This window comes from Emydura macquarii, unplaced genomic scaffold, assembly GCF_026122565.2.
Source record: "Emydura macquarii macquarii isolate MOO-44397 ecotype Brisbane River unplaced genomic scaffold, CSIRO-AGI_Emac_v2 contig_3128, whole genome shotgun sequence".
Classification (NCBI taxonomy): domain Eukaryota; kingdom Metazoa; phylum Chordata; order Testudines; family Chelidae; genus Emydura; species Emydura macquarii.
Window position 1 is genome coordinate 4,937,862 of NW_027133265.1, and position 288,358 is coordinate 5,226,219.

A 288,358-nucleotide genomic window follows, 5' to 3' on the forward strand; every position below is an offset into this window, starting at 1 on the left:
CTCTCTCCCAGGTTGAAGTTTGTGATAGAAGTAACCAGGAAACTCAAATCAGCAGATTCAATCTACCTTCTTAAATAACCAGTGGACCAGGTACACTTCAGTGGATGCCTTTAATGGCCATTTATTTGACCAGTTCCCCATTCATATCCCTTGTGTGGTCTGGAACTTCTATTGGATTCCCTAATAGAGTGCACTCTGCAGCATTTTGACCCCAGAATGAAGCAAAAAGAGAAATTACAGCATCCTTTCTTGGATCTCTTGCAACAAAAAACGGGTGGAGAAGTGAGAGGATGAAGGCTGCCTGATCATCTGAAGATATTTACAGGTAATATGGGTAGGGGCCAGAGCTCACATGCCGATTTCCAAATTATAGAAAAGGAAGGAGAGGGAGAGCGAGCTGTATGAACATCTTGTAAGGGAGTGTGGATACAGATAAGCACTTGGGCTTCCTCCCAACCCTGTTGCAAATGGACAGGGACAGTTACAAAACCATGTGTCAATATATAGTATTGTGTACAGCTGACATCCAGATAAACTGTTTTGTCTGTTGCATAACCAATGGATGAAACTTGCTTGGCTCACAGTTTCCTACAAAAATTTTGCTTGAGTATTCATGTTACCATTAAGGTTTGATAAAACTCATGAAAACTAAAACAAGAATTTCTCACAGCCCTAATGATTGAAAAAAACAAATAATGGAGTCCTGTGCTCGTTAACGTTCATGAGTCAATCTACTAAGTACGTTACATAATCTACACAGAATAATTCCTATTTTAATAAAATATTTGCTGCGATGCTTCACTGCAGTAGGGACAATAGCATTAAAATGGCAAAACTACAGGATTAATTGTTCAGACTTGAATGGCCAGCTGGAAACATTAAGTTAATCAAACTTACTTAAACATGATTTGAACATGTTTTAACACACACTGCAGCTGCTATAAAGTGCCATAACTCCACTTGCTATTGCTCAACTTGGTAGCTGAAGATCTGTACCCTTGAGTATAGAAGACATTAAATAACTCGTTTTTAATATATCCATTTGCTATATACTGAATTGGTACATGTGTGATATCCCATACACATGTATTTTGTGACAAATTCATTCTTTGGGTGGCAGTGCTGCCCTCCCCTCCCCCTCTCAAATAATAGCCCTCTCCTCCCCAATAGTCCCCAAGAACTCTACCCTCTCTCCCCAATAGTCTGTGGAATGGGGATGCAGTAGCACAAACACTCCTCAAATTCCCTCATCAGGGACAGGCTCTGTTCATGCTGTCTGGGGGATGTGCTGATTTCCTCTCCTGGATGGCCACTAATGGGAGGGCTTCTAGGGAGCCTCAATAAAAATAAAAGCACTATTCCTTCAGGGTGACCGTCACTGGCCAGCCATTGCTGAATCTGACCTAGACTGATTGTTCACTTTTGTTTAAAGCTGTGCATAAGATGTACATTATTATATTCCTTTTGATAGTAAGACTTGTTTCTAGTGCCAGATATCCTTCCCTTACTTCCAGTAAAGAGTATGAAGAAATAGTCACCCAGCAACTTTCCTGTATGCCTGCTGCAGAGTGATGATGCAAGGAAGCACATTTTCTTTTGGAGTGTGGCCAAAAAAGCTGCTAGCAGCCTAAAGCCTAGATGAAATGCAGTTATTCCTAAATCCAGATTTCCCATTGTGCAGAACAAAACCTAGGGCTAGTGGCATGAAAGGGGAGTTAATTCTGAAACAATACATTCTATGTCTCAAGTACTTTTTGTCCAACTGCTTAATTGAATGTGGCTAAAATGAAATTTTACCATAGCTTATCAATAAAAGGAGCTTCTTTATATCAATTAAGACGCAGACTATCTTATGTCCAGTGTATATGACTGTTCCATCAGCCAGATTAGTGGCATTTTCTCCTCTCTAGATAGTATGTATAATTACAAGATTAATTTCTGGAGGAGACAATGTTGGTTTTTAGTGTGCCTTTAAGAGTAAATTCTCTAAGTTTTCTGGGCCAGTAGCTGTTTTATACTTCCTTCTCCCAGCCAGTTAGTACTAGTCTACCCTACCTTACTGAAATGGATACAAACATTACCATGCCCCCCCGACCTGCAGCTCAAAATCCCACCACCACCACCACTTACCCTAAAATATTATGTCCCTCTTTCACTCATGTGCAGGGTGTGTTTCCTTCACATCTCTGCTACCTTCCATTTGTCTTGTCCTGCCTCTTGCAGTTGTTCAAAGCTAGTGTCAAAACAATGCACACCTGATCTTTTTGCCCTTTAAAAGTCGTCTGAAATGTGACCTGCAGCAGCTGACCAGGCATTCTCTATATCTGGCCTACACTTTGGGAAAGTTACCCCCATAGCACAGTGAGCTTTTATCTGGATTGTATAGGGACACTCCTGGTATTGAGGGCTTTGTCTTATATAGGATCCTATTACCCTCACGTGCTATCTGGTCACCCTACAGCACGGTTAACCTGGCCCTAAACACATTTCAGCTGCAAATCTGACACTGAGGAACACGTTTCAGCGGCACAACAGCGCTATGGCAGAAGTGCTGGTTAAAACCTGCAAACCGCGGTTGCTGGCATGGGGCTAAGTCCTCGTCCACACTTGCAATCCCCACCCCCCAGTTCAGCGGCGCCCATCGCGCAAGAGACCTGGGGGGGAGGTCAGGCCTTGGCCCTGAAGGTGGGAGGTGCTGCAGCGGGCCCACCCGTGGGCCAATCGCGAGTGGGCTCTATGGCGACTTAGGGCAGGCAGGCAGGCAGGCTGCTGCCCCCGAACAGGGCAGGTCTGGGCTCCGCAGCGCTGCTCCTAGCGGAGGCTAGTCGCACCGAGCTAGCACCACGCTCCCTCCCCGAGGGGCCGAGCACGGCCCTGCCTCGGCATAGGGGCGCCTGCTGCCCTCCATGGGGCTGCGGCCAGAGGGAGAATTTCCGTCTTCAGTGAGACTGAGTGCAGCGCAGAGAAACGCACCTTGCCCCGCGTCCCCCTCCCTTCTGCTGTTGGTCAGAGGCCCAAGGCTCGGCACGTTCCATTTCTCCCACCACGGGGGAGATGGAATGGTCCACAAGTTATCCTGGCCTCTGGAAGGCAGGTCCAGATACCTGAATTATTGGGGTTCGGACCTCGCTTAGCCAGAGAGAGATGGAGGCTGAAGCGGGCCCCTTGCTGGGGAGGTGGAGTGGGTGGAAGTTGGTACGTTCCTAGGGGAGGGAGGAGGGAGTGAGTGAGTGAGTGAGCAAGCAGCGCTCGCGCCGCTGCTGCCTGTCAGTTGAGAGCAGCCGCAGCCTCGCTAAGGGACGGTTTCGGGGCTCGCGACGTTCCAACGGGCTCGCCCAACGGTCTCCCCTTCCCCCGCCAGGCCTTGCTCGTGCGGGGCCCCCCGGGCAGAGCTGCGTCGCTTCCGGGGCGGCGGTAGCGACAGGTGCCGAGCCCGGACGCAGGCAGCGGCTTCGCCCTCTCCGAGCCGTCGACGATGCCCGCGGTGCAGAAAACCGTGTCCGAGATCCGCTCCAGAGCGGAGGGTGAGTGCCACCGCAACCCCTCGCTGGGCCGGGGGGCGCCTCCGGTTAGCTGCCTCATTGTCTCCCCCGCATCCGGAAGGGCTGAGCGGCGGCCGCTGGAGCGGTGTTGCACGGGGCGGGGGAAATGAGGCGGAGAAACCGCTCGCCCCTCCGGCTGTAGCCGGGCTGCGGTTTGTCCCCTGCGCTGTGGATCGAACGGGCTCCGGCCGGAGCGGTGCCCGCTCCACGCACGTACAGTGACGCCCATCACCGTAGTGTCTGAACGCCCCCCCTCCACCCGCAAACCTGCCGCCCCCCGCTCATTCCCTGCCTCTTTACCACCTCCCATCTTCCCTCTCCTGCGCTGCCCACTCGCCTCATCCTCGTGCGTGCGACCCCTTTTCAGGGCTCTCCTCCGGCGTCCCCCTGCTCCCCTTCAGCGCACCCCTGGCGGAAGAAAAGCCCTGGGCCAGCTGTCAAAGCCTCTCTCTTTCCCCCCACCCCCAAATTCCACCTGAATACTAATTTTTCACTAAAATGGGAGTTTTTATGATCTGTGCTCTGGGTAGTTGGCAAGAAAGTATTTGCGTTGATATTTAGAGCTCGTAGATGTGTATGTATAAAACAGCAGTCATTTCATGTTGCCCTCATTTTTTTTTTTTTTGATAGCAGGCTGGGTGCCTGGCTGAATTATGTAACTTCAGTGCAGTATTTTCCTTCTTAGAATGATGAACTTTTTGGTAGACTTGTGGATGCTCTACAGTAAGCATTTGTTTTCTTGTTCGCCTCACTGGCTTTTGCATAGAGTATGTTGTCTATGCATGTCAACGACGAGCAACAGGAGATGAATGGGAATGCAGTTACCCTGTTGAAGAGTTATGGCTGACTACCTTGACTTTTTCATTCTGGAAAGGATGTTGCATGCATTCTGTTAGTTCATACGTGGGACAAAGGATGCAGTAATTCTTAGTGCATAAAATTATGTAAGAGGCATTTCTGGCACATTTCTTGTCTGAACGTTGAGGACTGTAGCTATCAGACATCTTCCTCACTTAGGATTCATTAGCTACTAGGTTTACAAATATTATGAGTTGCTGTATGAAAGCAATATAACACAAGAAAAATGTGCAGTTTTATATTAAATGTAAAAACTATGTTAATGCAATATTTGTTATAAGTCAAAATTATGATTTCTATAGTAACTATAATTTTGGGGACAAATTATTATTTAGTATTATTGTATAAAACCTTAAAGTGTGTGTATTTCTTTCAGGGCAGTGAAACTGAATCGTGGTTGCTGTGAAAGTTATAACTTTGAGCAGTAGTAACATTTTACTATTGTAGGTTTGCATTTAATTTCTTTGAATATGTTGTAGGATTTAATATTTGAATCAAACTTTTGCACACTATAGGTTGGATTATCCCTAGTCCTTATTTGATCATGCAAGGGAGTAAGAAAGGTTATTAAGGCCCTGCTGAAACGCCAACTCCGATTGCTGCTGCAGTAGAGGGTTTGATTGTGGGAGGGTTGGATGGAGTGGAAACAGGGTTTGCTGTCTTAATGTCTTGTCCCTTCTAGCAAGTGGGGTAGGTAGAAGGCTTGGCTATACCTCCTGCTTCTTTATCTGGTCAGGCTATAAAGAGAATAAGGAATAAGATGTGCCCTGAAAAGGTGTGAAGTAACTTACTTCCATCCAGAGCAAAGGGGAAATAGCTGAAGAATTGTGACATACTGAGGCACAACTCCTTTATGGGTTACTCCTGTAGTGGTGCAGCATATGCAATTTAGCCCTCTATAACTTTCTAGTACTTAAAAAATATTTAGAAATAATTAATGTATCAAATATGTTAGTTTTCATAGATAGCTAAGTACAAGTAAAAATACAGAAAAACATATTTTCTTTAATATCTTCGTACATTCTGTACGTGTCAAACAACTTCCTTCTACAGCTGTTGATGTGGTTACTTTGCCCACAAATGAAAAAGAAATTGACTAGGCTTTGTATCATTCTCTTGGCTCAGTGACATGGTTCTACAATTAGTTTCACTATCTGTACTGGCCTCTATTGTTCGAGCTAAATCATTTTCAAATATGGTTTGCTTGGCCAGTGTGGAGAGGGTTGAATCACGTTAGAACCATGTACCAAGTTGAAGTTTCCAAATAGTGTTTACAAGCAAGCATTTTACATTGATAGCATCTACATTTGTTAAAAGAACTTCCCAGTGATTCTAGAGAGATCCTTACCCTCACTCTGGCTCCAGTATGCTGGCATAAAGGATCTTTAAAAGTCCCAGCCCCAGCAATAGAAGGATTCCCCTTGCTCAGACACTGTGGTGGACAGCTTCAAGACTGCCTTATGAGAGCCCCTCTGCAACCACTAGGGTACTACTACAGGCATGCTAGGGGCTGGGGCTAGGAGGGGCTTGTCAGACAGCAGGGCAGTAAAACACAATGCTGTGTTGTTTACTGGCAGTGCTGTGGCCCCTGGCAGCCCCAGGGAGGCTCCCATAATATTGAAAATCTCCCAGTGTTTCTAAATTATGGCATGAGTCACTCAGAAGCCACCTTAGCTTCCTTTCCCGTGGGCTAAAAGTAGTGTGCTGTGGCTCTAAGTCTAAGAGATCCTTCTTCTCCTCTGTCATGGCAGCAGCTAATGCCTACCCTGCAAAACTTCTCTGGATCCTAGATTAGTTTGTCAACCTGGACTATTTCCACATCGTCTCAGAATCCAGAGCTAGATGACGTGAGCAGGTGGTAATATGCTAATCACAGAAAGTCAACTGCATCAGTGACATCCACTCTGCTCCACTAAGCCCAAATGATATAAACGAAGGCAAAGATGGAATAAACACCTTTCACTTTCCCTAGTTCAGTGTATTTATAGACCAAGAAGCCATGGAAGTGCTAAAACACATCTGAGTAGGCCACTTGTAATTTATTTTTTTAATTGTAGATGCTACTTTATTATGTGGCATCTACTCAATTAAACAGCACATAATATTTTGCTATGTTCTCCTGAACCTGAGTAGGCCTTGGGGTTCATCACTGTGATTTGTGAAAGACGTCCTGGAACACCTATGTCTCCTTCCAACAAACATCACTTTATGTTAGCACTGTCACTGAAGAGGGAACCCACCATCTCTCCTAAAGCATGCCACAGATTGGTTAATTCTCAATAAACCAGCAAATATTACATATGATATCAAATCTTCCAGTTTTGAGCAAGATAATCAATAAACTAGAACAACCTAGGCCGCCAACATCTGAGACCCTTTTGAGCTGGGATTCAGGCCTTTTGGTGGTATAGAGGTAATGCTGGTGCCAGGTTTGGGAATGATGTGCATACCCCTCCTCCTGCATCTGTCTGTAGCATTTGATACCATTTACTAAGGCTACTACTCTATTATACATATAGGTGTAGAAAGGGGTTTGAAGGAGAAGCTTTGAAATGGCTCTGATTCTTCCTTTCAGGACTCTCAGAGTGATGGTGGGTAACTGTTATTCTACTTGTAGAGCAGTCACCTGTGGTGCCCTAGAAGGATCAGTTCCTTCCTCTATGCACTTAACTTAATGAAGCATTTGAGAGGAGGAGTGGAAGTGTGATGTGTCATGGTGCTGACTGTGCCAGCTATATGCAAACAGTAATCAGCCCTGCAACCCAGCTGAGATAAGCACCTACATAAAAATTAGTTGAAACTGAACCCAGACAAAACAATGGTGATACTGATAGGGAGATGGAGCAACACTTTGAAAATCTAGCATAGTTACCGCCTTGCTCTCTAGCAAAGAAAGTCTGCTGTCAGATTATCAAATAGATCCATAGTGCTGGACTCTTTGCTGCTGCTGGAAACACAGGTAGCAGCACCCATAAAAAACTTACTTCCATCTATCACTAGCCAGAAGACTGTGACCCATGCCTTTGTGGTCTTCTGGCATAGACTATAGCAATTAGCTATAACTAGATCCGAATAATCCACAGTTGTAAAAGATTCATTCAATTCAGACAGAATGCTTGCCTGTTCAGTGACACCAGCTGCCAAGAACAAATCAGTCCAGTGTTCTCAATGCACTGGCTCCCCATACGTATGGAACATGGGGTCAAAATCAGGGTTTTGGTATAATCATCAAGGCCCTTCATGGAATTAGCATGGATAACTCTAAGAGCACCTTTTCATTACAGCATCCTCCCTTAACAGCTATATTTTATTCTTCAGAAACCATCAGTTTGTCATCATCAAGGGTGACTCTTGTTAGAGAGGGAGATTGGACTTTCTTGGCAATAGGGCCAAGGCTTTGGAACTCACTACTCCATGAAGTAAGAATGAGATTTGTAATCATTGGATGAAATCCTGGCTTCCGTGAAGTCAGTGGAGAAACTCCCATTGACTTTAATGAGACCAGTATTTCACTCATCTTTAGAATGAAGTGTAAAACTTCTTATTTGAATTAGCTTTCCCACAGTTGAAATAAAAACAGCGAACAAGAGAGGATGAGGAAGACAGAAGAGAGAAGCGAGGGAATAGTAGAAGAAAAGAGAGGAAAAAAAACCCCTACTACTTTGACAAAAAAAACCAAAACCAAAACAGGCCTAAAACGTTATAGTCCTTGATTGCCTTGGAGAGGGAGGAAAATTAGATCAATGGTTTTTAAAAACATAGGTATCTGTATGTAGTTTTAAAGAAAACTTACAAATCCCACACTTTTTAAAGAAAAGCAAATTTTTTTCCACTGTGGATTTGTTTGGTAATCAAAATCTGAAATACAGTAGAACCCTCTTAAAGGAAGAATTTTTAAAGGTGAATTTCACTGTAACAGGAGAATGCCTGTCTGGAATTCCCCTACATCTCTTGATGGATGGCAGGGCTTTTCTTCATTCCCTGCATTCCTCTGCTTGGAGAGGAGCAGCTCTACCAAAGCCATCCCCATTCTTTTCTGTTCTTTGTTGGGAGCATCTTCAGAAAGATCCTTACTCCTTCTCTTCTGTGCTTCCCTGCCCAGAATAAAGACAATTATGTTTCTTACTCTTCCTTTGCTCAACCAAAGCCTGTGGGTGAGATAATAATCCTTCTGGAATATAGCATTTCATATAATTTGGTAGGTGAGAATTCTATTCCAAAGACATTAGCACAGAGGGACCTCCTTATAAGCGGAGTGAAGCTTCACTCTAAACAGAGTGAAAATGTATTGAATCAGTTAATAACTTAAACAATACATCTTTACAGGTGGACTTTACAAAGGTTTATTGTAAGCAGGTTCCATTGTATTTCTTATTTGTGGATTGCATGCAGGAACCTATTCAGTACCACTTACTCAAGGAAAATCACTATTGAAGTCAATAGGAGTTTTGTTTGATTAAAATGGGCTAAGTAGAACCCATAACTTGATTACATTTTTAAAGGAGTTTTCATTTGTTATATGTTTGTACAGTGCTTAACATAATGAGCACAATGAGGTTGTGGTCTTTAGGTGTTACTACAATATAATTATTTAATAATAAAAGAAGTAGTTAAAACATCCATTTAGTAGCTGAAGCATTAGTGTAGATTATATTTCAGGAAATGTGGACTATTTTTATAATGCTATACATTTTTCAAATAATACAAATAACTTTTGCAGCAAGAATTTTTTTTCTTTTTACCGTGTTCTGTTTTCCTTCTGCATTTTATCTTTGTACTTCATTTGTACCTATCTGTCTGGTGATGAAAATGAGATCATGTTAAAGATAGCCTTAGGTAAAAAGGCAAAATTGGAGGGATGAATGCTGCATGCGTAATTCTTGCATTTTAAGTTTCTAAAATGAATATTAAAACTGGTCTTAATATAAAAATATTGCAGATACTATATCACGTTATCTGGAAATCTTCACAGTTAAGCAATGTCCAAGGTCTTCAGCCATAGTCCGAGGAAACTGACTTGCCATGTGGGTTCAACTGGCAATGTGGTAATTATAAAATCATGGAATGTCATTTATCTGCCAGTTTTTCATTCAGTCCTTGGAAGAAAGGTGTTTTTGTGTGTGTATCTTTTTTCTTTGTTTGTTGTTGTTTCCTGCTCCCTCTTTAAAGGCAAGTGTTGGAATTAGTAATAATATTTGGAATTAGTGTTGATATGGGAGACTACCAAGCACTAATTTAACCATAAATTTCTTTATTAAATCCAAAGACCAAATAGTATTTATGCAGCTTCTCTAAACATGTCTAACAGCCTAACAATAAGCAGTTACTACATCCAATACAGTAACAATATTTATAAGCACGTGATCTGTATACTTACAAATAGGTTAAACCCAAGAGTGCTTAGACCCATATTGGTCAGCTACAACATGGTCAGGCAGGTATTAGCAATGAACCCTTTTTAGAGTTTACCGTTTATACCCTTTAACAAACAAGTGATGTCATTGTCAGTTACTGACTTTAGCTAAAAGCCGATTTGAGGCCATTCACCCTTATTTCCGGTCTTAATATAGATAGGGTTCATAGCCTCCTTTCCCCCCCCAAGACTTTTCCTTTACTTATCTTCTCCATCTCCTTGCTTATCAGCAGAATAGTGTGAATGTTTGGGCCTGCTTCTTTTAAAACCGTATTTATTTGTCTTTTACCGCAACTTTTTTACTTCATTAGTTACTTTTTGAACCATACATCCTTCCCTTAATACAAGTAACACTACTTACTATTCTCACGGCCTTCATTTACATTCTGATTGGGGCCTTTTCCCTACTGGCCAGGAACTATAAGGTGAAAATGTTTTCTTACCCAAATTTAGGCTAATTTTAATTCTTTATTTTTATATTTATCCTACATAGCAAGAATAAAAGCATGCACCTTTTTCTAAGGGAGAGGCATTTCCACTTTTACCCTGGAATCTTTTCCAGTGTTGTTTAGATTCCAGAGCAGGGGACTTGGAACTGGGCCAAACATGAACTCAGAAGGCTAGATGGTGGGGTTAAGTTACTCTTTCTATCTCCTAGTTTTCCTTTTTCCTTCTTTCCGTCCTCTTACATTTTGTCTGCCTTAATTCTTAAATTCAGAACAGATTAAACTAAATCCTCAATCCATTAAGTCATTTCTTAAAGTGATCTTGAAATGGAATGTGTTGTTACATTTCATTTTATCAACAATTTCCAGATTTGCTGTTCTGTTTACAAATAAAACATGTTTTGTTTTTCTTATTTAACTTCTACTTCTGCAAACTGACCTGAAAGTCTCACAGGGTTCTTCCTGGTTGATGGTTCAGAAGCAGACTGCACTTCGGTTAGCAGTTTTGCTGATGTGATATCCAGAATACAATCTAGCTCACTCTCCCCTAACTTGATATCTCTGTAGTCCATAAATGGAATAATAAGTAGTAAATATGTGTTTGTCAGGAAAGTAAATAATTATTTTGAATATACAGAGGAAATAATTTTAAATAAAAAGGAGCTATTTTTTTTGCATGTTCAATTTTCAAAGTAGAATTACGCTTTGGAATTTGCCACCATATTTTTTTTTCAGTGCACATGACTGCACTTTGTGGTAAATGTCTTTTCTTTCAGCTGAGGCATGTAAGGATGTGCATGGAGGGAAATCTTTGTTAAAAATGCTTCATTCATCTCTGATTAAATGTGCTATGACTATATTATTGCTGATCTAGAGAATGAGTGATGCTTCTTGCAGAAATGTATCGCTCTCCTTAGACTAGCAGGCACTAATATTACAGCATCACACCTCCCATTGTGAGTGTTAAAATTACAATGTTCTCCCTTCCTGTTGTCTGTGAGAGGTTAGCATCACTGCAAAACTGGGCTACAGAGTATTTTGTTACTTAGGGCATGTCTACAAGTACAGCACAGCAGCAGTGCAGCTGTACCAATGCAGCAGTGTCTCTGGTGAAGATGCTGTATGCCTATGGAAGAGAGGGGAGGATACAAGGTGATGGATCACCTACTTCTGTGTTGTTGGGGTTTTTTTAATCAGTACTATTCATCAATCAGTTCTCCCTGGAACAATTGATGCTTTACTTTCAATCATGTATTTGTTTAATGTTTCCCCACTGATTAACTGGATGTAAATTGTTTCAGTTTTTACATTTGTTTCACTTTCATAACTTAATTCTTGCAGAATTTTTGTAATGGTGTGTGTACAGGCGCACGTGTGCACTGGGTTAATTGTGGAGGGCTGGGGTGTGTTACAAGGCAAGGTCAAAGGAAGTTTTATCCAGCTTCCAAGGAGACTTTTTCACTTGAGGACTAGTGAGAAGTGGAAGGCAAACCATTTTCTTTATCCCTGTAGTCTATTAAAGATATGAATAAGAATTGCTTAATTTCAAAATATTATGCACTTTTAGTAAAGGATTATTTTATTGTGAGAATTTTCTTCCATTCCTAAAACCACATTTTCTTTGTGTTTCTGACTCTCTGTAGATTAATTTTTTTGGTAAAATTGGAGACTGATAGACTTTTGGTTATTTTACAATGAATTGTAAATTTATTTGGAAATTGATTAGTAAACTGACTTCCTATGACATTAAGTAGATTTTTATGATCCCAGCATGAAAAAAGCACTTAGAAAGTGGTTTGTTTTTTAGCAAAATAGTTGAGAATGACATATCCATATCCTAGTTCACCTCAGTTTAAAATCTGTCCTTAATACACAACAGTGGCAATGTGAGACAAGTTTCATGTCATGGTGGACTGTGTGCCAAACCCTTAAGAAAGTTTAGTCTTATGAACTGTGCTTTCATAAGGCAATAGTATAAAAAAGCCCTGAAACCCTGGTCCTTTCTGAGTTGGCCAAGCATTGATGTATATCATATGCATATGACTCTGATCTTGCAAGGCACTTTGGGGTCCACCTATACATAGCTCATTGACCTAGACCTTAGAATGTTAAGAACATCAGATTTGTAGTCCTGGAACAAACCAATTGTCAATATTTAGATATCCCGTCCTCTGCACTGGAAACTGATAGATACTTCAAAGAAAGGTGTAACTTCCCATGATGCATCCATTTATGCAGTAGTACACCAGGAGGAGAAACTTCTTTCCAGACCCTTACAGCCTGTCATGGCATAAGCTAGTCCGTATAATAAGCATTGTTAACCTTTATAATTTTTACCATAAATATTGAAATTTGTAGATGCTGCTATGTAACCAGGCCTCCAAAGGCTGCAGTTAAGTTCCATTACGAGTCCTATTTTAGACCCTTTATAATTATGGCTAGGAAAAATAATTTTGCCTGAAAACTGCTAGATTTCCTGTGATGGCAAAGGAAAATCTGTGTGTGAAGTTTGAAGAAAATGGATTCATTTTAATTTTGATAGTTACCAGTCATTTTTATCTTAATTTGAAGTTTTGGGTAGTGTGTAACATTGTTTTAGGCCCCTTTAACTTAAAATCAGTTTCTTGCTACATTCATAAGTTGTGCATGTCATTGAATCTCCTTGAAAACTAGTTTGCTGGTCACATTTGAAAGAAACTAGGTGTGAAGTTCCCACTGCAATCTGGGCTGGTGTATAGCTACGTCACCCTAATCCCTCACTCCTGGGGCCTGTCTTGCACTTGCTCCTCTGTGTGAACCCCCCACTCCTGGGTCAGCCCAAGCACAGCCTCCTGCAAGCAAGTGGCTCTTAATTTAGTGAGTGCTTCTGGCCAGCCACTCATGGGATTATGCTATAGAATGACCCCAGCAAACACCCCTATCCCAGATGCAACACTAGGAACTGTTGTTTTACAGGGAGTTCAGTGCTGCCCAATGTACTCTGCAATGGACTCGTGTTCATCAGTTTATCAAAGAAATTGATATGCACCAGCTCTGTCACTTTAAATGAAGTCTCTACACACACCCAAACAACATGCACTGCTTTATATAAAGCAAATAAATGTATTAAGTACAAAAAGATTTTAAGTGATGATAAGCCAGAGAAAGGCAGGTCAGATTTGATCAGAAATAAACAAAAGGCAAATTGCATTCTAAACTAACACTTTCAGCAACCTTACAGTTTAGATCAGGGGTGGGGAACCTCCGGCCCGGCCCGCGAAATAATTTGATCCGGCCCGCGTCGGGCTCTGTAAGGCCCGCGAAAACATTTGCTGTGGCCTTTGCAGCGGCATTCCGTGGGGGCGGGAAGTGCGCGCCGCCGAAACCCTGCCGCCGTTTGCCCATTTTCGGCGGCGGGGGGACTTCGGAGACTATTACTGCCCCACGGAACCCCGCGACTGCCGTGAAGCTGCGCCGCCGAAAAGGTGGAAACGGCGGCAGGATTTCGGCGGCGGACACCGCCCCCCCACGGAACTGTGCCGCCGCCGAATTCGTCCCCTGCCGCCGAATCCCCCCCCGCCGCCAGGGCCACCATCAGGCCCTTGACAGCAAAAAGGTTCCCCACCCCTGGTTTAGATGGTACTCACTACAGGCTGGTTGGTCATGTCAATGCTTCAGTCGCTTGATGTTGTTTGTGGTTGGGTTGCGAGAGAGAGAGTGAGTGAGAAAGTTAGCAGCCAAAATGTCCCCCGTTTTCAACATGTTGCTTCACCCCCCCTCCATCTTCAGGGTCAGGTGACCAACAGTGTGCCTGCATGGTTTTCTCCACATCCTGAGTCAATGAGTGTCCCCTTATCAGATGCTTAGGCTAGTTCCTTGTTCCTGGAAGAGCTGGGTTGTTTTATGCATACCTTAGTGAGGCGTGAACTACCTCTCTGCTTTTGGAGGGTTTTGCTTAGATCTGCCTCCAGCTATGAGGCACATATCTGGGAATATTACCTAGCAGAGCTTAATAACCATACATATTACATTTCAGCAAACATACCACTATAACAATAACGTTCAGTATGTCATGAGCATTCGAAAAACATCTTACATGACATACTCTGCATTAAACAATACACAGTTACAGTATAACGGTGAACATGAATGATACACAGTCACACCATAAGGGTGTACATGGGATGCAGTGTGTCACTCTAGGTAACAAATACAATTATTGATGACCATATCTAACTGTATTGAATATAATGTGTAAGAGACGAACAGGCAGACATTGAATATAAGGCTTTTGGACTCTCTATTAGAGCATCACTCAGATGCTATATAAAGAGGGGTAGTTAAAAGGCGGACCACGGGTCAAATTTGGATCTCCAGATGCTTTTGAACAGACCCTTAAATCTTTGTATTTACTTATTATTATCACTATTGGTTTTTTATTATTATTATTTTCTCTGGAGTCTGAACCTTGACTATACCTTGACCAAGAAATTTGGACCTTGACAAAAAATAATTGACTAACCCTGCTCTAAGGTGAGAGTGTGACACGAAGTTCTTTGTGGTGAATTCCTGGAAATAAACTTTTGTGAGAAGTAGTCTGGGTAAGAATATATGGGAGATCGAATGCAGTCTGCCTTGGTCTTTCATTACTTATTTTATATTTTTAAATCTGCAGAATAAAAAGGAAACCTCAGGAAGGTGGTAGATAAATTTAATAAAAATTCTATTGTGTCCACAATATGGAGACCTCCCATTCCGTGATCTCGCCCTCTAGCCTCATCCATTCCTATAGCTGACCATCTGCATGGCAGAGAACTTCATTTAAATCAGTTTGCAGTAGTTGGATTTGTTGCAGGATGGTACTCAACTTTTTTTACAAAGAAAATTTGTAAAATTGTCTAAGTTACAGATCATTTAAAATTACCTGTTATTTTTATAATTATAAAGTTATAATTAATTACCTCCGTTTCTGAGTAGGAGCTCTGTAGTGAAGGTTTCATTATAAGCCATATTTTCCTACTCATAACTTTGCTTTGAAATTATTTTTAACTAAAAGAAATTTCAGAATACATTCGATTTTTTTTTTTAACTTTTGAAAACACTTAGTCAAATTTAAGTTATGATTGCCTAAAAATAAACAGAAATTTTAATCTGGCTGACTTTTTATTTGGGAGATGTCTCTCTAGGTAAAAGAAAACAACATTGATTATAATATTTCAAACTTTGCATGTGGATAAACACTATTTAAAATCTAGTGCATGGGCTAATAATCACCATTAAAATATTTATTTAAAAAATGTGTTTGCATGCTATGGTGTTGTGTGTTTTATGAAATCTGCATGGTGCCATGATCTCATTGTAACATTTAGGCAGGATGAGAATGAATGGTGGAATGATGGTAAAATCCCCGTATAACTGCTAAGATTTTCATGGCAGCGTAAAACATTTGTAACTGAAGAGAAGAGCTGGTTACGCTGCAGAACTCAAACTCTGAAGGACATTGTGAAATAGTTAGGTTCTAAATTTGATGAGCTCCTAATGTCCATATTTTAAAGAAAGGTGCAGGAATGCGCTCCAGCTTGTGGAAAGTAGGCTAGTTGTTATTTAGAAGATTTCCTAAACTTCTTTTTTGTGCCATTTTTAATTAAAAAATAAAGAAGGAAAATTAACTAATAAAATTTATTTCCTTTAAATTTAACTATAATATATGGAAATTAACATTTAGGGGCAGGTAGAGAAATATTCAAATATAATTCCAATAGTCTCTTAAATGAATATGTGTAAAAATATCACAATGCACATTTCTTAGTTGTTCACAACCCAAGGATAATATTCTAACTACAGTTTATGACATTTTTGAAATTATTCTAAATTAAAATAATACATTCTGCAGATACATCAACTCTTTCCTCTATTGCTTGATCCATAAATATTGTACTTTCCTGGTATGATAACTGGTTCCTCTGAAATGTGCAGCTGATATTTGTGCAATACATTTGGAAAAAATAGATATTTGATCTGTATCTGACTTGCATTGGAACCGTCAATAGGGATGGTATAAATGGTATTGTATAGACAGAGAATAGAGCACTTTGGACTTTCTACCTCACAAGGAAATGAGTGAATGATGCTGTTTCTGGAGTGCAGATGAGGTAAAATTCCACATTGCATAAGCCTTGTGTTGGCCCTCTGCAAAGAGGTAAATTTCATTCATGGATATTAAGATATGAAGTGTGAAATCTTGACCACAGCAGGAATTTGACGTGCACAAGAGTTAAGTATTTGGTCTGAATATGGTGGGTAATTTTACGACACAAGATGCTGATGTCTCTGGCACATGATGGGCACGTGGATTGGAGAATGATCTGTGTACCAGAGCGTAGACAGTCACACCTAGTGGTCAGAGCAGTGACGGTCAGGTCTAGTGGTTGGAGCCGGTCAGGAACCAGAGGTCAGAGCTGGATCCAGGAACTGGAAGTCAAGCCAAGGGTCAGGGTCAGAGCCAGAGTCAGGAGCAAGCGAGGAAGCAGGGCTGGAGCAGGACAGGAACAAGGCTGGGACTAAGGCTGGAGCAAGGCAGGCAAACGAGTGATCAGCTGTGGACATATGCATTGAGAAGCTAGCAACCTGCCACTGTTGCTGAGTTTAAATGCAGATCTATATGCCTGACAGTAATGGTTTATGAGTATTTGTAGTTCATGCTAGAAATATATTACATACAAAAAAAACCTAGGGTATTTTATTAATAAGTGTTTACGTAGATCTGTAGGTTCAGTTTGCTTTTTTAAAACCTAGCTAATTACACACAAAAACTACATTAAAAGAACATTATTAATAGCTACCTATAGATTCAGTCATTTGTCATACCTTTTCTTTGTCAAGCTAAATAGATCGAGCTTTTATAGATATCATTTTTGTAAGTTAGAAGGGACTATTTTAATCATCTAATCTGACCTCCTCCATGACACAGGCCAAAGAACTTTAGCTGATAATCATTTTAATTTCCACTGACATAACTATCCCAGGATCACTTGAACTATAAGTCAAAGGCATTCCTCAAGGGCACCAGGCTTTTTGAGGCTTTTTGAGTTTGTAAGGCAAGTTTTCAATAACTCATTTAAATCTTGTAGGTCTTGTCTGAGTCGTTTCCAATTTGGCAATGTCCTTTAAAAATGTGGATGTGAAAACTGGACACAGTGTTACAGTAATGGCCAAACTAATGTCATATAAGTAATAATAGCACCTCCATGCTTCTGCTCAATATTCCCCTACTTACACATCCAAGGATTGCATTTGCTCTCAGTCACCACATTGCACTGCAAGTTCATGTTCAGCTGGTTATCCAGTTTGTCCCCTAAGTCCTTTTCTGGGCAACTGATTTCCAAAATATATCCCCGAACTATGTGTGGCCTGTGTTCTTGGATCCTACATGTAACCTGGCATTTAGCAGTATTAAAATTCATGTCGTTCAAATGAACCCAGTTTACTGTGCAATCTAGATCATTCTGTAGAATTTACCTATCTTTATAATTATTTACCACTCCACCAAGTATTGTGCCTTCTGCCATTTTACAAGCAATGATTTTGTATTTTCTTCCAGATCATTAATAAAGATATTGTTAATATGTGTGTGTTTGCATATATATATATGGGATTTGCTGGGCACAGGAGCAGAGTTGGAAAGGGGAGACACTGAGATTGAACGACAAACCCAGGGAGGGATGCTGGCTCTGGGAGCCAGTGGGGAAAGTAAATGTGGACATGGGGTGACTGGAGGATGGGGAGAGGGGAAGAAGGAAAGACAGATCGGAGAAAGTGATGGAAGGAGGAACTGGGTCTGGTTAGCAAAGGAGACTGGGGACAAGAAGTTGAGAGGAAAGACTGGGATGGGGAGTCTTGGGCTGGTTGGCAAGAAGACTGAGATTGGGATGAGAAGTCTGAGAAGTGGAGTCTGAGACTGGCTAGATGAGGAGAATGGGACTGGGACAAGGAGCCTGAGGTGAGGAAGAAACGGGACTGGAACATGGACAAGTTGGGAAGGAAGAAACAAAAGGAGTCTCTTTTAGGGTGGGAATAGGCAAAAGAATCTGTGTATTAGAGCATGCTCAGCTCCAGAGCCTGGAATAGAATCCAAGGTGTCTGAGTCTCACCATCCCTCTGATGTCAGCAAATATCTGGGAAACCCTCTGGCAATGTGTACTTTCACCCTCTAGTTCTGGTCCACATAGAGGATGACAACTTACTACTTCTGTCAGTAACTCCATTAGCTCTAGTGGCAGGGTTTTGTGGGATGGATCTAAAGATTCCAACCCTGCTGATGATTTGTTTTTTCAGTTTGCTTTTTTAAAACCTTGGACATTACACACCAGAAAATACATTAGAAGACCTTTATTAAGGTTGCCAAGTTAGGACATTCCACAATTAAGATGGCCTGCGCTATCTTAATTTGCTCCCCTTGTTTGCATGTATTATGATATATTCTTTAATTACCTGATTACATACTATATTTTCCACAAGACCCCTGCCTAATACAGTGCACAGACTAATTCAGTGGACAGTTGGCCTGGTGGCCTAGAGCATATGTCTTTTTGCATTACAGTTCAAATCCCAGAGTTATGCTGGTTAAAGTGGAAAAATTATTACTGGGTCTGGTTCTTTGGCCTCTCTTATGTAGGCTGTCTGACTAGATGTTTATAATAGCCCCGTCTGGCCTTTTAAAAATATGTATATGAATGGCCACTCTGGTTAGCTTAACGAATAGAAGGTCAAGGAGTGACTTGATCTGTAGTTATCTAAAAGTGCCCTAGCGAGGAGAAGATTTCTATTAATAGAAGGCTCAATAATCTACCAGAAGAAGGCATAATGGGATCTAATTATTGAAAACTGACTAGTAATGCAGCACATAGTTCTTACATTGAGAGTAAGGAATCATTGGAACAGCTTACCAAGGAATGCGGTAGTCTCCATCACTTGAAGTCTTTTAAATCAAGATTGCATATCTTTCTAGAGTATATGCTCGACGTCAGGCAGAAGTTATAGGCTTTATGTTGGAAATACCTCATGTAATTATATGGCCAGTTTTATGTAAGGTGTCAGATTAGATGATCATAATGATCACTTCTATGACTCTGAACGACTACAAATCTCACCACTTGCACACATCAAACCCTTTTTCTTGGGTGGTAGAATGAGATAATTCAGTCTTGTTGGAGATTTACTTGACATGGTTTTGGCCGAGCCACATGGTTGTTCCATCAGTCTTGGAAGATTTTTTAGCATCAGTGCTCTTACAAATTTTGTCCCTCCATGTATTTATTACCAAGAACTGTCAGAAATATCTACATCTTACTCTCTGAGTTCCATCTCCACTACTGCTCCCTCTTGTCTAGTTTTGCATCAGTTAACACCAAGAATTTTTATGGAGTTGATGGTAGCTGTGACAAAATTGCTAAGAAAGGGAGTGTGTTACTAATGTTGCATCGGAATGACTTGCTTATCAGGGACTTGCTCCTAACATGAGATGTTTAGGTGGTCCATTCCATTTTACCACTATTTCAGAATTCTTTTATAGAATGTCACTAACACAGATAGGGGACACACAAACTTTTACTGTCTTGTACTCCTGCAAACTGTGTTAATTCTGCAGAACTCAGTGTGAGCTTTGTCTTCTCATACGTCTTCAACAGAGTAGTAATGCTTCCTTCTAATTAGTTCCACCTGTGAAGATAGTGGGACTCCAAAAATGTTAGACCATGATTTGAAGATAAAGGGGAGTCTAATGGAGGGCCTTGTTTGACTCAAAGAACTTCTATTACTGATGTCTGAGGGGAAAAAAGAAATGAGTTTGAGTTTGTAGGTCTGGCAGTCAGAAAAAAAATCATATCTTTACTTTAAAAAAAAAAAAAAAGAGAGTCCTGTAGCACTTTAAAGACTAACAAATTTAATTTCATCTGACAAAGTGGGTTTACAGCCCATGGAAGCTTATGCCTGAAGAAATTAAATTTGTTAGTCTTTAAAGTGTTACAGGACTTTCGTTGTTTTTGCTGTATACAGACTAACATGGCTACCCCTCTGGATATTTTTACTTATAAACTCTGCACAGTGAATATGAAAATTTTTGAGGGATAATAAACAATGGAATTCCATAATGCCTTTTTTTAGTCACTTTTCAGAATATAATCTAATTTAAATTTTAGAGTTGTTATTACTATTATCCTGCCTACACTGTGTGCTGTGGAAACTTCAGCTGCAGGGTACCTCACAGCTAGTGGGCAGAACTTCAGTGTTTTGGCACTATTCTCTGAAAAGAAGCTGTTGTAGCTCTTTGGTGTGGATTAATGTATTTGAAATGAAAAACATTAAAAGATACCTCTAATACATTTTTTAAAAATAATACTTGTGTAAGGCCATTTTATAATTCTAGTAAAACATACCGTTATGCTGGATTATCACTGCTTCTTGATGCTTGAGCCCCTTATTCATGCCTAACAATGCTCCCTTTGTGTCTTATTGTTTAATTATCACTACTCAATTGCTGAATTAATCTGCAATTAATATGAAGTGGTTTAGAGGATATATATATAGAGAGAGAGAGAGTCTGTCACTAGCAATTATCATTATCTATCTTTACATCACTAGTTTTGCTGGACTTCTTGCATGTCTTTTTTTCTTTAACCATAAATCTCTAATTTGTACTCTAGAATCGGAAAAGATGGTTCTCTCTTCGAGAGTTGCTCATATGCATTCCAATATAGGTGAGTGCGCGCCCCGTGCACGAGTCTGCGGAAGCTTTTTTGCCCTAGCAACCCCAGCGGTCGGTCCTGGCGCCCCCTGGAGTGGCACGCGTATAGCGCGGCATATGGGGCGCTGCCGACCGCGCGGGCCCCCAGTTCCTTCTTTCCGCCCGTGACGGTCAGTGGAACGCCTGCCCCTTGCCTTCTTGCAAGTAGCAACCTCTAATCGTGTAGATAAGTTTTTCTTGTTTTTCTTAGTTTAGTAATAGTCATTAGTGTTGTTAGATAAGGTAGTGTACATAGTTAGCCCTTAGGGGCTCGTCCTTAGGAGCCATGCCCGGCTCCACGGGGTTTAAGCCATGTGCGGCCTGCTCCGCTAGCGACCCGCATGATCGCTGCCTTAGATGCCTCGGGGAACAACACCGAAAGGATAAGTGCCGCATTTGCAAATCATTCAAACCCCGCACTCAAAAGGACAGAGATGCTCGCCTCCGGGTGATCCTGATGGAGTCGGCACTGCGCCCCGACTCGGAGCCCTCCAGATCACCAGCGGCACCGAGCATCTCGTCGGTGCGCAGCGCTCCTTCGGCACCGACATCGACATCATCGGTACCGCACAAGACGGCACCGAAGAAGAAGAAACGGCCGGTGGCCATAACTATGGATTCCCCCCTACGACCGGTACAGCAGGGGGTGATACAGGAGATGCCCCAGCCACGAGCCGTTGAGACTGTCCCGGCACCGGCTTCTCCTCGTAGGGAGCCTCCCCCGACCCCGGGGGGTGGGGGAGCGCCCCAAAAAGGGCCGTCGACGCCGGAGGCGTTTGCAGCGGCACGAGCCCTCATGGCCTTGCCTACGCCTCCGTCCCCCCTCGGCCGAGGGTCTCGGGGACAGCGTCTCGGGGTAAGCCCGTGCTGGGCTACCCCGGTGGGTGCAGGAGACGGGACTCGGTGTCTCCCCCCAGACGGTCGGGGAGAGGGAGAGCAACATCCTCCCCTCCCAGCTCCGACCATGAATCGTCGAGCTCCTCCAAGTCACGGCACCGGGCGTGCTCTGGAGGTTCCCGGGAGAGCTCCGTATCCAAAATAAGATCTTCGGAGCCCCGGCACCGGTCAACGCTGCGGGGAAAGACCCGGCCGAAAGAGTCACGGCACCGCTCCCGCTCATCTTCCGGCTCCCGGCACCAACCTTCGCCGGTGCCGGGCGACTCGGTGCCGGCAAGAGATCGTTGCTCCCGATCTTTGGAGCACACTCTGGTGTGGATCCCGGTGCCCCAGATACAGACCCGGCATCGGTCTAGATCCCCGGCCGCGCGCAGAGGCAGGCGCCAATCCCGCTCGGTCAGTGGGCGGCGGGACACTCCAACAAGCCGGGCTCAATCGCAATCTCGGACTCCGAGCCCGTCCCGCCCTTCGACACGGGATGCTCCTACATCGAGCCAGCATCACCCTCCAGCACCGAGGGCACGAGACCGGTACCGACATACGCGATCTAGATCAGCTAGTCCGGTACAGTCGGGGGCACCGGAGAAGACACCGGGACACTACCGACGCTCTCGGTCCCCGGTACCCAGGGACAGCCCGCGGTACCGACATAGATCGTGGTCGCCAACGCGTTCTCCGACGCGATTTACGGTACCGAGGGAAGACACAGCACCGCATCGGCGTTCCGGAGCCTCGGTACCGAGGGAGGGGCATTACCGCCGATGCTCGAGGTCTCTCTCAGGCAGCCCAGTGCAGCATTATCGGCACCGAAGGGGCTCTCAACCCCGTTCCCGCAGCCCGACACGAGCCCCGGCACTGGGCGTCTCGGCACCAGGGGTCTCTCCGGTACCGCATGTTAGCCCAGAGAGACGGCGTTCGCGGAGTCCCAGGGGCCATACCGGGAAACATCGCCGCAAGACTCGGAGGTACTCATCTTCCTCCAGCGGCTCTCCATCACGCCGGCACAGCAAGCGCCGCCATCGCTCCCCCTCGTCGCGCAGCCCCTCTCCAGCTAAAGGGCAGCACAAAAGGAGCCGGAGATCTCCAAGCCCGGCTCACACAACCATGGCGCCATACCCGGCACCGGGCCCGGTACCGACATGGGGGCAAGGCCCATGGCAATGGCCTTACTGGGGACCCTGGCCGCCACAGACAGTACAGGGGACAGGGTCACTCCCCTCATCCTCAAAGCCTCAACCTCCCCCTCCACCTGAGAGCCCACAAGGGGATGACCAGTCGTCGGAGTATGAGTCCGACCCTATGGAGGGGCCATCCACGTGTCCCCTACTGCAGTCCTCCTCCTCTTCTCCCTCTGATACAACATCCAGGGACCAGAGGACCCCGCTGCCTGATTTTAAGGCGCACCAAGAGCTCCTGAAAAGGCTGGCAGAAAACCTAAAAATAGACCTTAAGGAGCTCTCGGAGGAGGAGGACCCCATATTTGGCATTCTGGCCTCTGCGGGCCCTTCCAGAGTAGCGCTTCCAGTACATGACTGGGTGCTGAAACTGGTCAAGCCTATTTGGGAGACTCCCGCCTCCGTAGCCCCCACATCGAAAACTAGATCCAGGGGATTGGTATGCTGCTCTCGACTTAAAAGACGCATATTTTCATGTCTCTATCCTCCCTGGTCACAGACGTTTTCTACGGTTCATGGTAGCTGGTGGCCACTACCAATTTTCAGCCCTCCCCTTTGGCCTTTCCTCAGCCCCCAGGGTTTTCACCAAGTGCATAGCGGTGGTAGCAGCCTACCTGCGGCGCAGAGCGGTTCAAATCTTCCCCTACTTAGACGATTGGTTACTTCGGGGGAAGTCCAGAAATCATGTGGCAAACAGCTTAGCACTGACGTGCGCAACATGCAACAGACTGGGGCTGCTCATAAACGAGCAGAAATCCACGCTGACCCCAGTACAGCGCATAGATTTTATTGGAGCCACCCTAGACACAGTGCAGGCCAGGGCCTTCCTCCCACAACCTCGATTTCAAACCATGACTGCCATCATTTCCGAGTTACAGAGATCCCCCACGACGACAGCCAGGCACTGCCTCCAACTGTTGGGGCACATGGCAGCATGTACATTTGTGGTGAGGCTAGCTCGCCTCAGACTCAGGCCCCTTCAGGGGTGGCTAGCCTCAGTTTATGCCCCAGCCAGACACTCTCTGAGCAAGGTAGTCACTGTCCCGCCCCAGGTCCTAGCGTCCCTGAACTGGTGGACAGATCCGAGACAGATAATGGAAGGAGTTCCATTTGCAGACATTGTTCCCTCTGTAACACTGATTACAGATGCTTCCGACATTGGTTGGGGGGCCCACATGACCCACGCCCTCAGTACACAAGGTCGATGGTCAACACAGGAAAGAATGCTCCACATAAACATTTGAGAGCTCTGTGCAGTACTTCTAGCCTGCAAGGTTTTTCTCCGCTTTCTGAGGGGACGGGTGGTGCAAGTCCTCACAGACAACACTGCAACGATGTTTTACATCAACAGACAAGGGGGAGCACGCTCTTCGGCCTTGTGCCACGAGGCGATCCGGTTATGGGACCTGGCAGTGAGGTACGACTTTCATCTGGTTGCCTCTCACCTCCCAGGGGTGAGGAACGACGAGGCAGACCGCCTCAGCAGGTCGTTCTTACCCCGCCACGAATGGTCACTCCATGGGGAGGTTATAGCATTTCTCTTCCACAAGTGGGGAGTTCCCCATCTGGACCTCTTTGCCACGTTACAGAACAAGAAATGCCCACTATTCTGCTCTCTGCGCGGGCGCGAGCGGAACTCCATTTCAGACGCGTTCCTGATACATTGGTCGGGGCCACTACTGTATGCTTTTCCCCCGATCCCACTGCTTCCCAAGGTCCTCTTGAAAATCAAGAGAGACAGAGTGGATATCATACTGATCGCACCGGCATGGCCGAGGCAGCACTGGTACAGTATGCTGCTCGACCTCTCCATCGCCACACCGTTCCCGCTCCCGAGACGCTACGATCTCCTCTCCCAGGACCAGGGTCGCCTGCTCCATCCAGACCTGGACTCCCTCCACCTGACGGCATGGAGGCTCCATGGTTAGCAGAGGGAGAAAGAGCTTGTTCGGAGCAAGTCCAGCGCATCCTGTTGGGAAGCAGGAAACCTTCCACCCAGGTTGTATACCGCGCAAAGTGGAAATGTTTCAGTTGCTGGGCACAGTCACGTGGCATCTTGCCGCTGGACTCCACTATCCAGGCCATTCTAGACTACCTATTACACCTAAAAATGCAGGGCCTAGCCCTGGCCTCCCTGAGGGTACATCTGGCGGCCATCTCGGCCTTCCATTGCCCAGTGGAGGGGAGGTCTATCTTCTCTCACCCAATGTCCATCAGGTTTCTCAAGGGCATAGAGAGGCTGTTCCCACAGGTTCGTGAACCATTACCTCTCTGGGACTTAAATTTAGTCCTCACTATTCTCACAGGTTTCCCCTTCGAGCCCATGGCTACTTGCCCACTCCTGGTCCTCTCATGGAAGGTAGCCTTCCTCGTAGCCATTACATTGGCTAGGAAGGTCTCCGAGTTAAGAGCTTTGACATCAGACCCTCCTTACACAGTCTTCTATAAGGATAAAGTACGACTGAGACCGCACCCGGCCTTCTTGCCTAAGGTGGTGTCCCAGTTTCATTATAACCAGGATATCTTCCTCCCCATGTTTTTTCCCAAACCACACGGATTGGAGGAGGAGCGGAGATGGCACTCATTGGACGTCAGGCGAGCCTTAGCTTTCTACATAGACCGGACCAGGCCGTTCCGGAAGTCCACGCAACTCTTTGTCGCAGTCGCGGACCGCATGAAGGGCTCACCTGTCTCCACACAGTGCATCTCCTCCTGGATCACCACCTGCATCCGCACCTGTTATGAGATGGCAAAGGTACCACTCCCGGGACCGGTTACGGCGCGCTCAACCAGAGCCCAAGCCACCTCGGCGGCCTTCCTGGAGCGAATGCCCCTGCAAGATATCTGCAGAGCAGCGACCTGGTCATCGGTCCATACCTTCACCTCCCATTACGCCATCGTACAACAGGCAAGAGAGGACGCAGCAGTAGGCAGAGCCGTGCTGAGAAGGGCTTCTCACAACTGACTCCTTCCCACCACCAAAGGTATGGCTATATAATCACCTATATTGGAATGCATATGAGCAACTCTCGAAGAGAGAAAACAGGGTTACTTACCAGTAACTGTTGTTCTTCGAGATGTGTTGCTCATATCCATTCCAAACCCACCCTCCGTCCCCACTGTCGGAGTTGGCAGAAAGAAGGGACTGGGGGCCCCGCGCGGTCGGCAGCGCCCTATATGCCGCGCTATACGCGCGCCACTCCAGGGGGCGCCGGGACCGACCGCTGGGGTTGCTAGGGCAAAAAAGCTTCCGCAGACTCGTGCACGGGGCGCGCACTCACCTATATTGGAATGGATATGAGCAACACATCTCGAAGAACAACAGTTACTGGTAAGTAACCCTGTTTTTATGTCAGATTGCTTTGATTTAGACTCTTTTGGGTGTTAAAACAGATGTAGATTAAGAGCTCTACTGCTAAGGAATTTTAATTACACAGATACGTAAACACTACATTATAAATGAGTTTGTCTGGAGGAGGCTCTTTATACTATTAACTTTTTTGTTCTTTTGATGACGCGAATTGGTCAGGGTGCTATAAAAAGAGAAATGACTTGTAGCAGCTAAAAAAGGTAATCTGGAAACCTATTGTAGAGTAGAATGCAGTCAGTAAACCTAGAGGTATGTAGCGATGGTTGTTCTGAGGTTTTATTATTAAATTAAAATTGTGTATGAAATAATGGTAAATTTACCAGTAAACAAGGCAATTCCATCATTTTTACTGTTTATGCCTGTAGGTTGGTTAGGCTTCTCTTCCACATTTTAGTTTGTTGAGTTCAGGCACCTGACATCCTACTAGATTTTTTTTCTGATAGGATAATTTCACCATCAATCTTGCAAAGATATATTTAGCAAAGATTAACTAAAATATTTCTTCTCTGGAATACTATTAATAATAATTATACTATTATTACATATATATATATATATATATATATATATATATATATATATATATGTTCTGTAGCTTTGTAAAACTCCAACTATTTCAAAAAGCTACATGATTCTTATACCAAAGAATTTACAGCCTGTAAATTAGGCAAAGATTGCTTATGTTCATAGGCAAATGATGAGGAACTAGTGTGCATAAAAAGGATGTAGTTATAATATTCCCTTTCGCACTTGAGAATTCAATTTTATATTCAGTGACAATATAATGATTACTGTTACAAGGAAGAAGAGCTTTGAAATTGATATGTGGGTTGACTTAGGCCTTATCTACACTTGAAAAATAAATCAACCCAACATAGGTTGACTTACAGCCACAGTAATTACTGCAGTGGCTGATGTCAACACTACCCTCCTTGGATCTGTGGTGTGCGTCAGTAAGTGTGGAGAGTTGAGAGCCCCACAGGCTCCTGGGCTCCCAGGTGGCTGTCCTTCTCTCCCCTTCCCTCATTCCTCGCTGGAAGCTGGGGGAAGCCACCTGGGGCTTCCAGTCCTCAGGATCAAGGGTCCAGCTGCCCCAGCTTCTTGCCTCTCCTGCCCTTTCCCTGCCAGGAGCCAGGCAGCTTTGTCAATTACAAGGCTGCCTTGGCTTCCTGTTGAGTGGAGATCAGCTCTCAGGGCTTCTCCCCCCACTCCCAGTTGGGAGCTGAGACCAGCTGCTCAGTTCTCAGGGGGGCTTTCTTATCAATTTCACCACTCCAGCAGAGCAGTGAAATTGACAAGAATGACAGCCCCACAGCCGATGTAAGGGACACAGTGTCTACAATGACACTGAGTCGCCCTAACTAAACCGACATAAACCCTACACTTCTCGTTGAGGTGGTTTTATTATGTTGGCATAGTGGGGAAGTTGCATCGATGGGAGGAGCATTTTAGTCTGTACACCACCACTCTCTTATCTACAAAACTTTCTGGTGTAGACCAGCCTTGAGATTTGTGCATAATACACAAGTTTAACCTTAATTTTGAATGTTGTCTGTTTACAGTGCTCGATTAGGGGATTATTACATCTTTTTAATATATTTTACCCTAAATTTTGATAGACTTTTAGCTGTAACTCAAATTTAACATAGATTTTTGTCTGGGATTCTTTTTATAAGATATGAATTTTTAATGAGTGAACACTGAACAGGAAACCTAAAGAGAATGTTAACATGATATTTCTAAAGATTTGAAGGTATGTAGTATTAATTTTCAATAACTGACTTTTTAAAAAAACTTCTGTGGCTGATTTCACCAGGATGGTCTGGTGCTTTCTTATTATGGAGCAACACAAAGCAGCCAGAGTGTACTTGCCAGTTAAGCAGTGTTTTACAGCTTCTTTGCATTGCCAGAACAGTGCAGAACAAATCAGTGTGCGTATACATTCTAGTTTCCCATTACTTCCTGTCCTCTGTATTCCACTTATAAATTCTCAGAAAATTCATTCTGTACTAAAAGAGTAATTGCTCTAATTTTGGGAGGATATGCTGTAATCTTCATATGTGCCAAGATGGTTGAATCCCTGCTTTGATTCCAAAACTCATCTTCTGTTTAAATATGGAATCATAACCAGTGCTTCCATAATTTAATAGTTGACAATAACAGGCTCAGAAATGCTCAATATACATTTTTAAATGGTTTAATTAAACTTTACTTGTTATTGTAAGAAGTGCAAATTCATTAGTTTGACGTTCAGACAACAACATGTGAGTTGAGGGGTATACTCTTTGTCTTTTATAAAATTCTTTTAATAAATAAGTGTATTTTCATTTAATCATTTAATAAGCAGATAATCAACTGACAAAATATAATTATATTAAAAATTATTTTATATTTTAAAGGCTATGAGAAGACAGATGATGTTTCAGAGAAAACTTCACTCGCTGATCAAGAGGAAGTGAGAACTATATTCATCAATCAGCCCCAATTGACTAAATTCTGCAATAATCATGTCAGGTATTAAGCTTTTGTAATATGTTGCTGTTAATAAATATTAAAAATATGTATGTAATTTTGCATGCTACTTTACAAAGACTAAGTAGTGACAGTGCTTCTGGCCCAGTTTACAGTTAACAAGTTTAAACAGCAAATGGACGTAACATTTACAGGAAAAGGTAGAGAAAACAAAGACTAAAACAAATAAGCCTGATTATGAATGAATTTTAGGTTATGCAAGCAGAGGTGTTACTGCAGCACTGTTGATGTACTTGAGCTAGCTACCTTGAGTAACAATGGCAGTTAAGCCAAGACATCATGGGCTGTGCAAGCCCTATCCAGACTTTGGGTGTACTTCAGTGGCTAGCCTGTGCTTCACTGCTATTGATATTTGAACTAGGTAGATCAAAGATAGCTTAGGGAATATTGACAGGACCATATGTTAGGGGACTAAGAGATCTGGAGGAAGCAGGAGCTGTTTGTGCATCTTTCCACAAAAGTAGTTGTTGAAGAAATCAGATGACCAAGAAGAAGGAATCCCATGGGAGGGGAGGTTGAATTATTGTAGGATCTTGGTTTCTTTATTTTGAGGTTTATTAGGAGCCCTAGAGTGGGGGAAAGTATGGGAAAAGGTGAAATAAGAGGGCTTGGACAAAGTAGCAGGCTTAATGCTTCTGTGGAGTTTCCAGTATAGGATGAGTGAAAACTCCTCTTCATATCCACACAGTTACAAGAAGGAAGTTGTACATGGACATCAAATGGGAAGGCTGTGACCCAGGCAAAATTGGGGGGAGGATTTTGTTTGTTTACATTGGATTTTATTGTTTGGTGGTGTGTTTGGTTGGTTGGCATTGTGTCTTTTTGTGGGGGAGGGAGTAAGGGAGACATTCATTACCCTGAAAGAGAGAGATTTTTGGTATAGTCAGAAAGCTAAGCCAATTTAGCAGGAGAAGAAAACTGAAAGTGGTGACTGCATTAACAATTTCACCAGGAAAGCCAGTTTTCTAATCTAACATTCATGTGATACAGAGGATCAGATTTCCATCCCTGAGCCAGAGTACTAGCTACTTCATTCTTGTTACCAGCAAGTTTGCTTTTTGCCTTTCTTGCAGGTGGTCAGGCTGCTGACTCTGCACTTATTTATTTATTTATTACATCACTTATTTTCATTTTTTTGAACAGCATCTTAACTCTTAATTTACTTTTTGATAGGATAAAGAATTTTCATGGACAGGAAGTAGAGAGAGCTGCATTGGAATTGCAGTGCGTCCAAAGCAGGCTCTTTATGCATATTGTGCAAGCATGCTGAGACCACCTCAACTCTCTTCCGTTGGCTTAGAACATCTTCATTAAAGTGCAACAGCAGTGCAGCTGCATCATTTTAGGTGTAGACCTCTATTGGTTCTGCAGACACCTTTGATAATAGCTTTGAAGTGTGAACAGTTCAGCTTAACTCAATTGGATGTTAATTCTGAAACCCCCGTAAATTGCTTATTAAATGTCAGCAAACTATATGAGTGTCAGGAGGAAGGCCCTTCAGCAGTGCCTGCTCAGGACTCCTAATGCCCTAAAGCGCCAACGAGGCTACCTGATGGACCGCCCTGCCTGAATGGTTGAGAAAGCTAGCAGGCCAGTTCTTAAACTCAGCAGCAGCAGTTGTTTTCTGACTGCTTAATGCATATGCTCGTGGACTCTCTGTCTCGCTCTGCTCATCTCTCTCTCTAAGCCTTGCTTCTGCTCTGCTCCTCCACAGCACCAGCCCAGATTCTGCTGTGCACCCAGCCTTGTTCCCATTCTGTCCCAGCCTTGTTCCTGCCTCAGAACCAGCCCTGTTCCTGTCTTCCCTGACTTCTGGTAATCTGGTTCTGACCTTCGGCCCTGTTTCCTGACTCCAGCTCTGGCATGTGGACTCTGACTCCAATTCTGACCTTTGGCCCTTTTCTGGCTCTGGCTCTAGGCCTGACAGCCTGCGACCTGATCTCCTGACAGTTTGAGCAGTCCAAAGAACTAAGCAGAGGGGAACTAGGCTGACAAGGGGTCCAGACCTGTGGCTAGTATGGATCCCTCCCTGGCTAATCTTTCCTTGCTGGAGAGAGGGCTCGCTATCTTGCAGGTCCAGGTTGCTGTCCTGCAGGCCCCTCTTTCCACCCCACCTGCCTCCCTGTGTGAGCTAAAGATTCCTCTGCCTAGCGATCAGGGAACATTTCAGGGTTTCCAACCACTAGGCCTGACTCCTGTTCCAACCACTAGGCATGACCGCCTGCAATCTGGTCTTCTGACACAGTGCTTGTCATTTTTCCAGAAACATGTGGCTGACGTGCTTATCTCAGAAAAGAATCTCCCAAACCTCTACAGGTGCCAGGTCCCAACTGACCCTTCCCTAGTTGCCAAAACCTCCATTTACCTTCCTCAACTCACTCCAGAGACAATATCTGTGGTACAGGTATGAATTATCAATTCATAAACCTGAAATATATGGAAAACTGAAAAGGAGGGAACAATGTAACATTAAATTTGATATAAAATAAATATGTGCTACTCTGTTGTATTATTTTTTATAGTTCACAAATGCACACATTTTTCATATCCTGGATATATTATAGTTATTCTTTGTTTCTTCCACTACTGCTAAACTGGGAATTGGTGTTGTGGTCTTTTTGCTTCCAGAGGCAGATAACTGTTTTGTTCTCTAAATTGTTCTTCATTGAAGTTTCACAGTTACTCCTGATAGAGTAATAGGATTTTTTATGTACTTCATTAAAAGTCTTTAGTCAAGGCTCCCTAAGAAATGTAACATATCATTCATATTGTTACTATGCTATGGTATTGTTTGTATAAACTTTCCCAGTATTAGACTACAGCACAATGTGGGAAATCTGTCTAGACATACTTAACTAGCTAGACTCAGTGAGGCTGGCTGTCTGGGTCAGGCTGGAATCTTTGGGGAACATGGTATTATTCCCAGATCTACCATGTCATCTGTTGTTATACTAGTGTATCGAACAGGCACAGTGATTCAGCACATTACCCTTCTCCAAATTTGCAATCAAAAGGGAATGAATGGATAGAGTGTAACAGTCCCTAAGCATAATCTTATGAGTTACAGGAAGATTATGATTTTTTTCCCAACATAGACACTTTTTCTGAATAAAAAACCCACTGAAAAAAAATGGAGCAAAAATTAAATGAAAAAACCCACAAGTTTTTTAGAGTAAATCTGTTTTGTTTTTTCACTGTATTTTGAGTAAAATTTTCTGAACCCTTTAGAGATGAACATAAAATCTTTCCATTTTGTAACAACTCTTGACAATGTTATTTTTAAATAGTTGTTTAAAATACTCAGTCCATTCAGTTGCTCATTATTTTTTACAACTTTCTTCAACTTTAGGCGTGTTGAGTCAGATAACTTCATACACTGACATTTTGTAGTAACTAAGTATATAACCCATTTGCAGTATTGGTCAATTGCTTTCATGTTCACTATAATTAGAGTAAAAAACAATCACTTAATAAATTCATCAGTGTGAAGGCTGAAAGATAAAATGAGCAAGTCATGGCATTTGCCAAATAATAGTCGGATTCCTTGTGTATAATCCATTTCTGATGTTGTGCGTAGGGCATAGAGCCTTGATATAAAGCAGTTAGTTTACACAAAAACCCCTTAAATATTTATCTTAAACTTTGAAAATAAACACAAAATGCCGCCATCTTCCATAACTTAGTATTAGGACACATTTGTTTGTTTTGTTTTGTTTTTTGCATTCTTAAAATAGTTTGTGGTTAAGTGGGCTTAATCCTACAGATCAAACCAGGATTTGTAGGAAAGTCTGCATACAAACTAATGTGAACATTTATCTTAGCTTAGTTATTAGGAGCATTTAGACACTGCTAAAATTGAAATAGTGTTCAGATGACCGATGAGGCAATGTTTAAGTCATGCACACACTGTATTTTTTCTTGGGATGGTATTAAAGTAAGTAGTATCACTTCAGAATTATCTATGTACTTTCAGACTATCCCTGTGTACTATCTGCAAGCTCACTAGTAAAGCTGTCTGATGTTTATGAGAGACCAGGTGGATGAAGTAATATCTTTTATTGGACCAACTTCTGTTGGTGAGAGAGCAATGTGTAGCTCTAAAGCTTGTCTCTTCCTCAGAACCAATTTTGAAATGATGCTATCTGCTATTTTGCTAGCAGATAGATAATTTTGAAATGGTACTATGTACCTGAGGAACAGCTCTGTGTAGGTTGAAAGCTTGTCTCTTTAACACAGCTAAAACAACACTGTATGCAACAATGTTGTTTGTCAATTCAAGTACTATGGTTTGGTAGATCGAGATCATTTAGGTTCAGAACTCTTAATGATTCATAATGTAGGTACTGTCTGATTCATTTTACACCCCTTTCAACTTTTTATTTGAAGCAGATTTAGTATTCTTCAGAACACCTGGAATGTAAGGTACCATCGTGACATGTACTTAAAAGAATAATAAGCAAAATGAGTGTGTGTAACTTGCTGGCACTATAATAATTGTACTTGGTTTTTGTCTTTGTCTCTTAGCACTGCAAAATACAACATAATCACATTTCTACCAAGGTTCCTTTATTCCCAGTTCAGAAGAGCTGCTAATGCATTTTTTCTTTTTATTGCATTACTTCAGGTAAGCTCAACTAATTTTAAAAAATCTAAATTTCGAAACATATAAGTGCTAATATATTTCATAAATTACTATTTGAATGTTTCACAAAAATTCCATGTGTCCATCTAATTTATTGGTTTTCAAACTGAGGATCGCGACGTGGTTATGTGAGGGTTATGAGCTCTGAGCCCCAACCCTGCCAGGGTGCAGGAGTGACCTTGGCCAGGCGCAGGTGGGCTCTGAGCCTCCCTGCTTCCTCCTGGCAGAGGAACATGGGGGGAGGGTGCAAGCGGTGATACACAGATACTGCTTACCCCCGAAATTCCTCCGTGTCCCCCTAGGGGACTGTGGGGATGAGAGTGAGAAGCAATGCCAGGGTTCCCTGCATCCAGGTCACTTTTCCCACCTGGGCAGTGCTGTGAGGCTGCTGCTCTTTTTGCTCTCACCTTACGCGGTCCAAGTGGGGAAAGTGACCTGGATGCAGGGAGCCCTGATGTTGCTTCTTGCTTCTCCCCCCCCCCCCCCCAATCCTGTAGGGGTGCATGGAAGAGTGGCTTTTCAGATGGGAGCAAGCAGCAATACCAGGTGTTCTGTGCATGCAGGTCTGTTTCCCCAGGTGGGCACGGGAGGGGGTTGCAGGGTTGGGGTGAAGAGGGCACAGTGCAGGTTAGAGGCAAAGAGGGAGTGGGGAGCTCACGGGGACCAGAAGCAGAGGAGGAGTTGGGGGGCCCTGACTGCCAGGGAAGCTACCCAGGGAGGTGAGGGGGTCACACTAAGAGATTTGCTGTGTGAAAGGGGTCACCAATACAAAAAGTTTGAGAACCACTGATCTGATAAATCATGATGGGACTTTAATGAATTAAGAATAAAATGGCAGTGATTATACAGGTTATTTTTACATCTCCTTTTGCTACTTTATTTATAGACATTTTTTTCTTATTATTTCTCATAATGGAGGGCATCATTCAGTGGCCTGAACTTAATTCATGGGCTTGCAGATCTGTTCTCATTGTAGAAGTCCTCCATCATGAGAAACAAAAATTTCAGACAAAGACACTAATATTTTCTTTTTACCAGCCTGTGTTTGATCAGGACTAAGGTTCATCCCTTACAAAAAGTGCCAGAAGGTCTTGATCACAGATGGACAGGACCTCACTTTGAAGTCTCTTCCAAAATACTTTACTTTCATCTCAAATGCTGGCCAATTAGCAGAGTGGTGATTGAGAGGAAAACATACAACCTTACTGAATCACCAAAACTGCTTCCTATAGAAAAGATCTTCTCGAAATGATCAGCCCTGATCCACCTTAGCTTAAGATTTGACACTGTTGCAGCCAAAGATATTGATGCATATCAAAACCCAAGTAATTAATTAAAAATAGGTATTTATTTTTAAAATTTGAGATTCTTATGTGACATTGTTACTAAGATGATTCTGATATTAACTAGTACCAATTACTATACCGAGTGCAGCAGAGTGATATTTAACTCTTCCATTACTTAACTCTTGAACTCTGATTGGCTTAGAGAGGAGACTATTTATGTGCTTCATCCACCTGAAGCCGATCTTATTCAGAAGTGTTTTTTTAAAAAAGGACATAAAATGCATTAATTGAAAATATTTCTCATTAGTTTAAGATGATAATGTAAAGGCAGACCGTACCATTGGCATAATATATTATATATGCCATACTTAATGATTGAAGTTTGAAGTGTGGACAGGAATAGTGACAAAGTTACATTTATATTTAACATTTCTAAAATTGACCTAAATCAATGTTATATATTAATTAGTAAATATATACGATTAACAAAAGAGGAAAGACATTCCCTCTAATGAACAGGCACCGCCACCAAACCCACTCTGGAAAAGCATGGGAAAAATTATGAGTTGTGCTTCATGCCCAACTTAATAAACAAACTTTAATGCTGTTGGATCAGTGGGAGACATGAATTCTAGAGTTAAAAGATGTCAGTTGAGGATTCTCAGTGCCATAGTTCACTCAAGAATTTGAAGTCAGCTGAGATACTCAAACTAAAGACTTCTGTCTAGAGTGCCTCAGCTAACCTCATCTGCTTGTGGTAACGTGAAGAGAGACATTTTCTCAGATAGCCAGAGCTCAAACAATGTAGAGCTTTAAAGATCAAAGTCAACGCTTTGAATTGAATCTGGAAGCAAATGGGGAGACTGCATTTCTTGAAGAGGAAGAACTGGTTGATCTGCAACCCAAACATTTATTTATTTGTATTACTGTAGTGCCTAGGAGCCCTAGACATGGACCAGAACCTGTAGTTTCATTAATTCCTCCTTGTGTACATATTGAATAGATCCTTGCAGAACTTTGTATGAGATCCCTCTTTGGGTAGCTGAACAATTGTTCTAAACATCCCCTGGGATCTCCTGAAGAAGATAATAGAATTGCTACAAATAGATTCACTAGAGCTGTGCCATCTACCCCAGCTAATCTTTGTTCATCAGAACTATTATGATAACTACTGCATGCTTATCAAACATGATGACATTTTTATCACTTAATAGCAAAAATAATTGAATAATCTTGAAAGACAGCTTATGAGGAAGTCAACTCAGTGTCTTCCTGTGCTGTGCCCAGTGCTATTAATCTCTCTTTCATGAGAAGTAAAATTGACATACATTCTTTTTAGAAAAGAAAATGAATGCTTGCTCAATCAAATTTTAGTTTTTGGTTTAGGATATTCAAATGGGATAGTAGACGGTACATTTTTGAAACTACACAATATCAACTCCAGAAGTATCTAGAATTAAGATTTGCTATTGTGACTTCTGGGGAGCATGGTGTCACGTATCATACTGTGGGCCCAGTGGTATATGAGGAATCTACAAAGACACATGATATTGAAAGGCCTTAATGTTGCCAAATGTACAAGTCTGGTGCATTTTGTATATTTAATATTTCATTTGAGAATAAGATCTTCTGAAATGGAGGAGGCATGTCTTGTAGTTGAGTTACTATTGAGAGAAACCCGCTTTCAGCATAACCCCCTTTTGCATGTTTTATAGCATGTCTTGATTTCTCTGTTGTGGGGATCAATCTTATATATTAGAAAATCATATGCTGTTAAAAAGCAGAAGTATTTCACAAAGCATAACAAATGCACAGATAACTTCTTGTTTATATTTGTCAGCCACCAAATGGTTGTTGTGCAAGAATTTAATCACATAGATAATATCTGACATTCTTTACTTCCAGATCTTCTGACAGAAAATTTAGAATGTGTTCAGAACAGCCATATATTACTACATTTAATGTAATCTTTTCTTGCAAAGCTCTCCTCATCATAGTGGTATTGGTTGATTGTGTACCACAAATGTCACATGGCACTTATATTCGCTCTCACATCTTTTGCCTTTATCATGAGTGATTGTTGTCAAATAGTCAGATGAATGTGGGTGACTGGTGTTATCAGTGTTTGCCATAGAAGTAAGCAGCTCTTCTCTCTGTAGTTACTGTAACACACAATAGTTAATTGAGAACATTAGACCACCCATCTATACTCATGCATGTGCATTCAGTATAGCATAGGCTATATTTGCTTATTAATTTTGTATTTATTTATTTTTTAGCTTTTGTGGTCTTGCAATCAGAGGTGTTAATGAGAACCTAGGCCTTGCCTTTTTCTGGGATAAATGAATATTTTAAATGTGAAACTTCTTAGCAGGAGAAGCCTCTATTTAAAATCTGAAATTCTCTTAATTGGGAAAAACTAGTAAAAGAAAAAAGTACAAAATATCTACTGCAATTTAAGACTTTAAAATAAGAATGTAAAGAACTAAGAACACAAGTAAAAAATCTGTTTTTGATTTTTGTAATAAATGATTTTTATCCCCCCAGGAGTACAGTGCTTTGTAAAATGCAGTCCATCTTTGCCCAACATGCATCTAACTCCAAAGAAAATACTGAATAGATTCCACTGGTCATAGGGCAGTTGAATCTCAAATCCTTCCTGAAAACACTGAAAAACGTTCATCACTTCACTCATGAGAATAATTGCACTGAATACTTTTTAAAATGTAACCACCCATGTGTTTTACTATGCCATGTCTTTTGGATCTGCTGTATGATAGCCCTCACATGGAAAACCATCAGCACTACATTACAAAAGTATTAAACTATCCCTTATATTAAACAAAAGAGTTTAACTCTGAATACTGGAAAGTGCTGTGTTCTTCCCCAGTCTTGGTGCTGAAATCAGATTTAGCATCAGTCCTCGTAGTGGGAAGATGGGGATGGAGGGTGAAGCTGCAAAATATCTCACCATAAATTCCTATATTTTTATGCCTACATTTAATAACTCTACCCAAATAGAAACATTTTTCAGATTAATTTCATGTTGCTTCTGATGGTATGAGCACAGGTAGGTATAATGAATTAGAGAGACTGAGAATAACAAGCAATTTTAGGCTGGGTAGTTAGAAGGACTAAAATGTGTAATGTGGAAAATGGAATTGTATATGAACCTGTATAAAGTGGCATTTTTTTGCATTGCTAAGTTCTGTTTATTATAATCAAACTCTACTTTGAGCTGTAAATACAAAATACATTTTTCTTTTTTCTAATAGCAAATTCCAGATGTGTCGCCAACAGGTCGTTATACAACATTGGTTCCTCTGTTATTTATTTTAGCTGTGGCAGCAGTGAAGGAAATCATAGAAGATATTGTAAGTTTTTAATACAATTATTTCCTAAATAAGTAACCTATAATATTTATGCATCTCTAAAATAAAAAAATAATTGAATATATCTACATTCTCGAATTACACAAAATTTAATACTTGGAATGTGGAGATTCTCCTAAACACTAGAAATATGTAGAATATCTTGCTTTAAACAACAGATGAAAACTTTGAACAATGGTGGAGATAGTTTATGAAAATATATATGATATGGGAGGTGATATCCATGTGGTAAATTGTACAGAAGTGTGATAAATGTATTGCATACCTGTTCATTTTATCACATTCCTATAACCTCATTACCTGTCACTAATCCATCTCCTCAGCACTTATTCTAACATGCTTTGTTATGCATAAACACCTTTGACTCTTTGGGACCATATAGTCCGTCCACCATTGAAACCGTGGTAACCTTTTTTCCTATATCATCTCTCCCTGAAGGCAGCATTCTGGTAGGTATCACCTCGGCTGGAAGAGTCAGTGCCTTCTTATACTATATTCTGAAGGACAAAGTCACACTTAAACATCGTCCTAAAATGTTGCCTAACGTAATTTTGGATTTTCATCTTAACCAATCCATACACCAGCTAGTTTTCTTAATGAGATATCACTCTATTGCAGCCAAAATGAAACTGCACACCTTGGATTTGGTGAGAGCTTTATATTTTTATTTGGACAGAGCAAAGCCTGTTTTGAACATCCCCAGACGGTTCATACCTTTTGCAGAAGGAGTTAGGGGGCAGCCTGTCTTCACTCTGCAATTATCCAAGTGGGTCTCAAACTGGATCAGGATTTGCTATCAGGTGGCAAATGAGACTCTTCAGGGTCTGTTTGGCTAGGGTGCATACAGTCTCCAGAGCTTCCCTGGCAAAGGTTCTGATACCTGAGATATGGAGAGTGACTACCTGGAGTTCAATCAACATATTCATCTCCCACTACTCTTGGGTCCACCTTCCAGATCAGATGCCAAATTTGGCAAAGCTGTCATAAAGTTACTATTTAGGTAAGGACCCCTTAGCTAGAATTCATTAGCCCACTTTCCAGGTCTCAGGAGTGGTAAATATATAGAAGCTACCTCAAAGAAGAAGAAATAGTTACCAAGAGTAAATTCACTATCTGTCCCTTTCATTCCTAGTTTCAGGCAGCTAGCTCTACTCATGCTACCGCAGCCATAGTACCACATGGAAAGATTACTTTATCAATATCTTTTGCATCAGGAGAATATTGCCTTTGTTTATTCACACTACCATCTATCTTTTTTTCTTCTTTGGAGTTCTGTTCTCTTAAGAACTTTGAGGTTTAGTAGAAGGCACTCATGTCATGTAACCTCTTACAATCTCATCTCAGAAAATTCTGTGTCTTAAAGTTTTATGTGGTCCCAACAGAAATTACTTTCTAGAAAACTGAAGATTAAGTGCACAAATGCAAGCTGTCTGCATCTTGGATTTAGAGCAGCTAGTGAAATACCCAGAATGGAAGGATTCTTTAAAAAAGGACAGTTTTGGTCTAGCACTCTTCTTGACTTTCTCTAACAACAAAAACACTGCACTAAAATTACCTACAGTTTAAAAAAATGTTTAACAATGACTTGAAATAATCCTGCTTGTTGTTTTTGTTCACATGTGGGCGTGGAATGGAATACGGGATATGTGTGTACATAATATTTTTTCTGAATTGTATCTTTTACCTTGTTAACAAAATAACTATTTTAACTCAATTAACAATTGTGCATTTTTATTCCAGAAAAGACATAAAGCTGATAATGCAGTGAACAAGAAACAGACACAAGGTAGGAACAATTTAAAAAAATCTCTTAGTTGTACAGCTAAGAAAAATGTAGTGATAAAATGTGATCTGAATGCTATGTGTATTTCTTTATGGTTCTTTGGTTCTCTCTTCGAGTGATTGCTCATATCCATTCCATTATAGGTGTGTGCACGCCCCGTGCACAGATTCCCGGAACTTTTTTTCCCTTAGCAAGTCCCGTAGGGCCAACTCAGGTGCCCCCTGGAGTACCGCGCTCATGCCGTGGTACATAGGGCGCTGCCGACCCCGCGGGCCCTCAGTTCCTTCTTTCCGCCTGTTGACGGTTGCTGGAACATTGCCTCTTGCTTTGCAAGTCGCAGCCCCTTACTAGTTAGTGTTGTTTAGAAGCAGTTAAGTAATTAGATAGTTAGGAAACCTTTAGGGGTTTTTCTTCGCATTGGGCCACGCCTGGCTCAACGGGTTTCAAACCGTGCACTGAGTGTGCCAAACCTGTCCCTGTGAGCGACCCTCACGATCGCTGTCTCCGATGCCTCGGGAAGCAGCACCACAGGGACAAATGTAAGATATGCAGAGCCTTCAAGCCCCGCACCCAGAAGGAGAGAGACGCGCGGCTGAAGGCTATCCTCATGGAGTCCGCCCTCCGTCCCGACTCTGAACCGGAGCGTTCCCCTGTGGCACCGAGCGTCTCCTCGGTGCAGAGCGCTCCTCCGGCACCGGCGTCGTCAACCCAGGGCCCGGCACCGAAGCGCCGCAGACTCCCCCGCACCGCCTACCCGGCCCCAGGGGAGTCAGGAGATGCCCCAGCCACGTGCCGTCGAGATTACTCCGGCACCGGCATCTCCACGCAGGGAGCCTTCCCCGACTCTGCGGAGTGGGATAGTGCCCTTGCAAGGGCTGTCGACGCCGGAGGCATTCGCCGCGGCATCCGCCCTCATGGGCCTGCCCACGCCTCTGTCCCCCCCTCTGCCGAGGGCTAGGGGACCTGCGTCTCGGGGTAAACCCGCGCTGGGTGCCCCCAGTGGTTGGTGGAGACAGGAGTCTAAGTCTCCCCCCAGACAGTCAAGGAGGGTAGAGAGTGCGGGCTCCCCTCCCAGCTCCGGCACCGAGTCCTCGAGCTCCTCAACACCCGCGGCACTGAGGGTGGTCAAAGAGCTCACGGAGGGCTACCTCCCAGTCCTCCGTGGAGAGCCCATCTCGGCACCGCAGATCACGGCACCGGTCTCGATCCCCGACACCCAGCTCGGCGCGAATCCCGGTGCCCTACATCTCAATACCGGCTCCACTGGCACCGACCCCTCCGGCACCAGCTATGCCTCCGGCACTGATGCCTCCGGCACCGACTATGCCTCCGGCCCCGGCCCGCGTGACATCTCGCGGATGGTCCCGCACCTCGCGGTCCTGTTCCTCTGGTCGGCACCGATCTTCATGGTCCCATTCTTCGTGTCGGCACCGGCGGCACCGCTCCCGCGGGGGGAAGTGTCGATGCAAGTCGTCAAGAGGGAAGCATTCCAGCTCCAGTAGCTCCTCTCCATGCCGGCACCGCACACGCCGGCACCGGCATTCGCCTTCGTCGTCCTCCAGGAGCCGCTCCCCCGCGAAGGGAAGTAAGCGGAGGTCTAGCTGCTCCGGGTCCAGATCTCGGCACCGGGTGTCCCAGTCGGCACTGATGCCAACTTCAGCGTGGCCTCAGGGGCCTTAGCAGTGGCCATATTGGGGTCCCTGGGGTACACAGGTGGGCCAGGCTACCGCCTCGCTCCACTCTTCAGTGGCCCTGCCACCACCTCCTCCTATGACCCAGCAGGACAAGGGCCATCCCACCAAAGGGGGATCAGACCCAGAGGAAGGCCCCTCCATGGGGCCACTTCCTCAATCCTCCTCCTCATCCCCTGATGACATCACCTCCCGGGACTGTAAGACTCCATTGCCTGACTTCAGAGCTCATCAGGACATGCTAAAAAGAGTTGCTAGCAACCTGAATCTAGAACTAAAGGAGCTCTCAGAGGAGGAGGACCCCCTATTCGGTGTTTCTGGGATGGTAGGCCCATATAGAGTAGCCCTCCCCGTCCACGAGAGGGTTCTCAAGTAGGCTAAATCCCTCTGGCAAACCCCCGCCTTGGTTCCCCCTACTGCCAAGGGAGCTGAGAAGAAGTACTTTGTACCCACCGAAGGGGTTGAGTACTTATATAATCACCCTGCGCCATGCTCCTTAGTGGTGGATGTGGTGAACCAGAGGGATAGACAGGGGGTCCAGGGTAACACTCCCAAGAATAAAGAAGCCAAAAAACTTAACCTGTTTGGCTGCAAGGTCTATACAACAGCGTCTCTGCAGCTGAGGATTGCAAATCACCGGGCGCTCCTCGGGAGGTACAACCTCAACCTCTGGTCCTCACTACAGAGACTCGCTGAGATCCTCCCGCAGGTTTTACCCCAGGATAAAGCGGCGGACTTCTTGACTGTCATCGAGGAGGGCGCTGCGGTGGCAGGAGCGGCCTTGCATTCCTCCAGCGACGCGGCGGATGCTGCCAGCAGAGCGATGGCCTCAGCCATAGTCATGAGACGATCCTCGTGGCTCCAGTCGTCAGGGTTGTCCCAAGAGGCCCAGCAGACCATACAAGACCTCCCATTCGATGGTGCTGGCCTCTTTTCGGACAAAACCAATGACAAGCTACATGCCCTGAAAGTTTCTAGGGCTACGCTGCGGTCCCTAGGGCTCTACACCCTACAGGCCTCGAGGCGTCAGTCTCTGCCTCAGGCCCAGCCGCCTCCAAGGCAACCCTCCAGACCCGCTCAACCCAGGAGGGGTCGGGAGAGCTTCCGAGGCCCCAACCGCCATGACCATTCAGGTTCTTCGTTGGGGGCCCAGCAAAGCCCTAATAAGGGCCAAAATAATAAAAAATCCTTTTGACGGTGTGCACAAGGGTGGCACTCTTCCTTTCCTCCTGGATCTCAACCGGCCCTTTGCCCACAGACTCAGGCCGTATTATGCCCACTGGCAAAGCATTACTTCGGACTGATGGGTCCTTGGTATAGTCCGCAGGGGCTATGCCCTACAGCTGATGGCCTTTCCTCCAGACGCCCCTCCTAGCCAGTCCCTCTTCAGGGACCTCTCTCACGAGCAGCTCCTCACTCAGGAAGTCTGCTCCCTCCTCCAGCTAGGAGCGGTGGAAGAGGTTCCCCCACGGGAAAGGGGAAGGGGTTTTTATTCCCGGTATTTCCTAATCCCCAAGGCCAAGGGGGGTCTGAGGCCTATTCTAGATCTCCGCCGTCTGAACAAGTTCATCAGACGCCTCAGGTTCCAGATGGTCTCCCTAGCCTCTATCATTCCTACCCTAGATCCAGGGGACTGGTATGCTGTCCTCGACTTAAAGGATGCATAGTTTCACATTTCTATCCTCCCAGGACACAGAAAGTTCCTACGGTTTATGGTAGCTGGTGGCCACTACCAGTTTTCAGCCCTGCCCTTTGGCCTTTCATCCGTCCCCAGGATATTTACAAAATGTATGGCGGTAGTAGCGGCCCACCTGCGCCGCAAGGGAGTTCAGATATTCCCATACCTGTACGACTGGCTGATCCAGGGCCCATGTCAGGAACAGCCTGGAGCTCACGTGCTCAGTGTGCACCAACCTGGGGTTGCTCATCAACGAGCAGAAGTCCATTCTCACCCCGGTGCAGCGCATAGAGTTCATTAGGACCACACTAGATGCCACCCAGGCCAGAGCCTTCCTCCCAAGGCCTCACTTCGAGGCAATGGCTGCCATAATAGACGACCTCCATAGGTCTCCCACGACGACAGCCAGGCAATGCCTCCAGCTGTTGGGACACATGGCAGCCTGCACGTACATGGTGAGGTTAGCGCGCCTCAAACTCAGGCCTCTCCAGATGTGGCTAGCATCAGTGTATGCTCCAGTCAGGCACCCTCTGAACAGGATGGTCACATTGCCCACCCAGATATTGGCTTCCCTACTACGGTGGAAGGACCCAGGGGAGGTGTTGAAGGGAATTCCCTTCAGGGAAGTAATGCCGTTGGTGACTTTGATCACGGACGCCTCAGATGTGGGGTGGGGAGCGCACATCACCGGCAACCCGAGCACCCAAGGGCTCTGGTCACCGGGCGAGATGTCCCTCCACATCAATGTCAGGGAACTCAGGGTAGTCCGCCTGGCATGCAAGGTCTTCCTCCGGTTCTTCAAGGGAAGAGTGGTACAGGTCCTAACGGACAATACAGCAGCCATGTTCTATATGAACAAGCAGGGGGGAGCGCACTCCTCGGCCCTCTGCCAGGAGGCCATACAACTTTTGGACTTGGCGATGAGACATGACTTTCATATATCTGCCTCTCACCTCCCGGGGGTCAGGAATGACGAGGCGGACCGCCTCAGCAGGTTGTTCCTTCCCTGACACGATTGGTCACTACATCTGGAGGTGGTAGCTTCCGTCTTCCGCAAGTGGGGTGTTCCCCAACTGGACCTGTTCACGTCGTCCTGGAACAGGAAATGCCCGAGGTTCTGCTCGCTCCAGGGTCGCGAGCCGGGCTCCATCTCCGACGCGTTCCTCATAGACTGGACGGGGACCCTCATGTATGCGTTTCCCCCCATTCCCTTGATACCCAGAGTCCTCTTGAAGATCAAGAGAGACAAGGCGGATATCATACTGATTGCCCCAGCTTGGCTGAGACCGTGCTGGTTCAGCATGTTGCTGGACCTGTCCATAACCACGCCCATGCCACTCCCGAGGCGTTACGACCTGCTCTCCCAGGACCAGGGTCACCTGCTCCACCCGGACCTGGACTCCCTCCACCTGATGGCTTGGAGACTCTGTGGCTGACAGAGGAGGAGAGAGTTTGCTCCATGCAAGTACAGCAGGTCCTGCTTAGCAGCAGGAAACCTTCCACCCAGGTGGTGTACCGAGCCAAGTGGAAGCGTTTTACCTGTTGGGCTCAGTCCCGGGGCATCCTACCGAGCTCCTCGCCAATACAGGTGATTTTGAAGTACCTCCTTCACTTGAAGCTGCAGGGCTTAGCTCTGGCCTCTCTTAGGGTGCACCTGGCGGCCATCTCGGCCTTCCACCAGCCGATAGAGGGCAGATCCTTATTTTCACACCCCATGTCAGCTAGGTTCCTCAAAGAGGTGGAGAGGCTATATCCCCAGGTCTGCGACCCGGTGCCTCCCTGGGACTTGAACCTGGTCCTCACCATGTTGACAGGACCCCCCTTCGAGCCCATGGCTACATGCCCGTTGCTCTTCCTCTCTTGGAAGGTATCCTTCCTAGTGGCCATTACATCGGCTAGGAGGGTCTCCGAGATAAGGGCTTTAACCTCGGAGCCCCCTACACGGTCTTCTACAAGGATAAGGTCCGACTGAGGCCCCACCCGGCTTTCCTGCCTAAGGTGGTGTCTCAGTTTCATTATAACCAAGATATCTTCCTCCCCGTGTTTTTTGCTAAATCACACGGTTCGGAGGAGGAGCGGAGATGGCACTCCCTGGATGTCAGACGAGCCCTGGCCTACATCATCGAGCGGACCAGGCCATTCCGGAAGTCAACGCAGCTGTTTGTGGCAGTGGCAGACCGGATGAAGGGCTCACCTGTCTCCACCCAGTGCATCTCCACCTGGATCACCACCTGTATTAAAACCTGCTATGAGCGGGCAAAGGCGTCGCTTCCAGGAGCTGTGACAGCACATTCAACCAGAGCCCAGGCCTCATCTGCGGCCTTCCTGGGAGGAGTGCTCCTGCAAGACATCTGCAGAGCAGCGACCTGGTCGTCGATCCACACCTTTACGTCCCACTACGCCATCGTACAGCAGGCAAGAGAGGACGCAGGATTTGGTAGGGCCATCCTGGCAAGGGCGGCGCAACCCTGACTCCTACCCACCCCCAAGGTCTGGCTATTTAATCACCTATAATGGAATGGATATGAGCAATCACTCGAAGAGAGAAAACAGTAACTGTTGTTCTTCGAGATGTGTTGCTCATATCCATTCCACACCCACCCTCCGTCCCCGCTGTCGGAGTTGCCAGAAAGAAGGGACTGAGGGTCTGCGGGGTCGGCAGCACCCTACATACCACGGCATGAGCACGGTACTCCAGGGAGCGCCTGAGTTGACCCTACGGAGCTTGCTAAGGGGAAAAAAGTTCTGGGAATCTGTGCACGGGGCGTGCACACACCTATAATGGAATGGATATGAGCAACACATCTCGAAGAACAACAGTTACTGGTAAGTAACCCTATTTTTCAATATTTGTCAATCGTATGTTTGAAATCACCCAGCATACAAATTTACACTTTTAGATGTTTAAAACGTAAAGACATGATTTGTGTGTGCACATGTATGCACATTGCAAAACACATATCGAGTTGTATGTTTCTATCTTGTGTGCGTGCCACAATTGTCCATGCACATAGTTGCTTATTATACCTCGAGATGTTTTTGTGTACACATAATTTACTGAATTGCATGTGAAAATTTCAAAATTTGGGGCCTAAATGTTTAGAATTTACACATTTCTAATAGTTTAAACATAACAATATTATATCACAATTTAAAATATAAATTGAAATAAAGGGCATTATCCATACAGTTGAACACATGTCTAAAATAAACACTTTGAATGTAGGTAGTTTACAGAAAAAAAAAAAAATTGTACCAAAAAAGTTTGATTGATAAACTGGGGAACTATGTGGAAGGTTTCCAGACAGGATTAAAGTTCTGTAATTTTTTATTGATGATGAAGTCTTGCAGGCCTTGAGAAAATATAAGCATAAGATGTATGAATGAGTAAGGAACAACTTTTCTAATTCATGGAACAATGGGTTATAAGTTATGACCAGCAAAGTGGCCAGTTCCTGATGTCAAAAAGTCTTTTGTAGATCCTGACTATTGACCCAGTAAAATGGAGTTGAAACAATTCTGATGCAGTCATCATCTCTTGTTATTCCCTCTATTATTGCTTGCCTGGGAAAAACACATGGGCTTGTGGATGTGACAAAAAAGCAATCCTCTAGGAAGGAGGGCTCCAAGAATAGATGTGGTCACACTCACCTCACTTTTCCAGGATTGGTCAATGCTGTGGAGTGCAAAACGTACGATCTCCTGCTTTTCTTAGACGCTTGATGGTGAGGTTTTGTGGAATATTACCAGCTTGAATTTGAACTTTAGTTCAAGAAAGTGAGGAAGAAGTGTGTTCGTCCCAAGGTCACCATGATGACAGTGCTTTCCCAAGGAAAGTGGAGACAGAGACACCACAGACCAGCCAGTACACCAGAGCATGATGCCCACTGTCATGATAGTACCTGAGCCAGAAAACATTGCCTGGTTCCCCAAACTGCAGTTCCTGACTGACTCTGAAGCTCCAAAGACCAAGCAAGTTGAAGAGTAGATCCTTTTTTTCTCTCTTAGGGCTAGGTCCACAGATCCTCAGTGTGGGTCATTGCCTTTCTATAGCTGTAAAGGGCAGAATCAAAGCTGGATTGATGGCTGACAAGGGACTACCTTCTGGAGGCCCCCAACTCAGTTTTGTTCGGCTTCCTGTAGCTATTGGCAGGGTGGTGAAATCCAGCACCGACTGCAAGAGAGAATTTTTTTTAAAAAAACCCACACACATCCCAAAAAAACATGAAGAGCTCATTTGTCTCCTGTCTGAAATTACCACAGAGGCCCTCTGCCCCTTCTCCCTCAACTGCTCATGTAACAGGTGAGGCAGATGGCAGAGAAAGGTCCAAATGAAAGACCAAGGCTGTGTTCCTCCTCTGTATTCCTGATTGAGGAATACAAAGGGAGAGGTTTGTGCCTTATGCACTCCAGTCACCTCACCCACTGGGTCATAAATATTCAGCTTTGGCCACTTTATCCTGACCCATGAAGCATTTTTCCAGGCATTCTTCACCAATGCGGCGTTTGACAACCAGGATACAAATGCCTTAGAGGATGAGAAAATGAAGAGAGCCCTTAATTGTTGCATCAGAAGGTAGTGGCCTGGCCCAGGCAAAATGTAAGTGGGACTGGCTGAATACACCACAGAAAGGAGCGGCCTGTAAAATAATTTATGTTGCACACCCTCCTGGAATGCAAGTTTTATCATCCTCTACCCTTCCCTCAGTGGGCAGTTCAGTCGCCTTCCCCTAGCCCCAGGGGAAGTTAAGAATTCTGCATGAGAGGAAAAGAAAAGAATCTTCCCTTCTGGAAGAAAGTCCCTCTTGGGCTTCATGGGAGCTCTTGAATTTGGCATAAAAAGTGCTTTTATCTCAGAGACTGCTGTCATGTGAACTCCAGGGAGCAAATGCAGTATCCCCTTACAGGCATTCTATCTTCTCTTAAAAGGCACAGATAAAGAGATGCCTCTTAGTAGAAGAGGTTCATAGGACTCCTCATCTGATTCAGATTTCCAATCTCCACCTTCCCTAAGGAGTAAAGTTTAAAAAATGGAAAGGGGGTTCAAGAAATTACTTCAGAAATTTAAGAGAAACTTGCCTGTCCTTTTGGGGATAGTAGTTCCTCTGAGTCCAGAGAGATATTAGAGGGTTGGCCATGTTGGAGCCAGAAAGGTGTGTCATAACAGCAGATGCCAGTTTGGATGGATGGGGAGTTTTTATTCAAGAAGTCGGTGGCTCGAGGGACATGATCCTTCTTGGAATGAAAGAAAAGCATATATTTTCTGTGTCTGAGAGCAATTAAGTATGCTCTTCAACAACTGGCCCCAGCATTGCTGAATGACCATGTTCTGGTAATGACTGACAATATGTCAACAATGGTGTACGTAAACCTTTGGAGAATACTAGATCAAGGGACCTACAAAAGAAAGCAACATCATTGATGAAGTGGGTGGAGGTCATCTATTGTCTATCAGGGCCTTGCATAATAATGGGCACCAGCAAAGTGAAGGCTGACAGGATGGGCAGAAGGAAAATCAATCTGGTGGAATAGAGTCTTCAGAGCAAAACCTTATGATTGATCATCAAAAGTTTTGGAGTTCCTATTGTGGATCCTTTTGCATCCAAAGGAAAAAGTAGAAGGTTCACCAATACTTTGCAAGATAAAGGGAGTCTGGAGCTGTAGGCATATCGATGCCTTGTCTCTTAAGTGACCAAAAAAGGGCTTACTTTATACTTTCCTCCTAGTGCCCATCATCACCAGGGTAATACAGAGAATCAGAAAGGAGGAAGCAGCAATGATTTTAGTGCCCCCCATTGACCCAGGAGGCCTTTATTCCCTGACCTTGTGAACATGTCAGTAGACCTACTGTTGTTCCTGAATTCAAGGCCCGATTTGTTATCCCAGAGTCCAGTTCTTTGACAGAATCCCTTCCTATTCTATCTCAGCTGACAGGTTTGTTGTTCTTCCTGTTTTCCAGGTCTGCAGCCTTGTTGACCTTTCATATGTAGATGGTTGCTAAATCTTGTTGCTTATTCCTCTTCAGTATGGCCAAAATCTGCCTTTCTTAGCTATCTCCATTGCAACAACCTTGTCTCATGCTTTGGCCATCTTACATGTCAGTCTTTTCTCTGGCCTTCTTGCCTTCCCTGCTTTCCATCTCCAGTCAAACTAAAATGCTGTAGCAAAAGTTATGTTCCTGTTTCTCAGTTCTGACCATATCACCCACCTCTTTGAATTCCTAAAATGTATTTCTGTCTCATGTTGCATCTAATTCAGGTTTGTCACGCTCTCCAATCAGTCCTCATCTAATGTTGCCACACCAACATATTTGCTTTTATTTCTTCCTTTCCATTCCTAGCGCTCAATGCTTTCTTTTTATCCTCTTTCCCATCCTCAGCTTCGAATCTTCTAGCATGCTGTTCCTTATACCCGGAACAGTCTTACTTTCCTTTTCTGCCTAGCATCGTCTCTCCTTCAAATCCCTACTTAAATCCCAATTCTTCAGGCAGTCCCTTTTCTCTTCTCACAGTCTACTGCTTTACCTACTGTCCAGTAATTTATATATATATTTTTAAATGCTGCATTCTTCAGGGCAGGGAACATGTCTTTATCTATGTTTATAAAGTGACATGTGTGTTGATATGGTGCTTTTATAATTGTTTTGTAATAAAAATAAAAGAATGATTGATTGTGTTCTTCTGAACATTAGCGATTCATGTCAGCATTTTCATCAGAGAATATATTTTAGTATATAGTAATTTTACAAGATTTGAGTTCAGATCATATTGTTTCTTCCAAAATCTAATACTTTCAGAAGCATTGCCCATCAAATCTCATATTAAAGTATGTCTTAATTCTTCATAACTTTTTATTTCATTCTGCTTCATACATATTTTATGCTGTAATTAATTGTAATTAATGCAAGAAGTATGGGGAATAAAGAGGAAGAACTAGAAATACTAGTGAATAATCACAGATACAACGTAATTGGCATAATAGAAACTTGATGGGGTAATTCACATGACTGGAATATTGGTATAGAAGGGTACAGCTTGTTCAGGAAGGACAGGCAGGGTAAACAGGAAGGAGGCATTGCCTTTGCTATCAAAGATGTATACACTTGCACTGAGGTTGACGGAAATGGGAGGCAGATCTGTTGAAAGTCTCTAGGTAAAGATAAAAAGGGTAAAAAACATGGTAGGGGGTCTACTATAAACCACCTAAACAGGAAGAAGAGGTGGATGAGACTTTTTTTAAACAACTAACAAAATTATCCAAAACTCAGGACTTGATGGTAATGGGGACTTTAACTATCCAGAATCTGTTGGGAAAATAATACAGCAGGGCACAGATTATCCAGCAAATTCTTGGAATGCATTGGAGACAACTTTTTATTACAGAAGGTGGAAAAAGTGACTTATAGAGTGGCTATTCTGGATTTGATTATGACAAACAGGGAGGAAAGAGTTGAGAATTTGAAGGTTGAAGGCAGGTTGGGTAAAAGTGATTATGAAATGACAGAGTTCGATTCTAAGGAGGGAAAACAGCTGAGTAAAGACAATTGACTTCAAGAAGGCAGACTTTAGCAAACTCAGAGAATTGGTAGGTAAGAACTTGTGGGAGGCAAGACTAAGAGAATAAAGAGTTCAGGAGAGTTGGCAGTTTTTCAAAGAGACATTAGTCAGGGCACAAGAGCAAACTATGCCAGGAAAAATAAAAAGCATGGGAAGAGGCCACACTCGCTTAACCGAGACATCTTCAATGACCTGAAACTCAAAAAGGAATCATACAAGAAGTGGAAACTAGGTCAGATTACAAAGGATGAGTATAAAAAAACAACACAAGCATGTAAGGACAAAAATAGAAAGGCCAAGGCACAAAAGGAGATTAAACTAGCCAGGGAGATAAAAGATAACAAGAAAGCATTTTACAAATAAATGGGAAGCAAGAGGAAGACCAGGGACAGGATACACCCATTACTAAATGAGGAGGGAAGGATAATAACAGAAAATGCAGCAATAGCTGAAGTGTTAAATGCCTTTTTTGTTTCAGTTTTCACCAAAAAGATTAGCAGTGATCACGTGTCTAACATAGAGAACAACAATGTGAATAGGGTAGGCTAAAACAGGAAGAAAACAAGTTATGAATTACTTAGACAAGTTAGATATCTTCAAGTCGGCAGGATCTGATTAAATGCATTCTAAAATATTTAAGGAACTGACTGACAAGATCTTTTGAGCCATAAGTGATTATATTTGTGAACTTGTGGAGAACAGGAGAGACACCAGAGGACTGGAAAAGGGCAAATATAGTACCTGTCTATAAAAAAGGGAATAAGGACAACCCAGTGAATTATAGACCAGTCAGCTTAACTTTGGTATCTGGAAGGATAATGGAGCAAATAATCAAACAATCAATTTGTAAGGACCTAGAAAGTAATAAGGTGATCAAGAATAAATCTTGTCAAACCAACCTAATAGACTTCTTTGACATGGTACAAGCCTTGTGGGTGGGAAGAAGCAGTAAATGTCATATATCTCGATTTTATTAAGTCTTTTGATCGTGTCTCACATGATCTCATAAACAAGCTAAAGGAAAAATAGCCTAGATGAACCAACTATAAGGTGGGTTCACAACTGGCTGTTAAACTGTACTCAGAGAGTAGTTATCAGTGGCTCATGATTGAGCTGGAAGGGCCTATCAAGTAGGGTCACTTCGGGATCTGTCCTGGGTTTGGTTCTAGTCAGTATCTTCACAAATGATTTGGATAATGGCATAGAGAGTACATATTCAGTGTTTGTGGATGATACCAAGATGGGCGGGGTTTCAAGCACTTTGAAGGATAGGATTAAAATTCAAATTGATCTTGACAAACTGGAGAGATGGTCTGAATTAAATAGGATGAAATTCAATAAGGACAAATACAAAGTACTATACTTAGGAAGGACTAATCAATTGCACAAATACAAAATTGGAAATAACTGCCTAGGAAGGAGTACAGCAAATCAGGATCTGGTGGTTATAGTGGATCACAAACTAAATATGGGTTAACAATGTAATAGAGTTGCAAAACAAGTGAACATCGTTCTGGGATATTTTAGCAGGTGTGTTGTACAGTCTTATTAGCACTGATAAGGCCTTAATTGCAGTATTGTGTCCAATTCTGGGCACCATGCTTTGGGAAAGATTTGGTGAAATTGGAGAAATTCCAGAGAAGAGCAACACAAATTATTAAAAATCTAGAAAGCAGGACCTACAAGTAAAGACTCAAAAAATTGGGTTTATTTAGTCTGGGGAAGAGAAGACTGAGAGGGGATATGATAGCAGTCTGGAGTGCATAAAAATTGTTATAAAGAAGAGAGTGGTAAATTGTTCTCCTTAGCCATTGATAACATGACAAGAAGTAATGGGCTTAAATTGCAGCAAGGGAGATTTACTTTAGACATTAGGAAAAACTTTCTAACTGTAAGGGTAGTTAAGCACTGGAACAAATTACCTAGAGAGGTTGTGGAATCTCTGTCACTGGAGTTTTTAAAGAACAGATTAGACAAACACTGGTCGGGGATGGTCTGGTAGTACTTACTCCTGCATCAGTGCAGGGACTGGACTAGATAGCCTATCGAGGTCTCTTCCAGTCCTACATTTCTATGATTATCTAACCTTTTAAAGTCTGGTGATATAGAATTCGTATGAAAAGTGCCATAAAAATAAAATTTAATCTTTATAATTGAAATGCTTGACCTGAAATTGCAGAGAACATATGCAGTTCTGTAAAATGCCATGTATATACACATGATTTTTAGTAATAAGGAACTCATGAAGAATGTCACCTATAAAAAGCAGTATTACTATTGTACAGTTTAATTGTGTGTGTCTTTCGTTTTCAGTATTGAGAAATGGTGCTTGGGAGATTGTCCACTGGGAAAAGGTGTGTATTTATTTTTTTATGGCTGCAAATTTTATATTTATAGTATTATCATTTGATACAGCATATATATTTTATATCAGAGTAAACATCATTCATACAAATTAACCTACAAATATGATGGAAAGCATAAACATTTTCTGTTTTTAGTAGCAGTTTCTAGAATATTAAATTTAGCTTGTTTAATAAAATGTACTTTTAGGCCCAAACCCAAATTTCTTATTCAGGCAAAACTACCATTAATAGTTCAATGAACGTTCTGTCTGAGTGATGTCTTCAGCATTTGGGATATTAACATTTGACACCCCTGTAAAAGTACAGTTAGCATTATTAAAATTAATAGAAAAGAAAGTAGCTCAGTTTTTATATATTGAGCAAAGATTTAAAAATGTTTTTAAAGTTACTTAATATATTTGCAAAGCTTACATTATGTTTAAAATACTAAAAATTTGAGGCATTGTTGTGGTGTGTAGTTAGAGCAGTGGCACTGGTAAAGCTGGGGAACACTAAAAAATTCTGTTCAAAAGGTGTTTGCAAATGGTTGTGCAAAAACTAGCTTTCATAGATTTGTGTAACCTGAGATTTGAATAAATTTGGTCCAGTCAGATCTTATTTCCCTCTTGTAGAATCATCTAATTGCAAACAGGAAAGGTTTAACTTCATGAGGTTCACATCTGTTTACATAGGTTACATGCAAAGTAGCAGGAACCAGGAACAGACATCTGCTGTGATGCAACAGAACTCTGAGTTTAGGGAAACTAATTTCCTTTTCTGTAACTATGCTAAATATAAATTTGACTATAAAACAATAATGAGAGTTCCCAATTACAAGGGAGATTAAAGTGGAATATATCCAGTGCCAGGAATACAGAGACCAGGCCTCATTTCTGATGCATTTCAATGGGATTTGGGCACCTACTACCCCTAGATCCTTTTGAAAGCATTGCCTAAGTTTTTAACTGTCTTTTTGGCAAATTGAGTATTTACCTATGCTTAAAAGTTAAAGATAGTGTATTTGTTTAAGACTGTTAACCAATTCCCAGTTTTCTTACAGGTAGATGTTGGAGATATAGTTATAATAAAAGGCAAAGAGTATATACCTGCTGACACTGTACTTCTCTCATCAAGGTAGAGATGCCCACTGATGCTTACAGTGTAGAGGCTGGTTTCTCTACCCTGCATTAATTATGTGATTACTCCAAGGAAATAAGGAATAAACTGAAATACTCTTTACCTCTACCAAACTTTTACATTTAGTATTAAAAAATAATCTGTATTTGGGTATTTAAAATCTTACACACTTTTTCATGCTTGGTACATATAATAAATGAAAGGAATTGTACCAGTCAGTTACAATGTTAGAATTACATTGAACATTTTTATATTACCAGGATCTTTTGTGTATTTAAACTTTGTTCTATTTGACATAATGCATGGATCTGACTGTTTGACTAGATGTCTACTACAGCATTTAGCCAGATTAACTTTTTATTATATTCATAACAAATTCAGTCATTTTTAAAGACTTGATATTTTGTCCCAAAATAACACGTGATTTTTTTGAGTAGTTGCTGATTTTGATATTTAAATTATAACAAAAAAAAAATCTGAACATAATAAACTAACCACCAAATTACCAATTATGACATTTTACATATGATTTGATGTTTCTATGAACTGAGAATTTACTTTTACTCTTTAATATGTAGAAGTTGAATAGTATATCTGTATATTCAAACCAAGACTTGAAATTATATAAAGCTGTAACTGTCTTCAAACATTAAACAAAAACTATATTTTATATTAATAATAACATCAACACTGCATAAAATCATAAATAGCATAAACAATTATTTTTGTTTTTAATGAATATTTTTAGAGGTTGTTTATCATCATTTCCTTGGAAAGTTTTATTTATGAAATCCAGATTTTACTATCTGGAAGATGTACTTTTTTCAGAATCCATTTGATCAGGTCATGCGCTATTTAAATTGTGCAGAACATCTTATGTATTTTGATTTGCAGATGTATGCATCTTCCTGATTGGTTGATTAATTAATCAATAAATTATTTGTGTTACCATAGTGCTTAGGAACCCTAGTAATGGACTTGGATACAGTGTGCTAGGTGCTGTACAAACACAGAACAAAAAGTCTGCCTCTGCCCAAATAAACTTACAATCTGTAAACAAGGAGATAGCAAATGAATGCAGAAAGATGGGGCAGTGCAAGTAAACATAATTGGTCAGCATGATAGGCAGTGGTCTCTGCACACTAGCAGCCTAACCATTGTCAAGTTGTTGTTGTTTTTTTGGCATCATGGCAAAGGAGAATTTTGAGGAGGGATTTGAAGGTAGATCATAGAATCATAGAATATTAGAGTTGGAAGGGACCTCAGGAGGTCATCTAGTCCAACTCCCTGCTCAAAGCAGGACTAACCTCAACTATATCATCCCAACCAGGGCTTTGTCAAGCCTCAGCTTAAAAACCTCTAAGGTTGGAGATTCCACCAGCTCCCTAGGTAACCCATTCCAGTGCTTCACCACCCTCCTAGTAAAAAACTTTTTCCTAATGTCCAACCTAGACCTCCCTCCCTGCAACTTGAGACCGTTGCTCCTTGTTCTGTCATCTGCCACCACCGAGAACAGCCTAGCCCCATCCTCCCTGGAACCCCCTTTTCAGGTAGTTAAAAACCGCTATCAAATCCCCCCTCACTCTTCTCTTTTGCAGACTAAACAAGCCCAGTTCCCTCAGCCTCTCCTCATAAGTCCTGTGCTCCAGCCCCCTAATCATTTTGGTTGCCCTCCGCTGCACTATCTCTAACTTGTCCACATCCTTTTTGTAGTGGGGGGCCCAAAACTGGACACAATATTCTAAATGCGGCCTCACCAATGCCGAATAGAGGGGAATAATCACTTCCCGTGACCTGCTGGCAATGCCCTTCCTAATGCAGCCCAATATGCCATTAGCCTTCTTGACAACCAGGGCACACTGCTGATTCATATCCAGCTTTTTATCCACTGTTACCCCCAGGTCCTTTTCTGCAGAGCTGCTGCCCAGCTCGTCGGTCCCCAGTCTATAGCTGTGCATGGGATTCTTCCTTCCTAAGTGGAGGACTCTGCACTTGTCCTTGTTGAACCTCATTAGATTTCTTTTGGCCCAATCCTCCAGTTTGTTTAGGTCACTCTGTATCCTATCCCTACCTTGAAGGGTATCTACCACTCCCCGCAGCTTAGTGTCGTCCGCAAACTTGCTGAGGGTGCAATCTACCCCATCCTCCAGATCATTAATAAAGATGTTGAACAAAACCGGCCCCAGGACCGACCCCTGGGGAACTCCGCTTGTGACCGGTTGCCAGCTAGACATGGAGCCATTGATCACTACTCGTTGAGCCCTATGCTCTAGCCAGTTCTCTATCCATTTTATAGTCCATTCATCCAACCCATACTTCTTTAACTTGCTGATAAGAATACTGTGAGAGACAGTATCAAAAGCTTTGCTAAAGTCAAGGTATATCACATCCACCGCCTTCCCTACATCCACAGAGCCAGTCACCTCATCATAGAAAGCAATCAAGCAGGCATGACTTTCCCTTAGTGAATCCGTGTTGACTGTTCCTGATCACCTTCCTCTCCTCCAAGTGCCTTAAAATGGATTCCTTAAGGACCTGCTCCATGATTTTTCCAGGGATTGTGGTGAGGCTGACCGGTCTGTAGTTCCCTGGATCCTCTTTCCTCCCTTTTTTGAAGATGGGCACTATATTTGCTTTTTTCCAGTCCTCAGGGACCTCCCCCTGTTCCCACGAGCTTTCAAAGATAATAGCCAATGGCTCTGAAATCACCTCAGCCAACTCCCTCAGCACCCTTGGGTGCATTGCATCCGGCCCCATGGACTTGTGAATGTCCAATCCTTCTAAATAGTCTTGGACCCGTTCCTTCCGCACTGCAGGATGTTCGCCTCCTTCCCATTCTGTGCCACCCAGTGCAGCAGTCTGAGAGCTGATCTTGTCTGTGAAGACAGAGGCAAAAAAGGCATTGAGTACCTCAGCTTTCTCCACATCCTCCGTCACTAGGTCGCCTCCCTCATTCTCTAAGGGGCCCACACTTTCTCTAATCTTCCTCTTGTTGGCAACATGCCTTAGAAACCCTTCTTGTTCCCCTTCACGTCCCTTGCTAGCTGCAACTCCAATTGCGCTTTGGCCTTCCTGATTTCATTCCTGCACGTTCGAGCAGTGTTTATATAATCCTCCCTAGTCATCTGACCAAGCTTCCACTTCTTGTAAGCTTCTTTTTTGCGTTTAAGTTCGCCAAGGACATCTTTGTTAAGCCAAGCTGGACACCTACCATATTTGCTATTCTTTCTGCACATCGGGATGGTTTGCTCTTGTGCCCTCAATAAGGTCTCTTTAAAATACAGCCAGCTCTCTTGGGTTCCTTTCCCCCTCATATTAGCCTCCCAGGGGATCCTGCCCATCAGTTCCCTGAGGGAGTCAAAGTCCGCTTTTCTGAAGTCCATGGTCCGTATCCTGCTGCTCTCCTTTCTTCCTTTCGTCAGGATCCTGAACTCAACCATCTCATGGTCACTGCTGCCCAGGTTGCCACCCACTTGTACTTCCCCTACCAAATCTTCCCTGTTTGTGAGCAGCAGGTCAAGAAAAGCACGGCCCCTAGTTGGTTGCTCCAGCACTTGCACCAGGAAATTGTCTGCAACACTCTCCAAAAACTTCCTGGATTGTTTGTGCTCTGCTGTATTGCTCTTCCAGCAGATGTCAGTGTGATTGAAGTCTCCCATGAGAATCAGGCCCTGTAAACTGGAAACTTTCCCTAGCTGAGTAAAGAAAACCTCATCTACCTCATCCTCTTGGTCTGGTGGTCTGTAACAGACACCCACCAGGACATCACCCTTATTGTTCTTGCTTCTAAGCTTAACCCAGAGACACTCAACTGACTTATCTCCAGTTTCATACTGGAGCTCAGAGCAGTCATAGTGCTCTCTTACATACAGTGCAACTCCTCCCCCTTTCGCCCCTGCCTGTCCTTCCTGAACAGTTTATACCCATCCATGACAGCGCTCCAATCGTGAGAGTTATTCCACCAAGTCTCAGTTATTCCAATCATGTCGTAGTTTCTTGACTGTGCCAGGACTTCCAGTTCTTCCTGCTTGTTTCCCAGGCTTCTTGCATTTGTGTACAGGCACTTGAGATAAGTAGCCGAGTGGCCTACTTTCACAGTATGAATCGGGAGGCCTCCCCTGCTGCACCCTCCTACTTCTGCTTCCTTGTGGTGTCCCTCTTCCCCACTAACCTTCGGGCTTAGGTCCCTGTCCCCCGTCAAAACTAGTTTAAAGCCCTCCTCACTAGGTTAGCCAGCCTGTCTGCGAAGATACTCTTCCCTGTCTTCGTTAGATGAATCCCGTCCCTTCCTAGTAATCCTTCTTCCTGGAACAGCATTCCATGATCGAAGAATCCAAAGCCCTCCCTTCGACACCACCTGCGTAACCACGCATTTACTTCCCCAATGCGACTGTCCCTACCTGGGCCTTTTCCCTGAACAGGGAGGATGGACGAGAACACCACTTGCGCTTCAAACTCCTTAATCTCTTTTCCCAGAGCCACATAGTCCGCAGTGATCTGCTCAAGATCATTCTTGGCAGTGTCATTGGTGCCCACATGGAGGAGCAGGAAGGGGTAGCGGTCTGAGGCCTTGTTAAGTTTTGGCAGTCTCTCCGTCACATCCCTAATCCTAGCTCCAGGCAAGCAGCATACTTCTCTAGTTTCCCGGTCCGGACGGCAGATGGATGACTCCGTCCCCCTTAGGAGGGAGTCCCCGACCACCATCACCCTTCTCTTCCTCTTTGGAATGGTGGTCGTGGAACCCCCATCCCTAGGAGAATGCATCTCTTGCCTTCTGATCAAACGGGTCTCCTGATCCATTCCCTCCGAAGGGTCCTCCAAATCATTCTCCGCCGTCGTACTTGTGCAGAGAGGATGAAAATGATTCCTTACTTCTATCTGCATGTTGGGCACATGGGTTCTCTTTCTTCGGGAGGTCACATGCTGCCAATTTTCTTCCCCGTTCTTCATTGTCGCCTGCCCGGCCTTCTCTGAATAGATAATGAGGGAGCTTTGCACTACTGTATGCCTTAGAAATGTGTGGCAAATGATGGAAGTTCACAACAGGAAGTTGAATGCATTTCACCAGCTTTGTTTGAGAAGAATCTTGGGAATTCATTGGAGAGATTGTGTAACCAATGTGGAAGTGTTGGGTTGTGCTGCATGGGTCGGCAGACTATGGACTCAGAAATCAGACAGAGATGGCTACGGTAGATGGGCCATTTCATCAGACTACTCTGAAGCAGAAGCATAAGGTCTGTCTTAGATTGGATTCCGCACAGAAGGAAGAGAAGACATGGAGGACAAAGACCAACCTATTGTAGGGTGATCCAGAAGGATATTGCCATCATGGAGACAACTTACAATGGAGTCAAACATCTTTCTCTGGACAGACAGTGGGAAAGATAGGTTGCTTCATGTGCCAGTAGGCACTGGAAACACTAAATCTAAATTGACAATTTGATCGTGAATGAGAGATGATAGATAGGGGTGGAGATTGACCATTGAGGCCCTTGAAAGTGGTTAAAATGGAAGCATTTATTATTTAAAAGTGTGTGTATGTGCACATATGTTTGGGGTTAAACTTTATGCATGTGCTTAAGTTAATAAACCATTCATGAGCATAAAGTTAAGCATGTGCATAATTGTTTGCCAGATTGGGGTCTTTTGTATATCTGTAAAAGGTGATTGGGTGGGAAAGTGGTGAGTTGTTATAAGTTTGTCATTTCTGTTAGGTTATATCATCAGTTAAGAACAACATTTCCTAATGATAATCTAAAATTAAAGAGAAAGAAAGTGTATTCCTTAATTACAGTCTGGATCTATCCACTTTAATACAAGAAATGACCTATCACAGAACTAGTGGGAGGAGAAAGATTTTCCCCAAAGAGCCACATAATAGTGACTTACCTTTTACAATTACCTTATTTATTTTCTTTTTATGTATATGGTATAATGCTCTCATTTTAATTGTTAAAAAAGTGATGGAAAAAAAACTAATGAATTTATTCCAATTAATGATATATTAAAATTAAGTGACAAGAAAGTAACTCCTGTCTTTTATATGTTGTGCAGAGATCAGAATACTGTTATTTTTTTAAGTCATTAGTCAAAAAGTAACATTTTATTCAATAGATACAGTTAGAGGAATTTTCATTTGAAGAATTTTTTTAAGGCTGACTTCTTAATTAGCAAGGCAACCTATAGTATTTCAGCAGTCCTGATAAACCATGGAATTATTGTCATCCAGATGTCCAGTACTACAGATGAGATATCTTTTGTGAAGTGCTGTGAAGTTTTAATTGATAGGTATCTAGCCTCAAATAGCTGATAGTAATTCTATAAACTCTTATGGGATCTTGCTGTGTTGTTTTTCATAATAATTTAATTGGAATATTATTTTCTAATGCTACTTATTTCCTAAGCTTCTTATCATTTCTGTACTTCAGAGGCCAAGATTTGTAACCCAGAGGTGCTCCTTCTCCTTCAATACCTTGATAGTAGAACAGCATCTGAGAAAGCGAAATCTCTTAGTGCCCTCTGTTTGATAAATGCCCCTTTGATACACAGTGTTTCCTTTCTGCATTAGTAGAGGAGTGTAGCAGGAGAGGAGTGCTCTGCTCTCTTCTTTTGTTTGGGATTATTGGCAGACATTAAGAGAGCGGGAGACAAAAAGATGTCTTGATAGTCCTGGTCATAATAGGATCTGTGTGCCAAGTCTGAAAAGAAGAGGAGGAGATGGCAGAGCCATCAGAGCTTTCCCCATGCGACCTGATGAGCTATGAGGGGCCCCAATCTCTATCTTTCCCCTCCACCCATGCTATGTAAAAGAATGTGAGGGCTATCGGGTAGCTGCTTATAGCTCTTCGATTTTATGGTCTGGAATGCACTGGAAATGGGTTATATGTATTAGGAAAAGAGCTTCTTCTGTGCTTCCTTCTTCAATTCGTTTATTTGGGGATGCATTTCAATACCAAGAAAGTCTTCCCTTCTCCAGAATGAGTGGCATAGATCAGAGATCATGGATCAGATTTAGAACTTCTGTGCCAGATTACTCTCAAGGAGATTGTGATAGTCTATGTTAACATGGTACTGTAGGCCAGGCTCTATTTTAAGTTGCTAAAACGTGGTCGGCTCTCTAGCAAGGAATAGCAGTTTCTGGAGAATTTGAATCGGAGTTCTTGATACTCTGGGAAGTTTTATCACTGATATAGTGAAAGGACTTGTATCTTTTTTAGGCTGAACTAGCAAACTCAGACCGGCAAACTTACATCCTAAAGGCTCCAGCTTGCTGGGGTAGAAGCTCATTGTACAGATTTGGCAAACTGAAATTGGGCAAAAGAAGCAGCTCCTCTTCCCATTTACATCCTTGAGATGAGGACTGTCTTGCAGTGCTGTTGAGATTTCAGAATTCCATTATTTGATGGTAAGGCTTGTCATCTTGAGTATGGTATTGTTGATCAACCGGCAAGGTGGATTTTAGATGGGCATCTGTGGTCCAAATATATCTGTTTCTAAGTTAATGGGAAACACCTGCACAAGTAACAGAATATGAGAAAGGGGAAAAAAAATCTTGGCAGACACTATAATTGACTAAATGATTTTTCCAGGAGACTGGTTTCTAAATCCAAATGTCTTTGATTTTATTGTCCAAAGATGAACCCATCCAAGTATTAGATTTATTTGCTTCAGTAGAAAATCATCTTGAGCCAGTGTACTGTAGCTGATATCCATGTCTAGGAGCAACTTTATGGGTACATTCTTAAGAATTCTGAACCTTGTTTCTTTGCCATGCTTTCTGTCCCAGATCCACAGACTGCTAGGGAATATTTGGATTTGCATGGCTTGGTTGTTCATGTTAATGCTTCCAGCATCTTGTATGAGATCAAGGGGAAGGTTTTTTTTCCCCCTCCCTATTCTGAGGCCAGGGATGTGGATGCTATGAGGGAACTCATTACTAAAATTCATGAGTCTCTCCAAGATAAGCTTATCCCCCAACATTTTGATGGTTTAGGTTTCTGATTTTAGGGCCATTCAGGAGAAGTTCAGTACAATTTTTTGTTTTAATGTCTTTATGAGGGGACATCATTTTGAAATGTCTTGCTTGGAGGACAGATAAAAATAATTTGATTATTAGTGTTACCTATCTCTTGATGGTTCAGGTTAGTTAGAGTTTTTTCATCAATTGTTATAAAGTTATTTGTTCTGTCAGCAGATATTCATTTTTGAATCATTACTGTAGCCATGAAAGCACTCAGCTGAAGCTGTAGAGAGATGAGGATTTAATCAAATAAAGAGTGTAAAATAAGACTAAAATAGTCTTCTGTTCTTATGGACTATTCTGCTTGTGAGATTCTATGAAGGAGAATGGCCACTCAAACAGTGAAAATGTGCATCCCCAGATGAAGAAACAAAATTAATAAATAAATTATTCTTATTTTTGTGGCTTTCCTATGTTTGGATAAACAAAGTCTGTTTATACAGGACTTACTACGTTGGAGAGCTGAAGAATTTTTTTAGTCTCAAGAGTGACTTCCTTTTCCCCAAGGCTGCAAAGGGCTCAGAGACCTGAAGATTCCCTCCATCCTGTATTTTGCTACCATGAAACAATACCTGCAATCAGAATAGTTTACTTGTGTATTGAATTTCTTCAGAATAGTAGAGTTCCCTTCAGAGACAGCAGGGACAGTGATGGTTGCGCACTGTCATAAGAGAAAAAATGAGTGTCTAATGCTTGCCAGCCAGGTAGTACAGCAGGACAGATATTCTGCCTTCAAGTGCATCTGTTTTTACAGAACAACAACGATTTTACTAGTGTATTAATCTGAGCATTATATCCAGTCTTTCTATTAAGATACATGATCATTTGACAATATTTTATTCTTTTTCAAGCAATGTGGTGATATTTATTATTATAGTAGCCCCTAGAGGCCAAGGTTCTGTAGTGCTGGGCACTATACAAACATACTGTATAGAGACAGTTCCTGCCCTAGGGACCTTACTGTCTACGTGTATTTGGATATTCTACTACTTGGGTATTAATAATACTTAGAATAAAGTTTATTATTTAAATTGTGAGTAGATGCTAATTAAACTGGATTATTTTTTAATCTACATGTAAAGATTCTTGTCCTTGCTTTTCACAAAAGTTGAATACTACTTCTAATGCTACTGTATCTCTGTTTTGGGGCTTTTATATAAGCAGTGATTTGAAAACATAGGATGCTCTCGTTTTATTTTAACTTCATTATCAAAGTTTTATGAAATTTAGAATTTGTATTTAAAGAAAAGCAAGCTGGCTGAGCAGAAATTTATATATTGTTGTCTTCTGCTTTCTGACCTGATTAAAATGGATTTTGAAAAAAAGTTATATATTGTTGTCTTCTGCTCTCTGACCTGATTAAAATGGATTTTGAAAAAATTTGTCATTTCTAATAACATGTATTGTTTTGTATAATAATTTCAGACTTTGTCTCTTTTTGTCTCTTTGTCCATTTGATTTTTTTCCTGTTACTCATTTTTCTGTTCTAATCATTTTTAAACTGGGATATGTAGGTGGCAGTAGGGGAAATAGTGAAAGTGACCAATGGGGAACATCTCCCAGCTGATCTCATCAGTCTGTCATCAAGGTTAGAATAAACCAGTTGCACAGGAAATGTGTATGTGGGTCCTCATGTACCAAATTTGAAAAATGCAGTTCAATTTCTGTCCTCATAGCTATGTTGATATACCCTCTGTCTTAAAAACAAACACATTATAAAGGTGAATTTTGTAGAAGTAGAAAAGATTTAGTTGTTAAAGATATTTGTATAGGTTATTATAATGTATAAATGTATGATAGCATTCCCAAATACTGAACATTTGTTTCAGTCCTCCCTAGTATATATTTTTAGTATATTCACTGAAATTATTAAGCAGATTTTCATAAAACAAACTGCCACTGTGAAACAGTAGTATAACTTTGCACATTGTACATTAAGCAAGTTGAGAGGGATATATTTGTACCATAGACAACTCCTTGTTTTCAATAAATTATATAATGTTATAACAAATTATTAACATTTGATACATTTTTATAGGACCCTCTGCACAAAATTGGATGTTGCACATTCTGTACTGCATGTTATGGAAAAATAGCTCCATTCTTGTGTGTAGTGACAAATTGCATGTTACTTTGATATACTTCAGCTTTATACTAGTGTTTGTACTATGACTGCACCTTGTTTTATTTTTCACTATCAAACAGCCTGCCTTGATCTAACTCTAATCTGTATACCTTAAAAATGATTGCATTCTGCTAAAATGGTTGCAATTTAGCATGCCTCTTATTTGTAATGTCTTTGCTGCCTTAGCCTTTTCAAAGTGCTTCATAAAAGTATTGGGATTTTTTTGTGTTAAACTAATGAAAAATGCTAGAATTGGACACATTCATTTATTGAATCAGCTGTACAAAAACAGTCTAAATAGAAGTCTGTCATTTACATTCTTAGAAAAGTTGCCCAAGAAAAACAAAATCAATGAGTAATTGAGATGTTTCTTGAGTCTTAAAATAAGAAGTTTGTAATACTCAAATGTTAGATTTTTAATGCTAGCATGTGATCAAAATATGAAGAATTAATCAATATAGTTTTAAAAATTCAGAATATTTGCTGCAAAATAAAGTTAATGACACATTGGCTATCATTCATCATTGACTGAAAACATGCTTTAAACTTCCTATATTTATTTATTTAATAATAATATTGATAATAATTTAATTCTTAAAAAAAGGAGAGTAAAAGCATTTTCTATGAAAACCTACAAAATTTTAAATCACTGTAGAGATTAAATGCCTACTTTATTTATTTTCAGTATTTTTAATTACTTCCTGGGCCCTTCTGAAAACAAAGCTAAGTTTCCCCCACAGATCTAAATTATTGATTCCTTGTGCTCATGTCCAGGAACTGACAGCTGAGTAAAACATTTCAGAAATCTTGAACCGTCATTCCTGGCTCTGCTACTTACTCGCCGTGTGACCTTAGGCAAGTCACTTGATGTTTCTGTGCTTCAATTTCCCCATCTGTAAAATTGAATTAATAATGCATACTCAATTTATATAAAAATATCTTATTAAGAATGAAAAGTGGTATATAAATGTTTAGTATTTATTAGTTAATATTTAAGAGCCTAAATATGTTGACATAGGAAATATGATATAATGACAATACATGATGGGGTGGCATAGTGTAAACCACTTATCAGCATGAGTCTGAATAAATACATGACTTCCGTGTCAATATCTTGCATAAACTCAAATTTGTAGTCTCATTCCTTGAGAACTGGGTTTATATAAAGAGATGTAAGACATCTTTGGGAGCTAATGGTAGTATATCATTTGTGCATATCTGTTATAAATAAATATACTAATAGATCTTTTGCAAATGAACTTTAAATATCTGGAATATTCTGATCAGCTGTTAAAGGTAAATTTGTGAGCACATGTGAACCTTGAATAGGAATCTCTGATTTTGGAAAGCTCCAGTTATAGATACACATTTCTTCCTTCATTGTTTTGATATATGTATGGCAGACATTTTCTGAAAATGTGAATGACAATAATTTTGCAGAAATATTTGTCCCTAGGAGCTTTTTTATCTGAAGGCTATTTTAAAAGAAAATGCAATGTATAAATATATGTAAAGAGATTACAGAAAGCTTTTGCATGTTAATAAATTATTATATTTGTTACTGTGATCTATTTAAAGATAATTGCTTTATTTTTTCTAAAATAAGTGAGCCACAAGCCATGTGCTACATTGAAACATCAAACTTAGATGGTGAAACAAACCTAAAAATTCGACAGGTAAGACTTTATATGTTTTCAATATATTAGTTAGTTATTTTTAATATTATATTGTCTGCTTTATGTGTACAGTAATTTCAGTATAAGGATGTACTGCTGTTTATTAAGAAATATATGAAAGCATGTTTTAGGAGGCTTAATTCTGGCAGGATTCACTAAGCAGTGAATGTTGAGGAGGGATTTGAATGTGAAGAGGTTCACACTGGGCTTGTTAGTGAGTAAAAGGGTAAAATGTTCAAAAGCCTCAAAGTGACTTAGGAGCCTAACAGGCAGATTTTAAAGGTATTTAGGTCCTAAGTTCTATTTTCAAAAATAACTTAGGCATTCAGGAGTCTGTGTCATTGAGTGCCTAAATCACTTTTGAAAATGGAACTTAGGCTTCTAAGTCACTTAGGCAATTTTAAAAATTTCACTCCCAGACTTAAAAGATAGTGTGGAAAAAATCATAAAGACAAAAAGTTAGGCGTAGGCTACAAAGGCACTTGTGATGCAAGAAGTATGGGCAGAGAGAGAAGGGAACTAGAAGGGAGCAGAGTTGAACCTTGAATGTGATGATGATACGGGTGAGCATATAGTGAGGAAATTGCCAAGATACAGGATTTGTTGTGTCTAAACCATCCAAAACAGAAGGCTATCCAGCCTCCTTTTGAAAACCTTCAGTGAAGGAACTTCCACAACCTCACTAAGAAGTCTGTTTCGTTGTCCTACTGTTCTTATAGTTAGGAGTTTTTCCTGAGATTTAATCTAAATCTGCTATGCTATAATTTGAACCCGTTGCCTCTTGTCTTTCCTTTTGTGGCAAGAGAAAACAACTTTTCTCCATCTTTTTATGGAAGCTTTTCAAGTATTTGAAGATTGCTATCATATCCCCTCTTAATCTCCTCTTTTCCATACTAAATGTACTTAGTTCCTTCAGCCTTTGTTCATATGGCTTGCATTCCATCCCTTTAATTATCTTTGTTGCTCGCTTCTGGATCCTTTCCAGTTTCTCTACATCCTTTCTATGATTTGGTGACCAAAATTGGACAGAGTACTCCAGCTGAGGCCTGATTTAGCGCTGAATAGAGTGGTACTATCATCTCCTGTGACTTGCATTTTATGCCTCTGTTAATATAACCTAAAATTGCATTTGCTTTTTTTGCAACAACATTGCATTGCTGACTCATGTTGCAGTTATGATCCACCACAATCCCCAGATCCTTCTCAGCAGTGGTGCTGCCAAGCCAGTTATCCCCCATTCTGTATTTGTGCATTTGTTTTTTCTTCCCTAAGTGTAGCACCTTACATTTGTCTTTATTGAATTTCATTTCGCTTCATAGTCCCATGTATATATGTAGAGAAACTTCCCAAGTATAAAAGATATCAATCAAAACTTCAATGCATACTGTACATATGCATTACTTCATTCTGGAAACTGATGACATGGTGATAGACTTTGAACAATTTATATTATGTATTCCAAGCTAGAGAGCCAGAAATTTCCAAGTCTTGTCTTGTTTTTTTTGGAGAGGGAAAGCATGGTGAATGAGGGCTACACGTGAGTGGTAGCCTGACTACCACAGAATTTCTGTTTAGGCTCAGGGAGAGAACATGGTGCATATCTATCAGCCTTATGAAGGATCCAGAATGCACTCTCCTCCATGTTGGGCCACCTCTGCTGTCTGGTGTGGATGGGTCTTAGGCATTCTGATTGTGTCTTTCCTCCAGATCTCTTTCAAGAGGCCAGTGCTACCAGTTAGTGCTGTCCAAGAACTGTGCCTATGCTCCCTGATGTCATTATGCTGGGCCTGCATGGAAACGGACATGAAAGTTTCCTTCCCCAGTTGCACAATGTGTGCAATGCCAGATACAATCTATCATATAATATATAGGTTAACTTATTATTTGATATTTTGTTTATTGAAAAGAACTTTTATAATATAGTTTTACAACAAACTTTGTTTACAGGGTTTGCCATTAACATCGGATATAAAAGACATTGACAGTTTGATGAGACTTTTGGGCAGAATTGAATGTGAAAGCCCAAATAGACATCTCTATGATTTTGTTGGAAATATCAGACTGGATGGGCATGGGTATGTAAAAATCTGAGTAAAAATTCTCAATATATTTTAAAACCTGCTGTTAAATCTCTTGAATTGTGGTACAAATAGCTGGGTCCTTCCTCAGCTAATATAACTTCCTTTTGAATTAAGATTCTAATGTAAAAGGTTATATTTATGATGCCAGGAATTTAGGTCATATTGTAACCAACTTTCAGATGATAATAATTAATATAAATATAAGGCAGGGCTAATTATACATTCATTCCAAGGGTAATTTTTTAAATCTACCTTAATCACTCATCCTGCTAATCTCTTCCATTCCTTTATGCTTTACTTGGGGAGTGTCTGTTCTACAAGTTGAGTGGAAAAAGTCTCTTGGCTTTTGTCTGGAATGGACCAATCCCTTAGTATGTAATCTAAATTCTTGTTTAATTTGACAAAAACAACTTAAGCCAAATTATGTTCAAGAAAACTGCCTGAATGCCTGCCTGATTTTTCATAGTTCCTCATAAGGCATTTATCTAAAGACAGACAGCCTCATGTTGGTTTCAATACACAGATTTGCTGAGTAACTTCATGGGAGTTCTGAAGATACCTGATGCTTACAAAATGTATGGCATCTGTTGCAATGTAAAAATGATGTGATGTATTGTCTCTCAGTGTTACAAAACGAACCTCTGGGTTCAGAGTAGCTCAGTTCTCCATCCCTCAAGTCTTATTTTACAGGCTGCCTGTTTCTGTAGTTGAAGGTTTGAGAGGTATTTTATTCCTCTGTATACAATGTTTTTCCTGTTTCCATTTAGTGGTATGTGTTTCTTTTAAGAAGTTGTTTTTTCTTGATCCTATAACCAATTTTTAACAAATTTTTGTTCATATTTCATTTTTATTTACTGATTTCTTACAGATGCTTTCCTAGAGTTTGCAGTCATAGAAGTGTGGATCTGTTATAATTCTACTGTACTTATCGTTAAAGAAGAGCAAAACTCTTACCTATAATTCTTCTCTGAAGGTAATAATTATAATAGATCCACACATCCATCCTCTTTCCTATCAGGAAAACAGCGCATTTTTGTTCTAAATTTCATTAAAATTCTTTAATTTGATTAAAAAAGAATGTTCAAAGACTATTATGCCTCAGCAGCATGTAGGAGCATGCCATCTGCTGGTAAAGCGATTTATTATTTCAGAAATTTAATTTTGGAGTTTTTGAAACATGTTTTATGTGCAGAAGGATAGTCCCAAAAGTGTGGCTCTAGTGTAATATGTACTTTCAGAGAACAAGAATTACAGGTAAATAATTATTTCTGGATCCTGACCTCTTCCCCAATCTAAGAATTTTACATTGTGCCTCTTCCTGCAAATACTGGGAGTAGGGTCAGACTTGTCCACCAACTTTAAGGGTTTGATTAAGCATCTTTTGCTTTTGTGCCAGATTCTGTACCTCTACTAGGTCAACCAGAGTGACAGTTTGGTGTTCCCACATTATCCATTACAATCCTAGGTTTTTAAACTGATTTTGGTTCATCAGTGATCAAAACGTTTTCCCCCGTTTTCTACTCTCCATTAGAAAACAGAAATTTCAGGGACTCTGGTCCCTAAATGGAATCTCCCACTGGACTCCTTCTGTTTGTTTGTTCCCCCACCATGGTAGAACAAGCCAAAGAGAGTAAGGGCAAGAACTAAGAGGTGCTCCAACGTAAGGAAAATCCTCTCAGTAGACTCTGAAGTGGAACTCCATCACAATTACTCCAGTTTTTGGACCCTTGTTATGCCACAGGTTGGGGCTGAAAGTCTGATAACTTATTGAAACCTCTGAATCCTCTTTAAACAAGCAATACTCTAATGAAGTCACTTCCACAAGGGCAAGTCAGCCCTCTTCAGTTCTTGGGATTCGGCAAAATACTTTGCTAGTGAAAAATTTATCAGGGGTAAGTCAAAATTATTTCTGTTCTTAGTCCAGTCTATAAAGGGAGACAAATTCCACATTCTAAAAAGTGTGTCTTAATTATTTGGAAGGTACATGGCATATTTTCCCTCTTCCATTCTTCCCAATCATAAGATCATGGCTCTCTGGAGATGCTTCCTTATATTTCCCCTCCACTTATGTATCAGATGATGGCATGTGCCATTACATAGTGGGGTAAGACCAAAAGGGAACAACAGAAAACAAAAAAATGCCAGTGATCTGACTTGGGTGACCCCGCAAAAAAAGGCAAAAGAAGATCAAAAAGTGCAGCAGATCTTCATCAACTTCCATGAGCTTTGACTCTTCTCTCAAAGAAGAGGGGAGCTCTTGGCTTTGACTCATAAAAACTCCAAGCTAGCTTTAGGAGGAAACCTACTAGCCTCTCCTGCAAAGTTCTTCACCCAAACATATTTGAAACTATGAGGAGGAAGGTGGTTGCCACCATTAAAATCTGGCCAGAGAAATAGGATGAGCAACTTAAAATCATGAGCAAATACCTGCTATCCAAAACTAAGACAAATTTACCATCTCCCTTCATATCTCCTTTGAAGAGCATTAGGTAGGAATAAGAAACAGGACAAATTCAATACAACCCGAAAGAAAGTATCCTTAGCTACTACAATTATAATGGATGAATTCATGGACCCCATGAGGCTGCCAGTGAGATCTCTGGCTGCTAACTTAGTGGTCAGGCCCCAACTTTGACTTAAGACCTCAACAATTAATAATTATTCAAAGCAAATCCTTTGTGGCTCAAAATTTTAATGTAGAATCCTGTTCAAGGTTAAGCTTGATCAAGTAATATTTAACAAATACAAATCAAAGAGTTTGCTCTCCAGTCCAAGTCCAAGAAGGGCAACACAATATAGTACAAAAGTAGAAGTTTCCCTCATTCATATGCAGAATAAAAGTACGAGAGAGAGAAGGGACTTCTGTTATTCCATGGGTAAACCCAGGGTCTAAAACAATTGAGAAAAGCTCCGCTCAGGGAATGACTCCAAACCTGTCTTCCAGTCCAAACAGTATGATTGCAGCCGAGCCTGCCTCTGTCCAGAAATAGATCTAAGAGGCAGGATATCCCACTTCTTACTGTATTTCATTCAGGTAAGTATAAAAAAAATGTAGCACAGATATCCTCTGGAGCTGTAGGCTCCTCCACATACTCTCTATACACCCTCTTCAATCTTGAGAGACAATGAGAAACATAAAATCATCCTGATGGAGATCTTGCACATCCTAGAAGCAGTAGAATCTGTTTGTAGAAGGTGATTAGGATTCTATACTATATTCTTCATAGTAAGAAAAAGATGAGGAAGAATCCATGTGGTCTTAAACCTCAAGAGGCTTAACTGGTTAATGAAGAAGACAGGATTCAGGATAAAAACTCCAACTTCCATCACAGCTTCAGTCTCTTGAGCAGATCTGCTAACACTGGTGGATCTGGCAGAAATTTATCTTCATATTCCAATCAAGCCTAGGAATTTTTGGAAACAAATGTCATCTGTTCTTCCTTACTTGCAGCTCCTAGGCATTCAGGTCTTGTGTAGAGATTATGCCATGGGCAAGACTGATTGGAAGAGCTCAGATGTTTCTCTTAATAACCTGGGATAATTCTGAACATGTGATGCAAAGGAAAGTGAAGATACAATCTAAAATGATTTGATTCCTCATTTGGTGGCAGTAGGAATCCTTTCATTATCTGGACCCCAAAATCATGATCATGGACACTATCCTCTAAGGATGCAGGAAACATTTGGGCTGCCACAATGTAAAGGAATGGAATCAAAGAGGCTCCATAGAATCAATTTTCTAGAAATGAGGATAGTAAGGTTGGATCTTCAGGATTTCCTAGATCACTTGAGAATGGAGCATGTGCTTGTTGAAGTAGATGTTATGACTATGGAAAACATAAGTCAACTTGGGTTCTTCTCTAAAGAACTAAATATCATCTTAGCCTCATTCAGGCCTTTCACATTATGGTTGTATGCAGCTATTTGGATAAAATTCTTCTGTTGGTGTCAGAATAGAAAGATCACTTAAGGAAATGAGCATGACAGCCAATTCTTCGAGATTTCTTAAAGGACAGTCTAGACTTCCCACCATCACAGCTCATATTTCTGTAGTAAACATTATTTTAAACACAGGTTTATCCAAGTCTCTGGTAGAGCACCTATAGCACTGAGGTTGCCTCAGGCAGCCTGTCTATCCAAGTCAATAGTTCAGTGTATATTTCCTATCTCGGATTTGCCCACAATGCTGCAAGTTCTCATGCCTCATGCTTTTGAACATATGACACCTAATTTAATGTATTTCCTTTGCATAAAGATGTTCTTCCTTCTGGTAATGATGTTGGCAAGAAAAGTCTCCAAAATCTCTACTCTTGGAAAACATGAGTCTAACTCTATCTTCTATGAGGGCAGGGTTATTGGACTCCTGAATTGTTCATATTCAGGGTTAACTCTTCCTTTCATACTTCATAGGAAATCATTCTTTCTTCATTTTGCATTCTTTCAAGATTTAAAAGACAAAGCATTGCACATGCCTGGTGTGAGAAGAGCAGTTAAATTTTACTGTGAAAGGGACCAATCGATTCAAGAAAAAAAAATCCTCATTCACTTTATTTCAACCAAGTGCTTGGGCCTGAAAGTGTCCAAATTCTCCAAAGCTATGCGGAACCAAGGGCTATATCACTGAAATGTGTTTAATCAAGGGGGAAAAAAACATTCCAGAAGGGCTCAGAAAATGTACTCAACATGCTCCACAGCAGTCTCCTGGGCAGCAAATGTGTTAGCCACTACAAAGCTGCCCTCTGCTCATTTATGAGCACTATTTTAAGAAGCACTACAGCTCAACCTTCATTTCCTAGCAGAAACATCCTTTAGCATGAAGGTGCTCCAAATGTGGGTTCCAAAGTAAATTACTGTTATTACCATGAATTTTAGGGAAGGGGTACATGCTTCTCTCTGTCACTTCCCTTTCCTTCCCTATTAATATTCCCTTAGTTCCTTTTACTCTGCATCTCAAACAATTCAGACTGGGGGAGAGGAAAGGTCAGTGAGCACAATGGAAAATTTGTTACTTGCTGATTTTGATTCCCTTACTGTGGTTGACCTCACACTCGATCTGTCCCACTCAGATAAATTATTGGAATATCTCTACAATAGCTTTTTACAAGGTCTATGTATCATATATAAACCTGAGGACTAAGGCATTGTCATTAACCAGTTTATTTATACTCTTCTACTAATTTACTGATTCCATGCATCTGTGGAGGTCTGAAGTTAGGGGGCTTGCCTCATTGACAAATCTGAATTGCATCTAGTATTTGCAAAAGGAAAGGTGCAGATATTGATGGAGATGTTAATCCCATAAAAGAAATCATCAAGTAACAAATTTTCTGTTTTGCTAGGACCCTGAGCTACAGTATATGTCTAATATTAGCCATCTAAATCCAGTTGATCTGAAATATAAATTAGAAAGAGAAATATGTATACTTCCAATGTACAAAATGCTGCTTTATGAAGAATGCTACTGAACTAAAGTATTCACTTTAATTGATACAGATAATGTCTATTTGTTTTGCTAAACTTAAGTAAAAACATACCAAAAAAATTTAAAAATCAGGTAACTATAAATTTTAAACAGAGGATTATGTGTAAAGGTTATTTTTTTATTTCATATACTACTGGTAGAATGGCCTAAAATGTTATAGTTCAAAGAAATGATTGGAATCATTTAAGAATTAATTGGGAAAATGAAATTCTTAAGAATGGATGAATTTCATTTTACAAATACACGACTCCTGCTCTGAAGATATTCCTTAATATTATACATTTTCCTTTATTTTGTATATCACAAGTGTTACTTTCAAAATGCCTATGTAATAGTCCTTTATTTTTAATGACATAGCCAAGATTTTAAGAAATGACTAGCGATTTTGTGAATCCCCCAGTTTTTCAGTGTTCAACTTGAGATACTTAACAGAGGTCTGATTTTTCAGTTGGTGCTGAGCACCTGCCCTCTGGCAATCAGGTCACTTTAGGGTGTTTCAAGGGAGGCACCCAAAATGACTAGTCTCTTTTAAAAATGTAGCTCATAAATTTTCATGACTACTGTCTGCATATTACTTTTATTTCTCGTAAAGTGATGAGTTATTTTATACTGATAAAATATAAAATTGCTTTCAGTACTGTTCCACTAGGACCTGACCAGATTCTTCTACGAGGGGCTCAATTAAGAAATACCCAGTGGGTTCATGGAATAGTTGTCTATACTGGACATGATACAAAACTCATGCAGGTTTGTCATTTAAATATGGATGTTTTATACATTCTCTGTTTTGTTAGGTTTTTATACCCTTATTGTTACACAAAAGCCATCTTTACTCTTTATTTCTTTAAAAATGTTTTAAGTTAAAGAGACCAGAAGACTTGTCTATTTTAGTGTTGGCTTCAAGGTTAAAATATAGTCTATTTGTAGCAAAGTTGCTTTTTTGTGAGTTAGATTGAGTAAAATCAAGATATATTTCTTTTGTTGGTTCCATAGAAGGTTACCAAGCTTTTATCCTTGCAAACATGGCTTTTAAGTGGCAGGCATGTCCTTATTCTTTTTAAATATCAATTTTTTTTTAATAACCCTTGTATGATTTTATGACTGCTTTTTAAACTTATTGTGTGCTTTTCTCACAGCATAGAAGTAAGTATACTTTTACGAACACAGTGTAAAATGAATTCCTTTGAAAGTTAGAAGGGGGGAAATGTGAAAACCCAAAATTATCATGAGGTTTTTTTTTCAGTATAATTTTGAATGTCACAACTGATCTATAGTTTTCAAAATAAATTAATACATTCAGTGTAGTGATACATTATCATTGTTTTTATTACATTTATTCCTTTTCTAATTTGCAAAGTTCAGTCATTTTGAAATAGACTGGTCCACCCTTAGTGTTCTTTAGCAAGGTTCTTCTGTACTGATGTGGGGGTTTTTTAATGTTACATTTTACTGCTAGCTGCTATTATGATTGTTTTCTAAGATCAGATATAATGCTCAAGATATATATATCATGCAATTTATGCAGATATTATAAGGTGTAACTCTTCTGAGAAACGTATAGAAAAATACACAAGATAGCTTGAAAATGTTAAAGAACTTCCCATATACTTCATTTTAGACTTACTTACAATTTTCTTGTGTTTCACAGAATTCAACAAGACCACCTCTTAAATTATCCAATGTGGAACGAATTACAAATATTCAGATCTTGATTTTGTTCTGCATTCTTACTGCCATGTCTTTAATCTGTTCTATTGGTTCAGCTATATGGAATCGAAGGCATGGCCAAAGGGACTGGTATCTCAATCTAAACTGTAAGCACTAAAATAATTGTATTAAATATTTTGTTGTCCAAATGATACTTGCATAAGTTCTATAATTGCAGAATATGACAGTAAAACATTTATTTTGTATATTTACATATTAAATGTTGATAACATTATTCATCTTTATTTACTGTATATATTAACTATATCAAAGCCGGTGTAAGTGCGTGTTTCTGTGCCAACTAAGCCTCTTGCTAAGTTCAGTGAATAGTGAATTCACCCCAGGAAGGGAAGTTGATATTTCTGCATTTTTCAAGGGTCTATTAAAAAGTGACTTTAATTCTTTTCTCTCTCTTCACCCCTATGCTGACCTCTTCCTAACCATTAACATTTATTTTCCTAGTGCCCGTCCCCCAATAAGTGAAATTGTGGCTTTATGCTACATCATAGCCTTTCGTATGAGGGTCTGATTGTATCTCAGCCTTCAGTTGTTCGTGTTCTTTACCTGCTTGAGACAATCTTTAACAGGCTGCTGTTAGAGGAGAGGGGAAAGAAGTTGGTCTATAGGAAGCCCGATGACACATTTCAGTGGAAAGCTGGCCTAACAGCATTCATGTGTTACTGATAGCCTTTGATCCTTCAATTCCATTGTAATGAGTCAGCATAGCCTACCTCAACAAGGGAACTAGATCTAAATGAAGCTTTTGTGATGCACTGTGGTGTGCAGACACTCAGTCGTACGTACTCCGGACTTTCCTTTAGTAGGCTTTCAGCATGGCTGGCCCCAGCAAGGAAACCAAGACCAGGAAACAGCAAGATTTAAATGAATCCTTGCCAGTTGACACCTTCTTCTTCCCCCTCTTTTTTTGAAGCACCTGAATCTTTTAATACAATTTCCTATAGTATTTTGCTGCTTTGCCTTCCAACTACTGGAGGACATAGGATGTGTAGAGGAAGTAACCTTTCTCTTCCCTTCCACAATTCTCACTTTAAAAAAAAAAAAATCTCTCATTTAGAAAGTTCATATTTAGAGTAATGATTCAGTTGGTTCTTACTTTATTCAAACTGGTTTGATCTTCCCTAGAAAGCACATGCAAAAAAGTAAGGATATGTCTAAAAAGCAAAAATTCAGGTAGTCTGCTTTTTCAGAGTTGGGGAAAGTTGGAGAAAAATGTGTAAATCAAACTGTATTTGATCACAACTGAGACCCTTACCTTTTATGTAATTTACAGCCTTACAATATGGGTTGGGAAGCGATATTACCGTTGCAACTTCCTCAAATTACCTAAAGAACTTGCATCTGTATATTACAAAAGCCAAGAAAAGTGGCTATGAAAATATTACCTGTTGATTGCCTAGCCAAACAAGTGTTTAATCTTACAAATGCTTTCTTTTATTTTAACAGATGGTGGAACTAACAATTTTGGACTGAATTTCTTGACCTTTATCATTCTCTTCAATAATCTCATTCCAATCAGCTTGTTGGTTACACTAGAAGTTGTTAAATTTATCCAGGCATATTTCATAAATTGGGTAAATATGACACTTACTATGGCTTACACTGATTTATAAAACCAAATACTATAACTTATTTGTGAATCATGATAGGCAGTTAATTTCTATAATAAAAATATTTTTCTCTTAATAGAAGTATCTTTAATCTTTTTTGTTGTACATTAATCAACATTTTAAAGCATTCAGTATTAATACAGTATCATAGAAATTTACTTGATCATTTAGTGCTTCCTTGCAAACTCAGGATTCTTTTTCTGCAGCTCATTTTCTAGTGTTTTTTGTTCTTTCCAATTTTTAAACGTTCCAGGCAATAGGTCTTTGATTATATTGCTTGGGGAAAACTATTCCATGGTTTTAATAGATATATCTCTTTCAAGAAGTTTTTCTGATACTCAGCCTAAATTTTCTCTCTCAATTTCATTCATTTTCTTCTGATTATACACCCTCTTGTACCGCCCTGAATAAATCTTCTCCCTTCTGGTGCTTACTTTGAAATGAAATATGCATAGACTATTATGCCCCCTTTAATCATCTTTTATACAAGGCTTTTGTTCTTTTCCCATTATTTGTTTAAGTTCAGCCCCTTGATGATTTTGTTACTCTTCACTGACCTCCCTTTAGTTTTAGTGTCTTTTTGACAACGAGATGCCCAGAACTGAAAGAAATATTCCAGCTGTGAACACACTATTCCAAACTGTATGATCCCGTTCCTTTGTCAAATATGTAAAAATAAATACCTGTGTGTGAGATGTGATGTGTAAAATAAATACGTGTGCGCACATGCCCGTGTGTATATGTATATAATAGGTATGTACAGTTACATATTTGAGATTCATATGTAGATTAAAAAACAGCACTTTTTTTTGTAATTCATTAACTATTATATTTCTGATGGTTCATTTTATGACAGTGCTGAAAAGTTTACAAGCATTGTGCAACAAGAAAAGAAGACAAAATGCAGTGGATGCCTTGAATATCTTAAACTCTGAAAGACAAAAAACTGACAGATTAGGGGAAAGGATAAAAACATTTAAGCAGAGTGGTTAGAGTGGTGATCAGTACACACTCAAGACATCCAAACAGGTTATAGTTTGGAAATGCACAGTTGGGTTTAAGCAGAGTTAAGTCTGAGTCCACTGTGGTGACACCATGAGAGGGGGGAAAAAGGACAGAGAATCTGTGTCTTTAAAAATCCGTTGAGTCTAATATAGGCTATAAAAATTAAAATGCCATAAACATTACCATAAAGCTTTGGCACAGAATCAGTACAGGGCAATAAAGGTTATTTAGGAGTCTTAACGGCATTTCCGTATTTTAACATGTTTCAATTTTTTAAAGTTTTAAACTGAATGCTGATTTTTTTTTAGTTAATGAAGTTCTGGTTTTTGGTTTTATTTTAATAATTAATAACATCCTTGTAATATATTTTTCCCTAAATTACTGATAAGTACTTTCAACCTGAACTCCATTTTAATATAGCTTTCTCAGGGAATATTTACCTTAGTACAACGTGTAAATGCATATACATTCTAAATACAAGAAGTATAGTGGAAAAGTCAATTCTGTAACATAGTATTTCTCTGATTTTCAGTGGCATTTTAGATATATTGATACAGTTACTTTCCCATATACAGATGACTAAAATCATCTGAATAAAAACTGTTTCTAAAGTCTAATATAAGTCATTAAATTGGTTTTAAAGCTGAAAACATATTTGTGTTTCAGGACACCCTTTGTACTGATCTGATTGTCTATGAAGATTCTTCAGTTAAAATAGATTAAATAAAAATAGACAATTTATATTCAGTTTCAGTACTTCTGTCCTTATTCAGATACTATATGCATAGGCTTGGAAGGATTAGATATTTATTGTTAAATGTTGTTAAATTTTGATTTCACCATATCCACACAAGGTGACAAATATTTTCATCAATAATAATAATAATAATAATTTACAGATAAACAAAATAAGAAAAGTACCGCTTGAGAACTTATTAGAGTTTTATTTAAGGATATTTAATTTATATGTTTGGACATGTGATGTTGACAATTTGTGATTTAGTGTTTATAAAACTTTACCTTTCTGAGTCTTAATAACTTCTGTCATTAAATAATTGTCTGATTTCCCTGCCCCCCCCCCCCCATGTAATTCCCCTGATAATTTCCCATAATTGAAAATTTAAATGGATAAAACTAGAGAAAAAATGCTTAATAGATACTATCCATTGAAATTATATTTAAAAAAATTGAATTCAGCCAAGCCTATATAATAAGTAAAAAGTAACAACAATAAAGAAGCTAAGTAATAAATTATCTTTAAAAATTATGGAATACTAGCTTTTAACTACTTATATTTTTCTTTAGGATATAGACATGCACTATGAACCTACAGACACTGCCTCCATGGCTCGTACATCCAATCTCAATGAAGAACTTGGCCAGGTAAACCAAATTGCTTACTGTAACTTAGTAGTATGTGAAAGAGTCTCTCTGGAATTGTGAGCAATTTTTTTTATTTGAACTATTAAACATTAATGTGAGAGTGGTCTTATTCTTTCATAAGTGCTATAAATCTTGATTTTTTTCAGTAGATATATTCTGCATAGTAATTATTTAGCCTATAGTAAATTATTAGGCATACAGTTTTTCATATAAATTTATATGTGATAGTTCTTATTTAGACAAAGGAATTTTAGCTTCAGTTTTAAACATGCACGTGTGAGTATCATACACACAAAACTACAGTACAATAACATAATATTAAGTTTGCTAATTCAAGCACTCAAAAGTTAAGAAATTCCAGTGCCAGTGCAACCTTAATTTGGTCCTCTTATACAGTAGGCATTATTATACAGTCTTTAATTTCATAATCACGTGCTATTTTTGGCACAGGACCCTGTCTCATTCAGTGCACAGAATAGCCACTGCCAACTTAAAGAGCAACTAGTTAATATTTTTTATCCTTGTTCAATGTGTGGTCCATATCTTTTTTATTGCACTTTATTGAAATCCTTCTCTGAAGACAGACTTATTGATGTCCTCATGGGACTTTCTTTTGCATTCATCACTGTAGTATATTAGTGATTCACAAACATCAATGAATTTATTTTCACAACACCTCTCTGAGATAAGGGAGAATTATTATTGCCATTTTACAGATGGGAAAGTGAGGCACAGAGCAATTAAGGTCAAAAGTATCCATTAATTTTGGATACCCAATTTGAGACAAGTAGGATCTGATTTTTCAGATTGTTTTGAAGTATCTAGCACTTTATATGTTCAAAGCACAGCTCCCAAGACATCAACTGCAGATGTGAGTACTTCTGCAAATCAGATCCCAGGGTCTCAGGTCAGACACCTAGAAAATGAGAAATACTCAGTTAGTGGCTACCTGTGAAAGTTTGGTTTAAATGGCTTGCGTAGCTTCACATAGGAACACTGTGGCAGAGGCAAAGATAGAATCCAATTATCCAGGGCAGCATTCAATTGCCTTCATCATAATATCACCATTTCTCTTTCTATAATCCCCTGCCTCATTCACTACACATCTTCCAGTTTCTGCAACAAATGAAATGGGAATCCTATAGACAACATCCTCCTTCAACTACATAACCCTGATTTATCCTCCGAGCAGGGCCATCCCCTGTACTGAATGAATGTACTGTGGAAAAATACTATGCAATCATGAAATTAAACACTGTATCACAGTACATACTTTTGAGTGCTTGACTTTGCTCCCTTAATAATGTTCTTTTAACAGTTTTTTGTGTGTAATTTCCGAGCTTTTAAAAAACCAAACTGAAAACACAGAAATTGCATTATGTGGATGCACCCTACCGAGACACCTTCATGGGTCAGAATTGGAACCTTTGGATCCACCACACAGCCCTCTACTACTTGAGCTAATGGAGTTATAGATAGCTGTAGTAGGTTGTCATCCTCTATGTGGACCAACACTAGAGATGTATGGCCCACTTTGCCAGTCGGTTTCACAGATATTTGCTGACAGCAGATTAATGATGAGACTCAGGAATTTTGGGTTCCATTTTAGGCTCTGGAGAGAAGTATTTCTAGCGGGCACAGACATTTCTGTCCTCCTCTTTTCATGTGTCGTCTCTTCCATTACTTCCCCTCCAACCTGTCCCTGTACCAGTCTTGTCTCTTCCTCACCCCAGTCTCCTTTGCCAGTCCAAATCTTCATTCCTCTGGTTTCTCATCCCAGTCCCAGGCTTCTTGCCCAGCAAGTCCTAGTCTCAGCCCTCCAGGCTTCCTGTCCTAGTGTTCTCTCCTAGTTCTAGTCTCTTTGCCTAGGCATTCCCAGTCCCTCCCCAGCTCCTTGTCTCCAATCTCCTTGCCTAGCCAGTCCCATTTCCCCCCCCCCCCCCATTGGTCCTCATCTGATCTCTCTCTCCCCCCACTTTGTGTCTCCAGTTGCCTACCCCACACCCATGTTACCCATTCCCAGTGGCTCCTTGTCTCCTTTCTCCATGGGCTCCTTGTCCAGTCTAAGCATCTCCTCAGTTTCTAGTCCAGTCTCTTTGCCCAGGCAATTCCAGTTCTCTCACCACACCATGGCTCCATGTCAAATCTGTCTCCCAACCCCCTTTCCTCCTTTCTGCTGCATCACTGCTTCTCAATCTGTCTATTTGCTGAGCCAGTACCAGTCTCCCCACTCTAGCTCATCATCTGACTCTGTGTCCCCAACATTTACTGGCTCCAAGTCTTTCCCTCCCCCAGTTTTCCTCGTTGGCTCCTGGTCTTCTTGCACAGCAAGTCTCAGGCAAGTCTCTCACCCCCAACTTCCAATCCTAGTCTCTTCACCCAGTTCCAAGTCCCAGTCTCTCTGCCCAACTAGTGTCAGTCTCACACCCATGCAACTCCCAGTCCAAGCTTCCCTTCTCCACCCCCCAGCCTCCAGTCCAAGTTTCTGCCCCTTCCCTCTTCCCAAGATCCTTAGCCCACTCCATCTCTCCCCTTTTCATCAACACGTCTGTCTCTTGTCCCCTCTGCATTTGAATCAGGCAGCCTCCTCCTCCACATTGCAGGGACCTAGCAGGTTGTCACTGAGAACACAGGAGAGATAGATTTGCCTGGCATTTCTCACTTATTTTTAATTGATGCTTTAGGTGTAGAAAGAAACTTCCCTCATGAGAATATTAGTACAATAAGTTTAAAGTTTATTTTGAAGCATTGGCCTCTGTCAGAAACAGGATACTATACTAGCTATGCCATTGATCTCATGTAGTAGTGGAATTTCTGCAATCTAACGACTGTAGGACTGTGGAGTATACCTCCATGTATTGAATCAAGCCCAATCTGTACATCCATCTTATTATATTTCCTTTTGGAGATGAGAAATTTTAGGTAACAAGAATATGTATTCATAAAATTTGTGTCCTAAACCAAATATTTTTATAACCAATAAACTGAGCGAAGTGGTTCATTGCAGAAGTGGCTAAACATGTTTAGTATGTTAACAGCTATGAATTGCTAAATATAGAAATATGTACTGAGGATAATATTTTAATGAGTTTCAAAATTCATTTAGGTCAAATACATATTTTCTGACAAAACTGGAACCCTGACTTGCAATGTAATGCAATTTAAGAAGTGCACTATAGCAGGAGTTGCTTATGGGTAAGTTTGATTTTTTTATATCAAATTAAAGTTGCTTATTTTTCTTTAATTTCCTTCTCGTACTGGATGTAGTTAAGAAGCACTTTTTCTTGTAGCTATGAAAAGAGTTATTGGTTATGAGGCTTACATTCTTTATCTATTCACTTCAGCCATAAGGGAGTACATTTTCTGACAAACAGAAATTAAGATAAAGTTTAAAAGACTAAAGGTTTATTGTTATAGTTACATAACAGTTTCAGCAGACCAGATGTTTCTGTATGTTAGTCTTGGTATTAATACCTCCATTAATAAATCTTTCTTCACAGCTACAGAAAATGACAATGTTGTGATTCCCATTTTATATTTCTTGCAGACATGTGCTCCTGTCCATGCACATATGCATACTTATGTAAATGAATAGCTGAATGTTATCATACTGGATGAACAAGAATTTTAATAGCTTTTTGGTGTTGGGTTTTAATATGAGTCCATATGTTTTAACATATGTTTGTTATGTGGGTCTAACAAATGCAATGCTTCATTATTTTTAAATTTGCTTATGCTGCTTATTGTAATTAATATCTTGTACAGTAAACATTTCTCTACCAAAATTATTTTTTCCTTTTATGCTTGAACAATGTGCCTTTTTTGGTGGTATTGCTTTTGCACCATGAACTGGTGGGAATGACCTCTATTTTCTTTAGTAATTAGGGGATGGGAACTCAATGGACTTTGCAAAGAGATACTAGAATAAAATAGCAGGTCAGTTTTTGGCCTACCAACTTAGTCAGCTAATGTCAAGTGCCTAGATACTCAGGCAGAGTAGAGAAAAATATTTCAAGTGGAGATTGCCTCAACCTATTTAGTGTTTGTTACTCAACTTTATATTTTCTGAGCCAGATCTTGTAGCTGCAATCCAGAAGCAATGTAGAGAAGCCAGCAGCCACAGGAATTGGGGAAGAAGCAAAAGATCTGGGCCTCCAACTTCTTAAGATTAAAAAGAGTAAAACTAGTGGAGTCCCAATGATCTTAAGGAATTTAAAAGCATTAGTGCCTTGTTGAAATTTGTGTTCAGTCTGAGCCATACTGTATCTTAGTCTGTTCCAGCTAAAACAATAATTCTTAAATGAGTCTGTGTCTGTATTTTCTTAAGTGCAATAGAAAGAGAAACATTTAAGCTTAAACCATAACTTTTTTCTTTGAGTCTAATAAAATCTGTCTTCTCCTTGACGTCTCCTTTCTCTAACTGATTTTTGTCGGTAACAAGTAGGTATGGTGGGAGCTGAGGCAAACTGCAGGATTTCTGCAGTCACAAAACAGCTTCTACTTATGAAGGCTATTTCATGAAAAATAATGAAGATCTTATGATCCTTCTGAATTAGGCTGAATGAATGAAATTTGATATGATATGACATTGGAATGATAATCAGATAAAATATCCTTTAAAGTCTATTTATCTTTCAGTAACTTTCAGCTCAGATCTGCTCAGTTTCCAAGTTAAAAGGATGTGTTTTCTATCCACCAGATATTCAAACTGAACCAGAAATCCAGAAATAAAACTAGGTTCTCTACCTTTGTTCTTTTTTACCAGTCTACTCTTGGGTTATAGTTTCTTCCAGCTAGCATATGGAGATAGTACACTAAAACATTTGATGATGTAACACTCATTATGTAAGGTTCTAGTAATCTGAGTCATAGAGTTTGCAACCAGAAGGAACCACCAAATCATCCATGTATATCACATGCTATGCACATCACCCAGCCACCTACACACTAAACCCAACAACTGAAAATAGACCAAAGTCTTATAGTTCACAGGAGGCTGGAATATGATGGGCCACAGGCAGAGAATAGAAGGGACAATGTACACCGGTGCTTGAGGCCCCAGCAGTGGCAAGGAAATGATTAAGTGAGATACACCCAGATAATCGTGGCAAATGACCCACACCCACATACTGCAGAGGAAAGTAAAAAAAGCCTGAAGTCCCTGCCAGTCTTGTCTAGGGGAAAATTCCTTCCGGACCCCACATATGACAGGGTCAGTTAGATCCTGAATATGAGAGCAAAGACCAGCCAGCTGAGCACTTGAGAGAGAGAATACTTGGTCCACTTCAAAGCCCAGTTGTTTCTGTCCCCAGCAGGTAGAAACCATGAGTAGCTGCTGTTAAAGGAGGGATGAAAAAACAGGCTTTCGAGGCCATAAGGAAGCCCTTTGACACTGTGGAGTGCAGTTGCCCTGGTAGCACATATGAGGCACTGACAGTCTGCTAATTATGAGTACCACATACATAAGACTTTTTGTTAACAGGCATCCAGTATGGCTGACCTCAGTCCAAGACCAGCAGGTCAGACTTCTCTACCTAATCTGCAGGGGTAGCTAAGACTCAGAAGAGGTGAGCAGGGAAAGGTTTCCGGTTCGGAAATCCTGACAAAATAGGAAGCCCTCTAAAGAGCTTCTACCTCAAGGAAGATACTCATCTGCCTGGATGAGTACCCCTGGAGCCCTGGCAACACCTGTTCCCAGGATAAGGAAGGGAAATTGAGTACATGTGTAGACTCAGACCTGTTCCTCACTCTGACAAATTTATTGTGAGTAGGCATAATGCTCCCATTAAAGGACTGAGAGAGGGAAGGGAAAGACCTCAACAAGCCTTTGCAAGCATCCTCAGCATGATCTGCAACTGAAGCCCATCTAGGGTCTAGATTGCTTCTCCAAGATACATAAAAATACTTTTTTTTAAATGAAAAATATGTTTTGAATTTAAATTGATTTTAATGTAAATCAATTCTTTTTATTTGCATGTTGCTGATTCTTTACATTTGCCTATGTTGTAGTCTTAAAACAATAAGTGGATGTTTTGTGCTTGTTTCTTTAATTAATTTCCTAACTGGAATTAGTAGAATTTCAAATTTTACCTACAGACTTTTTCTACTAAGAAGTTTTACACTAAAAGTACTCATCTTTGCTGAAAAGGACAAAGTCCAGGATCTCATTAGCATCCTTCCTTTAAGAACAACACAAACTCAGACACAAAATTGAGACGCAAATAGCCCATGCTACATTTGCAGCTGATGCCACCTTCCAATATATTGAACTTCCACAAGTCAAGAAAGTTCAAATGCTTTTACCAGACTATACTCCTCCATCAGTATTTGCTGTTCAAAGTCAATAGGACTTTTGCTTTTAAATCACTTAGATTCTTTAGCAAGTCTCACCCTGGCATGCCTGAATGTGGTTTTAGGAGCCTAATTTTAGGCTTGTTTTTGAAAACTGTCCTATGTGTATATTTTAAAAAAAGTTTACAATAACTTTATTAATGTAACAAAAGTCTAAATAACTTTTCATTGTTAGCACTAAAGCAATTTTGTTTTGAAATGATAAAGATTTTATATTACTAAGAGAAGTTTTAGTAAAAATACCATCTTAACTTCTGATTCTGCAAAAGCTTATGTATTTGCTTAGCTTCAAGCACATGATATGATCCCATTGACTTCAGTGGGACTATTTATGTGAGTAAACGCTTGTGCCTGGTTAAGTGTTTGCAGGATCATAATTTAAATTTTTCAGTTTTTATTTTATTTGTTTGCTTTGGCTTAGAACAGTTTTATAAATTCAAATATGATACCCAACAGTAATGAAAAACAAAGTAAACAGCAGCATTTACAATTTAGTTTATTATAAATTTTAATCTAAAGTTACAGTAGCACACATTCATATTAACTATTCAGTTAACTAAATCAATGTTTTTAAAAAAAAAACAGATCTGTGATTTAAATTACTTTGATATAAATTTATCCCTGTTGCCTCCCAATGCCCATGCATCCCCCTTTCATGAGAAATGAGCATCTTTAAAAGAGCTTCTCTTTTGGGAAGATTCTCTTTCCATCAGGGACAGAAAGACAAATAATACAGGAATAGCTCAGAGAGCAGCATCCCTGAGAATTTTCTCCATTGATTGCTTTCCTCTTTCAGAGGAAATTTGTGCGGGGTACACAGAGAAATAAAACTACATCTCCTCTATAGCCTTTTTAAAGTACATTACTAATCATGTGGTAAATATGCTTTCTTATGTGCCATAATAGGGTGAATTCCTTGATGCACAGTAGCCAGTTGTAATGGTCAACATTTTCAGAACACTCTGCAGTACAAATATGTATTTAATTACAAATATTTTCATAATGTGTTTTTATGATGTAATGAACATTCAGAACTGATTAGTGTAAACCAGTTTGAAAGCTTAGGAGCAGATCTTCGGCTGATATAAATTATCATAGCTCCATTGGATTCAGTGAAGCTATGACAATTTACACCAGCGAAAAATCTTCCCCTTGGTTTCTGTTTTGACTTAGTTACATTTTGTATTTATGTGTGTCCTTGGTAGCTGATAAATGTATTAATTCAACACATCTTGTCCTGTAGGAACCCCCTATATTTCTCTGATATTAGGTTGTGGGCTTTTTTTAACCACAGTAATGGGCTGAAGCCCAGTGAAATCAATGGGAGTCTTCCATTGACTTAAATGGACTTTGGATCAGGCAGTTTGTTGGATGCCAGTGCATGAGGATAAATCAAGCATGAATTAACTTAGCCTGATTACACATTACAGAACCTCAACATACATTTCATACTTTTTGCAACATTTTCTGTTTCCTGATACTTTGGCACTAACAACCATTCTTTTGAGGTACTCTAAAACTTTTTCCCTTTTTGTAACTCATTTCCTTCACTAATTTTTCTTTTATATGTGATCTGATTTTGTAGCCTTTCTGTGATTATATTTTCCCTCTATTTCTATCCCTCCTTTGCTTTTTGTGCAGCCATTGTCCTGAGCCTGAGGATTATAGTTGTTCTTCAGATGATTGGTAAGCATTAAAGATAATTTAATATCTGTATTTTGTTTAAAATGTATGATTTAGTACTGTGTAAGCCGTGATATTTTAAAAATGCATGCCTTAGAAATAATGTGAACTGGTATTCAAACCCATACAAGCAGACTGAATTTTATATACATTTTTACAGAGTCAACATTTGGTTATAACTGACTTATTCAACAATTTCAGGCCAGATTTATTAAAGTTTTATATGCAATTGAGGAGGGCTAAGAAAATCTGAGGATTCCATCGAGCCTAAAATTGTCTTGCCAATAGCATAACTCAAAAATTGCCTGTTGTAGAGAGCTGAGGAATGAGCAGAGTCATAACTGTTGAGATTTTTTTAATTAATTTAATTCAAAATATGATAGATTAGTGCAAAAACGAGTCGGATATCTTTCTCTACTCAATCACTCAAGCATTAGAAAAATAGTCTAATATTTGAGAGAAAACATTCATATAACATACCATCCATTTATAACAGTTACTTTTTTTCAGCAGATAGTTGTTAAGAATGTCAGCACTAAATATTTCCTCATCTCAAACAATATAGATTAAGTTCCAGAGATACAGATTAAGATATAGAGATATAGATTAAGAAGCTCAAAAATAGTTTCAAGTAAAAACACTGAGAATGAAATTCTGGCCTGTTTGAAATCAATAGTAGTTTTGCCACTGACTTTCAATAGATACAGCACTTCAGCCAAAACATTACAACATTATATTACTAATGCATAGAGTCTCCAGTAGGAATAAATATTTTTACCAGTTGTGATTTTTACCAGTTTGTGATTTAAGAAATCCAGTTACTTGAACTGGATCTTGAAATGTAATAATTTCCCTTATAATTATCTGGTGAACTATGCATCTCCTGAAAACACATATGTATTTGATTTAGCACATATGACTAGCCTCACTGAAGTTAAATTGGACTATTTGTATATATAAAATTAATCAGATATTTAAGTGTTTGTAGGATCAGGAATTTTAAATAAATTATAGTTTGATTCAGTGTCTGTATGTTTTAAGAATAAAAATAAGAGTTTTCAGAAATGTCAAACTTTTTCAATCTTAATTTAAACAAATCCAATTATGACACTTTTTTCTGCCTGGTATAATCAACAGAAAACTTACAACTCTTAAAATAGCATATCTTAGTGCTTTCTAAATCTTTTGTTTTGCATCTCAGATGTATTGTCCAGTTGGACAGAAATTGTCTCTACAGTTAATTAATTAATTAATTAATTTATTTATTTTAATACTGATGAAATCTTTTCCAGCTTCTGAATCTTCATAGTTACTTAGGCAGGAACAGTATCCCACTTTCTTTTGCCTTCTCATTAAAGCTGTAGACAGAGATTCTAACATAAGTATATTAGTTATATTAACATTTGAAAATTAAGCAATTCCATCAAAGCACTTGGTTCTTGAAGTTCTATTTCTGAGTGAATGGAAACACTTTTCAAAGTCCTATCTTTCATTATGAGATTTTAAAAATGATCCACCGGAAGTGATATTCCCCTTTGGTTTTGTCTACTGGCATGCTAGAAACTGTTCTTAAGAACCTGGGGCAAAATTCTTACTGACTTCAATGGGACTTGGATTTCACCTCTAGTTTGGAGGTAATCATGCTTATTATGATAGTGCCTAAGAACCAGCCAAGAATGGATAACCAGTTTGCTTTCTGTAAATACATTAGAGGGCTAAATACCAGGGTGGGAGAGGAATTATTTAAATTTAGCACCAATGTGGACACAAGAACAAGTGGATATAAACTGGCCATCAGGAAGTTTAGACTTGAAATTAGAGGAAGGTTTCTAACCATCAGAGGAGTGAAGTTCTGGAACAGCCTTCCAAGGGGAGCAGAGGGGGCAAAAAACCTAGCTGGCCTCAAGACTTCAAGAGCTTGATAAGTTTATGGAGGGGGTGGTATGATGGGACAACCTAATCTGGCAATTAACTGATCTTTGACTACTAGTGGTAAATATACCCAATGGCCTGTGATGGGATGTTAGATGGGGTGGGTACTGAGTTACCACAGATAATTCTTTCCTGGATGTCGGGTGTCTGTTCCCACATGATCAGGGTTTAGCTGATTGCCATATTTGGGGTCAGGAAGAAATTTCCCCCCAGGGCGGATTGGCAGAGGCCCTGGGGGTTTTTCACCTTCCTCTGCAGCATGGGGCATGGCTCACTTGCAGGCGGATTCTCTATACCTTAAAGTCTTTAAACCATGATTTGAGACTTCAATAACTCAGTCACAGGTTAGGGGTCTATTACAGGAGTGGGTGGGTGAGGCTCTGTGGCCTGCTTTATGCAGGAGGTCAGACTAGATGATCATAATGGTCCCTTCTGACCTTAAAGTCTATGAGTCTATTTTGCTAGGCACTGTACGAACACAGACTAGCACACAGTGCTTGCCTCAAGAGCTTACAGTCTAAATAAACAGGACAGAAACAGGTTGGGAAAAAGATATGTATAACACACTAGCAGAGTGAACCATCTGATGACAGCACACCTCATGTTAGTTCCACAAAATTTTTGTGGGGTAGGGAGGTGGATTTAGTTAGTAGGGGATAAGCTAAATGGGGGGAAGAAATGAAGGGAGAAAGGATATTAAAGGGAAGAGAGTGTGAGGGAGGGAGAAGGGGGCAGGTGTGGAGTGAAGTTAAGGTGAAGAGACTGTGAGGGAGTGAGAGGGGTGAAGTAGATAGCCAACCTGCACAGAGCAGAGAAAGTTCAGCCAAAACTTTTGAATGTTGTCTAAATGTCAGAAGGTCCGGTTTTGGCTGCTTCTGGCTTGACTCTGACTGGTTCCTCTGAAGTTTTTCCTCAAAGCCACATAATGGGAAGAAGAGACAAACTGGATCCTAGTTTCCCCAGAGTGGGGTGTCTCCCCGATCTGATCAGGAGGAATGTTGTGGGAAGAGGTGGCCCCAGCGAGGCCCCATTTTATCCCCTTCCCTCAGTGCAACGGTCCCTGTTTTGGCTGCTTCTGCAGCTGCTCTTAGCAGCTGGAGTCTTTGGTTTGTTGGTTTATTGCTGGAGTTATAGTTAGAGAGGATTCTCTGTTGATCCTAAGCATTTTGTTAATACTAAAAAAAAAAAAAACCACAAAAACCTAAATGTTAAGGTAAAGAAAAATAACCTCACAGTTGCTGAACAGGTTCTAACATTAGGCCCTCATCTTGCAAAGATTGAGTCATGGAGTTTAAGGCCAGAAGGGCCACTAGATCATCTAGTCTGACCTCTTGTATGGCATTGGTTCTTAATGTTACATGCTGTGAGTAGTCTGTTGATTTTATTAACATGTATAAGACATTGGAAAATGTGAACTTTAATCAGTTAAACTATTTTATAAATAATTTAAAAAAAAAACATACTTAATTTAACATATTTTAAATATCACACTCTTTAATTTAATATTTTATCTAAAGAGAGTAAAAAATAAAAAGGAAGATAACAATCAATGACCAATCTAAAATGTTCAATAAACAGCATTCTGCCCCCACCCTACTAAATTAAATGTCAGATAAATAACTTATAGAGAACTGACATGAAAATATTATTTAAGCAGCAGTACCTAGAGAGCAGAATAATGACCCAAAAAGTATAAGTCATAGTCACTTTGCACTCATTCCTGATGTTAGTTTCTGCAGAGAGTGGGAGGGAAGTCTCAGCTCAGTAATAGCCAAGAACTGTTATCTGATCATAGGATTAACAATTTATTCCAGAGAAAAAGAAAACTTTCTCTGTCTACATATCATGCAGCAGCACAGGGTTTTAAAAGCTCTCTGTTTCCCAACCGCTCACTTTCAAAATATGTTTTCCACCTGTTTCACATGTAACTTTCCTATATGTTTTGTGTTTGGCTTAGATCATCCTCACAGGTAACTTTGGTGTTCAGATAATCTGAGTCAGATGAAGTAAAACTGCCTCCACTTCTCACAGCGAGTGCATACATTTAAAAAAAAAAAAAAAAAAAAGACTTTTGCAAGGAACAGAGAGGGACTTCAGTATTGTCAACCCCAAGTGTTCAAAAATCATGAGTCAGACCCCCAAAAAATCGTGATTCATATTTGTGTTTGCCAGATAAATCAATGATGATCTTCGGTTATTTTGTTTATGCAAGGATTTTCTAAAACAAGATAATTTAATTTAAAACTGTCCAAAAAATCCTTGGCTGCCTAGACTTCAAGTTAGTTATAGAAGGGAAGTGTCAGGAGAAAGGGAAAATACCCTTTAGGCTCAGTGGCGCCTAGTGAGACCTGATGGCAAGCTCCTGTTTTTTAATATAGTTAATTTTTAATCCATAAAATTCTACAAAAATATTATACTGCTTCATTATATTGGAAAGGAAAACTATAGATTCCAAATAGTTGAGTGCTCATTGTTGCATTGACCACAAGCACTTTACCCCCTACTGCCACAACACTGGCTGCAAGTCGGTGGGGGGAAGAGACAGGGGAGGAAGGAGGGAAAGGCAAAAAGTTATGCCAGGCACAGGTGTGCATAGAAGGAGATTGGGAATGTGCAGGCTAACCATACTAGCAGCACTGAGTGCCAATTTCATGGTTGGATCGGAATATTTCTGGGAGTTCAGTGCTATCTTCAAGCAAGGCTTCAATCAGAAAACTCTGCAATTTAAATCCTTTTTATCAAGGAAAGATATAAGGTACAGTATGTTGTCTCATTTACAAGGATAAATATGTACTGTAATGGTAGTGTAGTTTGGAAATTTTAACTACACTATAATACTTGTGACGTGGTGCTATAGAAACATTCAAAGATGCTTGTGTTAACTTTATAAATGTTCTGTGTATATATCTGTGTCCTCACTAGTGCTTGTATTCTGGGCTATATAGTAAGATAAAGGATGTTTCTGCAGAAACTAAAGTCAATGGGGGATAATTAATGCAATTCCCCAATACTGAAACAATGCAGGTGTAACAAGTCTTTTGATGTTTCAGCTCCCTGGTTTGCTCTGGTTCAAAAGGCCTTAACAAAGGACTTGAAACTGTATAAAATATCAACCCTGACCTGGGGAGAGGGACACTCACACTTGATCCTAGAACTGACTAGCTAGCATGAGGCTATGACTTAAGAGACACAGGCCCTGCTGTGAGGACCTGAAGTGCTATAAACATGTCAGAGCCTTGATTTGGAAGATGAGAGACCACCTAGTAAGCGAGGCATGTGTATAAGCAGTTTATTGTTTTTAAAATATTTTCTCTGAAATGCTTTTGGTCTGAATAAACAGTGCTTTACTTTTTGAAAGCTAGCTGGCCACTGAGTAATTCTGTCATAGCCCCTGAGTGAACAGAACTGCAGGTGCTGAATTGAAGTCACACCTGCTGAGGTGATCACATTGAATTGCAAGAGTCTGCAGCTTAAAATCCCAGACTGGATGGGACAAATTGCAAGATTCTGCCCTGAGAAAGGTGATGGTTAGAAGCCTGAGACCTAATTGGCGTGTCTTTGAGGAGGCCATGAGGGTTAGAAGGGAAACAGTTGGGAACTCTAACATATTATAAGTGTATTGTAGTAGTGGTATAGTTTGGAAATTTTGTGTGTCTGATGAACTAAACTCTAATACTACTAATGCTGTATATTTTTAGAATCTTTTGTCTTAGCTTTTGGTGGACATTCACAAACCTTTCATTACTAAGAGTAAATATAGCATAATTTCACTTAAAAAAATAAACAATCGGGGCCTCATCCTGCAATTTACTCAGTGTGGGCAAACCCCTGAACCCATGCAGAGTCCCAGTGACTTCAGTAGGACTCCACCTGGGTGTTAGGCTCCTCCTGTGCAGATCAGAATGCAAGATTGGGACCTATAATTTTATTTGTGGTTAATTTTTACTGTATCCCTGTTCCAACATCCAGTGAAGCCATTGGCCAAACTCTCAGTGGCCCGTCTTTGGTAATTGTATATATCAAGAATAAATAATGGGTTCAATTCAATTACTCTTTGTTTATGTATACATTTGTCAGTTAACATTATAGCGTCATGGTTAGAAATAAAGACAAAAATTATGTCTGGCTTCAGTCTGTGGCCATTGGTGATTTTCAGATGAATGGTTAAGAAAATACTAATGATGCTCTTCTTACTTCTCTACTTCATTTTTCTTAGTCAGGGCTCACAGACTGGAGATGAGAAAACATTTAGTGATTCATCACTGCTGGAAAATCTCCAAAGCAATCATGTAAGTGATATCGAAAAAATTTCTGTTCTTTTACAAGATGATAAAAAATTATTTCAATAAAACAAAGAGCCTATCCTTTAAAGGAAATTACATTTTCTACTTATATGAAACCAGCCTATATTCTATGTAAATAATAGCCCAGCTTACCATTCATGAAAAGTTTTGTACTCGTTAGCCATGGAAATTTTTTCATTGTAATTAAATCCACCTGTTCTTTGAGATGGCTTGTACACATAATTTTTCCGTTGCTGGAGAGTGTGTGTGCACTGTGTTTGAGCAGGAGACTTTTGGTGAGCAGTTCCCATCGGAGTGGCGGCATGTACCTTTAGTGACCTCCTGTCTCCAACCAAAGATATAAAGGTCAGGGCCATAGCTAAAGTTGGAGGTCCTAATGGTGTCTCGTGTTCACTGTTTTTTTCTAGTGCTTATCTAGAGAACAGAACACCACTCATTTTGAATCTCACCTACCCATCCCCTTATTTTGGAAACTGGTTGTACTATGTCTGCAGTGTTTGGAACTCCATAACCGCCCATCAGTTGGTTGTAGATACTGTGGAATTGGGATATACTGTCCAATTCCAGTCCTTGCCTTACCACCACCCACTCTCCTGGTCCCTGAATAAGGACCATCTCATGAGATTGTACTATTTCAAGAGGTACAGAGTAATAGAGAAAGTCCCTGTGCAGCACAGGAGAGAGGATTCTACTTCAGTACTTTCTTATACCCTAAAAGAGAGGGGACCTGAGGCTTATCCTAGACCTAAGAAAATTGAACACCTTCATTAGAAAGGTAAAATTCAGAATGGTGTCCCTTGCTGTTATTATTTTACTCCCCTAGTAACAAACAGCTGGTACCCTGTCCTTGATCTTCTAGTTACCTGTTTTCTAATTACCACACAAGCCACAGAAAGAACTTAAATATCTGCAGAGGACCCATCACTATCAATATACAGTGCCCTCATACAGCTCCAAGAGTTTTTATGAAGTATATGGCAATGGTCACAGCTCACCTCAGACAACTTAGTATCCAGGTGTAGGTGCAGGAGCTCTAGGCCTAGTTGATAGGGTGTACTTCTAGCTCCTATGGGGCATTAGGCCCGTGCTTTGTTAGTATTGTTAGTGCTGCAGAGTGTTGCTGTTCTTGGAGCTCTGATGTCAGCTGCACTACCACACTGTGCAACATGTTGATCCAGCAGACCTCGATGTTATTTATGTATTTATATAAATCTAAACGGACTGATTAAATAAGAATGAGAAAAAAGGATCCTTCCTACCTTCTCATGCTTGGATGAGAGATGATATCGAATTTTTTTTCAGTGAGACAAGTCACTTAATGCTAATCACATGCTCAAGTACTTTGCTGGATCACGTCTTATAACAGAAAGTAGTAAACATGTGCCTCTTTCCTAGAGGAATTCAGTTGCGGTACTACAATAATCTTCCCTAAGTGCCTTTCTAGTGGCAACTCAACATTTTAGGAATTCTTTTGGGAAATTACTGTTTTTGGCAACAGTTTGGGGATCTTAAAATTGGTAATTTCCTGTTGTCAATTTGAAGTGCTTTGAGATCTACAGATGAAGAACTATATAACTGCTGAGTAAAAATTAAAATAAAATATATTGAATTTCTTTTGTTTAGATTGTGTCCTTTCACTAAAAGCAATCTGACTGACCTTGCTGCATTCTGTCCCATTGTGTGAGATTTGGTACATGTTTTAATAGAAAATGCAGCAGCTATTTCTTTAAAGGATTCAGGAACGGTGCTTAAATGACTGGACTAGCACCTGAAATCATATGTCCACAGAAAAGATACAGCATGGGCTGTGATTGTGCACAGTAATATAAAAAATATTGTATGTAGACAATATTCAAAGAGGATTCAGGTCATAATAAATGATAACCATGCACACTCTACTGAATAAAACATTTCAGTATGTCATTCAACTTTTGTCGATACCTAATGTGCCTAGTTACATTTCCAGTTGAGCTGTTAATTGATGTTAATGTTTTAGTACCTGACACTAAGTGACTGAATTTAAAGACCTGTCTCCAAAGTACGGAGGCATTCAAGCTTCTCAACAAAACATTTGTAAAAAATATTTTAACCTGGGCAAAACAACATTTTTTTCCCTAATCTTTTTCTGAGAAATGGCTGAACCCATTTTTGATGAAAATTTCCAAAGTAAATCAGTTTGAGTTAGACATGTCATGGAAAATTTCAGTCCAAACAGTTAAAGTTTGGCAAAATTATAAACAAACAAACATAAAGGGTTACATTATGGAAAGGATTGGTGTTACAGGGTTCACTCAGTGCTAGGGCACCCCTTCTCTGGGAATTAGCTCTTTTCTGATCCGACACCCCCTTCTGCTACTCACTGCGCATCATGCTGCCTCTCTCTGCAACTCAGGGTACTCTCTCTTCATGACATGGTCCTTCAGCCAGGTCACTGTGTTTTTTCCCCCTTCTGGGGTATTATAATCTTTTCATACAAACAATCTTAGGTAGTTTTTCCACTTAGTGCCCAGATGGTGCCACTTTCCCAGTGGCTGGTAGGAGAACCCAGGCCTGACATCTACTCTGCATTTCAGTTCAAGGCCCCTAATCAGTAACCAAGGTTTGCACTGTCTTAAGTCTTGCTGCCATCAGCTATCAGTTTGCTGGCTTTATATTAGCCCTGCCTGTTCCCTCTCACCCAGGCTCCATCATCATTCATGGGTTGCTGAGGTCACCTAATTCCCTTTAGCTGTGGCCCAGCCCGTTAACTGGCCCTTCTCCTTCTCATTGACCTCTTCTAAGCTAAAGTGAGGTGAACTCCCTATTACAGGTGGACAACCTTAACTACAGATGTCAATACCTGCACCAACTATACAAAAGAAAGTATAGTAGCAGTTTGAATGCACTTGAAGCAAATCAGGTGAATTTTGAAAAGGATTTATGTGTAAAGTCAACAATGAAAAGAATGTAGAAAATTTTTAAATGCATATTCTTATAATCAGGGAAGGAGAGTTTCCCCTGACTTAATATTTGCCAATATGTACTAACACATTTTAACAGCTCACAGATTAATTAATGCTTTTTACCCTGTTTTTGCACTAGCCAACTGCACCAATAATTTGCGAGTTTCTAACAATGATGGCAGTGTGCCATACAGCTGTTCCAGAAAGAGAAGGTGATAAGATTATATATCAAGCAGCATCTCCAGGTAAGAGCTAAATAATTACATATATACTGTAAAATATTCAATCCAGTCAACAAAAATGTTAATTTAGAACTCAATGTGTAGGTCTACCCCTTTTCCAGAAATTTAAATAAATGTGCAATCTGTCATACGTTTTTAATTCTATATAAGGTAGTGCTTTAATTTTTTTTTCCACTCCACTCCTTAGAGAGGATTTGTAGATGTTACATAGAGTATACAATAATAAAGGGTGCTTTGTTATCTACATTGCAACACCGAGACTGCTGTGCTGTGGAAAAATAGAATGGCTTGAGTAATACAAATAAAATTCAATGGCATTCAGTAAGCCAGACAAATTAACCACCCTGTTTATGGCTTTCTATGATGCTTTATAACAATGGGATTGACTTAACTAAGTATTACAAAGAAAATAACACAATGTAGTAGTTATCAGGAAGGAAAATGAAATCACCTAAGCAGGACAATTCTGACGATGAGCCAAAACATCAACACAGAACAAGAAAAGACAATTTTTAAAACACCAGTCAACCAGACTTCATACATTTTTTAAATAGATTCTTGCAAAAATCTGCAGGAGGAACATTTTGTATGGTAAAGTTCTTAATTAAACATATTTGCTGTTTATTTTTAGTAATATAGTATTTAGAACCTCCAATCAGATTTGAAGTTCCATTTTTTTAGGTATGGTATAGACATCATTTTCTGATTCACTGTGATGTAATAAAGAACACTTGATGTGAATAATATAGTCTAATTACTCAGTTACCTGTGCAGCATCCTACATACTATGCTATTATGGCTCTTTAAATAAGGTCCAGTCTTGAAGCACAAGACTGACATTTCTGTCAGTGCAATGGCTCATCTGCTTGAGCTGCAGAAAAGCGATTCATTTAGTGATGTGTACACTGAAGTTGAAAATTAAAATGGATGAAATTGCTTGGCAGGTTGAAAATTAATATCAGTGGGTAATGGGGTGGCTCACTCCCAGATGCAATGTAGACATACCTTTAGACACTGGGGTAAAATTTTCTACTGTGGCTTTGGTTATTATTTCTCACTGGAGGTTGCTCTTTCAACTTAATGGAAAATAATTCCCCTACGAAATGAAAATCTCTTTTCCTGTGCTGCCTCTGATGTATCGTGTTGCCTTCTTTGAAGCAGTGCAGCAGTTAATGGATCAGCTTCTAAAGTGTATCTGGCAAACACTAGTTTCATGTTTTTCAGTGGGCCTTCTAAGAGGCAAGAGGACTCCAGCACAGGTAGACTGTAGTTTCAACTTCTAGTATGAAACTAAAACATCGAAAGGGGACAATTTTTCCAGAGAATGTGAGAATAATAGGGAAGTTTAAAAATGTTGAACATGAGATACTTCCGTTTTTATAAATTTAAATGAATAATAATACTTTGGCTCAGTATATAGTAGTAAGGAAAGGGATCACAGAATTGCAGCATTGTCCCAATGTTAGATTTAAATTTCATTAAAGCAAATTCTAGTATGTCACATGGAGAAATAAGAAATTTAATGAGTAGAGGAAATTTAATCAGTAGGGGAAAGTTTTCAAATTGAATAAGAAATCTTTAAAAGTACTATAATTAAGAAGACACATAGTACTGATCTTCTGAAAAGAAGAAAATAGGAATTGGCCAGTGTGATGCAAGTAGAGGCTACTCAAATATGTAAGAAATAGAAAAAAATCTGTACTCAAAATGGGAAACCAGGGAGGCATCTAAACAAGAAATTTTTAGTCAGTTGTGGTTTGAGAGGGAAAAAGATAAAGGTATCAGAAAAGCAAAAAGAATTAATGTTAGTCAAAGGTAATAAGGGATTCTACAAATATATAAAAGGAAAAAGAAATGCTAGGGAAGAAAGTATAGTAGGACTGCTGTTAAATGAGGGTAAAATTTACAATGACTCAGAAATAGCTGAGAATACTGAACTTTTTTCAAGAATAATAAAGAAAATGTGAGTAGTGAAGAAGGAAGACCCTGTAAATTATTTATCTATTGATGAAGAGCAGGTAAAGAATAATTGCAAAATTTGAACATGTACAAATCTGCATGTCTCTAGGGTAGTTAAAAGATTAAAATTTGAAAATTCTTTTTCTTGATACTTTCTCAATCTATAAAAGAAACAATGGAAATTGGTTTGTTGCAGATGAAGGAGCTTTGGTCAGAGCAGCCAAGCATCTTCGTTTTGTATTCACTGGAAGGACACCTGACTCAGTAATTATAGATTCTGTGAGTACATTCAAACTGTGCTATTATTTGTTAATATTTTTGGCATTAATATTAAATATTTTGCACATAGTCTCAATCGGTTTATACCCAAAAAGAAGTTGTTAGTCTATTTTTTTTTTTAAAGCTTAAATCTCACGAACAAAAATATTTCTTTTTTTCAGCTTGGCCAGGAAGAAAGATATGAATTGCTAAATGTGCTGGAATTTACAAGGTAAAGCAAAATAAGCCTTTGACATGTTTTGTTTTATATTTTTTTAAATGTCTTTTTTGTGCATACATACTCCACTGAATTTTTTCTTTTATGAATAAAATAGTGGGTTTAGTAAAGAGATAGCATCCGTTCAGACTTGAAAAAGACTGTACTTTGTTTGGAAACTTTATAATATGTCCTGTGCTTTAGCTCTATAGTATATATTCTTGCATTATAAGCACAGCATGTAGCAGTACTTATCGATAAGGAGGTTGTAGTAGCATTTTCATTGTAAAGGGTCATTTTCAGAGGAATACAATTTTATAAAATTTCTCCCTTCCCAGCTGAAATTTAGCACTTTTGTTTTTATTTTGGAAGCAAATTTTCTTGGAATCTTGAGCAAAAATTTGTGGTTAATAAAAAGAGAGTGGAAAATACACTTTTCATTTTATTATAATGATTTTCTTTTCTTTTTTAAGCTCTAGCACCTCAGTAGGAATGATAAAAAAGCTTGACATTTGGCAAGTACATATTCTCTGGCTGCAATTTATTTTTGTAGTACAATGAAAAGTGGTTTTAATTTAGCTAAGTTATGATTTTTTAAAATACTTCATGCAAAGCACACTTGCCTAAATTTGTAAAGGTATTTAGGCACTGTTGCACTCAGTATTGCAATGCCTAATTGTTTTTAGGAGGAAAATCTCATTTTCAAAAGTGATTTGGGAAGTGGAACTTTTGAAAATGAGAGTTAGGTCCTAAATCAGTTAAGCATTGCAATGCTGAGTAAAGCAACTTCTAAATAATTTTTAAAAATCTTGGTCACTGTCTTTTGTAAACTGATGGTATACCATTGTTTCATTGGAACTGTGCATGAGTGTGTATGTAAAGTAAGTAGAATTTTCCATTCAGTAGGTGATCTCTCAATGTTCTATTGGAGTTGCGTATGTGTGAATAAGTAAGTTGGATGCAATTTTATTTTCAAAAGTGTATCTGTATATGGAATATGATATATGGAAGGACTCAGGATATGAAACCCTTTCTTCATTGAAGACTCGTTCTTACAAAAGCTGAAGCATGTGTTTAAGTTTAGGCATGTGAATTGTCCAGTTGCTCACCCTGGCACGATGAGGGTGAGGAAGAGTTTTATAAGTGGAGGAAGCATTATACTGACCGACTTGGAGGAAATAGAGAAAGGAGAGAGAGAAACACACATACATCAAGGACTTGCACTGGAGCTATGAAGGATTTGATTAAGGAGAAGGTCCAGAGAGGGTAAAATTAGGGTGTGAGTTTGGAGGCCAGAAAAGGAGAAAAGGCTGGGAAAATTGCCTCCAAGAAGAGGAGGAGGATTGCAGGAAAGGGAACTGGAAAAGAATGAGGCCTAATGAAGTGAAGACCAGAATAGAATGGCCACCGGGAAAAGGGAACTGGTGAAAATAGTAAAGGAAGAGAAACTGGTAGAAAAACAAAGTGAGCAAATACTAAACAAAAATCAGGTAAGGGAGATTAGCCCAATTAGGAAAAAAAAGCTTATCTTTGAAGAAGAGGGTTTGAGAAGAGAAATAATAATTTTTAAAAAGGAGCAAATGCATAGAAAACTAGTGGGAGGTGAAACAGGGACACTGGAAAAAATGAAATGTTACAAAATATAGCTGACTGAAGCATAAGAGGAAAGGAACAAAATTACAGCAAGTTACTTTAACATCATTTTATAAAAAAATTCCTTCATTCAGTATTTTGAATTTGATGTAATAGCCTGCTTTACAATTAAAAAAACAAATGTATGCAGACTTCCTTTGCTTTTGGCTAGGGCCTCATCCTCTATTGATTCTATTTATCACCTTCATTTTTGTTCTGAGAAGTTAATAGGTATGGGATGCAAAGTGTTTTTGCTACTCACTTGGCAGTTATAGTGATGTACAGTATTTATATGGAATGGGAGTACACGTTTCCCCTCTTTTTTTCCTGTTGTTCATCTTTACCTGTTTTACGACATTTTTAAAGCCTGTGAGTTTCCAGGAGTAGTTATATAAGATACAACTGGTACTTTTTGGAGAAAACAAAACTATTTGTGAGTCTTGTTCTCTGAAGAAATAAAGTACAGTAGCTTACCTCTCATGTACTCATCAGCTTAACTCAGAATTCCGGGTTTTGTACCCATTTTATTTTCTAGTTCTTTAATATTTGCTTAGACTTACTGGAGGCACTAGGGGTCACTATTATTCCACAGCAAAAGTGCAAGATGTTCCTTGCTGGAATCAACAACTTCAGAATTTTGAGCTATGAGTCAACCCAACATTTCTGTGAAAGGAGTGTGCACCCTAAGAGAAGTAATTTATTACAATTTGTACTTTCTGAGAACAAGAATTACAGACATTGTAAGTGGCTATGTTTTCTTGGAAAGATAAGCAGCTGATCCTGTGTAGATGTAACTTCCGCTACCCCTTGCTGTATTCCAGCATAACCTGGATAAAATGGTTGTTTTAACTCTATTGAGATACAACACACCGCCACACCAAACATCCACAACTAGTAGTTTGAAAGGGATAGTTGGTAACGAGGTGTGTGGAGAAGGAAAGGCAGGGTTAAAGTTACAGTGGTGTCTTGAGGTGTACGATAATTGTGCTAATCATAAGGTATGTACCTGTGAGTAGAAGAGAAGTGGTCGTATACTATTAGGAAGCATAAGTTTTTATTTTATTGTATTCAGTGCTATGGATGTGATTTTTCAGCCCTACCAGCATATGAATATTTGAATGGATGTGTACCTCAGGCAGTGGAGATGAGCGTCCTCAGATGGGGATTGTTGGTCATCCACAATACCATGATGTGATTCAGTCACCCCTGAAACAACTGATTTTTTTATGAAGCATCTGAAGTCTTGCTGGCTTAGTTCTTTAGCTCTTGTGGTAGAGACTCATTCTTTCAGTGTAAGAGATTCCAGGATTCTTCTGTCTTTATTTTGCAATGCCATTCTAATTTTTACAGCATTGTCAGAGGCCATCAAACCAGCTGAAAGTGAGAGGGGCATCAACTGCTTCTCTGTGACATGTTTCAGTTGATCCACGGTATTTTTAATGCATGCTTCTTAGTCACAGATGCACAGCAAGTCATGCTGTCAAACGTGTTGCTGCTAATGCTGACAGTGTGAAGCAATGGACGTATATTCAATGCTTTAACCAATAGTCCACATGTTCATACAGTTGAATAGGGCAAAAGCCCTCAGTTTTCAAAAGCCCTCTCCTTCCAATTGGTGAAGCACACACTGCTAGCAGTAAACTAATATAACAGTGTGTGAGAAAACAATTTCAAACAGAAAAAACATTGTTATATCTGAAAACAGTGTCCCAGTCTGAATTCCCAGTTTAGCTCCCTTACTAGAGGCTTAATCCTGTTCTCATTGAAGTCAGTAGCAAAGCTCCGATTGACTTGATTTGTGCAGGATACAGATCAAAGAATAAGATGTGTGCTCTCCTTCTGTGAAAGATTGGGCAAATTATTTGATTGCAGACTCCATGAGTAGTTATAGTCATCTAGTCAGAGAACTGTGAAATAGCATGAATAATCTGACTAACAAAAAGTTACACAATGGCAAAACAGAAAAAAGGAAAAGGAGAAATAAATGCAAAATAGTTCACAAAGGTTGGAAGAAGGTGTCTCTCTACAGACTGGAGACTCTCATTTTAGAGCTCTAGTCCATCCACCTCAAACATGGTAATGGCCTGGTCAGTCCCATCTGAACCAGCCTTACCTATATAATGCACCACTTTGTTCCTATTGGGCATACTGGGGACCTCCTTCAAAGGCACCCAGGAGTTGACCTCCTTCCTATTTTTCAAGGAAGTGCATGCAGAAGGTCTCATTCCCCTTGTATATGTATTGCCAGATGCCTGTGTCCAAACAGGGAAGAACGGGAGCAACTGGCAGAAGAGGAATAGGCACTATTGTCTCAAGCACAAAATCTTTCATCTCTCAGAGATCTGTTATCTTCCTCCCCTCCTGAAGTGATCTTTTCAGGTCTGGTACAGTGCCTGATGACTTAGAGCATTTCAGGAGTGCTCTCCATCTAAGCTCATCTCTACCTGCTAGCATAACTCTACTTATCTATAAGGGCATCTTAGATCAAGCTAAAACCCTGTGGCAGACACCAGCTAAACTGCCTCCTCTGGCTAATGAAGCTGAAAAGAAATGTTGGCTATTCCAAAAGGGGTTTAAATGGTTTTATATGTATTTGACATTGGGTTGCTTGGCGGTTTCTGAAGTCCACGAAAAGATCAGGCAGATTAAGAGCCCCCAAAGACAAAGACTCCAAAATTAAATTTATTTGGAAGAAAGACATATCCATCAGCATCACTTTAACTTTATCCATGGTAATCACTATGACCATGCACAGAACTTGGCCACAAGCCTCTGGCATTCCAAGAGAAGTGCAAAGCACAATCAATGATTTGTCCCTTGAGAGTGCAGAATTATTCAGTGTTTATATGTATGACAGACTGCACTCCCTCAGAGATTCCAGGGCCATGCTTCTTTCCTTGGGCATCAGTACCTCAGCCCCAAACTATGTACCCTTTAGATATTGGGGCAGTCCAAGCAGAAGACACCTACCTACCCCCCTCACAGTTTTTCTGAGTATCTGCACAGGAGTACGCCAAGGTGGTGGTAAGACCTCACCCCGAATTTATTCCCACTACAGTATCAGGCTTTAATTTGAACTAATCTATTAATTTATCTGTTCTCTTCCAAAAACCTCATTCCTTCCTGAGAGATAAGACATTTCAAGAGCTTTGTTCCACTACCTTAACAGGATAAAGTCTGTGATTCTCAGATTTTGTTGTCTATGTGGATCCCTCCATCTTCATTTTTTCTGAGGCCTCCTTCTCTAGGATTAGTGATAGAACTGAGAGATGGTTGTGGCCACTCTACCCTTCATGCCATTGGGTGGGGGAACAGGAAAACATGCACAGTACAGGCATGGGTCAATGGAAAGAACTGTTCAAGAAGATTCTGATCTCGTGTGCACAAGATGCATGTGCACCTAGGGTGGGATCCCACAGAAAAAACATCTTGAAGAGCCACAGGTGCTACCAGGGTAAATAACCATCCTTTCTTGAAGGTGGTCTCTGCATATTTCCACTTTTGGACACATCCCTTGATGCCTTATAGCTTCAAGAACTTTCTATAAAGCAGTGCCTTTTGGTGACATGTAAATGTTCTCTCCTGGCCCCAAAATATTTAGAACTGAGGTTCTAAAAGGTCTGGGCATCCCAACCACCTCACTTCCCTTCTTTTCTACAGCCAGCTGTGGATATGGGAACCTTCTGTTCATTCTGGAATGAATTTTGGGAGTTTGATGCAAAACTCCATTAAATTATAGTGTAATATACAAGTTAGGTAATTGCATATTTAGGCCCAGATCCTCAGGTCCTGCCAAGGTGTACAAAGTGCATAACCCAAAATAGAAGAGGGGAGGCACAAAGGTGACTTAAGGGTTTAGTTCTGAGGGCAACTGAGTGCTAGTTCAGCCCTCAGCATAAGTTAGAACATCCTCAGGGTTATTTTAATTTATGTCTACTGTAATGGTTCCAGGAGTCATCATGTTGGCTGGAGGTGGCCAGAACACAGTTCACTGTAGGCAAGGTCCCTTTTTCCCACAGAACACCTCCAACATATCCCCTGTTCCATTCTGCAGTACTTGATGCTAATGGGGTTTTGGGTCTTGCACCTATGTGACACCACATGCCCATAGAAGAAGGAAGAAGTTGCTGAGGTGATCCAGGATGTCTGGCCCTTTTATAATCTTGCCTCAAATGTTTTGTGTTATGAGAAATCAGTCATAGGGTGTCATTGGCTATTGCGTCGTTGAAGGTTCCTGAAGCTTAGTGTGCCCTGCAGTGCTCCCTACAAGTGGGGATGTGCAGAGAGAACACTGTCAGAGGACTACAGTTACTATGGCAAGTAACCATTTTTTCTTCATTTTTACCCCCAGTTTCATGAAGGAGGAGGAAAACCCAGTGATAGGACTAGCAGACACAATTATTTCATTACCTCTGATTTATATAGAATAAGTATGATGTGTATCTATAAATATATGTGCATATAAATGCATATTTTCAAGTTTTCTATTTTTTTATTGATGAATGAAAAAGGTTGGTGAATGTAAATGTTGATGGACTGCAATGTTATCTCTGTTCCAGCACTAGGAAAAGAATGTCTGTGATTGTTCGCACACCAACTGGGAAATTAAGACTCTACTGTAAAGGAGCTGTAAGGTTTATTTTATTTAAATTATCATACAGTAATTTTAATCTCTGCTAATTTGTAAATAAGTATGCTATAGGCATACAGAAGAATAAGTAATAGAAATAATTACCAATGTATGAAGTTATTGCAAGATTAGCTGAAGTCTGATCATCTAAAATTAAAAAAACCCTAATTTTTATTCATGGATTTTTTTCAATGTAATTGACTATATTATACATTAAAATTATTTGTCAGGATTAAGTGCTAAATTGTGAGTTGGACTATATGCCTGGCTGGAGGAGTAAGAATTCTTCCCTCTATATATGTCCCTACTTGGGCTATCCCGGCCACTGCTCACCCACTTATTCCTTCCCTGGAGCAGATGGAAAGGGAATTGCTAGGGAATGAGTGAAGCCTTAGCTCCACCCTCTGTTCACGAGCCCTGGTAGCTGGGGGAGAGAGAAAATAGTAATTTATTGATAATATTAAGTCAACAGTAAATTACTGTTCCCTGGGAATAAGGGAAGAAGGTATGGCTGAGTCACAATGCATCCTAGAATGGTGCAGTTTGCACACCAGCCCTTGCTTCTTTACTCAGGACCGTGCCTAAAGTGATTCATCAAAGGAATTACAGATATGTAATCTAAAATCCAGTTTTAAAACCAATTTTTCAATGTTTATAAAAATTGAATACAGAATTGAGTATATTCCACATTCCTTATTCTCCCAAGTAAAAATTAATTAAAGTGTGTAATTAAATTGTGTTTCACTATATACACAGTTTTTTTCTTGGCCAAGTAGAAGTGAGAATGAAAGCTACTAAGCATCAGTTTCACACTGTGCTTAATATTGGAGGGGCAGAGGGAAAGCAAAGGAACATGAAAGGTGGAGCAAGGGGAGAAAACTATGAATGAAAGGTGAGGAGAAAAACTCAAAATAATTCCAAATTAGCAGAAGGTGTAGAGATCTACAGATCCTAAGGGCTCAGAAATTCCTCCTCTTCTCTCCCCTCCAGAAAAGAAATATATTTCTATTTGTGTTCCTTGGCCCTGAAATACTTTTGATATAGTGTTACATATTTTTCTGCCTATTTTCCAGAATTTCTGATACTGTTGCTAGGTCAGTGAAACCTGCTTGCTTTGCTTTATTGTACCTTCATTCTGTTTGCATTGTAGGATACAGTAATTTATGACCGTCTGGCTGAGAGTTCAAAATACAAAGAAATTACTTTGAAACATTTAGAGCAGTTTGCTACAGAAGGTGAGTAATAATGCTTGATATAAAACTAAATGTGAAATAAAACCTCTCAATTTTCATACAGGTACTATAAATTTCAGTTTTTATGATGTTAGAATTTATTATACGTATATTTATTAAACTTCTGTAGCCTCTGAAAAAATATGGTCCCTCTTCTGAAGAGTATATATTCACAAATACGGATAGATAAAACAGGTGGAATCAGCCAAAGTAGAGGCTTTTAAAATTCAGTTATGCAATTCAAGTGTATTATGGAGACACAGTAGTGATTCCATGAAATAAGATTGCAAAAGAATTTCCATTCTGTGATAATTTTGATCACTCCCAATACCTAACTATTGGAGAGGAGGGGAAATGCGATGAGGATGGTTTTGGAGCCACAGTGACATTATAATGGCCTTGCACAGAGAGACCATCCATCTGTCCCTTGTCAGTTAAGTTTGCTTTAAGATTGCTTTATATTACAGGAATGAATTATTTACTGATAATAACAGGGATAGAAGGAACCAACCTCCCAAACTCACCTCAACTGTCATGTCTCCAGATCCCCAGAGGTCTAGCAGAATCGTCTCTCTTAACTTTTATTCAGTGGCCATTGAAGGAATATAGGTGTCACTTTGGGTTCATAAATAAGAAACTCTAAGTGAATTGAAAAGGCTGTCTATAAAGACAATAGGTACCTCTCCTCATCAAACAATGGACACTTTTAAACAAAATTAAAAATCACTAGAAAACCCCACACTTTAGATGTAAGCAGAAAAACAACCTTTGCAATGGAAAACACTGGCATTGTACACACTCTTGCAATAATACTTAGCTCTTATATATCACTTTTCATCAGTAGATCTCAAAAGCACTTTGCAAAGGAGGTAAGTATTATTACCCACATTTTACATATGGGGGAAACTGAGGCACGGAGCGGTGAAGTGACTTTCTGAAGGTCACGCAGCAGGCCCGTGGCAAAGCCAGGAGTAGAACCCAGGTCTCCTGAGTCCCAGTTCATTGGGCCACAGTGCCTTCCAGATACTGCCCTGAGGTTTTTCTCTGCCTGATAGAAAAAAGCAAGTGGAGTATGAGTTATAGAATCATACAGTGAAGAACCATAGTATTCTAATTCATCCATGCAATAGGAAAGGATGGATGGGTAAGGAGCAGGATTAAGGTTATTACAGGAACCTCAACTGCAGATTTTCTCCCTTTCATTTTTATATTAGCTATAATAAAGTTTGTTTCTAAGTTCTTTAACAAAATTAGTTTTTAAGTCATTTGAGATTTATTTTACTAAATGTTCATGCAACAAATAAAAACCAAATTAGTTATCCCTATTTATTTGAGGAACCATGGGATTATAATGGTTCTGCCCTCCTGAGTGCCATAACTCCAGCAGTGAAGCAAAAACAACCTATTATTCACTCCTTTTGCAGAACAAATTGCAGGATTTTCTAATTGTATTATAAAAAGTGTAAATTAACCTCAGTTGTACCTGAAGAAATCCAGAGCCCCTTCCTCCATGCACTAGTTCCAGATCAGGGAAATGGCTCCAGGTTGCTTTTCCCCCATTCCATGACTTTACCTCTAGGGGAAGGGGGTGGGATAGGGATCAAAATGGTTAGTACAGTTTTTGGCTAATGGGGAGCTCTGTCACCCCAGCCAGGCTTCTGCTGGTATTAACCACTCCAGCCAAGCGCTCTATACAGGATGCACTTCTTCCTCATCTCTCTGGCAGTTCCTCCCAGGGAGTGGGGGAAAGTAGCTCTGAATATCTTGGGTACTTATAAGGCCCCCTTGCCACTGTAACTGAGTGGCTCACAATCTAGAATGTCTTTATCTTCATAATATCCCTGTGAGTCAGGGAAGTACTATTATCCCCATTTCACAGCTAGAGAAGTGAGACACAGAGAGGCTAAGTACCTTGCCCAAGGTCACACAGGAAATCCGTGGCAGAAAAAGGACTTGAACCCCAGTCTTGCAATTCCTCTCTCTCACTCTCCTTTCCGCTGTCTCACTTTCACCTTTTCTTTCCATCTCTTTCTCCCTTTCTCTGTGTGGAATGCATGAGTGCAAGTTTAAAATCTGTGAGCACAGTGAATTCTGTTGAACTGATAGGTTTTAAGATTGCACTGAAACACTTATGCATTCCACACACAAAAAATCCCAAAACAACTAGAGATAAGTAGTCCTTGCTCCCTGATAGTTTCCAAATCTTCCTTTCCATTTTTCCTGAGCCTTATAAAATCTCATAACATGCATATCTTGTCAAAATCACCTTGGTCAACATCCACTCTTTCAAAGACAAATCTCTTACTGTCCATGAACTTATCAATTTTACTTATCTACTTACCCCATTTATAGAGTAATTATTATAATAGATCTAAGCTCTGTGCAATAATACCATAGCACAAACCTTATAAATAGAATTTAAGAACCAACAGAAATGAGTACCTGCCCAGACACCCCAAAATCTGGCACTGTGAGAAAACCTTGATTTTTGTTTTTTGTTTTCTTTTGATTGTGTATTCCCTGGTGTCCAAGGAAATCCATTAGACCTTCCTTTGGAGGCAAGGACATTCTTAAATCTTAAATTGAGGTACTTACCTTTAGTAAATAGAGAGTTATGGTCTGGCCAAATCTTTTGAGATCTCTTACACCAGGAATGCTTATTTCTATTCCGTTATTTCTACTCCCCTCTTTTCCGTTTGTATCAGCATGTAATTGATCCCTTTGGTTGGTGTGGTGATTTCCTTCCACAATCATTGAATGCTGCCCTAAGTGACCCCAAAAGCTTGACTTAGGTGTATTCCCTGTGTTTGTTCTCCACATTATGATTTGCATCAAGAGTGTTTGGATAGCGTTAAATAATCTTATATAATGCCCAGAGTATCATACTAAGAATATCATAGTAGGAATGAACACTAAAATAGAAATAGGCTATGGAAATAAACAAAATATTGTCAGTTGGTCGTGCAGCAGCCTAATGCTCCTGATAAATAAACCTTTGACTCCTTGGATCTTGATGTCTGGGTTGCTTAGAAACTTTAACAAAAAAAAAAAAAAAAAGCCCTGAACAGGGACAGCTAAAATGTAACAAAATGTGAAGTCTTCCACATCTAAAGTATTGGTTTGAATCAAGGCTATCTAGGTAGTGGCTGTAAAGTGTTTATTATCTGATAATCCATAAGAACCGAGTCCAGAGTTTCAATCCAGTTCTTAGTGGATTATTATCCTTCTCCAGATTGTGCCTTCTCTAGACGTAGTGTACTTCCATGTCCATGTAAAGAAGTGTGCTGCTGCTGTTCTTGCACCTTTCATGTCTTTTTTGAAGACAGAGAGGACTTAATCTCCAAATCAATCAATCAATGACCTTTCACAAACACTGAATTAACTTGTTTTTTTAAAAAAGTGTTCTCCACTCTATAATGCAATAAAAAAGAATTCAATATTTATTATTGCACCAAATTTAAATACTGCCAATGACACATTACACCATTTCTTTCATGTTTCCACTCATGGCAATACAGCATGTCCTTGGCATTTGCTACACATACTTGCTATGTTGTTCAAAAATGAAGTAGTTAGCATTGATGACATTTACATTTAAGCATTTAATAAATTTCATTGTTTATACCCATTTAGATGAATGGAAGAACTGTATAACTCTCTGTGGTAGTGTTCGAATCTGTCAAGAAGCCGACTCAATAAGAGTCTCAGTTTTTCATTGTTATGATTCCTTGCAATCAGTATGCTAGTAATTTTATTTTAAAAAATTAAAGTTTAGATTATGGAAAACAGCAAATTCTTTGAAAAACCCTAGCTTTGTAGATATTTCATACATGCTCATTGCTGTTTTCCCACTTAATCATCTGACTGATGGATTGTGAAAAGATTTTGGAAAAATTTTAATATCCAAGTTATACAATCCTTCCCACCTTTTTCTCTCCCATTCATTGTCCTGGATCCCTTTCATTAGAGAAGAAATATGATCTTTCCTCCCCCACCCCAATGTCTCCTAGCCCTCTTTTTGCCAACCCCCAAATAGTACGTGCAAGTTTTAAATGTGAACTGACATTTATTCCAAACTCCAGCTATCCACAGATTCAGTATGTCCTCCAAGATTTAAAAGTTCTGGTCTTGTAGTCCTCAGTAAATCCTATGGAATTTAAAAGCTTGCAGTATCAGAGCTAATGTACAATTAAATCCTAAACTGCTGGCTTTCCATAGTCAGGGAAGCTGTCCCAGCAAGTTTTAATGTTTAAATTCAGAGTTGAAGAATCCTAAGAACAAACTTGAAGGGACTGATGACGCAGCTCCCAATTATGCAAAGATTTTGAATGTTCATTGAGACATTTGATTATTTAGAGTTATACTTAATGGTTATGAAAACGTACTATGAAATATGAAGGGTGTGCAAACATGGCTCAGTTAGTATAGTGGAGAAAACATAACTTTTGGAATTTTTTGTTATACAAATGTTTGCTTTCCTACCTCTAACATAGATTAACACTATATTTTGGCATTTAATTTGCACTTAATTACATTTTAGAGATCTTAATTTCAACTGCTTAAATAGTGAAGAAGCTTAATAAATAAAATAAAGCTCTATTAAGGCTTATGAAGGAACATTAATGGTACTGGGAAATTTGAATCGGGAGAGTAACAATTAATATAAAGAGGTTGGGTGGGGAATGTTAGCACATACCTCTTAGATATAAGGTACATGAACTAATCTAACAATTTAAGAGTAAGAACAGTGCTTAACCCTCCTCTAGATTTCTTGGCAATTTGAAAGTGTTAGGAACACACTAAGCTTTGATGTAAGAGTGCAGGGGCCTTGGACATTAGGTGGTACCTTGGTCTTTCCTGTTCTCTGCCTGTGGCACACAATATTTCGTTTCCTGAGGACTGAAAGTTTTGGCCTAACTAAAGTCTTTGGGCTTAACATAGGGATATTTGAGTGAAATTTAATGGCCTATGATATACAAGAGGTCACACTAGATGACCTGGTGGTCCCTTTAGGCCTTAAAAGTTCTATGAATCTATGTGTGGTCATCCTAGACTGATGTAAGAGGGTTTGAATGAGCTCTCCCCTGACATGTAGTGAGGAACTGGGGGAGAAGACTTCAGGAGCAGGCTGTATTTGCATGGACATGCCTAATCTGTGTAGGTCACAGACCAGCTTTGCCAAAGTGATTAATTTTAGATGTCTTGGGTTAAAATTTACTGATTATGAAAAGCCTGCAGCTTATCCAAAACTCTTTGCTTTTGCACTTTAGGATAGAGATGTACATTAGCTCTGATCCTGCAAGCTCTTAGTTCCATAAATGTCAGTTCAAGTTTAAAGCTTACATGTATGTAACCCTTCTGCCAGACCGAGTCAGCAGCAGCAAGGGCCGGGTTCTATGTCTAGGGGTCCCTCTCAATGATACAACACCAAACTGGCTCGAGCCCCCACCCAATCACCTGGGCAAGCACAAAGTCTGAGTGTAGAAAGAAACCTTTTAATAGCAAAAGAGAGGTAACACAGCACTGGTTTGGGAAACAGTGCAAACAGAGTTCATGAACTCAATGAACAAAACCCCTCCCAGGGGCATGACCTTCGCCTCTCCCTTCCTTCTTCCCCCTGTACTGACTGGCGTAGTTGCAATGTCCACCTCTTGGGTGTGGCTCCACCCCCTATGCCGCTCCTGTCCAACACAGGCTTGACCAGGCCCCCTCTGCTGCTGTCTCCTACCGCCTTCGGGCCTCACTGAGTCCCCGACCACTGGCAGCGACCATGCCTGTTTCCCACCGACCGCTGGCTCCGACTGCACGTAGCTCCCGTTGACTGCACTGGGCTGGCACCGACTGTGCCGGCCCCTCTGCCAACCACTGACCGGGCTGGCACCGACTGTGCTGGCCTCTCTGCCGACCGCTGACTGCACCAGGCTCGCACCGACTGTCCCAGCCTCTCACCAGAGTTGCCTGGTGCTCACTCAGCTCTGTTAGTTGTCAGGCAAGGTTTCCCAGATCCTCTACTGATTTAGCTCTTAGTGATTTCAGCTCTTGGGTAAACCTTCTGCTGACATACAGGCAGTGTCCCTGCTTTCAAGAAACAAAAGACTCCAAGATGAGTCATTAATTCTACCTTTTAACAAAGGGGAAGGGAGAATCACTCCATGCCTGGGGGCAACCCTTTGTCAGGGCCAGTGCAATCCCAGTAGGAGACTGCTCCACCTCCCCACTTGTTTCCAGGCTGAAACATCTGTCCGCCACCCTTGTGGAGCTCTGTTTAGTTTAGGATGCAGATTCTATCATAACAGACTAAGCACAGTTTTGCTGACATCTGTTCATATAATTGAAGGACAACATTTCATTACCTCAGCAGTTAACACAAAAGTGGTTTGTAGCCCAAAACCAGCCCTGCTAACCATTTCCCATTATGCTCATCACCTGGGTAAGTTATGCTAAATACTTAATTGTACTCATGCAGATACAAAGCCCATGCAAATAAAGTGCCCCCCTTTCAGCTGCTGAGCAGGGGGAGTGCCACTGAGACACTCAGATCTGGCTTACGTGTACTATTTGGGGGTTAGCAGAAAGAGGGCTAGGAGACATTGGAGGAGTAATAAGATCCTTTTTGCTGTTAGAAAAGGCCAGAGGAAACAACTATTTTTTTAAATTTAAATGTAAACATTTTACTTTTTAAAAACTCCCATGTGTTGAGTAGATCGGTATCTGCTCCTTTAGTTCCTGATTAGCATCCCTTACTGATGAGTGAGGAAAGGAAATCCCTGTTACTGCTGGTGTTGAATAAGAAGACCAGTCAGGACGAGGACAAGAATCTGTCACATTTCTCGAGAGACCCGTCATTCCTCTGGACAAGGAATCCAGGCCAGAATGGCTGTAAAAGATTATTGTTAGAATTATTAATAATATTTGAAATTTTTAATATTGATAGGGGAAACTACCAAACAATAATTTAACCATAAATTCCTTTTATTAAATCCAAAGGCCAAATGATACTTATACAATTGCTTTAAATATGCCTAAAAGTCTAAATAATAAGCATTTTACTACATTCAAACAGTAACAAAACATTTATAAGCATTTGATCAAGATACTTACAAACAGGCTAAATCCAGGGGTGTTTAGACCTATATTGGTCCAATGTGGTCAGGCAGGTATTAGCAATGAAACCTTTAAGAGTTTACTTTTTATACCCTTTAATAAACAGGTGATGTCATTGCCAGTTCTTCTTCGAGTGCTTGCTCATGTCCATTCCATTCTATAGTAGGTGTGTGCGCGCCCCGTGCATGGTTACTGGAAAACTTTTCCCCTTAGCCAATCCTGTAGGGTCAGCTCTGGCGCCCCCTGGAGCCCCATGCACATGCCGCAGTATATGAGGTGCTGCCGGCCCTACAGCCCCTCAAGTTCCTCCTTTCCACCACTGATGGTTACTGGAACTGCGTTCTTGCTTGCTTCAGCAAGTGCCTCTTAGCTGTAGCCTTTGTTTTATAAGTACTTGTTAAGTAATTGTTAGATAGTTCTTAGTTGTTGTAGTTGATGAGGTAGTCCTGTTAGGGACCTCCACCCGGCGTTGCGGTATGCCCCAATCTCTGGGCTTTAAGTCTTGTAAATCCTGCGGGAAGGCCTTCCCGATTAGTGACCCCCATGGAGACTGCTTAAAGTGCCTTGGGGAGTCTCATAAAAAGGACAAGTGCTGCATCTGCAAGGCATTCAGACCAAGGACTCAAAAGGACCGAGATATCCATCTGAGGCATCGGAATCATCCCGATCTCTTTTGAAACTGAGCACCAGGTCAGTGCAGAGTACTCCACCAGCACCGACTTCATTGCAACACCGGGCTTCCTCTTCACCGAAAAAGAAGCCCAGGAAACAATGTCCGGCAGACGACCGCTCCCCTGCACAGAAGAGATCTAAGGACACAGGATTGAGCTCTGGGGCAGCTCAGAGCCAGTGTGCCGATCAATGCCCGCAGGGGCAGTTGTCGCCCAGGACTGTGAGCCCTTCCACAGAGTGTCCCCCGTTTCTGGAGTGCGGGACGGGACCACTACACCTTGCGGTGCCTTCAACACCAGAGGCGCTTCAGGTGGCAGCCGACTTGTTGGCCCTGCCTGTCCCATGCACCCGTCTGCCCAGATAGAAATAGCAAGGAGTAGAGTGCCCACATCGAAGAGAAAACCTCCAATGTGGCCCCCCCTCCCCCCAGTGACAGCACACCTCACCGGACCCCAACAGGTCACGTGGAGGAGATCGGTCCTGCCAAGAGGCCAATCCCCTGGAGTGCGTTCCCCGGCATCAAGGCAGTCTCCAGGGGCAGATCACCGGTACCACAGGATCCCAGACAGCTCGAATCGGTACTCATGATCGTCGGCATCGAGGGCAGCAGCATCGATGAGTCAACGCAGGTCCTACTCAGTATTGAGTAGACGCTCCCTGTCTGGAGCCAGGCATCGTTCTAGGTCACCAGCACCGATGAGTTCACTCACACATGGGCGACGCAGAACCCAGTCGCTGGCTTCTACATAGAGAAGACCCCCGCCGACAGCAGGCTTCAGTACCGAGGAGCTCCCAATCATCCAGACGCCACTCCCGCTCCTCCTCTTGCCATGGACAGTCCTCCTCACCAAGTCGGTTCAGGCAGCAACACTGCCAGTCACCAGACTTGTACTCCCCATCACTGAGACGTCGGTCAAGGGAGCACTGGGATAAGAGGCACAAATACTGCTCCCCCTCCACCTGGTACCATGGTACAGGGAGACGATCAAGCTCTGGGCGATGCTGGTCTCTGACAGGAGAGTCCAGCGATTCCAGGAAGGGAAAGGACCCAGTGGCTCCCCCACCCAGCCTTCCGACCTGAAGAACAAGGGCAAGGTCCCTACCTGCTCCCTCTAGGGTGGCCTCAGGGCCAATGACCACCCCAATGGCAATACCTGGGGGTTACAAGTGGCCTTGGGTCCCTACTCCCTGGTCTCTTTAGAGAAGCAATCGGGGCCCCAGCAATGTCAGCAGAGACCCATGACTCCGAATCAGGGGAGGAGTTGGACTCTATGGAGAGTACATCTGCAGGGTCTCCCACACACTTAGCAGAAGGGCCAGCCCTCCCAGCACCAGGTCAGTCATGCTCTTCCTCCCCAGATGAGGCACTGGTGGCAGGCCTATTGGCTCCTCTGGATGATTTCCGAGCACACTGGGAGTTCCTAAAAAGGGTGGCCTCCAACCTTGGGCTGGAGGCAAAAGAGCTGCAGGAACAGACGGACGACCTATTTAATGTAGTGGCGGCAGCAGCACTGTCCCGGCTCACCCTGCCGGTGCACGAAGGGCTCCTAAAGCTGGTTAAGGGTATCTGGCAAACTCCATCCTCTCTGCCCCTGACCTCAAAGAGGATGGAGAGAAAGTATTACGTTCCTGCAAAAGAGTTCAAATACTTGTTCACCCACCCTGCACCGAGCTCCCTAGTGGTGGAGGCAGCAAATGAGACAGACAGGCAGGGTGAGCCTGGCTCAACTCCCAAAAGCAATAACAGCAAGCTACTACACTTGTTTGGGAGAAAAATATATTCTATTGCCAGTCTCCAGTTCCACATCGCCAACCAACAGGTGTTGTTAGGGAGGTATAATTATAACTTGTGGGACTCTTTCAAGCGTTTTGTGAGCCCGTACCTGCATATCAGGCCCAAGACTTTCCCACAGTTTTGGAGGAGGACAGAACAGTGGCCAGAGTAGCCTTACCAGCTGCTTCAGACACGGCCGACTCAGCTGCAAGGGCAGTGGCCTCAGGGATCTCCATGCGCCGTTGCTCGTGGCTCCAGTCATCCAGTCACTCCCAGGAGGCATAGCAGTCCATACAGGACCTACCGTTCAACGGCGCCGCACTCTTCTTGGAGCAGACGGATGCAAAGCTCCGTGGGCTTAAGACTCAAGGGCAATTCTGTGCTCATTAGGTCTGTACACTCTGCAAACTTCCAGGAGGCAGTTCCAGCCCCAGCAGAGCCAGCAGCAGCCCAGGTTCCCAGCACAGCGCTTTGGGACTTCCAGGAGGAGAGACAGAGAGAAGAACGTTAGGCGGCACAGGCAGGACCTGAGTCTTCTTCCTCAGTTGCATGGCTGCCTACCTCCCGACGCTCAGACGGTCAGTGGCATGCATTTTGATCGTGTGCACAAGGACAGCATTCCAGCCTCGCATCTGGATCCTGCATCCCCACCTTTACTGAACCATCTCACTCCTTTCCTCCTGGCCTGGACTCATATAACATCAGACCTCCTCCTCCCTGCACCTTCCTATCCCCGTCCCTCTTCAGGGACCCCTCTCAAGAGCGACTCCTCTTACAAGAGGCGCACAATCTTCTCATGCTGGGAGCCATAGAGGCGGTCCTGTTGGATATGAGAGGACGAGGTTTCTACTCTCAATATTTCTTCATCCCGAAGGCCAAAGAGGGACTCAGACCCATCCTGGACCTGCAGGGCCTGAACAGGTACATCAGAAGGCAAAAACTCCACATGGTTTCCCTTGCCTCTATTATTCCCTCCCTGGATCCAGGAGACTGGTATGCTGCCCTCGATTTGAAGGACACATATTTTCACATATTGATCTTTCCGGTTCACAGAAGGTTTCTTAGGTTTGTGGTTTGTGGTCCCACTACCAGTTTACAGCCCTCCCATTTGGCCTATCATCAGCCCTGAGGGTGTTCACAAAGTGCATGGCAATGGTGGCTGTGTATCTCAGGCGTCGAGGGGTACAGAACTACCCGTATCTGGTTGAGTAGTTAATCAGAGACAGATCAAGGGCTGAGGCCCAAGCCAGTCTGGACCTCGTGTGAGCCACCTGTCACAGGCTGTAAATGAGCAGTAGTCTACTCTGGTGCTGGTACAAAGGATAGAGTTTATTGGGGCAGTCCTCGACTTGATGCAGGCCAGAACATTTCTGCCACAGGCCATGTCTGGCCTGATCAGGAATCTCCAGACCTTCCCCCTTACAATGGCAAGAGTCTGCCTGCAGCTACTGGGGCAGATGGCAGCGTGCACCTTTGTGCTCCGCCATGCGCGCCTGAAGCTCAGACTGCTTTAGCTTTGGCTGGCCTCGGCTTGTGCCCCCAGCAGGCACCCCGTGGACAGGGTTGTCACAGTGCCCCCATGGGTCCTGGCCTCACTAGTGTGGTGGTTAGACCCTCGGACAGTGATGGAAGGAATGCCCTTTACAAACTGGGGCCCCTCAATGACTCTAGTGTCAGATGCTTTGGACCTGGGGTGGAGTGGGCACATCAGCTCCGGTCACAGTAAGCCAGGGTACCTGGTCGGAAGAGGGCCAGGGGCTCCACATAAATATCAGGGAGCTCCGAGCGATCCGCCTAGCATGCATGGTGTTCCTTGCTTTCTTGAAGGGCAAGATGATTCAGATCCTAACAGACAACACTACCGCAGTGTGTTATATCAACAGACAGGGCAGGGCTCATTCCCCAGCTCTCTGTCTGGAGGCGGTGGGTCTCTGGAAGCTGGTGATAGGCCACGATTTTTACCTGGTGGCCTCTCACTTCCCTGGTATCAAGAATGCCAGCACGGACTGGCTTAGCAGGTCCTTTGTACCTTCTCACAAGTGGGCTTTACACCCATCAGTCGTCGACATGATCTTCCAGAGGGGGGGTTTTCCCCAAGTGGATCCTTTGCCTCCAAAGTCAACAAGAAGTGCGGCCAGTTTTGCTCCTTTCAGGGGCGGGACGAGGGGACTATGTCAGATGCCTTCCTCATTCCATGGGCAGGCGGGCTGCTGTACACCTTCCCTCCCATTCCGTTAATACATAAGGTCCTATTAAAGATCAAGAAAGACAAGGTGAGGGTCATCCTTGCTGCACCCGTGTGGCCCAGGCAGCACTGGTTCATGATGCTCCTGGAGCTGTCATTCGCCCCTCTCCTTGCTCGTCTCAGGTGCAGACTGTGCTGATGAGTAGCATGAAGCCCTCCACAAGGGCATCGTATTTGGCCAAGTGGAAGAGGTTCACTTTCTGGGCCGCAGTGTTGCAGGTTATGCCCCACCAGGCACCGATCCAGGTGGTCCTAGACTACCTGTTGCACCTCAAGATTCAGGGTCTAGCTGCTGCCTCACTAAAGGTGCATCTGGCTGCCATTTCTGCCTTTCATCCCACAATTTACGGGAGATCAATTTTTTTCTCACGCCATGGCGGTGAGATTTCTGAAGGGCATAGAAAAGCTCCACCTGCAGGTCAGGGATTCCATACCGCCGTGGGACATGAATTCGGTCCTCTCTAGGCTGACAAGGGTGCCAATCGAGCCCATGGCAACTTGCCCACTTCTGCTACTGTTATGGAAGGTGGCCTTCTTAGTAGCTATCACATCAGCCAGGAGGGTGTCTGAAATTAGGACACTCATGTTGGAGCCACCCTATACGATTTTTTATAAGGATAAGTCCAGCTTAGGCCTCACCCGACCTTCCTGTCCAAGATGGTATCATAATTCCACACCAACCAGGACATTTTCCTGCCAGTGTTTTTCCCAAAGCCACACACTTCCAAAGAGGAAAAGAGATGACATATGCTGGATGTACACAGAGCCCTGGCTTTCTACTTGGAGAGGAAGAAGCTGTTCCATAAGTCCACGCAGTTGTTCATTGCGGTGACTGAAAGAATGAAAGCCTTACCTGTTTCATTGCAACGAATCTCCTCCTGGATAACCACCTGCATACACTTCTGCTATGAGCAGGCAAAGGTTCCGCTTCCGGGCAATGTCACAGCTCACTCCACCAGAGCACAGGCATCTTCTCCAGCATTTTTAGTGCGGTTGCCTATGCAGGACATATGCAAAGCTGCTACGTGGTCGTCCATTCATATCTTTATGTCCCACTATGCCATTGTACAGCAGGCACATGACACTAGATTCGGTAGGGCGGTGTAGTAGTCAACAAACCTATGAACTCCAAACCCGCTCCAAGGTACTGCTTGCAAGTCACCTACTATGGAATGGACATGAGGAAGCACTCGAAGAAAAGACGATTACTTACCTTGTAACTGTTGTTCTTCGAAATGTGTTGCTCATATCCATTCCATGACCCACCGCCATCCCCGCTGTCTGAGTTGATGGCAAGAAGGAGCTGAGGGGGTGTAAGGCTGGCAGTGCCTCATATACTGCGGCATCTGCTAAGGGGAAACATTTTCCAGTAACCCTGCATGGGGCGCGCACACACCTACTATGGAATGGACATGAGCAACACATCTCGAAGAACAACAGTTACAAGGTAAGTAACCGTCTTTTTCTGACTTCAGCTAAAAACCAATTTGAGACAGTTCACCCTTATTTCCAGTCTTAATCCAGATAAGATTTACAACCTCCTTTCTTCCCAAGGCCTTTCCTCCTTATTTCTTCCCCCACTTTCTGCTGACCCACAGCTTTTTCATTGCACCTGGGTTTACATAGGAAATAACACTGGTATGTGGGATGGGAAGGTCTATATTGGTTCCTTTTGAGAGAGATTCTTTTTGTGTTATTGAAAACCATCTGTAGTCACCCTGTCAGAGACCTTCTTTTTAGAAACTTCCCTACCTTATTTCATTACTTCTTCTTTAAAGCAGACATCCTCCCTACTTCATTCCTTTTGGTCTCATAATTAATTATTTTCAAGGCCTTCCTTCTACTTGCCAGTCAGGGCTTTTCTTTATACACATTTATTTCCTTAACCAAACTTAAACTAACTTTAATTCTTTAATTTTATACTTATCCTACAATGATGAAAGGATTAAAGCTACATCTGCTGCCATTAAGGGAGGCAGCCTTAGTCCAGCCTCTGTGCTAAGTATCTGTACATATGAGGCTCTATCATCAGCCCTCTCTGTCCCTCCTATCCCATCTGCTAACGTCAATGACCCACCCCTCACCCCACTCAACAAGGAGCAGAAAGATATCCATTATCAGCACAGCTCCTTCCCTCCTTGTTGGGGAATAACAAAAAACTACCCTTAGAATAAGCCTCTCACTGATTTGCAAGAGGCTGAAGAGTGACTAATCTCAGGGAAAGTCTACTATCCCTTTGCAAGGGGTAGAAGTTGAGTTCCTTGGCCTCTAGCAAGGGGAAGCATTAGAAATGATGGTCATTGAGAGGCTACATGGGTTGTATGGTCAGGCCTGTTCTGCTTCAGCCCCTTGCAAAAGTAAAAAGGCCTTGATTTGAAGAGAACTTTTTGCCCATCCCTCACCCTCCAGCACACAAAAGGATGGGTCTACATCAGGGATTTGCTTCTATTTCACTACTTTGATGTAGGTATACTGGTACAAATATTCCTAGTGTAGATAAACCCTTAATACTGTCTTGCATTTTTGAAGCAAGATGCTTTCGTGATATGTACCAGTAAATTCTTCTTTTATCTGTTTGTTCATAGTAAATTTAGTTTTTGTAACTAAATATTATTAGCACTCAAAGGAAATGAATAACTCAAAATAATTATTGATTACTATTTTTGCTATCTGTTTAATATTTTAGGGTTAAGAACTCTGTGTTTTGCTGTTGCTGAGATTTCAGAAAGTGAATATCTAGAGTGGCTAGATGTCTATCAACGAGCTTCAACATCTGTACAAAACAGAGCACTGAAGCTTGAGGAGAGTTATGAACTAATTGAAAAAGTAGGTGGAAATGTCTGGTTTTAGTTATGTTCTTGTCATATAGTACATGAAGTTTGATTCTTCATTTAAGGATAAGACTTGAACAAATTGTTTTTATTTATATAGCATGATTACTGTAGTCTTCAGAGTTTAATTCAGAACATCATTAAATGAAGTAAAGTTAGCATGCAGGTTAACAATAAAAAATAGCATTGTTTTTGAGCTGTACATTTTCAACTATCTACAAAAGCAAATACTGTGTTGTGTTTTTCATTTATAGTAGAGTTCAACATAATATTTGTGGTTTTGTGAGTAATAATTCTTTCTTTTTTTACTTTCCGTGTAATGTCAGGACATATAACTTTCTCAAGTTATTTTGCACACTATATTGTCTTTCCTTAGTTGCCTATAACTTGTGTTACAGGCTCTCCTAGTACCATCACATATTGTCCTACATGATACATGTTTGGCATGCCAATTTCTAATTAGTTAGTTTAGACACTAGATTTTTACATGCTACTTACATGGAGTCAATCCATTTATACCATGTAACATTTCAGTCAAACGTAAGTGCTAGTTTTGCCTGCTCATGGTGGGATTTTCAAAATCAGCTAAGCAACTTTAGAACACAAGCCCCATTAAAAGTCAAACATTGTCTAGGGGCCTGATGGAGCTCCTAGCAGAGGCAATGGGACTCCTAAGATGGGTTTTTTAAAATGCACATAAAGGAGCTAAGTGCTCAACTCCCTTAGACACTTTTGAAAATGTTCATCCCCTTCTTCCCCACACTCCATATTACCCCCTCCCACTTCCTGTAGCATTTCTTTACATAAAAATAGAATGTAGAAGCAAGTATGTGTACCATTGTGTTTTGCTAGTAAATGTCATTCACATTCCTATTTACAGTGTTGTAGCCATATTGGTCCCAGGATATTAAAGAGACAAGGTGGGTGAGATAACTTCTTTTATGGGACCAATTTCTGTTGGTGAAAGAGACAAGCTTTTCAGGTAAGAAGAGCTCTGTGTAGCTGGAAAGCTTGTCTCTTTCACCAACAAAAGTTAGTCCCATAAAAGATCTTCACCCATCTTGTCTCTTTGATGTTCCTTTCAGGATTTTGCTGAACTGTTCTAATTGTGGTTGAAGTAGATATTTCTCCTTGTACTTTGTCCACAAAAGTTAGTGCCTCTATATTATAGATTACTAATATTGATGGTTTTATGTAGAAATTGCAGTAAAATAGTGTTTCATATATTGCCCAGATAGTTAGGGATGGAAAGGGTAGGGTTGAAACAGGCAGCCTACACGAAACAGGCTTTCCTCACAGGAAAACAGGTTATATATCCCCACCACCAGCAGCACCAGACAAGAGCCAATGACACAGCCCCACAACATATCTGCAACCCATCACCCAATAGCAAGCAGCAGTGGGAGGACAAGTCCCAGACCTTGGGCCCAGATTAAACATGTGATTTCTCTCCACTCATTCCCCACTGTTCCCTGCAATATGAGGAAGATGGGGAGGAAAGGAAAAGTGTGAAGCAGCAGCTCCCACCTCCCTAAAGGTAAAGAGGTGGGGAAAAGGAGAAGGCACATGGAAGCGGACTCAGAAGCCCCTGGATGTATTCTCCACCACCCTATCCCCTGATTAGAATGTGCAGTTGTGGTAAGTGTACAAGCAAATTGGGCACTTACTTTGCACGTACCTTTGAGTCTAAAACTTTTGAAAATTAGACTCATAGAATGCAGAACCCTGAAAGCTGCTAAGGAGCTAGTCAGGAGCAGGATTGTCCGGTACACTGTCCTTGCTCATTCTGACCTTCCTCTGCCAGAGTTTCATTCTACTCTGTGGCAGTGCCTATGAAAACTCCAACCAACCATCTCCCTATGCTTCTGAATCTTTTTTTGAGCATCAAAATGTATGTGGTTTGTCTTTCAATACCTCTGTGCACCCACAATTCTCAGTGAAGTTAATAGGAGCTTCAGGAGCTGATTGCCTTTTAAAATCAGGCCTATTTGATTTAAATACCTAAATATGGATTTAGGAGCTTAATTTTAGCCATCTAGAAAATTTTGCCAGTAGACTTTTGAAGTATCTATAGTTCCTAAATATGGAAAACTCATTTTTAGGAAATTCTCTTGGGAAAAAGTCTGATATAAACTTCATTTGCCTTTTTGATGGTTGAATAATTAACTGAAAATCTTACAAGGAACAGCTGAATTACTTTTTTTAATTGTTTGCTTATTTGAGCTAACATTCTTTTTTGAATGTCCTCTGCATTATCCCACTTGTGGGAAACTGTGTCCCTGGCATTGAACTGTGGTATTTTTATAGTAAGCAGTCCATTGGGCCGCTTCATTGGAGGATTCTAACAGTATAGAAGGGCCCCAATCATCCTTCAATTCTTAGATCACTTGCATTTGCCATTACTCTGTAAGCGTGTGCATGCTTCATGCACCGGTGCTGGAGGGTTTTCCCTAGCAGTACCTGTTGGGGTATCACCACCCACCCCAGAGTTCCTTCTGCTGCAAGCAAGGGTATAAGGAGCAGAGATGCTCCACCCCTCCTCCAGTTTCTTTTTACTGTTGGTGGTTGGAGCATTGGTGTTCCCTATGAACAATCACTCAATCTGCCTACTGGTACTCAAAAAGTTCTTTAGAGTTTTCTTTTCTTTTAGTATATTTATCATTTTAAACTTTCTTTCGACTTAGCCCTTCTTTTGGAGCTTTTCCAGTCTCTAGACTCTGCCTGATACCAGGGGACTTATGTCAAGGTCCCTGGGGTTCCAACGTTGTACAGTCTGTAGGAAGCCTATATCTGCTAGTGACTGTCACTCCCACTGCCTCAAGTGTCTGGGTGAAGGCCATGTCAGAGATAGGTGCTCTATCTGTCACGACTTCAAGACTCAGATGAAGCTGAGGGAGAAGCACCTCCACCAATATACCCACATGGAGGCTGCCCTTAGACCAGTGTTGGTGCTCTTTTGATCATCTAAGATAAGCTTTCCAAGAGCTCCCCCATCCATGTCAGCTGAAAGAGGCCACAGAACATCCCCATCTCTTGAAGCATCCTTTTGAAGGCAGAGGAAATTGGAGTCTCTGCCTCAGAAGCACAAGAAAAAGTCTGCATGCAGTCTCTTAATGCTTAAAGTGCATGACTTCCACAGAGGGTCCTTCAGATACCAAAAATAGAGCATGGCCTTCAGTTTGTTGTTCCCCAGTACCAGATTGCTCAGAGAGACCCAAGTGCCATCTCAGGGACCATTAAGACTGGCTACTTCTCTAATCGAGACAGAAGAGTCTTTCTAGATCACCACAGATCAGCAGCCCATATCAGCACCAACTACACCTGAAGTTTATGACATAGCTAGAGACTTATTTTACCTGTCAGTACCAGATGAGGACCATCGCTGGCACTAATGCAGCCTTTTAGATTATTGGCACCAGGATGCTCATCCCTGGCACCACCTACCTCAGCCTCGGTACCATCACGCTTCCATAGGGCCAGGTTAAGATCCCTAACGCTGAATATTACTGGTGGCTGTGAAGCCATCCATGCTTTCCTGGTACCAAGCTCCAGACATAGGTCCCAATCAAGTCTCTCAGGTTTCCTGGTACAAGAGTTTAGAGACCACTCTTGTCATCGTTCTCATTGCCAGGGGTCAGAGAAGGGTCCCTCAGAGTTTGGAATGCTTGGACCAGGCAAGCCTGGGGTCTGGTCTCTGTTTTGGATATATTGCCTTATTACCAAACTCCTCTGTTCCAATTGGATTAGGCCTTCTAGTGTTGCACCCTCAATGCTTTAGACCTGGAAGTATCACAACTGGGATGTGGGCGGTCTGACCTAATGGTCAGGAGCCATGGCAGGTCAGATACCAGGAGATCAGAGTCTGAGACAGGCCAAAGGGCATATTGAGAGACAGGTGTCAAGAGGCAAGTAGGGTCAGGTTACCAGGAAATCATAGTCAGGCAGTAGGAGCAGGTAGTGCAAGAGAACCAGCCCTAATCAGGGGAAACCCAGTTGTATGGACAACTTCCTGTTCCAGTGCTTGATTTAAATAGAAGCAGGAAGCAATCAGGACCCCCCAGATTTCTGCCAGTCAGGGGCTCAGGACTGGAGTCCTCTATTAGAGTTGAGCTTCTAGTTCTAGCCACTGTTAGCAGGATGCTGGTTGTAGATGGGAACTTACTGGTGCCTAAGAACCCTGTGGACCATGGGTTTGAGACCTTTGGTTCTTGACAGGAATCTATTCTATTGCAATGCCAGGAAGACCTTGAACTTTCTTTTTCCATTTTGGTGTAGCAGGCTATCTGCTTCATGCACAGATGCTTCAGAAGTTTTCTCAGATTGTTTTACACATACCTGAACTTGACCACTCAAAAAGAAACCATGCCTAATGGGAACACGCTTAAACTGTAAATCTAGGAGTCCCAATTAAGATTAAGAACACCAGTTCCTTAGAATTGTTTGTGTGTAGTGCTATTACTCAGCCACATCACATAAAAGTGCACATTATATCACCTTTTTTTAATAGGACAAACTCCAGCTCTGATGTTGTTTATTATTTCTATTTCTGTAATGCAGGGGTGACCAAACGGAATGCCCCCCCCCCCCCCCCCCGAGACTCTTCTCCCTGCTGTGCAGAATCCGCTAGCTCCACCACCCTGCTGCAGGGCAGAAACTCTGAGCTCCCCACCCCAGTCTGGTAGGTGGAGAATGGGAGTGGTATAGGAGGCTCTGCAAGCCGCACTTTATCTTTAAAAAAACCACGTGGCTCACGAGCCACAGATTGGCCACCCCTGTTATAGCTTCTAGGAGCCCTTGTCAAAGACCAAGACACCATTGTGCTAGGCATGTTACAAACACAACAAAAAGACTGTCTCTGCCCCCAAAGCACTTACAATCCAAGTATCAGACAAGAGGCAAGAGATGGATATGGACAGATAGACAAGAGAGTACTAGGAAACAGTGAAGTAGAATTGGTCAGCATGATAGTTTGTGGTATCAGCACACCAGCAGCCTTACCATTGTCAAGTTCTTTGCCATGATACTTATTTACAAAAGAGAGTTTGAAGGAGGACAATGAGATAATTTTGCAGATATTTATGATAAGCTCCTCCCAAGCGTGAAGGGCAGCACTGGAGAAAGCATCAAAAGGTTTGTTTAACAATTTAACAAGTGGGTAATAGAGGCAGAAGTTAACATTTAGATAGCTAATGAGGGATGATAGTGAGGGTGAAGGGCTTAGAAGTGAAGACAAGCAGCTTTTATTTGATGTGATAGAGAAAGGGGAGTCAATCAAGGACTTCACAGAGAGGGGTGACATGGTCAAAGCAATGGGCCAGGAGAATGATCTTTGCAGCATCATTCTGAAAGAATATGCGTGGGGCAATATTGCATTTCGTAAGGCCAGAGAAAAGGGTGTTACAGTATCAAGACTTGATATGATGAGAGAGAAAGAGAGAGAGAGAGCGTGTTTTAGCTATGTGGTTAGATGGGAAAGGCCATATCTTAGAGATGTTACGTAGAAAGAACCATCAAGATTTAGTTGTAGCCTGGATGTGAGGACTTAAAAAGAGATCCAAGTTAAAAATAGCATCCTGTTTACAGGCCAGAGTAACTGGCAGGATGGTGGTTTTGTCTACAGTGATTGAGAAGGGAGTTGCAAGGTAGAGGTCTTGGGAGGAAAAATTAAGAGCTCTGGTTTAGCTGTGTTGACCTTGAGCTGACAGCTAGACATCCAGGAGGAGATGTTAGAAAGACTGGCCAAAATTTTAGTTAAGACAGAATGGGAAAGGTCTGTTTGCTGGCCCTCTTCAACCCAGTCAAAACCATTATATGCAATTTTCCACTAGGAGTGGTACGTCTCCAAAGCTGTTTATCTGTGCAGGAATTTGTGTTAATTACTCCCCTCAGTGATTTTAGTTCTTGCAGGAAGCTCTGTAACCCTACCCCAGGGAGCCAACATACAATTCCTAATTTACAAAAATAAATATATCATTTATAGATATAATAGTCTTTGAAATTTCCATGTTTCCAAGATCTCAGATCTGTCACACCATACACCTGAGAAGAGAATATTTGTCACATCCAAAGCTACTGCCAGGACTTAGTGAGATACAGGCAAAATTGCCAGTCTTCTATAAACTCTTTTCCATATGGTATCTTTGTCAGTCAGTGTCCTAAAATCACCATTTCCAATCTCATGTCATCTCTGTTGTCATCTCAAACAGGCCATCAGACTATACATCACAAGTATCTTTTATGCTCTTATTAAGACTTGCTGAGTGCTCATTTACCTGCATATATCAAAAGTTATTCAACTAGTCTAAAGACCACATCCATTGCAGGCCTTTAGTTTTCTTTGTAGAGTTTGCAAAGTTGTTGCTTAATGTTATATATGTATTTAATTTAAAATAATTATTCCTCACTGAGGTCTGATGGGGAGACTGAAATTATGGTCACTTCCAATATTCTCTTGACCTGTAATCTAGTGCTGATGCTTATTGTGGCAGTTTTGCAGTCCTTTTCACCTACAGTTCCTTCCTGAGGGCTTGTACTGATTGCATATTTCTCACAAAAAGGACTATGCCAAGGCACTGTAAGAAAAAAGAGGGATTACTTACTAGTAAGTGTTCTTTGAAAGTGTTTCCTCTGCATACTCATAGTCCTCACTTTCTTTCCCCGTTACTTTGAACTTTCAGGAAAAGAATTCTGAAATAAGGGAAGGAGCTAAAAGCTATCCTCCTTTTTATAGACATGGAATCCTCTGTCAGGGAGAAGGAGATGCAGCCCCAGCTATCAGTGCTGGCTAGAAAAATTTAGTAGTTCAACACCAGAGACATTATAACCCACAAGTGGGAATATGCAGAGGCAACATTTTCAGAAAACCACAGTTACTAGTGAGAAACCTTTGTATTTAAAAAAAAATCATGTTACTTATGATACACCAACTGGCACAGTTCAGGTGTCCAGGAACTAAGAATATTTCCCTGAGTTGGTTTTGCTGAAATTCCCAAAATTGGAAGTAATTTATCATAGGGGTTTTATCGAGATTCAGTACAGATTGTCATTGCCTTTAGTGTAGTCATCTATGTAAAGTAATGTTTATAATTAATCAGGTGTAATTGTTTAAACCATGTGTAAAGAAACACACACACATTTCAAATCCTGTCACTAGTGTTCACAGTGGAGTTGGAAACAATAGTTATCGTTCAGGGGCTTAATCTTAAATTACGGGCTAAAAGAAAGAACAGACTATGCATGTTTCTAAAAAAATTAATCAGCTATACATTACTAGGTTTCTAAACAGTATTGTAGCATTGCGAAGACCTTTTCCATATAAACCTAGAGCATAGGATGGTATATTTTATATATTTGAAAAAAGAATAAAAGAAATAGCAATACTATAGTTAGTGTTGACATGGAACTGCAGTTCTAAAACCCTGTTTTTCAGCCACATAACGTTTAGATATAAATTTTTCATGTTTGGTCTCTTCCCCAAAGCAGCTGTTCTTTCAAAGTCTGATTAAAATGTGTTCAACCATTTTGTAGCAATACTCTTTACCCAGACAGAATGTATGTTTTGCAGGGAGAATGCTTTTTAGCTACTAATAAATGTTCAGATTGAGGGAACAACAAGGTACTATCAAGAACACCGAGCACAAAAGCAAAGTAAAAAATTTAATGAATACACCAAGATTTAATAAATAATAAATTTAAAGGAACAAATTAAAGCAACAAAAGGTAGAATATAAACATTTTTTAAAATAGCTGCTGTCAATATAGAGCTTTCAGAGTTTATTAGCAAAAAGACAAAGGGACTGATTTTCAGAGGTGCTGAGGACCCATAATTCTAACTGAAGTCAGATGGAATTGAGGATGCTTAATACCTCTACAAATTGTCTCTATTTCTCTTAATTATTGCTCCATCCCTTGTTCTCAGCATTGACTGGGCTTGAATAGGTCAGTTGCATTTGGAAATATTGAAAGAAAGAAAGTGGGGTTGGAGCACAGTAGTAAGAACCAGGAACTTCTTAGTGCTAATTCCTTCTTTTACATTGATAAAAGGCCTTTGACAAGTCACTTAGGTCCCAATTTCTAAAAGTGATGTCTGACTTACATGCCTCAAGTTTTGGGTGCCCAATTAGAGGCAGTGAGGTGGAGTATGCTCCATGTATCGGGAGGGCAGCATTGAAGAAGCCACAAAGGTGATAGAAGAATTGAGTGAAGAAACAGAGTTTTTAAGGAACAAGGATCTGGTTCTAGAAGAGCAACATCTAAACACCTACTAGGGATAAACATTTCAAAATCATAAGTCCTGGAGAGCATACACCCAAGATTCCTAAGAGTGTTATCTGAGATCACTGGCCTGGTGATGTCAATATTTAATAAATACAGGAGAATTTCCCCAAAAAATGGAAAAAATAAAAATAATGGAAAAGCTGATACAATATTCAGTCAATAAATATGCAGTATTTAGTGGAAAAACTGATAAAATCAACATGAGTTTCTTCAATATAAACCTAATTTTGTTTTTTGATGAGATTGCAAGTTTGGTGGATAAAGGTAACTTCATCGATTTAATATATTTAGACTTTTGTCAGGCATTTGACTTAGTACCAAACAACACTGTTTAAAAAATCAGCAATATACAAGCACAGGTTAAATGAATTAGGAACTGACTAACTGCCAGGTCTCAAAATGTAGTTGTCAGTCAAGGGCTCCTCAGAGGTAAGGTCTAGGCCTAACGTTATTTAATATTTTTATCAATGATCTTGTTAACATCTGTGGATAACACAAAAGATTGGCAGAATGGTAAATGATGAGGGCAGGGTAGTCACATAGAATGATTTGGATTGCTTGGTAAGATGAGCCCATTGAAACAAAATGCATTTTAAAATAGCCAAATTCATGGTCCGACATTTAGGAACAAAGAATGCAGGCCATATATATAGAATGGGAGACTATACCTTGGGAAGTAGTGACTCTGAAAGGGAAAGAAGGATCACAATGCACAAACAACAGAGCATGATGCACAATGCAAGCTGTGGCAAAAAAGGTCTAATGTGATCCTTTCATGTATAAATAGGGAAGTAGGGGGAAATGATATTACTTCTACATATGGCATTGATGAGACCAATACTGAAATACTGCTCCTAGTTCCAGTGTCCACAATTTTAAACTGATATTTGAGAAAGTACAGAAAAGCACCACAAAAATTATTTAAGGGATGGGGAAAAACGCTTACAATGAGAGACTTAAAGAGCTCAATATGTTTAGCTTATCAAAAAGAAGATAAGACTGAGAGATGACATGATTACAATGTATAGGTACCTTCACTTGAGAAAATATGGATTAATCTAATGGAGAAGGGCATAACAAAACCCAGTGGTTGGAAGTTAAAGCCAGACATGTTCAAATTAGAAATAAGGCACTGTTTTTTAACAATGAGGCTGATTAACCATTGGAACAAACTGCCAAAGGAAGTAGTGGATTCTCCATCTCTAGAAGTCTTCAGATCAAGACTGAAAGCCTTTCTGAAAGATATGCTTTAGTCAGACATAAGTTATTCAGCTCAGTACATGGATAACTGGGTGAAATTCTCTGGTCTATGTTATACGTTTCAGACTAGATGATCTAACTTAAAGACTGAAAAGGGAAATAAAAATAAATGTTAAAATTACTGTTTGTGAAAACTTGGGAATTTCAGTAGGTAAATTCAAATTGAAGTCCTTTAATTGTGTCTTTAATTCTGTGTTTTCACAGAATCTTCAGCTGCTTGGAGCTACAGCTATTGAAGATAAGCTACAAGACAAAGTACCTGAAACCATAGAAACTCTAATGAAAGCAGACATCAAAATTTGGATTCTTACTGGGGACAAACAAGAGACTGCTATTAACATTGGTATTGTTTGATTTTGAGATGTATTTAGTTTCTTTTTTTAAAATTTCTAAATTTTAGTAACAAAAGCCATCCAAGATGTGAAAGAATTAGAGCATAAATGCTTTCAGACAAACTAGGTATATTGTTGGGGTAATACTATCATGTGGCACTCCAGGATTTAAGTGCTAGCTGATTATGCAGTCTTGAGAAAAAAGCTTAAGACCAATTTCTTTCATGGTACAACCTTAATTTAGAATTTTCTCGCTTTCCTCTGTTTGCTTGGTCACATTAAAAAAGTTCTTGAAGGGTTTTATTTATTTTCTCCATAAATAATTGATACCTATCGACTGTCATAACTCCATCTTAAAAAAGCTTTGATCCTGGAAGTTCCTTATATTTTTAAACTATTTCTGTTTGGGAGATGCTGCTACTGCAAAGTATGGCCAGCCTCAAACCACAGAACTCCTGCAAAGCATCTTATTGAACTTCCACCAAAAAGATACAATAGGAAAAAAGTTCACATTTTCCTTCCAGCTCTTCAAGAAAATAAATTAAGAAAAACAAATGAAAAACAGATGAAATACAGATGGATGGCACAGGATTTTTATTCTTTAAGTATTTTGATGTAGGTATATATTCATTTGGTATGGATCACATAGGGCATACTCCAATTGTACAGTTCTGGAGGCATCACTACAGAAGGTCTCATCTTCCAAACAATTTACTCAGGCATATAATCTCACTGATATTAATGGAACTACCTGTGTGAGTAAACTTATTGTGCATAGATGTTGCCAACTCAGACCCAAAGAGAACAAAAACAAAACTAGTTTGTCACTGAATCAGCAAACTTGGTATTTCTAGTATTTGTTACATGATTGTTATTTTTCTTATAATATTAAAATGTTCTAGACAGTCTATTTCCATTCGTTGTTTCTAAAAGATTATAATAGTAGATTGCTGAGTCAATACTAATATGAATGTGCGATGTCACATAAATCTGATGGATGTTTCATTGGGAATTTTCAGAAATCCTGTAAGAATCATTCATGCAGTGAAAATATGGTTCTGTTCAAGGGATATCAACATAAGAACAGGATGAAAATATTAAACTCAGACCAAGTATTTTTGTTTGAAATGATTTTTACATTTTGTATTAAAAAAAAGTTGCCTTTCTTTACTTGTGATAACTACTGTAAAGGATAGGGCAGACTTTGTCTTATGCACATACAGTTGTGTACATTACGTTATCATGCATCTAACATACAGGCACAAATATCCTATGCACATGCACACCTCAGGTGTTTGCACACACGCGCTGCTTGGCTATTTATGTATACAGACACCTGAATTGCACAATCCCATTGGTTTGTATACATGAAAGTTATGGGATTTATAAACATTTTGCACAATTACATACTAACTATGATAATCTTAGCAAAATGGCTGTGCTATGATGTCAGAAGTTTTGCCATTGTTCTCAATAGGTCGGAGTTAGACCAACACTGAATATTTTTCAAAATTCCAATTTTAGTTTAAAGAAGAAATATTTGGTTAAATTATAAAGGTTTTAGAGTAGAGCAATTTTTTATAACAAATATTTTTTTAACAGGTCACTCATGTAAACTTCTGAAAAAGAACATGGGACTTATTGTTATAAATGAAGGTTCTCTTGATGTAAGTAAAATCTGCAAATTCTTCAACATGATAAATAATTATTTTAAGTCCCATTAAAATGTTGCTTTATTTTACCTAAAATATCCAGATATCTGTAAAATATTTTTCCTTTGTGAGAGAAGCAACTTTAACATCTATTACTTTAGTCTAACGTAGCAAACTCTGTTAGGAACTATTAAAACTGAAATAGTTTAATTCCTTGTCTTGTTTTAATGAGTTTTAGGTCAGCTAGCCAAAGTAATTTGCTGCTTATTATGCATCAGGAAAGCTGCATAATAAAAGCATTATGCCATAGTGCTGCTAAATGACTAGAGCTAATTTGTGTCTTGTTTTTATATGGAATATTTAATATTTGTTAAAACACTAATTAGTACCTATGAATGATATGCCTCTTAAACATTATTGTTAAAAAACTCAAACAACTAAGCAAATATTGAAATGTCTACAGTAAGAGTTTGATTTACCAACTTTATTAATCATTTTAGTCTCTTAAACTGGAGTAAGTGATTGGCCAAATTTACCCCTGTTGTAATCAGATGCAGATCCACTGATTTTTGCCGAATATATACTTTGAAAATTAACCATATGTAATAATAGTGTCAGTTACCATTTTTTGTATCTCAGATTTACTGCACTCAACTTTTCTAACAATGTGTTTAAGTTAGGAGAGATAAAAATGTTGTTTTAGCTGCAAAGAAACTCCTTGGGGGGGGGGGCGGGGTTGATCCCCATGAGCTATTTTTTTGCCCTGCAGTTTTCTAAACAATATACCATTTTTCTTACATGCCAGAAGAGGGTCTTTAGATCAGGAAAGATTATGACATTAAGTGGGATCATCTCCTGGGGTTTGGAGGGGGTAAGAAATAGAGCAATCATCTCCCTCTAAGGGATCCCTGAATACAATTAAAACCAGAGGATGGAAATAAATCTTTCTTTTGCATGAAAGTTATCTTTGGCCTCAAAAGTCTTAAAGGGAAAACCTCAAAAGTATTAAAATTAATTCACCATATAGTTATGTTTAGATCACTTGAGGTTGAAGTTGAGGAGAGGAAGGAATTATAGGACTATGAGAGGGGAGTTGGTAAAGGCAGAGGGAAACTGAGGGAGAGGGAGTTAATAAGCAGAAAAGAAGGGAGAGGAAAATAAGAGGCATAAGTGGCAGGGAGCATGATGTTTGGTAGCTGAGGGTTTTAGTGGTAGTGTATAAAGGCTGAATGAAGGAGACCCAACACCAGGTGAAAAAGTCAAGAAATTAGAAAATAAAATTTGAGACTTGAGTGAATGCTGTGTCAAGAAGCTGCGAAGGCTCCTCACACCTGTTGTTCTTTTCCACATGTTACTGGCCCTGGTTCTCCAAAATTGAGTCCAGTAACAATAGAGCCTCTGACTTTACCTCCTGCACCTTCTTGGTTGCAGCTGTTGCTGGCTTTTTTGGAGAAGAAGCTCAAGGGTCTGTAGATTTTCACAATCCACCCACTATGAGAACCTCCCAGCTGTTGCTTTTGTTCCCCATTTGGAGTGGGAGAGAAGAGGTTGCTGGGCATGGTGCCCTGGTCAAGTCCTTCTGGATTTGTCAGGTAACATAGTGAAGCTAAAAGACCCTGACTTAATCCTGCAATGTCAGAGTGAAAGAGATCCATGATCATCCTTTAGAGTATAAAAGAGTCTTTAAGTGTGTTTTTTAAATTATATAAAGCTATAAATTATAAGCATTGTAGTACTATTGACCTTTATCAATTAAAAGTGAACTAAAACGTTTTCTGAAAAATTGTTCAGGATCCAAAATTAGTGACTGAATATGTATAAACATAAAAAGCACATATATTTTACTTTTTAAAATCAAGTAAAGATATATTCCTTACTTACCTTTCAAGACCTGACCATGACATCACGGACACAAAACTATTCCATAAAAATATTTCTTTACTACCTATACTAGTTTTGGTGCTTCTAAAGACATACATTTGTGGAGGTGATTGTGAAATTTACAAACTATTGTAGGAGATTCTGGGCAAGAGATATTTATCTGAAATGAATAACTTCTAGTATTATCCTAATTCTGTTGTCACTGGCTTTACAATAGAAGTCCATTAATTTATGGAGTTGCTTCTGATTTACATCAGTGCAAGTGAGAAGAGAATTAGAACAATTATATTTTAAATATAAATGTTCATTTTCCTTTACTAGCATAATACATGATCTTTTAAAAATATTAGTATGTCCAAAACAAATTCTTCTTGAATTCTAGCTAATTCATTTTAAATGTCTGAACTGGCAAAAGATACTTTCATCAGATAAAAGAGAACAAAAATGAACAAGTCTCAAACAGTACAGTAGCATATTCCTACATCACTACATTGTGACATTTATATTCAGTTATCTCTTTAAAATGAGTATCAGTATTTATAGTCAAGATTTTAAAATATATTAAAAGATGAACCTACAATATGTAATTCTTCTAATGAAAATGGGTCAAAATCTCAAGTAAATACTTAAATATTTTTAAACAAAGAATAATACTCAATGGTTTTGTCCTTTTGATGATTCTTTTATTTCTAATACAACAAATATTGGAAATGCTTTTATTAGAAAATAAAACCATATCAAATTTCAGATTTTGTGATGATGAATTTTATGAAAAACGTTAGGAGTGTTAATATTTTGGAACAAAATCACAGTCCAGGTAGAAGAATGCACTGCAAGCAATAGTAGCTCAATAAATTAATTCTGAGCTATTGTGGAATCTAGCATTGCTATTTGGGTGTGAATTTTCTTCTACAGTTAAGTGGAAAAAAATTTCAAATCTCCTTCTCTGGAGTTACCTTCATAGTAGCAGATGCATTTGTTTCTCAATGGGAATGGAAACATGTTGTATAGGACTAGATCCCTTAGATATTGGATTATAAAAAACATGGCTGAAATTTTAAGCAGCTGGCTGAGCAAATTCAGCCTTCAGTAATAATATAAACAACACATATTTAGGGTGTAGGTAGGAGGTAAAGGTAGTAGGAGGTCTTTTCTTCCCCCACAAAGACCTTTTGTTGAATATACATAGTCCTGTACATCCTGCTCAGAATGAGTTCTACTGTATTAATCATCCAAACACATATCAGTATGTATGCATGTTCCACCCTGATGTTTGCTTTTGATGGAGTTATAGAAAATGGATGGATGGAGTTACAGAAAAATGATACCTTAGCACGACTATATTAATCATGTTTTCTCCCAGGGAGCCACATTTTCAAACAGGCTTTCACATAGCATCTGAATTTGTATGTGAAACTGGGCAGTTGTACATCTGTCTGATTTGACTGCATAACTCATGTTTGCAAAAGTAGATGAAAATATTCATAAAACTGTGTGCTCAAATTTAGAGGCAGTTTATAACATTTTAGCTTTGTGTCAGTGATGTGCTGCCTGCCAATGTTTTAACAAGAGGCTCTCTTAAAAACTTACTGCCTCAGTTGATGATGCATGTGATATTCCCTGAGTAATATATGTCCCACTACTGCTTGTGGTTTTATCTGGTTGGCTTGAAGAAATCAGGTGGATCAAGCAGTCTCCCCTGGATGGTATGCTTGGTCAAGCCAGTACTGGGTTTTCATATTCTGTGGGATGGGGATGAGTAGGCACACTGTTAGTGGCAAGGGAAGAAGCAGGCTACAGGGGTTGCAGAACAGACAGTACAGCAGATGTTTGGCCCCAGCTTCTCTCTTCCTCCCTTTTGTGAACTGCTAGAACAGCTGACAGAAGGCTATGAGGACTACATGCTTCATTCCCTATGAGTTCCTAGTGGGGCTGGTGAAGAATACAAGAGGGGAGTTGCCCTTGCATCAGCTGCCAGAGCAATGGTGGATGCAGCTGCTGCATGGTGACTGCCTCTGCTGAGCAGCAACTGGCTCAGTTCCAGCCTACAGGGAAAGTTACATTATTTTAACAAACAAAGCTGGCCTTAGCATTTTTGTGCAGACTTGTGAAACAATTGTTAGCTAACATGCCAAAAAAACCTAAACCCTGATTGCTGTCCTCCATTTTCACACCAATATCCACAGGGCCAACCTAGGGATTTTGGGCAGATTCAGCCAAATGGTTCTTTGGAATACATCCCAAAGTTAATTTATTCATTTTACATAAAATTTGGAATATGAGAGAGGACCTTAAGGTACTACTGGCCTCCTAATGGTGACATGGAGCCCAGCTTATTTGTCCTTTCAATCCTACTGATTGGTTTATATTAGTTTACAATTTCAAGGCTATCTCCAAGGGTAGAAAATTACTTTTTTTTAAATGTAAACTCAGGTTCTATTTCTTTGGGTTCAAAAGACTCTCTCTTAACAAAGAGCCCACGTGAAAATGATGCATGTCATCAGTGTGCTGTGGTTGTTTTTTTCAGTAATTCTAGTTAATTTGTTGACACAAACAGGTTTTTTTCCTGTTATCACTAGAGCCCTGTGTGGATACAAAAATGTGGATCTTTTTCGATCTGCATCCACAAGAATAAATTTATATCTGACCTGTGATCCACATATCTTTTATGGATGCCAGCATCCCAGTGGCAGCAGCAGCCCCAAACTGCCAATCAGCTGTGTGGTGGGCAGTGACTCCCTCCTCCCCGCTGATCAGCTGTCCCCCTCCTCCCTCTCCCCCCCTGCTGTTGGCCTCCTGAAGCAGCTGAACAGCTGATCGGTGCCATGGGGGCGGAGGGGGGGTGGGGGGGGCGCTGACCTGCCCATCAGCTGATTGGCAGGGGCCAGGGCTGACAGTTGTTCCAGCTCTGCCCTACAAGTTATGGAGCTCATGGAATCTGTGACCATCCACATCCAATCCTCAATCCGCAAAAACAGTCCGGGGATATAAAGCAGATATCTGCGGATTTGCAGGACTCTAGTTGTCACTGCAGCGCCAGAATAGCTATGGAAAAGCATGCTGGATTCAATTCTGCCTCACACCTCAATACCAAATTAATCAGCTAGGCTTCTGAGCAGGAAAGAACATAGGTTGATTCTTCTGACTGCTATCTTTTGCATACATAGCTGAAATTTGAAAATCTTCTTGAATTGGATAATTCCCTATTTGATATGGAAGTACTTGAGAAATAAATATGGAAACCTGTGGTGTCATTTGTGCAAAATCATTTTTCGGAGTACAACTGTTTAAAAGCCCCGTCAGAACTCTTAAAAGTAGTCCACAGTTTCACTAAGTTTGCAATGAGATTTATTAAGGGAAATTTAGAGAATCAATTTTTGTGCTTCTTGTATCAGGAACAACAATGGAAGATGAGGTATAAAATAAACTTTGTAATCAATATCAGAGTCTGATAACAAGTAGAGCCAAAAATTAAACAGATTATATGTGCAGAGGATAGAAATATCTATAATACACAGTATCTTGCAGAGTTTGTTAATCAAGAGCATATTACATGAAAAGCAACTGTGCAGGAAATTAAAATGTGTAGTTGCTGTTGTAATTGTAAGTATTTATAATACATTATTTCCATAGACTTTCATTTTTATATAACTGTAATTTAGTATATTGTTAATAGAGCAGAATATACTTCATACTAAACAGTCTAAGAATTTGTATAGCTGTGGCACAGCATTGCTATCTGGAGAGTGTAATTGTAGACAAAAGGGAAGTCTACCTTCCATTGCAATTTCAAGAAAGATTAGGAAACTAAAAAGGGAAATTCCAAACATAAAAAAGAACCACCCCCATCATCTTCCATTTGAGGAAGAGAATTTGGAAAACTTTGGAAGGCAGCTGAGACAGATATATGTATATATTTGGAAAAATATATAATCTGGAAAAAGGGGGTGGGGCAGATCCTAGTATGCTAGTCCCATTAAGACCATTTTAAAGTGTTTTTAAAAATTACTTCTGTTCAGTATTTGCATCTTAGATTGTCATATTTATACTAATCATTGAAATGATCCCATGATCATTGAACTTAACATGCCCCAGGCTAAATAGGGTGATTTTATTCTGAAGACTGTCTTCAGAAGAGAAAAAAATATAGAAACTTTATTCCCATGGAGTGGCCCTCATGGAGTGTATATGTTCCTCAAGCCAAGCTTCCCATACAGCAAGAGTATAAATAAGTTTCTTTGTTGCTGTCGACCTCCAAAACCCTTCTTTGCAGCTGGGTTCTCAAGCAGAAAGCAGGAGAAAGAGAGGGCAATTGTATCTTTGTGAAGGCCACACAAAGAACAAGAGTTACTGTAAGTATTTAATCTCTATTTCTCCTTCATGACATTGCTCTCATAGAGCCCCACTGTAAGAGACTAGGTATTAGTAACCTCCCTGAAGAGGTGGGCTGAGAATTCCTGCTACTTAAACAGTGATAGAAGCACTGCCCTCCCAAAACAAACATTTGCTCTTGATGCCGTGTTCAGAAAATAGGGATTTGTGAGCCTGTGAACCAAACCCTTCATAGCAGCCCTAAATATTTCAGATACAATCTTATCATAAATACATATAATTAAAACTTGCATCCCATTAAGTAAGTGACACCTGAGGTGATGGTTAGGCACGGAAACATCAAATACTTCGTAATGTGACCAGATGCATACTATTATCCACTTAGTCTCCAAAAGCTATTTAGCCCATTTGATTTTTTCCTAAACAGCTTAGATACAAATAATAGCTCTTTTATCATCCTTGGTATGTAGATTCACCTCCCCAGAAAGGTTTCTAATGAGCTTTTATTTGGCAGCATAATTAAGACTTTCTTTGCCAGCAAGTTAAAGAAGTATGAGTTGGATGAATGGACTATAAGGTGGATAGCAGCTGGCTAGATCATTGGGCTCAATAGGTAGTGGGCAGCCAGTGTCAAGCAGAGTGCCCCAGGATTGATCCTGGGGCCGGTTTTGTTCAACTTCTTTGCCTTCAAACATCTTCAGGCTTTGATGACACAAATGAGTCACAAGCACAGCCTGATAATTGGTGAACACCCTGGGGACTGCTGACAGCCCAGATAGTAGTATCTTGCATTGATAGTAGTCACTGGCCACCATAAACTTTAAGTGGTACTTGTGCTTTTGCTTATGTGGAATTAAACATCCTGAGGCCCAAGATGCTTATTTGGAAATAAGCCTAATAAGCTTATTTACATGGAAATAAGCATTTTGAGGCCCAAGAGCCCTGAAAAGGTCCATAGTTGAAACAAAGGACAGAAATACTGCTAATGGTCTTATTCTATTGTAAAAACTGTATCCCTACACCCAGTCTTGTTTCATTCTTAAGGTGAATGCAGTGTTCATGCAACATTAATGTTGCACAATTAACATCATAAAAAGTGAGGAAATGCAAAATAAACATTACTGTTAGAACCTTAATTTGTCGTGTTGCACATCCTTCATATTTGATTTACATTATAAATAGCATTATATTAAGCTACACTTTTAACTGGAAAGCAGGAATAGAATGTACTACATGTTTGCAATTCAGCAGGATTGACAATACTTTCAGAACCTTAATTTTTTTATTTCCTAAAATTTTAAGATTTTTTTAACTACACATCCTTAATATTGAATTTGTTTAGTGTTTGCATTTAATATCATGGGTTTTTCAAAGAAAGAAAATAATTGCATGTGCTTTATAGTTTCATTATTTAAATAGTCCCTTTTGGACGTGAACAACATTGGGGAAGAGTTAGTCTTTACTTCTGCTTTTTGATTGGCATTAGTTATATGTAAATCTAGATTAATAGGGCAGTAGTTCAATGTTTTATATTTGGATGACTACATCTTTGCAACGTAGAGATAGAGAGGGTTGGTTGGTGTGTTTGTTTATTTGTTTTAATGAAAGCTTTGAATTTGAAGAACATTTCAGAATGCATCTTGAAAGCAGCAGCCATTGGTCCTGCCAAGCTGGGCAAAGAAAAATGCACGAATGTCACGAAGGGACTGGAGCTTCATTAAGAACTGCTCATATCTAAGCATACCCGGAAGTGATCATTTATAAATTTTTTTTCCCCCACCCCAAATGTAGCAACACGCATAATCCTTACTAAGGATTATGTGTCCATTTAAATTTTTTTTTTTTTTTTTTTTTTTGCTGGGGGTGTTAAATAATGTGTGGTTCAAATTTTCCACAGTGTGGAAAAAGTGTAGATTTTTCACTATCCAATAATTTAAACTACAAAGATATTTTGCTTAGATTTTCCTTTTAATATTATATATACAGGGAAGAACCAAGAAAGAAAACTTTAGCCCAAAAGATGTTTGGCAAGTTATGACCATTTAAAAAATGAGGTTATATTAGAAACTGTTTTGCAGCTTTAGAATCATCACTGTTGGCTCCACAGAAATGTATGTATTTGTTCCCAAACAAATAATATATAAAATACTTGAAGACACCAGCATATTTTCCCCAGATATTTTTGATGTAATAATCACAATTTTTTCCAGAAACAGCAAAAATAAATTTAGATTGCTAATCTAACAGATTAAGTACAGTATATGTTTGGTGGTAGAATTACAATATCAGTTGCTGTTTGCTGCTGCATTAAAAGGTACAAACTATTTTTAATGGAGCAACAAATAAAAATAAAGATAATTAACATGGGTTTTTTTGTGTGTAACAGGGAACAAGAGAGACCCTGAGTCATCATTGCAGTACTCTTGGTGATGCCTTGAGGAAGGAAAATGACTTTGCTCTTATAATTGATGGTAAAACACTGAAGTATGCCTTGACATTTGGAGTAAGACAATATTTCCTGGATTTGGCTTTGTCATGTAAAGCTGTTATTTGTTGCAGGTAAGGTTTGGAGTGTGTTCTTTTTTTTTCTTTCTGAATATAAAGTACTATCCAGGAATAGACTTGTTTCTGGCACCAGTCTCATTGAAGATACAGCTAGATGGATAGCTTAGCAACATTAGAGAAAAGAGAATATAAAAGGTCAAAGTCAATAAAGATTTTGTAGAAATTATATGATATTATAATTTGTGGTTTGAGCAATATTATGTGATCATGTAATGGAAGAGGGAATTGTAATCCATACCACAACACAGAGGAATTAACAAGCAAAACAAGAGGCTGGGTTCTGGCCAAAGAGAGCCAGTGTCTACCCAACATAGGATTGGGTCAACAAGATTCAGGCACTGATCCCCACAGTGTTCTCTAGCCACGTTTAGCTCCAGCGTCTAGGCCTTGCATTGAGATCACTCCATAGACAAGAATGCACATGAGAGAGCTCTAAGACTTTTCCTATAGGTCTGGACTCAGACCCAACAAAAAGTGCAAAGGAAAGTAAAGTACCACCCTTCATGATCAAGTCTTTTATTTGGTGGAAACAGGAAATACACTTTTTGTTAAGACCTTTTCTTCACAATAAGAGCCCATTCTCCTGATCACAGACACCAGTCTATTTGGATTGAGAGCCCATCATAACAAGGGGACTTGTTCAACATCAGAGAAGCTTCAAAACATCAACCTAGGGCAGTGTTTCTCAATTAAATTTGGCCGCGGAACCCTTTTTAACTTATGCGGGGCCATGCGATACCCTCCACTGAAAAATCCGGGATATCTTCCCCATTTCGGTGGCGCGGTATCAGCTGTTTTCGGCGACGCGCGCTGTCGGCTTTTTTCGATGGCACTGTCAGCTGTTCGGTGGCACACGCTGTCAGCTGTTCGGTGGCACACGCTGTCAGCTGTTCGGCGGTGCTGTCAGCTGTTCGGCGGCATGCGCTGTCAGCTGTTTTCGGTGGCGCGATTTCAGCAGCTTTCAGTGGCACGGTTTCAATTTTTCGCGGAACCCTGAAATTCATCTCGCGGAACCCCAGGGTTCCGCAGAACACCAATTGAGAAACACTGACCTAGAGATAAGAACAGCTTTTTTCTCTCTTAGCTTCTTCCAAGGGCCACACTACCAGCGCTTCTCTGGCTTTCCAGGTTGCTTCCTGATTCTTATGCACAGATGCACACAGCTGCAATCCAACCAGTCCCTGTGTTTGCTGTCCGTGCCTGAGAAACCCCTCGGCCCATAGGGTTGGGTTTCTGCTCCAGCCTGGACTTGCTGGTCTGTGAATAGGGTGGTGGATTCCATTATTTCAGCTATCAATAAAGAGCCATTTAATTGATCCACCCCTTAGGTTGAATGAAAGGTGTCTAGCACTTCTATCACATCCATTGAGGTCTTTAGTTGCCCATAGATCAAAGACACGCTTGCTGGCAGATACCAACATTTAACAATAAAAAAAAGTGTCAAAATATTACCAGTTTCAGTGTTTGAGTGTAATGAATACATTTAAGTAATCTAAGATCAATTCCTCTTCTTACTTTCTGGTTAAGTATTTAATGTCATGTAGATGAAAAAAGATCAGAGTTATCACTGTAAACAATCCTGAGATTCACCAGGAATAAAATGGAAATTTGTGTATTTTCTTCCCTGAATCTTTTTTTATCAGAAAAAGATATTTCTCTCATATTTTCCTAATGTTCTTAAATCCAGAATACAAAGATTGAAAGTAATACGAGCATAGGTGTTTGAGTAGCATCTACAGCTTTATTAGGAATATTACACCCAAGAGTAGGAGCTCCAGGAAATGAGGGGCATTTTGTTAAGAATGCTAGACATTATGTGAATCACCAGAGTGACAGAACAGAACAGTTGGTGGTATCCACCAAATTATCAGAATTTAGATGACTGGGACTGCAGAGCTGGGAGTATCAGTTGGGATCAGGAGCATAAAATATGTCTAAAATCCAAGAGTGAGCCACATGGAGGAGAGCAGTTAATTATTTTTTTCAGTTATTTTTAGTTATGTCCTGGTTTATATTAAAAAGTTTGGTTCTTTTATGTAGAGAATTTTATCTAGTTTCTTAATATTTTTCTCAGAGAGCAGATTGAAAAAGGAAAAAAAAAAGGAATAATATAAGAAGGAAGCATCTATGGTGAGGCAGCAAGGAAAATTTTTCCTCTATGAAACTAAATTATGAATCATCTGTCATACTCCTGTAAAAAGGAGCCTGTTTTAACCTTCTATATCAATCTGTTCCATGGCAGGACAAGCAGACTCTCTAGACTTGGCTGTGAGGCATGCTTCCAGTTGAGCAGAGGGAACATTTTATTAACACCAGCAGTTTGTGTTGGCAAAGACTTGGTTAATGCATGCAATCATAAAAACTTGTAATAGCTAGCTCCTATATTTTTAACCACCATTAACACCACCTTCTACTCTTGTAATTGCCTTAATTCACCAATTTTACCTGATTTACTAAAATTCTGTTGAAATAGAGGAAATCTTCCCTTCAAAAATCTAACAACAGCCATAAAGACATCATTTTTTCCCATATAAATAAGAATAATTCTTTTTTGAGGGGTTCTCAACATTCCCATTCTCATAAGAATGGTGCCCCTGGGATTTGAGCTTCCAGAAACTTCAGTAAACTGTGACCTTTAGGGTTGCACGAGACCCATCATGGACCTGAACTTTTGGTGCCTGGTGTTTATATAAGGAGATGAATTTGTTTAAATATAATATTACACTTTAGTGCTAGGTTTGTGTTATTGTACTGCAGTCTTTACTCAGTTGAGAACTCAGTTGATGTTCCATCTGGGCAATACTACTCACCAACCTCCCATGAGTAGCAATTCACGGAGGCACTCTAAGAAAAAAAAGGTTCTTTTTTGGGTGATTTCACATATGTATTCCACTCAGATGTGCACATGCTCAGCACACTGGATCCAGAGAGTTTTCTGAAGCAGTATCTTTTGCAGTGGCCTATGCACCCTGCATTATCTTGTGACCCCTCCCAAACCTATATCAGGGTGGTGCTGCCCCACGCCTCTTCAGTTTCTTCTCACCGCCCATGGCCTTAGTCAGAGCTCCCCCATGTGATTTTTACCTCACAGTTTTTCTTCTGTTTAGATAGCTAGTGTAGTTTTCTCATTAACTGTAAACAGCAATTAGTATCTGTTAAGTTTTTTACATTATAATATATTCTAAAGTGTATTTGAATATTGTACTTAGTTTTCAGTGCTAGACATCATTGGTGTGTGGCACTTGACAGGTTTTAAGCTCTGCCTGTTGTACAAAGTGTCTCTTCCAAATAGTGACCCCCCCATGCCTGCTGCCTTTTGTACCATGATGAGGGGCGCGTTAAGGAGAGGTGCAATATCTGCCCCTCATTCAGAAAAAGAAGGCAGATTTCGGGAGACCTGCATCTCAGACACCACCTCATGAAGCAGGTGATGAGACTTCCCTTGGCTCTGGGCCCCTGTGGCAATCAACCTGCCTCCTGTGCACAAACTGCACATGCAACTGCGGTGTCTCAGACAGACCCCTGAACTCTGTCTCTTTCCTTGGAGAAAGAGAGGTCAGTGTTTGTTCTTCTCCATGGCCTCTCCAGAAAATAACACACAAGACAAACCAAGGTGACTTGAAGTTGAAGAAAACGTCTTTGAAAAAGGACTCAGAACACCATCAGGATTTATCAGGTACTGAGGGTAGAGCTAGACCATCAGCCCACGTCTCCCCAATAGGAGGATGTTCATACAATACCCTTGACTCTAGTACAGTCTGCAGACTGTTCATTGAATCCAGTACCAATGGACACTGTTGCGGCTGCAATGTTTCTGATACTGACAACTCCATGAGCTTATGAGTCAGGAAAAGCTTTGCTCTGCCCCTGTCTGTCCCAGACTCTCCAGTGGTTCGGGAGTCCATTGCTTTGTTGGTACCTCCTTCAGTATGGCGGTCTTCAGTCTCCTCAGCTCTGGTACAGAGATTTTTAGTGGTACTGATGCCCGTATCAGCTAAGAAGTTTAATAAAGACTCAGCTACTTCTCCAGTACCATCTTTGCCACAGATGCATGCTGTGTTGGCACCAGTACGGTCTTCAGATACCATTCAGTCTTGGGCTGTACATGAGCACTGGTTGTTGTTACTGGAACAATACTTGGTGAGTAGCAATGCCAATTTCTACCACAGTACCAACTACAAGGTCTTTCCTAGAACAATCTCAGGATGCTATGCCATCAATATCTCGTGAAAACTTTATGGCACCAAGTACCATATATCCCTTGGTGCCGATGTTAACCATTTCACAATGGGCTAAAGCTCTATCAGGTTGCCTAATAGCCCCAGCAGGTGTTGCACCACCAATGCCCATTGACCACTCCAGTAACTCCTTGCAGTTTGGTTCAATCTCCAAGTTGTTTACCGTCCCCTCCTAGACACAGATGGTCTAGCAAATTTTCCAGATTGCCTCCAGAAGGGGAGCGTTGGTCCTAAGAGTGGGACTGGTGGTACAACAGGGACAGATCACAGTGGCCCAGTTCTTAGTGACTACCTGTGCCTTACACTTTCCTTCAATGGCCACTGTAGAATCCCTAGTGTGTCTCCTATTCCCCAAGGTCATGATCACCACCCCAGACTAATAGAAGGACACCAAAGCTCATGGTGACCACCTGTGTTGGAAGTACGAAAATATATTGTTCCCCAAGAGCAGCCCATGCTGCAGGAGGAACCATTGCCCAAGGAACCAATTTTATTGCAAGATGATACATCTGCTCTTGTTAATTTATATTCCTCCTCGCCCAATGATCCCAGACATTTCATTTTAAGTCTTATCAGGAGCTTCTGAGAAGAATGGCTGCATCTTTAGGGATGTGCAACAAAACACAAGTTTTTAGACATTTTCCAGGCTTTTACTCCTCCTTATTAATGTGGCTCTTCTAGAACTGGCAAAAACCTTGTGGCATATGCCAGCCTCTCTACCCTCTACAGCTAAGCACACAGATAAATGCTGTCTTTTTCCTATGCAAGGCTTTCAGTGTATTAATTCCCATCTTGCCCCAAACTCCTTAGTAGTGACAGCCACTAAGGAGAGATTGCATCAAGAGAGATTTAAATAAGTTCAGAGAAAAAGAGACCAAGAGACTCGGCTTATTTGGGAGAAAATAATTATTTTACCTCCTCTCTCCAGATGCATATAGTGAATCAGCAAGTGCTGATAGTTAAAAAGGACTTTGTAAACTGGGATGCGATATCCAAGTTTACTGAAAAGCTACTAGAGAGAAGGCAGGAGAGGAATTTAAAGCTTTCCTGGTGGAAGTTGTATGGTGGCTAAGACTATAGGTGGCACACTGAAGGCAGCTCAGTCCTAGGTTTTTATTACAGGAACCCCATCTCTATTTCATCAAGCACCAAATCTCCTTTCTGCTTTTAAGACTATTTCGAGATTAGACCCTGAAGGTCCTGGAAGAGAAGGTAGTATCCCAACCTGCATTGTAGAGCTCAGCAGAAAACAGTAGGACTCCTGTCTCAGTACCAAAACTTTTTCTTCAGGAGGAAGCCAGCAACAGCAGTGCACTAAAGAGTCAAACAGTATAGTTGCACAGTTAAATTTTGCATTCCGTGACTTTTTTGTAATTTAATAGATGTTGGAATCTTCAACTCATCAATGTTGTCCACTTTTAGTATTTATCTATTCCTGTTTTTGTATTTAAATGTGTGATTTTATTATATTACTATTTGTTTGTAAAATAAACACATTAAAGTATATAAATAAAAAATATCTACAACAAATATAAAAATGAATCTGTTATCATTGCTGTTGGGACTTTCCCTTTTACATTTTCTGACTTTTTAATATTTTAACTATACACCTTAATGCTATATTAATGAAGATTTCTGCATTTCATAATAGGCATTTTAGTGATGTTTGGCATATATATATGGGAAATCCAATCCTACTCTAACCTTGTTGAAAAATCCTGGGCTCACATGAAGCTTGAAATGTGATCTAAGAATGTGTCTTTGAGGGAAGTAAAAAGAGTATTTCATTGACAGATGCTGTATTTAACATATTGTATTGCCTTTTAGCAGATCAAGAAATGTAATTCATGCATTCAGAATTTCCATGTCAGGGTTTGTTTGTTTTTTCAAAGGGTGTCTCCTCTTCAGAAATCTGAAGTAGTAGAAATGGTGAAGAAACAGGTTAAAGTAGTAACACTGGCAATTGGTGATGGAGCAAATGATGTTAGTATGATACAGACAGCACATGTTGGCGTTGGTATTAGTGGAAATGAAGGGCTACAGGCAGCTAATTCTTCAGATTACTCCATAGCACAGGTAAATCATTATGCTGTCAAACATATTAAAACAGAATACGTTTATATCACATAATACTGATTAATGTGCATGTTTCTAAATATATTTTTTTCATTGTTTACAGTTCAGATATCTGACGAACTTGTTGTTGGTTCATGGTGCTTGGAACTATAGCAGAATAGCTAAATGCATCTTGTACTGTTTCTACAAGAATATCGTCCTTTATATTATTGAGGTAATGGTACAGTATATCAAATGTAGCTCTTTATTTTTAAAATATTTCTTAAGTTTTCAAAGATACTGCATCATTTTCTAAGAGAGTTTAAAAATCATTTCAAAATGAACACTTATTAAGTAAATATTTATTAATAATGAATGCCTTACTTTGTTTTAAACTGGATTCCATTTGATTTTGTTGTGGAAAAATTATATTTTCAGTGCAAAAACTTTTTCATTTATATTTAGGTATTACTATTACATTGTTCCTATTAAAATTATCTCTGTATAACAAATTATTATTTCCCTATCTGAGGATTAAAACTGTTCATATGGTCACCAATTAAGCAGGGAGCTTAAGCACTTTGTTGAATCAGGGCCTAACTCTACCATCCAGCTTACGATCTGAGCCCCAATTCAGGAAACCACTTAAACATGTGCTTAGGTCCATCTCTGTTCAGAACAACACATAAGCATATGCTTAACTTTATGTGCATGCTTAATTACATCATCACATTATATTTTTTTTACAGGACCCTTGTCTCTTTCCAGTCCCTTTTTTGAATTGGTACCTGAATGAGACAGCAGTCCTGTGAAAAAATAGTACATGATGATGTAGTTAGACTGTATCATAACTAGAGTTGGTTGGAAATTTTTTGAAAATAGCCAATTCATCAAAACCAAAGCTTTTAGCAGGAAAGGTTGATTTTGACTTTCGTTGGGAAGGTTTCTTACATCTAGGATAGCATTTCTGATCAAAATGAATGAACAAATGAGACTTACCCCAGAAAAGCCAGGTGATTAGGGTACTCACCTTGGATGTAGAGGACCTGAGTTCAAGTGTCTGCTCCAAATCAGGCAGAGTCAGGATTTGAACCTACGTTGCCTGGACCCCAAAAGACTATCCTGTCTGCCAAGCTGTTGGCACATTTCTTGGGTCTGTCTCTCTTTCTGGGTATGTTTACACTTCGAACTGGAGATATAAATTCCATCTTGAGGAGATATACCCACACTTGCTGTATTGAGCTAGTGCACTAAAAGTAGAGTGTTGCTGTGATAGCCGAGACACTAACCACACTAAGTACATACCCATCAAGATGCTACATATATACTCGGGGTTGCTAGTCCTTCCCACCACCACGATTCATGCTGCCATGCAGCATTTCTATTTTTAGCATGCTAGTTCACACTGAATTAGCACGGATATGTCTGCTCAAGCTGGAAATACACCCCGAGTTTGAAGTGTAGACATATCCTGTCCCACTCTCTCTTGTTTTTCATGAAAAATTCCAAAAGCTCTCAGTTTCATCACGACAGAGAACAGGAGAATTTCCAACATATCAAAAATTTTCTCAGGATGGGAAAAATGTTTCCCACTGAACTCTAATGACGTACACACGTATTGTTAGGGATATTTACACTTCCATGAGCAACTTTAAATTTGGCATTTCATGACTTTCAGTGCTTAGCTATGTAACCCTAGCATTCTTTTAACATAGTTTTTCTATGGATTATTGTATAGAGAATGTTTTTATTAGAATTTCTCTCTCTCCCAGCCTCCTCTTTTCACAGCCTTTCTTTGTTTTTCATTGTGTCTCTTTCTGCCCCTTTCATTACATTTTTCTCTTAAACAAAATACAAACCCAGTGATGTTTATATTTGATTCAAACTCTGAATTCACAATGTTTATGTAGGTTCAAAATTAGGAAAAATAAGTTTGTCCATTTCAAAATACAGCCAGTTTGGTTTTTTCTTTTACATACGTAAGATACAAATGATACTATTTTAATAAAGAGTTGAGTGTTATTACATTAAAAAAAAATCCTTATTTAGTAAAAACTGCAGATGGTTGTCACCTGCTAAAATCAGACCACTTAAATTAGATGCCTAATGTTTGGCCCTCTGGGCTTGAAAATTTGCCTTAATTTCATTTTTTTTTTTTTTTTTTTTTTTAAGAAAACAAAAAAATGTATCTGTTTGAAGGAGCTTGTCACAAATAGTGCAACTGTTGGGGGATTTTTAACTTTATAATTCTACTTTATAACATTTCCTTAAACATAATTGGAATTGTATTCTACTTAGAACAAAATATAACGAAAATTAACAGTGTGAAAAATTCAGGAGTTTTGAAAAAAGGAGGAGGATCAGAAAGAAAAATTGTAATGAAAATATTAAATACAGTCTTTTCTATAATATTCCATGCATAAAATATGTTTAAAATGTTACAGTTATAGAGTAAAGCACTTTGGGACTTGAGGGTGCCCAGCATCAAAATAAGACCATATATTTAGGTGCCTGTCTTGATGTACAAAAAATTGAAAATTTTAAATTAATTGGTATATTAGCTTTATGTACCATATTTCTTACTCCAGAGAAAATTAGTTGCTGATTTGTACTAGAATTGTGCAGGTCTGAAGTCTTAATTTGAAAATGCATTGTTAATACCTAACTGTTAATGTTAAACAAAATTTATATATTTTGTTTAATATTCAACACTAACTTTGAAATATACTTTATATATTTATTTTTAATTATAACACAATGTAATTTTAAAAAATACATAATAAAACTATATGCAAGACAAGATGACGTTTAGATTAATTCCCATATATGCAACTTTTGCCAATTAAAACAACTTTTGCAGATGTTAATGGCTCATGTCAATACTGTGAATGAGTAGACAGAAAATACATCACTGAATGTCTCCAGCAAGGACAACTGCCAGTCTTGAATCTCTCTTTTCAGTTTTTTGTACTGATCAGGCGTGAGAGCAGAGAGCTCAATGACTATTTGTAAACTGCTGTTTAATATGGAGAAAATGTGAAGCGTTTGTCTCGTCTGTGTCTTGGAACGTAAAAAATAATTCTATAAGAGGCAGGTTTGAAAGTTGCTTTAAAATAAGTTTTTTATCACTTGCTGTGGGTTTTACAGATAACCTAATAAAAACTGCCTTTGTATTTGTTACTATTCAGTAATCCAGATTGTTATAGAATAGTAATTTTAACTTAATCTAAATATGAAGTTTCATAGTAGGCATTTGTGCAGGATATTGGCTTTGATTCAGCAAACCACTTAATTATGTGCCGAGCATGGATAGGATTACTCATGTTTAAAGTTTAGCATGTGCTTAAGTGCTTTACTGAATCTGATCTTAAAGCATCTGTCAATTAAGGTTTATTAGCACTTAAACGCCTATTGATAGGAATCCATAAGTGATCTGTAATAACCTGATTCTGTAGGTACTTCAGCATGTGCCTAACTTAAAGCATGTGAATACTCCCATTAATTTTAGTAGTTCTACTAATATGATTATGCACGTATTTACATAGCTTGCTGAGTAAGAGTTTAAGGATTTGATTCAATATTCAGTACATTAGCATGAGTCCCAATACCAATGCAGCGTCCCAGACTCTACATAAGCCTTATGGGTCCATGTTAGCAGTTCTTAATACAGAATTCAGGCCTAATACCTGATTGAAAACTCAGCTCAGATAATTTTTTAAGATATACTTATGCTTCTAGATTTCAGAACATAGGGATAAATCCTAGTCCCATTGAAGTCAGTGGCAAAACTCCCTTTGACTTTACTGGGGCCAGGATTTTTCCCCAATTTTTTAAGATGTTGCATGTTGGGTAGTAATGTGGAACAACTATTTTGATGTTTATTAACAACTTTACAATAATGACTTTATAAAATATGTATATAGAAAATTTTTCTTTTAGAGTGAGACCAAAGAAATTCAAACCAAAAAAATCAGTTAAAGATTCTAAGCTTCTGGGTTAATTGAAGAAAGGAAATTAAATTAAATTTGGAAACCCAGTCTTAATTTCCCAGTTACATTTATAGGTCATAGCTGATATAGTTTTCTATAAGAACTTCAATTATATTGCATACATTATAAGTTGCAATATGTAATCACAATGCTATGTCCTAGGACCCCCACCTCTTCTTTTTCTGCACTGTCTCTAGGCAACTGCAACCAGTCACACATCTTTTAACGACAATCTTTCACAAACTACCAATATTTCATAAATCTACCTCTCCACTCCTGACTTTCTTCTTCCATCCAGTCCTGTGTCTCAGCCCATCTGACAGTTTCTCCTGCAAGTATCTCCATCAACTTACACTGAACATCATCATAGCTGAATTCATTATTTTCATTCCAAATCCCTGTCCACTTGCCCCTTGTCTTAATCAGTTAAACATACCATCCTTCCTTCTTCCTGTCATTCAGGCCCATAACCTGGAGTTTACCTTTGACTCCTGATTCCCTTGCCTCACGCATACAGACAACGTCTAAATCTTTCTACACCACATTTCTTAGATACCAATACCCTGAAGAACAGCTTCCCTTCCATTGTCCACCGTAATCAGAGTAAAACATGCCTTCTCATGAAAATGAGTTCCCAATCCCCAAAAAAGCTCTCCATGGGCCCTTATGCCCCTTCTAATGCTGCATTATCCCCTGTGGTAGTGGGACAGAGAGAGAGGGAGAGTGTAGTGGGGGTGGAGGGGGGGGGGGGGAATGTGGCTCTGTGTTTCAATGCAGAGTTTGTGCCTTTTCTCCCAATCTGACATGAGTGTGATCTTAGTACTGATGGCCCTATCATCTCTCTGGCTAGTAGCTCTTTTTTTGACCAGTTGGGGAATTCACTCTTAACTGTGAGTCCGAATGAGTCTTTTCAGCTATCTTACAGATTAAAAGGATCGTACCCCTTCTACTCACACTTCACAAACACGTTGTCTCCTCAGAACCACATATCATGGAATTTGTGATTTCTCTCCCTACCCTGGGGGAGAAGGCAGGATTGGGTAACCACCTCAAAAGGGTCCTTTATCCAATCTATATCCATGGATGCAACCAGAGCTTTGGAATCTTGTAGTGCCATAGGACTTCTGATGTATCTGTACTGCACATGGAGGTTTGACCATGATCTGGCCCAATTTATTATTTCCTTTAAGGTTTTTCTTCAAGAATAGTATGGTACTTACCTGTCTTGAAAGATGGCAAATTCTAAGGCCTAAAGAAGATGATAGTGTCCTTTTAAAAATCTCTTAATACTTCTATTCTAAATGTAAATAAAAGTTGGGTTTTATGGGTTAAATTGACCTTAAACAATTTTGAGTGAGACTTTAGTTTACAAGGAAACAACAATATTAATTTGAAAGTTGAAAATGGATTTCACCTGTTTAAGCAATAAAAGTACCTATAATGTAGGGTACATTATAGAAGGACCTGGTAACAACTTCATAGTTGGAATTGTATTATAAAATTTACTTAAAATGGTGTCTAAATTCCTGTTTTTCTCTAGAGGTTAGGAGGCAATTGATGTGCAATTTCACATAGGGTTAGTTTTTATTGCCCTTTGAATTCTCTACATAGTGTCTCGTCATAATTTTGTAATAGTATATCTTTGAAATCAGGCTCTGGCTAAAGTTTTTCATTGGCAGTTCTGCTTTTCATTGTTAACTGATAACTCTTAAAAAACAATGCCTTAGTGAAGAAGCAAATCCTGATTAAATCTGATGCAACAGCCACAGTTTTAAAAAACGGGTTTAAGGTCATTTTTAGCTATAACGAAGCTATTACTGAATGTTTATGTGCTGTAAATACAAACCTGCTTGTTGATTGGGGCTACATGCACATAAGCTTAGTTGATGGAGGGAAGCAGCTGAGCATAGATAATATCTTCTTCCTCAGGAGATGCACTTTTTTGTCAGATTTTATCCTACAACAGACAAGGGTTCACTTGTAGCTGCTGGTACACAAAAGTTCACGCATTGCGGCCTGCTGATAAAATATTCTCCATTAGTGGCTGTACTTCTACCTTCACTTTGCCCAAATCCCTATTCCCATTAATTTTAAAATAACCCTAGGAAATTAACACATAAAAACCTCATTTGTAAGCAGCTCGGGTTGCTGCACAGAGAGCGTGCCATGACATAAATCCACAAAAGCAAAGAAATGAAATGGTAAATCACCTTACAGTATATACTCTATTCTTCCCCTCACAAGTCACCTCCCTTACCACTACCACAGCTATCATACACCACAGACCAGGCACAACATTCTTAATTCTGCCCCTCTAGAGATGTGAGCCGTCATTCACCCTATTTAACTGCTCTTTTGTACACACCCCTTGACCAAATTAATTCCTCTCAACACAAGTGTACCAAACTACGAAGCTACGATTGTTGGGGGAAGAATAATCTGGTAAAAGGAGATGTGTAAAAAGGTGAAAGAGGGCAGAGTTAAGGTTGTGGGGCATGTGTAGTTATTGTAGTAGTTTTTTTTGGGTTAGTTTAAAAATCTAAGAAATAACACACTGTGGCATATGCATTATGATATAGTCTTTACATGATCACATACTATTTGTTCTTCAGAAACCCTGCCTTATTCCATACAGAAGATGGATAGCGAATGGCACAGAAGTTTGTAGGAAGAAAAATGATTTTATGTGTTGTTTAAATTAATGGAATAGGACCAGGAGAACTCAATTCCATTCTTGGCTGAGCCACAGACTTCCTATGTGATTCGAACCAAAACTAACTCCCTGATTCAGGAATGCTGAAGTCTGTCCCTATTTGCTGACTTTGATGGGACTTAACTACATGCTTAAGTCCTTTCCTGAATACAAATGTTTTCCTTAACTGAGACTACAATGTCTACCAGTAAGAGGACAACATTGTCCAGGCAGCTTTAATTCTAACATTTCCCATCATTTTTCAGTACTTGATTTTGCAGCCTTAACATAATTTTGTGTGTGAGACTCTGAGGGAGCTGGTAGCTACCAATATATTTTTGGCTGCCTAATGCTTTCCATTCCAACATTTTTGGACTGGAACACCTTCATTGTTTGCAGCAGGCCTTTGAAGGGGAAATCCTTGAGGGCAGAGAACTACCTATTCCTTGCCCAGTGAAATTCCATTCAGATTTGGTGAGAACTTTTGAAAATAACTGTTTTCCTGTGCACTGAATGAGACAGGGATCCAATGGAAAAAAAGTAATAAGTAATTATGTAGTTAAAGACTGTGTCATAATGCAAATGCACAAGGGAACAGAATTAAAGTTGCATGGCATCCTAAATTCTGGCATTTCCTGACTTTCAAATGCTTGGTTTTTCAACCCAAATATCATTCTTTTAATGTAGGTTTTTTGTGTATATTTGTATTAAACTGCAACAATGACCACACCACACACTAAGCTGGGGCCAGGGGGAGGAGGCATCATTGTCTGGCTTGCTGGATGAAAGTGTGTATCTCTTTAAGGGATAGAGCAACATGGAGTGATTTTGCAACAGCTGCAGAGCAGGTCAGCGTGGGGACGCCGACTCATCCCCCAGGTGACCAGAAGAGAGTGGAGGGTTATATAAGCATATGTAGGACAGGAGAAGCCTTCTTTTACATGGACCAGGCAGAGCAGTACCCACCCTTCCACACATGGAAGTGGCTAAATACCAAGTTTGGTCAGGATCTACTGTGGGCACTGCTCTAATTGCTCCTTTCTTGGGGGACTGGAAAGGAATTTTTTCCTTACTGTCTGATTGGCCTACGTGAAGTGAGGGGGTTTTCGCCTTCCGCACAGCAGGTTTGGGGAGAGGAAGGGGGCTTAGTTGGGGGCGAACATGGAACAGGAGTTAGGCTATGATTCACAACTCATTATGTTGATGTGGAGTGGATGTCCAGTGCAGGTACTCTGTAGGGAAGTGATACAGTGAGCAGATAAAGGATTTAAAGGAAATATTTGTTAAAGGAACGGAAACAGGAGTTCAGGGCTTCTATGACTGGCACATCAGAAAGCCAACCCCCCACTCCTTTATAGCCCACCTTAACCCTCATTTGGATGGGAGTGGGATTGGTAAGAGTGTCATGGCAATAAATTGCACTAAAATATTTTAATATGTTATGTTCTTTACTGTTATTCATAAGAAAGTTACATTTTAACTGTAGATATTCCTTGAAGTGAATTTGAATTTCATTAAGATGGAAATATAAGTACAGTTACATAAATCAGTTTCATTCTATGTGAGGCACATCAATGTTTCTGAAACTGGCTTTCTTTTAGAAACAGGTTCATATTTAGTCAAAGAAACAGAATTGCTAACATGTGACTAGACCCATCGTACTGCTCTGAACGAAGTATTTATTGAGATGTATCAATAATGTTCAAGGTTGAAAAACATTAAAATTTTCAGATCTATTTAGCAAACTTCCTAAAAACATACTTTTACTAAAGCACAGCTAAAATGTATTTTAAAATACTTTGTAGGAGAACTAAACCACATATCTCCTTTCCTTTTCAGATCTGGTTTGCTTTTGTTAATGGGTTTTCTGGACAAATTCTTTTTGAACGATGGTGTATAGGTCTTTACAACGTGGTAAGGTTTTGGATTTTTTAATGCATTTAATTCCTATTTGGTTTGACAATTTTTATTGAAGTCTCTAGTTTTCAAGCTCCATTATACATTTTTTTTATTTATATATTAGATGTTTACAGCTATGCCACCACTGACTCTTGGAATATTTGAGAGATCTTGCCGAAAGGAAAATATGCTGAAATATCCAGAATTATACAAGACTTCTCAAAATGCACTGGACTTTAACACAAAGGTAGAAGACAATTGAATTGAAATTAGAACAAACTTAAATGTAATATAGTGTGGTTATCCATTTTATTCCTGTACCATATATTCTCAGGAAGTTAAAAATGGAGGATTGTTTTTCAATATTCCCATCAGTCTTCAGTGAAAAGCACAAATCATATTTATCCAGTTTTTGATATATTGGCAAGCATTATTTAAAAAAACTGTGTTTTTGTCCACTGGTAATAAAGCTGTCTCCTTCAGGCAGAAGTGATTTGTCCTTTTGGTCCTCAAATCTTATGTACTTGAACTGTTGTGTGGAAATGGATTACTGACCCATGTGGAGAAGTAGAGCAAAGGACAATAAGAGCTGTCATTAAATTGGTAGGCGGAGGAGCCTTACTGCATTCTTCATTAATTTTGAGCTGTGAAAAAAACATACTAGTTCTGTTTTAACAACTAATTTAAATTGTATGCTTGGAGTTAGGTTAAAAGAGATCTAAGGATAATATTGGTGAAAAATACATGTTATCTGTATTTCAAAGACTAATTTTTTTAAAATGGCAAATTTGAAACTGAAAGTTGGGCTTGATTTTAGAATAAATACAATTTCTTGCAGATTGCACAAGTAGAAAAATATAAATAAAAGAAAGGCAAACTGAAATACATCTTTGAAATTGTAATTTTATGAAATTTATGAAATTTCTAATTACCAAGTATGTAAATAATAAGTTTGTATTTACTCTTTCAACATACTGTAATGGGTCTGTGCATATTTTTTGTATTTGTAAATCATTTCCCAACAGCTCATATTATTTGAGACATATAATTAAATAGGATAAAACCAAAAAAAATCCTGCTAAAAGTTGCCTTGAAAAATCACATGACACACTAAGTAATGCTTCCTAAATTTTGAGTGAATTAATCCGGAACGACACTTAAATTAGGTCAGTTATGTCCATCTATGATGTGTTTCACAGAAAAAAATCAAAATTTGTAATTTTATTTCTTACTTAATCCTTCAGCGTTCAGAGTTGTTGACGAGTTAAACGTGTAGCTCTCACTGACTTTAGTGGAAATTGGGTGGCTATATCCCTTTCAAGTCTTTGAAATGTTATTGAGCAAATGTCTACAAAATACCTAACTATAAGCAGAACAGTTGGTGTGGGTTCTGAGTATGGAAGAATTGGAATCATTGTTGCACTGAAGGATGATGCATAGGTTTATTATGGTAAAAAGGGTCAGGGGTTAGGAGGTCATGACAGAGGTTAAAGGATTAGCATCTGACAATAAGTATTGGTCAGGAAAATGGAAAAGTAGAACTAATTTTTCTTGCACCCACCTGTGCTTTCTGTCAAATAAAAACTTGTGGTAATGACATGGCAAGAAGGAGAGACAAAGGTTAATTAGTAACACAAGTTCAAATGTGCTAAGTATTGGAGCATAAATTGGATCATATAACCCAATGTAGTTGGGTAAGCTAACAAAGGACTTTGAGACATAGTGGAAAATTTTGTGAGGCAGGCAACTTAATTTCTATTGTTTGAACAACTTAAAACTATTAACACATGTCAGTTTTATACAATAAATGTTGTGTTTGTAAAAAGCATTGCTAATCACAAAACATAATTTGTGTCCTGAATGATACAAGAGTTCAAAATCCATTTTTCTCTGTAGCTCAGTCAAGTCTTTCATACCTATATACAATATACTGTAGAAAGCACTAATAGTATATTTATGCTTATACTTAATATAATACAGTTTCTTTGAACAGTATTTGTCTTTCACAAATGATAATAAATTTGGTAGTAAACTTAGGACCATTTAGCACAAATGTAACAGTTTTACAAGTTTAATAACTTGTCTCATGTCAAATAAGAAAGCATTATAGAAAGTTTGTTATGAATTAAAGTACAGTAAGAAGAAATCCAAGGAAGATGCTTTTTAATTTTAATTTGCATTTTATTTTGTGTCTGAAATATGTAGTCTAGTTGTATAGAAATTTTGAGTTTAACTGTCCGATTATCCAAATTTTGTATCATGTGAGATAGATAAAATGAAACCCAAATGCTAAAGTAATTTTTAGTGCATTATCCAAGAAATCTAGTAATGTTTGTAGTTGTCTGTTTTGTTGTGTGTTTTGTATATATTTTTAAATGTTACAGATAATTGTGAAATTTAAAATTGACAGTAAGCACCTTTTTTGAAACATAAAAATAAACACATGACCCATGATGGGCTAAGAGGTAGAAAGTGCCTGTCAGTTATATCACTTTGTGGTGGTGGCTTGACAAAAACATCTTTTGTGAATCTAACTCAAAGATAAAGAAAAGGGTCATGGTTCACAGAGCTAGTTTATCGCAAATGGTTCTCATGGATTTTTGTTTTCCCTTAGGTTTTCTGGGTTCATTGTTTAAATGGCCTCTTCCACTCAGTCATTCTGTTTTGGTTTCCATTAAAAGCCTTCCAGTATGGTAAGTAAGCAAAACAAATACAAGCTCTGAAAAGTACTATATTTATTATTTTTCAAATAAGGTATTTCCACTATTTATTTACTATTATTTACACTAATAAATACTAACAACATTACACTATTCCATTTTATGTATTATTTCTAGAACTAAAGCAGCATATGTAATCTAAAGATTTTGATTCAAATTGTGGGGAAGAAAGAATGCCTTTTTCATAATTTAGTACATTCTATGCACAGGTATGGGAGATAAAATTTGTTCTCAAATAAACTCAGTTCACATTTTTTGTACATCCATATGATTTGATACTTACTTGATTTGCTACAGCTTATGTGTAATAGTCAATAGTGTCCTGTATTTATATTATGGATTTGACTGCCCTTTGCATTGAGTCCTTCTTGCAAATTGGAAGAGTGTATACCATATTAATCCTTTTACTCCTATATTTTTCAGGGGTATGTTAGCTCATCAGTGTGTAGAGGACTATGGGAGGGCAGTGGCAACTGGGTGGGTGATGGAGTGAAGTTGGGGGATACTTTCAGGAGGACAGCTGAGTTTGGTTGCTGTATTATGCATATTTCAGACAAGGAGAAGGAGAGTTGCAGTAGTTTTAAGGATGTAGAAAGGTTCTGGTATCTAGAAAGAGGAAATGGAAGGGACACAAATACTGGGATCAAATACATCAGGAGAGCTTCAGTAGCCACGATAGGGTTACTAATGGAGGAAAGTGAAAGAGCTTGGCCATCTATTCAGATTCTATGATGCAGAGGAGAGATGTTTTAGTGAGCACACTGTGATATAGGATAAAGGTTCTGATGGAAGTGGGAGGAGTTCAGGCAGCTGAACAAAATTGCTGAGATGTTATGGGAGTGCTCTAGTCGAGGTTGCCACAAAACTGACGATAACTGGAGTTATTGTTATAGGCTATTTATACTTTCTAAATATTCTGAATATTTAGTAGAGAGCTTGACTTTAAGTGACCTGGTATATGGGCATTTGTAAATATCTTCACTTGCACATGTGCATAGGCTATACAGGGGGTATGTAGCCAGATATGTGCAAACTGGAGATATGGGCATTTGGTAAATTGCTGAAAATCAGACCTAGAAAACTTTGAACATCTAAACATGCAACCAAAGCATCTGAAAATTGATTGTGCTCCCAAGTAATGTTTTCCTTCTTTGAGTGCTTGCTCATGTCCATTCCCATTTGGGTGTGTGTGTGCCACATGCACCAGTGCTGGAAATTTTCCCCCTAGTGGCTCTAGCGCCCTCTGAAGCGGGGCACGTATGCCCCAGTATATAGGCGCTGCCGGCCTCGTTCCTTCTCAGCTCCTTTTTACCACCTGTGATGGTGCTGGAACCTTCTCTTGTTGCGGCTAGTTCTTTCAACCTAGTGGTTTATGTCATTCCATAGTTTAGTTTTCTAGTTGTTCAGTGTTGCAGTCTAGATAGTTTTAGGTTAGAGTTCGCCCAGAGATGGGACATGCCCTGGTCTCCAAGTTTTAAACCCTGTGCTTCATGTAAGAAGCCTATGCTACTTAATGACCCACACTAGAGCTATTTGAAGTGCTTGGAAGAGGCTCACGTGTGGGAGAAGTGCAGAATTTGTAAAAGCTTCTGGCCCTGTACCAGGAAGGATCAAGAGCACTTTTAATGGAGTCGGCACTTAGATCGGCATTGGAACTGGACCATTTGTACTCGGCACCGAGTACATCGGCTTCAGTGCAGAGCACCCCTCCTGCGCCATCATCTTCCTGGCACCAGTTGCCATCCTCTGTGCCAAAGAAGTGACCAAAGAAGGCACACACTGAACAGGGGCACTTGCCGGCACCGAAAAAGGATAAAAAGGGCAGGGGGGACCAGGTGAGACCTGCACCTGGCTGCCTGTCCCCACAGATCCTCAGGGTCTCCTCACCTATTTGGGTCTTGAGCCCTGCCCTGAACATGCCACTGACTCCAGGGAACAGCAAGGGCCCTCGGCACCTCATGGTGCCCACTATACCAGAGACGTCCAGGGCAATGAAAGACATCTTGGGAATCCCTGTGCCCCCGATACTTCAGGAAAGGAGGCCCTCGCACCGGGAACAAGCACCATCATCGACCGCGAGGTCCTCTGGGGGAAACCCCACATGAGACTTCCGCAGCATTCCCCGATGCCGAGGTGCTGGTCTCCGATTCGCCAGAGGTCACCAGACCCACAGCACCAATCCGCAGAGCTGCAGCTGGTGCAGTTGAGCTCCCACCACCAGTCTCCAGACCATCGGCACCGGTCTTCAGAGGAATGGATCTCTGGAATCCCAGCCCCGGTCACCGAGCCCATATAGGAAGCCTAAGGACAAGAGCCGGTTGCAGGACTCAAGGCACCCAGATTCCCGACACCACTCCTAGGCATCGGAGTGCCTACACTCCCACTATGGTGGAGAGGGGCAAGCAGCTTCAACACTTCCATGGTCTCCAAGGAGCAGCTCAGACTCCAAAGAAGAGGAGGTGATCCTGTCCAAGGGGCAGTTTGCTGCTGCGGCTGCGGGCTTCCCCATGGCACTCCCCATGGGGATCTGGCCATGGTCATTGGTGGCCATTCACTCAGCACCGGACGTGGAGTCAGACCAGGAGGAGGTCCCTGCAGCGGACCCCAAAGGTGCTACCCGTAGGGAGGATGACCCCAATCATCAGCTTCTATCAGCCTCATCCACCTCCTACAGCTCCATAGGGTGAGCAGGACCCTCCACCGCGGTCCCACTTGATGACTTCAGGACTCACCAGGAGCTGCTCAATGGTGTCGAATCTGAGTTTCAAGCTGGAGGAACTAAAAGAAACTGCAGATGACCTGTTGGGCATCCTGGCAGCAGCAGCCCCATCCAGGGTGGCCTTCCTGGTTTACGAGGGAATGGTAAAATTGGCAAAGGCCCTGTGGCAGACCCCGGCTTCCCTGCCCCCTACATCTAAGCAGGCAGAAAATAAATACTATGTACTAGTGAAAAAGTTTGAATACCTCTATACCCACCCATCCCGGGATCATTGGTGGTGACAGACAAGGGCAAGCAAGATCCACCCAAAAAAACAAGGAGGCTAAAAAGCTGGACCTTTTAGGATGAAAGGTTTATTCCACAGCAAGCCTGCAATTACACATATCTAACCAACAAGCACTGTTAGGTAGATATGAATTTAACATCTGGCAGTTGTTGGGAAAATTTTCAGGCTCTCTGCCTCAGAGCTCCAAACAGGAATTCCAGGTTATCATGGAGGAAGGGAAGGCGGTAGCCAGGGCCTCCCTTCAGGCAGCCTCAGTCGCAGTTGATTGGGCAGCCAGAACTGTGGCGTCTGTAGTGTCAATGAGCAGGGCATCATGGTTCCAATCTTCTGGTCTCTTATCAGAGGTTCAGCCGTCCATCCAGGACCTCCCCTTCAACGGTGCAGCCTTTCACCCCCTACCTCTCATTTATTTATTTTTTTGGCTTCTCTGCTGAAAGCATGAAGTCTAGTTCTCAGTTCTTCCAATTCATCTCCCTTCATTCAGTATAGTAATTTCTTTATCAGATTAGGAGATAAGAACAAGATAGCTACAAGGAAGGGACAGGGAGAATAGGGACATGAATAGGAAGCACCCAGCTACAAAAGACCAGGATTAAGAACCATCTGGTACACAAGGTTGCTGTTGGGGGTATAAGGGGTCGTGATTATGTTAAAGTTCCCCCAGCCAGGAGGTTAGGTGATTTCTGATGCTAATGCCACGCTAAAGATTAATCGTCAGGAGGTGTTAGTGCTGCAAAAAGTTTTTTCTAAGCCTTCTTTTCCTGCCCTCCTCCACTACCACTACCTAGTGGTCACCGAGGCAGCAAAATTACTTTATTAATAATTGTCAAAGGCCCTATCCAGCCCACATTTGCCTCTCTTGCAGTTAGGTCTGGAAGTTCCACAAATTTGCAGGGTTCTGTAATCACAGAAGCTGCTTCCTATTGTTAGGGATATCAACACACTCTATTGGTTTTAGCTGTAAAAAGCTAATTCTCCAAATAATAGAACCATATAATTAGAAGGGACCACAAGAGTCATCTAGTCTACCCCTCTGCCAAGATGCAGGATTTGTTGTGTCTGAACATAAGAACGGCCATACTGGGTCAGAGTAATTGTCCATCTAGCCCAAAATCCTTTATACTGAGAGTGGCCAATGCCAGGTGCTTTATAGGGAATGAGCAGAACAGATGATCATCAAGTGATCCATCCCCTGTCATCCATTCCCAGCTTCTGGCAAACAGAGACTAGGGACGTTTCATGGTTTTGCCTCTCTACCCATCCTGGGTAATAGCTATTGAAGGACTTATCTTCCATGAGCTTATCTAGTTTTTTTTTAACCTTTTTATAGTCTTGGCCTTCACAACATTCTCTGGCAAAGAGTTTCACAGATTGACTGTGCGTTGTATGAAGAAATACTTCCTTTTGTTCATTTTAAACCTGCTGCCTATCTATTTAATTTGGTGACCCACTAGTTCTTGCATTATGAGGAATAAATAACACTTTCTTATTTACTTTCTCCAAACTAATCATGATTTTATAGACCTCTATCATATCCCCCATTAGTCGTCTCTTTTCCAAGTTGAAAAATCCCAGTCGTATCAATCTCTCCTCATATAGAAGCTGTGCCATACACTTAATCATTTTTGTTGCCCTTTTCCTTATCTTTTCCAATTCCATTTTATCTTTTTTGAGATGGGGCAATCAGATTTGCATTCAGTATTCAAGATGTGGGCATACCTTGGATTTATAAAGAGGCAATATGATATTCCTCGAGTGTTTGTTCATGTTGATTCAATTCTAGGTGTGTGCATGCCCACATGCACGGTTACTGGAATTTTTTTCCCTTAGCAGTATCTGTAAGGCCAGCTCTGGCTCCCTCTGCAGCTGTGCACTCATGCCACGGTATATGAGAAGCTGCCAGTCCTGCACCGCCTAAGTTCCTTCTTTCTGCCCGTGACAGTTGCTGGAACTCTCCTCTGACTTGCTATTGCAAGCACTTAGTATTGTTTTATTTAGTTTGTAGTTTGGTTTTTTCTTTTAATTCAGTTGTAGTTTAGTGTAAATAGTCCTGTTAAGGACGTTTGCCCGGTGGCGGGGCATGGCCCATTCCCGCGGTTCAAACCCTGTGCTACCTGCAATAAGCCATTCCCATTTATCGACCCCCATGACAGCTGCTTGAAGTGTCTGAGGGAAGTACATAGGAAGGACAGATGTAAGATTTGCAAGGGCTTCAAGCCAAGAATGAAAAAGGACAGAGAGATTTGGCTGAAAGCCCTGCTAATGGAGGCAGCAGCGAGGCCAGCCTCCGAGCTCTCCCATGCCAGTTTGATGCCGAGCACATCAGCCTCAGTAGAGAGCATGCCTCCGACACTGAGTTCTTCATGGCACTACTCTTAATCACCATCTCCAAGGCAGAAGCAGAAAAAGCAATGCACAGAGAGAGGCCCTTCCCTGGCACTGAAAAAGTCCAAAAATGGGGCTCCAGGCACAGGACCCTTGTCAGGCCAACTGCCCATGCTGGACATCAGGACCTGGGCTCTCTGCCCAGAGCACTGTCCCCAATAAGGGAGCCACCCCTGACTCCTCCTCCAGTTGGCTATCCCATCGATGCCAGAAGCATTTCAAGCAGTGAGGGACCTAGAGGCCCTGCCATTGCCTCCAACCCCTAGACATTCCTTGGCACCGGACAAAAGGAAAGTGCCGATATCAAGAGAAAGTCCCCAATGGGCCCTCATCAGCGATTGTATCATTCACCCGATCCACGATACCGCTCAGCATCACGAGAAACGCAGTCGCCAGCATGGAGGAGATCCCTGCCCTCACAGCGCCGGTCATCGAGATCATTCTCGCAATCTCTCACATCGCTCATACCAGTTGGAGCGGCACCGATCATGTTCTCCGCAGCACCAGTCCTCAGCTTCCCGGTACCAGTCCTCAGCACCACGGCACCAAATTCAAGAGTCGTGACACCGATCCCCAGCATCCTGATCCCCAGCACAGCACCACTCACCAAAACAGCGCTTGTCAGGGCACTCCCAATCCCAAGGCTTGTGGCACTGGTCTTTCTCCCATGGCACCGCTCCCTGGTATCACACAGTAGTCAGGCTGAGGCACTGACAGCCCTGTCTTGGTCTCCACGAAAAGAGTTCTACTCTTCAGCTTCAGAAGGAAAGCTTAGTCCTAGATCCAGCCATCATCAACATCAAAAGGCCCATAAGGATAGGGCAGTACTTCCAGCATCAGATTGGCCCCAGGGTCAATGGCCTGTCCAATGACAATATTGGAATCCATGGAGTTTTCCCATGGTGCCAGGTTCCTATTCATACCACTTCTCAGCAAAGTGTTCCGCAGTACCGATGACCCAGGAGGAGGCCCTGGAATGTGCATTGGACCGAAGTTCTGAGCCTCAAGTGACTTATGTCAGCCCAGGATCAAGAAGAGAGCTTATCACTCCCTTCTCTGGTCCTACCATCTTCCTCTTCATTCCCGGACAAGGCGATCACTATAGGACTCTCAGTCCCATTGGACGACTTCAGAGCCCATCAAGAGCTTCTCAAGAGGGTCTGGAGGTGGAGGAATTCCAGGATGCCTCTGACACTGTCTTTATGTACTGGCAGCCACAGTGCCAAACCGAGTCGCACTACCTGTGCATGAAGGGGTACAAGGTGGTCAGGGCCCTGTGGCAAACACCATCTTCATTGCCACCAATATCCAAAAGGGATGAAATGAAGTATTATGTCCCGGCTAAGGGATTTGAGTACCTCTTCACTCACCCACTCCTGGGATCCCTTGTGGTGGCTGCAGTTATCAAAAGGGATAGGCAGGGTCAACTGAGTTCCACCCTGAAAAATAAAGACCCAAAGAGGCTGGACTTGTTTGGTTGAAAAATTTATTCTACAGCCAGCCTTCAGTTTAGAATTTCCAACTAGCAGGGCCTGCTGGGGTGGTATAACTATAATATCTAGAACTCTCTGGCTATGTTCATTGAAATGCTGCCTCAGAAACATTCCCAGGACTTCGCCACCATCTTAGAGGAAGGAAAGATGGTGACCAGGGTGGCCCTACAAGCAGCACTGGACTCAGCGGATTCAGCAGCAAGATACATGGCCTCCGCTGTATGCATGCACAGATATTCATGGCTGCAATCTTCTGGTCTGTCCCAAGAAGTGCAACAGTCTACACAAGATCTTCTGTTTGATGGCAGTGCACTTTTCTCAGACTGGACGAATGCCAGGCTTCATGGATTAAAAGATTCCAGAGCCACCCTGCACTCGCTGGACCTGTACGCTCCACAGGCCTCGAGGAAACAGTTTCAGTCACTGCAGCAAAAGCGTTAGTTCCAGGGGCCTGCTCACTCGGCCTTCTACAGAAGGGATAGGACAGAGGTTTTAAATACCATCACCCTGCCTTAACCTCCTCCTCTTCCCAACCGGGAACCTCACGACTTGGTCAGCTGCAGCAGTTTTGAGGGTGCACCTGAGGATGACACCCCAGTCTCCATCCAGGATCCACTTTCCAGACCTTTACTGAACTGCCTTTTTCCCTTCTTCCCAGCATGGGCCCATATTACATCAGACCGTTGGGTCCTCAGTATTATCTTGGGGGACTACAACCTGCAGTTCTCCTCGATCCTGCTCTACCACCTCCTTTCCCCCTCCCTCTTCAGAAACCCCTCTCATGAGCGTCTTCTCATTCAGGAGGTGCAAATCCTTCTCAGGGTAGGAGTCATGGAGGAAGTTCTGAGGGAAAGGATTTTATTCCCCCTACTTTCTTATCCTCAAAATGAAAAGTGGTCTCAGACCTATCCTGGACCTGTGGTGTCTCAACAAGTATTTCAAGAGACTGAAGTTCCCCCTGGTATTCTTAGCCTCCTTTATCTCCTCACCAGATCCAGGAGACTGGTATGCTGCCCTCAACCTAAAGGATGCATATTTCCACATCTCAACCTTCCCTGGCAACAAAAGGTTTCTCAAGTTTGTAGTGTGACGTACCCACTATCCGTTTACCTCTCATCTGCCCCAAGAGTATTTACAGAATGCATGGTGGTGGTGGTGGCTTCATACTTGAGATGTCAGGGAGTACAGATTTACACTTACCTGGACAACTGGCTAGTCAAGGGCAAGTCCCAGTCTCAGGTGCTATGCAGCCGAGGTCTTGTAAAGTCCACTTGTCACCACTTGGGCCTGTTGATAAACAAGTCAATGTTATCACCGATCCAGTAAATAGAGTTAATTGGAGCAGTTCTCGACTCCACACAAGTCCCGATTCCAAACCATGTTGGGCCTCATCAGGAACATTCGCACTTCTCCCCTCACAAGGGCTCTTGTTTGCCTTCAGCTACTGGGTCATATGGCAGCTTTCACATATGTGGTGGGGCACGCATGACTACTGCTCAGACTACTTCAGTCATGGCTGACTTCGGTGTATCCCCAAGAAGGCACAAGTTAAACCGAGTGGTGATGGTATCCCCGTACGTTGGTGATCCCTGAGTTGGTGGTCCGACCCACAATCAATGATGCAGGGCATGCCCTTCAAAGGCCTAGCTCCCTCAATGACCCTGGTGTCTGATGCATTGGACCTAGGATGAGGTGCTCTCATCAACAGCAATCTTAGCACTCAGAGAACCTGGTCAGAAGCAGACCGCAGCCTCCATATAAATGTCAAAGAGCTCAAGGCGATAAGACTAGCCTGCCAGGTATTCCTCCCCTATATGGAAGGCAGAGTGGTACAGGTTCTGATGGACAATAGTGCCGCAATGTTTTACATCAACAAGCAAGGTGGAGCTCGCTCTTTGGACCTCTGTCAAGAGTCTGTATGCCTGTGGAACCTTGCCATTCAGAACAATTTCCATAACATGGCATCCCACCTGCCAGAGGACAGGAACATCATGGCAGACCAGCTCAGCAGGTCCTTCTCATCTCGCAACAAATGGACACTTCACCCTCAGGTAACCGCTGTGATTTTCCAGAGATGGTGAGTCCCCCAGTAGACCTCTTCGCTTCCAGCCAGAACAACAAATGTGACCAGTTTTACTCCATCCACAGGCTCATCGAGGTATCACACTGTCCGATGCCTTCCTCCTCTCGTGGGCAGGGACTCTTATGTACCCTTTCTGCCAACACTGCTGATATGCAAGGTCCTGTTGACAATCAAGAGAGACAAGGCAGGTGCGATTCTAGTAGCTCCCGTGTGGCCGAGACAGCATTGGTTCAGCACACTACTAGAATTCTCAATTGCCCCTCCCTCCCTGCTGGAGCTACCATGTCAGTCAGACCTGCTGTCGCAGGACAACAGTCAGCTCCTACACCTGGACTTAGTATGCCCTATACTTGATGATATGGAGGCTGACTGGCTGAAAACGGATAAACAGGATTATTCATCTCAGGTCCATCAGCTAGTGATGGACAGTAGGAACCCCTCTACCAAAACATCTTATTTGGCCAAACGGAGATTTTCCTGCTGGGCATCAAGCCAGGGGTTCCCACCTCTCCTAGCTTCAATACAGTCAATACTGGATTACCTGTTACATCTTAAATGGCATCGCCTAGTGACTTCATCAATAAAGGTTCACCTTGCAAGCATTTCGGCCTTTCACCTTCCAATCAAAGGAAGTACAGTTTTCTCCCATTACATGACAGTTAGATTTCTTAAAGGCTTTCAGAGGATTTTCCCTTAGGTTTACAACCCTCTGCCTCCCTTTCTGTCAAATTCTGTCAAAGCTTACAGGTCCCCCCTTTGAGCCTCTAGAGACTTGCCCCTTATCGCTCCTCTCATGGAAAGTGGCCTTCCTCATAGCTATCACTTCCACTCATAGAGTCTCAAGGTCCAACTACGGCTACATCTCACCTTCCTGCCTAAAGCTCTGTCCCAGTTCCACAACAACCAGGACATATTCCTGCCGGTGTTCTATCCTAAGCCACATAATTCTAGTGAGAAGAGTAAATGGCACCCCCTTGATGTTAGACAGGCATTAGCTTTCTACGTTGAAAGAACTAGACCCTGTCATAAGACAACACAGTTCTTTGTTGCAGTGGTGGAGAGAATGAAAGAGCTATCTGTTTCCTCTCAAATGATCTCCTCATGGATATCTTCCTGCATTAGACTATGCTATGAGCAGGCAAACTTATCTCTGCCAGGTATTGTCACAGCCCATTCCACCAGAGCACAAGCCTCATCAGTGGCCTTCCTGGAGCAGGTGCCAATACAGGATATTTGTAAAACTGCTAACTGGTCCTCGGTACATATCTTCACGTTCCACTACGCCATAGTACAGCAGGTTTGGGATGACACCAGCTTCAGGAGAATAATGTTGCAGACAGCACATCCGTGAGCTCCAAGCCCACCTCCAGTGATACTGCTGGTGAGTCACATTGAAGAAGAAAAGACAGTTACTTACCTTTCATAACTTCTTCTTTGAGATGTGTTGCTCATGTCCATTCCATTATCCGCCTCCATCCACCTGCTTCCTTCTCGGGAACTTGATTTGAAAGTTGCAGGACGATTTGACAAGGAAACGATCTGTTGAGCACTCTGGACCTCGCATAGCTCTGGTGTTTCGTATGTCTTTCAAGTCTTTTTGTCATGTTATAATGTAGTCTAGAAAATGGTAGTGCTTTGATCTTGGGTGCATCCGTGTATAAGAGTGCTTCTCTGGTTGGTAGAAATAAGTATTACTAATAGACAGTTGATGTTGTGCGCAGAAATTTAGCAGAAGCCTTCATTTGAATTGCATTTTCCTCTTCCAAACTTGCCAATAATAGTTGGGAACCTGGTAAAGTCACTGCCAATTTTAGCATTGAAGTCACCAAGTAGCAGTTTGTCCGTTTTGGATACCCAATACATGACAACATTGAGCAGTGCATAGAACTCTTCCCTAGTCTCTTCAGTATGTGTCATTGTTGGTGCATACACATTGATAACGGTTAGATGACGGTCTTTAGCAAGAGGAAGACAAATAGTTATGATTCTCTCTGAGTGAGCTTTGGGCAGTGAGGAAAGTTTGTTGGCTATGTTGCTGCAGATGGCAAAGGCTATTCCAGCATCTCTTCTCTCCCCAGGTGCTTTTCCACTCCAGAATATGGTATGAGTCTTCTCTTGGATTTGACCTTGCCCTTCCAGATGTGATTCTTGGAGGACTGCCATATCTATGTTATGGCGAGCTAATTCATGTGACAGAATAGCTGTTCTTCTCTCAGGTCATTCAGAAACCTCATTGTCCACTAGTGTCTGAACATGCCAAGTAGTAATCAACTTTAATATAATACTGTTTTTCCTACTGCTTCATTTAAAGGCCTGTTGACCACGGTTTGCCAACCAGGTTTTTGATGAGTGAGCGTTCTTTACCCTAATTTTTTCTAGGGGCTTCCCTATTAAGGGCAGGCAGTGCTATCCCTAAATAGGGCTGCCTGGATACTCAGACTGCTGCCTCAAACTGTTGTCACTCAGTCAGCTAGTCTGCGACCATTATGTCTGAGCTGCCTGAGTGTACAGCTTTTGCTAGCAGCTCCCAAGTCCACAAGCCTGCTACCATCCCATCACTCCATCACCACAAGACTTTGTCCTCTACTCGCAATTCTCCGTGCTCCTCAGCTTGCTACCATAACATCCATTTTCACTGCAGAACTTTGTCTCTCATTTCTCCCCACACCTCACATGATAATTAAGAGGAACCCCTGTCATGCCCCCAGTAGCTCCTCTCTCTCGACTCAAGCAGTCTATTCCAGTGGTACACATGATGCGTCACAAACTGGGGATTGCATGAGTTGCCCCACAGCAGCTACTACGTTTCCTGTATACTGCTATATGTTGACTATGTCAAAGTTGCAGTTCATCCATATACCAGCTAGATAGCTCCACCATTGACTTAAGGTTCATCTGCCAGAGATATCATCCATTGTACTGCTGCCAATACCTTCACTGTGGACCCTGATAGGGGGAGCTAAAACAGGTACTATGCCTTGTCCAAGGACTACCTGAGAACTAGCGGAAGGAAGGGGCACTCTATATCCTATTCATAGGTTATTACCTATGCCGCTGCCTACTATACTCTACTATACTATACTATACTATGTACTATATTGCAGTGCAGTTAATTCTATACTTCTAAATTGAACATACCTAAATTTTAGTGAGCACCAATACATCCCATTTAGGATGAGGATCCCACTCAGAGATGCTTCAGTCAATTTGGTCTTTCCAGGCATAACAGTGCATAAGTATTCTGGAGACCACAGTTGTCCTACATACTAAGACCCTTCAGAAAATTGTGATCCCCAAGGAAGTAGAAAATCAAGTATGTTCTGTATAAACAGGGGTGAAGGCACTGCTTCAAAAATCATGTTTCAGGAAACCTTGCAACTGTGGTTTTATATATACACACATACTTATGTTTGTGTTTGAGTTAGTGTATATAAGGTGTGTATGTCCACACACAAACTTATATGCATGCACATTAAATATATAAATTCACAAAGTTTTCCAATTTTGGCCAGCTCAAATATCAAACATCCCAAAAAAGAATTAAAATGCTAGGGCAGAAGAGTTAGCTATCCCTATTCTGGAAACATGTCTGCAGCACTGTGACTTTGAATCAGGATTCTTCTTTACAAACTGGAATAAGCGATAATAATTTATAAAAGTATAAAGAGGATATCATATAGCTCTTTCAAATATATTCTGAACTGACACAGAAAGCTGCCTGCCTTGGACATGATACAATTATAGATGGATGGATGGATGGATCATTTCCAAAAATATGTATGTTTCATATATTTCTTGAGGGAAGTTATTGTGTTTATATTTAACTTTTATGGGAAGCTCTTGTTTCCTGCAAAATTCTTGGCTGGAAAGTTCTGGAGGACTAAGGCATTAACAATTGCTCTCCTTGTTCTGACCAGTCACTACTCCCACTACTAAAGTTGACCTAAAAGGCTTTCATTTTAGGTAGTTTTGCCTTTTCTTGTGTTGGGAGCACCAGACTACTACCGATAGTAATAGTGTCCTGTTAGACTATACTTTTGTAAAAACAGAATTGCAGGTAATTGCCCATAAATAAACCATTTTTAAAAAAAAAAATCATTCTGTTTTTCCTGCAGGTACTGTATTTGGCAATGGTAAAACTTCAGACTACCTGCTCTTGGGAAACATGGTTTACACTGTAAGTCTTGCTGTAGTCTTGTCTGGTATTCTGTCAGCTGATTATTTTTTCTAATCTCTTTCTCTTTTAACTTTGCCACTTCTTCATTTTATATATATATACTTAATAATTATATATTAAATACCTATATACTAAATATGGTTCTAATATTATTTATATTTTTTATTCTTTCCGTCAACTCTTCCATGTAGAAAACAATGTGGTCACTTGAGAATAAATGGACAAATTGGATGATTCTAAGAGGTGCATGATTGGCAGACTCTGGTTCCCTGCTAGCAGGCTCACAAAACAAGGGAGAAAGGACAAGCCTGTTTGCTGTCCTTTTTGCAAAGGATAGAGTGAGGTTGCATAGGACTCCTCCCAGAGCTGAAGCTAGGGTGTTAGAATTTCCCATTTCCTAGAGGAATGCTTATCACTGATCACACACAAGTGGATCAGAAAATAGTGAGCCAGGGATTCTCCCTCAAGCTGCAAGCTCCACCCCATCAAATCTTCATCCAGTTGCCCATTTCCAGAGACCCTGTAAAACACAATCTGATCCAAAACAAAATATCTCATATTCTGGATATGAGAATAATAGAGAATGTTCCCACGGAAGAAAGGTTCTCTGGGTTATGTTCCATCTTCTTCATCCTTCAGAAGCACACTGCGGGGGAGGGGAACATCAGAGGAATCAAGCTCAAAAGGGTCAACAAATGGATGAAGAAAATGAAGTTTTGGGTGGAGACTCTGGTCTCTGTAGTGTCATTCTTGTGCTGGGGAAATGTCTTGACCTCAGTGGATCCAGCAGACACATATCTCCATATCCTCATCAGATTGTGCCACCGCAGACTTCTGAGGTTCACCTACAGCGGGAGACATTATTAGTACCAAACACTCCTGTGCAGGTTGTCCATTGCCTCGAGAAAGCTATTGGTGGTCATTATAGCCAGACTCAGGTTGCAGAGAACTTTCCTGTACTCTTTCCTGGACAAACATCCAGATCAGAACTCCATTGCAATCAGCAGCACACAGAGCTATGCCTCAGATGCTGAATCATCAACAAGAGCACAGCTTCATCATCAGGGTCAAGAGAAGTTCCTTGATTCCATCCACCAGAATAACTCACCTGAGAGTGGAGATAAATACATTTGTACCAAAGAACTACCCATCATTAAACAGTTTACAGAAAATCCAAGAGTTTATCATCCTGCTCAGGAGCTGCAAGAGGCCTACTATAGCACTGTGTTTCCAACTGCTAGGCCTCCTGGTGTCATGTGTAGGGATCATTCCATGGACCGAGTCACACATCAGACATCTTGAAGCCTTCATCCCAAAGGTGTGATACCACTCCTCAGAACACTTGAAAAATCAAGTACAGGTTCTGACACAGTGTTCAACTCCCTACAATGATGATCGGCCCAGAACGATGTCTGCCAAGACATGCCATCTGCATTACAGATCCTCTAGTTCTCACAACCAATGCCAACCTAGAGGGCTGGGGAGCTCATTTGGAGACCAAAACACCGCAGGGTCTCTGAAGCCCAGAGGAGAAGGCTCACAGCATACATTTCCTAGAGTTGAGAGCAGTCAAGCTGGTTCTACAATGGTTCCAGTCCACCCTGAGGGGGCACCATGTCTTAGTTCAATCAGCCAATATGATTTAAGGTCGCACATTTAAACAACCAAGGGGCAACAAGGAAACTGGTACTACAAGTAGAAGCAACGGAAATAATAAGGTGGGTGGAGCAGTTTCTCCTTTCCCTCAGGGTGATCTACATAAAATGAGGTCTGACTGGTTCAAGGTCAACAACTTTGCGTGGTGCCTGAATCAGGAGGTTTTTCAGTCTTCTTTTTTCAGGTGTTCAACCTACCTTTGACTGACCTGTTCTTGAATCACACGAACACAAAGATGCCAAAATACTTCATAAGGGAGTCAGACCCCAAATCCCTGGGAACAGATGCCTTATCATACAGTTGGCTGCAGAGCCTACTCTACATTTTCTACCCTGTACATTATTGGGGCAGGTGGTTCAGAAAATAAAACAAGAATAGATGATGGTAATACTGATAACTCGTCATTAGCTGAGGAGACCTTGACTCTCAGACCTGATAGAGCTGAATCTGGAGCCTCCCCTCCAGCTTCTGTGAAGACTGAACATTCTCTTGCAAAGTCCTTTTCTTCATCCTGATCTAGGCTGACTTCAACTAACAGCCTGGCTATTGAGAGGGAATCAAGCACTAGAGGGTCTCAGTCTGTTGTCCAGAGTCATTAAGACAGTGCTTTTGTCTAGGAAAGTTATGGATACTAAAAGTGTGCTCTTCTGTGTGGTCCAGATTCAACAACTGGTGCCTAGAGCACAATGCAAATCCCAGAAATCCCAACCATTCTGGACTTTTTCCAAGAAGGCATAGTCAGAGCCCTTCAGCCCAGTATCATTGCACATCAGGTTCTGCTCTTTACTACCGTGCTATTTGCAGGATTCTCAGGCTCCCTAGCAAACAATCTACAGGTAGCCAGATTCCTTCGAACAGTCTGATAAGCCAGATCCCATCAGTCAGACCACTCTTTTCAAAATATAACCTACCACTAGTTTTGAGGGCCTTGACAAGCCATCCCTTAGAGCCTTTGACTTCAGTGTCAGCATTTTATTTATCCATTAAAATTTGTTTCTCAGTAGCTGTCAGAATTGGCAGCTTTACAGGAGTCTTACTGTGTGTTCCATAAGGACAAGGTAGTTCTCAGGTCACCAGAATCCTTTCTTCCTAAGGTAAATTCCTCCATCCACACTTCTCAAGAGGTTCTGCTTCCTTCATTCGGTCCAAAACCACAGCATCCAACTGAAAAGATGTGGCACACCTTAGATGTCAGAAGAGCATTGAAAATCTATCTCAAGTGTACAGAATCCACAAGAAGATCAGGCTCTCTATTCATGTTCTTCCATCCAAAATGTCAGGAACTCAGACTTTCCAAGTCCTCTACTGCTGGGTGGATTATACTATGTATTGTAGTAGCCTACAAATCATTGGAGGTTCATGTTCCAGAAGCGATCAGGGCAAACTCCACAATATCCCTAGCAACCTCATAAGCTGAATGAGCAAGTGCATCCACTTGCAAAACAGCCACTTGATCTACAGCTAACACCTTTATTAAGCACCATAAGTGGATTTTCTGTCTTCAGAAAGGTGTCTTGGCAGGAAGGTGCTGCAGGAGGTGGCCCACAAATAATGTAGTCTTTTGAGCAAGCCCATAAAAAGGAGGGTACTTCCTTGTTTCCTTTCCTATCAAGCTTTTTTCATAACCCTCCCTACATCTGTTCACTGCTTCTATTTGCCAGATGTCCATAATTGTAGGAGACACAGGGCTGCAGAATGGAAAATTTCTAACCAATAATGTCCTTTCTGCTAGCAGCATCTCCCACAATTCTACTGACCCTATCTAGCTCATGAGCCAAAGGTCAGATATTAAGTGACATCATTACCATACAACCATCTTTCTTGGTCTAATGTACAGTTATTTCATTACCCTTGGAGTATTTTTAATGATGTTATGCAAGTTTTACAGCTTTGGAAAAGCTTGCAGCAAGTGAGAGCAGAGGGGGCATGGCCAAAGCATGCAGTGCTGAAACACTGATCCACTTCCGGTGAGCTACAGAATGAGGAGAGCAGCCCAGACCTCCAGAATTGTGGGAGGCTGAACAGTAAGGCTATGGGAGAACCACATCCCAGATAAGTGCTCTGTGTGCAAGTCCTTCTCAGCCTGGACATGCTAGTCTAGCTCAACATACATCTACTGGAGCAATCCATGCAGTTCAGTTTGAACCCAAAAGGAACAGATATGACTAGCGTGAGACCAAATAACCAGCACTGGCTCTCTTAAGTTCTTCGTGTACTCTGGGATTGGGCAGTGGAAAGAAGGTGAAGAGGACACTGGCAGAGTCAGTGCTGATGACTGCTTTGACACCAACTGCCTCAGAATCAATAGCCCCATCACTAGTAGTTCTGGTGCTGACAATTCAGGCTTCTTTACCAACTGTCCCAATCAGCTCATGCAGTAAAACCAGCACATGTGACCACTCGTAAATGGGACAGCACTCATATAGCCCGTCCAAAATTAAGCATAGCTCCTAGACTGAGGGGAGCTTCTGGAGGGAGAATGCAGAACATCACTCCAAGAACAAGAAACCCAGCACAGATCCTCATAGCAATGCCCATGATGGAACCCAGCAATGATGGATATTCTGCAGAGGCATCCATATCATCCCGGACACCTTCCCAATACTGAAGAGCTCTGCAGTACTGGAGCTGGTACCAGCCCAGTTCCATCCCTTGGTATCACCTTTCAATAAGTAGATGCCTCCTCTGCACTGCCAACATATTACTTCTCACCAGCATCAAGCAGAGATCCCTCTCCCATGCCATCAGAGAATAACCCCAAAGATGGTATCTGGGATTCCCTGTTCAGAGTGGTGCCCTAGCTGGCACAGACATGGCACTGGGCTGGCCACACCTTATTCCTAGGTCTGACAGCCAGAATATTATCAATGTAAGAAACTAGATATCCCAAGGGATGCTTATCTTCTACCTCCTTAACCAATCAAGCCTCAAATGCAACATTGTTGTCCTTAACTTCTGTGAAGGTCAAATTGTATAATCCTTTTCATATTGAAGTTATGTAACTGTGACAGCTGCAGTCTTTGCTGACGCAGTGGGAAATGAACTGGGAACCTCCAGAGCAAAAAGCAAGACCTGTTACAACTGGAGCTAAGGCTCTCTAGCTAGGCCTGGTAACAGACTCATATGCTTTGCTGATCAGTCACAGAAGGAGACCTATAACACACACCAGTAGATTACAGAACCATGAAGCAGATGTTCCTTTGGTTAACAGAAAACTTGATACCTTTTACAAAGTTTCCAGGGAACTTTTCCTAATTCCAAAAAAGTCCTAGGATATCTGAAACTAAAGAAGTGTCTCAGAAGTATAAAGTTCTACAGTTCCAATGGGTGATGATCATTACTAATACTTGTTTAATAAACTAACTTTCCTGGCTACATCAATATCTGTGTTAATTTCAAATGGAATCTTATATTCCTATCTAGGAAGACAAAATAAAATAACCCACCACCACTTTTAAACATATCCTTAAATTAACTTGCCTTCCGTGATGCTAAATAGTCCACACACAATGTTTTTTGAGCAGATTCCATTAACGTGAGGGTCTGCTCCAAAGCCCATTGAAGTCAATGGAACAAATTCCCTTTGACTTCAGTAGGCTTTGCACCAGATCCTAAATCAGCAGTTCATGTAAGGAGCTCATTAGCCTACTGGGGTGCAATGAAGTTCACAGTGCTTTAGGTTTAAGATCATAAGGGAAATCTAAATTAAAAATCATACATACATATATTCTTAATTGAATAGGTCGGTTACCAGTTACAAAAACATGAAATAATGAATGAAATAGTAATAAAATAATAAAGGAATGAAAGTCATGTTTTATAAGTTTAAATGTACCGTATGCATGATTTCTATATAATGGGGCATAAACTCTGTAATAATGCACATGATTTTTTCATGTGCATTATCATTAAATGCTAAACATAAGCCTTTTGTGGGTCCTTTTATTTTGAATTCCTGGATTCCATTAATAGTTTAGAAACTTACTAAAGAAAAATAACAGATTTCTTTCCTTTTTTAATAGTTTGTGGTGATAACAGTGTGTTTAAAAGCTGGATTAGAGACTTCATATTGGACCTTGGTAAGAAAATTCTTATTATTCATGCACTCAAGTACACTATAGAAATATGTGATAATAAAATTTCTATACTACATTATTGTTAATTGACATAAATAATTATTACATTCATCACCCAAAGTATGCTAGGCACTTGACAGTACCAAGTAAACATACAGTTCGTGCCTCAAAGATCTTCTATATACTCTGAAAAGATAAAATATTGTGGGTCAAAAACAAAAGGAAAGCAATGAAGAGGAGGGACTTAGGACAAGGATTGCAATAATATCATATGGTTATGTAGTGAGACACAAGTTGGATGTAATCACTAAGATGTATGGGAATATTTTTTTTTTTCATTTACTTTTGAAAATAAGTATTGTCTTGCTCCAACTAAAGAGCAGTAGGAGTTTTACCATTGGCTTAGCAGGCACAGAGTTGTGCCAATGATCTTTGAAAATCCTACTTTCCATGTCAGAACTGCATTGTAAACTTCAAAGGATAAAAATCATCTCTCTTAGAGCATTCTTTGCAGCACTGAGCTCATTGTAGGCACTGAGTAAATATGTTTTGATTTTTCTTTTTGTTTTTCAGTTTAGCCATATAGCAATATGGGGAAGCATTGCACTTTGGGTAGTATTTTTTGGAGTCTACTCATCTTTGTGGCCTGTCATTCCTATGGCACCTGACATGTCAGGGGAGGTAATGTTTGTCTTTTAATTAATCTCCAAATCTTTGCACAATATGTGGCTTAAATGTTCAGTTAGGGCCTGATCTTTGTTGAATTGCAATATTTGCTGCAGAGACAGGAGAAAATTGTGAGGATTTTTCCCAATAATTAAGGGGAAAAAATTAACACTGTTACAGTGTATTGGGCAGGCTTCTCACATAGCTATAGATTTATCTAAATCTAATTGCTGTGTAGTTATAGTATGATTAAAGTAACATAGGTTTATACACTTTTACAAAAATTAGTTCAACAGAGCATCAGAAAAGGATTCTTTATGTGGCTGCATCATTCAGCAAAGTCGGAAATCAATACTTAACTTAGTTGTAAGATTGATAATAGTACCTTGGCAATTTTTAGTTTTCATTGAGAAAGTTTCACGCAACTTAAGCGAATTCACAATTTTGACACTGGAATTATTTGGGTAGGGACTTTTTTCTCATATATGGAGATACTGAAGAAGTACATTTGTTAATATTATAAAGTCTTTCTTTGCAACAGAAGAAGAGCAAACATATATTTTTAATCAATATCTTAAATTTTGCAGAAACTATGAAACATCCAAAAAATTCAGAGACCCTAAATCACAGAATCCATTGACTTTCATGCCCCCAGTTTTCTCCTGTCTGTTAGTTTTTTCCTTAGAATGCATTATTGTATTCCATCTTTAAAACATTTTGACTTGAATCTTCTATTTCTCTTTCATCTATATGTTGAATATTTTTAGTATTGATCCAGTCCTGCAAACCATATTTAAGTTTTCCCCTTCTGCTGGTTAATTCTTTAGATAAAATAGTGTAGAGGTCTGTGCTGCAATACTTAAAGGTTTGGGTTCAAATCCTGTTGATGTTGCATACTGGGGAGTTGTTACAATAACACATCATAGAATTTGGCTTGCCTTTTTTCTTTTTAAAAAACTAGGAAGTAACATACAGAAAAAACGTTTTAAATTGAAGTTATTTATTTAAAACTCTGTTGAAAGAAGTTATTTTGTGCACTGAATGAGTCAGGGAGCCTATGGAAAAATAGTACATAATCATGTAATTAAAGACTGCCTACACACAAGGGAGCCAAATTACGGTTGTATGGGAAACCTTAAATCTAACATTTCCTAACCTTTGAGCCACCCGAATAACTTCATTTTAACATTTTTAGTATCTGATATTAATATATATATAGAGAGAGTGGATAGGGTAGTATCTCACAAAGGTTTTATCAGCATGAGTTTAAGAGGGCCCCATTGCTCACAAATAATCAAGCAGATCATCCTACACAAGTGCCACTAAAACTATCATATATCATCATATATTCTTTAAGTGCCACATTTTACAGAAATACTATTTTTACAAATATTTTACAGAGTTTTTTGTTGTGTTTTACATTTTGGATTTGGTTGCCACTTGAAGGGGGAAAGGCATTGATTGGGGGGTGAGAAGGTAACACTAGCACAATGGAAACTCAAGAGAGATTGTAGTCTGGGAGCACAAAAAGAGTGTGGGCATTGCACTCCCCTGTAAAAAGCAACATGCTTTTTCTCTGCGCCCAGTCTCCTTTTGGCGAGGTTTGTGCCACTATGGGCATGAGCTTTTGTTCAAGGAAGTGTAATTTATCACACAGCTGTGCATTTTAGATATCCCCGCTACTAATTCCACAAGCCCAGTGTTACTCCAGGGTAGAGTGAGAAGATAGCAAGTGTGAAAAATGACAGAGGATGAGGGGTAGTAGATGCCTGTATAAGACAAAGCCCTGAATATCGGGACTGTCTCTATAAAATCGGGACATCCGATCACCCTACACCAGGATAAAATTTTTATTTTCTGGAAAGGTTGAGATAAAATTTTGGATGATACAAAATGTTGAGGCAGATGAAGTATTTGGGAGATAGCTTTCCAAAAACGGAAGTGCTTTCCCTTCTTAAAAATGTTTTGACTCTTGAAAACTCCAAAGCATCTTGACCTACAAACTCACATTTCTCCTTCGACTGCTTGCTTATGTCCATTCCTGTGTAGGTGTGTGCTCACCCTGAGCATCACCGCTGGAAAGTTTTTTCCCTCACTGGTATCTGTCAGGTCAGCTCTGGTGCCCGCTGGAGTTGCACCCTCAAAGGGCCAGTATATAGGGCCCTGCTGACCCCTCAGTTTATTCTTACCACCTGTGATGGCCCCTGGAACTTCCGCTCATCCTTGCATTCATGCCAATACTCTCCTCAGTGGACTCTGGTTCTTTTTCCTGTATATAATTAAAAGTGGTAGTTAGATTTACAATTTATTGTTAGTTAGTAGTTAATAGATTAGAACCCCGCTTACTGGGATTACGCCTTCCCTGGCACTGGGACATGCCATAAGCCCATAACAATTAGTGACTTTCCACTCTACCTGCCTTAAGTGCTTGGGGGAGTCCCACCTGCGGGAATGCTGTTGGATTTGTAAGGGGTTTGAATCCAGTATCAAAAAGGACAGAGACCAGAGGCTCAAATTCCTTCTTATGGAGGCAGCTTTCCATCTCCCCTCAGAACTGAGTCATGTCGACTTGGCACCGAGCACCTCAACCTTGGTGAGCAGTGCACTGGCTTCTCTGAGAGACAGGCAGCACAGCTCGGCCTCTCCGGCACCAAGGAAGGACTCCTCATTTGCATCCCAAAACTCTTGGCACCATCAGGGCTCTCCAGTGCAGAGGAGGTCTACACCTCAACGGAACACTCATCACTGCTCCCAGTCACTGGTGCCAAGGAAGAAGCAAAGGAAAACGGACATAGGGCACTCCCCAACCCTGAGGCCTGCTGGCCACAGGGAAGCTGGCAGAGTGAGACCTTTACTGGGCCTCTCAGACTCAACAGCTGTCAGCCTAGTACCATTGACTCCAGCGCAGGAAAGGGGCCCATTGAGTCCAGTACCATTGGACTCACCTCCAAAAGAGAGCCATTGGAGTACAGCCCTGGCACTTCCATCCACACCAGAGATGTTTGAGGCAGCAAGGGACCTACTGACTCTCCTGGTACCGCCATTCCCCAGCAGGCGTGAACAGGCATCGGAAGCAAAAGCTGCCATGGCACCAAGGGAAAACCAGCGATGATGACACAACACCAGTCACCTCCTTCCCAGCACCAACCAATTCTGCTCCACTGTGGTCACCAAGGAGCGACTCCTCACAGTTGAACTCTGAGGTTTAATCTTACACCTCCCACAGGAACACTACCGATCTGACCAACAATACCCAGCAGCTGATAAGGGCCAAGGGTTCCTGCCAACAGCCTGGCCAGCATAGGGGCAGGTGCCTGTGCAATGGCCTTTCTGGAATCCCTGGGTATTCCAACCAGTCCAGGGGTCACAGTCAAGGAGATCTTTCTCTGTTGTGTCAAAGTGTAGAGCTCTTCCACCACCTTCCTTGGTACAGAAACCACAACCTGGTACCAAGCCCAGCACTGAACTTCAGGACCCAGTACTGCGGGATCCTTCATGTGCAGAAGGACAGGAACAAGGACCTGTACCTGTCCAAACATCCTCCTCTTTCTCTTCTGATGAGCCAGTAGCAGGCACTTTGATTGTGCCCACTCAGGACAACTACAGGGCACACCAGGAGCTCCTCAGAAGAGAAGCCCAAAACCTGGGGATCCAGACAGACAAAATTTCAGAATCCTCCCGTACCTTGGTGGACATCTTGGCCTCTTCAGGGCCATTGTGAGTGGCTTTGCCCCTGAACGGTGCCATTCTGGAACCCATTAAGGCCCTGTGGCAGACTTCAATCTCCTCGCAACCCACTGAAAAGAGGGTGGAGGAAAAGTATTTTGTCCCCCCAAAAAGAGGTTTGAATACTTATACACTCATCCCCCTTCAGGGTTGCTGGTGGTGTCAGTGGCCAAAAGAGAGGGAGAGGAAGGATCTACTCCCATATCATCCCACTTTAAGCCCAATCCACTGCCCCATTTCTATCATCCTCCATCAAGACAGGATTACAATATTAGATGGAGTAGGGGCTATAAAAGGAGGCCTCTGCCCCAGTCCTCATCAACCCATGGGCCTGACCCCTCCAGACAATTGTTTGGGTCTCAACAAACCTTTTGAGGGTATGCCTGAGGATGGCATACAAGGAGAGTGTCTGGATCTACACTCCCCAATTTTTGTGGGCCAGTTATCCTACTTCTATTGGACGTGGGCCTATATCACATCAGACTATTGGTGCTATGCACAATAAGAAAATACACCTTGCAATTCAGTTTTTCCCCTCCTTCCTACCCTCTCTTCCCCTCCCTCTTCAGGGACACTTCTCATAAGCAATTTATAATCCAGGAGATGTGAGTGCTCCTGCAAGTGAGAACAGTAGAGGAGGTTCCTCCAGAGCTAAGGGGCAGGGGTTCTACTCCCATTATTTCCTAATCCCAAAGACCTGCAGTGGTCTCAGACCCATCTTCGACCTGCGAAATCTCAACAGATTCATAAAGAAGCTGAAATTCCTCATGGTCTTCTTGGCCTCTGTTATCCTGTCTCTGGATCCGGGGGACTGGTATGCCACCCACAACTTGAAGGATTCTTATTTTCATATTTCAATCTTCCAAGGCCACAGAATATTCCTCTGATTCATTGTGAACCAGGTACAATACCAATTTACTGTACTTCCATTCAATCTGTCAGCAGCCCCTCGGATTTTCACGAAGTGCATTGCAGTTGTCACAGCTTTCCTAAGGAAACAAAGAGTTCAGGTATATCCTTACCTCAGTGACTTCCTAATCAGAGGTTGGTCCAGGGCCCAGGTGGAGGCAGATGTACAGCTAATGCTGTCAACCTTCCAGAAGTTAGGCCTCTTGATAAACATGCAGAAATCAATGTCTCCCCTGTCCAAAGGACAGAATTCATAGGGGCGTTCCTCGACTCGGTCCAGGCAAGAGCCTTCCTTCCGAAAGCCTGGTTCCAGGCCCCGGGCTCAATCATAGAAAGACTCAGAAACCCACCCTAAAACTTCTGGGGAATATGGCTTCTTGCACTTACTTGGTGAAACATGCAAGTTTGTGACTCAGACCTCTTCGAGCCTGGCTAGCATCAGTGTGTCGACCATGCCGGGATCACTTGGACATGGTAGTCATACTTCCCTCTTCAGTGATCACCACTCTCCTTTGGTGGCTGGATCCAGAGACAGCATGTGCAGGTGTCCCATTCTCAAAAACTCAGCAGTCATTGTCTCTAGTGACCAACCCTTCTGCACTGGATTGGGAGGCTCATCTGGGGCCCTCAGAACCCAGGGCCCCTGATCCCAGGTGGAACTCTCGCTTCACATCAACATGAACGAACTCAGAGCAGTGCGCCTTGCCTGCCGAATATTCCAATCCCACCTGGAAGGCAAATGTGTTTCAGTGCTTACAGACAACAAAACAGTGATGTTCTATATAAACATACAGAGTGAAGCATGTTCCTTTCACCTAGCCAGGAGAGCCAGGAAGCTCTCCACCTATGGGAATTCTGCATACACCACTCAATTCACTTCGAAGCCTCCTCTCTCCACAGAATGAACTAACAGATCACCTCAGCAGGTCCTTCTCCAATCACAAATGGTCCATCTGCCCAGACATTGTGAAGGACATTTTCCAGAGGTGGGGAACTCCCCGAATAGACCTGTTGGTGACCAGACACAACAGAAAATGGCTACAGTTCTGTTCCTTTCTAAACCACAGCTTGAGCTCACTCAAGAACACATTTCTCCTCCCTTGGAGAGACCATCTCTGTTATGCACCCCTCCTCCCCGTTCCTCTCATACACAAGGTCCTGCTGAAGGTCAGAGAAGAAGGAACAAACCTGATCCTGATAGCCCCAGACTGGCCTCACCAGCACTGGTTCACCACCCTTCTGGATCTTTTGGTGGATCTGTTTCCGGATCTCATCTGCCAGGATTATGGATGCTTACATCACCCGAACCTCAATTCCCTTCATCTCACAGCCTGGAAGCTCCATAGCTGAATGCCTTGGAGCTAGCATGCTCTGATCTGGTTCAAGAAGTTCTTCTAGGGATCAGAAAGCCTTCCACTAGGGCAACATACTTGGAAAAGTGGAAAATGTTCTCAACCTGATCAGTGCAGAAAGGGGTCTCACCCACGCAATCATCAGTACCGTGTATTCTGGACTATTTGCTACATGTGAAGCACCAAGGTCTATTAGTGTCTTTGATTAGAATCCACCTGGCTGTGATTTCTGTTTTTCATCAATGGGTGGACAGGAGGTCCATCTTTGCAAATCTGATCTGTAGTCACTTTCTCAAGGGGCTGGACAGACTGTACCCACAGGTGAGACAGCATATCCCGGCCTGGGACATCAATCTGATATTGTCAAAGCTCACAAGTCCCCCATTCGAGCCCTTATCAACATGTTCTCTATTCTACTTGTCCTAGAAGGTGGCCTTCGTGGGAGCCATCACCTCAGCCAGAAGGATCTCAGAGATTAGGGTCCTTACTTTAGAACTTCTATATATGATTTTCTTCAAGGACATGGTCCAACTGCACCCTCACCCAGCCTTCCTCCCAAAGGTGGTGTCACAATTCCACAATAACCAGGACATTTTTCTCCCAGTCTTCTACCCGAAGCCACAGGCCAACAGGCAGGAACAGAAACTTCATTCACTAGATGTCAGGCAGGCGCTTGCCTTCTACATAGAAAAAATGAAATTATTTCAGAAAACTACCCAGCTTTTCATGGTGGTGGCAAACAGGATGGAAGGTCTCCTAGTCTCAGCCCAGAGAATTTCATAATGGATCACTTCTTGTATTCACATGTGCTACGAACTGGCGAAAGTCCCTGTTCTGGCCCTGCAACACATTCCACAAGAGCACAAGCATCTTCAGCTCCATTCGTTGCACAAGTTCCCATCCAGGATGTCTGTAGAGTGGCAACGTGGTCTTCGGCTAACACTTTTGCAACAGACTATGCCATCACTCAGCAGGCCACAGACGATGCTGGATTTGGCAGAATGGGGCTACAGTCTGCTTGTCAATGAACTCCAAACCCCCCTCCTGCACCTGCCTAGGAGTCACTTACATTGAAATGGACATGAGCAAGCACTCAAAGAAGAAAAAACGGTTACTAATATTCCGTAATTGTTTTTCTTTGAGATGTGTTGCTCATGTCCATTCCAAAACCCTTCCACCTACCGCTCTATCGGAGTTAGCAGGCAAGAAGGAGCTGAGGGGACAGTGGGCCCTATAGACCTGCCCTATGAGGGTACAACTCCAGGGGGCACCAGAGCCAACCCGATGGATACCACTGAGAGAAAAACTTCCGCGCAAGGGAGCTCAGGGCAAGCACACACTTATATTGGAATAGACATGAGCAGCACATCTCAAAGAACAACGGTTACGGATGGTTAGTAACCATTTTTTATTTTATTTTGTTTGTCATAACGAAACATGATGTCTCTGCTTGTTTGGAGTGGGATTAATAAGGTAATTATTTTGTCATTAAAAGCAGTTTGTACATACATTAGAAAACCTGCAGTGTTCCTAACTCCACATACAGTTTTCAAATTGCTTAGGAAATCTGTACCAACTAAATGCTAGCTTTCTGAACTGCTCATAAGTAAACTTCTCATTTTAGGAAGTCATCTCTCTGATTTCTCAACTCTGTTGTCTTTGGCCAAAGTGAGTCCCATCAAGCTGACAGCGTGGGTGCAGATCAGAACCATGGAACTGTTGTATTAATTTAGATGGTCTGTATGGACCCAAAGAGTTAAAGGTGTTAACAGGACTCTGAAACTGTCCAAAATCAAAAAATTCTAAACAAGGGTTGAGGTTTGGTATACAGAGACCTCAGCCTACTTAGTACTGTGGCAAACACATAATTAAAAATCTTTTAACCTTTTATTAAAAATATGAGAAGTGAGGAAAACACAGTTAAAGCATTTGAAATGTAAAGCATTAAGTAATGTGTCCATTTCAACAACATCTCTTATTCCCTTTCTCTTTTGCTGGACAGAATCTTTAGAAGTTAAAAAAAGCTATGTTTGACAGTCTTTTAGATGGTAATAACTATACATTTTTTGAAAAAAAGATTAAGTTGGATGGGTTAAGATGGGCTGGAGCTGATGTTGCTGTTGCTGCTATTAAAGTCCAATCCAATTTCCTAGAAAACAAAACAAACCAAATTCACACAAAAGGGGGGAGAGAAAGGGAAAGCAAAGATAAAAAATGCAGCTTCTGTCTCTGATGTTAACTCTCACTTGCAGTCTCATGTACTGGAGAAATACAGGCACAACACCTGGTCTTATCAGCCACTCAGAAACCTGGCAAACTTGTACCAGCATTGGGCTATTTAGGGCACTGCATTTAGCGACCTCTTTCTGGTCACAGAGTTACAGCATTTACAGCATTGTTGCAAAATATACAGACCAGCAAAGCATTATGCTGTCCTTATTAGACAGAATGGAAAAAACCCATAAAGTGGGGGAAAGAAAACGACACACAAAGCGGGAGGGTATTAGAAAGTCTTACATCCCAGATGGTATTCAGGATTTTTCCGGAGCCAGTGAAGGTAGTGATGTCATCTGACTCCCTCGCCTGCTCTGGTCAGAACTTCTTTCTTCTTTCAGAATTAGGATGAAGGTGGTCTGGGGTCCTAGGAGATGGTGGGGGTGGCAGCCATGATGGTGAAGCTCATTCTTTCCCCAGCTTTTGTCTTTCAGTCAGCCAGCATCACAGTCACTTCCATCTGTTCATCTATATTTGCCTCCCAATGTCTCTTTTTTTTTTTTTTAAAGAACTCCAAAAGGGGAGTGATGGGCAGAATAACCCGTCCTTTCATTATTTTGTCTATCAGTTAGGCCTACTTTCCAACACACCAATTTTGGTTCACTGATTTTTCAGTTCCACAGTTTCTTGTTTACCAAGCATGATCTTAACACAATATCAGTGTGTGTGTGTGTGTATATATATATATATATATATCAGTAGTCTTTTTTGTTTGGACTGATTCAGTCTTTCTGTGCACCATTTCCCATGAACATTTGTTGTTAGTTTGTTGTGACATTTTATGAACTTACACTCACTTTTTACAGTTGAGCTCACAATTAGGGTAAATTTTTAGTCCCATTTGTCACAACACCACTTCATTCCATCCTAATCTGGAAGACTTCTCATTGAGATAGTGATTCCTGACAGAGTGGAATTCTGTAGACATGATATATCCAAGAAGGTAGCTTAAGACCTCTTGGCCTTGAATAAGACATTTAACAAACTATTATAATTGTAGTTGGTGTGATGCAAGCAAACATGTATGGACACCTTTGTTTGCCTGCACAAATACTGCTTGACAACTTTCTTCACTTGTCTGAGTCGAACTTAAAGACTAACTCTATCCACATACATTTGGCAGCTATTTCATGAACTAGTCAAAGGCAGACCAATGTTTCCACAGTATCTTGTCATCTGTTTTTCATGGGGCTTGAGCTAGTCAAAAAATGAGGATGTGATTTTGACAAAAGTTTTTATGAAAATGATCATTTTTCTTTTTAGAAATTGTGAATTTCTAAATGAGTTTTACCAATTGTACTCTTGACAAAGCTGATTAATACTTCTATTGAGTGACTAAGTGCCTATGAAGCTCAAGTTTTATTGTACATGGAAGGTCATTTTTCTAGTGGCAGTGACTTCAGTTTGTAGAGTGATTTGGCTTCAGACTGATTCACCGTATACCAAATTTTACAAGGATAAATAGGTGCTTACTAGAACAGTGCTTCCCAGCCAGTGTGCTGCGGCACATTGGTGTGCCATGGAATTTTTTGAAAAACTACTTGAAGAGTTCTAGATTGGCTCACAAATATTTGAGTTCATTTCAAGACTATATGGTGGTTTGCCTCAAAATAATTAAAGGTATCAAGGTGAGAATCACTGTACTAGAAGGTTCTTAGCGTGGCAGTTTAACACCAAGGTATCCTATGACCACCAATGTGAAGAAGAGGAGGCTTGCTCCTACCTGCTGACATTGCCCCCAAGGACAAAAACATTAGAGTTGGTTGAAAGTTAGAGGGATGGGATGGGGAATTGTGAAAAATGTGTTCCTTGATTTTTCATCAAAAGAGTTTGAATTTTTAAATTTTTCAACCAGCTTTGCAAAATATCTTTAGAATTATAGTTGTTCTGTATGCCTCAAATTAGAACTGGGAATCCTGCAAGGTGATGTCTTCAGAAAAGCAGAGGTACAAGTAAGTAAAGAGTCCATTTTAATGTCTGGTAAAAAGGGCAACTAACCTTAACACTTAAAACTTGTTGTGAGTTAATATGCTAACTATGACAACCAGATAAGACCTCATATTATATCTTAGTTTGTGGGCTTTTGTCAGTTCCATTTGATATTAAGAACCTTAAGTTTTCCACTCTTTGAAGTGTTTTATTATGTGTGTGATAACTGCTACATGTATTTGGTTTGATAGCTGATAGACAGTTGTGTTCTCTAGAACATTCAAAAGTTCACACAATAGAAGACACTTCCATTGGGAAAGTTCAAAATTCTTGGAGTGGATTGGCCTTTTCTATATAGATTCTGCACTCATCACCATAGCATCTGAGTGCCTTCCAGTAGTGCATTGAGCAATGTGACTAACCATCTGTCAGAGAGTTTTGTTCTTTTTCTCATCCTCTCTCAGGAGAAGCGGGCAAGGGGAATTGTGTGTGCAGTGAAGTGTTATGTTTCAGTGTGGGGGTTTGTTTTGTTTTGTTTTCTCTTATGTATGGGTTGCTGTGTTTTTATATTAGAGAAAGAAAGATCAAAGAAGTGTGCCTTGTACGTGGAGCAGAAAGTGGTGAGTTTTGTGAATCCTTAGTTCCCGTGAATCCAGGGTGAAAAGTGGATCCTGGCATGTCTACCCTGGGTATAGGTAAAATTGTTCACAGGAGGAACATCTAGGCGTAGCCAACACTGATAGGTAAAAGGATTTGCATCCCCCTGCCTCAAGCCTTCACTATCCTGGACTGGGCCAAGTAGCACTTGCTGTGCAGCAACCAATCAGCAATTCTTCCTCTCTATTTTGTCCTTTCACTTGTTGAGCAGGTGGGTGCTCTGCAAAAGAGTGGGGGTTTCAGTGCCTGTCATGCTACATAGCCCAAACCAAGATCTATTTATCTTTCAATAGTCTTTGAGTGCCTTCCACTTAAAATTAATAGCAATAGGGAAGTCCCTAGCAGACTTCATGGAGTCTCTGGCACTTCACCCTGATGGATGGGACTTATGAGAACACCTCTTGACTCAAGCATGGGGCAATGATAAGGAAGATTTTCTGCTGAGTTGTGGCCTGGAGAGGGAAGAGAGGCCCAAAAAATGGAAAGAGGAAAACAATGGGATATATGGTGGAGGGAATAAATGTTGAAGAGAAGATCATATTCAAGGGATAGAGAGGTACACTAAAAGATGGACAAGGGACATGAGAGAGGAGTTACACGCAAGGAGACATGCCTAATTATATAATAATCTTAGCTAGTTTAAATACTTCAGGCATATCAATCCTCAAATGTCTCCTCTCAAAATGAAATTATCCCACTTTTGTGAATATCTATTCATGGAAGTCTGATCATTCCATTTATCGTTTTCATTGTCATGCTCTTTCCAATTATATTTTTCTTCAAATTGGGTTACCCAAACTGAAGACAGTATTCCAAATACAGTCTATCTAGTGTCTTATAATGTGATAGTGCAATATCCTTGGACATTTATAATAATATATACCACTCTTCAATCTAAGTTAACATCCTGTTAGCCTTTCTTCTCCTGCGGCACAGTAGGCCAAGAATTTAACAGTTGGATCTATTAATTCTCCCAAATCATTTTCCTATATCCCATTTTCTATATTTAACAATGTATTGTAATTTAAACTAAATTTATCTTTGGCATTCTTTATGCACTTTATTTTATTTTGACCTTTTACGATTAAGCACATTAAATTTCATTTTCCACCTCTTGAATCTATTCTAGCAGTAAAGCAACTACAATTTTAGCCATAAATTCTAACATGGTAGAACTTGAAATATTAAGTGTTCATAGGAAATTGCCACAAGATCTCTTTTCTACCATGAGAGATTATAGAAGTAGCAGAAAACCTTATGATTTCAGCTGAAGGAACTCATATAATGTATGAAAGAAAATGTGGGAAACATTTCAGAATTTCCTGTGACTTCACAGTAACTTTCCAGTCTGTGTAATGTGATCTGTATTACAGTACAATGTTTAACTGCAGTAACAATAAACCTTTCAATGGACTTCACTGTATTTGTTGCCCATAAGAACTGAATGAATACTTCCATGCTAGACAATCTGCTTTACAGATCATTTTCTTGAAATTTTGCCTGACAGCATTGTGTTTTTATAAATTATCAGAAAGGAAACACAATTCTTTGTAGTCACTTGTGGTTAGATTTATTAGGGAGATGATCTGTTTAACACCACTTCAGAGAAACCAGACATATCCTGGGATTTTCACTTTGTACCACCTAAAAAAAGAAAAAGAAAAGAAAAGGCAGGGTGAAGAGAGAGACTCTTTAGATGCCTAATTCTTGTAATATCTCATAATTTACAACTTTTTAATTTTAGACAGTATAATTGCTTTCCCCACACTTTCATCTTGACCTTAATAACCCCAGAAGCATAGATGGGCATGGAAAAGGATCTCTTGTTATGGGGAGATGTTGGGAGGGTCTGCTTCCCACAGCCTCCCTATCAGCTGTCTGAACCAGCAGCTTCTCAAGGCAGTACTGCTCTCTGCCTTCCAGCAACACTGTCCTGAGTGCTCAGCCACTGCACCTCTTGCATAGCCACCAGCACCTCTACTTCCTACTCTCCCTTTTACTTGCAACTCCACCCCACCAATCGCTCCTCTGACCGTCAAGCAATCAGAACCCCCTCCCTCTCCAATTTGCATGGAACTCTAACTGTTCCTTCCAGAGCTCCACCTTCAGCTCACTTCATGCGGCTTCCAGCAGTTCATTTACCTATGGCAACATATACACACACCCTTCTTTTCTATCCCTATTCAGATCAGCTCTCTCTACTTACTGCCCCCCAGACTCCCTCGTTGCCCATTCCCTCCTTTCCCTTAGTCCTACTCACTGCCCCCATGCTCATTCTCCATCACTCACAGCCTCCCTAGTCTTTTACTCCCTTCCACTGCTCGCTACCCATCCAGAATCCCACCACAGCTCCATTCTAGCTCCCACTCATTGCACCCCAGAAAACCTGGACATCATTTTAACTAAACCTTCCTATTTCTGCTTCCAGCATCTATCATCCATTATTCTGTATCCCACCATAGGCATAACTCCCTCCACCATAAACACCTCCTGTGGACTTTTTACCATCTGGTGGAGTGACATCCCAGCTTTGATGGGCTTTGTAAGATATTGAGAGTCTGGCCTGGATCATCACTCAGAACTAGGAAGCATTGCTGCATCCAAGCGTGGGAGCTCTGTCCCTGACAGCTTAGCTCTTGACAAAGTAGAGATCTGTAGCTCTGTTGTCACTGAGCAGGTGACTTATATCCTCCTAGAATCATGGAAGCCATCCACCCAAAGAATTTACAATTCTAGTTGGAAAAGATTTGTGGTTTGATGCAGTCAGGGCTAAGTGGACTGTTTTGCTTATGCTGCACAAAACTGCTTGATTACCTTCATACACTGTCTGAGGCTAACTTGCAGACTAATTCCATCCAAGTATATTTAGTAGCTACTGTGTCCTATTATCAACTAGTTGAAGGTAGACAAGTGAGCACCAGGTCATCAGGTTCATTTGGCACTTTTAAAAACCTGCATCAAAAAGCTTCCTATAGCATGGAGTATTAATGTGGTCCTGAAAAAGCTGATGAACCACTCAGTTCCTTCGAGCTTAAGTTTCTTACACGATATATTTTTCCTGGTGACAGCAATTTCAGCAAGCAAGTTTAAGGTTGAACAAGCAAACTTAAAGCTCTAGAGACTGATTCAGATTTTACAAGGATAGTGTGGTGCTGCGGACTGATCAGAGATTCCTTTCCAATGTGGTTACTGTTTTTCACATTAATGAGCCTATCTTTTCAACATTCTTGCCATCTTTGCACCATGCCAGTGAAACCTTTCTCCATGCACTTGACATTAAAAAGGTCAGGATTTTGCTTGGAGCATATTAAAGCCCTTAGAAGTCCACCAAACTTTTGTTTCTTCTGACATCAGTTCATTTGAAAATGCTGTTAGTAAGATGACCATGTTTGAGTAGCTGTCTGATTGAATTTCATATTGCAGTGACCTGCCTAGTCTAAAACTAGAAGGCTGGGTCAACGTTCACAAGGCTCATCACAGCCTACTGCAAGAATATTTTTATCGCATATCTCTGTACATCTATTTTGACAGACTTAAATTATATCAAAGTATGGCACTCTTATTCCAAAATAATAGTATCCATAAACAGACTTGCACCAAAATAACTAAAGGCACGAATAAAGCCAATGTAATTATTTTGATTCCCATATCCATGTAGACAAGTCCTTACACTGAGGAACTCAGACCCAAGGGTAAAAATTCTGTTGGAATGGTATCTTCAGATAATCAGAATACAAGTAAGTAATTTCCCCCATTTTTCTCTTTGAGTCTGATACCCTCTACATAGGGTCATAATTCACGCTAAATGCTGGGTCATATTTGTACCCAGCATTCTTTACTACCCTTTTTGGCTTTCCACCTGTATCCAGTATTATAACGCATATACAGAAGCCTGTTAATGTTAACAAAGGGAACAGGAAAAAGTGCTTGCATTATATTTTAAAACTACAGTATGTTCTAATTTTATTATCATACACAGCAACTCTGGCTTGCTTAAACATCTAAAAGTAAAGTCCATATTTCTTCATATTTGTTGTGGCATTTTATTTATTTTGTTGAATGATTTTTCCTTTACCAGATGATTTTGTAGAAACATTTTTCCGTTGCCAGACTCTCTGAAAGTCAGAAAACTACATTATAACAGTATCAGGTGAAAAGTATTTTTAATCTACAATACAGTGTACCACCAGGTGAAATGCTATCTGTGTTTTTCTATATTCCATATTATATGTATCAGGGAAAAATAACTGATCTTGTGGTAATTTATTTGTGGTACATTTATGTGATTAATCTAGTTCTGTTGCAATAAACCTCTACATGTAAAGTTTCCTATAACATACATAATTCTAATGAAAGTAGTTATAGGTTGTTCATGTTTCAGTAGAATATAAAGACTATAGAGAAAAACATTTTATAACTGAAGGGTTCTATAGATCACATGCAGATAATACTTTATTTTGGAGCACTAAAAGAAGAAAACAGTTTGACTTTAAAATGATAGAATGGGAAAACCTTGCTGTGATATATTTAGCTAGTATAGTTGTCTCCCTCTCCTCAGACAAATATGGTTATGATTTAAGAGAAGGAGACCTTTTTTTAAAACCTGACTTGTATTTTTTCACACCAATACACCAATTTATGAGACAAGGCATGCTCCAGGGAAAGAACTGTGCTGTATAAACTTATACTGGCTGCCTTTCATACTTGTCTGAATGACGCTGTGGGTGCTTAGTATTTTTAAAGTGAGGATTGAGCTTTTCTATTTTTGCCATTGTGATCAATAAACAAGATTAAAAATATAAAACTTACTGCAACAAGAAACAGTTCATACTGATATTAGTAACAAAAGCTCAGTATCTGAAGAACTTTTAAATTTATTGTGGTACTGTAGACATGTACTGTAAAGTTCTCCAGAACACCATCTGTTTCTGTTCCATCTGGCCTAAGGGATCTATAAAACTACTGAAGGAAATTGAAGTTAAGGAACAAGCATGTGTTTTACAGAATTTCAGATCATTTGATTGTGGTTTGTAGAATCCCTGTGAAAAACAATAAAACTCTTTGTGGGACATTTTAGCTGCACCCTGTAAGAAATGTATTAATATACTTTATTAAAAGTATTAGTTTCTGAAATATTGCTTCAGCCTGTATTATTCAACATAATAAATGATTTTACATATGGAATTGTACTTTTAAAATATTCCATATTAATCTTTTAATTATTATTTTATTGATAATAAAATTAAAATTCTTGAGAGAGAAAAAAATGTAGATGTTTATCAAAGGTTAAAATACTTAGACTGTACCCTAGAGGGAAGAACTTCCTTGCAGTCTCAGATTTTTAGTTAATAGACCAAAGCACAACATTCAAACTAACAAAAGATGCTGATGGTTGATATTTCTATTGTACCTAACATTTTAAAAAACATCTAGGGACATTATTAAAATATCACGCTTCAGGAATATAGGCTAAATAAAAGGCACACTTAACACTATAACTTTAAGAAATGGCTTCACAGTATTTTTCCTAAATATTGCTGGAAAAAGAGAAAGATATACATAATTTATTGTAGTAAATCAGGTTTTGAGAACATCTGCAAACCCCAAAAATGTGCAGACTAGTGATTCCTTATTAGACTCTTCAGGTTAGAAGAAACCAGAGAAATAGATATCTTTCTTTACCTTCAAATATTTTATTAGATCAGATACAAAATGCAAAATATGCTGTGTGACAGTTGTGATATGTAGCATGATGTGGAATTTGTTATAGTACATAACTAACAAAGTAAAAACAGCATAAACCAGTTAAATAAAAAGTGTTAACCAGTCTGGATAAATTTGTTTTTCAACAGCTGGTGTAGATCACAGGGTTTTTTAAAACATATTATAGGTGTATAGGTGAGAGAGCAGTAGCCTAGAGAGTATATTGGAAGATGTTTGCAGGCTGTGCAGCTTAGCTTGAGCAGAATATCTGTGTCTGTGTGATTGTACTGCTATGGAATCAGTATATTTTATTATTTCTACAATTATAACTTTTTCCATAGTCCTGGCAATGCAATCTTTGTGGCCATTCCCTTATAGCAGGTATTGATGTTTTTCCGTATGCTAGTCAACAGGTATTTTGCTGCTGTCAGCAAATTTGAGTAGATTTGTATAGTATTCCATAACAGGAAAAAAAAGGAATAATGATAGAAATATTTTAATATTAATGGAAGGAACAGTCCTACTTTTTCATCTTATTTGTGTGCAGTATCTCTTTATCTTCAAGCAAAACTACCAAAGATGGGGAAGTGATTCCACTCTCTCTTATAGTTTGAATTCCCTGAGAGGTATTTCCATGTTGTTGCATGGGCATGTGATCTACATTAGAATACAAACTTGGATTTGTGTGTAACTTGCTGGTGGATTCTCTTTAACCTGAATCTTTAAATCATTATTTGAGGACTTCAATAACTCAGTCTTACGTTAGGGGTCTATTACAGGAGAGGGTGGGTGAAGTTCTGTGGCTTGTGTTTTGCAGGAGGTCAGACTAGATAATCATAATGGTCCCTTCTGACCTTATAGTCTATGAGTAATATAGCTGGACAGAGAACCCATTTTCAGATAGCATCAAATTGACAGTATCTGTTTCTTTAACTTTAAAATCAAAAAGTCTTCCCCATGCACTGAAGAAGGAAATATTAGTTTTATGGAAAAGATTATCTAGGCAACTCTGGAAATAAATCCAATTTTAACCCAGTGTTACATTTTCTTATCACTTATTAGGACTAGCCAACATAGCTGTGTTGCTGGGCAAACATAGTAGGTGCTGCTGTTGTAAATACTGTAACACAGAGTGGCATCTTAATAGCACTTGCTTTTCATCTACATATTAAAAACGCTTTTCAATGGAAAAGTTATTTGTGATTAAAGGTATTTTGTGATAAAGGAGCATTTTTGTCTGTATCTGCAACAGTTGCAGTTAACATGTGGTATTACTGTAAGTGAAAGAAGTTAGCAAAATAAAATACTTTTTCTGTTTTTTCAGTTTGTTTACTTTATACATGATAACTATATGTGTAGGCAATTTCACTGTTCCTCTGAATCCTATTTTATATTTTAGAGTAATGGGGCTGTGTTGGCATAGGCTGAAGGAGGTTGCTAGGGGCCGGAACCAAGGTGCAGGACATTACAGGACCTTCATGTGAATGGCCTGTGCCTCTGTACAGATGGTCCTGGGACAGGGAAGTTACACACCTGTACAGTAACTGAAATGCTGCCTTGAATGTGGGGGACTGGATTGGATGACCTCTCAAGGTCCCTTCTAGTCCTACACTTTTATGTTTCTTCGAGATATGTTGTCTATACGTATTTCAGTTCTAGTATGCATTCATCCCACGCTCTCAAGATTGGAATCTTTTGATCAGCAATGTCCATTGGGCCATGCCTGCAACCTTCATCCAGGGGCATAAAAGTTGCAGTGAAATAACCCTCACTTTCTTCACCAGAACTAAATCCAGATATTATTAGACTCTTAGTACTGGGGAAAGGAGGGTGGGTCATGGAATACATATAGAGAACACATCTCAAAGAACTCCAGTTACTGCACAGATAAGAAACTGCTTTTTTGAGTGCTTTTCTATATGTATTCCACTTCTGGAGATTCACAAGAAGTAGACAGATAAATGGAGGAGGGTACTCAGCATCAAACTAAATAACGGTGGCAGCAAAGCCCTGACAAATCAAGTGTCAGAGCTGAATGCCTCTACATTGAGATAATGTTTAGTAAAGGTGTCTATATAGACTTCCAATTACCTGTCTTCTATATGTTAACTATGGGGACACTTCTAAAAGAAGCTGCAGAAACTGCACTTGCTCTTGTGGAGTGTGCCCTAACCTGCCTTGTAGGTTCTTATCTAGCTATTCTATAGTACAGCTTAATATTCTCTGAGACCCACTTAGATAACCCTTGGGTTGGAATTGCCTATTAGATCTTTCAGCGAAAGCAACAGAAGGCTTAGACTCAGTTTCATTCAGTGCAAATAGATAGGTCCCTAAGAATATGCAGAGGTTGTACAATGGCCTCCCACTTGAAAGAGTGTCATTTGGGGATGGGTGGAAATGGTAAATGTATGAACTGACAGAAAGAGGAGACTTATCTCTCTCTTTTATTTAGAAGTATGTTTAACAGGGAGTCCTCTTTCATGCTTCTTGGAGAAGTGGTGCAGGGTCGCACCCCTTTCAGATTGGTAGGAGGGAACAACAGCAGAGGTTTCAGGAGAATGCCCCTGGGATGTCTACAGTGAAGCTGGAGGCATAATGTCCAGCTGCTAAAAATAGCAGAATAGCTGCAGCAGGGTTGACAACAGCATCAGCTAGCCACCTGAGTCTCGGACACTGTTATACTCACTCGCACTGCTACTCTGCACTGCTCTTTTCAGCATGCTAGCTTGATCAAAGTTAGTGTGAGTATGTCTGCCTGAGCTGGAAATTACACCTCCATTTGCAAAGTAGACATACCCTTAGAGGCAGGATGCTGAGGGCACATTTTGCTGAGGACTGCTCCAACCCCAATGTATCCTGTCTCCGAGTCTGAGGCAGGTCTCATAGGGTACATCTGCACTGCAAAAAACAAAAATCATGGCAGCAAATCTCGGAGCCTAGGTCAACTGATTTGGTATCATGGAGTACATGCTTTAGGGCTAAAAATAGCAGTGTAGATGTGCCCACTCAGGCTGGAGCCCAGGCTCTATGACCCTCCCCCCCACACACACTCCAGGTCTCAGTGCCTTGGCTCCAGGAAGAAATGTCTACACTGCCATTTTTAGCTCTGTAGTGCAAGCCCCATGAGCCTGAGTCAGTTGACCTGGGCTCTGAGACTCTCCGCCACAAATCTGAGGGTTTTTTTTTTTGCAGTGTAGACATACCCATAGATCTATCCAGGTGATATAGTTTTAATATAGCAACTTAATTTTAAATTTGGGTTAGAAAACAAACAACAGAAACTTCATTTTTCTGTAATATGTCCCTCCCCAAGACAGATGTCCATCATTGAGGGATATGTCTGCCTTATATGAGGAACAGCACTTCACCTGAATCCTGGTACCAGGTGAATGGAAATAAGAAAAAATTCATCCACACAATGAAGTACACTAAGTATCATACTGATTATTCTATGCTATCCTATAATAAAAGTATGTACAGTACAAGCAAACAGGGATTGTAGTTGCAAAAGACAGGAATACAGCTATATTGGCTCCATCTCACAGCCACAGACCGTGAGAAGGAATTGAGGGTTGGTCGCTCTGCCCAGTTTATGCCCTTGGGTGGGTGAAGGTGAAAATGGGCACTGCTGGCCAAAACATTGCAATCTTTAGTGCATGGGGCACATATAGACAATCACTCAAAGAAAAATATGGTTTTGAGGAACAGCTATCAAATGAGACCCTGAGCTACTTGTGCACTAAGTCCTACTCAACACCATGTACCTTTTTTAATCTGTATATTTGATTCATTGTATACTAATTGGGCAGGGTGGGAACACATAAAGCTGTGTTCCTAATCATGGTTATGTTTGTGCAGTCATCTATAAATAACTTTGAAATAGAGTTTTTAAAATAATATTAAGTGCTGACAATATCAAATACTATTAATATGAATTGTGGACAAAATCCTGCAGTTTTTATTCAGTTCTTACTTGGGCAAATTCTTATTCATTTCATGGGAATTTTGCTTGAATTGAGATAGTAGTGTTTTTTTCCTGCTTCCTTCACTTGCTTACCCTCTGCCTGATATTTTATTCCTGGTTCTCTCCTCTCCTTATAGTTGGCCTCTACATTGTTTTGGGAGTTTTTTGTATATATTTAATATGGTTTCCTTAGTGGGGGCTCTCTTTTTAAGCTGTAAATATAAAGAGAGGGCTATACCAAGACTATGGAACTAACCACCAGAAAAGATAAAAATGACCTCTAACCTCACTGCATTGAGAACTAAATGCAAAACTCCTGTCTTCAGCTTAGCTTTGCCTCAGTTAGTTCTTTAACATACAACACACAAACAAAACCAAATAGAAAAAAAAAACAACTCTAAATTAATCAAGTTATTTCTCTGTAGACTGAGAAGGAAGAAAGAAGGAGAAATTGTTATTATTTCTATCCTTAAATACGGGAGGCATTCACATACTGGTACTACTGTGATGATAGCTAGATTAGATAAACTGAAAAGGCTTTATAAACCTTTCCACAGAATGGTTTTATTGCACTTTCCAACTTTGTTGCTTCCTTGTCTGAACAGATATCCTCATCCTTAAAAATGATTTGTCTAAAGGTATCTGTAATGTTTCATAAATATAGTAAAAAGAAGGGGAATATTCTTATCATTTCAACTTGATATGTAATTTTCTGATAGTACACATCCTTCAGTGCATTTAAAAAGTTCAACAGACAAGACTTTTAGTATGCTACTGCATGAAAAAGTTATATGGTAACAATCTTCAGCAATTTTTTTTCTTTAAACAAAACCCAAACAGCAGCAGGAAAAATTCCATAAAAGCTACATTTATGAGCTATCTTCATTTATTTTAGAAAGTCTTAATTTCGAAAGTCAAAATTTGCAGAGTATCTATGCTACATAGACAACAATTATTTGTTTTCCCCCTGGGACCTGTTAGCCCTACAATTTAATAGGCTTTCTAACTCTTACTTCAGATTATTTCTGAATTCCCCTGGGAGCCACTTTTGTGGAAGATTCCATTTGGTTTCACAAGGCCTAAAGGGGAAAAAAAAACTTGGCATAGACCACAAATCTCACACATTAGGAACAATTTGTAAACCACGAACAGAGGCAGCCAGAGTCCATCCCCAGAACAGGCTGCTCCTGTTAGTGCCATTGTCTGAAAAGGATTGGTTTGCCATTTCCCAGATGACCTGCCTATGTGTAGAGAGATGTGAAAAGTTAGAGACAAAAATAGTTTCTACAGAGTGAGGGGGGAGCTTTCTTGTACAGAAAGGAAGGAAATACCTCTGTGGGATTTTATTTTTTCCCTCTTCATCCAAAAAATACAAAGAGGCCCTCTGTCTTTAATGCGAATGTCGGCTTTAAATCTTTTAGGTTTGGATTAACTCTGCAAAAGGAAAAAAAAAATCTGACAGGCTTTCAAATATGACGCAGAAAAACTTTTTTTCTCAATTCGTGTTGTTCATTTGTAAAGCCAAAGGCTGGATGGACTGAATAGTAGGCGCCAGTTGTTGCTTCATTCATAGTTAGCATTACAATGGTCAGAATTAACATCCAAAGACCTACATTATCACTTTTGCTGTTTCACTAGAAAACATTTAATAGGCTGGCTAAAGCAAGTATAGTTCTTTGCTGTTACCCTAACCTAAAAATACTATAAAATTAATAATATAAAGTGAGGGTCATTCAGATCAAATCAAATTGTGTTTTTTCTCTACCATTTTTTGTTTAGGAAACGGTTGGTCTATATAATTGTTACTTAAACTTTAAAAGCTTTTACAAAATGTAGTTTTGATAGGCATTTCCTATTAGTATTGGTTTTAAGAATTGAGCATGTCACCAAGCATGCCAAAGGTCATGTTTTGCTTATAATATCAAGTGACTTTTATGTGAATACCTTTTCTCCATTTTGTTACAGAAATCTAAAATACGTCTTTTTGGTTGAAGTTGTGAATTGTAAAGTTATTTTAATCCTAGCATTATTGTTCAGTGTTTATAAATTCGTTTATAGTAATTATTCTGGCTAAAAAATAAAGTGCTCAGGGCAAGCTCAGTCACCTGTAATAACTAATATATGTATAAAATATGGATGTGGATAAAAAAGGTACATTTGCTAACTTTGCAGCTCAGCTAGAATTTTAAGTTTTCTAAAAATATATGTATCTGCAGGCACTCCAAAAGTAAATATGGGGTTAGATTCACTACCTAACTTAGAATAAGACTTTGTGAAAATGACTTGTTCTTTCTAGATCGTAAGTACTGTACCATATACAGATCTGAAACAAATTTTAGTTTATGTATGCTAAAAAAAAATAGTATTTAGGCTATGTATTCAAAATGTCTGGATTTTTCTCCTAATTGGTATTGCTAATATTAGTAAAATTTCACAGTTTGTTTATTATTTCAATTAGGTACTGCAAATTTGATCTTTAGAAGCAATTAGACTTCAAGAAATGAAATCAAAGAATTCAAATTCTATAGTATAACAACGTTACTTTTAATCTCTGTGAAATCTAATTACATTACAAAAGTATTTTTAATATTCTAATTACCAACAACTGACTAATTTATTAATCATAGATAATTTTTTTTTGAATAATACCTCTGATGTAGATGCTTGGCTTGTGTTATAAAGGCAAATTAAGGTTATTTTAATGCTCTTTATACTAATTTTGCATGGAGAGTATTGCTTGTTTTGTCTTTGGTTGTAACAGGTGTGCAGAAGCAAGTTAAGTAACATGAATAGGAGAAATTCTGATTTCCATTCTGACAGTAAAAATACAGACTAAATTATATACCTAACTAAAAGCCAAAAAGTTTGTTGCTAATAAAGTATTTTAATTTTTCAGTAATGTGCTTTATTTTAAAACAGTTTTTGTTTAGATGTTATGTTAAAGGATTACAGAAAAGCAGATGGAACATATATAATTTCTCATTATATTTGTATTTCTGAATTATAAACAAAACATTATTTAAAACAGAAGTGCTTACCATAGTGGTTTCTACTGGAATATTCTCAATACTCTTTGGTGGGAGATGTACGATAATATTATTGTAAGGATAAATATCTTTTTCAGTATCCATTATCTCATATTAGGGTTGACAGCAAGTAGGAGTGCTATTAAAACATGTTATCAAAGATTTTGCAATATTTTAAATTGCCATATCTTATTTTGATAGTATCCTTTATTAGTATTAGAAATGTGATTGTGTTAATCCAAGTGTTTGTTTTGTTTTGTTTTTAATTTTTTAAAGAACTGAACAGTTTGAACTTTCCATCAAGATTTTAACATGAGTAGCATTTACTTACATATTAGGTGTTTGAGGGACTTTCTCCCAAATGAGAAAGGACAACTCCTGTGAGTCAGATTTGCGGAATGGGGTCCAGTAATTTTTATATTGCATTAGAAAGCCCAGCAAAGTTGAGTTGAATTTGATTTTGATACTTAGAGCTAAGCAAATGCTGAGATCTGCCTAAATGTTTTGCTAATTTTTTTTCATAACGGTATCACTTTTGTGATTTTATCTATCCAGGCAATTATGTTGTTCAGCTCTGGAGTCTTTTGGATGGGTCTGTTATGTATTCCTATGACAGCTTTGCTTTTTGATGTAGTATACAAAGTGTAAGTATAGTACTGTTAAAATTTAGAGGGAAAATTATTGACTATCAAGTTTTAATTTTTCTAAGTATTGGCCAGTTTGTTTAAAAGAAAATATAAATAAAGAACTTCATTGATTCTTTGTTTGTAGTTTACAAATCTTGCCACAAATGTACCACTACTTTATTAGTTTAATATTTTTGTTAATAAGAACTTTTAATTGATAACTTCTGTTGTTTGTGCTTAGCATAACAGCTGACAAAGTATATTATTTAGAACTGATGCATCTGTAACATTTCTCCTTTCAAGATTTCAATTGAAATCACTTCTCAAAAATGAATTTGTAAATTTCTATTTTAGAGTCTTGAAAAATACATATATTAGAGTTTCAACAAGAGTTAATCTGAAAACATTTCGTATTGCAGAATCAAGAGAGCTATTTTTAAGACACTGGTAGATGAAGTTCAGGAGTTGGAAGCAAAATCTCAAGATCCAGGGGCAGTTGTGCATGGCAAGAGGTACTGTAAAATACCTGTCGATTGTGGTGTTTTTGTTTTTGTTTTGTTTTAAATAATTGCTTGCTGTTGTATGTTCATAGTCACGTTGTACAAACTCAAGAAACTAAGACTCTGATCTTGGAGTAGGATGCAAGCAGACAGACACTTGCATCCACATGAACAGTGCTCTCTCTGCAGGTACAAGGATCCATCTGTGTGCATCTTTTTTGAAAGTTCAGGATCTAAGGAATTATTTACAAAAGGTTTTCAGCTGAATTTGTTCATTTGTGGCAGAACCAAATTCTGTCACATTTTGGCTAGTCGTTGTGGATTAAACCAAAATCTAATAGAACCTGGTTTTAAAACCCTGTTTTACCACTTTGGCAGTGTTCACAGTTGAAACAAAACAAGTTAGAACTTGGTTCATTCACAGATACATTTATAAACTTTACCTAAGGACAATTGTTAAACTCAGTCAAAAGCCTTTCAGATAAAGGGACTGAAGGAAAATAGCAAAATCTCTGCACAGTTTGCTGACATTAAAGAAAACAAATTCACTTAGGTATGTAACACCAATCCAAAGAACCTCTCTTACTTCATATATTAAATCAAGTAAAGGAAAATGCACTAGACAAACCTAAAACAGGTAAGAAATAAATTAAACTTAAATCTTCACAAAGTGTACGTACTCCTCCGACTACTTGTACTCTTCCCAGTGCCAGGCATGTATGGTTGAAAAGGAAGACGGAATATTATTTCAGGAGACTTGGAGAAATAAAAGCTTATTCAAAAGTTAGAGAAGAATGGCAAAGAATTATACTAAAGAGATTGAAAAGAACGGACAAGAACATTTTGATGTAGTAGCAGAAAAAAATGATGAAAGGAATACCTTCACAGAGGGTCTGGGGGAGTAAATCAGTGTGCCTCTTTTGCTGCTGAGTCTTGCAGCACTGTTCCCTTCTCTCCTGTGTTCCCAGACTGCTGATTTCAGTTCAGTTGTCTGGGAAACAGACACCTCTCCATCACACTGAATCTCCTTCCAGGTCCCCAATGCTTGTTATAGCTCAGGTGAGCCTCACTGTGCTTCCAGAGACTAGCAGTCATTTTGCCTTATGTGAGCATGTGGTTTATATCAGCTAGTGTTTTGCTGGGAAGAGTTTCATTCCTCCTCTCCAGTCAACCATATCGTCCTCAAAGTACGTGTCTGTGTCCAAAAGAATTTTCTTCTTCAGCTTCTGTTATTAGGGTAACATTTTCGCAAACAGATATATTTTCTTTTATCATTGATGATTATCATAAATCTGTAAGATTGCTCTGGAACCATCTCACAATCTAGTTCATCTGTGAACTTAAATTAGTCTTAAGAAAACATCGAGAAAAGACTTCAGAAAATTGTTTCACTGGCTGCCAAGACATCCTCGTTGGACCATTCAACCTCCAGACAAGTTGTTTAGTTCTTCGGTTTAATGATTTCTTGTTTTAATTTGGGGCCTTAATCCTGGCTGCATAGCTGCTCCTTGTATTAATATCTGCTCACATTACATGGTGAAAATGTCCTCCTCTGTAAAAGAAACTCTTCATTTGAGAAAATGGCAGTCAGGAGTCTCTGATCTGATGGATCAACCTGCTTGCATTGTAACAACCAATGGTAAATCTATGTTGTTAGGAGCCTATATGCACTGTGCAGAGCAAGTGGTTAAATAGTGAGGAACACTTTAATATCAACAGACTGGAAATAAAAATCCTCATATTTTACCAAATCTGGTTCTAATTCATTCAGAAAATACAGTAGTGATTTCAATCAAGGGACAAAAAATGTTGCCCCTCCTTAGGCAGGCATTTCCCATCCTAAAATGGGCTAAAAAGAATCGCAAAGGTGTCAGAGTAATCATATCCAGGAAATTCAATATTAATTGCCTCAGCCATTTCAGGGGAATGTAGCCTCAATCAACAAATATTTCACCAGTTTTAAAGGATGTAGAGAACTCCAATAATAGACTTGTTTGGCATGAGCCACAACTGCAAAATGCTTCTATCCTACAAAGAAATATCAGGAGTCACTAACAATAGGGATTGATACATTTTATGTTCTTTGTGATTACAACCTTTTCTGTAGATTCTGTTCTTTTCCTCTCATTCCCATGGTGTCATGAAAAGTGCAAAGGAGAAGTGAAACTGACTCTGATACCTCAGTCTTAGTTGCAGAAAATGGAAGATTACTTATGTTTGATTCTGCTTCTCTGAAGATAACCTCTTACACAATTCTCACTCTTGGGTCTCATGTCTCCAGGCTTGCCACTCATTACACTGGAGCCTTAAGACCCCAAGAATGCTAATCCTGTGATGACTACTTATTTACAATTCTGCTGATTTAAAAATAGCATCTTGCAGGATTTTTACTCTTGTTAATATAACATCTGACATGAAACTGACCAGTTATTTCTGGCACATTTCTTGTATATTCTTCAGCACTTCATTTTGGCATTCTGTCATTTTTTTCTATTGGTGCTTTCGCCCACCCTTGGTATCTTAGTGCTCTACTTTAGTGCAATAGAAAAATGGGTTTGTTCACAAGAAATTCCACATTTTTAATTATTATCAATGCAAACTCAATATGAGTGTTCTTATCAAATCTTGCATCACTCCCAGTAATAAAGATTCTGCAATCAGAATTTTTCTGCCCAATTGTCAAATAAGATTTTATCTTGTACTTCAATAGACAATACACCTAATAGTAATACAAATACATTTTGTCAGCAAAGTAAGAAAATAGATTGAGCAAGAAGGTGCCTGTAAACGTGCCCCTCTGGGGGCAGCATCGGGGGGTTCCCCTCTGAGTCCTTCCTAGAGGGGGACCGGTCTTCCTGGCTCTCCCCTGCTGGGAGATTGCCCAGTCTTTCGCCCCGGCCCGTAGGCAGGGCGGGCGAGCCAACAGTCTTTTGCCCCAGCCCGTAGGCAGGGCGGGCGAGCCAACAGTCTAGCGTCTGGGATGGTAAGGAGGGTAAGGGTCTCCTGGGGTGGCTCAGGAAGGGGGGAGGGGGACGCAGGCCCACCCATCTCCACTGCGTCCCAGCCCAGGGCCCTAGCAGCGGCAGGGTTGCCTGCCACTGCGTTGGTGGGGCTCCAGCCGTAACACGCCAACCAGGTTGCCCTGTACTCAGCCTCCGTTCAGGGCTGCCCCTGGGCTCCTTCCTCCCCGTACCAACAGGTACCTGATTCCTCCGGGTCACTGGGATGTGGTAGTCCCATCAGGCCCTCCTCGTCCACCGGTGGCAGCTCTGGCAACTCCATGGGCTTCTCCTCGGAGGGGAGCTCCTCCAGGTCCTCCAGCCCCCAGGCCGCTGGTAGGGCCAGCAGGTTCTCCGGGTCCCAGGCTCAGTACTGCTCGGGTCTATCCTCCTCTGGTTCCCTGGCAGCAGGTAGCCTGGGCTAGCCCTCCTCTGGCTCCCGGGCAGCGGGCGACTCAGGTGGGCTCCCCTCCGACTCCCAGGCAACAGGGGACTCAGGTAGGTTCTCCGTCAGTCCCCAGTCGGGGGTTAAGACAGGCCTTTCCCCTTCAGCATGGGCCTCGGGCCTGGTTTTAGCATGGAGCCTACAGGGAGAGGCATCCTTCTCCCTCGGCTGTCCACACCTGACTGAGAACTCAGGCCGGGGTTTTAAAGGCCTGGCCCCACCTCCCTGCTTCCGGTCAGTTGATCTTCTTCTGGGCTCTAGCAGCCAGGTTTTCCCTCTGGGTCCCTCTCCGAGGGGAACCATCCCTCCCGGCTACAGTGCCATTATTACACAGTCACTTTTCTAACTGAAAGAGAACTTGAATATTTGATCACTGACCAGAAAGGCCTGTGGGAGCCTAAAATATGTAACTACCTCAATAAAACAGGTAGTTTGCACTGCAGAAGGCTTGATTTTGTTATCAGAGCCATTATAACTGATATGCCAAGAAGCCTCTTGTGTCTAAAATTTAAATGACTAAAGGTTAAAGGGCAAGTGTTGTAAAAATAAACCATTATTTCATACCTTTATTGCCAAAAAAAATTTCTTCACCTCACACTCAGCTCTTAAAAATGTGTACTATTTCATTTTTAAATGATGTTAATGCTGAAATAGTACACATTTACTGCTATTGAATTGGGCATATGTGAACAGCAACATGACTAATTACTTTGGCTTGTGCAGGTGTACTGAGATACCTGTATGTCAGAAATGCTTTTTCTTCATATAGTCGTATTAACATTTTTATGTAAATCACTTTTAAATATTCTTAAACTAGAAAATTAGTACAAAAATATAAAGTATTAAACATTTTAGATGGTTGAAAATTTAAATCTGTTCTTGCTCATCTTAATTTACATGTAATAAGATGCATTTTATTACTAGTTTGTTCAAAACTTTAAACCATACGAGATAGAAGTTATTCAAGAATACACACACTTCATGTGTCTGAATGGTGTTAGTGCTCAGCCTGTGCCTCCTAGTGCACCTGATGAGCACAGATGCTGAGGTAATGTCATCTAGCATTGCTTATGTATTACATTACATTGGCTCTGATGGATGTAGTTTTATTTTCAGAACTCATTTTGAATGCCAAAAAGATAGTTACAAGTAAAGAGCATTATTCTGCAATCCCTATTCAGGTGAATAAGGAGTGCAGAATTGAGTCCCTATATATTTGAAAATACAGTATGTAAGTGAAAGTATAGTACATTTCTTATCCAAGATATCCCTCTGTCTTCAGTTATATTTTCAGTTCGGTTATTGAGCGCTATATAGTTGAGTCTTTATTATTCACAAACTGCCAATAAGTTGTTCCATATCTAGTATTCAAATATGAATTTAAAGTATGCACATTTAAGGCCCAATTTTCAAGAGCTTACATTTACAAAAATACCCATCTGACTGCTTATTCCAGGCCACAAGCAGGAGATAATTATGGTTGTTCTGTAGGCACCGCTCTAGTGACCAGGGTTAGAGGGCTGGATATAATATGGCACTGCGCATCTCATTGGAGCCTGGGTTTCCGGAAAGAAAGGGAGCCTCTCAAGAGAAATATAGTTTGTCTTTAGTGTGGGCTCTGCATATACCTAAAGTCAAAGTAACGTACCTTACCACCAGCCCTGCAGAGGCTCTGAACATTGTTGAAGAGTTGAGTCCATTGAGAACTGCACAAGCATCCCCTCACAAAATCAAACATATTCAGTGCCCATAGTTATATAAGGTAAGTGCTGCCCCCAGCCTTCTCAGTACCACCTTCTTCATGGCTGTGAGCGGAAGAACCTCAGCTGTGCGCAGAGTCTGGCTTTGCAATGTTTTCCTCCATTTCTTCCCTCCAAATCTGTCTGAATTTGTATAATTAATTTTATTGTATTTTTAGTATCTTATAGGAAATAATTACTTATCTTAAGTAATGCACATTGGAAAACATAATCCCAACTGTATATATAAAATGATGGGGTCTAAATTAGCAGTTACCACTCAAGAAAGAGATCTTGGAGTCATTGTGGATAGTTCTCTGAAAACATCCACTCAGTGTGCAGCAGCAGTCAAAAAGCTAATAGAATGTTGGGAATCATTAGGAAAGGGACAGATAATAAGACAGAAAATATCATATTGCCTCTTTATAAATCCATGGTACGCCATATCTTGAATACTCTATGCACCATCTCAAAAAAGATATATAGGAAATGGAAAAAGTACAGAAAAGGGCAACAAAAATTATTAGGGGTATGGAAAAACTTCCATGAGGAGAGATTAATAAGACTAGGAGTTTTCAGCTTGGAAAAGAGACAACTAAGGAGGGATATGAAGAGGTCTATAAAATCATGATTAGTGTGGAGAAAGTAAATAAGGAAGTGTTATTTACTCCTCATAACACAAGAACTAGGGGGTCACCACATGAAATTAATAGGCAGCAGGTTTAAAACGAACAAAAGGAAGTATTTCTTCATACAACACAAAGTCAACCATTTGGTCTGACTCAGTATGGCTGTTTTTATATTCTTAGAGGTCACTTTTACAGAACTGGGTTGTTGCCGCATCATGATTGCCCCTGAAATAACTAAGGCTTTGTCTATGTGAGAAAATCGTACCAATTTTACTAAATAGGTTTAGAAACAGTTAAATTGGTGCATCCCCCTTGCTAAGTAATATCTATGTCTCAGGCACCAACCTGTTCTCAGGACAAGAGAGATTTAGCTCATGTTCAAATTTATCTTGAATCTTTTCTTCCTCAAGTTTGCTATCATCAGCACAGTCAAACAGGACTTCAAGATGTCTTTCCAAAAGGACATTGAAAAATTGGATATGGTTCAAAGAAGAGTCCTGAGAATAATTAAAGGATTGGAACACACCTTATAGTGAAAGACATTAACTCAATCTGTTTAATTTAACAAATATTAAGTGAACGGTGATTTGTTTACACTGTAAGAACCATATCTTCAAAGAGGATTAATAGACGTTAGAAACCTAAATACCTTTAAGGATCTGGGCCTAAGTACCTACGTTGGGAACAGAAATTTGCTTAATAAAGGACTCTTCTATCCTGAAGACAGAGGTATAGCAAGATCCAGTGGCCAGAAGTTGAAGCCAGGCAAACTCAGGCTAGAAACAAGGCACACATTTTTAATAGTGTGGATAATTAACCATTGGAACTCTTACCAAAGATTGTGGTGAAAATTTTTAAATCAAGATGGGATGTTTTATCTAGAAGATGTGCTTTAGTTAAATCACCACTATTGGACTTGAATCAGGAATTAATTCAGGGAAATCTTATGGCCTGTGTTATGCAGGAGGTCAGACTAGATGATCACCATGGTCCCTTCTGGCCTTCAAAATCGAAGGATGTACTGTGAAGTACTTTCAAACTTAGCTTACTATGGATCCCAAGATTGCTACAGACACTGTCACAACTGAAACAGCTTTTTCACAACTTTAAGGCTTCAGCAAGTAGCATGAGTTCAAAAAGTTCTATTCTAAATTTTATCTGGGCACCCTGGGGCATGTTGATAAAACAGCTCACATACTGAAGACAAAACATTCAGCACTGGGGTGTCTGAAACTGAAGCCCAGTTCAGGGTGCATAGTTCCTGTGATTTGTTGAAGAGTCTGTGTAATGCCATTCCCAGTCCTCATCTACATTGCTTTCCAATTCCTGCAGTAAATCTTCTTAAAATTATTAGAAAGTATATATATCAGATTTTGAAGAGCTGTCTGTGCTATGGCCAGTCCACCTATTTTCTAATTACTAAATTAGGGTCTTATCTATGGGAAACTACAAGAATTTGGGAAGAAAGATACATTGTAAGGAGACAGCCTGTTTGTTTCTTTAAAATGTCATACCTTGCAACATTCAACCAGTATCTGTGTATCCAATTGGTTAAAACTGTCATTCGTTCCCTCCTTCACCCTTTTTTCCTTCTTCTGTTCACGTGGAGAGCTGTCTGGATTATATTCCAGTATATTTTGCAGTAGTAACACAAATAGTAATGAGGTGCCATTCTAAGTTTCAAAGTTTTGGGAGGGAGGAAAATGGCTAATATAACTGGATGACACACAGAAGCCCTGCTTTAAACTCCCAGCAAATGTGTATGTTACCAGAAATCTGCATGTACACAATTTCATTCTAGCTTAATTTTCAACCTGCTTGTGTGTGCACATAAATCTTTGAAAATCCTTTGTGTGCAAAAGAGCATGCACATACTAGTTACATTGTAAACACATGCAATATCTTTGAAAATGTGTACCTTACTATTTACTTAACATCTCTGAAAAAAACTTGTTAAAGGGCAGTACTAATATGTAGCAAGGCAATCAAACACCTCCAGTAACAAAAATAGTGTTGATTTCTCTAATATGAGTATGCTCTGCAGCTTTAAAATGTTAATTACTTGCATTAATTGTAATTAGTATGTACTTCATATTACCAAACATGTTTGAAATCTGTGAAACCATAGTAAACGGCAGATTGTTCATATTTGTCAAAATAGATTGAATTACATTTTATCAATGTACTTATAGAATGTTTTATGTAAAAAAAAAAAAAACACTTTACAAAAACAAGTAATGTATGTTACTATGAGGCCACTAACCTCTTTTTAAAATTTGGTATCTAGTCCAGACTGAACCACAAGTCTCTAAAAATAGTGGACCGTATAACCATGGCACCTGTTTTGCAGGGACAGATCTTTAACAATTTAAAAAATTATTGGCAAATCTGTTTTGGGCTGGACTATTGTAAATAATACATTGTAATAAGGAGCAGTACCAAGCTGCACCTCTTGAAAGCAAGCACCATGAGGAATAATATTTCAAGAGAATCAGAATGCTTTCTGAGAGTTTTCCAGAGCTCACCAGAAGTGCACACACTGCAACACCCTTCACAGAGGAAGCATACTCCAATTTACACATGGCTGGCTGGTATATCCAGGGACAAAGCTTTAGCTCCGCCTCCCCTCTCCCCTTCCTATCACCTTGGGGCACTGTATCATGGGAGGGAGGAAGGGATAAGTCCCCACAGTTCTTAGTATGTATGGGCTGCAATTCTGCCTGACCTTTATGCAGGTTATGCTGGTTTGGGAAAGCCTATATTCCCTTCCCTCACACTGCACACCCCAAAAGGGCCAGACAGAGTCTAGCACTTAGATATCTTAATGGTAATTGTTAGTTTATTTATGGGTATTGTGGTTACACTTAGAGTCCCTAATAAGGAATTGGGGCTCCATTATTCTAGGCATTGTATAAACACATAACCACAAACCAGTCTCTACCTCAGGAAGCTTACAAACTTAAACCTAGTATTTGAAATACTTTAGTTTGCCACCATTTTAATCATATGTCTAATAATAATTGTCAGGTACAACCTAAAAAAAGATTGATCACTTATTTTTTCCCTACCTTATAATCGGCAGTTTTTATTTGTTTGTTAACCCTTATGTAATGTCCCATGGGCAAATTATATACAGTCATTGACATACTAGTATATTTCACAAGTTTCCACTTTCTTTCTAGCTTAACTGAAAGAGCTCAACTATTGAAGAATGTCTTTAAGAAGAGCCATGTGAACTTGTACCGTTCTGAATCTCTGCAGCAAAATTTGCTTCGTAAGTGTTCAGTGTTTAAAAAAAATTAACACCCTGTTTCAAAATATAGACATAAAACACTACTTTACTACAATAGTTTGTCATAAAATGCAATATCTTGATTGCTGCTACAATGGATTATTAAAAACACTTTTTACAAGATATCTAACTAGAAAAAACACAAAAATATGTGCCTAATATATTGATATATTTTAAGAAAGGACAAATCTGTTTACTCTGTTTGCTGTTAAGACATTGACGTTTGAATTACAAACAGATTTTACTGCTATGTATGATGATGTAAATCCTGAAATTGTTTTGATTTTGTTTATCGCAAAGAGAAAAGGCACCTATTGAAAAAAAAATATATATATATATAAATAAATACAATGTTTTTGTCATATCTGACAAAAACAATATATATGACTGCATTTGTAATAGTGTGTATATATATATTTGTACTAGCACATGTGGGATAAGTCTCATGTCTAAAATATTGGTAGAGAGAGTTATGGCTTTTTTCATGAAGGAAGACAAGGTAAAAAGGGAGGAGGTGTTGTTTTATAAATCAAGAAAATATACACATGTTCTAAGGTCCAGAAGGATGTGGGAGGCAGAACAATTGGCAGACTCTGGCTAAAAATAAAAAATTGGAGAGTATGCTTTTAAAATTTGCCGATGACACCCAGCTGGAAGGGGTTGCAAGCACTCTGGAAGTCAGCATTAGAAATCAAAACAACCTTGAAAAATTGTCAAATTGGTCTGAATGCAACAAGATGAAATTCCGTAAAGACAAGTGCAATATACTACATTTAGGAAGGACAAATCAAATGCACAATTACAAAATGGGGAACAACTGGCTCAGTGGTAGTACTGCTGAAAAGGCTCTGAAGATTACAGTGGATCGCCAATGGAATATGTGCCAACAATGTGATACAGCTGCCAAAAAGGCTAATATCATTCTGAACTTTGTATTAGCAGGAGTGTTGTATGTAAGACACAAGAGGTAATTGTCCCACTCTGCACTAGTGAGGCCTTAGCTGCAATATTGTGCCTAATTCTGGGTGCCACACTTTAGGAAAGATGTGGACAAATTGGAGAGTCTAAAGGAGAGCACCAAAATTATAAAAGGTTTAGAAAACCTGACCTATCAGGAAAGGCTAAAAAATCTGGGCATGTTTAGTCTTGAGAAAAGACAAACGGGGGGACCTGATAATAGCATTCATGTATGTTAAGGACTGTTATAAAGAAGAGAGTGATCAATTATATTCTATCTCCACTGAAGATAGGACAAGAAGTAATGAGCTTAATCTGCAGCAAGGGAGATTTAGGTTAGATGTTAGATGTTAGGAAAAACTTTCTAACTATAAGTGTACTTACACTCTGGAATAGACTTTGAAGGAAGGTTGTGGAATCCCCATCACTGGAGGTTTTTAAAAACAGGTTGGACAAGCGTCTGTCGGGGAAGGTCTAGGTTTACTTGGTCCTAGACCAGGCGCAGGAGACTAGACTTAATGACTTCTTGAGCTCCCTTCTAGCCCTGCATTTGTATGATTCTATAATATATAATCACATTTAATTGAGTCTGTTGCCTTTTTAATGGGATCATATTCATTCCCTGGAAGTAGTACAGAATTATTTCTGTTGTGCTTTCTACATCTGCCAGTATTATGAAAGGATTTGAGCTCTTCTGTCCCCACCCCTTCTGAAGATGGGTTTATTGGTACTTAAAATAGTGACTTTCATTGAAATTTGAAATCTTCCAATTCTTTTGGAATGTCTGAAACAGTAATCAAGGTTTAACTATTTTCTATTTTATATCTGCAGATGGCTATGCGTTCTCTCAAGATGAAAATGGAATCGTTTCCCAATCTGAAGTAATAAGAGCTTATGATACCACAAAACAAAGACCTGATGAATGGTGAAGGACTGCATCTTGAGACAGAGAGTCCTTAAAATTATTTAAATAAGACAAACTACTAGATCTTTGCTAGGATCTGCTAGCAGGGTCCAGTCACAAAGATTATAGGAAGATCGATGATGATCTTATTCCATAAAGTTTGGATTAATGTATTCAATAGACATAAGCACTGTGCAACTATATTGTAACACACCATCACTTTACATTTTTAACAAGTATTTGCTTCCTCTTTGTAAACAGAGGTTGAAAATTACCTTGTTGTATTTTGCCAGATCGCTTATTTACAATGAGGCTGAATCAGTATTGTTCATATATCATAATACTTGGGACATAATTAATGGTCAGATTACCACTATACATACACAGACTATTAGCATTTGTGAAGGTTCACAAGTGGTAATACGTTTAAAGTACAGTTGGTAACAAACCTTTGATTTCAACGGGTGCTGAATAACCAGCATTTTAATGGTGGTAACTCATCTTATTAAGCAAGATTTCAAACCAAGGTGTTTATAGATTTTTGTGTCAAACTAGCCTAAAACAATATGTTTGCCAAAGAAGTTCCAAAATTGTATTTCTCGAGAATCTTTGGTAGTCATTTGCAGAGAAATTTAAAAAGAAATTAACTTAAAGTCCTGAGGTCAGAACTGCATGCGTGATTCTCCATACTTGATAAAAATGTACAGCATAATGAGCCTAATTCAAGTTGCCTGTATGGCAATTGCTTTCAAGTCTGTGAAACTTTGCAAGTTTGGTCTTATACAAGCTTTTTATTTTTATTGTTTAATACGGCTGCCACCTTTTACTATGGTGCTCATATTACTGAGTTTTGTTCAAATGACAAACAAAACGAAAATTTCTCTGTCTTACTTTTCTTCATCACAGTTTAGCCATTTTTGCAATGCTTGTGCTTTGTATGCACAAATTTCACAATTTCATCAGAAAAGGTTATCCTAATTCATAAAAACAGATTAGCTATTTATGGGATTTTCATCATCTTTATTCTAAAGTTATCTGGAACATGACTTGTTAAAGTAATGTATGCCCTTTAGCTCTGTGTGGTGTGTACTATTCCATTTGCACCAGAAGCACCTCCTAGTATGCCCCCAAATATACAGAAGTAGTTCTTTGCAGCTTATTTGTCAGATCGTAAACCTCCATACTTTCATCTTTTAACAAAAATGGAGGGAAAATGCACAACAGAAAACAAGATTTTCCACAATTTGCTCAGCTCAGCAATATAAAGGTTGCACTTCTCACCAGGAGTACACTGTAATAAGAAATTTTTTTATATTAATTATCTTTGGCATGTCTCAGCCCACTATCACGGCCTAACTTTTTCAGATGTGTCTATTTGTGACAATGGCACAAGCAGAGTCCAGTTTAATTTTTTTTTAAAGTTTGTCTGTTTTAATATTGACTTAAAGGTCATTATAATAATTTAATTTTAAATTTATTTTATATAGAGACAAACGCTTCTTAACTTTTAAAATTTTCAGACCACTAAGCTAAGTAAAATAGATACAGTTTTACTTTGAATGTCAGTTGGATGTGAGAATGGAACAGAGATTTTCCCATTCACCTTTCAGGTTATTAAGAGCTTCATTCTTATCAACTTTTGTCCTCAAAATCATCCAATTTAGATGGTAAATAACAAGCAGTACATCTCTTCAGCTAGTCCATGTCCTACCAATCATTTCTTGACTGTTCATATACTTATTAAGGACTTGCCTTTCAGCACTATGCAGGCTTCACGTCTCACTTCACTGCACTACACAATTTCCTTACTTCTCATTTTCAGAAAATATACAAATCACATCACACATCAAAGCCCCAGCAAGGAGGACACCACATGAAAGTACGTACCTATGAAGACATACTGATGGAATGGCCTTCCATATTTTGTATGTATGTTACGCACGCTTTTCCTCTCCCTTTCCCGGTGTGATCTTTAAACACAGAAGACACAGGGACAAAGAAAATGTATTCCACTATACACAGCACTGCTAGTCAATCATGCAGAGAAGAATTGCCTTCAGAAAAGCCATTTCAGGATAGATAAATAGATGGATCAATATGGGAGGGCCATATCACTTGATATAAGGCAAGAAAAAATCGGGGGGCATGCCCCTTTCTTAAAATATGGATCCCTATTTTTGACATCCATCCATTTTTCACTTCAACAAATTTCTTATATCATTCCTCAGTATATTTAGCTAATATAAAATAATTAAATCAATGTCTCTCTTTAAAAGTAAATGCATTTTTAAAAGTTCATTTAAGTTGTAAAAGGTAGAAACATTTATTTGGCAAAAAATTATGTAAAGCAGAGAAATGTAGAGAAACTATTGTATTGTGATGAAATTTACAAACAGCTTCACTTATCCTGTTTTTACTTTCCTATAAATTAAAGTATGCTATATTTACCAGAATTCAGAAAATTAAGATGCCCTGCTACCTACAGTTGGTGACAAAAATAACACACTTTAGTTCCAGTCCATTTTTTCTTCATTGCTAAAAAGGTAGCTATTAGCACATTTCATTTAAAGCCTGGAATCATACTGGAATTCTGGCTGGTGATGTTGCATTATGTTATGTACTGCTCTGTTTCCAAAGCGGGTATAATCTCATCACCACGGGTGTCATCCTTGTGTGATTACACATTTTAATTTTAAGTAGTGCCACACAAAATCAATTTTGAGTTTCTCTCACTTTGTATATGTATTTTTATTCCCCAATTGTAAGTCTGTTTTGGATATATTTTTGCGCATACTAGATGTTGCTTATTGTCTGATGGCTATCAATGGTGATGTAATAGTGCTTCTTAAAAAGTTAATTAAAAAATGCTTTTTTATTGCTTATACAGTTCCACTTTAAAATATAAGATCATCTCAACAAAGTGTGCCTGTATTGGTTCACGTATACAATACACATTTTATTTGCATATTTTTAAAGATAGTATATTATTTATTTATTATACCATGTGTTTGTTAAATTGAGCCATTGGTTATGCAGGTGTTTGTTTTAAGGAAAAAAAATAGTTTAGTCAAATTACAATACTTAATCATAATTCATTTATTCTGATCACTTAACCCTTTAATTTTGTGTGACTAAAGTCCAATATGGAATTCACATGGTAATTTGCAGTCTACATTATGTGCACTGCATAATAATTACAAACTACCATTAAAAATATTTCTTCAATGAAGCCAAAACCAGTCAGAAATCAATTGATCTTATATGCATATTGTTGTTGTTTTAATTATTTATAAGAATGTAACAGTTATTCAAAAGGTTAATTAATTGGTAAGAAATTTTAATAAGCCTAGTCATCGTTTGTATTTGGACTTTCTTTTGCCATTTTCTGATTTGTGGAAAGCAGCCTCAAACGATTTATAGTAATGCATCTTTCTATTTGTATAAAAATAATAGAGAAAATATTTTGAGACAGTAACAGATAGCTGAAGATTCCTATAAAACCCATACAATCCACCATATCACAAAAATATCTTTTACAAAATGTCACAAGGGGCTTCCTGTGTTGCCTTAACCTTGAATTGGAATGTGCATTAAATTGAAGGAAGGGAAAATAGTGTTTTCCCATTTTTATCTTGATTTATCTGCTGTGTAAAAGCAACTGTAGTTTTGATGAGTTAATCATTCTGCCTGCATGAATTCATATTTTAAAGTTTTCTGAGCTAATACATGGTTGTTGCTGATGTCATTTTTCTGTCTTCATTTATAGACTCACATCATAATGTATCCAGAAGTTAATGATCTGGAAGTTAATTAATTGGTCAGTTCAACTTTGTTAGTACTGGGTATGTTTTTTTCTAGCAAAACTCAACAAATGTAGTTTTTACCAGCTTGTTCTATAAATGTTGTTTAATACATCTTCATTAAACAAGGAATATTTTAGCACTCCAAAAACTTGTGCCTGATCCTCCAAACCCTTTTTCCCATTTGCTTCAGTAGGACTAGTTATATGAATGAAGACTTCTTGTGTAAGTAAGAACTTGCAAGATTGGGCCCTTTGTTTTTTAAGTACTTTGAATTAAACACAAGCTTTTCCATACATACAATAATTAGTCATTGCAAAACTGTGATGACAACATGTAAAGCTAAAATCATGTTTTAGTGTTTCTTTTTTCGAGACTAGAAGCCATAAATGCATTAATATTGTTTGTCTTGTTTGACCTGATTTTTCTTTAAGTTTTTCAGTATTTCATAAGTATAAACTGCTGTGAAAGGCAGACACTATGTTAAAGCAAAGTTTGCATTCAAGGTAAGGTGGAGTTTTCCAACTTCATTGAACCAGTACTGCTGAAACTGTTGTGGAAATTGTGAAGTTGCATGAATGGAGAATTTTTGACTCAGTGTTTATGGTAGTTTTTCTCAGGTTTAGTTTTTACTGGACATTAAATGCCCTGTGTTTTAATAAATTTTAGTAATGCTTTTCGTTCTATGCAGTGTTACATGTCATTGGCATTTTCTGAATGTGCATGTTTTGAACTGCAAATTTTAAATGTTTTGTCTTTTAATTGTTGTTTAAAATGAATAAACTTTACCATTAATTTAAAAAAAAAAAACAACCTTTGATGGTTTTAGTTGCAAGTGCTACAGGTTAAGTTCAAAGGAAAACTTTTTCACATGCATTTCATTATTTCCATTTTAATCAATTGAAATGAGACATACTGGAAATAAAATAGGTTCCACACTAGTACTCGAGCACTTTAATATTACTCTAACAAACCGAGAAAATAGCAAAGCATTTTACAACTTTTAATTAGGGATGTAAAAGGTTAATTGATTAAACGTTTAAACGGTAATCAGTTGTTTAAATGGTTATTAGCTGTTTAAACATTTTAAACAGTTGATTACCGTTTAAACTGGGGGGTGGAGGGGAGCAGTAGCTGGACTGGCTCCTGCCAGCCAGAGCAACTAAGCAGCTCTCGCTGGCAGGAAAGCGCAGAGCCCAGCGCAGGAGTAGCTGCAGCTGGGCTTAGCTCCCTACGAGCAGTGGGAGCACAGCGCGGAGGGAAGAGGGGGACAAGCCACAGCTCGGCTCAGCTCTCAGCGAGTGGCGGGGGGAGGTGAGCCGGAGCAGGGCTGGGCTTGGCTTGGCTCAGCTCCCCGAGAGTTTAAACAATTTAAATTAAACTAATTTTTACATCCCTACTTTTAATAAGTATGATTGTTTGCAGAGGACCACTTATGCTCCCATTTAAGTCAATGAGGTGTTTGCTTTAACATCATAAAGGGACCAGGAAAGATTGCAACTGACCAAGTGAGGCATGGCCTGAGGATACTCTTGGTAAAGAACAGGAACAGCACTCTTTCAAACAGGAAAGCTTTTCAGTGAAGGGGCCAGGAAAGAAACTGATTAAAAGGAAGTCTTGTTTGACTTTTATGAGGGCTTGGTGTTAAAGGCCCTATCATCCACTGTCACAGCCAAAAGATGTTTCTTGGTTAATGGTGTGTTCCACCTGAATAAGAGTGGATGTATCCGGGCCAGATTTGAAGTGTGATTGTAGACAGGTATTAACTCCTTATGTACATGGAGTTTTCAAAAGCGACAAGGAATGTAAATTGATCAGAAAAGAGATTTAAAGTGGCAAATTATTAAAAATTATACCTATTTTGCAGTTAGTGTGCAAAATACATTTAACACACTGATTTGGTATTCTCTGAGGGGCATATTTTTAATAAACAGATGCGCAACTCTCACTGAAGTCTGTGAATCCAAATCTGCCCACTTAGGACTCTGTAAATCCAATGTATTCCTGTTCAAGTTAATTAAGAATAACTGGAAGCAGAATTTGGCCCAAAATCTTTAATATTGCTGTCAAGTTATACACACTAGCAGGAAGCATATGTAAACTTTGCATTGTCAGTTTTATCAGTCCAGTTCTGTCTTTCAGAAGTACTAAGCAGCCACGACTCCAGTAGAAGTCAATTGGAGCTGGAGATGCACAGCACCTCTGAAAATTAAATTCATAATATGTATGAATCTGACAATATTCAGTTGATTGTCCTGTCACTTGTACTTATTTTGGACTGGTGTCAGAACACTGAAGTTAGTGGAATTAATTTACACTAGTATAAGTGGGAGAAGACTCAAGCCCACTGTGCTCACAATGCTTATTAATCTAAATTGCAGTATTGCACTGTATAAACATATTAGATACATTAACCTAATTCATTTCATGCATTTTGTTCAAACATACACCACATAACCCCTTAAGAAAAACACCTTAACTGGGTCGTTAAAACTGTATCACAGGCCTGAAAGTGATTTACCTTTTAATTTATCTATAATACTTTAGGAGATCATTCTAATTTCTTATTAATTTTTTTAGAGTACATATTGCAGAGCTATAGTTCCTCCACTTCACTGGGGGTGAAATTCACTATTCCCACATGTAGCCCAAATAAATCAGACTTTGTGCAGGAGATTCTACAGGGATAGGGGAAATCCAACCTTTAAACCACAAGCAGGAGCTGATTATTATTTCAATCCATGGACTTTAATAGTGGCTGGCTGTCCACACACAGGATTTTGTGTCACTAGATCCACATAAACATGGATACAGTAATCCAAGGACTCCTCTTTCCTGGTCTATTTGCAGTCAGTGCAGACTTCCGCAATCAAGTGGCACACAGGTTATTCAAAGGCCTATGTGCACAGCTGCTTCATCTACACTCCTCATTTGCCAAGATCTAAGGCAGATGCCATCAAACTGTTAGGTGCACTGGCCTAAGGGGGCATGGAGGAATGTGGGGGGACGCAACAGGACCTGGGCCAGCCCCCATGGGCAGGGTGAAGAGGGAGCGCCACCTCACCGCAATCTGCTCTGGGCCCACCCCTCTTTTAACTTAGACTGGTAAATTTTCATAGCAATTTTATGATGATGTGAAATCATGTTTTTTAATTATTTTTAAATGTATCCATTATTGTATTACAAATTTAGGTGAGAATGGAAGTTAAAATCCATACATTTTCAATATTAGCTACATATTAGATTTAAAATGTCAAATTTATAGAATTAAGAGAATCTTCTTCCCTGTGCCCCTTGCTTACACAGTTCTACTAACACTGCATTTCTAGAAGAAATAGCTATTGGAACTTCATGTCAGCAATGCAATGAAAAAATATTTGAAAAGATTATGAAAAGAATTAGAAAACGAGAATATATTTTAAGTAAAAGTGAAAAAGGTCAATTGCTTTGACTTCAGTGAGAGCATAATCTCGACTGAAGTGCACTGTAAGCAGAGGCAGAAAGCAACCTTTTCTGGAGGATGGCCCACATTTTTAATGTAAAAAAAAAATGGACCTCATTTTAACTAAATTCCTTAATTTTATACTAATTTAAATATGCTTTTGATAATTAAACTTTCCCAAATGCTTATGTAATGGAACTGTCAATTATAATAAAATATTTCAAGAATACTTTACACATTGGCAGATCTGGTTTGGTAGGATAAGCAAGTTCACTGTGGTGATACAGGAAACCCAAACAGACAGACTGCCTTTATCTGTGCATAGATACACATGCAAGCCGGGGGCCCTGATTGGATTAATGTTTCCTTTCCCATAACTTGCTGTTGTGTTAATGTTTGGGGTTTGTTTTGGTGTGTGTTAGGTTTTTTTGGAAGTGAACAGAGGGAGAAGTCTATTCCTATAATGGGATATTGTAAATTCAAGCAGAGTAGTAAACAATTTAATATAATCATTTTAAATTTAAAATGTGTATATAAAAATAATTAGTTATGTTAATCTGTGTAGTTAACTGCATATTCAACACTATTACACTATATTAAATCTGCAGCATCCCAGGTGTATGGATGGAAAATAGCTTGTAAAAGAACAAAATTAACTACTGCTTTTAATGTATAGAAAACAAAATACAAATGTATTGATACTGTAGCCAAAGGAATATTGCTTAATAGGCTCACACTTTGTGGATAGCATTTTTTTCGAGAACTAAAACCAAAAATTAAAATTTCAACCAGTTTATTGACATAAAAAAATCAGTATGGCTGCTAAATAATTAGCGTTGGCAATGCTGTACATACATTTTAAATTAGGAATTTATCTTTACATTTTATACATTACTAATTTTACAAATAGAAATTGAAGACCAGTTTGCCCACTTGGTATTTATTGTTGCTAAACAAAAAGTTTTATTAAATGTTGCTAAACAAAAAGTTTACAGTAAATTCTCCCTTCATAAAACTGCTTTGAAGTAATGCTGATTTTAGGATTTTACTGGGCTAATCTCTTAATTAGATTATTGTGCAGTTTGTACTTTTTTCATAGATAATGATCTGACTGTTGGGAGCTTGGGCAGGTTTTAAACTAAACCTAAATAGTAGTAGAATATCTGACCCTATCTTTCTAGCAGTTTACTTACAAAAGTAAATTTTATGCTCCCTAACCTCAGGTATATTATGTGTACTTTTAAAAAAAAAATCTGATTCTAGCTGGGGCTGTTGTGAGTACAGCAGTACACCCTGGCTTGAAGTAGTAATAACAACCAAATACATGGTTTCTACTTTCAGCATCCTCACTATAAAAATTGTTCTAACATCCCTTGTTTCTGGTATCTATAATCATGCCACCCCCCCCCCCCACCACCATTTTTATAGCTTTCTTCCCTCAAACCCACCTCTGGATCCTGCAACCCTTACTCACGTGAGTAATCTCACAGCAGTAAATGGGACTACTCTGGTGAGTAAATGATTGTCCAAGAGCTGTAGAATCAGGTCCCTGGTTTGCTATAACTGAATAAATATCATTTGGCCCTAAAAACTCTAGCTATGTAGTTAATAAGTTTATCCCAAAATGGTCATCTAATTCGCTCTGCAGAAATTCTGCACAAATTAGAATAAATATCAGGGCACTTTTTTGAAAACAATAAATGTTTGGAATAGGTCACAACTGCAAGTAATTATGAAACAAATCCAAGGCAATGTTTTACAACTAAAGTCGGTGTTTCTTTGTACCACACAGTTTCTACACAATCTTGCCCTTTCAAAGGGCAGCTCCCCCATTCACATGATTTTGAGTCCCATAACCACAACCTATTAATGTGAAAGGTATACAGTAGTACACTTCTATGGCTGTATTATTTTTGAAAACCACTAGCTAAAATCTGGGCAGCTTCTCCCGACTAGGGATGGATCTGGTTGGAGAGGATAGCTGAAATATGGTGATGACACCAAAAATCCAGCTGGCTGAGTTAGGTGGATAGCATGGCCTGTTTGTAAGCAGCCGGATGTGTAAGGTGAAGGTGGAGATGGCACTAGGCACCCAGATTCTGCCCTGGCGAAAGAGAACCTGCGAACGGAGCCTCCAGTAGAACTTGAACTGGTTGCAGTACTTGACTGTCTGGACGGTGTCCTGAGGCTAGTCGAGGTCAGGATCATTGGAAGAGTCTCGATCTGATAGCTTCGAAGAGAGAATCGTATTGGTTGCTGTGATGTTTGTTTAGGTCTTAAACACGTGCAACAATAAACAGCTACCAACGAGCCCACAATAATGAAGGCGATGAATATGGATCCAACAATAAGAAAAGGGACGTAGATCGGCTCTGAATAAAAAATAAAAGTACATTTTAACACGGCGAAATAACTCGTGTATTTAAACTCTGCAAAGTTTTCACAGTCCCACGTTACTCTTAGATTCGCACTAGCTACCGCGCTTTTTAAAAGATACTGCTTTCGTGTGCTACAACTAACAGTGTGTGTGAACCGCGCGCCAGCGGCAGCTAAGAGACTAAACAACTTCGAGATTAAACAACAACTTCGCTGATCGTGCATTAAGCTGCATTTGATTTTTAATTAGCCTTCAATTCCCCCATGCACACATTAAAAATCCTCCCGGCTGACAATTTCAGTAGAATAATGGTGAGGGGTAATACTTTAGATCGCTATTGGGATCCTGAGGGGTTAGTCCCCTTCGTGCTGGTTGCTGCAGGAGTAGTTTCCAATGGTCGGCTCGGTTTTCCTTTCGTTCAGGAATCATGCACCGCTTTTCCAACAAGTTTTCTCGGAAACGTACTCACTGCTGCAAACTATAACTGCCTGACTCCATGGCCTAAGCTCCAGCCTCTTTTTCTGTGGCAAGTAACTTTATTTACAGGGCTTGGTTTTCAGCACCATGACTGTTTGTTTGTTATATAGCCGATCGGACTGGAGCCTCTTTTTACAGTTAAGGCTAGTCATGGCTGGAAAGGAAAAAGTAAAACAGACCCGGCTCTGGCTTTCCAGGGGATCGTTCACCGCCCTTTAATGTGAACTTGCCTTTCGGTTTTATGGGGTTTAAATGTTTGGGCCACTGCTAAATTGTGGTAGTGATGAAACCAGATACTTATTTCCAGTAGCCGTTTACTAGTCGTCCCCCCCCCCCCCCCATTGAGATCCTATGGCGATCTCAAGACGCAGCCCACGGCCGCTGTTCAGTGCTGTGGCTGGGATCCCGGGAGCCCGGCCTTGATTTCTTCCCCCGATGCCGCGGGTTTATTATAGCTCAGGACGCTGCGGCAGCAGCTCCGGCCGGCTGAGAAGTGTACAAACACCCAGCCTCTGCCTGGCCCGCCCTCCGCGCAGACAACGGCGCGGCAACTCGGCTGCTGCTTTGCCCGAAAGGCGACCTCAGCCCCTGATTTCGGAGCGCGGCCGGGCACCCGAGGGGGTTTTCCGGCCCTGGCTCCCCGGCGGGGAGAGTAAAGCCCGGCTGCTGGACGTACGTGGCCTGGGCTGAGCTAGACGCGGGGCTTGCCCCCAGCTCGGCCGATCTAGGAACCCATCGCAGTCCCCTCCCCCCAGCGGCGGCCGAGCCCCGGGGCGCAGCCCGTGGGTGGCCCGGCCGGACCGGACGCCGCAGGGAACCCAGCGCCCCGCACCAGCCCCAGTCACCCAGGGCAGGTGAGCGCTCCCGGCCAAGCTAACAGGGAGGAGCCGGACCCAACCCCGCTTCTAGTTTCCGTCTCCCGCCCGCAGGGCAGCCCCTGCCTCCCGGGCCGGCGGAGACCCGTCACCTGCCGCCGCCGGCGGGCAAGTCCCCCAGCGGCTCAAGGAGCCCGGCTGCGCCGCCGCGCGCCTGACTTGCCAGGGAAGCTTGGCCGGAGCTTTCTCTGCCCCGCGCGGGGCTGGGGGGCGCCTGCACCACCCCTCCCCCAGCCACCCAGCGACTGGCCGCGGGTCGGGGGCTGCTCGGGACCCGGAGAGTAACGCGGGCAGCGCTCCCCGCCCAGACCCAGCGCGGAGCATGCCGCCCGCCCTGCCTGGCTGGGTAGCAGGGCAGGGCAGGGCAGGGGAGCCGGCCGGGCTCTAGCGCCCCGCGCCTCTGTGGCCCCCGCCGAAGGCTCGGAGCCCGGCCACGCGCCCGTCCGGCGCAGCTGCGGGGCTGAGCGCGGCTGCGGGGAACAGCTGGAGGGAGCACCCGGCCCCGGGCTGGCTCCGAGCGCCGCCGGGCGGTCGGGACGCAGGAGCCGCACGGAGGCTGAGACCAGGCGGGCCGGACACTCACGGGCCGAGCCTGCCGGGTTCTGCGGCTCTCGGTCGTTGGTGCAGCCGCCCTGCTCCAGCCGGGCCTCGGCGGCGGCGCAGCAGTAGCGCAGGGCGCAGGAGCCGCAGCAGATGGTGGCGTCCGGCGTGTCGAAGTCCTCCGGGCACTGGAAGCCCTCGTGGTAGCGGCCGTGCCCGTCCATCCAGCCGTGGCAATACTCGCCCCCCGGCGGCTGGGCGGACGCGCCCCGGCCCCAGCCCAGGAAGCCCAGCAGCAGACAGCGCAGCAGCAGCCCCCGGCCTCCCATGGCGGCGGCGGGACCGCGCCCGGCTCCCCTCCCGGCCGCGGCTTCTGCTCCGGCGGGCTACGGGGCTAGCCGCGAGGGCGGCGGCTGCATCGCCGCGGCCACCTCCTCGGGCGGCGCCCGGCGGGCGCGGCTAGCGCGGCGGGGCCCGGGGGAGCGGGGCTGCCCCCGCCGGCAGCGCGGGACGGGCACACTGGCTGCTGCGGCGCCGCTCCCCGCCCGGCTCATAGCGGCCCCCACCGCACCGCGCCCATGGGGGGCCGGCTCTCCTGAGCGCAGCCCCCCGAGCCCGTCGGGGGGGAGGGCGCTGCGCTGCGCTCCCGGCCCCCGCTCGCCTCTCAGCCCTGGCTGCCTGGGGGAGCCGCCGGGGCCGCCCGCAGAACCCGGCCCGCCCCAGCCTGGCAGCCCCGCGGGCGGCTCAGCTCAGCCTTTCTCCGGCTGCCCGCTGCCCTCGACCCTGCCCTTCCAGCTTCCCCCTGCCCCCCCCCCCCACTCCCGCCCCAGCCCATCCCCCGCTGTCCCTCATCCCTGCCCCCCAGTCCTCCCCCTACCCCCGCCAACTCCCCCAGCCCATCCCCCGCTGTCCCTGCCCCCCACGGACTGCTCCCCCTCCCAGCCCTTCCCCGGCTGTCCCTCATCCCTGCCCCCCACCGACTGCCCTCCCCGTTCTCTCTCCCAGCACTTTCCCCTACTGACCCGCATCCTGCCCCTGCCCCCTGTCCCTCACCCTCCAGCTCCCTCCTTCCCCCACTGTCCCTCACCCCAGCTTCCTCCTGCCCCAGTTCTCCCTGGCTGTCCCTCACCCCTGCACTTGCCCTTCTCCTGCTGTCCCTTACCCATGCGTCCTCAGCCTTTCCTCCACTGTTCCTTCCTCTGCCGGCTGCCTTCACTCCTGCTTCCCCCTCCCAGCCTTTCCCCTCCGCCTTCTGACCTTGCCCCTTTCCTCTACCACGTAGCCCTTCCCTACCCTGCCCTCATCCCTCTACCCCCCCCCTTTTCCCAGTCCTTCCCCTGCCTTCACCTGCTGCCCTCACCCCCATCTCCTCTCCTGCTCCCTGCTCTCAACCCTCCCCCGTCCCTTTCTTGCAGCATTTGCCCACCTGTCGCCCCTACTTCCCAGACTTCACCCCATCCCCCCATTTCCATTACTGCCCCTGCACATCATCTGCTGGCTCCGCCCTGAAGCTTCACCACACCACTCTTCCACAGTGCCCCATCGCTCCGACTGGATTACTGCAATACAATTAATAAGTAATAATAAGAACAATAACAAATGTCAGATCAGGCTGAATTATGAAGCCTATATACTCAGTGACCAATGCAAGTTGGCCTGACCCAAGAAAATGGAGGTAAGTGTGCAAACGGTGAAACCCAGAATAATTAAATGCTCCACTCATAATGTTGCTAGAGAACAGTACAGAATGGCGTGAGGCTCGTTGACAAAAGTACCTTTTGTGAATTTAAAAATAAAATACAGAATTATCAGTGCTGAATTAGTTTTGAAATGAATATGCAACCAAAGATCTTATTTACTGCAAACATATGATTGGAGGCTGGCCTTGAGTGAGATCACCACCCATTGGAACATGTATTCAGAACACAGAGAGCTATGCTCAGATTATAAAAAATATACTGGCAATTGTTTTTGGTTGTGAACAGTTCCGTGGATATTTTTATGAGCAGAAATCAACTGAGATAGAAACACCCCATAAACCATCGAAAGCCATATTACAGAAGCCATTGTGTAAAGCACTGCCCACACTTTAGGACATTATAATGAAATTGCAAGAACACTTGTTAAATGTGAAATATAGGCCTGGTTAAGGAGTTTCTTATAGATGACAGGCTTTTAAGGGTACCTACGAAAAGAGAAAGCAAGCAGCTGCAGGAATAGGAGTTTGAAGTTAATATGGTTCAAGCACTATCCACTTCTGAAATAAAATTTGATACACTCAAATGAGAGAGATAAAATAACCCAACTTTAACAGTTTAAAAGACTAATTCTAGCAGGAAGTCTGATAGACACCTCCAAGCACAAAAATATACCAGAACAATAGAGATGAAATTGCAGCCATTCGTGGGATTCAATACAAAAGACGTGGGGGTATAGTTGTATGTGGTGTAATTGTTGCTATGTTGGTCCCAGGATATTATGCAAGGTGAATGAGGTCCAATAAAAGATATTACCTCATCCTCCTTGTTTCTACAATGGTGGCATAGTATCACACAGCATTAGGTTGGAAATTTTAAATATTGGAAGTGCTTGTATACTAATGCTAGAAGTCTAAATACTAGGATGGGTGAACTTGAGTGCTTGGTATTAAATGAGGCTATTGCTATGGGAGGCATTGCAGAAACTTGGTGGAACAATGATAATCAATGGGACATGGTAATACCAGGGTATAAAATATATAGGAATGACAGAAGTATATCTTGTTAGTGGGACTGGCACTATATGTGAAAGAAAGCATAGAATCAAATATAGTAAACACCTTAAATAACTCAAACTGTATCATAGAAGTTCTATGGATAGAAAATTCATGCTTAAACGATGAGTATAGTAGTAGGAATATACTTCTGACCACCTCTTCAGGATGGTGATATGATTATGACATGCTCAGGGAAATTAAAGAGGCAATAAAACAGAAAAACCTAATATGATTGGAGGATTTCAAATGTCCCCTATTGACTGAGTATGTCACCTCAGGTGGGATGCAGAGATAAAATTTCTAGACATCGTTGACTGCTTTTGAGTCCTGAAACCCAAAAGGAGAGAGGCAATTTTTTATTTAGTCCTAAGTAGTGCACAGGATCTGGTCTGAGAGGTGCATATAGCTGAACCACTGAGTAATAGCAAAGAAATCCACTACAGAAACATTTAAAAGGGGAATTACAAACAATGAGCAATCTAGTTAAATGGAACTTAAAAGGAACAGTCACACTAGTGAAATGCCTCCAAACTGAGTGGCAAGATTTAAAAAACACCTTAATAGAGACTCAAACTAAATAAATTACTACCTCCACAAAAAATAATTATAGCATGAGGTCCAAAAACAAAGTAAAAGAGGCAGTTAGAGACAAAAAGACATCCTTTAAAAATTGGAGGTCAAATCCTACTGAGGAAAATAGCAAAGAGCATAAACTCCAGTAAGTCAAGTATAATTAGGCAGGCCAAAAAAGAATTTAAAGAGCAACTAACAAAAGACAAAAAAAATTAATGGCAATATTTTTTAAGTACACCACAAGCCGGAAGCTTGCCAAACAGTCATTGCAGCCACTGGATGAATGCAGTGCGAAAGGAGCACTCAAGGAAGTCAAGGCTGTTTGCAGAGAAACTAAATTAATTCTTTGCATCGGTCTAAGGATGTAAGGGAGCATCCTAAATCTGAGCCATTGTTTTTAGGTGACAAATATGAGGAACCGTCCCAGATTGAGGTGTCAGTGGAAGAGGTTTTGGAACAAATTGATAAATTAAACAGTAATAAGTCACCAGGACCAGATAGTATTCACTCAAGAGTTCTGAAGGAACTGAAATGTGAAATGCAGAACCACTAAATGTGGAATGTAACCTACCACTTAAATCAGCCTCTGTACCAGATGACTAGAGGGTAACTAATGTAACACCAATTTTTTTTAAAAGGCTCCAAAGGTGATCCTCGTAATTACAGGCTGGTAAGCCTAACCTCAGTACCAGGTAAATTGGTTAAAACTATAGTAAAGAACAGAATTATCAGATACATAGATAAATGCAATATGTTGGGGGGAGCGTCAACTTAGCTTTTGTAAAGGAAAATCATGTCTTGCCAATCTATTAGAATTCTTTATGTCAACAAGTATGTAGGCAAGAGTGATTCAGTGGATATAGTGTACCTGGTCTTTCAGAAACCCTTTGACATGGTCCCTCACCAAAGGCTCTTAGTCATGGGATCAGATGAAAGGTCCTCTTCTGTATCAGTAACCTGTTAAAAGATCAGAAACAAAGAGTAGGAATAAATGGTCAGTTTTCACAGTGGAGAGAGGTAAATAGCAAGGGTCCCCCAAGGATCTGTAGTGGAATCAGTGCTGTTCAACATGTTCATAAATGATCTGATAAAGAGTAAGGTGGCAAAGTTTGCAGATGATACAAAGTTACTCCAAGTCCAAAGCTGACTGAAGCATTACAAAGGGATCTCACAAAACTGGGCAACAAAATTGCAAATGAAATTCAGTGTTGACAAATGCAAAGTAATGCACATTGGAAAACATGTCAACTATACATACAAAATGATGGGGTCTAAATTAGTTGTTACCATCAAGAAGGAGATCTTGGAGTCACTGCAGATAGGTCTCTGAAAACATCAGCTCAAGTGCAGCAGCAATCAAAAGAGCTAACAGAATGTTAGGAATCATTAGTCCAGGAATAGAAAATAAGAGAAAATATCATAATGCTACTCTATAACTCCATGGTATGCCCACACTTTAAATACTGCATGCAGTTTTGGTCACCCCATTTCAAAAAAATAGATATTAGAATTGGAAAAAGTACAGCGAAGGCATCAAAAAAGATTAGGCCTATGGCACAGCTTCCATATGAGGCGATATTAAAAAGACTAGGGCTGTTCAGCTTAGAAAAGAGACAACTAAGGGGGATAGGATAGAGAGCTATAAAATAATGAATGATATGGAGAAAGTGAGCAAGGAAATGCTATCTACCCCCCTTCACCTAACACAAGAACCAAGGGTCACCCAATGAAATTAATAGGCAGCAAGTTTAAAACAAATCTAAGAAAGTACTTCTTCACCCTGTGGAACTCATTGCCAGGGGATGTTGTGAAGGCCAAAAGTATAATTGGATTAAAAAAAGAATTAGATGGAGGAAAGGCCGATCAATGACTATTAGCCAAGATGGCAAGAGACACAACCCAATGCTCTGGGTGTCCCTAAACCCCCAACTGCTTGATGCTGAGCCTGGATGACAGATGCTGGATCTCTTGATAATTACCCTGTTCTGTTCATTCCTTCTGAAGCATCTAGCACCAGCTACTGTCAGAAGACAGGATAGACTGGGCTAGATGGACCATTGATCTGACCCAGTATGGCCATTTTTAAATTCTTATAATTCACAGAGCCAATCTGGGTATGAGGAAGTATAAGAATAGAACCCAAGGGGGTTTCTTCTGACTATATTTGAATGCTGCCCTTGAAGATAGGCTATGCAGGTGTGAAATCAGAAATAGAGAGGAACAGTGTGCAATATTGTAACAATATTGGATTACAGCTTGCCTGTGGTCCAAGGCTGGTACAGAGCTTTCAAAGAGAAAACATTCTTTTATGGCTTGTCTACATGGAAAGTTAGTGTGGAATAAACTAGGGTGTGGCTTTAAAGCACAATAGCTATTCAACACTAGCACCTTGTGTGGACACCCTTATTCCACGCTGAGTGCCTTTGTATGGTTTTAGCTTAGTCCTCTTTAAAGTGGATTAATGTAAACTGCAAAATGCATTCTTACAGAATTACTACTACCACTACTTTATTTTTTTAATTCAACTGGAGCATGTCAAATAGCAACAGAACAGAACAGACACTAGAAGAATGCCAAACAGCTCCCCCAGTGCATATGGATGACAATTAGATTTACAAAGGGAAATTCATTTAACTTATTTTTTGCAAGTATTAATGACTCAGCAGTTCCTTTTGTGGGGTTCCTGATGGTTGGTGACATGATATTGTTTTTCCAGCAGAAAAGGGATGAGAAGGACAATAGGAGCCACGCCTTCTCAGCCCCACAGGATCCCCCATCTTTGGAAAATAAAGGTGACCAGCATGGTGTATGCTTGAAAGGGGCTGTAAATTATATAAAAAATGAAAAATTGTCAAGAAAAGGAAATGAAGTAAGGAAAAATTAGAGAAGGCCTAGTAATAAAAATTGATGTACAAAGTGACACTGTTAAAGTAAAATTTTGGGCTGCTTTAATAACCTATTGATGCAATAAAAACTCCTTTGGTTGCAGGATAATGGGAAGCAGGAAAGGGGCATACTTAATGATTCTGAAATGAGGGACTTCCCTCTTCTGATCCAGTAGGACTTTTCAACTTTATTGATTTTGCACAGAGAAAAAACTCCTGATTTTCCAGGAAGACTGGCTTCTAACAGGGACTATGGAAGGTGCGGGAAAATGTTCCAAAGAAGATCATTGTTTATTTTGAGATCACACCTAGAAACTCCAATCAAGGATTGGGGTCCTGTTGTGCTAGGCATTCTACAGGCATGTAACAAAGAAGACTATCCCTGTTCCAGAATGCTTTTAATCTGAATGATTAAAATGACCTAAATGAAAGAAAGTGAACAAACCAAAACAGATGGGACATTAGGAAACGCAGTAGCAGGAAAGGATGGGAGATGTGTGAATGCACTATGAAGTGGGAAGTGCACCAGGAGATGATTACAACAGGGAAGGGGAAAGAAGAGATGGAATAGTGGAGAAGTGGGTAAGTGTTGCATGGTGGAGTTGATAGAGGAGGGAAATAAATCCTACAAGGTAGAGGAAGTAGTAGAAGAGGTGGTTAGTGATGTGGGAAGTTGTCAATACAAGAGGGTTGAGTTCTGTATGGGAAAGGCATTAAAAGAAAGGGATTAGGTGTTAAAAGAAGAACGGGAGAAGACAATTGTAATAAAGATGTGTCATACTGATAAAATACTTATTTTTAATGCCTGGTCACACTCACTGCCTGGGTCTTGTTCACATGGCAGGTGTCAATAGCCACTGAATTTAATGGCTAGTGTTACAGCTGCAGTTTATTTTTAAATCAAATGCAAACAAAACATATTGTCAACCAAAAAGAAACACCACAAACAAATACAGCCAATTAACAACACCCACAACAAAAACATCTGGGTAGATGACCTGAGCCCTCTAACAGCTGAGATGATTGTTCTGTATCTTATTGGACACGTCTCAATACTGCCATCGAATCTTTATGACTGTGATTAAATGGCTACTTCTGTATTCAAAACAATTCCTTCTGCAGTGACCTGCTTGACCACTGAGGTGGCCCTGCCACCTGGAACCTGTTTTGCTGCTCCTGGGGCCATCTCCTCAACTTCTGCAAAGGGTCATAGCTCAGTTGAAGAGGTGGAACTATGACAATTCACAGCAGCTGATGCTGTGCTCACTAGTGTTTTCATTGTCAGTGACCAGGTGGGCATGTGTTACTTCCGCCAGCCTCATCCTGGATGCCCCTAAGAAACAGAGAGCAAGTGTTTCATTAGTTTTTTTAAGAAGTCTTCTGTGCCTCCTGTGTGATTGACTGCTGGGCTGGTTATGTTTTATGAGATTGGAACGGCTGGGGTAGCAGTTACCTTGGAAGGTTGCCAATTAAGTCCCGCCTCTGTCAGTATTAACAGAAATTACATAAACAAAATAACTTTTCCATGGCTACTTTTTATTTTTAAAAGTGTAAATGGGGTATTAAGTGAAATAAAAGAAGGCAGGTTTGTGATATAAACTGCCAAATAATTCAAAGTTACAAATGTGATATTCTGTCCTTGATTCACAGTCCTATTTCTGCTTCTTCATTTTGCCGCAATGGCTTGAATTAAACTTTGACCATCTACCCTGACTTTAAGTTGTCCAACTTTTATTAGTTTTTGTGGGATGCTGTTAAGGCTGTCACTGATTATCTGTGAGTTAAAAAACAGCCTGCAAAGGTTTTAAAATGTATGAAATTTAGAGTCCTGACTCAACTTCCACTGAACTCAACATGAATGTTTTCATTGATCTGGATGGGAGTTGGATCAGGCTCTAGCTGAGAGTCTAGAACATTGCATATTTTTATAGGTCTCTCTTAAATGGCTATTCTGTATGCTTCAGATTTATCATACCAAATTTGATGAGAAGCAGTGGAGGGGTAACAGCCATGGTAAGAGTTTCACAAGTCATAGGAATTATGGGGGAAATGCTAAAAGTCACAGCCGAGTTTTCTAATAACATAACTTTGAAGAAACAGTTGTCTGTCTTTTCTTTTTTTAAAGTTTCCAGCACACTGTTCAGATCTCTTATGTACTTCCATTCGCTCCTCTACATAGACATAATTGTAGAGCCGGAGTCTTTCTTTTCTTCACCCCCACAAACATTATGATGTTTATGGAATTGTTTTTGTTCCTTCAGCTGGTTCTCCTTTGGGTCTCTAGTATTTGGGACTCTCAATACAAGTCCACTAGTTGGATACTTTGTGTCCCTGCCATATGGATGCTGCTCCCCTGCTCTCTACTTTCCTATTGTGAAGTCTGATAGCAGTTCTCTTAGTGACTCCGTTAAACTTGTACCACTATCAGTATTTCACAATTACTCATCTATTCACAAAAATCTCTAAATGGTACAAATCTATCTTGGCCCCAAATCCTGCAAACATGTACACATGTGCTTAACTTTATGCACATGTGTAGTTTCATTGATTACAATGTGGCTAAACATCAATGTTCCATCCACCACAGAAGATTCACCTTGCACAACAGTTTTAAAAATCAGAGGCAGAAGCCAACCCACATATAAAATGAAGTCTGAATTGTTTAAAAATATGTAGGAGCTTCCCGACGAACGGGTTATTTCATAACTGTCTACTGTGAGTTTTCTTGCACCTTTCCCTGAAGAACTGGTACTGGCCACTGGTCGTGGCAGGATACTAGACTAGATGGACTGCTGGTCTGACCCAGGATGGCAGTTCCTATGTTCTTTTCCCTACTTGCTACAGTTTCATCTGCTTAAATGCATAGTAGGTACTTTTCTATACTGAGAATTAATTTGCCACATTTTGTTTTTGATTTTAGGTTAAATTCATTTGCATGTATATGTTACATACTTAAGCTAAACCTATGAAAATAATTAATTGTAGAAATTGTTTTAGATATTTGTCTAAACTGTAGATTGCCAGCAGACATTTTCACAGAGTAAATCAGACCAATAGAAACAAGATTCTATTCTATCTTGCACGACAGTAATAACCTAGCTCTTTATTTCGTATTATCTGAAGCCTTAGTGATTCTGAGAAACATTTTCATCCTGAATTTTGAGGACAGGTGCAATTAAGGGAAGTGCTACTTATTTTTAAAATCCCAAATATCCATTCTTTTGATAAATGGTTGTTGCTCTGGTAGTTCATGAAAGTGGGTCTAGTAGAAATACATTGCTTTTATAAAAACCTGTATCAAAATATCCATAAAATAGACTATTGGCTTCACATTTCTTACTGATATTTCTCCTGTATGAGATTTTGTAGTGACTTTTTTTACTTGTACCATAAAACTGTTTGGATTTCAGTAAGATTTGAGAAAAAGCAATGCCAAGATTGCTGCAATTCATGAAGCTATTGTGTAAAAGTGAAACATTTTTACCATGGGTGCTTTTAAATGAGTGGCTCCTAGATGAGAACTTCTAAATGCTTAGCCAGAGTACATCAATCCATTTTTTTCTCCAAAGAGCGTACGGGGAAAAATCCTGCAAAGAGTCATAAGCAATTAAACAGACTTACCTTAGCACAGGGCTTATGATATTTATCTATATCATAAAGTCACTACTGCACATTGAATATGTCACACTTCAGCAGGACTGACATAGTTTTGGTTTTCCTTCCTCGCACCCCCCCAAATGTCTTGAATTTCAAAGGATATTTTGACTGAATCAAACTGTCACCTTCTGAAAAAACCAGGTGTGATGCAAACAAAGTTCCCTAAATAAATATAATCTGAAGAAATGGCATCTGATCTTGCAAACCCTTAGACACATGAATAGTTTTTATTCACCTCATTTGTCCCATTAACTTCAAAATAAGTGAATTAAAGTCTGTAGAATTAGCCCCTAAATATGTATCCTCATTCTTGGCCTAGAGTTGGAAAAAGCTCATTCTCCTTCATGACACTGTAGGAGTCACTTGCCAGGCCACCTAGTTAAATAACCTTTTTCAGTGACAACTGGCTGCCAGGGAGCTCAAAGCATCTTTTGAACATTGCATTCCATAAACTCTGTCATCATCCCTCAGTTCCTCTCTCTCTGCTTGTCAGAGGCATTGTGGAACCATCTTCTCTCCTTTTTCTGTTTCAGAAAATGGACAAAGTAAATTGTAAATTAACATTATAGTTTCTAAAAATATTTGTTTGTTTTTAGTTTTCCAACTATTTCAAAGAATGTTTGATGATTTCTTTTTAGGTTACTTTGGGTTAGAATTGTAAGCCCTGATGGCCAACACATCTTATACCTTATTCCAAGGTAATGGGCCTCACCTCAAATTTCTGACCAGTACTGGATCAATTTTTCATCTCAATTGGACTATATCACTGCCTGTGGTTTTTCTCAAAAGTCTCATAGTCATGCCAAGGAGGTGAGGTTAGATACTCTGGATATTAAATGAGCTGTTGCATATAACTAAGCCAGTTAGAAAGTCAAAGAGAGTAGTTGTGGTTACTGGAGAAAAATTTTGAGGTCAGGTCATCTCTGCCAAAGACTGTCTAAGAAAATAAGACTACGCATTCAGTCAGCCTCATTTTGATACCTGGAAAGATATTGGAACAAATTATTGAACAATCCATTTGTAAGTACCTAGAAGATAACAGGGAAATAAGTAGTAGCCAACATGAATTTGTCAAAAATCATGCCAAACCAACCTCATTTCCTTCTCTGACAGAATCACCGGCCTAGTGGATAGGGTGGAAGCAATAGACGTGATATACCTTGAGTTTAGTAAGGTTTTTTAAACAGTCTCATATGACAGTCTCGTAAGTTAACTAAGGATATGTGGACTAGATGAAAATAATATAAAGTGGGTGCATAATTGGTTGAAAAACAATACTAAAAGAGTATTCATGAAGGGTTTGCTGTCAAACTGGGGAAAATGGAAGACCTATTTAGTGGTATCCCGCAGGGGTCTGTCCTGGGTCTAGTACACCATTATTAACTTGGACAATGGAGTGCACAGTTTGCTTATAAAATTTGTGGATGATACCAAGGTGGGAGGAGTTGTTAACACTTTAGAAGACAGTATTAGAATTCAAAATGATCTTTATAAATTGTTATGAAGTCAACAAGATGAAATTCAATAAAGAAATGCAAAGTATTACTCTTAGGAAAGAAAAATCAAATGCACAAAAACAAGAAGTGGAATAACTGGGCAGGCCATAGTACTGCAGAAAAGGATATAGTGGACCACAAATGAGTTAATAGTGTGATGCAGTTGCAAAACAAGGCTAATATCATTCTGGGGTGTATTAACAGGAGTGTGATATGTAAAACACAGGAAGTAATTGTCCTGCTCTATTCGGCATTGCTGCGGCCTCAGGTGGAGTATTTTGTCCAGTTTGGGGCACCACACTTTAAGAAAGACATGGACAAGTTGGAGAGAGAGTCCAAAAGAGAGCAACAAAAATGATAAAAGGTTTAGAAAAACCTTACCTGTGAATGATTGGCTTAATCTGAAACAAGGGAGATTTAGGTTAGATATTAGGAAAAACATCCTTACAGTAAAAGAGTTTAAGTACTGGAATAGGCTTCCAAGGGAGGTTGTGGAATCTCTGTCGTTGGAGATTTTTAATAACAGGTTAGCCAAATACCTGTCAGGGGTGGCGTAGTTTACATGGTCCAGTCTCAGTGCAAGGGGCTGGACTAGATGACCTCTTGAGATCCCTTCGTGATATACATTTCTATGCTTCTGTTATAAAAATGATTCTGAGTTATAAATGCACTCAGCTGGGAAGATGGCAGCTTCGATGACATATAGCAGTAATGTGCCCTTCCATGGAGTTTGGATGATACCTTCACAAATCATTATTCTTTCGATACAACATCAAAAGCAGGTGCTGATTTCAGTTCAGCAATGAATCATTCACTCTGGCAGGGCTGCTCAGCCCAACTTCTGAGGGAGATCAGTACTTTCCTATAGTAGGGCTATGTAGAGGTGATGACATGAAGAATGAAAAGGGGTGACTTACCTACAGTAACTCTTGTGCACTGAATACATTCTTCTTCATAGTCACGTTGTCTCTCCCGCTTCCCCTCTGTTTCAGAACCCAGTTGTAAATAGGGTTTTTGGAAGTAGAAAGGAGGGGAGGGCTGGTTAAAAGTCAGGGGGGATTATATATTCGACCATTGGAGTGTTAGCCTTCTGAGACATGCACCTACTTGCCATACCTGCCAAACTATTTCAAAATTGTCTTGTGGCTAGCAGAATAGGGTAGGGGAAATAATTCCCAGAAATTCCAAAAAAAATTTCATTTAATTGTTTTTCATCCTGGTCAAACATTCTAATTCTTTTCTGCAGAGGGTTTTAATCTCCTTCTCCCCCCATTTTTTAAAAAGTGGCAATTTTCAAAAACAAAATTGTTTGATTTTGAAATTTTTTTTTTCATTTTTGGAAAAATCCCAGTATGTGTTTACACCAACCACTGGCAATGCAAAAACCAAAAAAAAAAAAAAAAACAAAAACAAACCCTAAAGGCTAAGAGAAAAAACAAACAAACAAAACAAATTTTTGAAGCCCAACCAATAGGGTAATTTTTTCCTTTAAGCTTCTATAAAATATTTTCAAAACATTAACTATTTTGGGGAAAAAAAACCCAATCAAAATGATTTATCGGAAAATTGAGTTTCAAGAATGGCCAAATTTTGGCCAATTTTTTTTAAACGAAAAATATTAATCGGTTATAGTAGATGGCACATGACTCCCTCAGTATCATTTGATAGAAGGAGAACAAGAGTAACTACTGGTAACTCCTTTTTCCAACAGCCTTCAAACTGTAGCAGTTTTTAAGCACTATGGACCTCAGATGGATTGGAATTAGCAAATTAGAGGTGAAAAACTCAATTTGTTATTGCTATGCTACTCCCTAAACCCTAATCAGAAGACTTGAAAGGCACAGTCATATTGATGCACACTACTACAGATCAATCAAAATAAAAGTTTTGTTAGTATCACTTAAAGCCCTTTTGCTTCATAGCAGAATGTACCTCTTATCTGCATACAACCCCTAAAAACTGAAGACTGGAACGTCTGATCAGACAGGAGGGAGAGTCAGACTGGGGGAAAGGGAGATGATGCTAATGAGTTTTGTTTTTGTCAGGAGCAGGACTCCTGTTTCTCACTATTGCCAAGCAAAAGAGGCTTTGAAAAAAAAAAAAAAAAGAAAATAGGGATTTTAATTAATATACCGACATACCGATGCATTTGCCTGTACAATACACTGCAGAGTGTGAGAGCACATAAGTTTCAACCTAAAACGAACTGAGCTCAGATTCCTAACGTTATCTAAATAGAAATTTCGTAGTTTAATTTTTGTCATTACAATATCTAATAACCAATGTTAGAAAAATCTCCAAGTGGACTGGCTACAGAACTTCTTAAAACGTGGGCATGATTATTATATCAAGAAAAATATGAGAGAAGTAATTCTATAGGAAATGCTTATACTTAGCACTACCTATAGTGTTCTACATCTTCAAAGTGCTATACAAATAATTCCTTAGTAAGTGACTGAGTTCACTTAAAAGAAAAATCCTGCTACCACACTAATCCTGTAGTACTGGCCCCTTGGAATTTTACTCAACAATTCTCATAAAATAATTTTATTAAAAATTCTACAACTGTAGGTGTAAACTTGACAACGGCTCAAGCTGATGTCATCACCAGAGTATATTTGATATTAAATACCCACTGTGCAAAACTACAAGGCTAAATCCTGCATGCTTAATCATGTAAGTGGTTTTACTGGGCCAAAAGTAGCTCTGATTTACACCTTGTACACAGGGGATTGTGGTTAACACTGTGTGTGCGCGGATTTTTGCATTCACAACTTTGCACATGCACAAAATGAAGCCAGGATTTGAAAGTCTGGTCATCTGTTATTTCTGTACTGGCTCTTCTCTTTTTATCACAGTCTTTTATCGTTGTCCCCTTTTTCTTCTCCATTTCCTGAGCTCCATGTACATGGCAAGTTGCCTGATATGAATATAAAGTGCTAAGGCAGAAAATACCAACAGTTCATGATTTATACTAGAGTTGCACTCCAAATGGTCTCAGTACAGTTATTGGACAGATTTCTACATCACAACTATCATCACCATGACTGACACTAACTGACACCCCTGCTGGCCGTTTTAGTAGAAAAACCAAGGATTAGGTGGCTTTAGAAACTGAGGCCCAGTTATTTAATCTGGTCCAGCTGAGTTTGCCATAGGACATTAGGAAAGGAAGACTGAGGCTTTAATCCACCTTCTCCATTCTCCCAATCCCAGAGCCAGCTGGATTCTGGTTCAATCCTGACACAATTTATAGGTGCTTCAGGGCTGCTGTTAATAGCATTCAGCTGCCCACAACCCCCAAAGGTTAACACACAGGAAATGCCAAACTGGATCAGACCCAAAGTCCATCTAATCCCTTATCCTGATTCCAGTAATGCTTTAGCTGAAGTAGGGAGATATGAGATAATCTGCTCCCCGCCCCACCCTCCTCCACATTAGGTCTCATCCTGATCTCTAATAGTTAGAGATTGCTTAATCCCTAAAGTATGAGGTTTTAATCTCCCCTTCCACAATTTATCATCATTAATTAGGAGAACGCTGGATATTTCTGCTAGCTAGATAAACATCCAATTCCTTCTTTAATCTCATTACATTTTTGGCTTTACTGAATGATCACAGTGGTGTGATGCTGGCAGACCAAGAGCCAGTTTATGCTGATGCCCCAGGCCAATTCACTTGTGTATTAGTATAGATCAAAGTAGTTGTTAAATGTATAAGAGTGTATCTGATGTTTAAACATCACAAGAACTAATGGGATGTTACTTGCATTGTTTTCACTTACCTGTATCCTGTTATAATGGAGTAGCAAACATTTATGTTGTGTATATCCCTGTAACTAAATAACCCATTGAAGGAGAAAGAAGCCTTGCAGAATGCAAATGAAGAACTCTAAAGGAAAAGTGCTAATTTCAAAGCAAGTGGTCAGTGTGTGTAATGATCAGAGGTTAAGAAATCAAAATGCATTCCTCACTCTCCATCATCAAAAGGGAAACCCAATGTGGGTAGTGACCCCATCAGCTTGTTTTCTGTGAGAAGAAGCTATAAGTATGGATATAGGAAAGCTCACAAGTACAATGGGTCCAGGGAGAGAAGCCGGGGCTACACTTGATGAGTCACCAGGACTTACTCCTATGACTCTGGACTCCATCTTATTTCTGTAAATTTCCACAAGCAGCATGGCAAAGAGGCAACTGCACCACATCCATATGGTCTTTAGTCTGGCTTCGTCTTCATGCCTGGTTCCCTACCTCTGGGTCAACTCATCTACAACTGAAGCTGTGAAACAAAGGATGGACCCCCATCCAGGTACTGGATGTACACCAGAGGGACTATATAAGCCTGCAAACTCCACAATGCTAATGAAAACCTGATATATATGGACTTTCAAATCATTTGTATGTACCTGATTGCTTTAATCATTTAACATTTCTCTTATAGTTTGTTTCTTTCCTTTTATAATAAACCTTTAGTTTTAGTTACTAAAGGATTGGCTGGCTGCGTGGTATTTTGGGTTAGATCCAAACTCATATTGATCTGGTACTGTGGCTGACCCTTTGGGGTCAAGAGAACTTTTTGGTAAAGAGCATAGAGTTTAATAACTTAGCTCTTTACTGGACCTAGTGGCTCATTGGGAGCCAGAGACTGAAATGCAGTAAAGGAACTTGTGTATATTTTGTTGTAGTTTCTTGATAACCAGTGTGGGAAATCAGAAGCACTGTTTGTAGCTGGTTGGGAAGTATAATTTAGTGTTACCCACCAGGACTGGGAGAATCTGCTCTCCTTTTGCAGCCTGCCCTGACCTTGGCATTTTTAGGTGGTCTACCCTAGGAACGGCCAGGTCACAGGCTCATTTGCCTTGGGTCTGAGTACTGCAGTCGGGACGTTTGATCCTGGGTTAGAAAGTTCTTAATGTAGACTTAACAATCAATGTAGATGTGCAAGCCCTGGGTTCTCTAATCAGAGTCAGCTGATTCAAGTCCCACTAACCCTGGATTTACATTGCAGTGTAGACATACCCAATGACTTTCATGGTAACAAGTTCCATAGTTTAATTGTTTGCAATAGTATTTCCTTTTATCAGTTTTGAATTTCCCCCATTTTAATTTCATGGCATGGCCCCTTGTTCTTGGGTATGAGACAGAGAGAACAGAAGTTCCTAATCTAACTTCTCTAGACCATTCACTATTTTATATACTTTTAACATGTCCCGTCTCATTTGTCTCTATTCTAAAGTGAACGATCCCTATCTTTTTGCTGTCTCTTCATGGCAAGCGTTAGCTAGGTCAACCCTTTCTCAAGAAAACCTGAGGAGGAGAAAGTTGTGTTGATGCCCTCCCTCCCCTCTCATATCCAAAAGGCCTGTGGTTAATTAACTAGTCATTAAACCAGAGAGAGAGAGAGAGCAAGAAATTGACTGTATAGCCCAGTGGTTAGGACACTCACATGGGAGACCTGGGTTACAATCCCAGCTTTAAACCAGACAGCACGGGATTTGAACTTGGATCTCCTACAGCCTGAGTGAAAGGGCTAAACACTGGGCTACTGGTAATAGGGCAGCCTAAGCCTGCTCTGAGCGCACCTATGGGATCAGGCCCACAGGCGAGCTAAGCAGAGGAACACCTAGTTTGTGAATTCCACTGGGGCATAGACATGAGTTAGGTGCCGAGCAGCTTACCAGCATCAGGATTTAGGCAGGTTTGTACTTGCCCAGCAGAAGAAATTTAGGCCCCTGGGGACTTTACTGGTTGAAACTTAGGTGCCCAGATTTGTAAGGTATTTAAGCACCTAATTCTCATTGAAATGAATGGGAGTTAGGCACCTAAATACATCAAAAACCCAGCCTCTAGATACTTCTGACACCTACAGGGTTAGGCAGCAGCTGAGCCAGTGGTTTTGTGAATGCCAGCAATGCTTAAATATTGGATTTAGATGTGTAAAGTGGCAGTGAGGCACCTGCAGCCCCCTTGTGAATCTAGCGCAAACAGCCTAACAAATACTTATTTCAAAGAGCTCAGGCTGGTTTTATGCTTCAGAGGAGCACAAAGGGCATGTAGCTGACCAGAGAATCTGGCCCTGAACCCAAAAGGTTCAGTCCCATTGGCCTGGTGATATAAATGAAACCAGGACTGCAGTTTCCTGTGCTTGAACTGCTCCATGGATAGCTAAAGGACTTCAGTCTCCCAGGATCTCCATATGGTCTCTTTCACAAGCACTAGATTAGTTTAAAAAAACAAAAACAAAGAACAGACACACATTCCACCACTTTATAGTTATAGTATATGAAATTTGCACATATGGTAGTTGCAGTGCAATTGTGAAGTTTGAGAGTCACACACTCATAAGCAAGAAAAGTAGTGAGTAATTTAGGTGCCTGGTCTTTGAATATGGAACAAGCGTTGACTATGTCCCATGGTGTATAAGCACAGAACAGTCCCAAATCTTTAAGGAAATATGAATAGACTCTTAAAATGTTTTGGTGAACGTATTAGTTTTATTAAAGGGCAGTAATGTTGACTTAAAATATTTAGGTTATGAGTTTGACTTGAAATACTCACATAGCCTCAGTGTATCCATGTGTTTGGGGAATTAAGAACTTGACTTCTAGGTATTACTTAATATTTTTATATATGACAACCTAAGGAAATTTTCTTTTGCTTATCTACATTTCAATCTCTTTCGCTTGAATTTCTTCTGGGACCTGACCTATAAAAGCAACTGGATTTATGATATGCTCAAATTTAAAACAGACTTAAAAACAAATATTAACATATATATGAAATTGATAGCGTTTAAAATATAGTCTCAGACCTTATTTTTAGCCAAATGTGGTACTTTTACATCCAATGACAAATAGATGGTTTATATATAAGCTCACAAAGGAAAGTAACTGCACAGTGTCACCTACTGTGCAGTTCAGGGATATTGTTATATTCTTTGGTTGCTCCTAAGATTAACCAGTAGATGTTATTTCAAAGACTAGTATGAATCCCTTTTTCTGTTCACAATTTAGGGTTAGATACACCACAGTTTACTGCTGGGGCCTTTGTGATAATATATCTGAGTCACCTTTGTTGTGTTTGGGGTAAGAATTAACAAAGAGCCCAGAGGCAAGTAAACAACAATTGATTTTATTTAAAGTACTAAGAGTTTATTCAGCTAGGCTTAGCACAGGGGTTCTCAAACTGGGGGTCGGGATCCCTCAAGAAGTCGCAAGGTTATTATTGGGGCAGGGGAGGGTCACAAGCTGTCAGAACCTGCGGGTGCCATGGCTGCAGCTGTCAGCCCTGTAAAGGGCTGACAACCAGAGCCCTTCAGAGCTGGGTGGCCAGAGGGCAGCGGCTGCTGGCGGGGTGCTCTGAAGGCAGCGCCGCCCCCAGTAGCAATGCAGAAGTAAGGGTGACATGGCGTGGTGGGGTGGGTGGCATGGCAGGGGGGGGGTCATCCCTTTTTGGGGGGAGTCTTCACAGGCTGAAATATTTTCAAAGGGCGTCCCAGAAAAAAAATTTGAGAACCCCTGTTGGAGCTGCACAAGAAAGACGGAGGAGAGCTTATTCCATTTCTGTCCCAAAAAGTCCACTCACAGAACAGAGAGGGCACATCTACACTGCAAAACAAAACCCAGGGCAGCAAGTCTCAGAGCCCAGCTCCAATGATTCAGGCCCGTGGGGCTCACGTTTTGGGACTAAAATGAGCAGCCTAGGTGTTCCCACTCAGGTTGGTGCTCAGGCTCTGCAACCTGGTGAAGGGCATGGGTAGCATGAGCTCCCACGATCCCGAGCCAGTTGACCCAGGCTCTGAGGCTTGCTGCCAGGGGATGGGGGGAGGAAAGACATGTAGATGTACCCCCAAGCATTACATCAACAGAACAAATTCTTCTCAACTAATCACACTGTGAAAGCAGGACACTGCTGGTAGCTGCTTGTGGAAGCGGTTGCTTCAGAAATCCCTTTGACATACACCACGGTCATCAGGTCATTCTTCAGTCTAAGGCTAGCCTCTAGCCAACTTTCATGTTATTTTTGATGGAAACATTGAGAATGGTTTTATTTAGTTGTTTTGATTTATAATAAATATACAACACCAAGAGCCTATTGTTGGCTTGATCTTCCTTCGCCAAAAATTAAAAATAAATCAAATCCAAAAAAAAATCCTCCTCCTCTTCTCTACCTCTGTTTGTGGGGGTCCCACAGAGCTGTGCCCTCAGTCCCCTTCTCTTCTCTATCTTCCTCAATCTCTGGGTGATCACATTGCAATGATGGTTCTGAATGCCATTTTTCTGCTGATGACTCAAAAAATCTGCCTCTCTGATTTGGACCTCTCTCACTCCATTGAAACTAAAATCTCAGTTTGTCTTTCTAACACATCTTCTGAATGGCCAGCTGTCAACTAACACTTAACATGGCCAAAACCGAGCTCCTGATCTTTCCCCCCAAAGGGCCCACACCAACAGTGGTCAACACCACTGCCCTCGCTGTTTCTGCAATCCATAATCTTGGCTTTATCTTTGACTCGGCCTCCTCCTTTGACCCACACATCCAGGCTATGTCTAGATCTTGCTGCTTTTTTCTGCACATGTCCGAGATCTGACCTTTTCTCTCTGCACCCAATGCCAAAACTCTTCTCCAAGATTATCTGACGTTTTGACTGCCATAATCTCCTCTCTGGCCTTGAGGTTTATAACTCTGCCCCATTCAAGTCCAATCAAAACACAGCTGTTAAGATCATCTTCTTGGCTCACTGCTCTGACTATGTCATCTCCCTCGTCAAGCCCCCCTTCCCCCCCAATGGCTTCCCCCCTTCCACTGTGTCAAACACAATCTTCTTGTACTAATTTATGAGGCTCTGCACAAGTTAGCCCCACCCTTCCTATTCAACCTATTATTTTATCGCAAGTTCAACTCCCACCTTCACTCTGCCAGTGGTTCCAGCTTTGATTTCCCATGTCTCTGCTTCTCCAGAGAATCACTTTCATGCTTTTTCCCATGTTACCCATTATGAGTGGTTAAAAACTCCCAATGAAAAACGGTAAAAACTATCACTCTGCCTTCCACCAACTCCCTCTTCCCAAGTGCATTCAGTAAAGTTCAACCTGATCATGGCTAGGCAGGTGGCAGTCTGTGATGATTGCTCTCTTGAATAGTTATGAGTTATGCACAACCTTTTATATTTATTACCCTGTTAACCTTACCCCCACCAGTGTGTTCTTCTCATCCACCTATTGTGTCCTGTCATTTAGACAGTAAAGCTCTTTAGGGCATGGACTGTCATTTATTATATGTCTGGACAGTGTTTAGCAAATGGAGCCCAACCTGATTGTGGTGTTTAGGCTCTGCTACGTTATACATGTTAAATAACATAATAAAAATAATGTCTCAACACTGTAATACTATTTCTCCAGTCACAGTGACAATGCCTTAAATGCAATTGAGTCCTGAACTCCTGTTAGTCTTTCTTACTGAGGTGGTGATAATATTTTTCATCACTTTGTTATCAATGTCTAGTTTCTTGGACTGACTATCTCAACTCAAATTAGCGATAAATTGTTATGAACCTACTTTGGACAGCTAACTTTATGGTTTTGGCATATAACCTAGTCATTTCTCTAGCACCAGATAGTTGACTTCAGTTCTAATTAATGATCAATTGTAATCCACTTAGTGCAGATTTCTGGTTTCTAGATCTGTCTAGGTAATCTAAACACTCCCCAAATCCAGATAGCTGGCTTTGATTTATATTTTGATTTTAGATTTGACTTGAGATCTGTGATGCTTTCCTGAATCTAGATGAAGATTTTCTTTTTCCACCTCTTTGATTAATTGATTTACTGCAAATCCAACCATTTAAAATGCAACGATACTAAAGCTAAAAAGTATTTAGATTAAGTTTTTCAAGAGTTACTGTTTATTTCATATTTCTAGGAATTGTTTTTCCTTTTCTTTTACTCTAAAACTACCAGGATCATTGATTGTTTTACTATATCTCATCTTCCCTCTGTTATCAGAGTTGGGTTCAGAATTTGTCTTTTTCTTGGTACATATGCCATTGTGTTTATTTTGAATTTCATATAATAATAAAATATGATTGACCAAGTAATATATTACAGTAGAACCTAGAAACCCCATTTAAGTATCAGGAGCCCATTGTGTTAAGTACAATGCAGGCAAACAACAAAGACAGTTCTTGCCCCAGAAAGATCACAAACTACGTGTCAGGTTGTAATCTGCACATTTTCATATCTGCACATCAAAAGTTGGTGGTCTTAATTTTAGGTAGTATCATCACCTAGTCATTGGAATTCTTAACTGCAAATGCGTACCCATCACAGCTTTCATAGCACTATGGGCCTTCCCCTCTAACAGAAGAGTCACTGCAGTGGCTAGTCACAGTTATCTCAGTAAAACAAAAAAAATCAAAATTTTCAGCTTCATTTTTATTAATATCTCATTTTGCAATATAAACTTGTTATCCAAGTTCCCACTGTGTTCTCTGCAGCCTCTGTCTATTATCTTGTTTTTAACTACCAAGGCAGCTTTTACCAATTAATTTATTGTCTAACAGTGTGGATATTTTGGGGTTACAGAAACCTTGCTTGAATTGAAGGACACTCTTTCACTGACTTTTCTGATTCAATCGGGACTTCTTACCAAACAGCATTTAGTCTCATAGATTAAGGCCAGAAGGGACATCATGATCATCTAGTCTGACCTCCTGTAAATCGCAGGCCACAGAACCTCACCCACCCATCCTGTAATAGACCACTAATCTCTGGCTGAGTTACTGAAGTCCTAAAATCATGAGAATCCACCATTTACGCTAGTTTAAACGTGCAAGTGATCCAGGCTTGATGCTACAGAGGAAGGTGAAATAACCCCAGCGTTTCTGCCAATCTGACCTGGGGAAAATTCCTTTGTGACCTCAAATACAACACTCAATGGAACCCTGAGAATGTTGGCAAGACCCACCAGCTAGACACCTGCAAAAGAATTCTATGTAGTAACTCAGAGCCCTCCCCATCCAGTGTCCGATCTCTGGCTGTTAGAGATTTTTTATTACTAGCAGTGGCAGATCGGCCACATGCCGTTGTAGGCAATGTCATTATACCAGCCCCTTCAGAAATTTATCAAGCTCAGTCTTGAAGGGAATTCTGTTTTTTGCCCCCACTGCTCTCCTCAGAAGTCTGTGCCAGAACTTCACTTCTCCGAAGGTCAGAAAATCTTTGTTTAATTTCAAGCCTAACCTTGTTATTTAAACTGATGGCCAGTTTATATCCATTTGTTCTTGTGTCAACATTGGCACTTAGTTTAATAATTCCTCTCTCACCCTGCTATTTATCCCTCTGATGTATTAATAAAGATCATGTGTATAATAAACAGCTCTCATTTGGTTAGGCTAAATATGCCAAGCTCCTTGAGTCTCCTCTCATAAAGTAGATTTTTCCATTCCTTTGATCACTCTGGTAGCCCATCTCGGCACCAGTTCCAGTTTGAAGATGAAGGGCCTAATCCTGAAAAAAGTACTGCAAGTATTTGCAGGACAAGACCCAGTAGGGGTACTTCCCCCATTTTCAATGTAAAGAAATGGATTTACTTAGATGGCAAATCCTTTAGGGCAGGGACCATCTTTTCATTAGGCGTGTGTACAATGCCTAACACAGTAGGACTCGGATTTCTGATTAAGGCCCCTAGTACAATTCAGTTCTCAGTAGCATGCCCTGTTTTGGGATGGAGAATGATTTTGTTACAGTGTCATTTGTAATATAGCTTAGCATCTTCCTCCTCAAGACATTTTTAACCAGGTTTTCTTAATCTCTTCCTTCTTCCCTTGTTTTGACAGGTTAATGCTCCATTTTCCTGAAGATTTCTAGGCTCACCATGATACGTTAATAAACTGCAGTAGATTAAATGTAAGCAAAATTACACCCTTAATTTCGTTATAACTAGAAGGTATTGATTTAGCAATGCAAATGTCTCAACTTTACCTGCTTTTTTCCGAATGATCTATTCTGAGCCATCAATCTAGGCTTATAACAAGGTTCCATAGAAACCTTCAGCATCTCAGTGTCACTGTCTATGCAGCAGATGTGTTTGGGATTGCTGTGGTAAAGATGCACTTATAGAGAGAGAAGAGCATACCCTCAAATCCAGCTACTGAGGCAGGAAATATATCAGTGCTGCAATGAGGCGGAAGGGCTAAGAGAGAATGTTAATCTCTTCTTGGAGATTTTTGTACAATAAAATTGAGGCTGGCTCACCTGTGGCTGCTTTCAACTGCGACCCTTTATTGAAAGTTTTCACTGTTGGTTTTGGGAATCAAGCTTTTTTATTTTTTCCTTTTGACTTTTAAGTGGATTTAATGCTCGTGAAAGGTTCCAGTTTGGCAGCCTGGGCCAGTGAATTGCTCCATTTAGCAACAGAACTTGTAGGCAGGGCCAGTCTTAGGGAGAATGGCACCCTGGGTGAACTTTCTTTGGCACCCATGAAGTACTGCTCCCTGAGCAGGGGCCACTCAGCAGACCTGACAGCTGGTGTCATGCTTCTAGAAGAGTGGAGAGGGGACCCCTTTATCACCTCCATCTGCTTCCTGGATGGGCATGGCCCTTCTGCAGCCTCTTGACCCCAGCACCCACCTCTGACCCCGCCCACCCATAAGGACATCAGCAGTGCAGGCTTCCCCCTCCCTTCTCTAACAATTAGCTTCAAATGTGACAAGACCATATCCAGGGATGGCATGATGGATTGGTCTCCACACTCACTTAGTCTACTAATACTGACAACCCAGGGGCCTGCCAGCAACTGCTGTTTACTGAGATGGTACTGTGATACAGACACCTGTCCATCAAGAACTGACATACATAGTGTCTCTTCCACATGGCTTAGTTCTGGTTAAAAGTTTTGCCTTATTGCTGTAAAGAGTTATAGGAAAAGTTAAAAACAGGAACCAATCCTGAGACCACCCAGTCATTCACACAGGCCACAGAATTTAAAAATCTTTTTTTTTTTTTTTTAATCTGAGGTGGATTTGTCCAAGGGACTGAAGGAGGTAATTAAAAATAATTGTGCTTTCCCTTTCCTCTCAACCTTTCCACTACACTTCTTATCTCCTTGTCAATTTTCAGTTCTCCTGTCCCACTTCCTCATGCTTCTTCCCTCTCCCAGGCTTTTGTTCTTTTGAAGATGCTTATTAATGAGTGTTAATTAGCATTTCTGAAACTAACAAAAGAAATGCAAAGAGAGAGGGGAGTTAAAAACAGAAGCAGCTCAGTTGTTTTTAACTAAAGCTCTGAAGCTGGCCTTGAATGCTGCGGTCAATTCTGAATTTCACAGCCTTTACCACAGCCACTGAATGCTACAGGCCTGGCTCAGAGACTTCCATTCCTTTGAACGTTTGAGCACTGGTTAATTTTTTAATGCTGTTCAATCTTTTACCACCTTTTCTCAGCATCCCCCACTGCAGATTTGTGGCTAGATTACTACAGCACCCTACTGTCCCTTAGTGTAGATTCTTTTGCTTTCTTTTTTACAAAGCTACTGAATGCAAAATAAAAGTAAAGCTGGCTGACTGCTGCAAGAACAGTCTGAACATTCGTTCAAATGCCAAACAGCTCTTCAGTTCAATCATGTTCATATCACTTTTGAGTCAATATCTGTGAACGCTCACACGAATGTTTGGGGAAGGTCTGTTCTTCACCCAAATACTCATATTCACATGTAAACAAGGGTATTTATGCATGAGAACAGGAGCATTCATTATTTCCTGCTCGTCATTTCATAATCTCTTATTTTAAAAGTTTCAGAAGTTTTAAAAGTTATCCAATTGGGGACAGAAGCAATCCCATGCAATTTAGGGGACCAGTCACACACTATGAATAAAGAGTAGGTAATAGTTAAAATGAACAGTTCTCCTTCAAGTGGCCTCTGCACAATCCCATTCTAGCACATCCCATGAAGGCTAACGGTCAGAATCCATTTCCAAGAACTCCAGTTACAGGTAAGTCACCTTCATTTCATTAAAGGTGGATTCCCTTCTATTTGGCATCTATTTATTAGTAATGAATACACTTACAGAAATTTGGATTGATCGGTGAATGATTTGTGATAAAGAAAAAAAGGCTACACTTGTCTGATAATTTATTTGTAAAGAATCATTCAATTCAATTTGCCCTAGCAATAAGGTCAATTTACCTATGCAAATTAAGGCTCCAATCCTGCAAAAACTTATTCATTTTCCTAATTTTATTACCATGAGTAGTTGATTTCAAACAAGATTACTCATGGTAGTAAAACTGAGCACATAGGTAAGTTTGTGCAGATAAGGGCCTAAATACTATAAATAGTTACCAGTTAGTTACTTTCTATGAAAGAATATTTCATATTTAAATAATTTCTTCCACTTGAGGTTCTCAAAGCACTGAAAAGACATTAAGAAATGTATTCTGTGAGGTAAGTATTTTTGCCTCACTTTTCTCATCTGTAAAATGGGACTGAGAGATCGGATACTGAAACCTGACTTATGTGAACAGTCCTACTGCTTACTCATCACTGAGGGCTGAAGGACAAGGGCTGTTTTAACTTCTCCTGCTTTATTACTCAGCAGCAGCTGTAGATGGCAGTGCATTTCAGAGAGGCAGTCACCACTAGCCTTAAAAAGGCACCAAACACAAAATCATAGGTAGAATATGATGAGTGAAAAGACACCTGAAAGTCTTCCTCATCCTCCTCCTCTCCCAGCCTGTGAGGTCTCAGGGAAGAAAGGAACTGAGAGAGAAGCCACCTGGAGACTCTGCTGGCAGGTGCCAGGGGACAAGCAGCTACCATGGGAGAGAGGCTGGAGATGAGACTCAGGGTTATCCCTCTCATTCCAGCGCCTCTAAACCCAGAACTATACAGGGGAGACTTCCATCTCCATGGCCCAGGTAGCCTCACCATTCCATAGCAATATGAACTTGGGAAAAAAGAGAGACTGCTGGGAAGAGTCACCCAGAGACCAGAAGCAGCAGGGACCAGCAGACCCCCACTACCAGCGGAAGTCAATAACTGCCCTCGTGTCAGGGCAGAGCAAGCAAACAGTCTGTAGCCCTGACCCTCAGGCAGGGCAGGGCGAGCCAGCAGTCTATATAGCCCAAGCTCTGAAGCAGGGCAGGTCTGCAAGCAGTCTATAGATCAGCAGGCATCAGGCAGGGTTGGGCAAGAGACACAGTCTGTAGCCCCTGACCCTTAGGTGGGGTAAGTGCAAGCAAGCAATCTGTAGCTACGGCAGGGGTTTGCACATCTCTGCAGTCTGAAGGTCAGGTAGGGGGTTGCTGGCATCCCCAAGAGGAGTGGCAGAGCGGGATAGAGGATTGTGGGCCTGCCCGACTCCACCACGTTCCAGCCCAGGGCTCTGTTCATGATGGGGGTGGATCCCTCTGCAACACACTGACCTGTCTTGGGTGGGAGATATCACTCACACCATCCTCCGGAGCCACTTCTTACCATGTCTCCTGACACTGTCGGTAGTTCCCTGGACACCTGACTCTGGGCAGTCAGCCGTGGGCAGTAGGTATCCATTCAGGTACCCAGGGCCTCTGGTCCTTGAGCGGCTCCCTGCTTGGAGCCTCCACCAAACATTCTTCCTCCTCGGTGGTCAGTCTGGAATGAGCTGGGCTGCTCCCTTTTATGCTTGGACAGCAGTTGGAGCATACTCAGCACAGCACTTGGGGGGCGGATCTTCCACTGCCCATAGTGTGGGTTTAACCCTTTCCTGCTCAGTGCAGGGTGAGCCTACCCCGTCACAGGCCCCTAAATCACTTCAGCCATTTTGAAAATTTTACCCTCAGGGTAGCCTGCAAAACTTATATCTCACCAGCTATGTATCTTAAAATGCCACATTGATTTTAAAGTTCTTCTGTTTAGTTATATATATTTCATACTCTTGCTCCTTCTCATCTAACCAATTTGCTGGCGTCAGAGGTGGATTAAGGCAAAACGGGATTGTCTGCTCCCCCACTCTTAGACAAACTCTAGCCCTCAGCCCAGCCCAGCCCTTCCAGAGGATGATCTCCCACCCAACTTCCCAGATGGACTCTTGTCTTTCTCCCACTCTGAGCCCCTCTCTTCCTGCCAAGTGAGGCAGCCTCATGCACCCCAGCAGGAAGACAGCTGGCAAGAGATCAATCAACCATGCTCTAGTCTGCTTCCAGGCACCCTTTGGTCCCCAGTTCCCATGGATATTGTCTAGTGGTATTTGAATTCTCATGCCAGTTCACTCTGATATTCTGATCAAGCACTGCTGGGGACTTCACTTTCTAGATTTAAATTCCAACTCCCTAGATGGAAGGTCTTCTCTGTTTGAATTCAGCCAGTTTCAAGCACAGACATTGCATTCATATATTGCCTTGCCCCCTGTGATTCAGATAGTTTGCGCTGAATCTGATGGATTTTAGCTGCAAAGTAGCCAGAAATTTCCTCACATTAGGAGGGATGCATATCAGCAACCAATTTAAGACTGTCTGGATTGATCAAGCTATTATCCTCCAGAACAAACCTGCTGTTTGAGACTTTGCTGTTTGAGACTTTGGAAGTGTTTTAAGTTTGCCGATGACACTTTATATCTCTACTTTGTCCAGTTCAGAGAGTGAGGTCAAGTGTCTTTCCCTGTGTCTGGGAGAAATTGAGGCATGATTCAGAGCAATTTTCCCAAGATTTGGTGCATACAAAACCAACATGATTATAGAATCATAGAAATGTAGAGCTGGAAGGGTCCTCGAGAAGACTTATGGTGGGTGAGAGGAAGCAACTCTCCCCAAGAAATGTAATTCATTTATTGCATGTTACCAATGTTTGCCAGGTAGGGGGTCTGGTTAGATTTGCAATTGCTTTTAGACAATCAAATACTAGCAGTGACCAAAATTGCTATTTTCTATCTGAATTTGTCCAGAAAGCTGCAATCTTTTCTTTTGGATACAAACCTTCCTACTATTCATTATCTGTTTGTCAGCTCAAAGCTGGAGTACTGCAATGTGCTCTGCACTTTAAATCCATTTGGAGCTGAAGCTATTGAAGAATATTGCAGCTCATTTGTGAGTACAGTACATCAACATTCCTCGATCAACCCAAACTGCCCATTGGTTTCCAGGTGGAGACAGAGGGCTTGTCTATCCAGTGTGGAAATGACCACCAGTGGGGTGTGAATTCTAATACACACCAACATGTTGCACACTAACTGGCTCTTTTGAAAATTCCTGGTGAGCAGTAAAGCTATAGTGGACTTGGGAACTTCTAGGACATGCTGGCAGGGTCTATGCAGGCCAGTTAGTACACAACGTGTTAATGCACTTTAGAATTCACACCCTACTTCTGCTCCTCAGTGTAGACAAACCCTAAGATGGTGGTTTTGAAGCAAACATCCCCTACCCTCCATAGCCATACTCCATAGCTGAGATCAGCTGAGATCAGCAGAAGTGATCATATTGGAATTGCCTTGATATATAAGGGACTGATCCAAAACTCATTGAAGTCAGTGGAAAGATTGCCATTGATTTCAACAAGCTTTGAATCAGGTCTAAGAGGGGGAGTTGCTAGTAGGGCATTGTCTGCAAGTGAGTCCTCCTCAATTTGGTCTTAAATAACCTGAATTTGTTTATTTTCATCTAGCAAAGCATATCCTTTTGCACAGGCATTTGGGGAGAGCTAATATGGCTTGGACGGGGATTACTTTGGGGTAGTTGAGAGTCAGGGAGATTTTGATATATTTTGTTATTTGTTTTGCTTTCTGCTGGTTGCATGTGTTTATTATGTGGGCAGTGTAAAATTTATGATATCCTTGACTGGTCCTTTCCCTGCTTTAGGAACTAGATTTTGTAAGTATGATAGGTAAATGCACTGTTGTTACTCTAAAACTTAATGGGCTTTTGAAATGAAGTTTTGTTTTGTTTTAATTTACCAAATGTGCAGCTTCTGCTCTTCAGGCAGTCAGGAAAGGAGTACACCATTATTTTCAAAAAATTACATTGGATAGGGTCATAAGCTTAGACTCCAGCGTGTTCAGATACCACAGCAATAAGTGTAGTTTAAAACACCAAAACAGACTGAATCAGATAATAAGAGGAATTTAGATAAAGCCCTTTATAGTCATTGTGGCATATGTGATACATAACATCAAGTACTGAGGCTTCTCTAATACCCAGTTACAACATGATGTGTGAAAATGAAAATGGGACAAAAATGTTTTTTAAATGTACCCTGTTAGAAGCTAGACTGATGGCAACCTATGTCCCCAGGGAGGATAGCTGAATTCCACTGACTTCATCATCATGAATTTGAACTTTTGTGAACAGGAAAGAAGGGAATTTATGTGATTACAGCTTAACTGTCCATTAGTCATTTTTGGCTGAATGTGGAAAAGATGTCTAAATGACTTTTAGTCTAGACCACAATGTTTTCTGGCATTTGTTATTTCTTGAGAAACAATATAGCAGATATTGACAGAGTAGATCTTTAGCAGAAAATTGCTATGAGACAGAATGCTTGAAGCAGGCGAGACATTTTGGAGGGAAAAAAAACTGGAAATAAAGGGTTTAGTGTTATACAAATGGTATAAAAGTGTGTTCTGAGTGTGTACATGTTGGCTGTATTAACATCTCTATCACTGGGCTACAGGACATAGTGGGAGATGTCCATCAGTGAAACATGGTTGTTCTTGAAGCCCCTACTAAATTTCTTTACTCAGCTTCCTATGGGAGTAAAAGCCCTACAGACCACTTACAAATATATACTAGAAAACCGTTCCTAGATTTTCTCTGTGGCTACTACAGGAGAAAAATATTTATTCACCTCACACTGTAAAATAGCCACATGCCTGTTGAAACTGTGGAGCAGAGCTGCAGTTCCAAGTGTATCGACTGTGGAACTCCAGGAGGAATAAATGTGCTTCTTTGGCATAGTTGACAGTGTTGCCGGTTTTCTACCAGACAGAGACCCCTGATCATTCCATTGAGTATAAAGAAGAAGCTGCCTCACAGAAGGATAATTTTGATGTAATTTTGCATTTTATGTGCTAAACTGTGGCATTTAACCTCAATTGGGAAGTGCTCTCCCTCCTTTGGGACAATTTGATCCCTGGCCCTTGCATGAAGGGACGGGAGAAGGCCCCTTCCACCCTTGAATTAGGCCATCTGGGAATCTGGCCCCAAATACACAGATATGATAGTACGTCAATCCTGGCTTATTTGAACTGAGGGAAGGATTATTTCTGTATTTTTTTATACACTATTATTATTTGAATAATCTGAGAAACTGAAGCTAATAATCAATTCAACAAATATTCTTCATATAGCCCCATATTAGATCATTCATAGCACTATTCAGAACATGCCATGTCATTAGTCCAATCATATAGCTGTGACGTATAATCAAATTAAATTGATTTTATATATAGTGATTAGCAAATGGGTGGTAAATATGGACATCAATTTGGATTGTCGTCATTCACTTCAACTCACAATTCCATCTCATCTTCCTTATCTCATATTGACACTAGGGGATAGTCCCGTTACAACTTGTTTTTGCCACATTCCAGTAAATGTGTGAAGCTTGTAAGTGAATCTTGTATAAAGAACCTTGCAGGAGAAGCTCATATTTGTTTCAAGCAAATGCTTATATAAATTGAAGGCAATTGTATCCCATAGGAAGTGTAGACACTTTTGGTGCAAAACAGAGCATGGAAATGCACTTCTGGAGCTCTTAGATAACAATTTCAAATCAATATTTGTAAAAATAAGTGCCATTAAACTCAGATGAACAACTCCCTGATGTCATAATCTTTCCATTTTCTTTGTCTGATAATTTATCAGTTGTGTTGAGAGTAAAGGGGAAAATGACTAGAATGTGAAATCAGGAGAGAAAATCTGCACTAGGAAAAAAACTAATGTGAAGGTTTTTTAAAAAGCCTATTTCTTCCTCCTAATTTTTCAATAGTTTATGCTCATAAAATTTGAAGAAAGACATCAGCAAGAGTCTATGTCTTCTGTTTGCTTATATACCTGATACAATAGCTGGAACTAGTGCTTGAAAAAGAGGCATTTAAGCAAGGACTTTGCCTTGTACACTCAAGTGTCATCCTTTATATAACAAATCAATTATTGTAATAATAGAAGGACCTGCATGTTCTTAGCATGGTCTGTCTAAGCCCTGGCTTGAACATAACTGTCCACTGCGTGGTCATTTGTCCATTACTGATCAACTTCAGGATGCTGTGTATTATTAACTATTACTGCTTTTACAGTGTTTAATCCTTGAATGTGCTCAGTGCTATAAAAATAATGAGGAGACATAGCCCCTACTCCAAGGGGCATACAATTTAATTAGTTCAAGTGCAAACTAAGTAGTTCAGAGCTATATAATATTTAGGTGACAGTATGATATAAATGGTGAAGAGAGGCTTCACAGAAGCACTGTTGACAATTCTCACAATAGTATGGCAAATCTCACCATACTAGCATCATTTTTAAACCCCTCTTGATCTAATGATGATCAGGAACAAACTTGAAAAGTTTTGTCTTTTTTCAAAATAGCTACTGTCTACTATTGTTCCCAGTAGGATTGAAGTCACAGGCTGCCTTTAGTTAAGATGGATGGCATTTCTCTACAGCCTTTGAAGCCACAGTGAGGCTGCCCTAAGCAAAGATGGCCACCAACTTCCATTGTTATCAAGCCAGACTACAGCCATATGCCCTCAGGGAATATGATGGCTTCCTGTACTCTCCAGAGTCAGGGAGGGACATTGAAGTGTTGGTAAATATGCGGGAAACCAGGAAGTGGAGGCAAGAGATTAAGAGAAGGATCTGGAAGGTTATAGACAGAAGAAGGAAAGCTATAGCAGAGGAAGGCTGGAGAGGGAAAGGATGATAGCTTCTTCACCTCATGGAGTTAGTGGAAGTCCTTACAAAGGAAGGAGTCAAATGCCAGGATCAAATATGTAGTATTGCATGTTGGGATCTCTAGTCTTGGGGACAATACTTCTGTGTTAAAGATAAAGAAAGTGTGAGTGACCAGATGTGCCTAGTGGTCAGGGCAGGAGTCAGTAGCCAGAAATCGAACCCCGGGCCAGAGCCTGACTCAGATGCCATGCCTGAGCCAAGAGTCACAATTGAAATCAGGAGTTGGAGCCTAGGGTCAGACCAGTGTTGGAAGTCACAAATCAGAGCCACAGGTCAGAACTAGCTTAGTGGAGTGAGGCAAAGCAGGGGCAGAGCTGGGTCCAAGGCTGGAACAAGTCTGGGAACAAGGAGGCAAAGGTGCTGTTATAACGATGAGCAAATGCTTTGAGCAACCCCTGAACATTGGCTGCTGCTAGGCTTAAGAACCACTCAGTTCACCCTTCCAGCCAATCAGGCAGTCTACTACAGCCCTGCTGCATGCATTAGGTTTTCCAGAGATTGGTTCTGCTGCGGGCCTGATTCCTGACAGGTAGAATGTAAGCTCTTTATTTAGACTGTAAGCTCTTTGGAGCAAGAACCATTTTTTTTGTTCAGTGTTTGTATGGTGCCTAGCACAATGAGTCCTGGGGCTGCTAGGTACTTCAGTAGAACAGGTAAGTAATAATAATAATTAGCTGCTATCCTCTACATTGTGTATCATGTATGTGCAGGCCTGAAGAGTCTAGCATGTTGGCCACTTGACCCTCACTTGGGCAAGATTTGGGTAGCCCATGTCTGGGAGTGCCTATAACAATGCACAATATCATGGTTATTTCCTATTTTAAGTCAGCAGGAAGCACCCTCACGTTTACCCACTAACAAAATCAGTGTGTTGCTCCAGGTAAACTATTTGTGGTGTTGCTGTGAAAGACAACACCTTACAGATCTCAAAATAAAAAGAAATTATTCGCTGGTTAATTGAAAAATTAACACAGAACCTTTCAATAAGAAATTTGTGCAGAGCTAGAATATTAGTCTATGAATGAGCTCAAACAAATGCAGCAGATATTTATAAACACCGGGCTTATAAGTAACTATGGAGGATAGCAGTAGAGGTACAATTAACAAAATAATATCAAATAGTACAGTTAAACCTGATTTGATTTTACTGTTGTTGAAAGCTAGAAGTGTGATGACACTTTAGGTTAGATTTAATATTAAAGTTTTGATCTGAAAGGTATTTCTTTCATGAATGAGCAGTACAATTTCAAATAAACTCAAGTAGTCCTGATGAATTATCCTTGAGGTCTGATTTAGTAAGATATTATTTGCTGGTGTAAGGTTTCTGAGGTTTACTTTCTGTGCACAGATGCTAGTTTTAAGAATTTAACACAAGGAAAAGCCTTTGGGGCTAATGCTCTGGGACTGAGGCCCTTTTTATGTCAAGGGTGATATATGAACTGATAGCTCATGAAAGATGAAGTTTTGACTAAGTTATCAGACATTTACCCTTTGAGTTATGGCTGAGTGAGCCTCTTTGACCGATTACATTTACTGACATTGGCTGAACAGTCTGTGAACTTGTTTATGTTACCAAAGAAAAGTGACAATATGGTCCAATTAAATGCCTTCAGCCCAGCATAACTAAACAAATTAATTTTCCATTCCAAAACAGAATTTAACCTAAAGCAAGCCATGATTTATGTGAAACAAATGCTGGCTAGAGCCAACTGGTCTGCAGTCGTTATTTGTGGCCAAATTACTTTTAAAACCACACATACTATTTTGAAGTTGAATCAGATGAAAAATACTTACTATCAAAAAGAAATTGCTATGCATAAGGCAGCAAACATATTAAATCCATAGAAAGTCAGACTCCTTATGAAAAGTTCAAATGGTCACAAGTTCATATAACCAGTAACCACACTTACAGATTCAGTGGGGGACCACAGCACAAACTTATTGCTAAAAGTTTGCCTTTTAGTTATGACATTTATTACACAAGTGAAGGCTTACAACAAAGATCCTTTAGTAAAGGAAATTTTATCTTTTTCGTAGGCAGGTGGTAGAAACTAACACCATATTAAGGCTTCTATGCAAAAAACAAAAACAAAAAAGCCTTCATGAAGTTCACATTTACTTTCGGTCACTATTTTTCATTTAAAGAAAGGAAGAAAGTTCCATATTCTGAGCTGCAAGATCTCCCCGACTGCAAAGAAATGGCTTTATTATTTATATTATTAATTATATTACAGTAGTGTTCAAAGGACCCCAATTAAAGATCAGGGTTCTTTGTGCTAGGAAATGTACACACACATTTTATTTCTATATTAAACAGCCAGCCTACATTATTGTTCATAACTTGCATTTCTTTCCTCTTCCACATCCCTGCTTGAAGACTCATTACTTCCCCAATATTCACAAGATGTCAGTGATAATTAGTTTTAAAAATACAGTACTTTTAATTGAATGAGATGAGCACATGCCTAAACTGTGTGTCTATCTCATCTTATTATTACAACACTAATCCTTGCTCCCCATCTTCCCCACGCTGTTTTCCCCACACAACCACCACTTTCCTATCACATCTAAAACTAGGCCCCCATCTTTCAAGCACTTACTCATGTGCTTAACTTTAATCTTAACAGTCCCTCTGAAGTCAAGTTAAGCACATGAATATTAGCAAGACTGTAAACTCATTGGGACAGGGACCTTATCAGATCCTCAGCAGTGTAAATCATAACAACACCATTACTTTCAGGGAATTATACTGAATTACACCAGGGGATCCCTCCTCTGTGCCTACTTTGTTGCATGGGAGGTATATGTGCTTCTTTCTACCTGCTGTCGTTTAAGTGGCATAAAAGTACTGGCAGAGCAAAGGAGAGCGGGAAGACAAGGCTCCTCAGAAATCCATTCAGATCATCAGCATCACACACTTTTTTTTTTTTATTCTGTGCTGTTCTTTAGTGTTGTTTAAAATTCCAGTCACTCTTTTGGTATATTTCACTTCAAACAACATGCTTCTTTCCCAGCACATTTTTCTTTCTTCAGGATTTCTTTTTCCTCATGTTTAATTATTATTATTTATTTTGTATAACAGTGATTTCCCCACTGCCTTTCTCCTTTCCCATTCAGCACTGACATATTATGGTGACAGCAGTCCCTGAAGAAGATTGGACAGTTTAACACACTAAGGCAGAAAGTTTATGGTTCTGCAATAGAGACCCATGCAATTATTTACTCAAGTTTAGCAACCTCAGTGGAGGAAATCAAATGGGATGGGGGAGCTCCCCACTCACCATGGCTGCTGCTTGGTCTAGGGCTCTGTTGAGGGTTTCTCTTCAGTTGCGCCTCTAGCTGAGGCCTGGACTCCCCTCATACTCCCAAGAGGTGGGAGCGTCCCTTCACTTACACACCCCGTCAGGGACCCTACATCCAGGGAGGGCAAAGAAAGCAGCTGTGAGTGATGGCGGGGAGTGAGAAAGGTTGATGGCATGCTGGGAAGTGGGTGCTGCCTGGACTGAAAGTGGCAGGGAAAGGGAATGAGTTCTCCCCACCTTTTATCCTGCCACTAACCATGACTCTTCTTAGCTCTGCTCCTTGGGGACTTTTCTGCCACGCTTGTAAGCCAGCAGGGAATGGCAGTGAGTTGGTGGGTGGGTGGGCAAAATAGGTGCCAGAGCACAGCAACCCCTCTGGACAAGGAGTCACGTCAGCATGAATTTCCAGCCCATGCATGTGCTGTGACAGGGTCATGCTCTGACCAGACAGCCTCAGGGGGAGGTGAAGTGCCCACACCAGCGAAGGGAGAGGAAGGATACTCCCTCTGCCTTTAGCAGTGGATGGGTGCTCTCATTTTATTGCAAGGCTCATGATATTTGATGGTATTCCTAAAGCTACAGCTCCTGTAATCATGTGATTACACAAAACTCTCAGCTTTCATTGAAATAAAAGTACATCTCCAGCCCTCGTGCAGAGCCAGCCTTAGGGAAAATGGCACCCTGGACAAACTTGTATTTTGGTGCCCTGGCCCCCAGTGCCTCCTCAGGCTCCCCCCATCTCCCCTGGCTGCCACTGCCTCCCCACCCATCACCCATGGCCCCCGCTGCCTCCCTGTGCTACCCATCCACCCCCACAACCCCCAGGCCCCACTGCCTCCCTGTGCTATCCATCCACCCCCATAGCCCTCAGGCCCTGCTGCCTTCCCCTCATTGCCCCAAGCTCCTTTCTATGGCCTCACACTCCAGGCCCAGGCAGCTCCTTGCTTCTCGGCCCCAGTGCCCCGCAGGGGGTCACCCACGTCACCCACCCATAAGGCTGGCCCTGCCGTCATGCTTGGTGAAAGCCTTGAGTATGTGTCTTCTAACGGCTTAAAAACCAGAAGTCAAATAAAAAAACCCAATATTTATTTTTCTTCAAAATGTCACCTTTTCTAAGCCAGTCTCATGAGCTTTTGGTTCTTGACTCATGAATTGTGAATGCCTGGGGCTAGTAATACATTGCTGTGCTCCCCTTACCTAATCTCTGAGCACAATAGGATATGTTTATTCTGTCACCTTCCTAGATCCTAGCTCTCAGCAGCAACTTAAATCTCATTAAGTAAAGTGTCCTAGGAGAAAGGGTTTTTGCATATCTAGCTTAGTAGGACAAGCGAATTAATTTTCTGGATGACGGGTAAGTTTTGATAGATACACACTATAGTTGCACACTGTTTTTAGAAAGAAAAAAATCACAGTGCAGGGGGTACGACCTCTGCTAGTGTAAATCAGCATTGCTCCATTGACCTCAGCATAGCTGTACTGATTTACAGCAGCTGGGGATCTGGTCCAAAATATAAATTACCTGTGTGTGACCGATTACATTCATATGCTGCAGACATATGCATACATTCATATGCAGACTCTCATATAGCAGCAGAAGCATCCAGATAGATATCACAGTGATGGGCATGGTAAAAAACAACCTAACTAGACTCGCATCTAGCTGGGATTGGGCCTTTATTGTAGTGCAATGATGATTTCACAGAGGAATTGGCCTGGAGTATACAGCTCTGGCCATTCTTACAACAAACACACTATTGGAAGAGTTTATGTCACGCAGGAGTTTCTTTTTACAGAGACAGTATAAACTACAACATTCTTTAGTGGTTGTGACCAGCATCTGCACTCAATTAAGAAACAGATTCTCACACAGCTATGTGCTTTCACAGATCATAGTGCAGTATTTATTAAACTAAATAAGAAAGGAGACATTGCTCGTATCTACCAGGCTCAGTGCTTAATTTGTAATGAAAGAGGTGCCAGGGCTCAAGCAATTTTTTTACTTTCATAACTGATGTGGCAAGCTCAGAGGTGCCAGGGCTATGAACTGACAAGCCCAGAGGTGCTAGGGCTCAGCCCCAGGAACAAATTAAGCACTGACAAGGCTCAGTCCTGCCCCATTGGAATCAATGGGAATTTGCATGTGTTAGGTGAATAAATGGGTAGGATTTTGTTTTTGAGAAGTCGTCTCAATGGAAAAATACCTAATAATGATTTATAAATAACTGTATTCCTGTCAGGAAGAGCCTGCATTTTTTCAATCAGGCAGAATTTGTTGTGAGAGGACTACAGAATCCAGCTTTTAATCTTTACTGTGCAATTCTCCCTGAAAAGTGAAACAGCAGAGCTTCAAGTTTATTTTCTCTCACTCCCTTCGAGAAGAAATGATGTGAGTTTACAATAACAATGTTTTTTTAAAGAGCTGGAACCTTTGCAAATACAAACTAGGATCTGGGAGACAAGCTGAGTGCTTTCTTCTCACACATCTTCAGTAGCCATAAAGCTCCTGCAGGTCAAAATTGGTCCTTGATTACACCTGTTGCAATCCCTAGTCTTCAAATTAGGCCCTCACCAACATCTTTGTAACTCCATTGCTGTCAGTGGGTTTGCTGAGGTATAACTGATTGGCACCATAATTGAAACTTAATAAACAATTCTGTCGATGGTGCATAGGAAGTAATAGAATCCAGTTTACTGTCTCTTAGAATTGCAGAGCCAATAAAGCTAGCAATGGAAAACAGCAGTAAAATATGACCATGAATACCCACAAAGAATAGATCTAATGAGTAAGATGTCATTTCTACATAGCGACTTTTGAGATTAGATTCAAATTTTAAAATTAGACAAAACCTGGAAAGAATTCAATGTGTTTGTTACACAAAGTTGTACCTTCATTAATACTATCATCACAGTACTCATATAACATCTTCAATCTTGGTATCCCAAACTGCTTTAGAAACATCAATTGACAGCCTTATGAGTTAGGTGAGTAGTAGTATCTTTATTTTATAGATGGGGAAATTGAGACACAGGCATATTGTTTAGCAAGATTACACAGGAAGTCTGTGGGAGAGGTAAGTAAGTATAGCTCCTCAGCTGCCTGACCCCTATTCATGTGCCTTAACACAAGACCATCCTTCCCTCAAAGAGTTTGTCCACATATGTAGCACAGTATTCCAAAAGATGCTTAATCAATGTAAAGTTAAGCTGTAAATCACTGATTAAAAATGGCAGAAGTGACAAGAATATAAAAGATTACTTTTGCATTTTTTCTGAATTATATAGGCAAGTTTGCATACACATCAAAGTGAACATTTTAAGTGAATGAATTAGACTCTCATGTTGAGATGAATGATCCAAATTTGCATGCAAATGTTATTAGGAGGCTATATGTGCTTATTTTTAGAACAAAACAGCAAGAGCAAATCCTTAGAATATGCTAAAGCAATCGATATTCGCAGCTCATTAGAACACACTATCTTCTCTGCCAACATGTGCAAACAAATACAAGTTGTGCTCTAAGAAAATGCATGAAAACACTGACATATCCCAAATTTATTTACATCAGATTTTTCAGCATCATTTGTAGCCTGACTAAATTAAAGTACTGTACTTTTTAGCACGACATGGATATTACTTATTAGTTTGACATACTTTGATCCAAAGGTAGGAAAAAGAAAGGGAATCACATGGTAGGACATGAGCACGAATAGGTACTTGCTGTGGACTCTATACGGTAAGTGAAGCAGAGTAAAATACTTCAGCAAGCCATTGTAGAGTATTGACAGCTGTGGAAGAGTACCGGAATCATACCATACAACTTCTGTTATCCAAATCTCAATTATCCAAAGCTATCTGGCTATACAACACAGGATCATATACCCCAATTAATACTTCAGTTAATTACATTGAAAATTCCTTTGATTCTGAAATATATTCAATCACCCCATGACACTTAAATCATTAACTGGCACTGTACCTTCTCTGTATGTATGCACTGTTGCTATGCTGATGAGAGTTTATTTCAACTGGAATCTGATAGTGCCCTCTAGAGGCATTTCATTTTTACAGACTTTGGAAAACAGCTATTTTCATGAAGGTTGTATTCCTAATATGGAATTTTAATTTGTTTATATTATGGGAAATATAAAGGAGCTTCATCTTTTTTGCATATGCCTGTAATATGCAGTTAGGAGTTTCTGATCAGACTAGGGTATTGTGGAGAACAGTGTATCTGTTATAAATTAATAGAGAGAGACAAGGTAGGTGAGGTGAAATCTTTTATAGGATGGACTTCTGTATTACCTCACATCCTAGGACCAACACAGCTACAATAACTCTGCAAATAAATTAAATATAGACCATCAGGAGTACATGTGATTATCACTGAGAGAAACAAAGTATTGGCACCTATACCAAAAACAGGACATTTCACCATAAAAATTATCCCTGACATTATATATTATAAATCGTTTTTTTCTTTTAAAAAATTGCAGGTGAGAACTGTTATGTCCTAGGTTGCCGGGAGCTCCTTAAGGCAAATCACTGAGATTCAGTAAGGAGGAGAAATGGTCTTGTGGTTAAGGCACTAGGCTGGGCCTCAAGAGACTGGGGATATATTTCTGACTCTGCCACATACTGCCTCTATCATCTTGGGTAAAATGCTTGCTCTCTGAGCCTCTGTTCTCCCCCTTAAAATAGTGATACTTCCTTTTTCCCCCCATCCTTTGTCTCTTTTATTTAGATTGTAAAAGGTTGTGAGAAAAATCAGCCTTATTTGTATGTACACCACCTAGCACAACAGGATGCTGATCTCTGCTTAAAGTTCACAGGTTAAACAAGGAACCTCAGTCCCAAGTCAGTGCCTTAGCTACTTCCTCTCCAATATTAGATTTAATTTTGGAAACTCTCTCTGACCTTCATTTGACTGTCACTTAAATCTGGAGGAAATGCATTGATGTCTTATTCCCTCAAGCAATAAAGAAAACACAAATGTTTATTTCTTTAGCACTGAAAGTTCCAAATAGATTCGCTTTTATAATTATTGCAATAGATTTTTGCAGCATTGTTTAAACTGTGCGCAAGCATTCATTTTCCACCACACATTTGCACCTCAAATTCAGATTGTTAAATTTTGTCATTATCATTTACCAGAGCAGAGGACATGGAACAAATGACCACTGTTTTAGGAGACCACAATTCAATTTTACTTCAGGGAAGGTAAGAGAGCGTGGCTTGTGGATTCATGTATATTATATATTATTTTATATTATATATATAAATTAAGTAATGAACAAACAATACAGTAAGTTTCAGTCTTGTGACCTAAGTCGAAACCCTGGCTTATAGTGCACCTTGCACAAACATAAAGCGGTAGAAAGTAAAGCATGAATAAAATGCGTATCTCAAACCCCATTGCCCTGTAAAAGTCAGTCTCATTCATAAAGCTAGATGCAAAATTCAACTGCTCATATCTGCAGAGCTATAGGAGGCTCCTGGGATATAAGATTTGAAAAATAAATAAATAAATAAATTGGGACATAATTTGTTGCGGTCTGTTGTTAGCTTTGGGAAGTGATCTCACAGTCATATCTATGTAGGCTTGCGTCTCTGTCTCCAGTGTCTTCTTGGGTGCCATGGGCACCACTGCTCTGGAAAGTGCATCTGCTGTGAACATAAATTTACCAGGCATGTAGGTCACCTGCAACTTATACTTCTGCAACTTTATGACCATTCTTTGAATCCTTAAGGTACAATCATTTAGCCGTTTGCTAAATAATGGAATCAAGGGCTTGTGGTCCATTTCAACTTCCACTGTCTGTCCATAAATATACTGATTGAATCTCTCACAGGCAAACAAGATTCCTAAAAGCTCCTTCTCAATTTGTGCGTAGCTAGTTTCTGTGTCAGTCAGTGATTTGCATGCATATGCCATTGCTTGCCAGCAATCCTCATGCTTCTGTAAAATCACTGCACCCAACCCAGACTGTGATGCATCTGCAGAAATCTTCATAGGCCTTCCTGATGCATAGAACTTCAATACTGGTTCTTGTATCAGGAGTTGTTTTAAACCTTCCCATGATTCCTCTTGTGCAGCATCCCAAAACCATTTGTTTTTGTCCTCTAGGAGTTGTCTCAAAGCTGCTGCTTTGGCAGAAAGATTGGATATGAATTTTCCAAGATAATTAACCATTCTCAGGAACTGTTGGATATCTTTCTTTGATTGGGGATGCGGCATCATTTTAATGGCTGAAATCTTCCTCTTATAAGGTTTTACACCTTCATGGGAAATAACGTCCCCTACCAAAGTCAGTTCTCTAACTCCTAAAACACATTTGTCCCTATTTAGTTTTAGGTTTGCAGCTCTGGTTGCATCCAGCACTTGCCAAAGTCGACAATCATGCTCCTCTTTCATTGAGTCCCAGTTGATGATGTCATCCATGGAGGAGCCCACACTGCTAATATGTTCACAGATCATGTGTATGGTTTTGTGGTATACCTCTGGTGCTGAAGCTATACCGAAGGGTAAGCATAAAAATCTATATCTTCCGAATGGAATGCTAACTGTGCATAATTTTGAGCTTTCCTCTGTTCATTTTAGCTGTCAAAACTGTGAGGATTCATCCAATTTACTGAAATATTGAGCATTTGCAAACTGAGCCATAATCTCTTCTCTGGTTGGTAGTTTGAAATGTTCTCTTTGTATAACCTTGTTGAGGTCTCTGGGATCTAAGCATATGCATAGCTGGCCGATGCTTTTTTCCATGATGACTAGGAAGCTCACCCATTCTGTTAGCTCCTCTACTTTTGTATCACATGCACAGCTTCCATCCTTGCCAGCTCAGCCGTGAGTTTATCACAGAGTGCAAATAGCACCTTTCTCCACGGATGGATAACTGAAGGGACCTGCTTGTTTATCTGGATTGTATGTTCACCCTGCAAGCAACCCAATCCCTGGAACATGTCCTGATATTCCTGAAAGACTGCCTCATAGCCAGGTCAGTATAATCTTGTAGTGACAGCACCCTTTTTACCAGCTTGAGTTTCTCACACGCAGCCAGACCCAAAATTGGTATCACCTCCCGTGGTACTACAATGAAAGGGAGCCTGTATATGGTGTTTTTATGGTTAACACTAGCGAAGCATCGCCCTTGCACTGGTAGATTTGTTCCAGAATACCCAGTTACTTTTATGTTTGTTGGTCCCATCTTAGGTTTTATTTTCAATGTCTCATAATCTCATGCAGATAGAATATTAACCTGAGCTCCTGTGTCTGGTTTCAGTGGAATGACTGTTCCATTCCCTGTCAGAGGCAGTATCCAGCCCTCTCATCAGGCTTGCTTGATCCCAGTACATCTACAAAAAACTCCTCAGTCATATTGTCAGTAACTAAATACATTTTACTTTCTGCCTTTGGAATCTGCAGCAGTTTGCAAGACTCAGTCTTCCATTTAACAGGGGTTGGTTCCACATTGTGATTTGAGCCATTCTGGCTATATGCTGCTTTCCTTAGAGCATGAATGACCCCTTCTGGTGAATTCAGCTGTTTTACTGGTGTTTTTACTGTTTCAGCAGCCCTACATACTTGGAGAGCTTCTTTCAAAGATAACTCCCTGCTCTGACCTGTCTCTCTCTTAACACACTGTGTATAATGCCACAAATAAGTCTATCTGTGATCAGAGACTCTGTCAAGCCAACGGTTTTACCGAGTTTCCTTAATTCTGTGACATATTGCTTTATGGTGTCCTCTGGTTTTTGCATGTATGTAAAAAAATCTATCCCTCTCAAAAGTCACATTCCTTTTTGGCATGCAATATTCTTCAAATTTAGTCAGTATTATATTTAAATTCATGCTTTCACTTTCTTGAAACATCCAGTGCCTCCTTCCTTATAAACATCCAGTGCCTCCTTCCCAGCAACATGTAAAAACATAGATTTTAATCTTTGTTCTGTGCCCCAATGGCAGACAAATACAACAGAAATCACTGCTTAAACTTTATCTAATTCTCTGCAACATTGCCTGACATTTACAGAGTGAAAGGAGGTTGTGAAATATCCATTCTTAGAGCTTTTACTTACTTGCTGAAGGCTTCGTTTGTCTGTGTTTTCAGTTGCAAATGCAGTTTTCCTCCAAATCCTTGTAGTTCCGAACTCATTCACCACTGCTGACATCATGTAAAGATCTTGAGGGTTCATTAAAGACCACACCATTGAATGAGTAAGAAATAGAACTTTAATAACACAGACAGGAGTGATTCCCAGGTGTGCAGCTGGGAGCAGCCATGTTTGATCTGATGTAGGGCACCTCTCCCAATTCACACAATACTGTCCCATGCTAGGGAGCGTCTCTAAATCGCAATCTTCTACAAGCATATCTCTACAGGTACGAAAGTCTTTGCCAGTGGCACTTGCAACTGCAGCATTAGTGAGATGGGCAGTGTGTGAGCTAGGAAAGGGCAGGGCCTCTCTCTTTGAGGAGCCTGGGCAGAATTACAGAGAAGCTTGCTCTGTTGAAGGCTGTGCTGAATCTAGCTATAGTACAGTAAATGAGACCATTAGAACCGATAGGAACCCACATGAATGTTGTGATTTATCAATAGTTCAGTTAAATGGGATGTGCATTGTTGATTCCCACCTCTAGCAGATTTCACACTTGAGCAGATTCTGGTGCTTTCATCCTAGAAAGTGGGGGCAAATTTGTACTTAATTTTGTATGAACTGTTCTACCGCTTTTGATTGATCTACCATTTAAGGAAGTAAGAGCCAAATTTTGGATCTTAAATCACATCTTTAAAATATCAGACATTCAGTTACAAACAAGGCCAAAGTGTGGCCACAGTCAAAGGGGAATGCATGAGTTTTTGTACAGCCATGTAAACTAGCTGCTTAAAAGGCCAACTGAACCTGAGGCCGGCTGGCCTGGTTCACAATGAGAGGAGGAAACCTGCACACTCTATGGCTGGGTGTCATGGAGCAACTCAGGGCATGAGGCAAGGAGTTCCTGTAAATAAGCACCCCACTACTCCTAAAGCAAGCATGCAGACTAAATCTCCTGATGCTTGCTCACCCCTGCTTGGACTGCAAGAGTTCCTCTAGTCCAATGAATAACTCCTGCTTTGTTTCAGCAGAAAGGGGAGGAACACCAGAAGTGACTCACACTTGTTTAGTGTTCAGGGATAGGAGTCACTGGAAGACTCTTTACAGCTCCCCAGGCATGGAGTTTGGGGGTAGGGAGAACTTTGCCCCAATGGACCCCATTCCAGCTCCCTGGCTATCTACCTTACTTTAGGGCTGTTACCTAGGGAACCTCTTTGCACTGTATAGCTCCTTCAACCTCTCTCTAACTGTCTGTCAACCAGGGAAGAGCCCAACCTCCTGCTGGTAAATGAAGGGAGGCACTGTGCATGTCTAGGGCTTCCACTAATGTCAGCCCAAAGCACCCAACTGCCTTTTATAGCAGTCGACCTCGGTGGAGTCAGTGACCCAAACCTGCCTGAAAAGGGGGAGGGATGTGGATGGGCACAAGTGCTGAGCGAGGAAGCTGTCTCAGGGAGGGGGTGAATCCTTCCCACTCAGGATCTATGTAGCCATGTGTTGTAATAGAGGCTGAGTAGGTCATTGAACTGCTGAGGGCTTTGCTGGGGTCAAGATGGGGGAGGAGGTTTTCAGAAGTGCCTGCAGGATTTAGGAGCAAAAGTCTCATTGAAAGTCAGTGGGAGTTGTACTCTAAATCCTTTAGGCACATTTTCAAATTGCTCCCTTGGCCCTTGTGATTTCCTCATCTGTCAAATGGAGATAATAAAGTTACAATATTTACTTCCCTTCACCACCACCTGTTTTTAGAACTGACGAGTTTCAGTGTGTAAAGTTCTTTGAAGTTGTATCTGTACTGTAAGAACTTGGTAGTACCCATAGATTATAATAATGAGAGTGACTGTAACTTAAGCGTTTGAAGATTTAGAATGGGTGTGATAAGCAATGTCTTCAAAGGCTAAGCACCATCATCTAAAATTAGAATTAACATAATACAGACATAGTCCAGGACTATTTAGATTTAAAATTATATAAAAACTTTGTACTTTCTTTGCCAAATAGCCATCTTCCTGATACTTGTTCAGTTTCAAAGCAATCAATAGAGCAGACTTTGTATAGATAAAAATGAATCCTGGATATTGGTTTACATCATCATAGTAGGGATTTTCATGCAAACAAGAAAACTTCAATAATTCGTATTTTGGCCACTTGCAGACTTAATGTCTCAGGCACTTTGAATGTGTAGGGCATCACATTCAAACATAGATGAAACTGCTTACAGGAGTCACAATACACCACCACACCAGAGCTGCCATTTTGGATCTGCAACATGGTTTCAATTCACAATATGTTTTAATTCCTTTTAAAACTAAATTCAGAATCTTTTGCTGAAGTTTGCCAAACATGTCAGATCCTTCAAGTGCCTAGCTATTTGGAGGAGCTAATTAAAATTAAAAGCATAACTCAGGCTTAAGCAAGGGACACCAAAATTCAATGTGTCAGCCTTTACTTTATTTGACCTTACAACAGGATTATGTTAACGGTTCAGCTATCAGGATTCTAGGAGCCCTAGCCTTCAAAAGACCTTCGAAGTTGACTTATTTAGCAGTATGACTTAAAGTTAGCAGAATTCCACTTGGCTTTATCTTATCTTTCTTGTTTATATATCTACCGGCATTTCTTAAGTGCCTGTCAATGCAAGGAGCAATATGATGAAAGGTTCCAGTTCTGCTGTAAACACACAATTTTTCTTATTTTATTTTAGATAGATCCAATTAAAAATCAAAAGCAAAGTTAAAATATGATGATCCTTGTTGGACCTGTAATTGTAAACAAGATGTGCTTCCCATCAGTATGTAATTTCTGTGCACAGATCTGCTCCTTCCTAAAATGAAAACCAACCCAAACAGATTATCTTTCTAAGGATCTGATCACCTTCAAATGTCATATGTTCTGATATGGATGTATTTGGAAAATATTTTTGGTAATTCTAATCTCCATGCCATTAAAAACAATCTTGTAGAACAGGAAAGATCTTGATCAACTTGAGTTCAATTCTCGGCACAATGGAACAAATGCATCCCTGATGCAATTCCATTGAAGTTACACCCAGGATGTATTTGACCCTTTATGTCTAGCTATTAGGTTTCACAAGACAGCTCCTAAAGGAAGAGGAGGAAAGATAAACTGGCAAATGTGTCAACAAATGGTTGTATCTGACCATTCTGAGTCTAAATATAGTAAGTATTGACTTTCTCTTTCTTTGTACTTAGTACTACTGTTAGCATTTTTTTTCAGATTTTGTTGAGATAGATTCTTTAACCTCTCAGTTCTTAATTTTTCTACATTGTATTACACTTGTATATATTTACATAATCTGCATTCATTAATGCAATCTTTGTATGCATGTTGTGTCTATAGTTCAATTTTCTATTCCATTTTTATTGACAATGTTTTTACAGAAGAAAAAAATCCTACAATTCTGAAGTACTTTATAATTCATTATCATATGCAATGGGGGAGGAACTGGCTGAAGCAGTATCTCAGTAATAAGATACAGGACCTTTTATGTCTAGGTCCTTAATCTGAATTTGGAGACTGTAAACTCTTTGGGGCAGGGTCTGTCATTTTCTATATGTATCTATACCACTTAGCACAATGGGCCCCAACCTGATTGGTGTCTAAGGACCACTTCAATAAAAATATTAAATAAATAATAATAGTGATAACTTTAGATGTATGTCAAAATGAGTTGATGGTCTCTATCCAGTTCCTAGTGGACAACTGGACCAAGTCCTCATTGCAAAAGCATTTACCACAGTTGGCAATAATTAGTTTCAGTGTTCTCCATCTCAGGAAGGTGCAAGGATCCCTCCAGTTCAAGAAGCAGATAGGCAGTGGTTTGTTGGGAAATTAGCATTGCTCCAGTCTGTCCTTTACCTTTCATCTGGATAAAAAAAGGACTTCACTTTAGAGGGCTGATGGTAAGGCATCTTTCTCAAGCACTAGAATCACAATAAGCTTTATTATTACTTTGTGAGGTTGAACTCCCCAGAGCAATGACATTAAAAAGGAGACTACCCAGAGTTCTTGGATTCTCTGATTCTCTCCAAGTTTTCTAGATATTCTTTGGGGCCCTCCAGTCATACAGTAGGCATCTACTAATCTTCAGTATTCTCTGCAAACAGATTCATTACTCTGTTTCTAAACCGTTACTTCCTTGATTTCTTATAGCTGCAATAATTCTTCACCAACCTACGCAGCAACTAGTAAGTAATTAAAGAATTTCCCAGAGATCTGGAACCTTTTACTCTTTATTACCAGGCAAGCATTTATGTCTCTCTCCATTGCATCTATTACACTATTATTTTCATTTAAACTATTTACAGTGTCCTACTGCTCAAGACTCAAATTACTGGGTTTTATGTTTGCTCCTTAGTATTTAATGCACTTCATAAATTTCACTTTAAAACTTCTGACAGAAATCATGCTCAAAGTACTTGAAGTGCTAGGGAAACTTGCTAGCAAATCAGCCTCCAAACATCAAGCCTCCTGTATCACGTCTATCTGCTAGGAGGTTTTTTTAACATACCCCATGTAATTGAAGATTCTCCCAGCTTTTCTGAAGTTATAGCAAAATATAATAAGAAATTGTCATTCCAGATTAAATCAATATGTTAACCTGAGTAGCATTTTCTTGGTTTTATGTATTGTTCTGCATAACAATGAAGTTACTGGTAGCCCACTACATAATGTAATTGTCTGTGAGCCAAAAGGTTACAAGTTCATATATTTTTAGGAAAGAATCAAGGGTATATTTCCTCCATAACACCCCTGATGTGATTTAACTGATGTCAGTAATGTCTGATGTGTAATCTGGATTATAAAATGTAAAATGAACATTATATCAGCAGCACATCTGTTGAAGATCCCAACTCATTTGCAGAAAGTAAGAGGAACTGGTAACCCTAGGGTACTGGGATAAAATCCCCAGAAGAAGCTTTGTGTAGGCTCAGTCTATGAACAATCAACTTCCACGTGTTTAGAAAATAAATATTCTTGAGTACTTATTTCCCATGCTTTTCTCAACACAAACTTAAATCTGGATATTCTTACCCTACCCACAAAGATACAGCCTTTCTCTACTGACAAACACCAGAATAGGGTAAAGCTGAGCAGATAACAGGAGAGAGGCTAACCATACAAAGAGATGTTTGCTGGTGGAAGAGGACAGGATGTTGCATCTCTGAGGAATAAAGTGTTCCCTCTCCTTCCTCCCTCCCGCACCGAGTTCATTCAGGGATTGGCTGTTATCACAAATCTTCTTTCCTTCCCTCCCTTCCTTTATAGTGCCTTTACTATGCCATGTGATACTCAGGTTTTCTTCCTTCATATATCGGCAGATGTTTGTTTTCAGTGTTTACTCTGGTTTATTCAGTCATTTAAATTTATGAAAATTTAGCAATTATAATAAAATATGTCAAAAAAGGGAAATCTACAAAACAAACAAAAAAAAATCATTTGTTCAAAGAAACCTGGAACCAGTGTCCCAACTACAGCCACAATCCTCCAAGACTGAACTTCTATCCCTTTCCAGTTTGTGTAGACAAGAGGGATAAATGGAAATAGTAAGCTATTTCTAAAGGTTATGAATAAAATGATTGAAATAGCTTATAAGTTTTGCAAACTGCCACAGAAGGATTCATATAGCCATCTTCATAAAAGGAGTTCCACAAAGGAGGCAGAACACAGGAAGCTTCTCCATGTCTAAACCAGATAGGTCATTGGGACTGCAAGCAAGGACAATCCAACTGATCTCAATGGACTTGGTGGAAGGTAGGGTGAAAGACAGACATTCTTCTCACTCCATCACACTTATTTCAACAATCCATCTCAGTTTTTCTTCTGAATCAGCCTAACTGTGCTGGCCTCTTTATAGGATTTTTTACAATTTTGTTAGCCTACATTTATGAAAGTCTAAAATACAACAATGTTGTGTAAAAATAAGGCTGGCAGCTTTGCAAATGGGGTTACTGTGTTGCAACATGATATAGCAGTGATGCACAGACCATTAATACTTAGTGTTTGCAGTGTTCATTATGACAGCATGCTATCCTTCCCAATCATATTTTCTTTTGTCTTCATTAGATATATTCATTTTTAAGATCATCAAATGTGTTTAGCCAACAAGTTTGAAGAGCATGTGGAAAAGTTAAATATAAAGCTGGTTGAAAGTTTTCTGATGGAAAAACATTACATCAGAAAATGCTGCTTTGTTGAAACTGAAACTTCCTATAAGAACATATCAATTTTAATAAAATTTTATTTCAGAAAAAAAATTTTAAAAATGTATTCTGATAAAGTTTTTGAACAAGAATGTTTCAATTTCAATTTGAAATGGCTTTGTTTAGAATTTATTTTACTACAAACATTTTTTAAAATGTAAATGTCAAAATTGAAACAAAATGTTTTGATTAACATAAATTTTTTGGAAATTGCGTTTCACAGGGAATTTCAAAATTCTTTGGTTTTGTTTCAATTAAGAGCACACTAAATGTTGAAATTGTGGAATTCCCCACAAAACAGAATTTCCAGTTCCCACACAACCCTAGTTAAGTACAATTATTAACAGAGGGTGTCTCTCCCCAAGGCAGCCGCATACTGTCCCTACATTCATCCCCACCTTCACTTCATCACTCCCTCAAGCAATACTTGAATAAATAAGTGAACATGCCATACTGTCCTGAAAGTCTGCACTCTAGTGGACATATTTTCAAATGAGCTCTGGACACTGGGTGCCAAGTGTTTTTGAGGAGTCTAGACATAAGCATCACAATAGGAGCTGCTGGGTGACAGGCACTTTTGAATATTTGGTCCTAGTGGACCAAAGGGGAAATAAATTCCACAGCAAAGCTGCCTACAACTGAAAAGGTCCTGCCTCTAGCACCCCAGATTCAAATCTAGAGTGTTAGCCAAAGCACCCTAGCTGATCTCCCCTGTTGAGTAGGTACAGAGGCAGTCTCAGGATGCTAAGATTCAAGCCACGTAAGCTTTACAAATCAAAATCAACACCATGAATGGAAATGACAAGGTACCTAACTGCAATCTCTGGAGAACCCATCTATGTTCCTTATAACTAACACTGCTAAGTAAATGGACAGACAACATGTGCTAGCTGAAGCAACTGAGTGGTCTTCAAGTGTATTACCATGTGAAGTGCATTAGAATAATTCAGTTGAGCGCTCCCGAGGCAATGTACAAGGTAACTTTTTTCTCAATTCAGATTACGTTCATCTAGTTAAACAGAAGAAAAAGGTGCTTGTGACCACAGAGGCTGCATGGGATCCATGGATCAATCAGGAATCCAGAAGGCACACCTCATTTGTGAATCTTTATGACAAGAAGTGGGCATATCCCTCCTGCCACTCTCTCTAAATTCTTCCCCATCTATTAATATCATTTCTGCCTTAGATGGGCTTGAGTCTTAGCCCACTCACTTGTAACCAAGCCCTAACTTCAACCAAGCACTCCAGAGACTACTGTCTGGATTTGAATGAAAAGAGGTATGCAGCTGCACGACATCCACATATGCATGAGAAGTCACATGCATTCTTGGGGTTACGGCACTGTACTGAAGTTCAGCTATAAAGGGACTTTAGGCCTGATCCTCTTTTATCTCATATCTTCTTAAACTTAGTCAGGGAAAAACTTAAATCGCAAGACTGAGGTCTCCATATCTGCTCTGGATTATCCCTGCAAATTCTTATGGAAGAATTTGAACAAACTCTGCACCTGGACTGACTATTGGACTATAACCTATTTGCAAATCAAAAGCTTCACCATCTCTGCTATGAAACTGACTTATGAATTTTATTGATATCTGTATGTATAATGATCTTTTAACCACAGTAACTCTTCCTTTTCTTTTTTAATAAATCTTAGATTTAGTTAATAAGGATTACTGTAAGCATGTGTGATGGTGGGCACAAGGGGGGGGGGGCACACTGAGATTGCTCTGTCAGGACAAACTTCAAAGAATGGGGCAGATGATCCCCAAAACTGGTGGTTATTCTAATAATTAGTTTCACCAAGCCAGCAACAAAACAGCTTTTACAATACCTTACTGGTTACCCAAAAACCAAAAACACAGCTCCTTTAAAGCAATTCAGCCTTGGCTCCCACCCAGACAGCCAAGTCAAATATGGTGAGGATTATTTAAAATCTTACTCAACATATATAGAGTTCTACCAATCCCAAGAGATCAGACACATTACCCAAATATGCGCTTACAGCCAATTCCTATGAAGTAAACTAAGATTTATTAAAAAAAGAAAAGAGAGCATTGGTTAAAAGATCATTATACATACAGACATAACTGAAGTTCTTAGGTCAGTTTCATAGTAGAGATGGTGAACTGCTGAGTTGCAAAACACTCTTTCAGAATCAGTTCCATAGGTTATAATCCAATAAGCAGCTCATATAGAGTTTGTTCAAATTCTTCCATGAGAATTAGCTGGACACTTCAGTCTTGTGACTCGAGATTCTCCTGATCAAACAAACAGATCTGAGATGACAGGATCAGGGCCCTAGAGTCCTTTTATAGATTTCTGGCAGGCTATCAATAACCTCCTGACAGCAGGTATCCCTGGAGTGAAGAATGGTTATCACTGTGGCTTTGAAGTAAAACCTTGTATTTCCTTTGTATACAGAGGTAATTAGTTGCATTCATTAGTATAAGGTAATTATCCATTTATTACAAACCTCAAAGAGAAATAGAGACAATGATATTATTACACCCAAGTTCCATCTAAATGTTAATATCCCCTTTTAATCTCTGAATCAATAGAATATAGTGACAGACAGGAACTGTCTAGTTACATTGTTAACCTCTAACAAGATATAAACAGACAGACAAATACAATCATTTTCTTCTTCCAATTCTCTAACAATACATATCTACATTTGAAAGCTCTAGTTTTATCTAACATGGCTGTTAGCTATTTATAAGGAATGGCCCTGATTACCATTTATATACTTTTCTATATATCTTTAAAGGTTGAATTTGAATCATTTAGCCTGCTAGTTGCTTAACTCTTTCTGGCTCAGCGTCACAGCGTATATTTGGGTAAGATCTGAAATATTCATTGACCTGGCAGGTAATGTGTCCAATCTCTTGGGATTGGTAGAGCTTTATATTTATATATAAGATTTTAAGTAATCTTCACTATATAGACTTGGCTGTCTGGATGGGAGCCAAAGGCTGGATTGCTTAAAGGGAACTGTATTTTGACTTCTTGGTAACCAGTAAGGTACTACAGAAGCTGTTTGGTTACTGGTTTGATTAAATCTAATTCTAGAATAAACCACCAATTTTGGGGATCATTTGTGCTATTCTTTGCAGTTTGCCCTGACTGAGCATTCTTAGAATAGACCCTCCAGTGACCATGGTCATACAAATAAATTAATAAATATATTCTGATGGCCTCAGGCAAGAACATCTCAACCTCCCCTTGTTTCTTCACATGGGTGTTGAATAGGAGGTTGAAAGACTAGAATCCTGCAGGACACCTCAAGAAAGAGCAAGTGAGCAAGTTGAGCAATTGCCCAAAGTCTATCTATTAGGATTTCTCTGGGAGGAAAGAATGATACAGCTCAGACGCAAACATATCTACCTCACAGGCAGGTCAATAACATCTCATGCTCAATTATATCAAAAGCTTTTGAGAGATCTGAAAGAATCAGCATGGACACCTGACCTTTGTCCATCACTAGGTGAAAATTTTCAACCATTGAGACATTAGTCTTTGTGCCCAAGCCAGAATGAAAGGGGTGAAGAAAGTTAGTTGATTTGAGTTGGTACCAGATGTATCTTGTCATAACCTTATCCCAAAAAGCAATATTACAGACAACGCAAGTTGACAAGACAAGTGTCAAGAGGTGGCACCTGAGCAGAAGTCCAGCAAGTGTTGGTGTAATCCCCCTTTTCTCTTGTTTTTGGCTGCACACCATGAAATAAAACAAAAACCTTAATGCTGTAATGACACCTGCTGTTTCTATGTGCTCTAAGTTGACATGGAAACATTCCCAGCCACGGTGGCAGTATTGAGTCTTGCATGACTGCAAAGAAGTGGTTGCTATTTCAGCACTCTAACGGGAGTGCAGGAAGTTGTTGAAGCTGATGTGGAAGGCTTCATTAAGAACAGATATTTCTGCACATACACCCATACTCCTTTAGCTCCTGACTAGTCAGTGGTGACTGCTGGCAGGGGTACAAAACTGGCAGCCATGTTAAACAAGTCAGATACAGCTCAGCCCTGCAAGGGGAAGATAGGGGTAATCCCGACTGAATTGTGGGTTGGCTCTCAACACAGTTCACTGTAATTTTACAGAAATCAGTGGGATTGAGACTGGGAAAACACCATAAAGGAGGAATCACAGATTGGAAGCCAGATGTTTTTGTGAGGTGTACTACATCATTGAACCAGAGACTGTGTATAAACCCCTGCTACAATAACTGGCAGGTTCTTTCTTTGTGTAAGGTGCATATGTGTTCAATAGCATGGATGCTGAAACAACTAGTTATGTAGTACAATTAAATACTTTAAGGGTCAATATAATACCCAGGGGGAGCTTACTTGAAAGCAGAAAATCTTCAGTTGTCAGAAGTCCCAATCCCTGTATTTGTAGGGTGTTATAAATTATATATTTTAGGGTTTGGGCCCTGTGTTATATTTTTCATTTTAAAGGAAAACATCTTTCTCAAGCTAGAGTGCATTGTAACTGCTGTGCTGTAACAGTTTATTGTGGCATGTTATTCATTAAAAGGGATGTGAAACGTGTGTGTGTGATGGTAAAGATTGGTCTGGGATTCCTAAGAGAAGAACGAAAGAGTCCTATCACAGTTTCCACTTTTAGCATTTAGAGGGTTCCTATAGAAAATCCAGCTGTAGTCTCACAAGGCTATGAATTCATGGTCATGCAAATACTTTAAGTCAGATAGAGGAATTCTGTAGCACAGAATTGTTAAATAAACTGGCTTACCTCCCTTCTACACAGGTTACATTTGCATTAGGGAAGTTGGCACCTTTTGCCATCAACAGTCTCCACCGACTAACTTCCCTGGAGCTTTAATGGCTATGAGAATCATTGGTCTAGTTCACAAGCTTCAGGTATGAAATCCCCTAAAGTATCCTCAGTCTCAAGGATTTTCTACATAGAGAAGTCACAAGTTTAACTAAAAGTTTGATGTTGTCCCGGTTTAGTTAAATTGGTGCAATTCTGTGTGGATACTTACATCAGTTTAAACCTGACTTACATCGGTTTAGTTTATTCCTGTTAAATAACAGGGTCCTGTATTTCTTTGGCTTACCTCTCCCACCAAAACAATGAAATTCAAAAAGAATATCCAGAGCTCCTGGATTCCCATCTTCTCTCCAAGCTGTCTAGATACTTTTAGGGATCATCCCGTCATAGCAGGTGCAACATCACAAGAGCTGGATGAAAACCAGATTTTCTGTCCTGTGAAAAATTGAGATTTTCGGGGGAGGGGGAAGGGGAATCATCCTCAATCAGGATGAAAAAAGCCAAAATTTCCAGAACTTTCTGTGACACTCTGTACCTCAAAGTAGCACCCTGCAATCCCCACATTCACCACTGTTATATGATTATGGCGTGTTTTGTACAGTGTATGCCTTGTGAGGTATCATTTTTAAAGTCTTGATCTGCTGATTAATATCCTATTGGATTGTATGTACTATCATTGTATGATAGTCATGAAGAACTCTTGTATGTGCTACTGAAATATGTTGTGAGACACCCACCGCCAGCCTTTCACTTACAACAAAGGAGGGCCCTGACAGTGTTAATGGCCTATCAAGAAGAATCAACTTTCCAAGAGACTTCCCAGAGAAAGCACTGTGTAAGTTAAGTGCCTGTCAGAGGCTTGCAGTTTGACATTAGCATCACAGTATGAGACAGCCCAGGCCAGTGGTTTGGAGGACTCAGTGGTCCCACAGTCCAGATTGCGCCCTGAGGACCCCATCACTTTCATAAAATGAAATTCCAAGAAAAAGCCATTTGGAATCAATTGAAATGTTTCATTTTGATTTCAATCCTTTAATACATACACACATATATACACAAGTTTTGAAACAAAAAGTTGTTTGGAAAACATGACCTTTCAGTCCAAAAATGTTGAAACAGGATGTTTGTGACATTTTCTAAATTTTTGATAAATGAAATTCCACCAAACAGTCCAAAGTTTTGGTCAACATAGCATTTTCGGATGGAGAATTGACAACATTTCTAAGCAGCTCTAAATGTCACCACTTCAGTTAAACCAGTGCAACTTTGGGTTTAGACCACGCCTCAGTGAGTAAAATTATCTGAATTGTGTTTGTCCCATCCCTGATGCAATTCCACTTCCATGTATGCAGCCAACCAACTTGGAATTCGGACAGGGCAAATAACATTTTTCAGTTTGCTGGCAGTTCTGAGTTGAAGTGGAACCAAAAGTTCCCTGAAACCTTGGCAAATCAAAAAAAGACAAATTGTGTTTGAGGTTGAACAAACTATAGTTTCAGATCAAACAAAATATGTTGTTTCATTTCTGGGCATTTTTAAAAGAAAAGAATCACAGAAAATGAAGGGATAGTTTCACAAAACAGTCAGAAGTGATGTGTCTAATAACCTTTATCTAGGAGGAGACCCCCCATTATCTAATGTTGATCAGAGATTTGAACCTGGGTCTCCCACATTGCAGGAGAGTGCCCTTGTCACGCTGGCTGGATTGCGGGGGAGAGCATTTATTATATTATTTAACATCAATATGTCAAAATCATAATAATTCATATGAGATATGCCATGTCAGGTACTGTTAAGAAAGGCTATAATGCGCTAAGTAAGATGATGTTTATGTTCATGTGTTATATGTGTAATGGAAGTTATGGATATGGTTGATATATCTGTATTTCAAATTGTGCTGTGTCTGGGCAACTCCTCAAACAGAATGGCTGCAGCAGTAACCTGCTTAATGGCCCATTAAGAAATTCACAGTTACAAGGAGCCCAGGGGTAGAAGCCAGGGATATACCTGATGAGTCACCAGAACTTACTTATGTGACTCTGGACTCCATTTTGGTTCCTGTAATATTCCACAAGCAGCATGGCACAGACCAAAGGACATAAAAGGCAACTGCCTGGGATCCATTTTGTCTTTAGTCTGTCTTTCAGTCATCACTACCTCTGGATCAACTCATCTACTGAAGCTGTGAAACAAAGGACTGAGACCCATCCAGGTACTGGATATATACCAGAGGGCCTATACAAGCCTGCAAACTCCACAATTCTTCTAGAAACCTGATATATATGGACTTTCAAATCATTTGTATGTATCTGATTGATTTAATCTTTTAACATTTCTCTTATAGTTCGTTTCTTTCTTTTTATAATAAACCTTTAGTTTTATTTACTAAAGGATTGGCTGGCAGCATGGTATTTTGGGTAAGATCTAAACTTATATTGATCTGGTACTGTGGCTGACCCTTTGGGGTCAGGAGAAACCTTTTGGGTAAAGAGCATAGAGTTTAAATAACTGGTCTCTTTACTGGACCTAGTGGCTGATTGGGAGCCGGAGACTGAAATGCAGTAAAGGGGGCTGTGTATATTTGTATATTGGCTTCTTGATAACCGGTGTGGGGAATCAAAAGCAGTTTGCGGCTGGTTGGGAAGTCTGACTTCAGTGTCACCCACCAGTGTTGGGAGAATCTGCTCTCCTTTTGCAGCCTGCCCTGACCTTGGCATTTTCAGGTGGCTACCCTGGACACGGAAGGGTCACAGCCCTTACCACTGGGTTATAGGATATTAAAGAGAAGGGTTCTCAATCTCTTCTGTGGAAGTTGTTCCACTGTGTACTAAGGCCCCTACCCAGAGATGTGGTTGAAGCTTTCTCCCCCTGCTGCTTACTACAGAAGTGGTTTCTCCACTCTTGTAGGCCTCGGACTTAATTCACCCCCATATTAATGTAGCTTTGACCAGCCTTGGGTGAAATTCAGGGATTTTGCCACTGAAATTAAGAAAAAATGCTCCGCTGCTGAGAAAGCACCCCCACCTCAAAAATGCCCCAAGAAGAGTTATAAAACCAGTGGCTGTAAAATAAGACATTCAGGCACTGAGAAGTTTAGGGAGGATACAGAGAGATCCAGCAAATGATAAATTAGATAAAATAAGCTCTGACCAGTGCATTTATACTGACCATCTGCACAAACAAAAAAAGGTCATAATAAATTACATATTTGGGCATAAAAGATAAATGTAAAAATAGTCTTCAGCATGGAGGAAAAAACATAGGTGCCAGTGCATTACTGGTTAAATTTATTACTTTGGGGTATTGCATAATATGATAGGTTTAGTAGAGTTAAAAGCGGTAGTTAGTTTCACCTATGTAATGTAAATAGAAAACACTCTTCGGATGCCATCACTGGATTGCATTTCAGTATCAAGCTGCTAGAATGCTTATCCCTTTGCCCAACCATGACTTAAAGAGGCATCATCAGCACCCCCAGCCAAGTGGATCCTGATTGGCCATTGGGTGAATTTTGTCTGTATAGTGCGAGTGGTGAGCATAACAGATTTGCTTGGCATGTATATCCTGTGTGTGTTGCTAATAAATAGATGCTTAGAGCACAGCTGTGTAAGGCCCTTTCACTGGGAAAGGTCCTGGAAACCCCTAAAACCCCAAGCCCTGTGTGTACGGGTGGGTACTTAAACTGACCAGGTTTTTCCCTGAGCCCAGTGGGTAAGGGTAGGTGCCTTACACCCTGGACCCTCGGTAGGGAAAAGGTTGGGGTACCTAAATTAAACAGGTCATGCCACCCTTGAGCTCTTGGTAGTATAGGCAGGGCACCCTAGATTTTTGCAGGTAACACTTTCCTCCCATGGATTGGGTCCTGGGTTTCCTCCCTCCCCCCCCAACACCTGGTGCTTCCACCCCAGGTGTGCCCAGGATACAAACAATGCTGTCCCTTGGGAAAATGAATAATGCTACCAAGAAAAAATAAAGTACATCCACGCAAGCTCCAACAAAGGATTAATACACCCAAAAGTGGAAGGTTAATGGGAGCAGGAAAATAGGACCTGGGGAAGGAAATGGTCAGGTTTAACTAATAAGTCCATTGAACATTAACAGATCAACCAGTTTCCCCATCATTCACAAGTCTCGCAACCCGCAGTTCCCTCCTAGGCAAATGGCAGACTGAGGTTGAGTCCTGAGATGAGCACTGCAGCACTGTGAATGTTTGGCTGGCTTCAAAAAGAAGGGGCCCCTTACTGTGTCTTTGCCCTGAGAGGGGCAGGGACATCTCCTGGCTCTCTGGTCTGGAATATTGTGCAGGTCTCAGCTGACTCTCAGTATCCAGCACCAGGTTGGATCTCTGCCATTCTGGATGCTGGTCTCCTATGGGTTGGAACGATTTGATCCATGCAACTCTCCCACAACAATTCGAAGACTCCTTTTGTGGAGAGTGGAAGTTTATCAGAGACTTCCTGAGTTGTTCTGCATCTCTCTTGCAGCTCTCAAACTCAGAGCTGAAACTGAAACTTGTCTCTTTGTCCCTGAGTCAGGCTGTTCCATCCCAGCAAGGAGCTGAACAGCCCAGACTCATCACCAGTCCAGTACACTACTTGTCCAGATCACCCCATGCAGCTGTCTCCTTGTTGGCCACAGCAGGAGTTTCTGGTCTACTCTGTCCCCACCTGACTCCAAGCATGTTGGGAAGTGGTATCAGAGGACTCTGGTAGTTGTTACAGTCTGTCCTTTTGCCAGAGGCTCAATTTGGCACTCCAGGAGCTAGCAAACTCTAAATAGAGGATTGCAGTATAAATAGTCATTGGAGCAGGAACTTGGTCTCCCACCTCCCAGATGAATGCCTTAACCACAGGCTAAAGGATATAAGGGAGGCACCACTTCCCCCTTCATCTCCTCCTCCACCAGCTGTTTTATGCATGGCATCTAAGCATCTTTGTGAATCCAGTCCCCTGATTTGTATATTGATTTTTCTGAAGCTATTTGGTCAATTTGTGTCAAATTCATGACTAGTTTTGGGTGAACCAAAACTGCATCTTTGATAAGTAAACTATTTATCTGAAAAATTTGATTACATTCCAACTAGAGATGTATGAATCTTATCTGCACTGTAAGCAAAAGATTCCTTATAGAACATGCCTTTTATCTGAGATAGAGAAAGCAAAGCAAAGCAAGAGAGAGTCATTTGTTAATTATTTTCTTCTTCTCCTGAAAGGCATAAGGCAATCACTGTTTTTTTTCTGTTCTCATATTACTAACCCAAGACAGCTATCTACAATCCACTTCTTTTTACTTACTTCCAGTATGGCTATTTCAAGATTTCTTTCCTGGAACATAAGAGGTCTAAAATATTTCAGGATACTGGAGCACATGTCACATGGTCTTTTTCCTGAAATTCATCTAAACAGCAGCTGAAGCAGTTACACTGTAATGAGGGCAGTTGAACACAGTGTCTCTGGGTAAAACAACTTAAAGTAGGAGGATGCTGGTTTTCTCCATTTAAAAAAAAATAAATCTCAAATTCACCAGTAGTGATTCAGTTCTAAGAAGGCTGTTTTACTCTGGTGGAGTCCTAGATGATCCAGGGGTGTGGTCTACACTCTCAGAGGTGCCATAGAAATCCTAAAGTCTAGAAGAGATGTTCCTATTGTACTGAGTGGCTTACACAATGTTATTGGGGTTTTTTATGTCAAGCCTACTATGGGAAGATCTCCCTTTCTAATGCTCCACCACTGAATTAGTTCACCAAAGTTACATTTCATTGACACTTACAACATTCACAAGCCTGTTGACCCTAACTGCTCTTCCTCAACAAGTATACTCCAGGACTGGCCTGTTTTTCTGTGCCTAGTCTCAGCGTATTATAAAACATCTGCTCTTTCAGATCTCTGCATATGTCATCATGTTTTGGTTCATCTGGCTTTGATGAACATACAACCCCTCCACATTTTGTAGAACTTGTGGTTCATCTGAACCTGGCACAATTCACTACTTTCAAGTTAAACTGATAAGTTCCTGAGTATGGCCACCACCATCCTTCCCAGAAGCCTTCACTCAACATGCCCTGAGATCCTCACATGTCTACTCTGATCACTTTGTGGTCTACCATAATCACGCTGTTATCTTCTGGGACAGATGACAAGCCCACACCCCATTTACTATATTCTGAGGGGACGGATGGAGTCCTAGTATTTCCTACCCAGTCTGCAATGTGCAGTAATTTGGGAAACCTTGGGGAAGTCATAGTGCCTACTTTTGAAACCCAGCTAGATTTGGTGAGCTTCTAGTGCCCAAATACATTTCTCTAATCTATATCTCTATTCAGGAAGAAATAGACTGCACAACTCAATCTCCCCCCAGTGTAGAAAAACTAGACTAATATAGCTCTCCTTACCCACCATACTTAGTTTTATACCATTAATCATTGTGCCACCTGTGTCCTGCAATCAGACCCATGAGGACAGACCCATGCACCCATACAGAAAATTAATGACATCAGTGGGCTCCGTGCATGCAAAGGGATCCACCAACAAATCCAGGTATAGGACGGAGATTGTAAACACCTCAGGACAGGGACCTTGACCTCTGTTTCAGTACAGTGCTTGGTATACCTACGGTATTTTATAGAAAACCTATGGCAAAATGTTAAAAGGACATCATGCCCCTTCTTCCACTTACTACAAACAACTAAACAGATATTACTGGAGTCCAGCAATATTCTGTTCATCTGTATTCTGCAAGACGCTGGATTACAAACACTGTTTGTATGAAAACACTCCCCCCTCCTTGGCAGAAATGCAATTTTATCACCCTACCCTTCAACTTTTCCCATAATGTCCCCAGTCAAACTATGCATATTAGGCTGGGATAGGGATAGCACCTCTGGCTCTAGCTCCCTATAAAAGAATTCTGCTATGCCTATATTTGGTGTCTATCTCAGCATCAGTCTTAGACCCTTGATCATATATATATATCAATAAGTAATAGATATCATAGATATTGCACTCACTGACAACATTATGTATAAGCCGTCCAAGCCCCTTTAGAACTTGTGGGGGAAAGATACATTTTGCAGCACTCTTCATAACAAAATTGTTACAGCCTATTCTATATACTATGAATCCAGTGAGACATAGCAAGAAGTCAATACAAAAAACACAAATTGCTCCATCAATATGTACATTCATTTATATTCTTCAAGATTATCTTCGCAAAGCCAGCTCAAAAGCACATTTTCTCCATTTATAGCTATGCATATTAAACTAGGCAAGGGAAAAAGGAAAGGAAACAAAAATCTATCAGTACAAATCTAATTTGCAAGTATAGTGTGTACATGTTCAAATACTTCAGGGTTTGTTTTCTCCTCTGTGCAGGGGAGGTAACCAGCCATTTGAAATCCGTAGATGGTGGCTGCCCCGTTGTTACCCACTTTCCATTGAATAACCATTATCTCCCAGGATAAAGACAG

General features: G+C 40.5%; 2 protein-coding genes across 6 annotated transcripts; one reads left to right on the forward strand and one right to left on the reverse strand.

Moving 5' to 3' along the window:
- Positions 1–3,297: 3,297 nt before the first annotated feature.
- Positions 3,298–219,012, forward strand: ATP8A1 (ATPase phospholipid transporting 8A1). Of its 4 annotated transcripts, XM_067531192.1 has the most exons (37): positions 3,298–3,524; positions 28,860–28,974; positions 33,517–33,616; positions 38,196–38,294; positions 40,053–40,098; positions 53,334–53,374; positions 54,426–54,499; positions 66,254–66,323; positions 68,271–68,398; positions 74,522–74,633; positions 75,535–75,700; positions 77,058–77,185; positions 79,532–79,609; positions 82,716–82,804; positions 87,602–87,646; positions 93,792–93,864; positions 96,961–97,066; positions 99,219–99,301; positions 99,463–99,512; positions 105,689–105,758; positions 106,910–106,994; positions 121,473–121,612; positions 131,359–131,497; positions 133,089–133,153; positions 141,738–141,910; positions 148,047–148,230; positions 148,334–148,444; positions 156,730–156,804; positions 156,914–157,036; positions 159,404–159,482; positions 172,591–172,652; positions 178,331–178,387; positions 178,958–179,065; positions 203,146–203,234; positions 203,636–203,728; positions 212,711–212,802; positions 214,609–219,012. In XM_067531192.1, the coding sequence occupies exons 1-37, from the start codon at positions 3,476–3,478 to the stop codon at positions 214,704–214,706; spliced, it is 3,495 nt and encodes a 1,164-aa protein (XP_067387293.1). In that variant the 5' UTR covers positions 3,298–3,475; the 3' UTR covers positions 214,707–219,012. The 4 variants fall into 4 exon arrangements, with proteins under 4 accessions (XP_067387293.1, XP_067387294.1, XP_067387295.1 ...); XM_067531193.1 differs by lacking the exon at positions 87,602–87,646; XM_067531194.1 differs by lacking the exons at positions 3,298–3,524; positions 28,860–28,974; positions 33,517–33,616; positions 54,426–54,499 and having other exon boundaries at positions 38,269–38,294.
- A 4,834-nt stretch (positions 219,013–223,846) lies between these two features.
- SHISA3 (shisa family member 3) lies at positions 223,847–226,574 on the reverse strand. 2 transcript variants are annotated; one of them, XM_067531180.1, is made up of 2 exons: positions 226,236–226,574; positions 223,847–224,295 (listed from the first exon to the last, which is right to left on the reverse strand). In XM_067531180.1, the coding sequence occupies exons 1-2, from the start codon at positions 226,519–226,521 to the stop codon at positions 223,847–223,849; spliced, it is 735 nt and encodes a 244-aa protein (XP_067387281.1). In that variant the 5' UTR covers positions 226,522–226,574. The 2 variants fall into 2 exon arrangements, 1 of the variants encoding a protein (XP_067387281.1); XR_010916821.1 differs by having other exon boundaries at positions 224,286–224,295; positions 225,454–226,574.
- Between the last annotated feature and the right edge of the window lie 61,784 nt (positions 226,575–288,358).

What these genes read in the sequence shown, in the direction of transcription:
- ATP8A1 (XM_067531192.1), top strand. Translation starts at nt 3,476, where the DNA reads ATGCCCGCGGTGCAGAAAACCGTGTCCGAGATCCGCTCCAGAGCGGAG. An exon ending in ATAGCAGGAGTTGCTTATGG is followed by an intron (nt 82,805 to 87,601) that starts GTAAGTTTGATT and finishes CTTTTTGTGCAG; the next exon opens with CCATTGTCCTGAGCCTGAGG. An exon ending in TGGGAAACATGGTTTACACT is followed by an intron (nt 172,653 to 178,330) that starts GTAAGTCTTGCT and finishes CTTTTTTAATAG; the next exon opens with TTTGTGGTGATAACAGTGTG.
- SHISA3 (XM_067531180.1), bottom strand. Translation starts at nt 226,521, where the DNA reads ATGGGAGGCCGGGGGCTGCTGCTGCGCTGTCTGCTGCTGGGCTTCCTG. An exon ending in GAACCCGGCAGGCTCGGCCC is followed by an intron (nt 224,296 to 226,235) that starts GTGAGTGTCCGG and finishes TTTTTTATTCAG; the next exon opens with AGCCGATCTACGTCCCTTTT.